Source organism: Budorcas taxicolor, chromosome 15 (genome assembly GCF_023091745.1).
Source record: "Budorcas taxicolor isolate Tak-1 chromosome 15, Takin1.1, whole genome shotgun sequence".
NCBI lineage: Eukaryota > Metazoa > Chordata > Mammalia > Artiodactyla > Bovidae > Budorcas > Budorcas taxicolor.
The window spans coordinates 74,810,203-75,055,128 of NC_068924.1; the positions used below are offsets into that span (position 1 = coordinate 74,810,203).

Below are 244,926 nucleotides of genomic sequence, written 5' to 3' on the forward strand. Positions count from 1 at the left end.
GGAACCCCGGTCTCCTGCATTGCAGGCAGAGGCTTTACAGTCTGAGCCACCAGGGAAGCCACCAAAAAAATAAAAAAAAAAAATTGATGATGGGATATTAAATGTTTATGGGGATTTAGAGGTGGGAGCTACTATTGTGAGGCTTCCCTGGTGGGTCAGTTGTAGAGAATCTGCCTGCTATGTAGGACACTGCCGGCAATGCAGGAAGATCCCCTGGAGAAAATGGCAACCCACTCCAGTATTTTTGCCTGGAGAATTCCATGGACAGAGGAGTCAGATGGGCTACAGTCTATGAGACTAGGACACAAGTTAGCGACTAAACCATCTAGGCTACTATTATGATAACAGTTGTACAAAGCAGGAAGAATTATGAAATTCAGAAATTGAGGATATTTGGCGGCTGGGAATAAGTTTTCCACACCGGGAAATATGATGGTTTCAGAGGAACTCTCCGCCTCAAATTCCTCTAAAACCATCGCCTCAAGAAAGGGAGTCCAAAGAAACTAGGAGCGCCGCGAGGCGACTGCTCCCGGAACTGGTACGGCCAGCTTGGAGTTGCGATACGGAAACTGTTTGCGTGACACCCCCTCCGCCTCCTGCCTCTCCCGCCGCGTGGGTGCCATGGCAACCAGGAGCGCCGGGAGACCTGGGTTCCGGAAGCCGGGGAGCTGGAGCGCTGAAGCCACCCTGATCAAAGGATGCTGAGTCCGGAGCGCCTAGCCCTACCGGACTACGAGTATCTGGGTAGGCGCTTCCTTCAGCTTTGGGGAAGGAAAGAAATGCCAACGCATTAGGCCAGGGTCTCGGGAGGAGGATGGGGCGGGATCTGAGTGTGAATGGGTCGGGTGGGCTATGGAGGGGCGAGGACGGGGCGCTGATCCAGGGGCCTGAAGGTGTAAGGCCCAGAGAAGAGGAAAACAACATCTGGGGAATAAAGAATGCAGAAGTGTACCCCCTGGAGCTCAGGCAGTGTGGCTTGTGCTCACAGTGGGCCAGGTTGGAGTTGAGAATTGGCGGGGGTGGAGGCCTTTGGGGATGTTATGATATGCTGCTAGTGGAGTAACCTTAGAACCCTGAAGCGCCACATCAGTCATTCCGTGAGCCGTCATGTAACTGTCACGGCGGCAACTAACACTTTCGAGTGTTTCTTTTACATTAGGCTCTATGCTAAGCATTTTACATGCATTCTTTATTGAATCTTCGTAACAGCCCTAGGAGGAAACTGTTTTCCTTCCAGACGGAGAAACTGAGGCTGAAGAGATAACTTACACAAAGCCACACCGCTAGGAAATGGTGTGGCCTGGATCAGAACCTAATTTGCCCACTTGTGAGCTTGAGTTCTTGATCAGTAGGGCTGCGGCTGTAATACGTTATGCACACTTAGCACCTTCAGTGTGGATGAAAAAAGGATGTGTGTGTGTATATGCATACGTGTAAGGACACGTATTTTAAAACGTTGTTTAGTTGCTGAGTCGTGTCCAACTCTCTTGCAACCCCATGGACTGTAGCTGGCCAGGCTCCTCTGTCCATGGGGGTTTCCCAGGCAAGAATACTGGAGTGGGTTGCCATTTCCTTGTCCAGGGATCTTCCAGACCCAGAGATCGAACCCACGTCTCCTCCATTGGCAGGTGGATTCTTTACCATTGAGCCACCAAGGAAGCCCTTTAAAACATTAATAGACTTTACTTTTAAAGAAATTTTAAGTTTACAGGAAATTAAGCAAATATTATCATGTTCCCATGTACTCCCTGCCAGTCAGTTTCCTGTTATTAATATCTGACATCTATTAGTATAGTACATTTGTTACAATTGATGGACCAATATTGATACGTTATTATTGACTAAGATCCACAGTTTGCCTTAGGGTTCACTCTGTGTCAGTACAGTTTTATGGGTTTTGACAAATGCATAGTGTCAGGTATCTACCATTATAGTATTGTGCAGAGTAGTTTCACCCCTGTCTATTCATCCTTTCCCCTGTCCCCCAACCATTGGCAACCATTGACCTTTTTACTCTCTCTAAAGTCTTACTTATTCAGAATATCATACAGTGGAGTCACAGAGTATATAACCTTTGCAGATTGGCTTTTTTCAATAAGCAATAATGCATTTTAGGTGCCTCCACATCTTTTCCGGGCTTGAAAGCCCATTTCTTTTTATCACTGAGTAATATTCAATTGTATGGATATATCGATACTATACACTTTTTTTTTAAATGAAAAACAATTCCAGTTTAAATTTCTGAATTTGTCATATGGAAACTAGATTAAAAAATATAAAGAAGTTTATAAGGAAAAGTCTCTTCCAGCCCTTTTCCCCTCATCTGCCAATTTTCATCTGTCCTCAGCCCACTACTAGTAACCACTGTTAACTGGTTTCCTGTGTGTCCTTCCAGAGTTTAGTTTATTATGTATATAAGAGATAGTGTATTTTTTTCTTTCTATATAGCTCAGAGTGATTTCTATATCAGTGAGAGCTTTCTCATTCTTCTAAAAATTTTTTTAGCCACATAGTATTGAAATAATTTATTTGACCAGTTCTCGGTTGGTACACATGTTGATTTTAGCCTTTTGCTATTACTGAAAATGTGTGTGTTAGTCACTCAGTCATGTCCAACTCTTTGCAACCCTGTGGACTGTAGCCAGCCAGGCTTCTCTGTCCATGGAATTCTCCAGGCAAGAATACTGGAGTTGGTAGCCAGGAGATCTTCCCAACCCATGGATCAAACCCAGGTCTCCTGCACTGCAGGCAGATTCTTTACTGTCTGAACCACTCTGTCTAACCAGAGAAGGCCATTACTGAAAATGCCCCACTGAATAACCTGTAATTTTGTGCCATTACTAGTATATCTGCAAAGATAAAACCACAAAGTAAAGTTGGTGGGTCAGAGATATATGCATTTTAAATATTGATAGACATTGCTAAATCATGTTTCACAGGGGTTGGACTATTTTACACTGCTGTTGGCAATGTAGGAGAATTCCTGTTTCCCTATGGTCTTTCCAACAAAATATATCAAACTCAAACCATCAGATATTTTCGACTGGTTAGTGACAGATAGTCCCAGGGTAGATTTGCTATGCATTTCTCTTATGAAGTTAGGACTCTTTTCACCAAGGTTAAGGGGTATATGTGGTTTTCGAAAGGAGTATATATACCTAATTCTCCTAATTGGAGAAGGAAATGGTAACCCACTCCAGTATTCTTGCCCAGAAAATTCCATGGACAGAGGAGCCTGGCGGGCTATGGCCATGGGATCACAAAGAGATGGACACAACTGAGCAATTTCACTCACTTATATATACCTAAAGAGCATAATTAAATCACAGATAATTTTGCAACCAGTGAATAATAATGTCTAGCAATGCCTAGACTCTTGCTAAGAATTTTATGTTTTTTATCTTACTTACTCGGTACTAAGAGTCTATGAAATATTTGAAAAGCCTAGTCCTTTGTTCAGTTCCTTGGATATTTGGCTCAAAGTCTTGACATATTTAAATTATATGCCTCAAAGGCTTGACATATTTAATATTACTGGTTCTTTGGTGAGTAGAAGTTGATGGTCCCTCCATAAGTGGCTTTTTTTTTTCCAGGGAGACTAGGCCAATGGCATTGTTGATAATGAATCTATAAACAGAATCAAAGTTTCGGATTGGCCGAAAAAACTTCAGCATGCAGCCACTTACCTAATTATTGAACCCTGGATTATTGAAGCTCTTTCAGGTTCTGTTGCATATTTAAGTGTCTTAACTCCATGTCCCAGTCACTGCCTGGGCATTCATATTGCCCTAAGCAGGGTCATACTACTCATTGCGTTCCTCATGGTTGCTCAAACCATACAACTCTGCTGAAATGCGTTTGTCTTTAGTTGAGAGCAACCCTGCCCATTTCAGTTTGGTCTCTTTTAGTGGCATGCTGTTGCTGTTTTGAAGCATTCACCCTCCATTTAACAACCACTGAAAATCATCCCTTATAGATTAATTTAATGAAATATTTTCTGGTTTGAAAATTTAAATACTTGTCGAGGTTTTGTTTGACTTGATTTGGCTCTTCCCCTTTTCTTCTTCTTCTTTTTTTTTTTTTCAAATTATAAAGTCACGTGTGTAGAACTAGACAAGAAAATGCATACAGAAAAAAGAAAATTGGGGAGATGGGAAAGCTCTAGGTATTCAGTGCATGGGAAAAGTGAAAGTTCAATATCCCTTGGTAAGTGTAAATGGATACCTCTTTTTAGTATTATGTACAAATTACAGGGATACCTATTCAGTGAATATCTATAGATTTTCCTTTCTACCTGTTAGCCAGGCCTTCCATTTGCCTTTTTCACTACTAGTGAAGAAAAGAATCTTTCATCATGTTGGGTAAACTGATCTGTTCCCTGCTGACTTGGTGGATTTGGAACCTGTAATCATGGCCTGGAATGGCTTTAGTATCTTAAGATCATCATTACAGACTCAGCTCTGTGATGTTCATGCCTGCAGTCATCAGAATAGAGTGATAGAAACTGTGTTAATGCCCAGGCATAAATAGAGAGAGGAGAATCTGGAAAAGAGATGAAATAAATATAGAGCCCTTGAAAGAGTTCCAGTTTATGAAAGCTACTTATTGGAAGCTTCTGCCAGAGGCTGAGGTGTGTCTGTGTATCTGGTTGGGTGTGGAGAGTTCTCTAGAGCGGCCTGTTCTGGTCCCAGGTTTGCAAAACACACTCCCTACGTGCTGACGTGAGTATAAGCAAGAGGGTGTGAAGTTTATCATCTTACCCCACCTAGACTGGGGAGGTGCTTGTTTTCACTCATGTTCCTGTTTCTGTTTCTATGGAAAGTGCTTGCTCTCACTAAAGTTGGTAGTGGATTGGCATGATAGGTTACTCCAGGGAATCAGGGGTGGTCTTTCTCCTTTGCAGGCTGTGCTTATAGAGGAATCATAATAAATGGGATAGTTTTTTTTTTTTTAGTGTAGATCTTTATTTTTTTTGTCTTTTTTGAGTTTGTTACAATATTGCTTCTGTTTTATGTGTTGTTTTTTTGGCTATGAGACATGTGGGATCTTGGCTCCCCAACTAGGGATTGAACCCATACCCCCCACATTGGAAGGTGAAGTCCGAACCACTGGACTATCAGGGAAGTCCCTGGATAGTTTTTTTTGTTTTTTTAATTGGGGGATAATTGCTTTACAATGTCTCATTGGTTTCTGCGGTACAACTACGTGAATCAGCTGTAAGTAAGCATATATCCCCTCCCTCTTGATCCTCTCTCCCACCTCCAACCCCCACAGTTATTTTGAAGCTATAGTTTTTGAACACTTCATTTATGCTTGACACTGTACCTTAACTCATTCATCTTCACAACCGTCATACAAGGTATTATTATTAGGCAAAGGAGAAAGGGAAGGATATACCCAATGAATGCAGAGTTCCAGAGAAGAGCAAGGAGAGATAAGAAAACCTTCTTAAGTGAACAATCTGAAGAAATAGAAGAAAACAATAAAATGGGAAAGACTAGAAATCTCTTCAAGAAAATTGGAGATACCAAGGGAACATTTCATGCAAAGACAGGAACAATAGAGGAGGAGGAAGTGGCAAGGACCTAACAGAAGAGATGAAGAAGAGATGTCAAAAATACTCTGAACTGTACAAAAAAGGTCTTAATGACCCAGATAACCACGATGGTGTGGTCACTCATCTAGAGCCGGACATTCTGGAGTGTGAAGTCAAGTGGACCTTGGGAAGCATTACTACAAACAAAGCTAGTGGAGGTGATGAAATTCTAGCTGAGTTATTTTAAATCCTAAAAGGTGATGCTGTGAAAGTGCTGCACTCAATATGCCAACAAATTTGGAAAACTCAGCAGTGGCCACAGGACTGGAAAAAGTCAGTTTTCATTCCAATCCCAAAGAAAGGCAATGCCAAAGAATGCTCAAACTACCATACAAATGTGCTCATTTCACCTGCTAGCAAGGTCATGCTTGAAATCCTTTAAGCTAGGCTTCAGCGGTACACAAACCAAGAATTTCCAGATGTACAAGCTGGATTTACAAAAGGCAGAGCAACTAGGGTCAAATTGTCAACATCCACTGGATCATAGAAAAAAGCAAGGGAATTCCAGCTAAATACCTACTTTTGCTTCATTGACTACTCAAAAGCCTTTGACTGTGTTCAGTTCAGTTCAGTCGCTCGGTCGTGTTCGACTCTTTGCGACCCCATGAATTGCAACACTCCAGGCCTCCCTGTCCATCACTAACTCCGAGTTCACTCAAACTCACGTCCATCGAGTCAGTGATGCCATCCAGCCATCTCATCCTCTGCCGCCCCCTTCTCCTCCTGCCCCCAATTCCTCCCAGCATCAGTCTTTTCCAATGAGTCAACTCTTTGCATGAGGTGGCCAAAGTACTGGAGTTTCAGCTTTAGCATCATTCCTTCCAAAGAATTCCCAGGGCTGATCTCCTTCAGAATGGACTGGTTGGATCTCCTTGCAGTCCAAGGGACTCTCAAGAGTCTTCTCCAACAACACACTTCAAAAGCATCAATTCTTCGGTGCTCAGCTTTCTTCACAGTCCAACTCTCGCAACAAACTGTGGGAAATTCTTAAAGAGATAAAAATACCAGACCACCTTACTGCCTTCTGAGAAATCTGTATGCAGGTTAAGAAACAACAGTTAGAAACGGACATGGAACAACAGACTAGTTCAAAAATGGGAAAGGAGAACATCAAGGTTGTATATTGTTATGCTGCTTATTTCACTTATATGCAGAGTACATCATGCCAAATGCCAGGCTGGATGAATCACAAGCTGGAATCAAGATTGTCGGGAGAAATAACAACAACGTCAGACATGCAGATGTGTGTGCATGTGCTTAGTTGCTCAACTGTGTCGCCCTTTGCAACCAGGCTCCTCTGTCCATGGAGAGTCTCCAGGCAAGAATACTGGAGTGGGTTGCCATGCCCTGCTCGAGGCCAGAAAATGAAGAGGAACCAAAGAGCCTCTTGATGAGGGTGAAAGAGGAGAGTGAGAATCTGGCTTAAAACTCAGCATTCAAAAAGCTAAGATTGTAGCATCTGGTCCCATCACTTTATGGCAAATTGATGGGGGAAAAGTGGAAACAGTGGCAGATTTTATATCCTTGGGCTCCAAAATCACTGCAGATGGTAACTGCAATCATGAAATTAAAAGACCGTTGCTTCTTGGAAGAAAAGCTATGACAAATCTAGATAGCATATTAAAAAACAGAGACATCTCTTTGCTGACAAAGGTCTGTATAGTCAAAGCTATTATTTTTCCAGTAGTCATGTATAGATAGATGTGAGAGTTGGACTATAAAGAAGGCTGAGCGCTGAATTCTTTCAAATTGTGGTGCTGGAGAAGACTTTTGAGAGTCCCTTGGACAGCAAGGAGATCAAACCAATCGATCCTAAAGGAAATCAACTCTGAATATTCATTGGAAGGACTGATAAAGAAGCTGAAGTTCCAGTACTTTGGCACCTGATGCGAAGAGCTGACTCATTGGGAAAGACCTTGAAGCTGAGAAAGATTGAGGGCAGGAGGAGAAGTGGGTGACAGAGGATGAGATGGTTGGACGGCATCACCGACTCAATGGACATGAATTTGAACAAATTCAAGGAGATTGTGAAGGACAGGGAAGCCTGGTGTGCTGTAGTCCATGGGGTCACAAAAAGTTGAACACAACTTAGCAACTGAACAACAATAATTATTAGTCCTATTTAGTAGTTATTAAAATCTCATTTTAGAAATAAGAAAACTGAGTCTTAGAAAGGCTAATTGATTTGTACAAAATCACACAGGTGGTGATGCATAAAAGCCAGATTCAGATCCAGGCTTATGGGATTCCTTGCCTGTTTTTCCCTCTCTTCAGTTCAGTTCAGTCAGTTCAGTCGCTCAGTCGTGACTCTTTGCGACCCCATGGACTGTAGCACGCCAGGCCTCCCTGTCCATCACCAATTCCCAGAGTTTACCCAAGCTCATGTCCATTGAGTCGGTGATGCCATCCAACCATCTCATCCTCTGTCATCCCCTTCTCCTCCTGCCTTCAATCTTTCCCAGCATCAGCATCTTTTCAAATGAGTCAGCTCTTCGCATGAGGTGGTCAAAGTATTGGAGTTTCAGCGTCAACATCAGTCCTTCCAGTGAACACCCAGGACTGATCTCCTTTAGGATGGACTGGTTTGATCTCCTTGCAGTCCAAGGGACTCTCAAGAGTCTTCTCCAACATCACAGTTCAAAACCAGAGATAAAAATAAACAAACCAAAATAGCTACTGCCTGTAAAGGGTGTGATCCTCGCTTCCCTTTTAAGACTGGAGCTCTTAAACAGTTCATTAGTTGCAAATAAGTGTCCTGAGAACAGAAATTGTATCTTACCTATCCTTGTACACATGCCTTTCACCATATAGACACCTTATACATATATATGTGTTACATAAAAGTAAAAGTGTTAGTTGCTCAGTTGTGTCCAACTCTTTGCAACCCCATGGACTGTAGCCCACTAGGCTCCTCTGTCCATGGGATTCTCCAGGCAAGAATACTGGAATGGGTTTCCATTTCTTTCTCCAGGGGATCTTCCCCACGCAGGGATTGAACCCCGGTCTCCTGCATTGTGGGCAAACTCTTTACCACCTAAGCCACCCGTGCAACATGAATAATCTGACCTTAGGGTCCCCCAAGTGTGAGCAGCTACAACAATAACTGACTTATTAAGTACTTAGTATGTATCAGGTGACATTCTATATAGTTTACATATATTAATGCACATGAAGATAGTTTCAGTTTTTATCTCCATTTCATAGATGAGGAAACTGCAGCACTAAGGCATTAAATAACTAGTTAGTGAGTCCTGGAGGCAGGATTCTAATCCAGCAGTCTAATTCCAGAGTCTGCATTGTTAAACTCTATGCTACACATACCTTGAACAACTCCAAAAATGAGGCTCCAGTTATCGCACAGACCTGCATTCCATGGTTGCATGGATTCTGGAGTCAGTTCAGATGACTCCAAGGACTTAATTTAACATTTCTGCCAGGAGGGGGCATCCTAGGAATCAGGATGGATCAAGAAATAGTAAAATTCCAGTTCCTTCCACTGGACTCATCTCTCAAAGGCAGGCAGTAAGGAAGATTACGACTAAAAATAGACCATTTAGGGGAGCTTGCGTGACCATAATCTGCGTACTTTGTGTGGCTGTGTGACCTTGAGGAAGTTACTTAACCTCTCTGTGCCTTAGATGCCTAATCTACAAAATATAGATAATGATACTACTTACCTCATGCATGTAAGCTTTTAGAGCAATATCTGGCTGATACATTGTGAGAAGAGGACATACAAAGATGAGTAAGACATCTTTTCCTCTAGAGCATCTAGGAAGGTGCTCAGTAGATATTAGCTGCTATTATTATTCCTATTTTTTAATAAAAATATGTAATGCATCTGTGGCAATGGGTCACAGAGCCGGACACGACTGAAGCAATCTAGCACGCACAATACACCTGTGGTACCCATGAAACTGCCTCTCAGATCTCCTAGTATGGGAGGGGAAGGTAATTAACTCAACTCCAGCCCTCAATGCAACACCTTGTTCACACTGAGGTCACACTTCCCATGGGCTGCTCCCAGCAGATGACTGGGTGAGGCAGGCAGACCCACTTTTATGAGAAGTGTGACTCCTCTGATGGTGACTTCGGCTCGGGGACTGCCACTGCACCGCAGTCTAACACTCTCATTCTCTTCTCTACGCGGGTCAGCCCTGCGGTGTGCCTGTCACCTCTCCGCGTCTCTTCCAGCTCCCTCCACATTTTCTCTCGTGGGCTTTTCATCCCCTAAATCTCTTGCATGTCTGATCCTGTCTTCTTGTCTGCTTCTCAGAGTCCCTGGACTCAGACAGCCTCCAACAGTCACTGATACAGTCTCTTTCAGTCACGAGATTAAGATTTCTTCAAGCCTTGGCGGAGGTTCTAACATATGACTGTTTCTATGTTGAAGATTCTTAAGTGTTTACTAATCTTGGTTTTTGGGGGTTTTTTTTTTGCATTTGCTGATATCAACTTGTCTTATTGCCAGACATAGTTTCTCTTTTTGCTTTTGGATGAGTCTTGATAACAAACGTAATTTTGTTGGAATGTAATCAGTTCAGTTCAGTTCAGTTGCTCAGTCGTGTCTGACTCCGCGACCCCATGAACCACAGCATGCCAGGCCTCCTTGTCCATCACCAACTCCCGGAGTCCACCCAAACCCATGTCCATCGAGTCGGTGATGCCATCCAACCATCTCATCCTCCGTCGTCCCCTTCTCCTCCTGCCCTCAGTCTTTCCCAGCATCAGGGTCTTTTCAAATGAGTCAGCTCTTCGAATGAGGTGGCCAAAGTATTGGAGTTTCAGCTTCAACATCAGTCCTTCCAATCTCCCAAACCCAGCCTCATGCTAGGAAACATTGCCATTTACAGTAAGTCAGAAGAAATGCTCATAGGATTTTAGAGAGCTCGGGTTGTTGCAGAAAGGAAGAGGAATAAATACGTGTTACACTGATCCCCTAAATCTTTGGAAACTAGGTTTATAATAATAAAGATGGTCACTTAAAAACAGTAATGCATATGTTCACAAAATCATGAACATAGATGACTGTAACACAAAGTAACTCTGTAATAAGTGCCGACTGGGAAAAATTGAGGGCAGCAGGAGAAGGGGATGGTTGAATGGCATCACTGACTTGATGGACATGAGTTTGAGCAAGCTCTGGGAGTTAGTGAAGGACAGGTAAGCCTGGCGTGCTGCAGTCCATGAGGTCTCAAAAACTCGGACACGACTGAGCGACTGCACTGAACTGAAACTGGGGAAAGAGCCAAGACACCTGCCTACACACAGTTCACTCAGTTATAGCACTTAGATCCCATCTCCCATGTATGGCGTAGGTTTCCTGTAGGGAGTGGCACATTATGTTCATCCTTTGCTTTATATAGAGAAGCTATTCAGGGAACAAGAAAGAAGGGAAGGAAGGAAGAATTAGGAAGAGAAGAAAGGAAGGGGAAAGGGGGAAGAAGAAAGGAAAGAGATGATTTTGTGGACATGTGACTTACTGTTTTTAAGTGACCAGCTTCATATATTGTAAACCTATGAATAGTATCCAGAGATTTAGGAAGTCAGTCAGCATTTAACATCTATAATATTTATTTATTTTCCTTCCTGCAACAACCCGAGCACTCTGAAGTCCCATGAGTACTCCTGTTGACATATTGTGAACAGCAGTGTGTTGGATTGGCACTAGCATAGGGTTGGATTTGGAAGGTTCACTAATCATATTCAAACAAAAGTAAGTTTGCCTATCAGGATTCATCCAAAAGCAAAAAAAGAAATTGCCATCGCAGGGGCAGCAGTTCCCTAGGTGGCCCAGTTCTGGGGTGTGCCTCTGGGAGTTGTTCCTGGAAGTTAAGCTTAGACTGTTTCATTCATCTTTCGAAGGATTCTGTAAGCTACTTAATAAATGTAATCAATGTTTCTGTTGGAGGGGGTTAGGGATGGGGAACGGAGGCTGTCGGAGGAGAGCAAGTGAGTTCTAAGGCATGCTGTTTGTTGACCATTACCCACCTCTATTTCTCCTGGGTAACTGTCTACAGGTGATGTCAGTGTTATTCTAGGGATTAAAAATAGTTCCCGTAAATTTTTTACTTTGCTGGTGGCTCAGACCGTAAAGCGTCTGTCTACAATGCAGGAGACCCGGGTTCGATCCCTGGGTCGGGAAGATCCTCTAGAGAAGGAAATGGCAATCCACTCTAGTACTGTTGCCTGGAAAATCCCATGGACAGAGGAGCCTGGTAGGCTACAGTCCATGAGGTCGCAAAGAGGTGGACACGACTGAGCGACTTCACTCACTCACTCACTCACTCATCATTTATATATTCAGGTCATCTTAAAATCTTCCCTCCAAATGCTATCTAAAAGTTGGAAATCACTATTTTTTGTTATAAATGCCATATTTGCTAAATGAGTGAATTTAGGAAGATGACTAGGTAATCAAAGTTTTAAAAAGTAATAAGACTTCAGAAGAGGTAGATGATCCATTAACTTATCTCTCGGTCGTCTTCCAATTTATATCCTTAGCGCTTATCACAATTAGCTTATTAGTCTGTTCGGGTATCTTGTTATTGTCTGTTTCTTACTAGAATGTAAGCATAAGGGCAGACTCATTCCCTCAGTATCTCCAAAATCTAGCACAGTGCTTGGCCCAAGTTAAGTGCACAGTTGTTAAATGAACAGCGTGCTTTATGTGGGCCTCCCATATGGTGCTAGTGGTAAGACCCCGCCTGCCAGTGCAGAAGTAAGAGACTCAGGTTCAGTCCCTGGGTTAGGAAGATCGCCCGGAGGAGGGCATGGCAACCCACTTCAGTATTCTTGTCTGGAGAATCCCATGGACAGAGGAGCCTGGCGGGCTGCAGTCCACGGGGCTGCAAAGAGTTGGCCACGACTCAAGTGACTTAGCACACATGCACACTGCTTTAAGTAGCAAAATAATTTTTTTTCAAATGAAAGAAAGGAATCCAGTTCAGAAAATAAGTTATTGAATTCCTGCTGTGTGAGAGACACTAGGGTTTTTTCCCTTCTTCCATTGACAACCAAAAGATAACTGATTAAAATCTTTGCTCTGAATGCTGTCCAAAAGTTGGGGATCACCATTACTTGCATATATACCATGTTTACTAAATGAGTAAATATAATTTCTTGGTTGACACCATGTATTCTTTGTTTTGATTATGCAGCGGTAAGATTTAGTTCCTTTTTTCAAATGGTTTCTTACGAAGAAAGGAAATTTTATACCATTTTGAGGCATCTCCTGGATATGCCACTCAGTTGGGCAGAGTAACCTGCTTTGATTAAGCCTGGAATTATCCTTGTCAGCTAATCGCCGGGTGCTTCCCTACGGGCCTTAGGAAATAGCTCATCCTATGATTGGAATTTCAAGTCAAAACACATTTATCTGAGCAGAATTTTAATGATTTATCAAAGAGAGGAGGGGTTTTCCCAAACACATCTGAACTTACCAAATTACCGATCCCATTAGCTATGTTTTCTCTTAAGCACTTCTCTTTAAACAAAGTAATTACAGCTGAAATCATCCAATGTATTTTTCATAAAAGGTTTTGACTAAGTTGTGTTTGATTAGCAGGAACCCAGTAAAAGTAAATATTGTTTGAGAAGGCACTTTCTGAGCCCTTTCTTTTTCTTCATTGAATTAGCTTTTTTGAAAGCACTGTTCTTTGGAGAGAGTAAGAGCCTTTTTCCAGCTGTCCTATTGTGTAGCCCAAGGTCTTGTTAATACTATTATCTGGCCCTGAGATTATAGGTAATTGTGATAAAACACAGGCTTCAGTTTCTGTAATCTCAGACAGAAATCTGTTTGTGCCCTGCCCTTCACATCAGGTGTTTGTGAAATTCAGACTTCTCTCACCTGGAATAGCACCCCCCCACCCCCCGCCCCGGCCCCCAGTAAACAGAGATATCTGGCAGGGAAAGGGCTGTATAAGAGCCATTGCCTTTATTTTATTTTTTTTTAAATCATGTGGCAGAACTCCTCCTGTGGCCAACTTACATACAACATGTGCCCTAAATGGGAAAATTATATATTTTAAAATAGGCATGCTTGAAACAATAACACTTTTGAATGTGAAATGTACCAGAAGGCCACATGTCTCTGGCTTTGCTTGTCAAATGGAGAGGCTGCCAGAACCACTCGGCTCCATGGTTCTCATGCCCTAAAGTCCTGGAAACTGACACGTAAGTAGGCAATGCACAAAGAAGCTCAGCCCATGAGAATGAGTTTGGGTGCCCGGGCTGGCCCCCTTTCTCTCTGTATGGAGTTCTCTCCAACTTTGCTTCTCCTGTCCCATCACAGTGTTTTTCAGAAAGGAGAGATTAAACGCATCTGGTATTTCAGCATGTTAGCTGCACAGGCAACATGAGGCTAGCACTCAGGCCACTGTTCAGCCTGTCATATGGAAGGAATTGCTTTTCAGGGGAGATTATAATTGTGTGTGTAGCCACACAAATGCGCATTCTGCCTGGAGGGAAATGCACAGAGGAGGAGGCCTTATGCTGCCACTCAGGTCTCTTTGTGGAGGGCTGCATAAGAAGCCCTTACATGGCATAGTCAACTCTTTTGGGCTTAATGAGTCATCTTTTTGTGTGATGCCTACCTCAAAAAAAAAGTGGGGGGAGGGCAGGGGTAGAGGGGAAGAAGAAACACAGTCTTCCCCAAGTGAGTTGCTTTTATTGGCCCTGCAGCTTTGTCTAAGAGTTTTGCAGATTCCTGATGACATCATGTACAATGCTCGTGCACAGACAGTAAACAAAAAAATAATTTAGCTTTCAGGCATTTTGACAAGACTTGAATAGTCCAATTTAGAGAAATGATAATGAGCTTTATGAACAGTAAGCACATGAGCTTAAACAACAAGCATGACCCCAGTCTTTCTTGGAATGTGACACACTGAAAGATGACTGTAGGGAAAACTAGAAGCTTGACACTTCTGAATTATGTGCAGTTCAGACTTGAGTCCACGGTCTAGTGTTAATCCCATGCAGTGTGTTTTAGTTAGCGGCTAAAGTACAGGCTACCAAGTGAGTGACTCATTAAGCCCCTCGAGCCCTAGCGTTTTGCCTGTAAGAAAGGAAAAGGTAATATTACCACCTACCTCACTGGAATGTTAGAAGATTGAGACAATAAACATGTAGAACTCTATAAGAAAGGTATTTTGTAAATAGAAAATACCATTATTACTCTCGTTGATCGAATTTCCCCAGCACAGGGGGATGGGATAAAAGCTACCTCATACCGGGTTGAGAGGATGAATTAATTAATATATGTCAGTTATCTTACAGTAAACTATTTAATGAGACCTAAAATTGTCTTTCTTGATAGTCTATTTAAGCACATGATTAACTTACAAAAGTCTCATATGTGCCGTTCGTCTTTTGCCTTGCCTTCAAGGATTGGCCTGGTAGAGAATAGTGCATACTATACCATGTGGTGGTGGAAGAAAATAAGTTAGGTCTTCAGGAAGCATGGCCCTGCCTTTTTTCTTTTCAAGGTTATGCCTACAAATAGTCTTTGGAGTCTTGCTAATCTTTGTTGCCATGTCTGAACATAGGTAGTGACTGTTTTGACCTTTGTTCTCCCAGTAAATATTTGGTTTTGATCTCATGTTTCTAAAGAAGAAACAAGCTTATAAGGAAAAGAAGTGATTGATTTGTCTTACATTGTGAACTTTTCTTATCATATTTCTTAGTAGTTTAAGAGAAAATAATTGTTGTTGAAGGACCTCACTTTGAGTTCCCTAACTGGAAAGGTCTTAAACTACGCCAAGTAATAAAAACAGCTTTGGTTGTTATCTTTAAAGAAGGGATACAGGAAAAGACTTTATATTTTTTTAAATGACAAAATTATCACTGACATCTCTGCTTCCATTTTTGTTGGTATTTCCATAAAGTTTTAGGCAACAAAACCTGAGACGACCCCCTTGAAAATAATGTAATTTTCAATGTAATTTTCATCCTCTGTTTCCAAGTACACTAGCGTTTGGATAACCTCACTTCCCAGATTTCATTTTCTATTAGATTACACAAAATGGGAAACACTATTTCATTTAAACTCTAAACCCTCAGCAGAGATTCTCTCTTTTTTTTAAATTACTTAATCTATTTTTTTACTTTACAGTGTTGTATTGGTTTTGCCATACATCAACATGAATCTGCCATGGGTATACACGTGTTCTCCATCCTGAACCCCCCTCCCACCTCCCTCCCCATACCATCCCTCTGGGTCATCCCAGTTCACCAGCCCCAAGCATCCTGTATCCTGCAACCTGGATTGGAGATTTGTTTCGCATATGATAATATACATGTTTCAATGCCATTCTCCCAAATCATCCCACCCTCACCCTCTCCCACAGAGTCCAAAAGACTGTTCTATACATCTGTGTCTCTTTTGCTGTCTCGCATACAGGGTCATCGTTACCAACTTTTTAAATTCCATATATATGCATTAGTATACTGTATTGGTGTTTTTCTTTCTGGCTTACTTCACTCTGTATAATCGGCTCCAGTTTCATCCACCTCATTAGAACTGATTCAGATGTATTCTTTTTTAAGTAAAATAAAGTAAAAATAAAAATAAAAATAAAAAAATAAAAATTAAAAAAATAATAATAACTACAACAATGACTGACAATATACCAGAACATTTCAAATTTTAGAAACTTTGTTTAATTTCTTTTTAAATATAGATTTATTTATTTTAATTGGAGGCTAATTATTTTACAATATTGTATTGGTTTTGCCATACATTGACATGAAACTTTAATTTCATATGTTAATAATATTTACTCATACAATATAATTTAAGATTTATTGTTAAAAAAATGTATTCTTTTTAATGGCCGAGTAATACTCCATTGTGTATATGTACCACAGCTTTCTTATCCATTCATCTGCTGATGGACATCTAGGTTGCTTCCATGTCCTGGCTATTGTAAACAGTGCTGTGATGAACATTGGGGTACACGTGTCTCTTTCAATTCTTATTTCCTTGGTGTGTATGCCCAGCAGTGGGATTGCTGGGTCATATGGCAGTTCTATTTCCAGTTTTTTAAGGAATCTCCACACTGTTCTCCATAGTGGCTGTACTAGTTTGCATTCCCACCAACAGTGTAAGAGGGTTCCCTTTTCTCCACACCCTCTCCAGCATTTATTGCTTGTAGATTTTTGGATAGCAGCCATTCTGACTGGCGTGAAATGGTACCTCATTGTGGTTTTGACTTGCATTTCTCTGATAATGAGTGATGTTGAGCATCTTTTCATATATTTATTAGCCATCTGTATGTCTTCTTAGGAGAAATGTCTGTTTAGTTCTTTGGCCCACTTTTTGATTGGGTCGTTTATTTTTCTGGAATTGAGCTGCAGGAGTTGCTTGTATATTTTTGAGACTAATTCTTTGTCCATTGCTTCGTTTGTTATTATTTGCTCCCATTCTGAAGGCTGTCTTTTCACCTTGCTTATAGTTTCCTTTGTTGTGCAGAAGCTTTTAATTTTAATTAGGGCCCATTTGTTTATTATTGCTTTTATTTCCAATATTCTGGGAGATGGGTCATAAAGGATCCTGCTGTGGTTTATGTCAGAGACTGTTTTGCCTATGTTTCTCTCTTACATTTTTAAATACAGAGATAATATTCCAGCTCCTAAGTAAGCTCAGCCCCCCAAATACTGTCTTAAGTGGGAAATATATTCAATCAGATGTTCTTGGTATGCCAGCTGGAGTCATACTCATATCCAGGAGGACTAGAGTCAGTCCTTATAAGATATTTGTGAGGTAGGTAACAGCCTGACCCTCACTTTTCCATGAGGAAACTGAAATTTAGGTTGTGTAACTTGCCCAAGGTCATCCAGCTGGTAAATGTGGAGGTGAAGCTTAAATGAAGTTTATCTGACTCTAGAGCCTGTGTTGTCAGCTACTTTGCTTTTAGGTCTGATTTCTCAAGGCCCGCTTTCTTATTCAGTTCATAAGGATTTAAGGATTAGAACTTAATATTTTAACAGGAATGTCTATGGAATATATGATATATTCCCCGTATTCCCTGGTATATAACAGAACATAATTTAACATTTTCTTGATGACGTGGTGTCATTATTTTAGATGTTTGTACTGTAGATGTGTTATGACATTTGCTCATGAGGGTGTATGTTAGGGAACAGGGACTCAGAGAGCTTAAGGAAAATTTCCAGCGTTCATGTAGATAGCAGTAGGTGGAGCTAAGATTTGATTCTAGTTCTTCTGATTCCAAATTTAGTGGTTTAGGTGCCACTCAATCAGTGTTGGTTAAATCTGACTGGTAGTTGTCATTGATTAATGACAAGAACGTCCCCCATTGCTCAAAATTCCTCTCTCTCCAGACTAATGTTTCCTACTGGGTCAGTAAGCTGGTGAGTATATTGAGGTTCTGTACTTTAGGTGATTTTGTGCCACTGATCTCAGGGTGATGACCCCCTCCACTGCAATGGCTTATACAGGAGAGAACTTTATTTCTCTCTCCCTTAACCTAGGTGCAGGCTGCAGAAGGCAGAAATCTGCTCTAGGAAGCCATCGCAGGATTTCAGGCTAGCAGGGTAGCCATGCCATTTGAAATCCATGGTTTCTGAGGATGCCTCTGTTGTAGCCATTTCCTGATATAAAAAGGAAAAGGGGAAGGAATGAGTCCAGGGCAAACACCTTTTAAGCAAACAAGGCAGAAGTTGCGAACATCACTTGTGCTCACATTTCATAAGTGAGGACTTAACATAAGACCCCTGCTAATTGCAGAGGAGCTTGGGAAGTCCAGCCAGACATCATGTGTAAGAAGAATAGGAGCACATATTTTGCGTAGGAGCACATATAGGAGTGCTGACAATAACCTACCGTGCCTGGTCTGTGCATAGTTAGTAGCTGCTTGTCCTTATTCACGGAGAAGGCGATGGCACCCCACTCCAGTGCTCTTGCCTGGAAAATCCCATGGATGGAGGAGCCTGGTAGGCTGCAGTCCATGCGGTCGCAAAGAGTCGGACACGACTGAGCAACTTCACTTTCACTTTTCACTTTTCACTTTCATGCATTGGAGAAGGAAATGGCAACCCACTCCAGTGTTCTCGCCTGGAGAATCCTAGGGACGGGGGAGCCTGGTGGGCTGCCGTCTGTGGGGTCGCACAGAGTCCTTATTCAGAGGGGGAGCGCAGATACTCCGGTGGCTGTTTGACCTTTCCTTCCCAATGTCTACCTCTTCAAGTACAGTGTATTTTATCGGTTGTCCCTGTTCTCCACTCTTTTACCTTAACACTACTACTGAGCTTGGTTGCTCCCTTTTTATTATTATTATTTTTTTTTTCGTAACTCTGTGTCTCCAGTCATTTCTCTCGGATCACTTCTCTGTCCTTTGTAAACATTTCCAACTAATCAGAATAGTTCGTTTCTACACTTCAGGGAGCACATGTAATTGTTAGAGTTTTAGTTCTTCCTTATTGTGCTGCTTGCTGTCTGTTGGGGCTTTCTTTTGCTGCCAAATAAAAATTTTTTGAGTGGGGAGTTAGGCCCATGGTAGAAACTTAAATCTTGTCTCCGGAGAGATAGTTTTACAGTAAATAAAGATATCTGTCTTCCTAGGCTGAGAGTAAGAGATTTAGAAGGACAAGGAAAATGTGGGGACGCAGAAACTGGGGGAGGAGTGAGTTTCAAGATGGAGGGAGTGTTCAGTGCTATCAGTTGCCTCCAAGAGGTCAAATAAGATAAGAGCTGCAAAAGGGATTGTTAGTGGCATTAGGTGAGAAGTTTCAGTGGAGCAGTGTGGCAGGATCCCAGGTTTGCCTGTAAATGGGAAGGGTGAGGGATTTGAGACAATAGGTAGGATAGACTTGTTTCCAGAAGCTTGGCGGACTGGGAAAGGACAGGGGATGGTAGCAAGGGTAGGGGAGAGTCTATTGTTGTTTTGAAGTTTTTAGTCTTGAGTATGTTTACAGGCTGAAGGAAAGGGAGCCGTTGTAGAGGAGAGAGGGAGGAGCCAAGAGAATAAGGTGAGTAAGTGATGGAATGCTTTTTCAGAAGAGGGGAGAGAGCGTTCCAGGATCAAGGGCAGAGGTGCAAGCTTGTTTTTGGAGGTGGGACTCAGGGCCATGTTTATTCATTAGGCACTACAGGCATTGTGCCAAATCTATAAACAGTTTAGAAACTTTTGAAAATATTTGATAGCTAAGATACATTTGTTGTATGTGTGTCCTCACTTGTGTCCGACTCTTTGCGACCCCATGGACTGTAGCCTGCCAGGCTCCTCTGTCCACAGGATTTCCCAGGCCAGAATGCTCAAGCGGCTTGTCATTTTCTACCCTGGGGATCTTCCCAACCCGGAGATCAAACCTGCATCTCTTGTGCCTCCTGCATTGGCAGGGGGATTCTTTATCACTGTATCACCTGGGAAGCCCCCCAAACGATATTTATTGACCCTAAAATATGGGTAAATGTTTAATTATACATTTATAAAACATAGTATAATATCACTTTTATTGTTATATTTAGTATGGAAAAACATTTTTTTACATTTAAAAGCAACTTTCACATGCTCACAAGGTAATGCTCAAAATCCTTAAAGCTATGCTTCAGTAGTAGGTGAACCAAGAGCTGCCAGATGTATAAGATGGATTTTAAAAAAGGCAGAGGAACCAGAGATCAAATTGCCAACATCCATTGGATCATAGAAAAAACAAGGGAATTCCAGAAAAATATCTACTTCTGCTTTATTGACTATTCAAAAACCTTTGACTGTGGATCAAGGAGCAACAGTTAGAACCAGACATGGAACAATGGACTGGTTCAAAATTTGGAAAGGAGTAGGTCAAGGCTGTATATTGTCACCCTGCTTATTTAACTTATATGCAGAGTACATCATGAGAAACGCTGGGCTGGATGAATCACAAGCTGGAATCAAGATTGCCAGAAGAAATATCAGGAACCTCAGATATGGAGTAGATACCACTCTAATGGCAGAAATCAAAGAGGAACTAAAAAACATTTTGATGAAGGTGAAAGAGGAGAGTAAAAAAGCTGGCTTAAAACTTAGCATTTAAAAAAACTAAGATCATGGCATCTGGTCCCATCACTTTATGGCAAATAGATGGGGAAAAATTGGAAACTGGCAGATTTTATTTTCTTGGGCTCCAAAACCACTGCAGACCATGACTGCAGCTATGAAATTAAAAGATGCTTGCTCCTTGGAAGAAAATCTATGATAAACCTAGACAATACATGGAAAAGCAGAGACATCACTTTGCCAACAAAGGTCCATGTAGTCAAAGCTATGGTTTTCCCAGTAGTCATGCATAGATGTGAGAGTTGGACCATAAAGAAGGCTGAGTACCAAAGTCCTGACACTTTCATACTGTGGTTCTGGAGAAGACTCTTGAGAGTCCCTTGGACAGCAAGGAGATCATACCAATCAATCCTAAAAGAAATCAACCTTGAATATTCATTGTAAGGACTGATGCTAAAGCTGAAGCTCCAGTACTTTGGCCACCTGGTACAAAGAGCCAACTCTTTGGAAAAGACTCTGGTGCTAGGAAAGATTGAGGGCAGGAGGAGAAGGGGCAACAGAGGCTGAGATGGTTGGATGGTATCACCAACTCAATGGACATGAGTTTGAGCAAACTCAGGGAGATAGTGAAGGACAGGGAAGCCTGGTGTGCTGTAGTCCACGGAGTCACAGAGAGTTGGCCATGACTTAGCGACTGAACAACAAAAGCAAGTTATAGGTAAGATATTTTGCAATTAGAAGGAGATCCTAAGTGTGAATTCATGTCCTAACATGGTTTTAAAACAACTCTGCTGCTGCTAAGTCACTTCAGTCGTGTCTGACTCTGAGTGACCCCATAGACGGCAGCCCACCAGGCTCCCCCATCCCTGGGATTCTCCAGGCAAGAGCACTGGAGTGGGTTGCCATTTCCTTCTCCAGTGCATGAAAGTGAAAAGTGAAAGTGAAGTCACTCAGTCGTGTCCGACTCTTCACGACCCCATAGACTGCAATCTACCAGGCTCCTCCATCCATGGGATTTTCCAGGCAAGAGTACTGGAGTGGGGTGCCATTGCCTTCTCTGTTAAAACAACTCTACAAGAATATTATTCAGCATAAAAAAGAAGAAAGTCCTCCCACTTGCAACAGCATAGATGGATGTTGAAGGCATTATTTTAAGTGAAGTAAGTTAAAGACAAATACTGTATGATCTCACTAGTATGTATGTAGTATTTAATATATTAAAAAAAAAACCCTAGACTCATAGATAACAAAGAGGTGGAGGGTGGGTGAAATGGGTAAAGGTGGGATAAAGTACAAATATCTAGTAATACAATAAATAATCCCTGGGGATGTAATGTACAACATGGTGACTATAGTTAATTATACTTTATTTATATTTGAAAATTGCTGAGAGAGTAGATCTTAAAAATTCTCATCACAAGAAACAAATTGTAGCTGTGTGGTGACTGACGGACGTTAGCTAGACTTACTATGGTGATCATTTCACAACATACACAGATATCCAATCATCATGTTGTATACCTGAAACTATTAATAATACAGTGTTATACGTCAATTATGTATCAATAAAAAAGAAAAAGCAGGAAACCCTGACTCTACAAAGAATAAATGCTTTTGAATAACAGAGACAGAAAGTAAAATTGGTGAAGGACAGAATTGAAATGGAGCTGAAAGTTGATGTTCTTTACCTGGCCACCTACCTCGTCTTTGTCTTTGAAGTAAGATTCAACGTTATCTCCCTAGACTTAGGGAAACAAAAGTGAAAGGCATAGGAGAACAAAGAAAATTTGTATTACCGTGGAAGAGAAGAAACAAGTTGCTGTAGGGAGGAAGAAAGATAGCTTGACTAGGGACAAGTACAAGAATTCTGAGCAGCATTAAGACGTTTGAAGTAAAGATGTATAAGGGCATAGTAGCGTGTGCATGCTCAGTTGTGACCCCATGGACTAGCCCCCCAGGCTCCTCTGTTCATGGGATTTTCCAGGCAAGAAGACCGACTGAAGTGGGTTGCCATTGCCCACTCGAGGGGATCTTCCCCACCCAGGGATCGAACCCGCATCTCCAGCATTAGCAGGCACATTCTTTACCACTGCACCACCTGGGAATAAATAAACCCTTTGAAAAAAGAAGCAAAAAAAAACGTAAATAGGAACAAAGTCGACTATGTAAATTCTAAAAAAGAAAAAACTACAAAAATATTGCAAAGTAATAATTAGGTGAAACAACTGAATAACTTCTAGGAAAACAAGATGTTACAAATAATGGGTAAAGAGAGGGGAGAATCCAAAAGAACAAAAAATATTTGATTTGATGTTTATCAGCTACAGAATTTTATCAGCCAAGTGGGTTTATAAAAGCTTTAGTAAAACAGTAGTACCGTAGCCCACAAACTCTCACCTCTAAATCCCCCTCTTCAGAGGAGACTACTTACGGATTTTTTCACCATGTCTTTTGCTGTTTTGCTGCATATCTTAAAATAACATGCTTACACTGCTCTTCTTGATTTTTCAGTTGCGGATATTGTCGAATGACTGCCTGTGATGGATTTAGCGCTTTTATATCCTCTTAACTTCCCTTCCTCCTAGCCTTGCAATAAAAATATGATTTTTGGTTAAGTCAATATTCAGTGTTTATTATCACTAAGAAAATGGTATGTATACGTTAGTCATGCAGTATACTATGATTACATTTCCCTTTTTTTCATAGTTTCCCCCCGCCCTGAGAGTTAATAATTGCTTTGTCTTTTGTTTGGTTGATTTTCTATGAACTTGTCTCTAGTTTCTGCCCCAGCTCTCCAACCAAAAGCCTAATCTTCTCCGAGCTGATTCAGACACATTAGGTATTCTCTAAATTTCAATTTATTTTCTTCAAGATAACTCTCCTGGGATACTCCTTTACCTGGTTGGCCCTCCTGCTACCATCTGACCCAGTTGCTGCCTAAATCCTTATCCTTATCATGAATATTACTTGTCTCTCTCAAGTGATACTCCATATGACCTAAAGCCTCTGTTTTCCTTTTCCCCCAAATAATCCTTCTTTTTCTTAGGTTGTATCCTCCAGCAGTTTTCTGAGAAAGTTTGCATGCAAAATAAAATTTAGAGTGTCTTGCATCTCTGAAAATGTCTTTGTACTACCTTGACACTTGATTCATAATTTGTGTAAATATAAAATTCTATGTTGGAGATAATTTTCCTTTAGACTTTTAGAGGCATTTATCCCTTATTTTTTAGTCTCCCATATTGCTGTGGAAAAATTGAATGCCATTCTTATTTGTCATATTTCATAAAGATATCCATTGGTGTTGATATTTCATTGATTTCTTGAGGCCCTTTCAATGTGGAAATTTACATCCTTCAGTTCTGGATGTTTTCTTGAATTTATGTTTGGCATTTTCTCATGTCTATCTCTGGAACTGTTGTTACTCAGACATTGGACCTTATGGATTCATGCTCTAATTTTCTTACCTTTCTTTCTTCTTTTCTGTATTTTTTGGTTTACTATATTTTATGTGAATATGTTTGACCTTTCCAATCCTATTGAATGCTACAAATATCTACTATTATATTATAATTTTCTATTCATTTTTTTCCTGGATTCATGAATATAAGATTTTAGCTTGTCTTTCTGAGATTTTTTTTTTATTTGAAGGATAATTGCTTTACAGAATTTTGTTGTTTTCTGCCAAGTATCAGCATGAATCGACCATAGGTGTACATATGTCCCCTCCCTCTTGACCTCCCTGCCGTCTCCCTCCTCATCCCACCCCTCTAGATTGTTACTTTCTGAGATTAGTAATTGTGAGATTTCTTTTCTTATTTTGTTGTTGTTTTGTGCTTTGGTTTGGTTTGTTTTCTTGCTTTTGTGTATGTCTTCTGCATTTTTTTCTTTCAAGTTTATTTTTTTCTGTTAGTAATTTTCGGTGTGTTTTTTAGATAAGAACCTTTCCTCAAACTTTTGAAGCTCCTTGGATATCTGTTTACATGCTAAGCAGGGGAGAGTCTCACACAGGTCGGCTTTAATGTAGTCATCTGGCACCTCTGTCTTTAACTGTTCTTGAAGTCCCCAAGTTCAAAGACCTGATGATTCAGTTGCTTAATAGAAGATAAACCTTTAATGTCATATCTAGGTAAAGGGAGGGTGATAACTTTGCTCCATAAAGTCGGGGAGAGGATCTAGAAATGTCAGTGGTTCTTATGTAGACTTTTCGCCCAACCATATTAGTTAGCTTAGCCTGCCACAAGACAATCACAGTGTGCATGGGTCCACTTGTGTGTGTTTACCCAGTGGTGTGTGGATACCCAGTTCCCCCCTCACCATTTCTTTTTAAAGATCGCCCTTCCCCCTTGAATCATGTTGGCATCCTTGTCAAAAACTATTTGACATATATGTGAGGGCTTATTGCCAGGCTCTCTATTGTGCTCCACTGTGGGCTTGTTTTTGTCTGTTTTCATGCCAGTACTGCACTGTTTTGATTCCTGTCACTTGGTAATAAGTTTTAAAATTAGGAAGGGTGCGTCATCCATTTTTGTTCTTTTCCAAGATTTTTTGGCTGTTCAGAGTCTCTTGAGATTTCATGTAATGTTGCAATGGAAAAAAAAGAGTTTTACAGTGGGTTCCTACTTGTTCAGGGTTCCACACAACTGCTCCTCTGAGTACTTTTTCGGTGCTTTCTGTTTGGACTCGGTCTCATCCATACCATACGTGGGCAGCTTTGCTGTAGATTTCACTATGTGGTGATGGTCAGTTTGCTTACTTGTCTCCTCAAGGACAGAGAGCATAGTTCTATTTGCTTTCATTTTCCCATTTTCCCAATGCTTAGCATTTGCTTAGCATATTCTAGATTTTCCATATAATGTTTAAATGAATGAATGAAGCATAAACAAATATTATGTTAAATTTAAGTGGATTAGACTTTCACCCAAATATAAATAACCGATACTTGTGTAGTACTTTAAAGTACATTTAGGTATGTTATCTTATTCATCTTAACCTATGAAGAAAGTCTGACTAATAGTTCTTTTGTTATAAATCTGACATTACTGACCGTAAGGTAAAATTAAAACATTTAGGAAAAGAATAAATGAGAAAATTTTGAAATGAAAAATATGTGGATTCTTTGCAAACATTTATCATATACAAGGTACAAAGAAGCTTTTGATTAATAAAAGGCAGTCATATATATTGCATCCTCAAGCTATAATACTATAAAATTAGAGATAATGAAAGTATAATTTAAAAGTACCTAACCTCAAGGATAATTTAAAAATTACTTTCCTTTACAACTGGGTTAGGAAGTAAATTTGAGAAATAACAATAGACTATTTCTAACCACAGCACAATTAAAATCTGTGGACATTTACCAAAGCAATGCTCAGAGGAAAAGTTACTGCTATAAATATTTAAATTAATAAGACACAAAAACATAATTAAGTTTATACTTAAAGACTTCAGAAAAGGAGCAAAGTAGCAAACTAAAGAAAATATAAAATAAAATAATACACTACACAAACAAATGGCAATTTTTTTTGAGCTTTCAGAAGCAAGTAGTTCAATTACAAAGTTTGTCATTAACTCAGAAAAAACTGTCATCTCTTTTTTACTGACGGTTTTATGGACTTATAATTTGCATGTAATAAAGATCACGTACTATAAGGATGAGATTTAATAAGCTTTGAGATATATATGTGTCAATATAAAGCCATGTAGTCATCACCTCAGTTATGGTACAGAGCATTTTCATCACCTGCAAGTTTCCTTGTGCCCTGCTCCTATGTTGAAGCCTTGATCCCCGGTGTGATGGTATTTAGAGGTGGGGCCATTGGCAGGTAATTGGGCCATAAGATGGAACCTTCATCATGAGATTATAAAAAGTTCCTCCAGGTTTTTACATAACATTGTATGAAAAACCCAAACAAACTTTTTGGCCAAACCACTACAAACAGACTCAAGAGAAATAATTTCTGTTTTTACCACCTGAGGAGGAAGGAGGCTATCTACAAACCAGGAAAGCTCCTTGGCAGTATGTACAAAAGTTGAAGCTACTCATCCCCTTTGGCCTAGTCATGTACTTGAGGGCCCAGAACAAGCTGAAAATGCAGACATGAGTTTACTAAATTTTGGCACCAGGGACCAGTTTCATGGAAGACAGTTTTTCCACAGACTGAGGGTGGGGGAAAGGTGGTTTGGGGATGATTCAAACACATTACATTTATTGTGTATTTTATTTCTTTTCTTATTATATCTGCTCTACCTCAGATCGTCAGGCATTAGATCTCTGAGGTTGGAGACCCCTGTACTAAAAGACTTATACTAGGGTATTCATAGTGATACCATTCATAATAGACCCAAACTAGAAACTGAAAAAATGCTGTCAGCAGGGAATTGACAAATAAATTCAGGGCACAATGGAGGACAGAAATGGTATGGATCTAATAGAAGCAGAAGATACTAAGAAGAGGTGGCAATGATACACAGAAGAACTATACAAAAAAGATCTTAATGACCTGGATAACCATGATGGTGTGATCGCTCACCTAGAGTCAGACATCCTGGAGTGCGAAGTCAAGTGGGCCTTCAGAAATATCACTGCGAACAAAGCTAGTGGAGGTGATAGAATTCCACCTGAGCTATTTTAAATCCTAAAAGATGATGCTGTTAAAGCGTTGCACTCAATATGCCAGCACATTTGGAAAAGTCAGCAGTGGCCACAGAACTGGAAAAAGTCAGTTTTCGTTCCAATCCCAGAAAAGGCAGTGCCAAAGAATATTCAAACTACCACACAATTGCACTCATTTCACAGGCTAGAAAGGTCATGCTCAAAATCCTCCAAGCTAGGCATCAACAGTATGGGAACCAAGAACTTCCAGACATACCAGCTGGATTTAGAAAAGGTAGAGGAACCAGAGATCAAATTGCCAGCATCCATTGTATCAGAAAAAGCAAGAGAATTCCAGAAAAACATCTGCTTCATTGACTACGCTAAAGCCTTTGACTGTGGATCACAACTAACTGTGGAAAATTCTTAAATGGATAGGAATATCAGACCACCTTACCTGCCTCCTGAGAAATCTGTATACAGGTCAAGAAGCAACAGTTAGAACCGGACATGGAACAATGGACTAGTTCCAAATTGGGAAAGGAGTATGTTAAGGCTGCATATTGTCACCCTTTATTATTTAACTTATATGCAGGGTAGATCATGGGACATGCTGGGCTGGATGAATCACAAGCTGGAATCAAGACTGCCAGGAGAAATATCAATAATCTCAGATATGCAGGTGACACCACCCTAATAGCAAAAAGTGAAGAACCAAGGAGCCTCTTGATAAAGGTGAAAGAGGAGAGTGAAAAAGCTGACTTAGAATTCAGCATTCAAAAACTGAAGATCATGGCATCTGGTCCCATCTCTTCATGGCAAATAGATGTGGAAACGATGGAAACAGTGAAAGACTTTATTATTTTCTTGGGCTCCAAAATCACTGCAGATGGTTACTGCAGCCATGAAATTAAAAGACACTTGCTCCTTGGAAGAAAATCTATAGGAAACCTAGACAGAATATTAAAAAGCAGAGACAATACTTTGCCGACAAAGGTCTATACGATCAAAACTATAGTTCTTCCAGTAGTCATGTATGAATGTGAGAGTTGAACTGTAAAGAAGGCTGAGCGCCAAAGAATTGATGCTTTTGAACTGTGGTGTTGGAGAAGACTCTTGAGAGTCCCTTGGACTGCAAGGAGATCAAATCAATCAATCCTACTTCTGGGAATATATCTTAAGGAAATAATTCAAAAGAGAAAATAAATTGTAAAAAATTTTTGTAGCACGTTATTTTTAATAAAAAACTGGAAATATTCCAGAAGCAAACTGAGGTAAATTAATACAGTGGAATATTATATTATTATATCACTACGTAATTCCTAAAAAGACTTTATGTGTGTGGGTGTGAGTGTGTATATGTGTAAAAGCATGTAGAAACAACCAACAGAAAAAAATAGAACTCCAATATAAACCTGTGGATTTTAGTGACGATGAGACGGGACCATAGAGATATGTAATCTCTTGCTATTTTATGATAGAGGAATTCTGTGTTTAAGTAATGTTTTAAAATGCAATAACAATGTTGATCTTCTAATTTAAAAAAAGTATTAAACTAGATGACCTTAATACGGTTGCTATCAGCTCCATGCTTTTATAACCTCAAGAAAATGAACTTGAAAGTCAAGTTTCTTTGATCTTTTCCTTCTCCCTCTAGTGCCATTCAGATCTTTCTCCTTAGTTTAACATTTTCTTAAATTCGATGCGTTAATGAGGCTCTCTACTGACTCATTTTGTTTTGGAAAGACAAAGTATAAATTCGGAGAAGTAGAAGAAAATGCAGTTATTTCATTCTCCATATTTATTTGTATTAACTGTTACAAAAGCAAAATGTGCGCTTATGTTTAATCAGGCTTCCAGATAGTGCCGGAGAAGAAAGTGTCCTTCTCCTCCATCATCTAATGAGGAAATCCAGCTTGGAGGGAGGCTGAATACCTTGCATAATGCTCTGTGGAGCAATCTAAGAGAGTGATTAGAAACCAGGGCTCGTATAACAAGACCCTCTTGCTTAGGCTGTTAGCCTGGGGGCCTCTCTGTGGAATGGCAATGCAGGGCTGGGATCAATTCAGTGTTTAAGAGCTGGACTAAAGGTCAGTTCACCTTTCCTTGAAGTGTTGGATTATTTGAGCAATATAAACTTTCTGATAAGAGATTTCTGGAAGCAATTGCAGAAGTGTCTTATAGCACCAGCAGGAGGACCTGAATGGAATCTGCCCTAGGTTGTCCAGAGATTAGGGGCCTTTAGAGAGAAGTTCTCCCACCCTTTGCTGCCTCTGACTTCCTGTGCTGCCCTTCGTTTGTTCATTTTCCTCTCTAGTGCAAAAGGTAGGATCAAAGGAAATGCTACTGTCATCAGTTCTGAAGTTGAACAGACTGCCTCCTCAGTTAGTAAATGGAAAAATTAATTTTCAAATGTCTATGCAAGTTCTGTGAAATGCTAAGACGTTGATTTGTGATCTGTTGTCAACACACACACATACAAATCATGGTATTTATGTTCATATTAATTAGTATTAATCATGGTCATTTTTAAAAACTTTTGAGTATCTCTAAGAATCTCTCTAGAAGTTATCCACTATGATTCAGCGGGGGTATATTTACACTTATGAGATTAAATTTTAAATCTTGGCTTTACCATTTATAAACGGTATGACCTTGGGCAATTTCCTCATTTGTAAAATGGAGAGAATAATTCCAACCTTATCTGATTCCTAGGTTGGTTGAAAGGTTCAATGAGATAATGTAAGTAAAAGTATTTAGTAAACTTTCAGGGGCATTACAAGTTCAGTTAAAAGAGTCAGGAAGACCTTACCCTGTGTACAACAAAGGTTCAGCATTGAAGGCAACAGTACGTTTCTTCAGACTCTAGGATGATGTCTGGAAACACGTCATGCTAGCCCAGCGTGCACCAACCTATATTAGTGGATAGACCAAGGAGCTTTCTGATTGGTACATTAGTTTAATCACTTCATTTATACTTTAGGGCAAATACATAGGCGTTTTATGTTTATATTAGGTTTCTCTAAATACAACAGAAAACCCTGAAACAGCATGATTTAAATGACTTAGAAGACTGACGATAAGCCAGCCTGGTGGGAAAGCCTCGAGGGAAAGCCACAGATCCCTGTGTCAACTCGACGGGAAGCCTGACACTGCTGCTGCAGCTCGGGAGGAAAGCGGACGTGCATGTCCGCACTCGAGACGAGGCCTGACTCCCCTGTGGAGACTCCAGAGGAACCCCAAGATCCATGTCAGCACTGGAGAGGAATCCTCAGGTTCCAGCCTCGGCTCCAGAGGAGGACTTAGGCCCCGGCACTGACTGGAGAGGAATCCGGAGAGGCCCCTCGCAACTCGCATGGAGACTGGCCTTTCCTGAGGCCACCAGAGCGGGTCCCTGAGGTCCCCGTCGTAACGCGAGAGGAACCTGCTGCAGCTCGAGAAAAACCAGGAGGTTCTCCCCTCCAGGCGAGAGGAGGCCCATTTCCACTGCGGCGTCTCGAGGGAAATCACATCTTCCCTCTTGAACCTCGAAAGGGTCCTTCACAACCTTGCAGCAACTCAAGAAGTTCCCCGACATACCCGTCTCCACTCGAGAGGAACCCCGAGGGTCCCACCACAACTCAAGAGGAGCCCCGTTTCCCACTCCTCCGTTTGAGATGAGGGTTCCTTTCCCTGCTTCGTCGGGAAAGCATTCCCGGCGTTCCATACCACTACTGGTATGGTGTGGACTGGTGTGGTGTGTCCCAAGTGTAACCAGGAACTCAGGCTTCTGTCTTCTTACTCTGACATCCAACCATAGATTCCTTTTTTTTTTTTTGCCTCATGATCCATGAGGACTGAAGTAGCGTCTCTGTTCCTTTCTGGGATGGACAAGGGACGTCTTTCAGCTGAATGAGTTTCATTTAGACACTTTTTAAAAGACCCTCACAAGATTGTGCTCTCATGTTATGGCTTAACCACATCACGAAAGCCTGGCTTCAAGAGAAGCTGAAAAATATGGTCTTTATGCCAGTGGCCATGTACCCAGGTAAAACTGGAGTATGTTTCTAAGGAAAAGAAGGTTGGTAGAGTTAGCAACCAGCAGTCTCTGTCACAGCATTACATAGATGTGGATGTTTTGCTCGTGAACTGCACCCTCCCTCCCAACACTTGCGTGCACACACACAGACACACATGTGCCTCACATTCACGTAAGTGCTGCCTGTTTACTTCACTTGTTTCCTGGGTGAATTCGTCCACTTCAGTTAGCCTGTGTCCAGGAATCATATCAGTGCTTGGTGATTGAAGCCAGCTTTAGGAAGGTGACCAAAAGGGCATTAAGCAAAAGGTTCTGTGGTCTTTTTCAAGACAGCCAGTTGGCCCATGGAATGACTTGACTACGTGTGTGCTCAGTGCTGTGCTGAATCCTGCACAATACCCAGAAAGGGTATCATTCTGGCTTTTAGTCCTTTATTTGGTCTTGTGATTGGAATCATCGTATTCCCAAATGCCCAAGAAAGGAACCCAGAAATCATCCTAAATTCCGTCCCGTCCTCGAACCTCTCCTATCCAGTCAGTTGCCAGCTTCTGTTGATTTGATCTGTCGTTTCCATTGTTACTCCCCTACTTTGGGCCTTTAATACCTCGGGCCTGTACTGTTTCAACAATTGCCCTCCTTGTTGTCTGTACTTCTAATCTTTCTCCCTCCAGCTCTTCCATGCTGCTGTCAAAGTGATCTTTCAGAAATAGTAATATGACTGTCACTCCCCAGCTCAGACTCCTTCTGTGGTTTCCTAACATCTGTACTCTTTATAAAACTCTTTACAATGACGATGCTGTCCAGCTTTATCTCTTAGGAATATTCAACTATTTGTCGCTTTCCAGATCTCCCATGCTTTTTACATCTTGATGCTTCTTCACGTGCTGATGTGTCTGTGTTAAATATCCCTTCTCTACTTGTTCACCTGGAAATTCTTTCACATTCTTTGAAACATTCTTTCGCCCAGACAGACATAGGCCTCTTTATCTTTACATTTTTTTCCATGCCTCCTTTATAACAATTATCATACTGTGTTAACCATCTTTGATTTGTATATCTGCTTCTCCAGTCAATCTTAAATAATCTCCTCAAGGACAAGGACCATGCTTAAGTAAATTAACTAATTATTAAACAAAAGAATGTCTTCAATTATAATTTAGTTAAGGTTACTTACAGATGAAGTGAAATACTTTAAGTCAATATGAATTCAAGTGCTATGTAATAAGTAATAGTTCGGGGGGGGGGAAGGAGATCACTGGGGGTTGGAGGAATTAGACGAGGAGTCAGAGAGAGTATATCTCCTTAGGAAGGTAGCAAGATGATTTGGGCAGGGGAAACTGAAAATTCCAGGGACATATTTTTATACTTGGCAATGTTTGTATAAAGCAATATTTCTAATGTCAAAGCATTACATTTTGAAAAATATAAGTAAATTTAAAAAGGAGATAAAAACAAGAAAGGAAAAACCCCTAGGAAATACTGTACTGGGGCTTCCCAGGTGGCACTAGTGGTAAAGAACCCACCTGCCAATGCAGGAGACGTAAGCGGCGTGGAGTCGATCCCTGGGTCCGGAAGATCCCCTGGAGAAGGGAAAGGCAACCAACCCACTCCAGTATTCTGGCCTGGAGAATCCCACGAACAAAGGAGCCTGGCGGGCTACCATCCACGGGGTCACGAAGAGTTGGACTTTACTGAAGCAGTTGAGCGCACGTTCACATTCACTGTATTGGTTTAATCTTGGACCCTCTTATCTATAAATGTCTTTAGCTCCTTTTACTTTAGCCTTTTCTCATCTCCAAGGAAGGCAAAGTCCTATTGAATACATGCTTTGTGGATACTATATCAGTTCTAAGATTCAGCCTCTTCTCAGCCTGCAGTCTTTTTAGAATGTGTGTATATCTCACAGTACTAATGTGTTTATTATATGTATGTTTATATATGTACACACACACACACACACACACACACACACACACACATACTAGGTAACACATCCACAGGTTCAAAAAATATAAGGTTGGTACAAAAGTCATTGCTATTTTGGACCTGAATTTTAAATCATTATAACTAGACTTAAACATATCTTTATTAATCAAGACAGGAACCATTACAATCGACACATTTTTGCCAACAAGAAATAAATGTGTCTATTCCTGTAGCATAAAATCCAGGCTTTGGGATTCGATGAACTCTTGGAAAGCATTTTCTGCTTGCTGCTGGTTGTGGAAGTGTTTTCCCTGCGGAAAGCTGTTGAGATGCTTGAAGAAGTCGTAGTAGATTGGTGAGAGGTCAGGTGAATAGGGCAGGTGAGGCAAAACTTTGTAGCCTGATTTGTTCAACTTTTGAAGTACTGGTTGTGCAATGTGTGGTCAGGCGTTGTCGTGAAGAAGAATTGGGCCTTTTCTGTTGACCAAAGTGGGCTGCAGGCATTGCAGTTTTCAGTGCATCTCATTGATTTGCTGAATGTATTTCTTAGATGTAATGGGCTGGGATTCAGAAAGCTGTAGTGTATCAGAACGGCAGCAGACCACCAAAGTGACTGTGACCTTTTTTTTGGTGCACGTTTGGCTTTGGGAAGTGCTTTTTGGAGCGTCTTCTGCGTCCAGCCACTGAGCTGGTTGTTGCCAGTTGTCGTATAAAATCCACTTTTTGTTGTGTGTCACAATTCAATCGAGAAATGGTTCTTTGTTGTGCAGAATAAGAGAAGATAATGCATTAAAAAGATGTTTTTGATTTGCGGTCAGCTCATCAGGCACCCACCTATCAAGCTTTTTCACCTTTCCAATTTGCCTCAAATGCCAAACTTGGCAACTTCTCTAGTAGTTGTAAGAGGATTAGCTTCAATGATTGCTCTCAGTTGGTCATGGTCAGCTTCCAATGGCTGGCCATCTTCAAGGCTCTCATCTCCTTTGCAACACTTCTTGAACCACCACTGCACTGTACATTCATTAGCAGTTCCTGGGCCAAAGGCATTGTTGATGTTGCAAGTTGTCTCTGCTGCTTCACTACCCATTTTGAACACAAATTCTAAAATTGTTTTAATTTGCTTTTTGTCTAACATCATTGCTGTAGTCTAAAATAAACAGCAAGTAATAAATCATAATCAAAAAAAATCCCATGAGAAATGCACATTAAAATGATATATAACCTAACCACATTTATTTAAGAATGTATTCCAACGTCAAATGGCAAAATTCAACGATGCAAAACCACAATTACTTTTGCACCAACCAAATAGCAAGGCATACATTGAGAGGAGTTGTTCTCACTCTGCCCTATTTCATCTCTTTCCCCTTCTCTTCTTATGTTCTTTTCTTATATGGACAACTGCATTTATTTTTTTCAACCAGCTCTTTTAAATCCATTTGATATGATTATGTTTTGATTCTCCAATTTTCTAGTACTGTTGAGCTTTGCTATTTACCCTCCTCCAAAATAGCTTCCTTCTTTACTTGCTCTAGAATACTTTCTTTTTCTGCCTTTTTATCATGCTGCTGCTGCTGCTGCTAAGTCTCTTCAGTCGTGTCCAACTCTGTGCAACGCCATAGACGGCAGCCCACCAGGCTCCCCCGTCCCTGAGATTCTCCAGGCAAGAACACTGGAGTGGGTTGCCATTTCCTTCTCCAATGCATGAAAGTGAAAAGTGAAAGTGAAGTAGCTCAGTCGTGCCCGACTCATAGCGACCCCATGGACTGCAGCCCACCAGGCTCCTCCATCCATGGGATTTTCCAGGCAAGAGTGCTGGAGTGGGGTGCCATTGCCTTCTCCGCTTTTTTATCATAAAGGCATGTAATAGTTTTCCTCATCTGGTTATCTTCACATTAAAGGTTCAGTTTACTTTAGTAATCTGATTATCAGTACTTTGGTTATCTTTCAGCCTAGCATTATATTAAAGACAGTTCAGGGGCTTCTCTGGTGGTCCAGTGGCTAAGACGCCACGGTCCCAATGCAGGGAATCCAGGTTTGATCCCTGGCCAAGGAACTAGATCCCACGTGCCACAACTAAAGGTTTGCATGCCTCAGCTAAAGAAACCAAATGCCTCCGTGCATGTCAAAGATCTGGCATACCACAGCTAAGACCTGGCACAGCCCAATAGATAAATAATAAATGCAAAGAAAGTTAATACTTTATTAAATTTATTATCCCTTATTATAGGACAAAAACAATTGTTTGTATTTGATCCTGTATTATGATTCGTACCAGAGGCCTAAATGGACTATTAATAGGACAAAAGGAGCCTGGATAATATCATTTGACTATTGCTTTTGTGTGTTTTCCTATGTGTCTCATTATGGCTGTGCTGGGTCTTCCTGGCTGCGCGGCACTTCTCCAGTCTTGGTCCGTGGGCTCTCGTTGCGGTGGCTTGTCTTGTTGTGGAGCACAGACTCCAGGGTATGTGGGCTTCAGTGTTACAGCACATGGGCTCACTAGTGGAGGCTCCCAGGCTCTGGAGCACAGGCTCAATAGTTGAGGCTCCCGGGCTCAGTTGCTCCACAGCACATAGGATTTTCCCCAACCAGGGACTGCACCCATGTCTCCAGCACCGGCGGGCGTGTGCCTGTTTAGTCACGCGGTCATGTCGAGCTCTTTGCGACTGATGGACTATAGGCCACCAGGCTCCTCTTTCCATGGGATTTTTCAGGTAAGAATACTAGAGAAGCTTGCCATCTCCTCCTCCAGGGGATCTTCTTGACCCAGGGATCAAAGCCATGTCTCCACTGGCGGGCGAACTCTTTACCACTGAGTCACCAGGGAAGCCCATATCATTTGACTATTGCTTTAAAAAAGTTGGGTGCTTTCAGGGAGTTTGAAAAAAAATATTTGAAAATAATTCAGTTATTACCATGATTTATTTTGTTTGCTTTGAACAAAGAAAAGCTTTGGCAATGTGGTTCTGGATAGAAATATGGAGAACTTAAGGGATGCATTTGAGCAAGCCCAAGAACTTTCTATCACTGAATCAAGGGCAAAAAGAAAGAAGAATGACTTCAATTTCTGTATCTGTAAAAGGATTGGAGTTGCGTGATACAACCTTAAAGTCCTTTAACTCCTAAGCTTTTATAATTCAGGAGCAGAGGTGAGAATAGTGATACAGTGACTGGCTACTGATTCAAGCACAGAAAGAGAGGCCAATGGGACAGTCTGTGGGAGGACATAAGTGATTTCAAGTCCTGGTGAAGAGGAATAGTGTGTTCAGTGAAAGCTGAGGAGGGCAAGGAATTGTCAGGCTGGGATTTGGTAGCTCATCATTGTGAAAGAAAACTGACCATGTGCTTCCATGAAGAGAGATTTTGTTTTGTTTTGTTTTTAACATGTAGGCCCTGAATCCTCAGAGGAGCTATAGATGAGCCTTTGGAAGTTCTTCAGTGTTCTAAAATTGTAACATGTTAAATTATATCCATTTTTCTTTGAGAAAGTATTTGCAGCTTTAATTAGATTCTTATCACGACCTAACAAAAAGCTGCTCACTCCTAAAAAAGTGAATGATAAAGATTTCAAATGATTAAAACAGAGAAAGAGTAATACACTTCATGGGACATGCAGTGGATGAATATGGTCATTGTAACATTTTCAGAATAAACTGGGTTTCAGTCACAAGAGACACAGAAGTAAGGGCTGACAATTTAAATTTTAAAAAAATAGAGAGGAATTTGCCCATTAGATAGCTTTTAGTTATGGCTTGCCATTTTTAGCTGTGTGACCTTGGGCAAGTGAATTACCTTCAAAAACTCAATTTTCTCCGCTGCGTAATGGGGATAATAAATATCTACCTTAAATGGTGACTGTGAAGATTAAATGAGATAATGCACGGTAGCATTAGTATAGTGTGTCAGTATTTGGTAAACCTCTCCCCTCACGTGGTTTTTTAATTTTCTACATTTATTTTAAGGCGCTTATTGTAGATTTCACTTGGAAGAGCTGGTTCTCAGTCAGTCCGTCTTCAGAGAACTGCTCAGTGATGCTAACACTCAAGAAGATCATATCTTATTAAGTGGTTAGTCTAGAGGCTCTTTCCAATGCAGATTTGCAAGCTGGGTGTATAAAAGTCACACCCTGGACTTGTTGCCTGGCAGCACGTGTCCCTGAGTGGTGGTACATGGCTTGCATTGTAATGCCGTCCATGCAGGGGCCAGCTGGCTGGACATGTACTGCCACATGGGCTGGGGACTCCATTCCTCAACAACACAGCAGCCGCCCCCAGGGTTAACGGAAAATGACAAACCAGGCGGGGATGCGGGAGGCGCCGGCAGAACAGCGGGGCGCCCTTTGATTTGCTTCTGGTATTTGCATGTCTTTCTCGCGGTGTCTGTGAAATGTTCAGAATGACAACGTTTGTAAAAGACCTGCTGACTCCGCCTGAAAAATGTGAAAAACCTCCCGTTTAGAGACCCATTATGTCCAGCTAGCCTGCATTTTCTATATCTTTTCCTTCGTTTTTTATTAATGCAAACATTTGCATGAAGACAGAACCTTTGTTTCTTAAAGAGTTCATCTGCTCCTGCTGCTTACTGGCCCTGCCATGCAAGCGCACAACAGAACCTTTGTTACGCTTTCAGCAAAGCTGTTTATGAACGGTGGCTTACTGAGGACTGCTTCCTGTGCTGTGTGCTTCCATTTTGTCTAAAAGAGAAAAAGAAAATAGTTCTTGGGAGTGAAAAGAATTTGGACTTTTCTTCTATTCACGTCTTGAATGTTGAAATGACAAGTAGCCCCCAAATTTGTGGAGGAACTGGTAATTGCATCGAATGCTTTTTTTTTTTTCACTTTACCTTGAACATAATGAGGCCCTTAATAACAATAAAAGGAACAAGTGCTTTCTCCCTGGAGTAGAGGGACAGAACAGTAAAAAGGCAGTGGAAAGAGGGGTTGAGAGCAAGTGGCTTCCTGTAAGAACCCTAACGTTGCCACAGAACGTGTTTTGGCACTTAGTGACGCCCACCTGGGAGGCACAGTCCTGAAACGGTTGAGTTGAATGAAGAATAGCACCACAGTTTATAAATAGTGATTCAAGTTATGTATTCATTCAGTAAATATTTGAATGACTGTTATGTGGAAGACGCTGAATGACCCAGAGTGTTACAGGCGATAGAAGATAAATGAGTTACGGTTGCCTCTGTGTCTTTAAGGAGCAAGAAGTCTTAACAAAGGAGGTAACACATGTGTAACAGAAATAACTCTGTATCAAAGTAGAAAGTGCCCTTGGAAATATTTAAAATTGGCATTTAGGGAGTTCAGGAAAAGGAAGATTGCTTCCTGCTGGGGGAGAATCTGAGAAAGCTTCCTGGCCAGGTGGCATTTGAGTTGAGCCCAGCAGGAAAGGTAGGCTTGGACATTGCAGCACTGCAACATTCCGACATTAGTCATTTGAGTTACCAGTCAGAAATCATGTGGCTGAGGTAAAATAGATCTAACGCCTGTTTCTTTGGTGTTCCACACCATTAGTTTAGATGATGTGTTGAGTGCCGGCATGGATTTTCTGTGCACATTAGTACACATTTTCTGTGTACAGGGCCTCTCTGTGTAGCCTATGCTGTTCCAGTCATTCATTGCGTGTGACTTTTTGTGCACTTTGACCTAGGCCTCCAGGCATCTATAAATATCTATGTTATAACAAAAATAGAAACTCAGAGGGATTGTTGAGCATTACTACAGCCTTATCCCATCAGCAGGGTGTAGACATAGTTCTGAGTGGGGATTTGACATGTGAGACTCTCATTTGAAAAAGAATCCCACCTTCATACAGAAGCAGGATCACTCAGAAGAGAGAGGATTGGGAATTCTAAGCCCATGAGTTTTCAGCTACCTTAAATTGGAACTCCTCTGTATCTTTCTGCCACTAGATTAAATGAGACCCTGTTGCTGTTTTGTGAGTTGTTGCGAGTGCGAACTAATTTTTATGAAATAGTTTGAATATAAAATGCCAAGTAATTGATAAGTTATTGCATTAGTACCTTGTTGCATTAATGTAACTGATCTGTATATTCATAGTTCAATTGCATATTACCAGACATAACTGCTGATAATGTGTAAATGTGTGGTTTGCCCCAAATGCTACAACCTTTGATGACTCTATGTAGCACAATTAATTTTCACCCTATAACGTTAGTACTTCTCTGTCTGACATGACATTATGAATGGCACATGACTTGTTCCATGTTTGTCAATTTATAGGTTGTTTGTGTTTTCTGGAAAATGGTATTGTGAATGTTTATGGAGTTGATCTGATAATTCTACTGCTCTATGAATAGCTGATTTTGCAAAGCTATTATCATGATAGTTATTACTTGACTTCTTCATAAGCATAAGTCATAACTATAGGAAAGTTAAGTGCTACTTTGGATTTTTCTGCATTTTGGCAGTGAATTTTGTTATGGTCAGCTAGGTGAGTGCTTCACATTTGGACCTCTGTAAAAGCCTCCTTTTTCTGGCAATTCAAATTATAAGACTCCAACATACAAATTCTGTATAACGAGATTTAGGCTGGAAGTACTGAAGCAGTAAGATTTAAGTACTTAGCCTTTTGACATTCACCACCCCCCACCCCCTCCGCAAAGCCACCAGTTTTAGGAAGGAAAAGGGAAGAGGGGAAGATTAATGGTTGACTAGAAACTGAATGTCAAGGGACTGAGCTCTGCCCAGCTGTTAACTTGTACAGTTCTTTCATTTGTTGAGGGAAGTAGACTTTAGTGGTTCATCCTCTACTTTACACAAAGATCTTTAGTCGTCGCTTGTTTTCTGGTTGCCACAGGTGATGTTGACATATGTGTAGTGTTTTGTTTGCTCCTGGCTTATCTTTTAGTGTTTGAGTTTGACTAGCTGTATAGCAGCACTGGGGCTTCCCAGGTAAAGAACCTGCCTGCCAGGGCAGGAGATGGGAGAGACACAGGTTCGATCCCTGGGTCGGGAAGATCCCCTGGAGGAAGGCACGGCAACCCACCCCAGTATTCTTGCCTGGAGAATCCCGATGGGTAGAGGAGCCTGGTGGGCTACAGTCCCTGGGGTCTCAAAGAGTCGGACACGACTGAAGTGACTTAGCACGAATGCACGCGTAGCAGCAGTGTGGTGGTTTGGGTGCCCACATGCAAAGGATTCGTTTTGTCTGTTTTATAACTATCAGGGTAAAAGATCTTTCCTTAACCTGTACATTTGTTCTTAGAAAATTCCATTTGATATATATGCGGCATAGCTCTTTGAGGGCTGTGGATTCAAATCCTGTCTCTGCCACTTACCAGCCTGTTGACCTTTGGGTAAATTACATGTCTGAGTCTTCCTTCTGTCATCTATAAAATGGAAATAAACCCATCTCATAGGATTGTTGTGAGTAGTAAATGAATTAATACCTGTACAATGCTTAGAATACTGTCTTGCATGCAGAGCTTAATAAATATTGACTGTCATTTTATTGTATTTATAGGTTTAGCTACCATTAAGCAAATCTGTAGTGATCAAGAGCTAGTAAAAGAGGGAGGCCTCCTGCGTTTATATAAAGGATATTTCTCAGGATATGGATCAGCAAGGTGTGACTTATTTACAGTTTTTTTCTGGAGGTGCAAAAGGTCTGTCTAGTCAAAGCTGTGGTTTTTCCAGTAGTCATGTATGGATGTGAGAGTTGGACTATAAAGAAAGCTGAGCACTGAAGAATTGATGCTTTTGAACTGTGGTGTTGGAGAAGACTCTTGAGAGTCCCTTGGATTGCAAGGAGATCCAACCAGTCAATCCTAAAGGAAAGCAACCCTGAATATTCATTGGAAGGACTAATGCTAAAGCTGAAACTCCAATACTTTGGCCACCTGATGCAAAGAACTGACTCACTGGAAAAGACCCTGATGCTGGGAAAGATTGAAGGCAGGAGGAAAAGGGGACGACAAAGGAAGAGATGGTTGGATGGCATCACAAACTCAATGTACATGAGTTTGAGCAAGCTCTGGGAGTTGGTGATGGACAGGGAAGCCTGGGGTGCTGCAGTCCATTGGGTCTCAAAGAGTCAGACACGACTGAGCGACTGAACTGAACTGAAAGTTAAACTTTTGACACACCACTGTTTTATATTCAGAGCTAGTAAAGGCTTGATTTTGGGTTAACACTTTTACTTTATTTTTCTTTCTTGAAAGTTTTAAATTTCTTTTTGTATTATACTGACTATGTTAATTGTGAACTCATAACTTTGGTAAGGAACATAACTAGCTTAAATTAAATAACATCAGAGAAAAATCTAGCGGAATACGTTTATACACTTGAAGTACAGGCCTGTTTGAATAAGATACAAAGCACAAAGTATACAGATATTTAAATACTGCTGACAATATCAGCATTTTAAATTTCTGTGATGAAATTTAATGAAAGACACCATAAACAAATGATAAGAAAACCCCTAAGGTAGGTGTATATTTGCACATATAGAGAATTAGAAAAGCTTCCAATCAAAAAGAAGAAAAAAGATAACCAGAGAGAAAAATGGACAAAGGATATTAGCAGATTATGCACTCAATATGCCAGCAAACTTGGAAAACTCAGTAGTGGCCACAGCACTGGAAAAAAGTCAGTTTTCATTCCAATCCCAGAAAAGGGCAATGCCAAAGAATGTTCAGACTACCATATAGTTACACTCCTTTCACATGCTAGCAAGGTCATACTCAAAATCCTTCAAGCTAGGCTTCAACTAGGGTTAGGGTTAGGGTTAGGCTTCAACAGTTCTTGAACCAAGAACTTTCACATGTACACTCTGGATTTAGAAAATGCAGAGGAACCAGAGGTCAAATTGCCAACATCTATTGGATCACAGAAAAATCAAGAGAATTCCAGAAAAACATCTACTTCTCTTTCACTGACTACACTAATGCCTTTGACATGGTTTCTTGAATCACAACAAACCATGGAAAATTCTTAAAGAGATGGGCATACCAGACCACCTGACCTGCCTCCTGAGAAACCTGTATGTAGGTCAAAAAGCAACAGAATGGTACATGGAGCAACTGGTTGGGCTGGTTCCAAATTGGGAAAGGAGTACGTCAAGGCTGTATATTGTCACCATGCTTATTTAACTTATATGAACAGTACATCATGTGAAGTGCCTGGCTGGATGAATCACAAGCTGGAATCAAGATTGCAGGAAGAAATATCAATAACCTATATGCAGATGACACCACCCTAATAGCAGAAACTGAAGAGGAACTAAAGAGCCTCTTGTTGAAGGTGAAGGAGGAGAATGAAGAAGCTGGCTTAAAACTCAGCATTCAAAAAACTAAGATAATGGCATTCAGTCCAATCACTGCGTGGCATATAGATGGGGAAACAATGGAAATAGTGAAAGACTACTGGGCTCCAAAATCACTGCACATGGTGACTGCAGCCATGAAATTAAAAGACGCTTGCTCCTTGGAAGAAAAGCTATAGGCAACCTAGACAGCATATTGAAAACCTGAGACATTACTTTGCCAACAAAGGTCTGTATAGTCAAAGCTATGGTTTTTCCAGCTGTCATGTAACAACAATAACAATTCACAGAAGAGAAATACAAATGACCATGAAAATATGCTTAACTTAATTAAGAAGACCAGAATACTGAAACAACAGTGAGAAACTATTTTATAACTGTTAAATTGCCAAAATCATGAAGTCGGTGAAAACAGTCATAGTGAAAACAGATATTCTTATGATGGGGAGGAGTATAAATCGAAACACATTTTGTAAAGCAATTTTGTATATCTAGTAAACACGGAGAAAAGGAACTTCTTATGCACTATTGTTATGATTGTGAGTTGGTACAGCATTTATGGAAATCAGTATGGAGGATCCTCAAAAAATTAAAAATAGAACTACTACCATAAAATCTGAAGAATTGATGAGCGCCGAAGAATTGATCTTTGTGGTGCTTTTGAATTGTGTGGTGAATTGTGTGGTGTGGTGAATTGTGTGTGAATTGTGTGGTGCTGGAGCAGATTCTTGAGAGTCCCTTGGACAGCAAGGAGAACAAACCAGTCCTAAAGGAAATCAACCCTGAATATTCATTGGAAGGACTGATGCTTAAGCTGCAGCTACAATAATATTTTGGCCACCTGATGTGAAGAGCTGAGTCATTGGAAAAGATCCTGATGCTGGGAGGGATTGAGGGCAGGAATAGAACGGGGCGACAGAGGATGAGATGGTTGGATGACATCACTGACTCAATGGACCTGAGTTTGAGCAAACTCCGGGAGATAGTGAAGGACAGGGAAGCCTAGAATGGTGCAGTCCATGGGGTTGCAAAGAGTCAGACATGACTTAGCAGCTGAACAACAACAACACCGTAAGATCCAGCAATTCCACTTCTGGGAGTATATCTAAAGGAGACAAAAGCACTAAATGGGAAAGATTCCTATACCCCTATGTTCCTAATAACATGGTTACAGTAATTTAGATAAGGAAACCACCTGAGTGTCCACTGATGAATGAATGGATGAAGATGTTGTGCAAAACACACACACACACATTCACAGTGGAATATTATTCAGCCACAAAAAATGAGGAAATCCTGCCGTTTGCGACAACATGGATGGACCTTGAAGACATTATGCTAAGTGAAGTAAGTCATAAAGTAGGTTTACACTATAGATTATAGTAAAACCTACCTATGTAAATAGATTTTAATAAAATAGACACTATGATCTCAGTTATATGTGGAATCTAAACGACTCCATCAGACTCTGGAAAAGAGACCAGATGTGATTGCCAGAGGCAGAGGCTTGGGAGAGAGGGAAGAGGAGGAAGGTGGGGGTGATGGTGGGGCAGAGTACAGATTTCCAGTAATAAGGTAAATGAATACTGGGGGTGTTAAATACAGCATGATGACTATTTTTAACACTACTATATGATATATGGAAAAGTTGTTAAAAGAGTAAATCCTAAGAGCTTTTACCCAAGGAGAAATAATTTCTTTTTTTTTCTTTTTATTTTATGTATTTTAGAAGAAGGATGTTAGGCTTAACCTATTATGATAACCATTTCATAATATATGTATAAATCAAGCCATTATGCTGTATTCTTTAAACTTTCACAGTAATGTACGTCAATTATTTCTCAATAAAACTGAAAAATAAAGCCCATGAGGATATGTGCATCCTCTCAGATGTCAGTTCCCTTGTGGCTCAGCTGGTAAACAATCTGCCTGCAATGTGGGAGACCTGGTTTCAATCCCTGGGTCAGGAAGATCCCCTGGAGAAGGGAAAGGCTACCTACTCCAGTGTTCTGGCCTGGAGAATTCCCTGGACTGTAGTCCATGGGATCGCAAAGAGTTGGACACGACTGAATGACTTTTACTTTCACCTTAAGAAAAGCTCTTGCACGTATGCACAGGGAGACAAGTACAGGAATGTTCAGCCAGCAGTTTGCTGTAGTGAATATGCGGGGACAGCCTGAGTGTTTATCAATAGAAATACACTGGCAAATAAGTTGGTACCATATTGTTTCATAAAAGATTTCCAAACATGGTCAAGTGAAAAAAGTAAGGTACAGAAAAGTATATGTCGTTTACTTAAAAACAAAACCAAGTTCACAAACTGTGTATTTCTGTATTTTTTAGATATGCATACCAACCTGATTGGGAACTGGGATTGGTTTTTAACTTTTTCAATATTGTTTGAATCTTTCAAAATAATTATATACTTATAAATAATAAACATTTTTAAAAATTTAAAGACCATGCCAATACTTTATCTGATTAACCAAATGAAATTTCTTTTCTAGTATTAACAATGGAGAGCTAGCATTTTCTAGACAATGCAGTGTAAAATGGGACACATTGTCGGTTCTTCATTTTTTCTTATTTTGTTTTGCTTTTGAGAGCTAAGGTTGAGATGGAAAGGCATGGGCTTTGGAGTCAAATGTTAGGTTTCAATTCTGACTCGGTCTTTTTTAAGACTGAGCAGGTTTCTTAGCCTCTCTGAGCTTCAGAAAAAAAGTCTATTACCTGCCTCACTGGATTGTATAAGTATTACATGTACTAGTTTTCCTCATTTCCCCATCTCCTTTGGTCAAAGGAAATTGGTCTATGTGGTCTAAGATCAAAGATGGTCTTGTATGGGTGATAAAATATTTTACCAGAGCGTACTGTATCCCTGGATGAGAGCATACCAGTAAAGATGGAGAATGTAAATGATTAATTTTAGAGGTTTAACTTTTTAAACCATTAAGCTATTTATTTATATTTGACAAGATCAACACATGTTAGTGATTTAGAAATGATATTAAACTTGAAGCTTCTAAACAGTTTACATGACAGGTTGTTGGTTAATAAGGTTACTTTTCTAATCTCAGAGAACAGTCTTGATTTAATCCAGCACTATTTGTTCCAACCAGCATCTGAGTCTCCAAAGGACTCTGACAAGGGAGAAAAAAGTCGGATATAAACGTGGATATATGTATATGCTTTGCTTTTCACTTACACTGCTATTGCTCTTATATCTAGTAATAGCTCATATTGTATTTTATGTGACTGTTTTCTAGTGAAACTTGTTTATTCTAGTCCACGGACTCTGTGTAAAATAATAATCATATAATAAAATGAGTGGTCTAAATAACTGAGGTAGCCCCTCAAGCAAAATTTTCCAAATGGGACCCCTTACCATTTAATTGCAAAATAAACAGCTAATACTTTGATGGTATTTATGCTTGGGAAGAGAGTAAAAAGAAATCGTTTTGGATTTTCCCCATATAAATTAGAGTCTCCTGAGTAATTAGCAGTTAATAAGTGAACGCTTCCTACAAGTTTAAAGGCTATAGCTGAAGTGAGTCTAAATTATGTGTATTATCACATGTGTAGAGTTTTATGTAGCTCAGTAATCCTTGAAGATAATCTGTAAACATGTTTGGTTAGATGGGCAAACTTTAAATAAGTGAGCAGGAGCTATGGTAGGTTGATGTCTTGGTGTTTGTTAGTGCTGAAACCCATTGTTCTGTGAGTTGCAATGTCTGGAAGGGATACGCAGTAACACCTATCACAATAACAACAATAGTCAACATACACACAGTAAGTTTATCGCATACTTACTGCGTGCCCAGTGCTATGCTGAGGTTATTGTTGTGTGTGTTGTGTTGTGTGTTAGTTGCTCAGTCATGCCTGACTTTTTGCGACCCCGTAGACTGTAGCCTGCCAGGCTTCTCTGTCCACGGGATTCTCCAGGCAAGAATACTGGAGTGGGGTGCCATTCCCTTCTCCAGGGGATCTTTCTGACCCAGGGATCGAACCCAGGTCTCCCACATTGGAGACAGATTCTTTACCATCTGAGCCCCCAGGGAACCCCCTAAGATTATTACATAAGTTACTTTATTTACTCCTCACTATAACCTTAAGTGGTAGACATTAGTCCCCAATTTCACAGAAAAGGGCAGAGAAATTAGGTAGCTTGCTTCAAGTCACACAGCTAATAAGTACCAAAGCTAGAAATTAAATCCAGTTCAGCCTGACTCCAGAGCCATGTTCTTAACCATTGCAGTGAATTGCTATATTGTTTTGATCTGTAAAATTTGTATGTAGCAATAATAACATAATCATTAATATGTTATCTTTTGTATATATCTGATATTTTCTAAAGAGGTTTGCTTGCTCCTTGCAAGGAAGTGCATCTGTGTGCTTAGTTGCTCAGTCATGTCCAATTCTTTTGTGACCCCATGGCTATAACCCCCCAGGCTCCTCTGTCCATGGAATTCTCCAGGCAAGAATACTGGAGTGGGTTGCCATCCCCTTCTCTAGGGGATCTTCCCAGCACAGGGATCAAACCTGTGTCTCCTGCATTGCAGAGAGATTCTTGACCATCTGAGCCACCAGGGAAGCCCTTTTCTAAAGAAATAGTTTATTAATAGACATAGTCTTCACGTCATACTCAAGTCACAGCAAGCTTGACTGTGGTATCTAGAGATTAAGTGATCAGCAGGAGATGATTCAATAGAGAACCAAGAAGTTTCTGATCCACAATTGCTTTCACTCACACGGTTCATATAAAGATCATACCGTGCTTAGTTATATTTTTCTCAGCCATTTCAGTGCAGTGTGTTGAAGGTTTAAATGCTTATATCAGTCCGTGATGCTATCTTGAGCAAGACATGGATCCTTAGGCCTTAGTGTGGATTTCAGAACAATAGAGCCTATTGGTTCACGTTAGAAAACTTAATCCTGGCCTTGTGAAAATCACAGCAAAGCAGAAGAGGAAAAGCCAATCTGAGACGTTTTTCCTTCTCCGAGAGGGCAACTAAGGTGCCCAGATATCTCTGCCCTCTGGGGATGCAGGTGTGCAGTTTTTATTCTTTAATCATTCACATAAATTAAAGCCTTTTCCTTTGCATCTTAAAAATAATATGAAATGACACCCCCCATGTTTTATTGCCAGACAAGAGCTTTGAACTTCTGTCATATTGACATTTGATAAAGTGCAAGGATTTTCCAGGGTTGGGTGGTACCCTTAACCACAGAAGGTGACATGGGACTGATAAGAGCTGCACGTGGAGGAAACCACCAGCTAGAAAGCAATTAGAGAGGAGGGCTCTTTGCACTAGGCTGGTGTAAAATCCTCAGAGAGGAACTCCCTCCTGCCTCTGCGGGCTCTTCTTAATTCCTTCATTTCACCCATGGATGAAAAGAGCACTAGATCTTTCTCTTTCTACTTTCTGAGCTAGGGATGGGTGGGGTGAAGACTTTGTGGTGAGCAGGTTCTTTGTAAGAAACTTTGAAACTGGGGACATGTCCTAACTTCACACAAATGCCGATTGGCATGCACACCTGTGCAGGTGGGGACAGGGTAAACACATATAACACACAAACACACTCATATGAGTTCACATATGAATTCACATGGGCACAGGTGGACCGCCTCTCATGATTTTACTATCCACACACACCCCCTTCTTTTGTGCTCCATGTAAAATGAAGATCGTATCTATTATAAAACTTATAACGTGTCAGTGATGAGGCAGTGTGGTATACAGTGTTAAGGGCATGGGTTCTTGGTAGGACATACCTTGGCTTGAGTGTTGGCTTCTGTTCTTACTAGCTGTGTGATCTTGAGAAAGGTACTTTATAAATCTCCGTTCTCCCTTTTGTATAATGGAAACGTGATCAAAATATCTATCATAGGATTATTGTGAAAACGAAATAAAATAATGCATGTAGAAATGTCTGTTTAGTTCTTTGGCCCATTTTTTGATTAGGTCGTTTATTTTTCTGGAATTGAACTGCATGAGTTGCTTGTATATTTTTGAGATTAGTTGTTTGCCAGTTGCTTCATTTGCTATTATTTTCTCCCATTCCGAAGGCTGTCTTTTCACCTTGCTTATAGTTTCCTTTGTTGTGCAGAAGCTTTTAATTTTAATTAGATCCCATTTGTTTATTTTTGCTTTTATTTCCAGTATTCTGGGAGGTGGGTCATAGAGGATCCTGCTGTGATTTATGTCAGAGAGTGTTTTGCCTATGTTCTCCTCTAGGAGTTTCATAGTTTCTGGTCTTACGTTTAGATCTTTAATCCATTTTGAGTTTATTTTTGTGTATGGTGTTAGAAAGTGTTCTAGTTTCATTCTTTTACAAGTGGTTGACCAGTTTTCCCAGCACCACTTGTTAAAGAGATTGTCTTTAATCCATTGTATATTCTTGCCTCCTTTGTCGAAGATAAGGTGTCCATAGGTGTGTGGATTTATCTCTGGGCTTTCTATTTCGTTCCATTGATCTATATTTCTAAGCCAGAAAGAAAAACACCAATACAGCATGCTGCTGCTGCTGCTAAGTCACTTCACTCGTGTCCGACTCTGTGCAACCCCATAGACGGCAGCCCACCAGGCTCCCCCGTCCCTGGGATTCTCCAGGCAAGAACACTGGAGTGGGTTGCCATTTCCTTCTCCAAAGCATGAAAGTGAAGTCGCTCAGTCGTGTCTGACTCTTAGCGACCCCATGGACTGTGGCCCACCAGGCTCCTCTGTCCATGGGATTTCCAGGCAAGAGTGCTGGAGTGGGGTGCCATTGCCTTCTCCGCCAGTACAGCATACTAACACATATATATGGAATTTAGAAAGATGGTAATGATAAACCCTGTATGTGAGACAGCAAAAGAGACACAGATGTATAGAACAGACTTTTGGAATCTGTGGGAGAGGGAGAGGGTGGGATGATTTGGGAGAATGGCATTGAAACATGTATAATATCATGTAAGAAACGAATCGCCAGTCTAGGTTCGATGCAGGATATAGGATGCTTGGGGCTGGTGCACTGGGATGACCCAGAGAGATGGTATGGGGAGGGAAGTGGGAGGGGGGTTCAGGATTGGGAACTCATGTATACCCGTGGCGGATTCATGTTGATGTATGGCAAAACCAATACAGTATTGCAAAGTAAAATTTTTAAAAAAAGATACAACAGCAAAAAATAAAAATATAAACTTAAAAAAAAATAATGCATGTAAAACAGCACAGTTTCTGGCACATGGTTATTCAGTAAGTTGCACAGGTGCTCAGAATTAGTAGAGCTGTTATTGTTATCATCATCATTACGTGTAATATTAAGTTCTAAATATCTGAATGGTAGCTGAATGTTAAATAGGTATAGTCCTTTATTTATATTTGTTTTCTTTTTTCTTTTCCCTGCTCCCCATCCCCCACCTTTTTTTTTCTTGCTGCAAAGTCTATTTTCCAGAAAATTCCTCCCTTTTTTGAGGAAGACAAAAGTACTTTGATTCTAACTGCTCTGAAAACATTTCTCCCTTAAAGGGCTTTCACATTGACTTTTAGTCCCTGGAGCTAAGACGGAGAAGAAGCAGGATTTGCTTCTAAGTAGAGCTCTTTCATTTTTGCTGTCAAAAAGCAAAACAAAAAAACAAACCAAAAAAAAACACAACAAAACCCTAATCTTTTGCAGTAGCCTTAGGTAGTTCCAACTCATAAAAGCCTATATGTAGCCCATGAAAGGAATCTTTTTGTAAGATAAGGATAAGTGGGTGGAATAAGAGAAGGAAAATACAGAAGTGAAAATATACCTGATTTTAATGTTAATTTGGCCATCCCCCACCCCTAGTTTCATATATACTTAATTATAAAACGATTAATGCCAGAAATTGTCTGTTGTTATTCTTGTTGTTGTGCCGTGAGACTTGCAGGACCTTAGGGACCTTAGGACTTCCCACCAGGGAAGCCCCAAGAAATTCTCATGTGTTATCTCATGACTTCACTGTCAGTTTGGGCCATTTCTTAGTGAAATAGTTTTCCAGTTGGATGAACTGTTGATGAAGCACGGGTTTTGTTTTCACATCTTTTTGTGGGGTCGGAGTTGGAGAATGTTTGCAGTAGCTGATACTTGTTAGCTTTGGGAAGCACTCATATCGATAGAGTAAGTCATGGAATGTAAACATGTCATTCATCTGGACTTCAGGCTGGTGTAAACATGGTGAAACTTTAGGTAACCACTGTCAAACAAAGACTGTCTTGAGTACAGCTTGGGTAGATAAACGTATTTGCTTTACAAGTCTCACTAAATTACCAGGACTTCAGGAATGTTGTTGTGTTTTTTTTTTAAGTATCTAATTTTACAAATTTTCGGTAATTCCCTCATGTTTTCCTGAGGGATGAAAATATGAAAGAGGCAAGTGTCCATGTTGGTAGCAACTTTGTGGAACTGCTTTGTGGCAGGATATTTATTACTTTGGGGTTTTTTGTTCTTACTGCTCCAGACGAAAATTGTTTTGTTTGTTTTGCTTTTGAAAAAGAAAAAAATAGGGTGGTAAATGGAAATACTGAATTGGAAGTTTCTATGTGAAGTGTGCCAGGATACCACTGTTACACCTAAAGACGAAAGTAAGGGAGGGGGAACAAGTGTCTGGGGAGCACCTGCTGTGTCAGAAGCCCTGCTGTATCACTGCAGCAGACTTCCAGTAGCCCTTTGAGATAGACTTTTAACGAGATATATTATCAAGAAAACAAGGCATTGTGGTTTAAGAATAGTGATGATGTTATTATCCGCAATTTACAGTAAGGAAATAGGCTTGCAGACTAATTTTCCCAAAATCGCATATCAGAACTCCACAGCCCAAGTTCTTAACCAGTGATTGTTAAACTTCAGGATACGTAAGAAACTTCAAGGGTACCTGTTAAAATTACTGGGCTCCGGTTAGAATTTTAAGATCACAAAGTCTGAGATAGTGCCAGGTGATGAATCTGCATTTTAATAGGGTGTCTCAGGCGATTCAGATTAAGTTGTTGACCATGTTTAGAGAAAGAATTAAATTCTGTTTCTCTCATCACTTATATGTGGAATCTAAAATATGACACAAATGAACTTATTTACAAAACAGAAACAGACCCACAGACATAGGTAACAAATTTATGGTTACCAAAGGGGAAGGTGTGGAGGGATAAATTAGCAGCTGGAGATTAGCAAATACAACTACTATGTATAAAATAGATAAATAGGGTTCTACTGTATAGCACAGGAAACTCTATTCAAGCTTTTGTAATAACTATAATGGAAAAGAATATGAAAAAGAACATATGTATATATAACTGAATCATTTTTCTATACACCAGGAACTAACACAACATTGTAAATCAACTATACTTCAATTTAAAAATAAATACATAAAGTTACGTTTCTTTCCACACTTGATAAAGAAGGAAACAGGCGCAGATTAAATAACTATCCAAGATTATGCCATCAGACAGAGTCATGATTCCAGCCCAGGTCTGTCTAATTCTAGTCCTCATCACACCCTTTATTACAAGCCCGTGATGAAATCACACGTCTGCTAGTCACAACAAATGTGGGAAACATGTTTTCTGATAAATCGGGCCACCCAGATTTCATGGTCTTATTATTTACCAAGGTTAATAACTTTTAACATCTTTGCTGGAATCTTCATGGTCCTTAAACTTTTTCAGTGAATTTTTTTTTTTTTTTAATGAAAGAATTGAGTTTTCCTTGCAGTCAGGCATAGAATCATTACTCCCTAGGGTAAATTTCTGAGCCATGGAAAAGTGGAAGGAGGTGGGAAGAAAGAATTCCCAGGTGTATCTGCTAAATGGTGCTAAAGCTCCTCACCTTCATCACTGAAATGAAGAGCGAACAGTTGATATTAATACTGACAGCCAATCACACGGCGGCAGGTCTTCTCCAGCATCTCCCTTTCTACCCACTGAGACTGTAGCTCATCTAGGGCCGTGCATTGCTTTACCTATTGCAGTCCACTTCCTGGAGCAGAGCCAGCGCCTCGATTGACTTTCATGCCTTACTGGGGTTTGGAGGGTTGGTTTTGTTTTTTTTTTTTAATCTCCCTCTCACTTTCTCTCTCTCTCTTCTTTTTTTTTTTTTTTTGTAGCCCAGCGACATGTCCTCACATACGTGGAGGATGCAGTCTGCCAGCTGCTAGAGAACAAGGAAGATATTAGCCAGTACGGCATTGCCAGATTCTTCACAGAATAGTAAGTACCTGAGTGCTTTGCCTCTAGGGCAGGTCCAGAAGAGGCTTTTGGAAGCAGGCAAGATGCACGGAGCAGGGCAGTGCTGATGAAGTAGTGGCAGTGAATGCTTGGTTTTGGTAGATGAGTTGAGGGCTGCCCAGACATGTTTTGGAGCATGCTTTTGGTGCAGCCAGCTTTGTCTAATGATGGGTCTAGTGAGTGGTCACAACTCTAGAAGCTCAACAACTGCTCGTTTGATCTGTTGCTACTCCTGCTCTTCAGTCGCTCAGCTCTTTGCGACCCCGTGGACTGTAGCCCATCTGGTCCTCTGTCCATGGGATTCTCCAGGCAAGAATACTAGAGTGGGTGGCCGCTTTCCTCCTCCAGGGGATCTTCCCGACCCAGGGATCAAACCCCCATCTCCTGCTTGGCAGGGTAATTCTTCACCACTGAGCCCCCTGGGAAGCCCTGTTTGATCTTTTAGATCTGTTTTGTTTTATTTTTTAGGTTCCTCTCATAATTTCTAACCTTTCCCATTATTCAGAATATTCACTCTGATTTCCTTTAGTCTGTGTTCCGTTAGCCTGTGTTTTTCTTGGCTGGCTTTTTTTCACGGAAATGTTTAGGATGATATTCCTCTGCAGTTTTCCTTCCAGAGGATGCTGTGTCCGTCACTGAAGAATTTAAGATTATTTCTAGAGGTAGGATATCTTTCATAGATTATATCTTATAGGACTTGTGTTTCTTTATAAAGTATGTTTGGAGTGTGTAAAAGTCAAGATGATTATCCATTTTTTAAAATTTATAAAAAATGGTTTTCTTTAAGTTTTATTGAGATATAATTGATATACAGCATTGTGTAAGTTTAAGATGCATAGCATAGTGATTTGATTTACATACATCATGAAGTGCTTATCACCATAAATTTAGATGAACATCTGTCGTCTTAGATAATTAAAGAAATAGAAAAAGCTTTTTTCTTTTGATGAGAACTCTTAGGATTTCCTCTCTTAGCAATTCTCATATGTAACGTATGAAATTTTCATATGTAACATACATTATTATATCCCCAGTACTTGTTTATCTTATAACTGGAAGTGTCGATTACCTTTATCCAATTCCTCCTATCCTTCCCCACCTCTGATAACCCCAAATCTGATCTCTATTTCTGTTTGTTTTTTTTTTAAAACTTTTTGTTTTGTTTTGGAGTGTAGCCAGTTCACAATGTCGTAATAGTTTCAGGGGAACAGCAAAGGGACTCAGCCGCACGTGTACGTGCATCTATTCTCCCCCGAGACCCCCCTACCACCCAGGCTACCATAGGACATTGAGCAGTTTCATGCGCTATATGTTAGGTCCTTGTTGGTTATCCATTTTCAATATAGCAGTGTGTACATGTCCATCCCAAACTGAGTTTGGTTTTGAATTACAGTTGACCTAGAACGCTGTTCGTTCCTGTTACACAGCATAGCGGTTTAATACTTCTTGCACATTTGACACTGATTATTACAACAAGTCTAACCATGGTAGTTCACTATACAAAGATATTACTTAGTTTTTTAAAAATTTTAGATATTAGCTACTGACCATATTCTCCTCACTGTACACTTCATACCCATAAGTCATTTTTTTGTTTTGCCACTAGAATTTACCTCTTAAATTCTCTTACCTATTTCTTTCTTTTTGATATCACAAAACTGCTTTTAGGCTGAATGAGATAATCAGTTTAAAATACCTTGGTCTTCATGAAGTGAGTGAAGTGAAGTCGCTCAGTCGTGTCCGATTCTTTGCGACCCCCTGGACTATAGCCCACCATGCTCCTCTGTCCATGGGATTTTCCAGGCAAGAGTACTGGAGTGGGTTGCCATTTCCTTCTCCAGAGGATCTTCCTGACCCAGGGATCGAACCCAGGTCTCCCGCATTGTAAGCAAGACGCTTTATCGTCTGATGAAAGGATATGCTAGAGAAATTTTAAAAATTATTTTTATTACCAAATTGCCATCACATATTTATATAATCATTTTTGTATTCTTTTCCCTTTTTTTCTGGTTTATTGTAAGCGTTTTAAGAAAGGAAGGATAGCTGTTACAGGCTATCCTGTTCTAAGGTGAATCATGAGCTCAGGTCTATTGTTGAAAACAAATTTTTTTCCTTTCTATTCTCTGGAGGTTCCTTGAAGATTAGATATCTCTTCTAATGGCCTAAACTTGGGTTGCTGTTAGGGGAATTCTTCACTCACTCTCACTCTTTTGCTGAGCTATAAGTCTTGCAAATTAAATCTAGATTTTTTTTATGGGTTGGAATTTCAAGCTCCTGGGAAAAACAGGCTTTCCAGGATCAGAGCTGGTCCCTTGTCTTCTCCCAGTTGTCTAAAAGAGGATGAAGTAGAGCAAGGCATCTTCCTTGTTCTCATGGTATGGGCTGAAGCAAATGAAGTGGGCTGGGAATAAAGACCAAGATCAAATAGCCTTGCTTGCTTTTACAGAACTGACAAGCCTAGGGGTCAAGTTTCTAGGCCATTTAATCTGCCAGCACCCTTGAGCCTCCTTGCCAAGTGAAACATGATTCTTCTGGGGGCAATGCTTCTTTCCAGCTTGGTTCATTTTGCTCTATGCTCCCTCCCCCATCTCTTTACGTCTTTTCCCTACTATGCTGGTTCCTGAGAGTAGGCATCATTTCTTCTTCATCTCTGTATTCCCAATGCCCGGCATGCATGATGCCTAGTATATGATAGGTATTAGGTAAATATTTGTTGAATCTATAGCTGTATATATATTTTAAGTTATTGAATACTATCTACCTGGTGGCTCAGTGGTAAAGAATCCTCCTGCCAATGCAGGAGACACAGGTTCGATCCCTGGGTCAGGAAGATCCCCTGGAGTAGGAAATGGCAAGTCACTCCAGTATTCTTGCCTGGAGAATCTCATGGAAGAGGAGCCTGGTGGGTTACAGTCCATGGGGTTGCAAAAGAGTCAGACATTACTTACCGACTAAACAGCAAACATTTCTATCTACTCTTTACTCTTGATCTTATTATGAATAAGAACTATCTCTTGTTCTTTTTTTCTTTTTTGTTGATTGTTTTTGATAAAGTTCTATATCCTGCCATTTAAGAAGCTATGTACCAGAATTCCCTGGTGGTCTAGTGGTTAGGAGTCCTCACTTTCACTGCAGGGGGTATGGGTTGTATCCTTGCTGGGGAACTAAGATCCTGCTTGCTCTGCTGCCCAGCCGAAAAATAAAGAGGAAGCTGTATACCATGGATGTACCATGTAGTGTGGATTCCAAAAGTGAACCCACCAGTCTGTGTAACTAATACTGAACTCTAACAAGGCTTATAACTATTTCCAAATGCTATTGACTATAGCTTTTATCTAGCAGTACACTGTTGGGGAAAAAAGAGTCTTAAGATTTTCCACAGTGCTGATAGAAATCTAGTTACCAAGCGAGCAGTTTCTTGTCCTCAGAAAACTAAAAATTATGTAATATATATGAATGGCACACACTTGACATTTCTATAACTCTAAGACTGCTGCTGCTGCTGCTGCTAAGTCGCTTCAGTTGTGTCTGACTCTGTGCAACCCCATAGACGGCAGCCCACCAGGCTCCCCCGTCCCTGGGATTCTCCAGGGAAGAATGCTGGAGGGGGTTGCCATTTCCTCCTCCAATTCACACACACACACACACAGTGAAGTGAAAAGAACGGAGCCCTGGGAAGAAGAAGAGCTGCTATCCCAAGTCCTCACTCTATAATCTTGAGCCAATTGCTGAAATTCTCTGGGCTCAGCTGCCTCATCTGTGAAATGGGTATAATAAAGTCTAACATGCTAATAAAAATGATGTGATAGTTATACATTATAATAAAGTTTTTATCAAACTCATACTATATTGCAGTAACTATAATTCTTAAGTAGGTAACATTATTATCTCTGTTTTATAGATGCGGAAACTGAGTCTCAGAAAGGTTAAAATAGCTTCTTTCAGTTCATGAGCTACAGAATTAAGAACCAAGCCTCACCTGCGGTATTAAAAAGCCACTGTTCTCTACTGTCTCCAAGTCTCTGTAATGCCTAATGTTACTGGAGGCCTAATCAGATAATAATTTGAGGTCTCTTCTTGCTATAATTTCTAAATACTTTCAGGTTTCCCTTATGAATTATGCTTCACACAGGTTATCACACAGCTTTGTCTGGTGACCTCGATACATTGCCATTTAAATGTTTAACATTGGCCTTTTGGAGGGGATAAATTGGAGCTATCTCTAAACAATAGGAGACATAATTTTTGTAAAAAATGTGTTGGGCTTCCCCGGTGGTCCAGTGGTTAAGAAGCCGCCTTGGAATGCAAGGGACACCTGTTTGATCCCTGGTCTGGGAAGATCTCACACGCCACAGAGCAGCTAAGCCCGTGCACCAAAACTACTGAGCCAGTTTGCTAAAGCCCGTGAGCTGCAACTAGAGAAAGCCCATACACAGCAATGAAGACCCACCACAGCCAAAAAATTAAATACATAAATCTCTTAAAAAATATGTTAAGTGCGCACTTCCATCTCCCAGTTTCAAGTTCAGACATTGATATTTTCATACAATAAATGGTGGATAATTTATCTTTTTTTCAGTTCAGTTCAGTCGCTCAGTCATGTTCAACTGTTTGCGACTCCATGAATCACAGGCACGCCAGGCCTTCCTGTCCATCACCAACTCCAGGAGTTCACTCAAATTCACATCCATCGAGTTGGTGATGCCATCCAGCCATCTCATCCTCTGTCGTCCCCTTCTCCTCCTGCCCCCAATCCCTCCTAGCATCAGAGTCTTTTCTAGTGAGTCAACTCTTCGCGTGAGGTGGCCAAAGTACTGGAGTTTCAGCTTGAGCATCATTGCTTCCAAAGAACACCCAGGGCTGATCTCCTGTAGAATGGACTGGTTGGATCTCCTTGCAGTCCAAGGGACTCTCAAGAGTCTTCTCCAACACCACAGTTCAAAAGCATCAATTCTTCGGCACTCAGCCTTCTTCACAGTCCAACTCTCACATCCATACATGACCACTGGAAAAACTATAGCCTTGACTAGATGGACCTCTGTTGACAAAGTAATATCTCTGCTTTTCAATATGCTATCTAGGTTGGTCATAACTTTCCCTCCAAGGAGTAAGCATCTTTTAATTTCATGGCTGCAGTCACTGTCTGCAGTGATTTTTGGAGCCCAGAAAAATAAAATCTGACACTGTTTCCACCGTTTCCCCATCTATTTCCCATGAAGTGATGGGGCCGGATGCCATGATCTTCGTTTTCTGAATGTTGAGCTTTAAGCCAACTTTTTCACTCTCCTCTTTCACTTTCATCAAGAGGCTTTTTAGTTCCTCTTCACTTTCTGCCATAAGGGTGGTGTCATCTGCATATCTGAGGTGATTGATATTTCTCCCGGCAATCTTGATTCCAGCTTGTGCTTCTTCCAGCCCAGCATTTCTCATGATGTACTCTGCATAGAAATTAAATAAGCAGGGTGACAATATACAGCTTTGACGTACTCCTTTTCCTATTTGGAACCAGTCTATTGAACAACGATAAAGATTACTCTTCCAAACTGTTTTTGGAAGGTTTTTCTGCCGATTTTCTTCTGTGGATTGGCTTGCCCTCTAACCTGTGCCGTCACTCCCTGGTGGTTGGTGTTTTCCAACAAATCCATGATTGTTCCAGCAAATCTGGATAAGCTGTAAAACATGAGTAGCTAAGCTGTACTCTGTGTGTGTGTGTGTGTGTCTCTAAGACTGTGAGCTCTTCAGATCAGATTCCTCTGGACACTCTTGAAAGAAGGATACCAGATCCCGGAGGATTTTCTTTTATGTTGTATGCAACCTCTACCTCTGAATGTTGTCTTTCAACCAGTGGAAGGTAAAAGGAATTGACGTTTAGAGGTGCCACTCTAAGAATAGACCAAGTGTCAGCACCGGGTCAGGACCTTTGAAGAAGTACATCCAAGAAAAAGAGGCTAGAATAGAGTAGCTGTAACTCAGGAACCACAGTAGAGTGTGACCAGGTTCTTGTGGCACAGATAAAATGAGAAATGTGGTTTTTTAAGACAGTGGAAAATAATGATGAGAGAAAAACAGGCTGAAATCTGAGAATTCCTATCACGATTGGGAACCATTCTTCACAGGCTAAATTGATAGTTACAACCCTGTGGCATCAGGGAGCTTGACCTCCACGTACGAATATAGAAAAGAATGGTACTCTGTGGTCTTGGGTGGTGGGCCCAGGAGGGCTCTTTTTTATGATCAAGCGTCTTGTTTCTGTCTTTTTTTTTAAATGATGATTTTAGCTTCCTAGGGAAGTTTGCATGACGACTACTTTGGTTACAAGCACATATGCAGATTACCTTCATAGATGGAGGTTTACCTTAAGGATATGTGAGACTATATGACAACACTTCTTGAATTCATTCATGCAGTGATCGTTTTTGAGCACTACAAGTTCCTGTGTGTATTTGGCAATGAAGAAGAGTGGTGCACAAGGCAAATAAGATATTAATAATTGCCCTCATGGACCTGGAGGTTCAGTGAGAAATAGTCAATAAACAAGTAAACTAGTGATGATGACAATAGCTAATAGTAGATAAATACTTGCTATATTCTGGGCATTGTTCCAAGCCTGTAACATGTATTATGGCATTTAATTCTCAAAAATACTACAAGGTGGAGTATTAGTATTATCTTCATTTTATACATTAGGAAATTCAGGCCCACAAAAGTAACATTCCCCAGGTTACACAGCTGATAGTAACAAGATAAACAACAAAGAAGTTACCTAGAATAATGTGGTTTATAGAACGGCCAGGAAGGCCCCTGGGAGGGACGGCATTTGACGGCTCATCAAATTATTATTGAGAATTTATCAATGTATTATTTATCAAACTTATCATTTGAGGGCTCAAATTATAGAATGATTGGCTCCTCATTCGAGAGCTGATAAGTTACTTCAGCTCAGGTGACTTACCTTGTTTTTGTCCACCTCTATCACTTTCTTTATCCAAAAAAGAAAATTGGAGTAATTTTATTTGCTGCTTCTCAGAGTAGAATACCTTTAACAGGTAATAGTTATAGAAATCTACCTTATAGGTAATTGGCCTCTCTCATGGGCACTGCTTGTATATAATAAGTAAGAATAATAAAATAATTAGTCACAAAATTATTTGTGTTATGTAATATATACTATATATAGTTTAAATATGGAGATGGAAGTATTTATCCATTTTAGAAAAAATTATTAATTCCATTCTGATACATATCAATTATCAGAATTCAGTTGGGAACTTGCATGCTTGTTTTATATGCTGTAGTAGTAAAAGGTGCCAGCATCAAATTCCTTTTTTTATTGTTTTTGTTAGAATAAGTCCATGAAATGTGAGTTTCATTAATTTACTCTTGGAGGAAAGATTCCAATAGTGCATATTCTTAAATCATTTAAAATGTAACTCTAATGAAAACAGTCCATGGTTATAAAGCATGTATTACTTTTTCTTTTTTAAACAGGTGCTTTAAGCCCTATGAAAGATGACCCACTTCTCTCCTCAGTAATCTAGAACGATCAGGGCGTAAACTTTCAGTTCTAAAGTTGGCAGGTTTTGTAGGATTATCCACCACCCAGCATTTAAGTCATGTTTGGGCTCTTCTTGTGCCCATGGTAACAGAGGAGCAGGTCTGGGGCACTGAGAAGCACATGAGAACAAACCAGGACCTCGCTGATTTTCAGGCTCGTAGCCCTGAATGACGGAGAAGGCAATGGCACCCCACTCCAGTATTCTTGCCTGGAAAATCCCATGGATGGAGGAGCCTGGTGGGCTGCCGTCTATGGGTCACACAGAGTCGGACACGACTGAAGCGACTTCACAGCAGCAGCAGCAGCAGCTCTGAATGAGGAGCGGACCCAAGACTTCTCTGGGCCTTTTCTGCTCCACATTCTCCCAACTGATTGTTGTAAAGTTGAGCCAAAGTGTAGCATAGTGAAGTAGTGGTGACTGATCGTATCACAGGCGTCTTCACCAGGGGTAATGCTTGTCCTGGCCTGCCCCTCATCCCCATCTTGTTTCCACAGTTCAATTCTTAGCTGCAGTTGACATTCTGTAACAGAAAGTTATCCACTTTTCACTGTCACCCTCTGCATTCTCAGAGGGTTGCCTGGAATAGATTTTGCCATAGCTGAAGCAATCCTGCCCTCACTGATCCTGGCCTAGGCATTTCTGTTCAGCCATCATTTATGAAATCTGTAGAGGATTCTGGTTCTTTTCTATATTACCAAAGGCATCTTGTAGAAAAAGGATGCCAAAGAAACAGTGGCGGGTTTGAAAGTGTTTTGAAGCTTAAAAATCCAGGTTCACTGAGGATGTAAGAAGCTGCTTGTTTGCTTGGAATCCGTCTTTCTTCTCCAGGCCCTTCACGTTTTGAGCACAGGCAACCACCCAGCAGCGCTTCGCCTGGCGGCCGAGGAAGCCATTTCACAGCCCGTCAGCCCCCTGACTCCTCTAGAAGCCGGAGTCCAAGGCTATGCAAGGAATGATTGGGCCCAGATTCTCCCTGTCAGGACAGACCTTACTTCCCCACCCCATCCCTGCTACAAGTTAAGAGGAGTTTAGCTGTCATGAAACCGTTCAGTAAGAGGAAATGAAGGAGCTCCATCCTTGGCTGAAGGATTCTTAAGACCCAGTGATACTGTTTCTGTTTTCTTGGGAGCTGCTCTTACAGCTAGCTAGTATAAATGTTGGGTATCCTTCTCCACACTGAACTGTTTCCCCTTAGAGAAATTACTTGACTTATTGTAATCTATAAATAATATAAAGAACCTTTACTTGGCCCAGCCCAAGCCCTGATATTCCTTCTCACTCTGATCATTCCGAGTGCGCCTCTGGCAATCAAGTAGACACACACAAATCTGAGGCAACTCGTCAATAGTGCTATTGCTAATCAGAAGTTAAGAAGCTTTACCTAATCAACAATAGAACCATTTAAATGAATCAGGGCTTCCCTCCTGGCTCAGTGGTAAAGAATGTGGCCTGCCAGGGTTAGAGACCCTGGTTGGATCCCTAGGCCAGGAAGATCCCACCTGCCACGGAGCAACTAAGCCTGTGTTGCCACAACTGCTGAGCCTGTGCTCCAGAGCCCCGGGAGCTGCAACTCCTGAGCCACGCGCCGCAGCTACTGAAGCCCGGGCGCCCAGAGCCCGTGCTCTGCAACGAGAGAAGCCACCCCAGCGAGAAGCCCGAGCATCACAACTAGAGAGTAGCCCCTGCTCACCACAACCAGGAAAAAACACTCGGACAGCAGCAAAGACCTAGCACAGCCAAAAATAAAGAAATAAAAAAGTTATTAAATTCATCCGTGGTTTTAATTTCTCCCATAATTTGCTCACGACTCTAGAAGATCAGTGGAGCTGGCAGCACAGGCCTGGCATGAGAGCAGGAAAGAATGACACAATCTGGCACCTGGAACCAGAAGGTTGTTAATGAACTGAGATGGGGGTGGGAGGGAGACAGGGGAAGGAGGATGGACAGTCAGATTTTTGGCAGCCACACAAAGGTCCTTCTTTCCCGAGAAAAGGGAAACGAAAGTCAAACGAAGCTTCTCTCTGTTACTATGATTTGTTTAGATGTCCGCCTGTGTGTTGCTTCCAGCCCCTGACAGGTGCATCTCTGCACTCAGTGACTTGCCCACAAAACAAACTGTTTCTCAGTATCCCTCAAGAAGGGTCGTATCCAACCAAGCTCCTGTCCAAGGTCAGAACTGAGCACTCCCATCTTCAGCTAACAGATGCGGCTCTGATCAGCATGGTGTGCGTATGCATGCATGCTCAGTTGAATCTGACTCTTTGCCACCCTATGGACTGTAGCCCGTCAGGCTCCTCTGTCCATGGGATTCTCCAGGCACAAATACTGGAGTGGGTTGCCGTTTCCTTCTCCAGTATCTGACTTTATGTATTGATGATTCATTTTCATGTACGTCTCATTCCTGTTTAGCTCCAGTTTTCTGGGATGTTTGCATCCCTCCTATTTCATGGCCTTTTTGGAAAGTGATAGTATTTCTCTTAAATAGTATTAGAGATGAAGATCCTTAGGACTTGTTAGCCTCTCTTGTTTTCTGTAACACTGCGTGCAGTTTGGATTAAAGACATTTGATGATTTTCTACATGACTGGTAGCCGTTTAGTGTTAGTTTATTCAGAGAATAACCTAAGAAAGCTTTCCCTGCCCCCCAACATATAAGCTATTTCCTTACTTCCTGTATATACCCTCTTTCCTCTGGCTGCCAAGGTTTTAAAAATTCAAGGTGTCATGGGAGACCTGAGTCAGTCAAGCCTATCCAGCTTGTATTGTTCCTGTTCTTAGCTCCAGCAGTGCAGTGATGTGCTGAGGGTAATGAAAAGCAGACATTCTCTGCTGAGGTCATTGCTCGTCACACTGGCAGCTTGCTCCAGGAAGCTGTTTATCTGTGCTTGCTGAGCCAAGCTCCAGCCTCCAAACAGTTGGAATGTATTGAGAAACCACAGAGCCCAAGGAGAGAATGTGACACGGGCAGTTCCAGGCAGGGAGAGTATATTCACACCACACAAGTTACAGTTTGCATATGTGGGAATAATTGTTCCTGTGCACGGCTTCAGACTTCATTTGCTGTGCAATATATGTGCCCTCTCAAAGGGGTTTAACCGAGAGAGCTCTGTTCAAACTGTCTCGAACATCCACTAACTTGCCGTTAAGGAAAAAAAGATATTATAGAAAACTTGATGTAAAAAGCACCTTTTTTAAGGTAGTGTTTTTCTGAGTCAGGTTTGTTGTTTAGAATCTTAAACCATACAGGCCCAGTCTCTAAGGCATCCCCAAACAATATTCCATGGATGGTTTTTCCAGCTAAATATTTTTCTTCATGTCTTTACCAAAATAGCAAGTATTGTTATAGAGCTTTAAATGTGGTCTATATCAATAGGAATATAAGATATGGTCACATGTCATGAGGGGCGTGTCATCTGGTTGAGGAGTTAATGCTTATTGATTAACAAATAGAGAACCATTCAAGACCTTATATAATGGCTTTAAATCGTGCTTGGAGATCTGAGAGTATAGTGAAATAATGGGCACTAGAGTAATTACATCACAGAAGAATTTGTCTTGACCTGTGTGATGGTTAATTTTATGTGTTAACCTAACCAGGCTAAGGGGTGACCCAATAGCTGGTAAAACATTATTTCTGGATGCGTCTATGAAGAGGTTTTCAGAGGAGATTAGCATTTAAACCAGTAAACTAAAGAAAGATTGCCCTCCCCAGTGCATTTGGGCATCACCTAATCCATTGACCTGATTAGAACAAAAAGCTAAAGAAAGGTAAATCTGCTCTCATTGCTTGAGCTGGGAAGTCCATTTTCTCCTGCCCTTAGACATTGGTAACCCCTCCAACCTGAACTAGAACTTAAACCACTGGCCCCCTGCTTCTTGGTTATTCAGACTCAAACTGGGACTTATACTGTTGGCTCCCCTGGCTTTTAGGCCTTTAGACTTGGTGGAATTTACCAACTTTTTTGGTTATCGAGATTACAAATGGTATATCTTTTTTGGCCTCTGTAATCACATGAGTTAATTCCATAATCAGGTAAGCTAAATCTCCATATATATATATATATATATATATATATATATAAAATATCTGTTTCTCTCTGGATAACCCTGATTAATATAACCTGGAAAGGTGAGTAGAATATGGATAAGTGAAAAAGAAAGAAGAATTTTTATATGACTTGAAAGCACTGTAGCACAGTGGTTAAGAACACAGACTTTGGAATCAGATCTATGTTCGAGATCTGATTTCGAGCCTGCCATTTAACTTGTATGTGATCTTGGGCAGGTTGCTTACCCTTACCTATAAAATAGGGAGATTCATATAAACATAAAATCATATGTTACATGATTGATAGAAGGCTTAAATGAGATAATGAGTATAAAGTGCTTGGCATTCTACCTAAGACATACTAAGTGTTGGATAAATAATAGCTACTGCTGCTATTGTTCTTCCATTAAAAAATATTTACTGACTGCATTTTGTTAGTGTTCTAGACACTAGGGGATACAGAAGTGAATAGGACGGACAAGATCTCAACCTTCACGGCACTTCCACTCTAAAATTAGCTATCGTTCTGAAACTATCTTTGTTTCATTATTTTCTCTTTTAACTATTTTAGACTTACCAAAAAAATCACAAAAATATTATTGAGTTTCTATAGCCAGCTTCCATTATTCCATTCTTTCACCCAGCTTCCATTAATGTTATCATTTTCTATAACCATAGTATAATTATGAAGATCAGAGACTTATTAATTGAAAACTATTAATTATAGACTTTATTGGAATTTTCACCTCCGTTTTGGAAGGCCAGTTTTTTCTTGTATAAATTCTAGGTTGGCAGTTTGGCACTTTGCATATACCATTCCATTCTCTTCTTGTTTACACCATTTCTGTTGAGAAGTCAGTTATCAGTCTTATTCTTATACTTTTGAAAATAATCTACCCTTTTATAATAATCTCTGACTACTTTTTGGATATTTGGTCTGATTTTTGCTAGTTTTTCTGTGATATGCCTAGGTTTGCTTTTCTTTGTATTTATAAACTGGGATTCTTAAGTGTTTCTTGAACATGTAACTCGACATCTTTTATCAGTTTTGGAAAGGTCTCAATTTTTAACTTTTCAAATTTACCTCTGTTCCACTATCTTCACTTCTTCTGGAATTCTGATTACACAACCATTAGACTTTTTCATGGTATCCTCTCTTACGTCCTTTCTGCATTTTTTTCATCATTTTGTCTTTCGGTGTGAATATTTTTTTCTGAGCTATTTTTACAGTTCATTAATTCTCCTTTTATTTATGTCTAATTTGCTGTTAAACCCATCTATTGAGTTCTTAACTCCCAATTATTGTATTGTTTTTGTGTGTGTGTTTACTGTGGCACTTTTAATCAGTCTTTTAAATACAAAAGAAGGAAAAGGGAAATTGCAAGTTGGGGAAACTATCAATATAAATGGTTGAAAGTTAGTCTGAAGAAACTAATCTCTTCTGAAAACATCTTCATAGACACATCCAGAAATAATGTTTTATCAACTATTGGAGCACCGCTTAGCCTGGTCGGATTGATATGAAAAGTAACCATCACACAGTCTTGCCTCCCCTACACTGCATCTTAATTCTTTCTTATTTTTATTTCCAACAGCAAAATAGATTTTAATTAGCTTACTTTCTATAATTTATTCTTCTAGATTATTGTGAAAACCTTAGTTTTCAAATAGTAGTTCAAATATGGTTTTTTGTTTGTTTGTTTGTTTTTTAAAGGCTTATCTTTAGAGCAGTTTTATGTTCACAGGAAGATAGAGATTTTTTTATATATCCTCTGCTCCCCCAAAATGCGTGCTTCTCTCATGCCAGCATCCCACCAGAGTAGCCGCCTGTTACAGTTTATGAGCTGTGTTGACACATCATTATCACCCAAAGCCTACAGTTTACCTCAGTCGTGTCCGTCTCTTTGAGACCCTATGGATTGTAGCCTGCTAGGCTCCTCAGTCCATGGCGTTCTCCAGGCAAGAATACTGGAGTGGGTTGCCATGCCCTCCTCTGGGGAAATCTTCCCACCCTGGGGATAGAACCCGCATCTCCTGTGTCCCCTGCATTGCAGGCAGATTATTTATCCACTGAGCCACCTGGAAAACCCAGTTTACCTTAGGGTTCACTTTTGATATTGTACATTCTCCAAGTTTGGACAGGTGTATAATGGCACATATCCATTATTGTAATATCATACAGAATATTTTTTAGTGCTCTAAAAATCCTCTGCTCTGGGACTTCCCGGGTAGTCCAGTGGTTAAGAACCTGTCTTCCAATGCAGGGGACTCCCCACCCCAACTTCTAATATTTTTTAGTGTCTTCATAGTTTTTCCTTTTTCAGGATATCATATAGTTGGAATCATATAATATGTAGCATTTTCTGATCATTATATTTTGTAGTTGAACTGCTGTTCAGCCGTCATTTTAAAAGTCTACAAATAGCACATGCTGGAGAGGGTTTAGGGAAAAGGGAACCCTTTGGCATGTTGATGGGAATGTAAATTGCTGCAGCCGCTATGAAAAATAGTATATAGGTTCCTCAAAAAAACTAAAAATAGAGTTGTCATATGATCCAGCAATCCCACTCCTGGGCATATATTCAGAGAAAACTATAATTCAAAAGGGTACATGCACCCATCTGTTTACAGCAGCACTGTTTACAATAACCAAGACATGGAAGTCTTGGACCCAAGTGTCCATCAGCAGATGAACGGATAAAGATAATGTGGTACATGTATACAATGGAATATACCCAGCCATCAAAAAGAATGAAATAATGTCATTTGCAGCAACATGGATAGTTGTTGTTTGGTCCCTAAGTCGTGTCCGACTCTTTGCGACCCCTTGAACTGCAGCGCATGAGGCTTCCCTGTCCATCACCAGCTCCCAGAGCTTGCTCAAACTCATGTCCATCAAGTTGGTGTGCCATCCAACCATCTCATCCTCTGTCTCCCCCTTCTCTTCCTGCTCTCAATCTTTCCCAGCAACATGGATGGACCTAGAGATTATCATACTAAGCAAAGTAAGTCAGAAAGAGAAAGACAAGTACCACAGAAATGCCCTATGATATCACGTATGTGTAGAATCTAAAATATGACACAAATGAACATATCTATGAGACAGGCACAGACCCACAGACGCAGGGAACAGACGTGTGGTTGGCGGCGGGGAGGGGAGCTGGGGGGGGGTGACTGGGAGTGCGCGGTTAACAGATGCAAACTATCATATGTAAGATGGATCAGCCACAAGGTCCTCCAGTATAACACAGGAAACTGTAGTCAATGAAAAAGAATATGAAAATTATGTATACTGTGTATAGTTATATATTATATACATATAACTGAATCACTTATAGCAAAAATTAGATCTGTGCATCAGAAACTAACACAAGATTATAAATCAACTGTACTTCAATGCAATTTTTAATGAAGAGGACTGCCATTCAGTTCTTTTTTAATGGCTTCTTTACTAGACCTTATCTTTCATTTACTTGACCATACTAAAACAGATGGTTATAGGCAGTCCATCAGTCATTATTTGGATTCTCTGTGGGTCTGTGTCTATTATCTATTCTTTCTCTTGGATTTTTACTCCATTGCCTTATTTTGTAGTATACCTTTCTCCCTTAGTTGTGTTATATATTGTATATGAAAAACTATAGAAATAATGTGAGGCCTAGAATGATGTTATCTATTTTCAGAGAGGATTTATATTTGCTTCTGGCAGATGGCTAGAGCACTCACAATCCTGGATTACCTCAATCCAATCAGGGGTTGAAATCCTTAGAAACTGGGCTTAAGCATCAGGGAGGGCTGATTTATTTCCAGTTACAGTTTTCATGGAGCCTTTTCCTGGAGCCTTAGAGAATTTACCAAAGTCCCTGAGTCCTGAACTCCAGAATTTTGACTGCCAAGTCTTAAGAATCATTTGAAAATTCAAGGACTTAACGATAATTCAAAATGATTACCGCTCAATCTATCAGCTGCCTCTTTTATGACTAACACAGCTCTTGGAACTACTAGTGGGTATAATATTACCTTATTTTTGAAGTGGTAATGAGTATAAATGATATTGTGAAGTGTCTGGAACAACTTTAATATGATATGAAAATATCATGTTTCTATTGTTGAAAAAAAAATCACAGGCACTGCTAATTCTATTATTTTTGCTTTCATAGTTGAAGGAAATACTAAATCCCAATTAAAGGTTAGTAAAGATAAAGATGTAATTTTTTTTCCTATCCAAGTTTGTAGATTCCTTGAATTCAATCCATGGATCCTTCCGTTTAGAATCCCTGCCCATGGGGAAAAATACTCCAAACACTAGACTCGCTTCTTTGGATTTTATTCTCCTCTTATACCTGGCCTTGTCATTCTTCATTTGACTTGGTGGCTTGCTGATGACTTCAAACAGGTGCTTTTAATAATTCATCCAGCTTTTCTCAGCCAGGAGGGTTGGTCTAAATTCCTTAGTCTACCTCCTTGTAAGAGGGAGTGTTTGGAACTTTGATTCTAGCAGAATGTTATTCTATTAGCAGAAGTAGAAAGTACCAGACACTGTATGGAGTCATGAAAGAGTCTCCCCTGACTTGTGGAGGGCCGGCACCTGTTGAAAAGTAACCAACAGGAAATAAGTAATTAGGATAGGGCCGGTTTGTGGAAGGCTCAATTATATTGAGATAAGAAGAAAGGCAAAGTGAAAGACAGTACCTTATAAAGGCTGAGAAGTAAACTCACTGCTTGGTCTTTTAATTTTTAAAACTTGGTTACTATTTGTTAAGCCCTGTGCATGATAGGTTGCTTCAGTCATGTCCAACTCTTTGCAGTGTTATAGACTGTAGCCCTCCAGGCTCCTCTGTCCATGGGTTCTCCAGGCAAGAATACTGGCATGCCCTCCTCTAGAGGATCTTCCCAATCCAAGAATACTACCATGCCCTCCTCCAGGGGATCTTCTCAACTCAGGGATCAAACCTGTGTCCCTGATGCTTCCTGCATTGGCAGGCAGGTTCTTTACCACTGGTGCCACCCAAGAAGCCCTTATTAAGCCTTTAAACCTTAAACCTCTAAGCTAGAGGTTACCTCTAGTTGGCATTTAGTAAAATGCCAAACACTGTGTCAGACATGGTCCTCGAGGAATTCACTGTCATTCTTACAGGAAGCAGAAATGATGTCAGTTTACATACCAGAAAACAGTGTATCCTACAATGCTTGTGGATCCACTATATGCTAGACACCATGGTAATGAAGGATATAAGATGAATAAGCCAACTGAACTCGAGGAACTAATGAACTCAAGGAGAAAATCAGATGTAAGCATAATTATTAAGATACTGCTCAGTAAGTGCCGAGTAGAATTTCAGGCAACATGTTTTGGGATAAGTGGAAGAAGAGATTTATTCTGACTATAAATTTTGAGGAAAGCTTCAAACGGTCTTTAGAATGAATAATGGAGAACGGGAACTGAGCAAAGAGAGCGTCTCTAGCTCAGGGAACAGCGTGAGCAAGGGCGCAGAGGATTGGGGTATTCGGAGAGCAAAGGGTCTGTGGTCTGTGCACCAGTCTGTTCGACCTGCTGTAACAGACTATGGTAGACTATGTGGCTTATAAACAGGAATTTACTCCTCACAGTTCTGGATGCTTGAAGTGCAAGGTCAGTTCCTTGCAGAGGTTGGTGGGATTCTGTCTGTTGAACCCTGCATCCTGGTTCATAGGTGGCCATCTTTTTGCTGCAGCAGCAGTAGTCCATGGCAGAAGGGGCCAGGGAGCTCCCGTGAGCCTCTTCTGTAAGGGCACAAGTCCCGTTCATGAGCGCTCCATCCTCCTGACCTACCTCCCCAAAGCCCCATCTTCAAATACCATCACCTTGGGAATTAGGTTTCAACATACGAATTTTGAAAGGGCCACAAATATTCAGCGTATTGCAGTGAGGTAATAGAGCTTAGGAAGATATTTACATGAGGGGTTAGAAAGATAGTTTTCTCTCCTCTGTGACTGATAGGGTATTGGTGCCATTGACTGAGATCATTCAATTTAGGAAATACTTCTTAAATACCCCTTATATAGGTGAACCGTGAACTTCCAGATGTTCAAGCTGGTATTAGAAAAGGCAGAGGAACCAGAGATCAAGTTGCCAACACCCACTGGATCATCAAAAAAGCAAGAGAGTTCCAGAAAAACATCTATTTCTGCTTTATTAACTATGCCAAAGCCATTGACTGTGTGGATCACAATAAACTATGGAAAATTCTGAAAGAGATGGGAATACAAGACCACCTGACCTGCCTCTTGAGAAACCTACATGCAGGTCAGGAAGCAACAGTTAGAACTGGACATGGAACAACAGACTGGTTCCAAATAGGAAAAGGAGTGTGTCAAGGCTGTATATTGTCACCCTGCTTATTTAACTTATAAGCAGAGTACATCATGAGAAACGCTGGGCTGGAGGAAGCACAGGCTGGAATAAAGATTGCCAGGAGAAATATCAATGACCTCAGACATGCAGATGACACCACCCTTATGGCAGAAAGTGAAGAACTAAAGAGCCTCTTGATGAAGGTGAAAGAAGAGAGTGAAAAAGTTAGCTTAAAGTTCAACATTCAGAAAACTAAGATCATGGCATCCGGTCCCATCACTTCATGGGAAATAGATGGGGAAACAGTGGCTGACTTTATTTTTCTGGGCTCCAAAATCACTGCAGATGGTGACTGCAGCCATGAAATTAAAAGACGCTTACTCCTTGGAAGGAAAGTTATGACCAACATAGACAGCATATTGAAAAGCAGAGACATTGCTTTGTCAACAAAGGTCTGTCTAGTCAAGGCTATGGTTTTTCCAGTGGTCATGTATGGATGTGAAAGTTGGACTATAAAGAAAGCTGAGCGCCAAAGATGTGATGCTTTTGAACTGTGGTGTTGGAGAAGACTCTTGAGAGTCCCTTGGACTGCAAGGAGATCCAACCAGTCCATTCTAGAGGAGATGAGGCCTGGGTGTTCTTTGGAAGGAATGATGCTCAAGCTGAAACTCCAGTACTTTGGCCACCTCATGCGAAGAGTTGACTCATTGGAAAAGACTGATGCTGGGAGGGATTGGGGGCAGGAGGAGAAGGAGACAACAGAGGATGAGATGGTTGGATGGCATCACTGACTCAATGGACATGGGTTTGGGTGAACTCTGGGAGTTGGTAATGGACAGGGAGGCCTGGCGTGCTGCAGTTCATGGGGTCACAAAGAGTCGGACACGACTGAGTGACTGAACTGACTGATGCCTTGGTTTATCACAGGTGCTGGAGAACCAATGATTAACAAGGCATGGTCCCTACCTTGAGAGAACTCACAAATAAGCCAGTGGTTAAATTACTTGTGATTTGAGCTAACTAGAGGTTTAAGGTGGAAGAAGAAGACTGTCCAGAGGAGAAACATCTTAATTAAACTGGAAGGGTCACAGAAGGGGTCACAGAACAGGTAGCCCTCTAAGCTGAGTATTCTTTTCCTAATTTATTTATTTATTTTAAATCAAAGTTATACATGCATACAGTTTAAAGAGTGAAATAGTTCTATAAGAATTGTAAAAAAGAAAAAGTCCACCAACTCTCAGTTCAGTTTCCCATTCCTCAAAGATAACCACTTTCCACTCAGAGTGATTTATTTGGCATTTATTTCCAGATCTCTAAATTACTAGCTTATGTTGCTACTTCTCGATTTTTTTTTCAAATGCAGGCATTCCCTATTGACTTCCTTTTGTAAGATATTATTTCCTTTCCCTCACATACGTACCTTTACTTAACCCCCACAATCTCCCAATATACTTACGTCCAGATTTTTGTTATTACTCTGTGTTTATATTTTGTAATTATATAAACACTATCAACCCTTGAACTATGTTGTATAACCTTCTTGCCCCTAGGATTTCCCCTGCTACTTTTTTTTTTTTCTTATTTGGTTAATTTCCTATAGATTTATCACCAACTGAACCAAATTCTATCCAGTTGCCTGAACTTCCCTGAGTGCTATGTTATTCCACTTGCCCCTCCGGATCCAGTCTCCGCATTTCTCTGCTCTGGGGGGCTGATCTGTAGGGATTTAAATCCACAGACTCCCTTACCCTGTGGCTTCCATTTGGGTTAAAGCCAGTGGGAGGTACTGGCGGGAGATTGAAGGGCAGGAGGGGAGAGAGTGAGATGGGGGTATATGTTCATTTGTTTCTCTTTCTACCAGTCTGCTGTGGGCTGGGTTGGCTCTTTTCCTTTACTGACGGTCACAGCTCAGGTCAAATGGTCCCTACTCTTTCTGGATTCCAGGAAGCTTTCCCTCCACCTTCCTCTCCAGGCCTAGGGGTAAACACAGATGCTAACTAGCCCTTAGGTAATCCATTCTCCCTCAGCCCTGTCCACACCTTTGTAAATACCCTTTTTCTAAAACACGTTCCTCAGCTATCCTCTTTCAGTGGATTATCTGTTCACTGCCCGGACTCTGACGGAAGCAAATGCGTTAATATTTGTATGTATGTATTCTCTCTTTTCTAGCTCCCTAAAGAAGTCTCCTCCAGAACCTTGTTTTCTTCTCTATCTTCATTACTTGATCTCTCCGTGTGCTATATAGCTGCTATCAGGGATCTCTGGACTTTCACCGCTACCCTTCAAACCCTGTCTTCTTTCATCTTTATTTTTGGTATAGTGGTCTTAAAAAAGGATCCCACATTCTTTGATATTCCTGCCCTGGAGAAGTGGAGTCTATGTGCCCTCCACTTGAATACAAATACGATAGAAGAAAGGCTTTGTGAGTTCCCAGGGCTAGGTCACAAAGGCCACGTAGATTCTGTCTCTGGGACCTCAGGCTTCAGCCATTGCCCCTCAGGACCCCCGTTACTGACCAGCCACCGTGCTGTAAGAAGCCCAGCCACGAGCCTGGTCTTCAGGTCGTCCCAGTCCAGGTGCCCAACCTGAGAGTGAAGAAGCCTCCAGCGGATTCTGTCCCCAGCCCTTTACACTGACCCCAGCCACTCAAGCCTTCCCAGTTTAGGCTCCAGACATCGTGGAGTAAAGACTGGGCATCTCTGCTGCACTCTGTATAATTCCTGACCCTACTGAATGCATGAGCGTGACAGCATTTTTATTTTTCATGCCACCAACTTTGGTGTGGTTCGTTAAGCAGCCGTAGAGGTCTGGAACAGCATTTGCTCCTAGGAATGAGGAAGCTCAGTAACAAAAACCGAAAACATGCACCATTGGCCTGGAGACCAGGCAGCGGGCAAGAAATCAGGAGGACCTTGAGGAGAGGTTAGTGGAAGTCTGATGGGCCTCAAGGAGACTAGCCATGAAGGCTGAAAAAAGGGTGAGGAAAAATGGTTTGGGAAGCTGGAGATGGGACTTCCCCGGTGGTCCAGTGGCTAAGACTCCACGCTCTCAATCAATGCAGGGGGCCTGGGTTCCATCCCTGGTCAGGGAGCTAGATCCCACATGCTGTAACTAAAAGATCCTGCATGCTGCAACAAAGATCAAAGATCCCGAGTGCCACAGTTATGACCTGGCACAGCCAAATAAATGTTGGGGGAAAAAAAAGACCCTTGTTATACAGAGACAGGAAGATTGGCATACTGTCACCTTTGGTAATGTGAAAAAATAGGAACTGTACCTGGTGAAGACAGTGGGCTAGCCAGGAGATTTCTGGGACACCTGTCTGTCTTTTCCTAGCTGCCTACAGTAAAATGTGTGGGCTTCCCTGATAGCTCAGTTGGTAAAGAATCCGCCTGCAACACAGGAGACCCCGGTTTGATTCCTGGGTTGGGAAGACCCCCTGGAGAAGGGATAGGCTACCCACTCCAGTATTCTTGGGCTTCCCTTATAGCTCAGCTGGTAAAGAAACCATGTGCGATGCGGAAGACCTGGGTTTGATCCCTGGGTTTGGAAGATCCCCTGAATATGGGAAAGGCTACCCACTCTAGTATTCTGGCCTGGAGAAATCCATGGACTGTATAGTCCATGGGGTCACAGAGTCGGACACGACTGAGTGACTTTCACTTTCACAGTAAAGTGTGAGAGAAATGAGCTATTACGTTTTCAAGTAGAATTTAGAGGAAATACAGAGAGCATGGATAGTGTTTCCAACCAGCAAAAAGTACTCAAAGTAAGAAAGTGCCTCAGGGCAAAGATCAAATCCAGAGTGCTGTCAGAAAGATGGGGTCTTATAAAGAGGTACCATTCGTTAAACCTTCAGATTTCAAGGTGGAGCCTCTTAGACTGTTTCAGAAGACCTCATAAGAAAACCGAAATAGGACCTGCTTCAGGGAGATTTGAGTGTATAGCTTTTGTCCGATGAAGTAAACTCCAATTAAGGTAATAGAAAAACCCATGTTTTTAAGAGAATTGTATTGGTGGAAGTGCCACCAGTTTGGACTCAAGAAGATAGAGATAATACAAAATAACAAAGTTATCTTTGGACCCCTAGACTTCAGTGGACAGGAAACAAGCCAAGAAAGCTACTCAGCTACAAACTGAGGCAATGTTTCATGGAGATGAACGTATGATTCAGAAGATGGAACCAAAAGCTCAGAGTACAGCGTCAAAGGCCACAGAAAATCATTACCGGGAAGAAGGATGGGGCCCAAATCAAGGAAATGAGACCTGTGCCTGGATGGATTTCAGAGCTGCAACGGACCAGTGGTTGCATCCTCTCCCCCTCCCTGTTTTTGAATAGAAGTGTTTTGCGGTTATCCTGCACCTGTACCGTCACTGTGCACCCTGGATGTAGGGGAGCATGTATTAATAACTCTTCTCCTTGGTGTATAGGTGCTTACATGAGGAGCCGGGCTCCAGGAGCCACACCCAAGACATTGCACTGAAGGAACTTCATCTGGACCTGGCTTTGATTTATACGACAAGATCCTAGACTTTCGGCTCAACGCTGAAATGGAATTAGACTTTAGGGGTTTCAGAGAGCAGTTGGGAAGAATGTGAAATTGTTGTGGCCAGAGGGAAGCTGGCAGGTTCTGTTTTCCAGAGACAGCTGCACCAGTGTCTCCAGTCATCCATTCTGCTGCAGAGCGATCTTGCCACGCCCCAGCAAAAGGCAGAGTCTGCATTTCCACAGTGATGGACCTTGGCATGCATCTGTAGTCGTTCATCATGCTGGGCTTTTAAGGATCCTTTCAATCTGGGACCTCATGTCTTTCAGTTCTGGGAAATTTTCTTCAACTTTTTTCTTGCCTTCATTTTCTCTGTTCTTTCAAACATCTTGTCTACTGGCATATACACCCACAGACATGTAGTTTTGTATCAGTGGTATTATACTATCCATGCTGCTCTGTACAAAATATTATTTTTCAGATTATTTAGGCTGTATGTCTTTTAATATTTATCAGTACTTCCCTGGTGGCCCAGTGGCTGAGACTCCACACACTCCCTCCCAATGCAGAGTGTCCAGGTTCAGTCCTTGGTCAGGGACTCATACATTGCAAGTAAGAGTTAGCATGCCACAACTACAGATCCTGCATGCTGCAACTAAGAGCTGATGCAGCCAAATAAATAAGTAAATGACGATTTGGGTTTCCCTGGTAGTCTAGTGGTTGATGACTCACACGCCGATGCAGGGGACACGGGTGTGATTCCTGGTCGGGGAAGACCCCACATGCCATGAAGCAGCTAAGCCCACGCAGCACAGCTACTGAAGCGCAAGTGCCTGGAGCCCGTCCTCTGCAACAAGAGAAGCTGTCGCAATGAAAGCCGTGCACCGCAACCAAGAGTAGCCCCCCTCCCTTGCCGCAACTAGAAAAAGCCTGCTCACAGAGCAGCAAAGACCCAGTGCAACCAAAAACAAGCAAATCTTAAAAAAAAAAAAATTTATCAAATGGTGTGACATTTAATTTTTATCAATTAGCGTGGTATGTAAACATAGCCATTCCACCTATATCTATAGGTAAAATCTTTAGACCGTTTCTCACACCTGGAAGTGGCCCACACACCAAATAAAAAACTTTTTTAGACTCCGTGTCCCAATTTGAACTTCTGACAATATGGTCACCATATGCTTAGGCATGAGTTAGGAAATGAGCGTGGTGTTTGATGTTCCCCATTACTCTTTTCATAGCTGTCCATTGCTTGTCCCTCCCTTCTTACATGATGACCCCATCTGAAATGCGTCTACGTAATGGAGAGTAGTTTAGAATTGCAATATTTTATGGAAACAATTATCTCTAATAACTTTTTGTAAAAATCATCTGTTTGTTTTGGAGTCTTAAGCCTAGTGGTGAGGCAGAATTTTTTTTCTTAGGAATCCAGATCTTCTCTTTAATCAGCGAAACCCTTTAATTTGCAAAAGATCAGTTTTGTGCCCCGTTGACCGCTCAGTGAAACAAGCAAGTGTTAGAGAGCCCTTGTGTTTTTTCTTTGCTTGTAAATTCCATCAGGCTAGCCCATTAATTGCAGTGGATGGGAATTGGAGAGCTGTTCATTTGGCAATTAGCAAAGGGTGGTGGAGGAAAGGAAAATACCTTTCTGATATTTCTGCTTAGGAATTTGGGAATTCAGAATTTAGTCATAAACAACTAGATTAATGTGTTTAAATAACTTGGATCACTCTTAAATCCTTCCTTGTTTTGTAACATACTAACAAGATCTTAGAGATAGCTGAAACAGTGGTTGGAAAATTCTGTTGTGGATTTAAGATCCTCGAAAAGCATCATCCATTAATGGGCAGAGTGTTTTGGCGCTAGACAAGCGCCAAGATGGATTAGCTAATAGAGTGAGAAGTCCCATGTCCTGTGGTTACCTCTGCACAGAGGAAGTGTGTAGTTTGTAGGCAAGAGGCAATTTCTTTTGGAGTTTACTGTCTTTGTTTTGCAAGGCTTTTTCCTTTTTTTTTTTTTTGTAATATATCATCCTAGAGAGAACAAGAACATTTAGTGGCACTCGATGGTACTCATCAGGAGTTTAGGATGTTGACATGAGAGGTTGTTTAAAACAAGACAGAAAAGGTTACTTTTTGCCGGCTGCATCATTCCTGGCGAGAGCTTACAAGTTTGCTGCTTGTTTTTTTTTGTTGTCGTTGTTAACCCATTAGAGAAACTAACCACTATATTAGTTCCGGCCAAATCCTTGTCATCACTGGTCCTAAAAACCTCTGGGGGATCTCAGAGCACCTGGCCATTCTGAAAGCCTCTAGGCAGTGATTGATGCGCGTCTCTGCAGGCTCCCCAAAGCCCTCCCCGCTTTCCCTGAAGCACCTTCAGGCATTTCTGCATGGCTACCCACTCTCTTCTGTTCCATCTCCTCCTCCTGCCTTACTGAATACTGGATTTCCCAGCTCACAACTCTTAAGAAGGAGCTTTATTTCAGAGTAGAAAAGGGCCCCCATATGTGGCCTATTATATCCATATCAACTTGCTTACCCTTTTCAAACAGCTATTGTCTTTTAATAGGGTCTGGCCTGGCAGGGGGAGTCCTTAATTCCTGCCATATAAGAATGGGCAGCTTGAGTTACAGCGAACTGCAGTTTGGTGCTCTGATCAAAAGGCTTCTGTTGTTTTTAGGGTTTCTTTTTTCCCCCTCTCCTTCCCTCTCTCTCTCTTTCTATATCCTAGACTAATAATTCAGCACAGCAAGGTCATTACTGGCTTTGAATTGAGAGCTGAGAGTGTTAAATTACTGACCTAGAATAAAACAGATCTGGGGGGTTCTCAGGAAAGATAAAGGGATTCCGGCTAGGAAAGTGCAAGCCCAGCAACCTCACTTCTTAACTATTATTTTTTTTAATCCTCTCTGTCTCCAAAAGTCTTTCCTGGGACAAGGAAAGATCTCCAGCCAGAGAAAGTAGGTTAGGAACTCAGCGACGTCTTCTGGGAATTGTGGCCCAGGTGCTAGCAGTTCATGGGGCCTGCGTGACTGTCCTTTTTGTCTCCCCACCTCGTGAATATTCCTCCCTCTTCCAGCTTGCTCCTTGGCCAGATACTGGTCCTTTATCACAGAAGTCAAGTATATTTGTGATATGTCAGCAGAAAGATTATATCCCTCAGGGGGATTTCCAACACGTGAAAAGCATACCATTGAGCCCCTAAAATATTTTTCAAATACTGTCGTTAAAAGCTACTTCCATTCCATTTATATTTTATAAATAATTATCTGTCTGGTCCTCACACACTGTAACAAGAAAAATTTCCTCCACTGTGAATGAATTTGACACCTTCCCTCAACTATATTAGGTCTTCTGAAGAAAGTCACTTCCATCCCTTTGTGCTTTGCCAAAACTATTATCTCCCATATATCTTTTTTTCACTATTACCTCTTAAAAGCCAGGCACCATTCATATCCTCTGGAAAATACTGACCTCCTAAATTTACTATTTTTAGAAAAGACCCTGAAATCTACTTTCACAGATTTTCTGTAAAGCAAAGTAACAGTAGTGAGCTTCCGTGGTGACTCAGATGATAAAGAATCCACCTGAAATGCAGGAGACCTGGGTTCCATCCCTGAGTTGGGAAGATCCCCTGGAGGGGGGCATGGCAACCCACTCCAGTATTCTTGCCTGGAGAACCCCATGGACAGAGGAGCCTGGGGGGCTGCAGCCACGGGTCTCAAAGAGTCAGACACAACTGAGCAACTGAGCACAGTGCAGCAAAGTAATAATTATAGCTGGTATTCCCTGCATGTGACAACCACTATGCAACAGGCATTACTGGCACGTTTAATCTTTGGCAACCTTATATAGTAAGCATTCCTATTGTCACCATTTTACAGATAAAAAAATCATTGAGGCACAGAGTGGTTCAGTACCTGGGCCGAGTCACACAACTAAAAAGTGATAAAGTGTGATAAGGTGTGCCCCAGACTGCTACTACTGCAAAGTCACTTCAGTCGTGTCCGACTCTGTGCGACCCCAGAGACAGCAGCCCACCAGGCTCCCGTCCCTGGGATTCTCCAGGCAAGAACACTGGAGTGGGTTGCCATTTCCTTCTCCAATGCATGAAAGTGAAAAGTGAAAGTGAAGTCGCTCAGTCATGTCCAACTCTTCGTGACCCCGTGGACTGCAGCCTACCAGGCTCCTCTGCCCATGGGATTTTCCAGGCAAGAGTACTGGAGTGGGTTGCCATTGCCTTCTCCGGCCCCAGACTAGTGCTTCTCAAACTTTAATTTGTATATGAATCACTTGGGCATCTTGTTAAAATAATGAATGGGATTCAGTAGGTCTGGGATGGGGCCTGAGATTCTGACTTCTTAGAGGCTTCTGTGTAACACTGGTGCCGCCATCCTTGGTCCACACTTTCAGTAACAAAGCTGTAGTCATTCTTACTTCAGAACCGCTCTAAAAATGTGGTTCTGAAAAATTTAGTTATAACTAAACTTCTCATTCCATCAAGCAATTCTATAAATACACATACTGGGCTTTTGTGTTACATTATTATTATCATCTTAACCAGTATCTTCATTTCTTTATTTTTATTGTGGTAAAATATATATGACTAACATTTCCCATTGTAACAATTCTAACTCTACATTTCTGTGACATTAAGTACATTCACATTATTTTGCAGCCATCACCGCTATCCATCTCCAGAACGTTTTCACCTTCCCAAACCAAAACTCTAGCCATTGAACACTAATTTCCCATTTCCTCATCCCCTATTCCCCGATAACCGCCATTCTGCTTTCTAGCTCTATGAATATGACTGCTCTAGATACTGCATTCCTGGGGAAGGAAATGGCAACCCATTCCAGTATCCTTACCTGGCAAATCTCATGAACAGAGGAGCCCGGAGAGCTGCAGTGCCTGGGGTCGCAGAAGAATCAGGCCGGCTTAGCAGCTAAACAACAAAAGATGCTGCACGTACGTAGAGTCACACCATAGTTGTCTTTTTGTGATTGGCTTACTTTATTTAGCTTACTGTCCTCAAGGTTCATCCAAGTTGTAGCTTGTATCAGAATCTCCTTCCTTTTTGAAGCTAAATAATGTTTCATTGTATGCCGCTATCACATTTTGTTTATCCATGCACCTGTCGATGGGCCTTTGGGTTACTTCCACTTTTTGGCTATTGTGAATAATACTTCCATGAACACGGATGTACAAATATCTGAGTACTACTTTCTTTTTTTTTTTTTTTGACAATAAAGCTGGAAGTGAAATTGCTGGAATATATAGTAATTCTGCCAATATCGTACTTCCTAAGGTACAAGTTTATGTTCAAGGTATTGTTTGTGTCCCTCTTTTTCAAAAAAAGAGAAAGAATTTCTTACTTAAATGAATCTTTAAAGGTTTGGCAGGAAAAGTGAGTTTCAGTATAGATTTCCATTAAGTTCTGTCATCTATAACTGCTTTGTGATTTTCAATCACAAAAAAACATTGAAAATGTCCTTGGTGTTTTAGAAGATTGGTAATTGGTTAAATGATACCAAGTAAAGAATTAGAGAATGGCAGTGTTCTAAAATAAATCAATACTAAGAAGGTATATATCACAGAGAAAGTTTAATGTGAATGAATTCAAGACTGAACCTGACAAGCAGGTGTCTGGGGAATGGGAAAGTGAAAGTGAAAGTCACTTGGTCGTGTCCCACTCTTTGCGACCCCTTGGACTATACAGTCCATGGAATTCTCCAGGCCGGAATACTGGAGTGGGTAGCCTTTTCCTGCTCCCGGGGATCTTCCCTACCCAGGGATTGAACCCAGGTCTCCCACATTGCAGGCAGATTCTTTACCAGTTAAATTTTTATGTTCTTCCTTCAAGATTTCCTGAAGTAACTATCCCAGGATCATCAGAGACTTTGTGATACCCTTTTCTCTGAGGTTTTTAACTAAATGACACATTAGATTCTCATGTGTTTACAAAGCTTTGTGTAAGACCCTACCTACTATCTAGAGTTCTTTCCTCATGTATCTTTAGAAATAAAATTCTCTGTTGGAAATAAAGTAAATCAAAGTGATATTGGAATCTGATAAATTTATAAGAACATTTGAAAGGATATTTATAAAGGTATCAGGAAGAAACCAACTTCTTTCCATCATAGACCACTGAATCACCAAGACTGCTTTAATCACGTGTGCCTAGAGCTCTCTCATTTTAGGAGTTCCCAGGTAATGCAAAAAAATTAAAAAGAATGGACTTGAATTTGGAAAAGTAAAAGAACACAAAATAACTTTTACCTAAAGTCAGGAAAATGAGTATTTTTAAAGTATAAATGAGTCAACTAGCAGCTTTTAAAGATAAGTATACATACCAAAAGAAACTGCATTTATTTTCTAAAAAGTAAGACCAACTTTGGAGATAAAACAAAAAATAACACAAAGAAGATAACTGGAAATAGTGGTAGTAATGTAACGCAAGACATGATGAGACGAGATGATAACCCTGAAGAAAACAGGATCAGCAGCTGCAAGTCTGATGTATGTGATTCTAACAGAGCAAACCCTGAATCACAACTCCCCTTCAACTTTATTTTCATTTTGAATTATGATCAAATCCAAGAAAGACTTTGTCCTATGACTAAAGCATTTCTATGAAGCTTTTTTTTTTCAGCTTAATTCATATCATCTTGAACAAGAACAAAGGATGATGGTTTGAGAATTACTTGCTGGCTTTGAACCGAGAGAGCTGATAAATGTAATGCCTCCAGCTCTTGAATGGGGTGGAGGGAAGTATTTTTAACATTTAAGGGACCCATAAAAATAGGGTTGGGTCTTCAGATCCTAATGAGAATAGAAAGATGATAAAGAAGAAAACCTTATAGTTGTAGGCAGAAAGTAGAATATTCCTTAAAATGTCGTCTACTGTTGTACTGATACAAAGCTCAGACTTGCAATGGGTAGAGAAAACCTGGAAGGAAATTAGTATTGAGTTGGAAAAGCTAAAGAAGAAAACTGACAAGAAATTAGATGAGAATATGATTTGCTATCTGGCAGTAAAACAGATGAAAGCTGTTTTGAGGTCCGGAGGTAGAGAGTAAACACACTGTGAGAGAGGAACGGCAGGATGTGTTGAGGGTGACTAAGGAGAGCCTTACCTGAGGCACTAACTTTAACTTCAGTAGCACAAAAGAGGGCTTCCCGTGGCGACTTAGCTGGTAAAGAATCTGCCTGCAATGCAGGAAGATCCCCTGGAGAAGGGAATGGCAACCCGCTCCGGGCTTCTTGCCTGGAGAATTCCATGGATGGAGGAGCCTGGTGGGCTGTAGTCCATCAGGTTGCAAAGAGTCGGACATGACTGAGCGAAAAAAGTAGTACAGATGGGATGAGCCTGTTGATAAAAGAGATACAGAGGTTTAAAGATAGAGCCAAAGAGAGAGAAACAACAGACAACAGGTTTAGAGACCACATAGGAAAATGTGTGAGATATGACATGGAGCACGAGGTAAGGCTGACAGAAATATTGCAGCTTTCTAAAGAGGAGCATTCTCTGTCCAGAAAATGTTCCTCTACGGGTAGGAGACATTTCCCCAGAGAAATCGTAAAAACAAAATTACTCCGAATTTCACGTGAAGTTAGACAAGCTCCTGGTCGTTCTGTTATCAAGAACTCTATTTAGAGACCAAGTAGAAATAAAGAAAACTAGAGATCTATGGTAACTCTTGTTAAAAAAAAAGTCTTTACTACATTACTTGCAGAATATATGGAAGACAGAAAGAAATCAATCAGAAGTCAACAACCCTAATACAATGAGTAAATACAGTTGCCTTTTAATTTTTTAAATCATTTTCCTTATTGTAGACCTACTATAATGTAGCTAAAATATAAAGTACTCACAATTTTATTTCCTGTTTTTTATCATGTATGAAAATCATTTTCTAAATTGCTACATTGTCTTTTTATAATTAAAATTTCTAACATGCTATAAAGAGTATGTATTTAGTAATTGTCTCCTGGTGCTCTGTGCATTGATTTCCCTCCTGAGTTACATGTATTTGCCTGTTCCTACTGGTATGAAGTAAACAACCATTTAAAAGTAATGTTCCTTAACACTTAACAACTACAGACAGTAACAGATGTTAATGAATCATCTTACTTCTCCATTAATGCAAGTGAGTAAGGAGTTTATATGCAATTGGGAGTTTACTGTAGTTTACCAGGCCTTCAGCAATAAGTTTTGAAGTTGGAATACTTGAAAAGGGAGTTTGAAACATTTTCTTTTTTAACTCTGGCAGGGGGTCCTTACTGAATTAGAAACAAAGATCCAGTGGAGAGTGGTTTACTTTCAGAGAAGCAGCATGAGAATTTGCTCAGGCATCACCCTGTGTAGAAACACTCTCCTTTCCCCTTGGCATCAGATGCCCAGAGTGGCACAATCCATGGCTTGAAGTAGATTCTTTCTGCAGTTTGGTGACAGAAGAGCACTTGGCGAAGTAACTGAGGAAAGAAAACTCGGGACTGCTTATGCCTCCCATTGCAGAACTTTGCACCGCTCTCGGGGCCTACGAGGCCGTCTCATGAGTTTTTCTCTTCATAATGCAGTTCGATGTGATCTCACTGATATCATGGTCTGAAAACTAACTCTGCTGCTGAGGATTACTCAGTCAGGCAGGGAAAAAAAAAGAATCCTGGTATGAAATGCCAATGCTAAGTCTTCAGAGTGAACTGATAAGCTTCTGATTCAGTGGTTCCGCTCTTGCAGAGATTACTGCTCTCATCCAACACAAGGGCAGCTCAGGTCTCACAGGTTGGTTCACCAGGGACTGAAGATCGATTAGTCCCTGTTGAATTTCTTCCTCAATTGGGGATTTTTTCGCTTGTTTGTTTAGAAGCCAGTGATCTCAGATACTCTACTCCTAATTTAGCTGCGAATGAGAAGATGAGGAGGATGGTGGACACCCGCCTGCAGCACGGTGGATTTCCATTTTCTATGCTGCTGACACTTACATCTTCCTGCCCAACAGAGAAGAGGCCCTGCAGCCAGTTCACCTGATGCATGAACTGGGCAGAACCTATTCCACATGTACTGTACAGTAAAGATACACTTGGTCGGATTTCCCTATGGACACAGAATCATATTGTTCATTAATTTTTTTCCTGTTGTGAGTATACTGTATATTGAACAATAGATTATAACAGCCCAGGAGAGAGTTAGAAGTTTTTAGAAATTCTGCAGTCAACTTTTGTGCAGAAATTTCTTTGTAGCATTATGTGAAAGAAATTGGTGTGAGACAACTTCTGCTCAAGTGTGTTGTCAAAACTGCAATGTAGACCAAGCTGACATGCTTCAATGACTTCTCTCATAAGTTGGCATTGCAAAATTCTAGAGCAGGAAGCAATGGAAAGAAAACATTTAAGGGCTTTAGGCTTCATCTGAATTTCATAAGGCGGGAAAGAACAAACACAGGCATAGTTAGTTCAGGGGACCAAATCACACCACGGGAATATATCTTTAGTGTTTGGCGACTTTTTGCAGAACAGAACTCCAGTCTGTTAGTCTTGCCAATTTGATAGTGGGAAATAGGCCACAAAAGGTTTCTTCTCTATTCCCTCTATAGGGAATATATTTTTTCCTTCTGCTTCCAGAAACAGTAAAGGGTTACTTTAAATCATGATTCTTTCTAAAGTATTTTGGATCTCTGATCTTATTTATTTTTGGTGTGGCCAGTTTGTGCTGCATAATTGGGTGTGATCTGTTCTCATAGATTGCTTCTTTGATAGATCTGTTTAGGATTTCTTGCAAATAAAACTCATCTCAAAACAGCAAACGGCAGTTCCAATTCTAACAGAAGATCATATACTCTAATGAGCTAGCCTGATTTTAGAGAGAAAAAAAAGGAGATCAGTGACTGGCCTAAGAAGACGAAACTGTTGCAATCCAGTTTAACTGTGTAGGTCAAGACTCATTGGCCATTTTCATTTTGAGTAAGAGCAAAGAGTATCTGGAAGATGTGAAGTATTGTAGAAGCTTTGAACTTTTGCCTCTTGGCACATTGAACATGAGGTGGAATATTTTAATTTGGTCCTTTTGCTCTTTACTGTTTCTTTATATAGAATGTGAATGGCTATGTATATAAATCTACTATGACTACATTTATATTTAAATCTTTCTTTGGTAGTCCTTGAGTTACTGACTACTTAATCAAAGTAACTTAAATCAGTTCTAACCTTTTGCTTTTTAATATTCAAAATTAAGGTATTTATGTGAAATTGATATCATAAATGAATCCTTAGAACTTCTTTAGTTTTTCTGGAGAAAACAGATACCACTTAATAGAAGTCTGTTGACTTTTTTCTGTATAAACAACTTTTTGTTATTAATTGAGAAAATGAAATTGTATCAAAACTATTTAACATACTTACAAATGTCTGGTTATAAAGGTCATTAATTTTAAACAGCTTCTGCTGTATTTTTTGATATGTTACTCTAGAATTAATTAAATAGTAACCAAATAAAATGGTACAACTGAAATTTAATTTATTTCCTTGTTAAAATCAATTTTAGACATTTGTCCTCAGATAATTTCATTTTAATAAATTTGCTTTATACCTTTTAGGATTAAAAATTATTCACAAAGATCCAGAGAGTTCCTGAACTTTTTATTCATGACATCTTAAAAAGAAATCATCAGATTTGGACAAAAGAACACCCATATTATGCTAACTTTAGCATAAGAAAGAATAGGAAATAAAAATATATACATCTACCTATTCTTTAGTATAGAAAACAGACTTGTAAATGTAGATGAAATGCTGTAATTAGGCAGAAAATCACCATTCGGCAAAACCATCATAATTTGTATTGCTTCTGGCAAGAATTGTCATTAGATGCTGAAAGTAGTAAATGAAGGTTTGAAGAGTCACAGTATATTTCCCACAAGACTTACTCATTACAAAGGATGAGTTCACCACTCTACAGTGGGTGAACCTGGCAGACACTGCTTTCCCTAAATAATCTAAGTTAATATCACCAGTAATTAGATTAACCCACAGCAAGTGCCTCTTGATATGATGCGCTAGGAAAACCCGGCGTCACTTCTGTGATAATCCTCCCAAAAGAGTATAACCTGGACCTAGTAGTGAGGAAACAGCAGACGAACCCCAACTGGAGGAAAACCTGTGCTCTTAAACTGTCAGTGTCATGAAATACAAAGACCCAGGAACTGTTTCCAATTAAAGGAGACTAAAAAGTCATGACAGCTGAATGCAATGTTTTGTCTTAAATTCTCTTTTCCTGTAAAGGAGACATTATTGAAACAGTTGGTGAAATCTTAATAAGGTCTGTAGAGTAGATAAAGTATTATATGAGGTTTATTATGTAAAATAAGGTGTCATATCAATGGTATTGTATTGTTCATTGTATTATTGTTACATAAGAAAACTACCCATTTTTTAGGAAATATATAATGTGTTTAGGGGTAAAGGAACATCATGTCCACAAGTTACTCTTGACTAGCTCTGAAATATGTGTATATGTATATGTATGCATGCATGTGTGGGTGTGGTAGAGACTGAGAAAGGAAGAACGGTGTAGTGAAAGCGAATGTGGTAAAATATTCACATTCAGGTAACCGAGGTGAGGGGTATGCAGGAATCCCTTGTGCTATTCTTGTCACTTTCCTGTAAATTTGAAATTATTTCACAGTAGAAAAACATGAAACCTCAAGGGAATAAAACTAAAAACTTACAGAAAATGAAAGAATTTACTCAGTGAAGTTTAAATAATGGTTTTGGAGAACTCCATTTGAGGCAGGCATCTGGTATACTTTTGCATGCCCTTTTAAGATTATTTTTAGGAACTTTTGTGTTTGATTTTACAGGTAAGCTTGAGGACCTTTTTTTTTTTTTCAAAATTTGTGATCCAATTTTATTTATTTATTAATTTTTCTTAAAGTATAGGTGACCTACAATATTGTATTACTTTCATATGTACAGCATAATAATTCAATATTTTTATAGAGTATACTTCATACAAAGTTATTATAAAATATTGACTATATTCCCTGTGCTGTACATTACATCCTTGTAACTTATTTACTTTATACCTCGTAGTTATACATCTGAATCCTATCCATTTATTTTACCCCCCCCCCCACCTCTCTCCCCTGTGCTGCTGCCGCTGCTGCTAAGTCGCTTCAGTCGTGTCCGACTCTGCGTGACCCCATAGACGGCAGCCCACCAGGCTCCCCCGTCCCTGGGATTCTCCAGGCAAGAACACTGGAGTGGGTTGCCATTTCCTTCTCCAATGCATGAAAGTGAAAAGTGAAAGTGAAGTCTCTCAGTCGTGTCTGACTCTTCGCAACCCCATGGACTTCAGCCTACCAGGCTCCTCTGTCCATGGGATTTTCCAGTCAAGAGTACTGGAGTGGGGTGCCATTGCCTTCTCTGCCTCTCCCCTCTAGTAACCACTGATTGTTCCCAAGATTCATGACTATTAAAGAACATTTCAGTTTAGTTAAATACAGTGACAAATTAATGAGAATGTGCATTTTTATGCAGGTAGAAAACGTGTTTTGGATTAATTAACTCAAAATTCACCAAGGACCTAAACTTAAGAGCTAAAACCATGAAACTCTTAGAAGAAAACAATCCAATATCATCCTGACATTGAATTTGGCAATGGTTTCAAGGCTATGACACCAAAAACACAGAGAACAAAAGAAAAAAATAGATAAATCAGACTTCATCAAAATTAAAAGCTTTTATACATCAAAGATACTATCAAGAAAGTAAGAAGACAACCTACAGAAAGAGGGAACATATTTGCAGCTCACATATCTAATAAGGGATTCATATCCAGATTATGTAAAGATCTCTTACAACTCAACAACAATAAAAAATAAACAAGACAATTCAAAAAAAAAAAAAAAAGGACAAAGAGCTTAAACAACCGTTTCTCCAAAGAAGATATACAGATGGCTAATAAGCACATGAAAAGATGTTCAACATCATTAGGCATTAGGGAAGTGCAAATCAATACCAGAGCGAGATACCACTTTACACCTGCTAAGAGGGTGATTAAAAAAAGAGGTGGTAGTATCACTGATGTTGATAAAAATATGGAGAAACTGAAACTCTTGTGCACTGCTGGTAAGGGTGTAAAATGGTGCTAGCGTTGTGGAAAACAGTTTGGTGGTTTCTCCAAACATTAAACATAGAACTACTCTTTGAGGCAGACTTCTTGGCATAGATGCAAAAGAATGGAAAGCAGGGACATGAACAGATACTTATACACCCAAGTTCATAGCCACATTTTCCACAGCAGTCAAAAGGTAGAAACAACCCAAGTGTCCATTGACAAATGAGTGGACAGACAAAATGTGGTATATACCTGCGGTAGAATACTATTCAGCCTTAAAATGGAGTGAAATTTGATGTCCCCCACAACATGGATGGACCTTGAAAACACACTTAGTGAAAGATCCAGAAACAGAAGGACAAGTATGATTTCATTTAAATGAGGCTCCTAAAATAGGCCAATTCATAGAGACAGAATGTTGAATAGAGGCTACCAGAATCTAGGAGAAGAATAGAAGCAGGAAGTCAGTTTTTTAAATGGATATAAAGTTTTAATTAGGGATGATGAAAAAATTTGGGGTATAGAGAGTGACGATGGTTACACAGGATTGTGAATATGCTTAATGCTACTGAATTGTACACTTTACAATGTTTAAAATGAGAAGTATTATCAGTGGTTAAAATGATAAATATTAATATTTTTATCTTACCATAATAAAAAAGTTTTTCAATTTAAAAAAGGTAGAATTCAAATTCTAGAAAATAATACCCAAAGATTAGAAGAGTGCTAATAAGTGTACTTTTTGGCCCTAGTTTTGATAAAGATGATTAATTCTATATTTAAAAAATGTTCAGCTAAATATGTATATTAAATTTAAGAGAAATACTAAAAGATTACAGATTCTGTCATAGCTTCCAAACTAATGGGATGGGTGATGTTTTTTAAAAACTTGACTAGCACACCAAAAAGTAGGAAAAGAGGTGGGGAAAGTCAAAGAAAAACAGTTCACAGAAAAGACAAAGTAAGATGGCAGAGATTAATCAAATATTTATTTTAAAAACTCACCAAAATACATAGAATGTAAAATGGGTAAAAAAACAAAATCCGAGTATTTACCTTCTTAAAATTAGCGAAAAGATTGAAATTGAGAGCATGGAAAAAATATGCCTGGCAAATACCAATCAGAAAAAAATGCTAGTATTGCAGAATTACAACACTAATATCAGACCAAAGTCCTGGGCTTTTAAAAAGATTGTAGAAAATAAATAAATAAAAAGATCTAGAATGTTGACTTTCAGTATCACTAGTGTGGCTGGCTACAAACATAAATCCTGATGCTTTCTTCCTGGTATCATTCATCTATTTTTTTCTTATCTTTCTTAAGCCATATCTACTACTTGTTAGGTAATGCAATGGAGACAAAGATGAGTACAAACTAATTGATTACTGTATAGAATGTAATGGAGGATATAAATCCAGTCACTTTAAAACAAGGCAGCAAATTGTGAGTATCATCAAGAGAGTTGTAAGTGATGTATGATGGGAACTGGCTGTGGTGGTGGAATCAGGAAAAGACTTCATGCACATGGTATTTGAGATGGTCCTAAAAGATTGGATAGAATTTAAGAGGTGGGGGTGGTAGGAAAAAGATATTTCAGGTTGAAGAAAAACAGTGAAGTTTGGAGTAATTGGGTGTTTTCTGCTTTTTCTTTACAGCCATCTTATCTAAAAGAATTTCACTGGCTGTGTTAAGGTTGTCTGTTAACTCCTTAGGTAGTGATTATGATCTCCATACTGATCAGCTGCCTCGCTAATTCCTGCTTCTTTTTATTTTTAATTAAATGTGAGTTTTATTGGTATGAATTATCTAAAGATGGTAGTGTAAACACGATTCTAAATCTTTTTATATTCAGTATTATCTGACTTGCCCTGTTGTATAAAATTCCTATTTTATAAGTTCTTGTGTATATTTCTATTCATCTGTAAATGAGGCTCAGCTAGATTCTTCAATGCGTAAATTACTCCCTAGTTTTAAAAAAGCTATTTTTTAAAAGCTACATGAAGAATAGAATTTCACTAGTATTAATTCCATTTTAGCCTAGACCATGACCTAGACACCAGCTTGTCTCCCTTGAGGGGTGTGCAGTATACTTTGGGACTAATTCTTTGCTGGGTAGCTTCATAAATTTAGGCTAAAATGTTGTCATTTGCTAGACTCCATTTGCTGGAAATGTGGCCTACTCCATTTACCTGTAACAGCTCATTTGCTTTATTTTTCATTTTCCTTTACTCAAGACAACAGCACTGCAAACTGCATAATTAGGTTAACACTTTCGTTGCTTTTTAAAAATCTCTCTTCTAATTCTTTGCCAGATGTTGTCCTCATACTTCCTCATAGTATCTTAGAAGTAAGAGTTCTAGGCTCGTTTTCCATAGGGAAAGAAGGGCATGTAATTTTCTTTTTCATACAGTGTTGTTAATATTAACAGAAAGAGGCTAATTTTATCCCAAGTGATAATATGCTCCATGTTAAAGACAGATTAGACACTTCCCTCTAAACTTGGTCAGGGAAAAGGAAAATGGATTAGATGGCTCCTGATATTTTTTTCCTGTTCAGTACGGAGACTCGGAATATTTTCCCCCTTTAAATAAACAAATGAAAAGTGGCATTTGGAATCCCACTATCCCTCTACTGCTTGCCATCTTCATCTAATGTCTGCTTCTCTACAAAGATTAACATATTTTCCACTCATGATTTATTTGTCAGGGACTTTAGGAGTTTTCTGGAACCAGAAGTCTGTCTTTGGTAGTGATGATTACTGGATAATTGCCTATTCTTTGGTGGATTTTCCATTTTTAGATTACGCCAGGCTCTACAGCCTTTATTTCTTTGGCAGAAGAACCCAAAGGCAATGGAGTGTATTTTTTCCCCTTCCCCAGCCCAGCTTAAACAATGACTCACTTGGGCCCTGGGGCTTTGCTTCATACTCCCATTCAGGGGCCACTTTCTACCCTTGTTTTCCTTATTTGCCTTTAGTGTCTGTCTGGAACTCTTTATATCTTTGGCATGTGGACTTTCCTCTAAGGTTATTGTCAGAGGTATACAACACCACCTCCAAACTGGAACAGACAATCCAGTTGTGTTTCCATAAGCCATGTTGTTCTTAAAGCACCTAATATAGGTCAGTTATGTAGCCGCTCAGTCGTGTCCCACTCTTTTGCAACCCCATAGGCTGTAACCCGCCAGGCTCCTCTGTCCATGGGATTTCCCAGGCAAGAATAGTGGAGTGGATTGCCGTTTCTTTCTCCAGATAGAGGCCAGAGAGAAGATAAAAAGAATGTCTTTAGTTCAGTTCAGTTCAGTTCAGTCGCTCAGTCGTGTCCGACTCTGCGACCCCATGAATCGCAGCACGTCAGGCCAGGAAACTTAACTTCAAATGGGGTAGAGGGAGACGTGTTCTCCAAAAGGATATGAGTGCCAGCATCATCCCGCTAAAGACAAAGATTTCCCTCTATATGAGATGTTCCAACAACTGATTAAAGCTTCCTTAGTGTGTGTACACAAACGCAAACACACACACACACATATGAGGTAGCGTTCAGAGGAATCGGACTCCAAGAGTTTCCAAAGAGATATAGTTATGTGGAGAGAATTCCTCATAGAGCGACTCGGTCTAAGCTGTAGTCCAGAGTTTTGTTGGAGAAAAGATTTTTCTCCAGGCAGTTGTTCTATATCTTCTTGACGTTTTATTCTAATTCCAGTCTTCTGTAGCTATCCGTCCAGTGATGATTTCTTGCTTTTTCTCTTTGCAGTTTTAACAGTGTATGTCAGGGAACTCATATTCTTTTCCGGGAATTCAGCTTCATCCAAGCCACCCCTCACAACAGGGCATCATTCCTACGGGCCTTCTGGAGATGCTTCCGAACAGTAGGCAAAAATGGTGGTAAGTCTCCCTGAACTCTTCTCTAGCCTTCCTTTACCCCTCTAAACTCCTTTCTCTTTGCTCAGCATAAATTCTGGTTTAGTGTGTGCTCTTCAAGGCTCTCGGAGCACGCTCCTTTTAAGGAGCTATCTGTCTGTGTCAGAGACACTGCCGTCAGCAATACTATCACCACCACTGGCGCTACTTGTTAAGATCCAAGTGTAGCTTTATGTGCAGTAATTCATTTAATCTTCACAGCGTCTCTCTCTGGTAGATACTGTAATTCCTATTTTACAACAAATGAAACTTAAGATCAATTTGCATGTTGTTGGTTCTGCCTCTTTGGATTATAACCCAAGGAAAATATTAAGAAAAATGCTGATTGAAAATGTCTTATATTGATTGAGACCTTTGGTGAGGTGAAGTGTGAAAGACCCTTGGTGAGAGCTTCTTTTTTAAAAATGACACTAGATTAGATTCTTACATTTAGACTACTAAAATAGATTTAATTACACTTTTCAGATCTAGACTATATCAAAACCTTTGTTCACATCTGTTTTCAAGGATCTGTTTTTATTCCTATTTTCATATTATGTGCTTTCCCAAATAAGTATTGAATGCCTTTAAGACAGTTTCTATAGGAATGCTAACTTAAAGTAGAGAGGAAGGCCAAAACGATTTCCTCATTCATTCAACAAGTATTTCTGGTAAACTTGCCATGTGCCCGGCTCTGGGGTTATAGTAAGTAAATAGGTATGCTCCCTGCTTTTATTGAATTTGCAAGATTTCCTACCCTGATCTAGTTGATGTTATTGCTATTTTATATATAGACACTGAAACTTTTTTGCTATAACTGTTTCTGCCTGTTTTCTTATTAGATCATGTCACTATCCTAAGAAATAGATAAGGTAGATATTATTGTGCCCATTTTATAAAGTGTGAAATTGTGTAACTTGCAAAAGGATTTCACAGTAGCAAAGATAGAAATAGAACTCAGATTTACTGGTACTCTATTTCTACTGGTACTCTTTGCGACCCCATGGACAGTAGCCTGCACCAGGCTTCTCCATCCATGGGATTTTCTAGGCAAGAGTACTGGAATGGGTTGCCATTTCCTTCTCCAGAGAATCTTCCCGACCCAGGGATCGAACCCAGGCCTCCCACAGTGATAGACAGACGCTTTACCGTCTAAACCACCAGGGGACCTCTATTTCTACTACTGACATGTAACTCCAGAGATCATCCATCTCAATTACACTCTCATGCCAGTGTCCTGAGAATAGCATCATCTTCTTTACAAATGACCAGTAGGCAGAAATCAATGTGAATGAAATTCTAAGTGAACTAGCTCAGAAACACTATCTCATTGATCTCCACATAAGCTGGGAGCTATGAGTGTATCGGTGAATTTTGTACTATTTCATCTTTCCTATCTTTCCAGAACCTATCTTTCCTAATCCTTTCTCTGTCCCTTAACTAGTCAGCAAATATATATTGAACACTCACTATATTGAAGAATGGTGCATATAGCTAGAGTTGGTTTGTGAAATAGCACAGGAAGATAACTATGGAAAACAGTCCTCAGATATCCTTAATTCTTCTCATGATTTATGGATCCATGGAGCAGTGGGCTATAAACAGGTGTTCTTTTCTTTATCTTTTTTATGTGTGTGCATGCTCAGTTGCTTCAGTCGTGTCCAACTCTTTGGGACCCCAGAGACTGTAGCCTACCAGGCTCCTCTGTCCATGGGATTCTCCAGGCAAGAATACTGGAATGGGTTGCCAGTTCCTCCTCTAGGGGATCTTCTTGACCCAGGGATCAAACCCAAATCTCCAGCATTGCAGGCAGATTCATTTACCCCTGAGCCACCAAGAAATTTGGAGAAGGAAATGGCAACCCACTCCAGTATTCTTCCCTAGAGAATCTCAGGGACAGAGGAGCCTGGTGGGCTGCCGTCTATGGGGTCGCACAGAGTCGGACACAACTGAAGCGACCTAGCAGCAGCAGCAGCATCAAGGAATGATTCATTCAGTGCTGAAAAGAAGCGACCCCAGATTCTCCTTAATTCTCCTGTGCTACCAAAAGGACCTAGATTTTATGCTGGATATTTATTGTCATGCTTCTTAATCAGTCTCTGATTTCTTAAACACCAAAGACAGCATTTATGTCAGGTCTTTGGTTAAATAGTTTTAATATATTCTCAGTTTCTTCCAGGAAACCGTAGAACATCAGTCTGTCCCAAAATGTGTCAGTCCCCAGTTTTCAATCCAGAATGAGCAAAAACACTCAGAGGCGTGGTTCCAAAGGGAAGTATTTGTTAAGCCCCATTTTTTCAATTAGAATGCCAAGTGCCAGACGCCTACTCAATGGAGCTGCTATTATATTGTTCTCCTGCAGATAACTTCCTTAGAACATCAAGTACATATTTTAGCATCATTGAGAGGAAACTAACTCTTCCGGGAGGTAGCAAGAGAAGCGCAGAGTTCCAGCCTCACATATCTAAAAGTGAAGCCACCTGTAGAAAAGTAAGGACCTGACCCCTTCTGGCAAGAAAAGTTTCATCCCAGGTTTTAGCAAGTCCGGAGATGCAGTGTCCTTCCTGCATGACTGAGTACTGAATGGTGCTCATTTCCCTCTGTTTGGATGTCAAATAACCTCGTGAAAACTGTAGTGAATCTCTTGCTATCTAGACAACTTTAGACTCTTGGAAGCAAAAAGATCTACTCAAATGTAATGAGCCTTTAACATTCGACTTCTCACTTCGGTATTTCTTTCAATACAGAAAGATTAATCTAAATTTTCCACGTCTGGCAAAGACTGAAATTCCCCTGAAGTAAACCTTTACTTCTATTTAGGGATATTGGCTCAAAGAGCTTTTGTCCACAGTTGATTTTCACAGTTTATGAGAATTTAGTTTTGAGCTCTGTGCTTTTACCAAGGAATATATATGTTTTATTTAATAAAATAATGATGCTAAAGGAAGTGTCCTCCTGCTATAAACATCTAGAAAATCAGACAAAATGTCTGTAACAACTGTTTCAGACACTGGACCAACAATCAGTGTGGAACTGTGGTCTCTGAGAGACAGTTGCCAAGTGCCAGCACTGGGAGATCATGAGGGTCTTACTGAGTTGAGGAGACGAGGGCTGGGGTTTAGGGAGGCCGCGGCGGCCAGTATTCGCAGGGCCAGGCACTGGAGAGGAGTACGTTGCTCACTTAGCTCCAGAGAACTGCAAGGAGGTATTCGAGTCTTTGGCCACAAACTGTGCACATGTGTGGGCTGGAAAAAGACCGACCAGAAAACAGTAGGCAAGGCGATTCCTGGCGTGTTCACAAGGCTAGTTCAGAGTTCTACCAGTTGGAGTGGAGAAACCTCAACCCACACAGGGCATTGGACTGAGTCCTCAGCCACTTAAGTAAGCATCAGGCTGATCTGCAAGTAACTGCACACCAAAACAAAATTCAATACTCCTTAAAGGAATTCAACAAAATCCAGCACTCTGCAACATAAAATTCACAAAGTCTGGCATCCAACTAAAAAGTACAGGAAGCAGGAAAATATGACGCATAACCGGGAGAAAAAATAAATCAGTAGAAACACAGGCTCAGAAATAACAGAGATGGGGGACTAGCTACCTAGGACCTTTAAACAGTTAAGTCATACAGATGTACTCAAGTACATAAAGGAAAACATGAGTATGATTAGGAGATAAATGAAAGATATTAGGAAGATCTAAATGGAATTTCTAGACATATAAAATACAGTATCAGAAATAAAAATATTGATAATAATAATGGTTAATATTTATTAAGTAGATTTATTTCATTTTTTAATCCTGTGTATTGGGTAGATACTTTCATTATCTCCTCTGCACAGAAAACGAAGCTGAGATTTTTGAAATTTAAATAACTGGTCTAGGTCACACACCTAAAAGTGTGTGATCGAGGAATGCCGAAGAAGCCAGAGAAAACTGACTACAGACAGTATTGTGTTTTTAATGTAAACGTGTTCTCTACTGGAGGGCGTGTAAGATGCTGGAAATACAGATAAGTAAATGGCAATGCTTGCCCTCAAGGAGCTCGCGTTCCGGGGGAAGACACGGAGTAGGTTAGAAGTAGTCCCCATGCAGCGTGACTGCTCAGTGAAGTCTGTAAGAGTCAGCGGCTGCACAGGGGAGAAATAGTCCTTCCTGCAGAGGCTAGAGAAGCTGCAGACGCTTCCTGCAGAAGCTGGAGAAGTTGTAAAGAAGTAAGGAGAATGAGGCTGGATCTTGGAATAGTAGAAGGCTGTTGAGCAAAGGAGTACATTCTAAACAGAAAACTCTTGCAGTTTTGCAACTATAACACAAAACACCATGGTTCCTTTGGGAAATGGTGAGAAGTACTATGTGGCAACAGAAAATGATGCTGAATGCTTATTGTGCCAGCCACTGAACAGAAATTCTGTTCACGTATTCATTTATTTCATTCACACAACCAACTTGAGTTGGTGTGATTATTATCCCATTTCTCCTGAAGAAACTGAGAGAAGGTAAGTGACTTGCACAGGCTATACGGTTTATAAGTAGCACAGCTCATATTCACACTTAAGTCTTCACAAAGGCCACATTTTTTTGTATTGAATTGTAGTTGATTTACAGTGTTGCCTTAATTTCTGATGTACAGCAAAGTGATTCAGTTATACATATATACATACTGTTTTCCATTATGTTTCTTTTATCTTTGTTACAAGATATTGAATATAGTTCCCTGTTCTATACAATAGGATCTTGTTTATCGGTTTTATGTATAGTTGTTTATACCTACTAGTCCCAAACTTCTAATTTATCCCTCTCCCACTCCCTTTCCCCTTTGGTAACCAGAAGTTTGTTTTCTGTGTCTGTGAGTCTGTTTCATAAATAAGTTCGTTTGTGTCTGATTTGAGATTCCACATATAAGCGATATCATATGGGATTTGCTTTTCCCTTTTCTGGCTGACTTCCCTCACTATGATCATCTCTAGGTCCATCCATGTTCCTGCCACTGGCATAATGTCATTCACCAAGGCCACATTCTTAACAACTCTGTTAGACTGAACATGTGCTACCCCCAGTATCAAAGGGCTCTGTGTCCTCTGAAATGCATGCTTTCTCCTAAACATGGTAGGACTCTATCGATTCGTGTGATATTTTCACTTCTGACACTGGCACAAGCATGGCAAACAGAATGGAAGGTAGATGGTGAGGCTGAAGCCAGAGACCAGGAAGGAGATGGTTGTAATCAAACGGGAAGTGGCTGTGGAGATGAGAAGTTATTTCAGGAGTTGGTTTGACAGGACTTGCAGATGTATTGTGAGGGTAGGGTATGGGAGAGAAGAGGCGAAGATGAATGCCAGAAGCTGAAATTTTTCCAATTTCATCCCTCCTCTCCTTTTTTCCTTTCATTTTCCCTTTCACCTTTTAGGTTTTACTCTGGATTTGCTGAGGTTTATGTCTTCATTGTCTAGGTGTATTTATTCACTAAAATTATGTGTGGCAGGCTACAGTCCCTGGAGTCACAAAAGACAAAACTTAGCGACTGAACAATGATCAGCGGTGCCTGGGATTAGACAGAAATTCTTGCTCTCATGGAGTGTGTGGTATGATAATCAGAGATTGAAAGTGAACGTGAAAGTCGCTCAGTTGTGTCCGACTCTTTGTGATGCCATGGACTATATATATAGTCCATGGAATTCTCCAGGCCACAGTACCAGAGTGGGTAGGTAGCCTTTCCTTTCTCCAGGGGATCTTCCCAACCCAGGGATCGAACCCAGGTCTCCCGCATTGCAGGTGGATTCTTGACCGCCTGAGCCACAAGGGAAGCCCAATCAGAGATTGGAGGGGACAAAAAAAATCCCTGCTTTTATAAAGGAGTTCACATTCCCAGAATCGGGGGATTGCAGTAGGTCTTGATGACCGTATGATAAAAACCTGTTACTTTTCCCCTAAAATATTGAATGGTATGGTGGGTTTAGTGATCTCAAGTGAACACACAGATGTTTCAGGCTGAGATGAAGCTTTTGGTCTGACTTCTCTGTGTAATTGCATCAAACTTCCACTTGATTCTGCTTGTCACTAATCCTCATCCTCACCACTAAAGAGCCATTCTGTGAGGATTAACGGTGCTTACTGCAGGAGAGGGGTGGCTGTCTTGTTTGAAATATTAAAGAGCATTTGCTGCTTTTGTAATTTTGTAAACAAACACAAAGTGAAGTGTGACCTCTTCACTCTGAGCTCTCCCCTCGCCCATTCTCTCCCCTTGCTCCCACCAGTTTCTTCACCTCTCGTCATTTTCCCCAGGAGCCCGAGACGGCCAGGAAATAATTTCTTCAACCTCAAGTTCCTGTTTCCTAGCTCCCATTTTACTTATTTCTTCTCTGTTCCTAACTTCCTCTCCTTTTCTCATTTTTACTTCCTTCAGAATCTTTTCTCCAGAGAGAACGCTGGTGTCGCCTGGAATCTGTCCCCTCTCTCCCTCCAGTGCCTCTCATCTGTTCCTCTATTTGCTTTCCCCTCTTGGCTGTTCTGGTCATCTGGGGCCGTCACTCTCGGCACAGAAGCATTTCTGGAATGCTTCTGTCACCAACTCCTCTCCCACCCAAGCCTCCCCAGCCCGCTTAGGTCGCTGACCTCTCTTTATCCTTTTAGGTCTTAGTTTAAAGGTCAGCTCCTTAAAGGGGGCTTCTCTGTGACCCTTCCTCATCTGAATTAGATGACTTCATTACTCTTTTCAAATCATCCTGTAATTTTTTAGTCATCATGTATTATCGCTTCTGACTAAATATTTTTTTGCATGATCCTTTACTTAATGTACATTTCTCTTATTGTAACCTTTATGAGGCTATTCCTGACACCTAGCATATGTAAGTGATTTGTTATTTAACATGAAGGTTCACCATTTCCCGGTCACTAGACAGAGGATAGAGTATTGAATGCTTTACATTATCACCCCTTTTATTAGGGGGTAGGGTCGGCTTCAAATATCTGCTTTTCATATCTAACTTTTCAATATTGTGTAGGAGATGATTTAAAATAATAGTACCTGCTACTTATTGACCATCTGATATATGCCACACACTAAAACATCATGTTCGAAGTGCCCCAGCAGCAACTGAACCCTTTCAAAGCTATACTGTAGTATAATGTCTTTTGTTTATTTATTCTTGACCATGCTGGATCTTGGTTGCTGTGCGCAGGTTTTCTCTAGCCGCAGAGAGCAGGGGCTACTCTCTAGTTGTGATGCTGGGGCTTCTCACTGGGGTGGCTTCTCTCGTTGCAGAGCATGGGCTCTGGGTGCCCGGGCTTCAGTAGTTTCCCCGCGTGGCTCAGTAGTTGCGGCGCGTGAGCTCAGTAGTTGCGGCGCGTGGGCTCAGTAGTTGCTGCCCCCAGGCTCCAGAGCACAGGCTCAGGAGTTGCGGCGCGTGGGCTCAGTAGTTGCGGCACGTGGGCTCAGTAGTTGCGCGTGGGCTCAGTAGTTGCAGCGCGTGGCTCAGTAGTTGCGGCGCGTGGCTCAGTAGTTGCTGCCCCCAGGCTCCAGAGCACAGGCTCAGGAGTTCCGGCTTGCCTGCTCCGTGGTATGTGGGTTCTTCCTGGACCAGGGATTGAACCGGTGTCTCCTGCATTGGCAGTCAGATTCTTCATCACCGAGCCACCAGGGAAGTACAAAAACTTAAAAGAATATTCAGCACCCACTGGTGCTTTTAAACAAGGATTAAAAAGATTTATGTCATGAACTGTAAGCCAGCTTTAAACGTTGGTGAGGGTCTGGTTGGCGATACTTCCTTCCCTTCTTTTGTATTCTGGTCCAGCCTTTATGCTTTGAAAGAGATCACAAACTAGTGGTCAGCTGACTATACGTGCTTTGGCCTGCAGGTATGTTTTCTTTGGTCTGCTGTGCTAAAAAAACATGTATTTTTAATTAGATGCCAACATTTAACAAAAAAGTCTCGATTCAGTTTCACTTAAGAATGCAAAGTCCTTCCAACACTGCAGCCACATTCCAACAGAGAGACGGTTCGCCAGGGCGGAGGTACAGCTGCTCTCTTTAGACAGGGCATGTGGCCTCAGATTTACCACCATCCCCAGCTGCCTGGCTTCACCCGCTTAGGTTTCCTGCCTGGCCTCTGTAGGCATTTGAATTTGCTATCATTGCTAGAACTTCTTGGTCCCTTTATAATCACTTGAAAGGTAAAGTTACACTCTTAATTCAGAACACGGAGTTAGGATCCTATTCCTCAGCTAGATTCTTTCTCTTTTCTCCTTGTTGTCATGATGTCTCTCAAAAAATTTCATAATTAGAAGGGCCCTTAGAAGTCCTCTCATCTTGAAACTAAGTCTAGGGGGGTTTAATATTCTCTTTTTTATAGTAAAATATGCACAACATAAAATTTGCTATTCTAACCACTTTTAAAATTGAGAAATCTTCTTTTGAAAATTTACCATTTTAAGTCACAGTTCCGTGGTATTAACTATATTCACATTGTTATAAAACTATTACCAGCATCCAGCTCCTTGTCTGCATCTTCCCAAAATGAAACATTTTACCCATTAAAACATAATTCTCCGTTCTGCCCTTCTCCAGCCACTGATAATCATTGTTTTACTCTCTGTCTGTGTGTGTGTGACTATTCTAGGTACCACATATTAGTGAAATCATACAATGTTTGTCTCTTTGTGTCTGACTTATTCCACTAAGTGTGACTTTTCCCAGTTCATCTATGTTGTAGTGAGTATCAGAATTTCACTCCTTCCTGTGGCTGAATAATATTCCACTGTGTAGAGTTCATGTTTTTTCCTTCATCTGTCGGTAGCCACTTGGGTTGTTTCCACCTTTTGGCTATTGTGAATAATGTGCAGCACAACCGAAAAAGCAAAAGGTAGTGATAGTAAATTTTTGTGTCAAAGCTAATTTTCTTGCCTAATTGGTGAGTAATCACTTTGGAGAACTCAATGAACAATTTTCTCAGCTAGTTTAAAAACTGTATTGTTTGGAGAAAAATAAATGTATCTTATAACATCTCATACGAGTTGTCCAATAGTGTTATTTCGTAAAAGATCAGATACTTCAGGGGCTGCTGTGGACTAAATTGTGTCCCCCCAGATTGATATGTTGAAGCCCTAAGCCCCAATATGACTGTGTTTGGAGGTAGGGGCTGTCAGGATGTCATTAAGATTCAGTGAGGTCATTAGGGTAGGGCTCTTCTCCAGTAGGGTTAGCATGCTTGTAGGAAGAGACGGCTGAGAGCCAGGCCTCTCTCCCCCATCTAAGGAACAGTGAGAAAATGGCCTTTTACAACCAAGGACTGATTCCTCACTAGAACTGACCCTGCTGGCTCCTCGGTCTTGGACTTCTAGTCTCCTCAACTGTGAGAATAAAAATTTCTGTTGTTTAAGTCACCCACTCTATGGTATTTTGTTACAGCAGCCTGAGCAGACTAATATGGAAGCTATCTTTCTACTCACAATTTTTAGACAGAAAAATTAATTTTATTTTGCATGTTGAAGCCAAATCCTGTTTTGATTCATCACTAATGTTTTATCTCATTACAACCACTAATGAGGTTGTAAGTATATTAGTCTTGTAAATGTAAATTGTGCTATTCAGTTTATTTAAAATATTAGTAAGATTTCCAAGTTGATAAACTTTAATGGATATACATAAGGCAGAAATAGGAGTAATTTTTTATTTTATTTGACTATTATTTCAACAACTTATATCAGTCAGAAAACTTCAGTGCAAAAGAATAAATTCCAGTATCACTACTGATGCATCTACAGATAACTCTGAAAGGTCTAATTTAAAAGCCTCATCCTAATAAAATTAATAGTAAGTATCAATTTGTACATTATCCAATAGAGTTTTGAAAACTGCCTGCATGATGTTAACTGCTAGTGCTTATCTACACAGCATCCGATGACCCTGTAGGGCCTGTGTTTCCTATGATCCACTATGCTATAAGTTTTTTTCTGATCCTGCTTTTCCAGTCCCGATACAAAAATGACAACATCTATCGCACTTTATTTGTTAGCATGTTAACATTTAAAGACTTCTGTTTTATAGTTATCAAGCTATGTTGTTGTTTTTGTTAAGTCGCTTCAGTCGTGTCTGACTCTATGCGACCCCATAGATGGCAGCCCACCAGGCTCCCCCGTCCCTGGGATTCTCCAGGCAAGAACACTGGAGTGGGGTGCCATTTCCTTCTCTAATGCGTGAAAGCGAAAAGTGAAAGTGAAGTCGCTCAGTCGTGTCCGACTCTTCGCAGCCCCATGGACTGCAGCCCACCAGGCTTCTCCGTCCATGGGATTTTCCAGGGGAGAGCACTGGAGTGCGGTGCCGTCGCCTTCTCCATCAAGCCATGTTATGGGATAATAGATCTACTTCGTTTGGTTCCGTGACCGCATCATATAGGAACAAGGAGAGGGTGGTAACATCTGTACTCTCAACCGGTGGAACTGAAGATTTTATGTAATCATAGCCTTTATACTAATGTAGTCCTGGGTTGAAAAGAAAAGGAAAAGACCAGAGCAGATGAAAAGCTTCCCCCTCAGTGGCACGTCTACCAGTGTGCCATCTACACATACGTTTATGGAGAAGCTCCAGGGGGAGTTAACCTGAGAGTGCAGGTTGGTGGAGCCATATCTAAAAATTTGCTACTAACCTATTCAGTGTACATCTTGTTTTTCTTATAAATTTTAAAGAAAGGCATATTTTTTAACAAGATAAGTATTAATATTAAACATCTGTAGAACCTTACAAGTGTCTCTGTAAAAGCTCTAGTCTCCTGGTTTAAGTCTCCTGCTTCCATGGCTGACTCATGTCAATGTGTGGCAAAAACCACTAGCCTCCAATTAAAATAAATAAATTAATTTTTTTAAGAAAAATAAATAAATAAATAAAAACTGCTGGCGCGCATCCCCTATCACACAGGTATAAATTGAAGCCTCAAGTCTCCCAGTCTTCTGACTCTCACCAAGTGATCTTGCCATTAGCATCAAGTTCTCTCTCCCTGGTGCTTAATGAACACATATATATTTCATGTCATTCAGTCTCTGAGGTCAGTGTATAACTTCCTAGCCCAGAATGTGATCAAATGAGTTAAGGTTTAAGAGTGCATCGCAATTATATGTGATTTTCTATCTTCTTTCATTGCCTTAACAGATGGAGGAAAGTTTCTTTAAGTTCCATTTTGCCTGTCTTCAAGAGAAAAAAGTTATTCCATCTTTTATTTGAAATTAAAAAATCATGATTCTTGTTACTGAGGGAAGTATGGTACTTGTGTTACTGCATATTTCATGCTTTGAAGGACATAAGCAGAATTTGCAAGTTCTTTGAGAATACAACTAAAGGTTTTGTTTTGTTTTGTTTTAATTAGGCTAAAAAGTGAGACTTTACCATGGGATGTTATTAAACCCATTCTCTACAGCAGATATACCCCAAAACCAAATGGAACCTCTGAGGCTTCTGAAATCTCTTGCTCTCATGATTCAGTTAGAAACAAAAGTAAATGACTAAATCAAAGTTTACACACTGTGAGTCAAAGCAAAGCCACCTTAGGTTAAAGATGTCAGTTTAATAAAGCATACTCAAATTCGGTTGTTTTGGTGGGTTTTAAGCTGGAAGTGTATAAAAGCAAGTGTAAGTAGTGTTGAAAATTTAATCTTTTCCAGTTTTATTTTGCTTGGCATAACCTGTTCTTCCTTCCCACTGCCGCCACCTGACCCTAATTTAGAGCCCTAACTAACCACATCGGAGAGGTTGTCAAACAGACAGATTCCTTGATCCCGTCTCCAACCTACTGAATCAGAGTCAGCAGGGGAGGGACCTGGGAATTTATTTTTTAACAAGCATTTCAGGTGATTCTTAAAATCACTCAAGTGTGCGAAGTATTGAATAATTTCTTAACTTTTTTTCCTTTTGCTCCAGTCCTTGCTCTACATCAGCAATTTTTAAGCCGGGTTGCATGTCAAGTTCACCAAGGGAGTTTTTAAAAACTGCTGGTGCCCAGGCCCCATCCCAGAGTGATTTAATCAGAATCTTATGGTTTGGGACCTATGCTTTTTTTTTTTTTTTTTTTGAAATAAGTAAAAGAAATTTTATTGCAGTGCAGCATTTAGAGAAAAGTGCAAAATAATAAATGTACAGCTTAATGGAGTTCTTAAACACAAACATACTCAAGTGATGTCCCTCCAGATAAAGACAGAGGACATTGCCAGCACCCCAGCGGTCTCTCCCAGGTCCCCCTCGTCATGAATCCCCTCTAGGTCACTGCTAGTCTGACATTTATCACCATAAACCAGACGTGTCTGATCTTGAACTTTAAGTAGCGAGAATCATAGAACACAGAACGCTGTTCAGGGTCTGGCTTCTTTTGCTCAACATCATACTTCCGATTTGCTGTTGGATTTAGCTGCAGTTTGTTCTTTTTTATTGGTGTACAGAATTCCGTTTTATTTAAACCACAGTTTTTTTTAATCCCTTCTGCAGTTTGGTGGCATTTGGGTTGTTTTCAGTTTCATGCTAGTACAGTGTGACTCTAAACATACTTCTGTATGTCTCTTGGTACCCAGATTTCTGTTAGGTATGTACTTAGGAATGGAATTGTTGGGAATGTGTCTGTTCAGCTTCAGCACATATTCCCAGGTTTCCAAAATGATTGTACCATTTTCCACATTTTACTGTAGCTTGTGAAGAGTTCCTGTTGCTCTGGAACTTTTAGTGGGGCCCATGTGTTTTCAAAGCTCTGCAGGTGATCGTGATACACGCTGAAGCTTGAGAACTACTGCGAGACCTTGTATAAATACAGCCCTCTAAAGCACAGCCCTGGAAATCTGAATCCCATTACATTACATCCAGACCAGATCTAACCTTTCCACCCAGCACCTTCCTACTCACAGCTGACGCTCACCACACGCGGCCATTCACTTTCCCCCAAACACTCCTTACGCTTTTCCCAGCACACCTTCGTTTTTTCTTTTCTGTTTGGGCAGAACTTTCTTGCAAGTCTGTCACATTCCTGCACATCTTCAAGCAAACCCAGCTCAAGTCATGCATCTTTTAAAAGTCTTCGTGATTCCCACATCCTCCCCTCCTTGCAGGCCTTCCCTGGAGGCTCAGTGGTAAAGAATCCGCTTGCCGATGCAGGAGATGCAGGTTCGATCCCTGGGTCGGAAAGATCCCCTGGAGAAGGAAATGGCAACCAACTCCAGTATTCTCGCTGGAGAATCCCATGGACAGAGGAGCCTGGCGGGCTACAGTCCATGGGGTCGCAAAGAGTCAGACACAACTTAGCAACTAAACAAAAACAACCCCTCCTTGCCCTCACTTCTCTCCACATGTGAACTCTCTTACGACACTTGTTCTATCATATTTATATTTAGTTATTAGCAAACATAGTCTCTTTCGTAAGACATCACATGGGTTAAATTAAATCAATTTTTATGTCTTCCTGCCTCTCACTCCAGCTCGTAAATCTGTAATGTCAAGCTTCATATGATGCCCTCAAGAGAAGACTTTAAGTTGGGTACAGCTCTGTAACCACAGTTAAGTTACTTTTTCCAGGCCTTAGTTTTCTCATCTATAAAATGGAGCATATACTACTTCACCGTTGTGAAAACCAAATGAGATAACGGACTAAAGCCCTTATTAATCTTGGCACATAGTAACTGGTTCATCAGTGCCCGTTGTCTGTGTCATGCGGTGAGCATCATTGTTAGTTTCCTTCAGGGTAGAGACAGCATGGTTTATCTCTGAAGCTCCATGCAGTGCCTTTGCTTGTTGTGGGTGCTCAGTACAGGCTGGGAGAATAAATTAATGAGTGTCTGCTGGATGGGTGCGTGGGCCAGGCTTATTTATAGTCCCTTTCCAGTAAGCCCATCTTGGAAGAAGTCAAATTTCAATTTAACCATCGGAGATAGACAGAAAGTAGGATTTTTACTAAAAACTTTAAAAACTACATTAAAAAGGCCAAATCCCCAGTTTAACCATACAACAGCTGCTCTCCTTCTGCTGCCAGGAAATAGGGGAAACCCTCCAAGAGCTATTTGCTGTTTGTTTGTTCATCTTCTGATAAACATGCCGTGACTTGGGGAAAGCACACACTTCGCCTGCAGGCATGCGTGGGTCTGGGAAGTTGCAAGTAGCAGCAAAGAGGAAGAAATCCCCCACTCTGTGGGAGAGGTTCCTGCAGGGACTCAGCTAAAGCCTTTTGCCGCTTTGCTGAGTTATTTACCAAGATGAAGGGACTGGGTGTGGCTGGCCTGCGAGTCCTCCTGGGAAGTCACTTTAAGAATCTCTTTAATTTCCTCACCCTTCATCTTTGTTCTCTGGCTCTGCTGCAAGGGCGCAGGCAGTCGCACCCACTTGGCCGTGGTTCCCAGCACACTGAATTCTTTGGAGCTGGCTGTTGCAGCCAAGGATTCCCTGCCCTGCTCTTTCCCCCTTGCCCTGATTTGAAAAACAGTTTGGGAAATTCTCATCTGGCATGGAGATTGATGAGAAGAAACCCCGTGGGCTGTGTGCTCTTTTTCTAGATACACAGGACCAAGAAGGGTCTTTGGAGCTTTAAATTGTCCTTTCTCAAAAATCCAGTGTTGATAGACTACATGTGAACAAGTTATACAAAGTAGGGTTTGCCATCGCCGCTCTCATTTAAAGGGATTTTATTGCTAAGAGGCTGTATAAGTGAGGCAGAAGCGATACCAGAGAGCATTTATCACCATCTATGTCCCTTGCAGAAGGAATATAAGAATATACTTAACTAATTGAAACCTCATGAAAGATGTGTAACAAACCATATGAAGATTGATGGGTAAGTCCACGAAAATGTTAACCAGGTGTCTAATATCTTATAAAATATGAACAAATAAATGACTTTAACCAAGTTATAATCAAAATGGGTCTGATGACAAAAGAATTAGCAACTTGAAAAATATATAATCCCAGTGTCCAAAACCTTATTTGTCATGTAAGTTGGCCAATAATTCCTTGGAAGCATGTTTCTGTTTTTAAAATAAAATTAACTTCAGGAAGCAGTGATAGACAAGGAAGTAATACAATTTTAGGAAGACTCTGAAAATCTACAGTTATTGTCTCAGGTGGCAGAACAGCAGAATGGTATAATACCATTTATATATATTTTATGTCTGTATGTATTTATATACATACAAAAATGTTTGAAAAGAGGTGTACCTAGACAGCATATTTAAAAGCAGAGACATTACTTTGCCAACAAAGGTCTGTCTAGTCAAGGCTATGGTTTTTCCAGTGATCATGTATGGGTATGAGAGTCGGACTGTGAAGAAAGCTGAGCGCCGAAGAATTGATGCTTTTGAACTGTGGTGTTGGAGAAGACTCTTGAGAGTCCCTTGGACTGCAAGGAGATCCAACCAGTCCATTCTAAAGGAGATCAGTCCTGGATGTTCATTGGAAGGAATGATGCTGAAGCTGAAACTCCAGTACTTTGGCCACCTCATGCGAAGGGTTGACTCATTGGAGAAGGCTCTGATCCTGGGAGGGATTGGGGGCAGGAGGAGAAGGGGACGGCAGAGGATGAGATGCCTGGATGGCATCACGGACTCAATGGACGTGAGTCTGAGTGAACTCCGGGAGTTGGTGATGGACAGGGAGGCCTGGCATGCTGCGATTCATGGGGTCGCAAAGAGTCAGACACGACTAAGCGACTGAACTGAACTTACCAAAATGTTATTACTGGTTTTCTTTCAGTGCTAGGATTTTACTTTTTTTTTCCCCACACATTTTTATATTGAGTTTTTATAATGACTATGTAACATTTTTATAATCACAGTAAAAATAAAGCTATTTGGGGGACTTCCCTGGCAGTCCAGCAGCTAAGACCCCACACTTCCACTACAGGGAGCGCAGGTTTGAGCCCTGGTCAGGGAACTAGGATCCCGCCAGTCTCATGGTGTGGCCGAAACAAACAAACAACAAATACAATACCTGAAACACAATCAACATTAGCTATCATCGTTAAAAAAGTAAAGCTAGTTTTGTTTTGAAAAAAGATTTTATTTCACCATCTGCCGTGGGCCCACAGAGGTACTAGGAGTTGTGGGGATTAGAAAAGAAGGCTGTGGCCTAGCCACCAAGATGTTCACATGCTAGTCGGGAAGACTTCTAAGGGGTGGTGTGGTAGAGAGTGATCAGGCGTCAGGACATGCGGTTCAAAGAAGTGCTGGAGGCTACCAGGAAGAGCAGAGGTCGTGTGGAAGTTTTTACTGGAAAGAGGAGGTTCGAGTTGGACCTTGAAAGATGGACAGGATTTGACCAGGAGGAGGGCAGGCGGACATTTTAGGCAGCTTGAGCACTGAAGCAATAATAATGGTATTTGACAAGACAGTGGGGAGCCAGTTTATCTAGAGTAGTAAGCAAACATAATTTGAGGTAGAGAAGTTTGCTTTCTTGCCAAGTTTATTCTATATCTTTATTTTGATACGTTGAAAATTATATTTTTGTATACTTGAGCATTTTAAAAAAGGATATCTTAGGAAAATAAACACAACTATCCCGAATATTGACTCTAAAGTGACATAAAAATTAAGACTGCTGTGAACATTTCATTATCTTTAGTGTATTGAGAATGAAAGCCTTCAGTACACGTGCTCTCTAATGCTGTCATTTTAATCCATATTTCAATTCAGTCAGTGGCTTTTTGTACAGATTTTTAATTCGTGATTAATATGTTCCTACACTCTTGTACTAAAAGTCAAAAAGTAGAGTATGAAGTATGAGGGCCAAAACAAAAACAAAATTTTACTTAAAAAGAGACATCAAAGTACACTGCTGGTGGGAATGTAAATTGATACAGCCACTATGGGAAACAAGTATGGCAATTCCTATAAAAACTAGGAATAAAACCACCATATGATCCAGCAGTACCACTTTTAGACACATACCCTGAAGAAAGCAAAACTGAAAAAGACACATGCACTCCAGTGTTCATTGCAGCACTCTTTACGATAGCCAAGACACGGCAGCAACCTCGATGTCCATCGACAGATGAGTGGATAAGGAAGCTGTGATACATGCACACAATGGAATACTACTCAGCCATAAAAAGGAGCACATTTGAGTCCGTTCTAATGAGGTGGGAAACTAGAGCCTACTATACAGAGTGAAGTAAATCTGAAAGAGAAAGACAAATACTGTGTATTAATGCGTATATATGGAATCTAAAAGGATGGTACTGATGGACCTGTTTGCAGAGCAGCGGTGGAGACACAGACTGTGGAGGAGGGTGGAGGAGAAGAGAGAAAGGGTGAGATAGATGGAGAGAGTAGCATGGACGCATATGCGCTAACGCATGTAAATAGAGAGCCAGTGGGAATTTGCAGTGAGCTCACTGGGGCTCTGTAACAACCTAGAGAGGTGGGAATGGGCAGGAGCTAGGAGGAAGGTTCGAGAGGGAGGGAGTACACCTACGGTTGATTCATGTTGATGATGTATAACAGAAATCAAACCAATATTGTAAAGCAATCATCAGTCAAAAATAAATCTTAAATAAATAATAAAAAGACATTAAGGGACTTTCCTGGCGGTACAGTGAATAGGAATCCGTCTGCCAATGCAGGGGATACGGGTTTGATCCCTGGTCCAGGAAAATTCCACATGCCTCGGAGCAACTAACCCTGTACACCACAACTACTGAGCCCAACTCCAGAGCTCCCAAGCTGCAGCTGCTGAAGCCACGTGCCCAAGGGCCTGCGCAATGCAACAAGAGAAGCTGCCGCCATGGGGAGCCCACACTCCACAGTGAAGAGTAGCCCCCACTCATCGCAACCAGAGAAAACCCATGCAACGGTGAAGACCCAGTTCAGTTCAGTTGCTCAGTCGTGTCCGACTCTTTGTGACCCCATGAATCGCAGCACGCCAGGCCTCCCTGTCCATCACCAACTCCCAGAGTTCACTCAAACTCATGTCCATCGAGTCGGTGATGCCATCCAGCCATCTCATCCTCTGTCGTCCCCTTCTCCTCCTGCCCCCAATCCTTCCCAGCATCAGGGTCTCTTCCAATGAGGTGGCCAAAGTATTAGAGTTTCAGCTTCAGCATCAGTCCTTCCAATGAACACCCAGGACTGATCTCCTTTAGAATGGACTGGTTGGATCTCCTTGCAGTCCAAGGGACTCTCAAGAGTCTTCTCCAACACCACAGTTCAAAAGCATCAATTCTTCGGTGCTCAGCTTTCTTCACAGTCCGACTCTCACATCCATACACGACCACTGGAAAAACCATAGCCTTGACTAGATGGACCTTTGTTGGCAAAGTAATGCTTTTGAATATGCTATCTAGGTTGGTCATAACTTTCCTTCCAAGGAGTAAGCATCTTTTAATTTCATGGCTACAATCACCATCTGCAGTGATTTTGGAGCCCCCAAAAATAAAGTCTGACACTGTTTCCACTGTTTCCCCATCTATTTCCCATGAATTGATGGGACCAGATGCCATGATCTTAGTTTTCTGAATGTTGAGCTTTAAGCCAACTTTTTCACTCTCCTCTTTCACTTTCATCAAGAGGCTTTTTAGTTCCTCTTCACTTTCTGCCATAAGGGTGGTGTCATCTGCATATCTGAGGTTATTGATATTCCTCCCGGATATCTTGATTCCAGCTTGTGTTTCTTCCAGCCCAGCGTTTCTCATGGTGTACTCTGCATAGAAGTTAAATAAGCAGGGTGACAATATACAGGCTTGACGTACTCCTTTTCCTATATGGAACCAGTCTGTTGTTCCATGTCCAGTTCTAACTGTTGCTTCCTGATCTGCGTATAGGTTTCTCAAGAGGCAGGTCAGGTGGTGTGGTATGCCCATCTCTTTCAGAATTTTCCACAGTTTCTTGTGATCCACACAGTCAAAGGCTTTGGCATAGTCAATAAAGCAGAAATAGATGTTTTTCTGGAACTCTCTTGCTTTTCCCATGATCCAGCGGATGTTGGCAATTTGATCTCTGGTTCCTCTGCCTTTTCTAAAACCAGCTTGAACATTTGGAAGTTCACGGTTCACGTATTGCTGAAGCCTGGCTTGGAGAATTTTGAGCATTACTTTACTAGCATGTGAGATGAGTGCAATTGTGTGGTAGTTTGAGCATTCTTTGGCATTGCCTTTCTTTGGGATTGGAATGAAAACTGACCTTTTCCAGTCCTGTGGCCACTGCTGAGTTTTCCAAATTTGCTGGCATTTTGAGTGCAGCGCTTTCACGGCATCATCTTGCAGGATTTGAAATAGCTCAACTGGAATTCCATCACCTCCGCTAGCTTTGTTCATAGTGATGCTTTCAAAGGCCCACTTGACTTCACACTCCAGGATGTCTGGCTCTAGGTGAGTGATCACAGCATCGTGATTATTTGGGTCCTGAAGATCTTTTTTGTACAGTTCTTTGTGTATTCTTGCCACCTCTTCTTAATATCTTCTGCTTCTGTTAGGTCCCTACCATTTCTGTCCTTTATCGAGCCCATCTTTGCATGAAATGTTCCCTTGGTATCTCTAATTTTCTTGAAGAGATCTCTGGTCTTTCCCATTCTGTTGTTTTCCTCTATTTCTTTGCATTGATCACTGAGGAAGGTTTTCTTATATTTCCTTGCTATTCTTTGGAACTCTGCATTCAGATGCTTATATCTTTCCTTTTCTCCTTTGCTTTTCACTTCTCTTCTTTTCACAGCTATTTGTAAGGCTTCCCCAGACAGTCATTTTGCTTTTTTGCATTTCTTTTCCATGGGGATGGTCTTGATCCCTGTCTCCTGTACAATGTCACGAACCTCCATCCATAGTTCATCAGGCACTCTATCAGATCTAGGCCCTTAAATCTATTTCTCACTTCCACTGTATAATCATAAGGGATTTGGTTTAGGTCAGACCTGAAGAGTCTAGTGGTTTTCCCTACTTTCTTACACTTGATCTTAGCCAAAAGGCCGAGAAGCGATTTTTCCCTACTTTCTTCAATTTAAGTCTGAATTTGGCAATAAGGAGTTCCTGATCTGAGCCACAGTCAGCTCCCGGTCATGTTTTTGCTGACTGAATAGAGCTTCTCCATCTTTGGCTGCAAAAAATATAATCAGTTTGATTTCGATGTTGACCATCTGGTGATGTCCATGTGTAGAGTCTTCTCTTGTGTTGTTGGAAGAAGGTGTTTGCTATGACCAGTGCGTTCTCTTGGCAATACTCTATCGGCCTTTGCCCTGCTTCATTCCGTATTCCAAGGCCAAATTTGCCTGGATTTGGGCCTTGCACTCTCTATCAAACACACTGAATTTGTAATAAAAGGGGAGAAGAGATGTAAAGTCGAAAGAGAAGACGAGATGACAGTGGTTGTTGTTGTTCATCCACTGAGCCATGTCCAGCTCTTTTCTACACCACGGGCTGCAGCAAGACAGGCTTCCGTGTCCTTCACTGTCTCCCGGAGTTTACTCAGACTCATGTCCATTGAGTTGGTGATGCTGTCCAGCCATCTCATCCTCTGTTGCCCCCTTCTTCTTCTGCCCTTAATCCCTCCCAGCATCAGGGTCTTTTCCAGTGAGTCAGCTCTTCTCATCAGGTGGCCAAAGTATTGGCGCTTCAGCTTCAGCATCAGTGCTTCCAATGACTATTCAGGGTTGATTTCCCTTAGGATTGACTGGTTTGATCTCCTTTCAGTCCACGTGATAGATGTGAGCTAAATTTTACACCTATCTTCAGGTTGATTGCAGATGGATTAGTAGGAACTGTTTTAGCAAAGAAAGCTGCTGACTGACTTACAAAAGAGAAAGGTATCTGTTCATGCCAGGTCAGGCACTCTGAAATTAGGAGTATGAGGAGAGCTGAAAACAGGATTTGGTGAAAGCCCTTGTAAGGAACTGTTAGAGCCCTAGAACTTCTTCCCCACATAAAGCGTCAAGGTCAAGTACTTCTTTCTCCATCCAGTTGAAGGCTGGAGCAACCAAACTGAAGACATCTCAATTGAAGAATACCAGGTTCAGGGCAGAGGTGAGACAGCCTCGTGAAAACAAGGAAATCAACCAGTGTCTTCAGGCTGTGTGTTGATACCTCATCCCCACTTCCCTTGCTTAGTTCTCAGAATGCTGGCTGCCAAATGGATACTCCCGAAGTGTGAGTCTGGAGTATTACCTGGGGAAACTAAAGAAGCCCCTGAAAAAGTCCCCACAAGTCTGACATTTAGGAGTCCACTGTGAAATGACAGGTCTCAGCCTATTCTTTCTACAGTGGAGCTCAGTGTTAGCAAGCTCCATCCATTCAGAAAACCAGCTTTTTGACATCTTCCTCTAAATATGGATGGATATATTCCTGGATCACCAGCCGTGTGGAAGAACTCTCTAACGTGATAGCCAGAAACCAAGGCCAGACAAAAAGGGTAAAGAAGGGGGGAGCTCAGAAAGAGCGGCGACAATGCAAGGATCAGAAGAAACTTTAAGAAGGCTCTCATTAATATCATCAGGGGAAACAGAGAAGACATTGGGTCCACTAAATAGGACTAGCAGGCTAGCCATATATGTATATACACACAGACATATGGAGAAGGAAATGGCAACCCACTCGGGTATTCTTGCCTGGAGAATCCCAGGGAGAGAGGAGCCTGACAGGCTACAGTCCAGGGGTCGCAGGAGTCGGACACAGCTTAGCAACTAAACCACTGCCACCACCACCACAGGTACATACAAACATAAATACACATATATATGTCTTTTCTTCAGAGAAAAAGAAGGAATTTTTGGAAATTAAAAATATAATAGCATAAATTAATATATAGAATAGCATAAATTAAAAATTCAGTAGAAAAGCTGAAGATAGTTAAGGAAATGGCCCAGAAGAGGCAAAGAATTAGAAAATAAGAGAAAATTACAAGGAATTAGAGGCCTACTCCAGAAATGTAACATCTGAAAAATTGGACTTTCAGAGAAAAGAAATTAGAATGTGAATGGGCTTCTCAGCAACAAGGCTGAAAGTTGAAAATCAGTAGAGCAATAGAGCAATGCTTTCAGAATTCTAAGGGGAAAGTATCAAATCAAATTATTAATCACCTATGAAAACAGAATATAGATTTTTAGATAGGCAAGAGCTTATAAATTTTAACTCCCATGCAGCTTTTCTTATGAAACTACTGGAGGACGTGTTTTACCCAAAAATGAGGCTAAATCTAAAACGGTGAAATTATAGGATCTGGAAAAAGCTATCCAACACAGGAAGGAAGTAAAGGGGATTCTCCGGATGATTTTGAAGGTTAGTCCCAGGACAGTCGTTTGTGCGGGAGAGGTAGATAGCAAACAGCTCAGATTGCAGTGTCAGAAATCTCCGGGAGGAATGCCTACAAGAAAACGTTAAAAATAGAACTGATGAAACTGTTGTGTTAGATTACATTCGGCTGGAGAATTAGAGATGAATACTTCAGTCAAAGAAATAGTAATTAATACTTACAAACTCCAAGCAAACCAAGAACAAGGTAACTCCAAAAGAAACAAAATGTTGTATAAAAAAAGAATATGTAATAGCACAGCCTGTGGCTTGGCTGTGAATAATATTTATGTAGTATAAAAATATAAATACTACATATTTTAAACTAGAATTGTTACTATTGGTTCAGTTCAGTCGCTCGGTTGTGTCCAACTCTTTGCAACCCCACGGCCTGCAGCACTCCAGGCCTCCCTGTCATCACCAATTCCCGGAGCTTTCTCAAACTCATGTCCATTGAGTCTGTGATGCCATCCAACTATCTCATCCTCTGTCGTCCCCTTCTCCTGCCTTCAATCTTTCCCAGCATCAGGGTCTTTTCTAATGAGTCAGCTCTTTGCATCAGGTGGCCAAAGTATTGGAGTTTCAGCTTCAGCATCAGTCCTTCCAGTGAATATTCAGGATTAATTTCCTTTAGGATGGACTGGTTGGATCTCCTTGCAGTCCAAGGGACTCTCCAGAGTCTGCTCCTCATTAATATATTAGAAAGGTGGAGGGATGGAAATGTGTGTGGGTGGTAAAAAAGATAATCTTCCATCTTCAACTAAGAGTCCAAAGACAATATCAAAGATTTAAAACTCGAGAAATAGCAGCATAAGCATATTATTAAGAAATGGAAAGTGAAGAACAGAAGACTCATTCAGCGTAAGTGGAGTTGGTTACAAGAGTTGCTACTGTAGTTTGGTTTGGAATCACTTGAGTTTGAAAAGCCAGTGAACCTTTCAAATGAACTTGTCCAGCAGGGATTCAAGACTGATGAAGAGATTAGAAGTGGGAATATAATCAGAATTTAAAACATGTGAATGGATGAGATCACTGAGGAATGAAAGTATAGGGAGCGAGAAAGGTAAGGACTTTGGGGAATGTGTATACTTACAGGGTGAGAGAAGGAATAAGAATCAGGGAAGAAGCAGAATGCAGGAAGAAAAATAGCATAGAATACCATGGCATAAGCCACAGGAGGAGAGTTTCAAGTATTGGAGGGACAGCAGTATCAGTGGTCACAGGTGAAGAACTAAGAAAAATGTCCTTTGACTCTATGGTGATTGGGAGCTCATCCATAACTTTCAAGAGAACAGTTTTGATGTGATAGAAGCGACATTGAAGGGGCTACTGAGTGAGTGAATGAGTAGTCAGAAAGAGGATAATGAATATAGCACGCTCTTCTGAGAAATTTGGCTTTGAAAAGCGAAAGGAGAAGCAAGTCGCTTTAGTAAGTAAACTATGAAAGATTTTTAAATTAAGGGACCACTCAAACATATGCGGGTAGACAGCAACGAGTTAATGGAGAAGGTAAGATGAAAGATGCAAGGCGGATAACTGGCGGAGCAGGGTCCCAGAGAAACTGAGAGAATGTGGACTCGGGAACATAGATGGAGAGAGAGAGAGAGAGGGAAGGAAGAGGTGAGGATAAGTGGAGACACGGGGAGATTTAAGGTATGGAGGAAGGAAATTGAAGGATTAAATTAGATGGCTTCAATCTTCTCAATAAAATAGGTTGTCTGCTTAGAGTGGAGGGGTGGGGGCAAAGGGTTAGTTTAGAAATTTGAGAATGGAAAATGTCTGGGGCAGCTGCTGTAAGGAATGCAATACAAAGTTCAAAGGAGATGACTGAAAGGATTACCCGGTAGCCGTGAGCATCCAGTCAAGGCTGGATTGTATAAATTTGTAATAAAGCCAATCAGTATGGTTTCTGGACTTCCTCCAAGAACACTGTCTCCAGAAATTGTATAGGTCATCATCTAGGCTAGGGAAGGGCTTCCTGTGAGTGTCTCAGGAGACACACTGCTGCTGCTGCTGCTAAGTCGCTTCAGTCGTGTCCGACTCCATGCAACCCCGTAGACGGCAGCCCACCAGGCTCCGCCGTCTCTGGGATTCTCCAGGCAAGAACACTGGAGTGGGTTGCCATTTCCTTCTCCAATGCATGAAAGTGAAGTCACTCAGTCGCGTCCAACACTGTGCGACCCTATGGACTGCAGCCTACCAGGCTCCTCAGTCCATGGGATTTTCCAGGCAAGAGTACTGGAGTGGGGTGCCATTGCCTTCTCCACTTAGGAGACATCCCAGGGTTCAAAAACTTCAGAAAAATCCTTACTCAAGAAGAGTTACTGCTCAGGAGTACCAAAGAGTAGGTTTGCTTGTGGGTCATGCAGGGGTCTTCTGGAGAGAATCATGGGCAACAAAAAGCAAGATATTCAAGAGACTTAAGAGAAACAGAGCAGCTTGGTATCGAAAAGATCTATAGCTGCATGGATATCTAGACACAGATCTGAGGGTGGGAGCATGTTGAAGAACATCTGGAGTCAGATGAAAGAAGAAAGTGACATCATGTGAGATTTCACTGTAGGCTACCGAGCCAGATGGAAGAACTGGATAAAGCATTCTTGATGCATATCATAAAACTGGCCTGAGTCCGGAGAGCATGGCGACAGGGATTGCAAACATCAAGACATAAGTTCCGAGCCACATTCAGCCAATAAGCAATATACTTGATTAATTCTTTCTATCTCCCGTTTATGTTTTCCTGATCATTAAAGAAACACATGCCTATTATAGAAATGTAGTAGCACTGCAAAGTACAATGAAGCAGAAAATCGATTACTTATAAGCACACTACTGACAGCACTCACCATTAATATATTTGCTAATGATTTCTAGGTTCTTTTTTTCTTTTTTGCTTAAACAATAGAATTTTATTTTCTCGCAGTCTGAAGACTCGGAGTCCAAATCAGGGTGTCAGCAGGTTTGATTGCTCCTGAGGCCTCTCTCCTTGGACTAATATTTTTTATACATTGTTTTTACATAGTAGAGATTATGCTGAATAACATTTGTATACCTAGTTGGTTTTTTTTAATATAGAAGCTATTCCTCATGTCTGTTTCTTATATATCTCATATATATCTTCATGAAGATCTGAATTTTTTGAATTCTAAATCTTTGATTTGCCTTTATTTTCTGTCCCTCTCTCAAAAGGAAGAAATATGAAATAGGAGTTCTAGCTGTAATTATAAAAACAAGCTCACTATTTACTGTTTGCTGTCATTATTTACAGGGCTTCTCTTGTGGCTTGGTGGTAAAGAATCCACCTCCCAGTGCAGGTCACGTGGGTTCGATCTCTGGTCCAGGAAGATCCCCGGGAGAAGGAAATGGCAACCCACTCCAGTATTCTTGCCTGGGAAATCCCATGGACAGAGGAGCCTAGTGGGCTACAGCCCATGGGGTCGCAAAAGAGTTGGACATGACTTAGTGAATAAAAATCAACAACAAATCGTTACTTACATTTTTCTAAAGATACCAGTCAATACTATTAAGCAGGACATAAAAAGGAATGAATTTGAGCCAGTTCTAGTGAGGTGGATGAAACTAAAGCCTGTTATACAGAGTGAAGTTAAGTCAGAAAGAGAAAAACAATATCATATATTTTAACACATATACGTGGACTCTAGAAAAATGGTACTAATGAGCCTATTTGCAGGGCAGCAATAGAAATGCGGACGTAGAGAACAGCAGGGGAAGGAGAGGGTGGGATGAATTGAGAGAGGAGCATTGAAACGTATGTATTACCATGTATGTAAAACAGATTGTCGTTGTTCAGCCACCAGGTTGGTCCAACTCTTTGTGAGCCCATGGACCGCAGCACGCCAGGCTTCCTGGTCCTTCACTACTTCCCGGAGTTTGCTCAAACTCATGTCCATTAAGTCGATGATGCTGTCCAACCATCTCATCCTCTGTCAGCCCCTGCTTCTCTTGCCCTCAATCTTCCCCGGCAGCAGGGTCTTTTCCAATGAGTTGGCTCTTCGCATTTGGTGGCCAAATTATTGGAGCTTCAGTTTCAGCATCAGTCCTTCCAGTGACTATTCAGGGTTGATTTCCTTTAGGATTGACTGGTTTGATCTCCTTGCAGTCCAAGGGACTCTCAAGAGTCTTCTCCAGCACCACATTCGAAAGTATCCATTCTTCCATAGCCACTGGGAATTTGCTGCATCTTGCAGGAAGCTTAGCCCAGTGCTCTGTGACAACCTAGAGGGGTGGGATGGGGTGGGAGAGAGGTTCAACGGGGTGGTGACATTTGTATACCTATGGCTGATTCATGTTGATATATGGCAGAAAGCTACACAAGATTGTAAAGCAATTATCCTCCAGTTAGTGCTTGCTTCGGCAGCAGATATCCTAAACAATTATCCTCCAATTAAAAATAAAATTTAAAAAAAGGAAAAAAGATAATAGCCCTCTAATAAAACTATATCTTTAGAAGAAGAGGTGATACATTTCCATTGTTCGATTATAAAGAGGAATCTTGTCACTAAGTTTAAGAGGATATAGGAAAATTTACTTTCTTGTTCAAAAAAAAAAAGTACTATTAGGCAGGAGAAAGAAATAAAAGACATAAAAATTTTAAAGAAGGAAAAATTACATGATTTGCAAGCAATGCAGTTGCTTACTTGGAAAGCCAAAGACAACCAAACTGAAATCTATTATAAGCATTATGAAGGGGACTTCCCTGGTGATCCAGTGGTTTAGAATTTGCCTTCCAACACGGGGGACACAGGTTCAATCCTTGGTCAGGGAACTAAGATCCCACATGTCCTGGGACAACTAAACCCAAGCACCGCAACTCTGAGCCCACATACTGCAATGACGATCCTGTGTGCCCCAGCTAAGATCTGATGCAGCCAAATAAACGAACAAACCAAAAAAATTTATGAAGATTCAGCAAGGTGGCTGGACAAAATACACTAAAACCAACCATTTATTTTAAAAATAATAGCCTTTATATAGTCAAACAAGAAGAGAAGTCCCTTCCTATAGCAAAAGAAGATAAAATACCTAGGAATAAACCAACAAGAATATGCAAGAACTGTATGAAGGAAGCCTTAAAACCCCACTGAAGAACTCAGAAGAAAACTTGGGCATATGGAAAGGCATACTCTGCTCTTAGAAAGAAAGACTTAACCATCATAAAGCTGTCAGTTCTCCCTAATTTAATTTATAATTACCATGATCTCAGAAGAATACCAAGAGGATTTAATTTTGTTTTCTTATGTTTTGTGAGACATGCTGATTGTAAAGCTTATACAGGAAAACTAAATAGGCTAGTATAACCAGGAATATCTTGAGAAAGAAAAAAATAATAGAGTAGTAGCTCCTTCCAGATATTAGAAGCTATTCTAAGGCTATAATAATTCTACTAATAATAACTAAGGCAAAACACTATGTGCCAGGTACTGTTTTAAGCACTTTTGAGATAATTCATTTAATCCTCACAGCAGCCCAAGGAGATTAACTTGCTCAAGCTCACAGAGTTAATGAGTGGCGGAGGATGAATTTAAACTCGGGGTCCTCTGGCTCCAGCGTACATGTTCTTCACAACTATGCCATAGAAACATTCATTACCAGAACATGCATAGGTGAGTGAAAAATCAGTGAACCAGATTGAGCAGTCCAGAAACTGACCCAAACATGAAATGAAGTTAACCTGTGTTGGAGAAGGGAGGACATTTAAAATCAATGAGCATAATTGTTCGCCATCTTTTAAAAAATGAAGTTGGATTCCTTCCTCACACCTTACATGAAAATAAATTTACAGATGGATCGAAAATGCCAGTGTGAAAAAATGAGACTACGGGGCTTCCCTGGTGCCTCAGTGGTGAAGAATCCGCCTGCCAATGCCGGAGACGTGGGTTCGATCCCTGATCTGGGAAGACCCGACGTGCCTCAGAGCAATTAGGCCCATGCGCCACAACCAGTAACCCGTGCGCCTAGAGCCTGTGCTCTGCCGCGAGGGAAGCCACCCCAGGGAGAAGCCAGCGCGCCGCAAGAAGAGAGCACCCCTGCTCCCCGCACCTCGAGAGAGGCCCTGGCAGCAGTGGGGGCCCAGCGCAGCCCAAATGAGTGAATTTAAAATTTTTAAGTTAAAAGGAATGTAACTCTTTTTTAAAAAAGATTGAATCTATAAACATGCTCAAAGAAACCACAGGAAAATACTTTTATAGTTTAATAGAAGGAAAAGCCTTAATATGACTGACAAAAAGAAACATCAAAGCCATAAAAGATTGGTATATTTCATTAGATTAAAAAGGTAGAAAATCTGCTTGGCCAAAAAATTCTGTAAATAAGATAAAAGATTAACAACAAACAAGGAGAAGTGTTTGTAACATATAACAAGTGAGGGGCTAATTTCCTTACATACAGAGTTCCTAAAAATCAATAATAAAAGTTCTAAAAATTCAGTAGAATATTAAATGAAGAAAACAAAATTCACAGTAAAGAATGGTATAAGTGATTCTTTAAAAAATATTTAATAATAGCTTGATTGATAATTCACATGCCATACAATTATCTTATTTAAAGCATGCAATTCAATGGGTTTTAGTATATTCACAGAGTTGTGCAACAATGACCACAATCAGTTTTAGAGCATTTTCATCACCCACTCACCCTCAAAAGAAACCATACTCAGAAGTAACTCTAATTACTAATTACCCCTACTCTTTCCACCAGTCACCGACCTACTTCCAGCCCTAGGCAACCACTAGTCTGCTTTCTGTCTCTCTGGATTTGCCTGTTCTGGCATTTCATATAGAAGGACCCATACGGCACGTGAACTTCTGTGTCTGGTTTCTTTCACTCAGAATAGTATTTTCAAGGTTCATCCATGTTGTTTCATGTATCACATCCATACTTTAGTTCTTTTTTTATGGCCAAATAGTATTTCGTTGTATGGGTATACAGTTGATAATTATCTACTCATCCATTGACAGGCGTTTGGGTTGTTTCTGTGTGTTTGGCCATTATGAATAATACTGCTGTGGATATTTGTGTGGAAGCTTTTGTGTGAACATAGCTTTCACTGGGCTTCCCAGGTGGCGCTAGTGGTAAAGAACCCTGCTGCCAAAGCAGGAGACATAAGAAAGGTGGGTCAGGAAAACCCCCTGAAGGAGGGCATGGCAACCCACTCCAGTATTCTTGCCTGGAGAATCCCATGCACAGAAGAGTCTGGCGGGCTACAGTCCACAGGGTCACAGAGTTGGACGCCACTGAAGCAGCTGAGCACACAAACACACACGGTTTCTTTTCTCTTAGATGTATAGCTGGCAGCGGGATGCTGGATCATATGATAACCCTACGTTTCACTTTTTAAGGAACTGTTTGCCTGCCTGTGCGTGTGCGCTAGGTCACTGCAATCGTGTCCAACTCGTTACAACTCTATGGACTGTAGCCCGCCAGGCTCCTCTGTGCATGGGGTTCTCCAGGCAAGAATGCTGGAGTGGGTTGCGGTGCCCTCCTCCAGGGATTTTCCCAACCCAGGGATCAAACCCATGTCTCCTGTGGCTCCTGCACTGCAGGTAGATTCTTTACTGCTGAGCCACCGGCAAGACTGCCTGCCTGCTAAAGTGGCTGCATTTTACATTCCCACCAATGCATGAGAGTTACCATTTCTCCACATTCTTGCCAGCACTTGTCTTTTTAAAAAGAAATATATCTATATATATAGTTGATGTACTGTATTATGCTAATTTCTGGAATACTACATAGTGATTTGACATTTGCATCCATTATGAAGTAATCATCATGGTAAGTCTGGTATCCGTTTGGCCCCATACAAAGTTATTATGCTGTTACTGACCATATACCTTATGCTGTATGTTACATCCTAGTGGCTTATTTATTTTATAACTGGAAGTTTGTACTTCTTAATCCACTTCACCTCTTTTGTCCCCCCACCCATTTGTTCTCTGTGTCTATGAGACTTTTCACTTTGTTTTTTAGATTCCAAGTATAAGTGAGATCACATGGTATTTGTCTTTCTCTGTCTAATTTGTTTCACTTAGTGTAAAACCCTCCAGATTCATCAGTGTTGTTGCAGATGGCAAGATTTCTTTTTTTTATGGCTGAGTAATATTCCGTTACAGATGTATACCACACCTTCTTTATCCATCTCTCCGTGGACACAGGTTGCCTCCATACCTTGTCTGTTGTAAATGATGCTGCGGTGAACACACATATTGCTGTGCAGACATGTTTCTGAAATAGTATTTTTGTTTTCTTTGGGTAAATATCTAGAAGTAATTCATGGATCCTGTGTTAGTACTGGTTTTAATTTTTTAAGGAACCTGCATACTGTTTTTCGCAGTGGCTGCGCCAACATACAGTTGCACCAATAGTACACAAGGGCTCCCTTTTCCCCACATCCTTGTTGTCTTTTTGGTGATGCCATCCTGACAGGTGTGAGGTGATATCTCATGTGGTTTTTATTTACATTTCTCTGATGATTAGTGATGTTGCACATTTTCCTCTGTCTGTTGGCCATCTATGTCTTCTTTGGAAAAATGTCTGAGTCTTCTGCCCCTTTTAAATTGGATTATTTGGTGTTTTGCTATTGAGTTGAGTTCCCCATACATATTGAATATTAACCCCTTATCAGATACATGACTTACAGATATTTTCTCCCTTTCTTAGGTTGCCTTTTCTTTCTTCTTCTTCTTTCTTTTTTTTTTTTTTTGGCCATGCTTTGTGGCATGCAGTATCTTAATTCCACTATCAGGGATCAAACTTGTGCGTTCTGCAGTGGAAGCACGGAGTTCTAATCACCAGGCTAACAGGGAATTCTGCTTTTTCACTTTATTAGTTGTCTCTTTTGCTGTGCAGAAACTTTTTAGTCTGGTATCTCTCTTGTTTATTTTTGCTTTCGTTGCATATGCTTTTGGTGTCGTATATCCAGAAAAATTGGTGCCAAGATCAATATCAAGGATATTTTCCCTCATGCTTTCTTCTAGGAGAAGAAAGTTTCAGGTCTTACATTAGCCTTTAAACCATTGTGAGTTATTTTTTGTGTGTGGTTTAAAATAGAGGTCTGATTTAATTATTTTGCACGTGAGTGCCCAATTTTCCCAGCACCATTTATTGAAGAGACTATTCTTTCTTAGCTCTCGTGCCAAATGTTAGCTGACTGTACATATGGGCTTATTTCTGGGTTCTCGAGTTTGTTCCATTGCTCTGTGTGTCTGTTTTGATGCCAGTACCATGCAGTCTTGATTACTTTAGCTTCGTAGTATTGTTTGCAGTCAAGACGTGTCATGCCTCCTGCTTTATTCTTCCTTCTCAGAATGGCTTTAGTTCTTCAGGGTCTTTTGTGGTTTCATATGAATTTTAAGATTTTTTTTCTATTTTTTCTGTGAAAAATGCCATTGGAATTTTGATAGGGATTACACTGAATCTATATATGGCTTCGGGTAATATGAGCATTTTAACATTATTGATTCTTGCAGTTGGTGAACATGGATGTCTTTGCATTTGTTTGTTTCTTCAATTTTCTGATCAAACTCTTGTAGCTTTCAGTGTACATATCTTTCACTTCCTTGGATGAATTTATTCCTAGGTATTTCATTGTTTTGGATGCTATTGTGAATGGGATTGTTTTCTTAATTTCTTTTTCAGGTGGTTCGTTGTTAGTGTATTAAAATGCAACTGATTTTTGTATGCTGGTTTTGTGTCCTCTAACTTTACTGGATTTATTAGTTCTAACAGTTTAGGGATTAGATTGGAGTTTTTAAGATTTTCTATATATAAGATCGTATCATCTACAAACAGAGACAGTTTTACTTCCTCCTTTCTGATATGGATGCTTTTTATTTCTTTTTCTTGCCCAATTGCTCTGGTTAAAAACTGCAGGACTGTGTGGAACAGGGATGGTGAGAATAGGCACCCCTGTCTTGTTCCTGATCTTTAGATGGAGAGCTTTCAACCTTTCACCGCTGAATATGGTGTAAGCAGTGGACTTGTCCTACACAGTCTTTATTTTGTTGAGGTACTTTCCTTCTATATCCAATTTGTTCAGAGTTTTTAATCATGAAAGGAAGATGAATTTTGTGGATATATGCTTTTATTTCTCTTGGGTAAATATCTAAGGGTAAAATCACTGACAAACTGTTTTCCAAATTGGTTGTACTGTTTTATACTCCTATCAGCAATGTCTGAAAATTTCCGTTGTTACACATCCTTGCTAATATTTGGTGTTGTCAATCTTTTTTCCCCCAACTTTGAGATATAATTGACATAGAACATTCTGTAGGTCTAACGTGTACTATGCAATGATTTGATATACGTATATATTGTGAAATGATTACCACAATACAGTCATTTTTTAAAATGTGGAATGTTTCACAAGCTTGTATGTCATCCTTGCACAGGGACCATGGTCATCTCTCTATGTGTGCTCTTTTGCTCAGTCGTGTCCAATTCTTTGTGACCTCAGGGATGTAGGCAGCCAGGCTCCTCTGTCCATGGAGTTTTCCAGGCAAGAATACTGGAATGGGTTGCCATTTCCTACTCTAGGGAATCTTCCCGACTCAAGGACCAAACCCATGTCTCTTGTGTCTCCTGCATTGGCAGGTGGGAAGCTTCAGTTGGCTCAATGTTGTAAAGAATCTCTGTATTGTGCCAGTTTTAATATACATTCTTCTGAAGCAAGCAGTCATTTTTTTTAACTTCTTATTTTATATTGGAGTATAGTCGATTAGCAATGCTGTGATAGTTTCAGGTGGACAGCAAAGGACTCAGCCCTATATATGCATATAGCCATTCTTCCCCAAACTCCCCTCACGTTCAGACAAGCATAGTCTTTAATTTCAGCCTTTCTAATGGGTCTGAAGTAGTCTTTCTAATATCTCATTGTGGTTTTGATTTGCATTTTCCTGATGACTAATGATGTTGAACACTTTTTTATTGTTTATTGGCCATTTCTTCTGTGAAATGCCTCTTCACATCTTTTGCCTGTTTTTTATTGGGTTATTTATTATAATCATAAAACAGTTCTCTATATATTCTGGTTGCCAGTCAGATGTATGTATTATAAATCTCTCTCACTCTTTGGCTTATTTATTTCCTTAATGAAGTCTTTTAAAGAGCAGAAGTTTGAAGTCTGTTTTCTGAATTTTTTCTTTTATAGTTAGGTCTTTGGGGTCCACTCTGAAAAAATCTTTGCCTTAAATACGTTTATAACACTAATACTCTACATTTTCTTCTAAAAGCTTTAGCAATTTACTTTTACATTTAGATATATAATCCATCTTGAATTAATTTTTGTGTGTGGTTTGAAGTTGAGATCAGGATTTTTTGTTCTGTTTTTTTCCATATGGATAGCTAGTTGTTTATTTCAGCACCTCTCTTTGAAAGACTTTACCTTTCCCACTTAATTTTTTTGGTTCGTTTGTAAAAGAAATCAGTTGATTATATAAGTGTGGATGTATTTCTGGATTCTCTATTTTGTTTCATTGATCTACTTGAACGTTAGTCTTGATTACAACAGAAAGGTACCGTATGTACCTTCTTTAATGTCTCTCAGCAATACTTTATAGTGTTTAATATATAGATCTTATACATTGTATTAAATCAATTTATATATTTCAAGTTTTGTGCTACTATTTTAAGTAGCATTATTTTTTAAATCTATTTTCTTTATAACTTTTCATTGCAAGAACTTATAAATAGAATTGCTTTTTGTATATTTCTCTTATATCTTGAGACTTTGCTAAATTCACTTATTAGTTCCATAGCTTTTTTGTAGATTCCTTAGAATCTTCTACATGCAAAATCATGTCATATGCCAATTAGAGGCTCTTTTATTTCTTCCTTTCAGGTCTCTGTAGGTTATTTTTCTCTTTCTTTCTTTATTGCCAGAGTAGGACCTCATTACAATGTTGAATAGAAGTGGTGAGAGCAGATATCTTTGCTTTGTTCCCAGTCATGGCAGCAGAGTTATCAGTGTTTCAGATTAAGTATGAGGCTTTTTGTCGATGTCCTTTATTATGCTGAGGAAGTTTACTTTTATTCTTAATTTGCTGAGGATTTTTAAAATTTAATTTAATTTTTTTAGTTGAAGGATAATTGCTTTACAGAATTTTGTTGTTTTCTGCCAAATATTACAGAGAAGGCAATGGCGACCCACTCCAGTACTCTTGCCTGGAAGATCCCATGGATGGAGGAGCCTGGTAGGCTGCAGTCCATGGGGTCGCTAAGAGTCGGACACGACTGAGCGACTTCACTTTCACTCTTCACTTTCATGCATTGGAGAAGGACATGCCAACCCACTGCAGTGTTCTTGCCTGGAGAATCCCAGGGACGGAGGAGCCTGGTGAGCTGCCGTCTATGGGGTCGCACAGAATCGGACACGACTGAAGCAACTTAGCAGCAGCAGCAGCAGCAACCATGCATATGTGCTAAGTCATTTCAGTCGTGTCCAACTCTGTGCAACCCTGTGGACTATATATCCTGCCAAGCTTCCCTGTCCATAGGATTCTCCAGGCAAGAATACTGGAGTAGGTTGCCATGCACTCCTCCAGGGGACCTTCCTGACCTGCAGATCAAAACCTGTGTCTCTTAGTCTCCTGCACTGGCAGACAGGTTCTTTACCACTAGTGCCACCTGGGAAGCCCACTTAAATATCACCATGAAAAGTGAAAGTGAAAGTTGTTCAGTCGTGACCAACTCTTTTCGACCCCATGGACGATACAGTCCATGGAATTCTCCAGGCCAGAATGCTGGAGTATGTAGCCTTTCCCTTCTCCAGGGGATCTTCCCAACCCAGGGATCGAACCCAGGTCTCCCACATTGCAGGTGGATTCTTTACCATCTGAGCCACAAGGGAAACCCATAAAAATAGTCAAATAAAAAGTTTATAGAAACTTATGCACATACCTACATAGCATCATTTGTGGTCTAGAGAAATATAAACAACCATAAAGATGCAATATCAAATCATAACTGTATAAAGTTAACTCTAGTACTCACTGTGCTGCTGCAATAATTTTGTAGAGAACCCCTGTCGCTGTTGCAGTGAGCTCAAGCATCGTGAGTATCCACTTAAAACGCCGTGTGACACTGACTATTTCCACCTGGGCAGTTCATAGCTCCAGTACTGCTTATCATGTTAAAAGTGATCCCCTGCAGATGTCATGTATTTTTCATCACATTTAGTGCAATATTGTAAACCTTGAAAGACACCATTGGGCCCATATGAAGAGCCACTTGTGATGCTGAAAGTGCTGCTAAGAAGCAGAGAAAAGTCATAACATGACAAGAAAAAGTTGGATTGCTTGATATGTACCAGAGATTGAGGTCTGCAGCTGTGACTGCCCACCATTTCAAGATAAGTGAATCCAATGTAAGGGCCATTCTTAAAAAAAAAAAAAACACTTCTGTGTGAGTCATTGCTGCAGCTAGGTCAGCAGGCACAGAAACCTTGCACTTTTTGAGAAATATTGAATATTTCTCTTTTTATCCCCTTGAAAATTCAGCTTTCATGTGGGTGTAGAATTACTGTAAGAAAGGCATACTGATAGACTCTAATATAATTTGAGAAAAAGTGAAGTCATTATATGGCAACTTAAGGCAAAAGGAAATTGAACGATCTAAAGCTGGAGAATTTAATGGCAGCAAAAGGTGGTTTGATAATTTTAGAAAGAGTTTTGGCTTAAAAAAAAGTCAAGATAACAGGAGAAGCTGCTTCTGCCAACCAAGAGGCAGCAGAAAAGTTCCCAGAAGCAATTAAGAAAGTCATTGAGGAGAAAAGATATCTGTCTGGACAGGTTTTTAATGCAGACGAAAGTGCCCTATTCTGGAAAAAAAAGAATGCCATAAAGGACATTTATTAGCAAAGAAGAGAAGTGAGCCCCAGAATTTAAGGCAGAAGGAAATAGGCTAATTCGACTGTTTTTTATAATCAGTCAAGTGTATCATCAAGACTACCCTCATCCAGCCTTCAGACCTCGAAGGAAAGAGATAAACACCAGCTCCCAGTCTTTTTAAGCTGCACAGGAAGAAGGCCTGGACAACAGGAGTCCTTTCTCTAGATTGGTTTCATCGACATTTTGCCCCTAAATCAGGAAGTACCTTGCCAGTAAGGGAGTGCCTCTTAGAGTTCTCTTGATTTCGGACAATGCCTCGACCACCCAGAACCTCATGAATTCAGTAATAAAGGCCTCAGAGTGGTCTACTAGCCCCCAAACACACTCTCTAATTCAGGGGGTAATAAGGACCGTTAAGGCTCAGGACACACAGTACTCTAGGGACAGGGTTGTCAACACTGCGAAAGAGAACCCCAGGAGAGAAAACATCATGAGAGTCTATGAGGATTACACCACTGAAGATGCCATTGTTGCTGCAGAAAACGCCATGAAAGCCATCGAGCCCAAAACAATAAATTCCTGCTGGGGAAAACTGTGTCCAGATGTTGTACATGACTTCACAGGATTTACAGCAGAGCCAGTCAAGGAAATCATGAAAGAGATTGTGGGATAAAAAGGAAAAAGTGGGGGGGGTGGGGTGAAAGTTTTAAGATATGGAGAAATTCAAGAACTAATAAACACCAAATGAGAGGAATTAACAGAAGATGACTTGATGGAGATGAGTGCTTCCTAACTGGTGCCAGGCAATGAAGAAGACGTACAAGTAGTGCCAGAAAACATATTGGTATTAGACAGTCTGGCAGAAGGGTTCCAGTTATTCATGATTGCTTTTGACTTCTCCGACATGGACCCCTCTATGATACAGGCACTGAAACTAAAGCAAACAGTAAAAGAAGGATGAGGACTATATAAAAATGTTTTCAGAGAAATGAAAAAGCGAAAAAGGTCAGGCAAATTTCTGATATGTTTCCGTAGAATTACACCCAGTGTGCCTGCCTCTCCTGCCTCTCCTGCCTCTTCTTCCGCTTCTGCCACCCATGAGACGACAAGATCAACCCCTCCTCCTCCTCAGCCTACTCAATGTGAAGATCTTTATGATGGTCCACTTCCACTTAATAATAATAAGTAAGTAATAATAATAGTAAGTAATCATGTTATACGTTAATAAACTTATCTGTTGTGTATGTGGAGGGGGTGGTTATCTTTGTGTGAAAATCTAATAACTGAATAGCAAGAACTGTGTGAGATGTTTTTGTGTCGTTACCATTATCATCACCTAAATATTCATCACATAGAACAGTTTGTACAATAATGAAGGAGACGATAAGCAGATGAAAAGACAGCCTTCTGAATGGGAGAAAATAATAGCAAATGAAGCAACTGACAAGGAATTAATCTCAAAAATATACAAGCAACTCCTGCAGCTCAATTCCAGAAAAATAAGCAACCCTATCAAGAAATGGGCCAAAAAACTAAACAGATATTTCTCCAAAGAAGACATACAGGTGGCTAACAAACACATGAAAAGATGCTCAACATCAGTCATTATCAGAGAAATGCAAATCAAAACCACAACAAGGTACCATCTCACGCCAGTCAGAATGGCTGCTGTCAAAAAGTCTACAAGCAATAAATGCTGGAGAAGGTGTAGACAAAAGGGAACCCTCTTACACTGTTGGTGGGAATGCAAACTAGTACAGCCACTATGAAGAAGAGTGTGGAGATTCCTTAAAAAACTGGAAATAGAACTGCCATACAACCCAGCCATCCCACTGCTGGGCATACACACCAAGGAAACCAGAACTGAAAGAGACACGTGTTCCCCAATGTTCATCGCAGCACTGTTTATAATAGCCAGGACATGGAAGCAACCTAGATGTCCATCAGCAGATGAATGGATAAGAAAGCTGTGGTACATATACACAATGGAGTATTACTCAGCCATTAAAAAGAATACATTTGAATCAGTTCTAATGAGGTGGATGAAACTGGAGCCTATTATACAGAGTCAGAAAGAAAAACACCAATACAGTATACTAACACATATATATGGAATTTAGAAAGATGGTAATGATGACACTATATGCGAGACAGTAAGAGACACAGATGTAAAGACTTTTGGACTCTGTGGGAGAGGGCGAGGGTGGGATGATTTGAGAGAATGACATTGAACCATGTATATTATCGTATGTGAAACGAATCTCCAGTCCAGGTTTGATGCATGAGACAGGGTGCTCAGGGCTGGTGCACTGGGATGACCCTGAGGGATGGGATGGGGAAGGAAGTGAGAGGGGGGCTCAGGATGGGGAACATGTGTACACCCGTGGCTGATTCAATGTATGGCAAAACCACCACAACATTGTAAAGCAATTAGCCTCCAATTAAAATAAATGAAAACAAGGGAAAAAAAGATCTCTAAGTTCTGCAAAGTTCTTACTCTTTACAGGAAAGTATTGAACTTTTTCCAATTAAAAATTAGAAAATGCATTTTTCCTTTTTGTTAGAGATTCCCTTGAATCATATAATAAAATAAAGGTAAAAAGAATGTAAAAAAAAAAACAACAGTGTGTGCAAGACTGGTATTGAGGCTGATAGCCTATCCTTATACAGGCATAAGGTGAGTGATATTTAATACAAAATTAACAATCTGCTAGTCTTCTTCCTAGTTTACTAAAACTTTGCTTTCAGAGAATTATATTACCATACAGCATGCTTCTCTTTCTTATAATTGGAGACACTTTGTTTTATCCTGTCATCACAAGGAAGTGGTTTTTTAAAAGGCAGCAATATTTCCAGTAGTGTATCATGCATATGACTGTAATATTCCATGCCATAAAATTTTTATAATGATTCATTCATTTGTGTATAGGTTAGGCTATTGGAAGGACTGATGCTGAAGCTGAAACTCTAATACTTTGGCCACCTCCTGCAAAGAGTTGATTCATTGGAAAAGACTCTGATGTTGGGAGGGATTGGGGGCAGGAGGAGAAGGGGACGACAGAGGATGAGATGGCTGGATGGCATCACCGACTCGATGGACATGAGTCTGAGTGAACTCTGGGAGTTGGTGATGGACAGGGAAGCCTGGCGTGCTGCAATTCATGGGGTTGCAAAGAGTCGGACACAACAGTGACTGAACTGAACTGAACTGAACTGAACCATAAAGCAATCGTATCGCTGCTTCTTCGTTATCAATACATAAACCATTCTACCTGTAAATAAATATGGATTTCTTTTTTCACATATTGTTGTTAAGTCCCTAAGTCATGTCCAACTCTTTGTGACCCCATGGACTGCAGCACACGAGGCTCCCCTGTTCTTCACTATTTCCCGGATTTGCTCAAACTCAAGTCCATTGAGTCGATGATGCCATCCAACCATCTCATCCTGTGTTTCCCCTTTCTATTCTTGCTCTTAATCTTTCCCAGCATCAGGATCTTTTCCAGTGAGTCAGCTCTTCGAATCAGGTGGCCAAAGTATTGGAGCTTCAGCTTCAGCATCAGTCCTTCCAATGAATATTCAGAGCTGATCTCCTTTAGGATGGACTGGTTGGATCTCGTTGCAGTCCAGGGGACTCTCAAGAGTCTTCTCCAGCACCGCAGTTTGAAAGCATCAATTCTTCAGTGCTCAGCCTTCTCAATGGTCCAGCTCTCATAAATGTTAGCAATACATATAACATTACAGTGTTTTGTATCATATAAGACAATATTTATATAGGTACTGACAATGATTACAGTACAGTACTATAAATGTGTTTTCTCTCCCTTATGATTTTCCTAATAATGTCTTCTTTTCTCTAGCTTACTTTATTGTTAAGAATATAATATATAATATTATAATACACAACATATGCATTAATTGACTGTTTATGTCACCAGTAAGGCTTTAGATCAACAGTAGGCTATTAGTAGTTAAGTTTGGGGAGAGTAAAAAGTTCCACAAATTTTCAACTGCATGGGAGGCTGGTGCCCCTAACACCTGTGTTGTTCAAAGGTCGACTATATATATACACACATATATACAGATGAATATTTACACTTACATTGTATTAAAGGGAAAATAAGAGACTAGGAAGACTTGAAAATGGTGACAAAATACTGAAGACAATGTAAAAAGTCCTCCTTTAAAAAAAATTACATCAGAGCAAAAAACGACAGTGAGGACTAGGTGGATGGTATCATATTAATGAATGAAAGCGAGAAAGCGAGCATTCACCTCTGATTTTGATTTAGTCTCCTCATCAAAGAGAATGCTTTTTGGATTGGAAAAGATTAAAAGAAACGCTGGTTCCAGGAAATGAAATCAAATATAGCTGAGATGTAAGAAGTCACCTAACTGCTTTAAATGAGCTCAAGTTTCTGGGTCTCATTTACTTTCTGAGGCGCGGAGGCCCGGTGGATACGCAGGCTGAACTGCTGCTGGCAGCCTCTGGAAAGCGGACCGCGCGCAGGATGCGAGGAGAGGGTGGCCGGGCAGAGGGAGGGTGGCCGAGCTGCTGGGGGGAGAAGTTCCAGAAGACCCACGTCAGCAGGCCGGTTCAACAGACTGAGGGCAGGTGACCTTGCCATCTGTCCTGAGATATTCTTTCAACTATTTGTTAAAAAGAGTAACTTGTCAGTGTTTAGAAAAGGACGTTGTAGTCACTGTAAGCCAATCAGACTTTACTGAAAGAGAAAGGGCTGGGATGGGGATGAGGGAAGGAGGAAGGGGAGGAGAGAAGAGGAGAGAAGGAAGAGAGCCCAGGCTTGGCGGGTAAAGAAGGCCCCAGCTGTTACTTCTTAGTAAAACGACATTAGGCAAATTATTTATCTTTATAAGCCAAATTGCCTTATAGGTAAAATAGAAATAATAAGTGAACCTACTTCATAGCATAGTTCTGAGGTATAAACCAAATAGTGTGTGTAAAACATTTATCAAACTCATTGGTAATTGTGAAGGGAGTGACAAAGACAAAGGATGGAAACGGCCACAATACTGAAGGAGGAAAAAGTGAGATGGTCAGTGCAAACTGACTCCATTTTTGAAGGGATTACTAGACTGTTAAATTGAGAAGAATCTATACTTAGCTATATTTATTATAAAATTCGGAGAAGGCAATGGCACCCCACTCCAGTACTCTTGCCTGGAAAATCCCATGGATGGAGGAGCTTGGCGGGCTACAGTCCATGGGGCTGCACAGAGTCCGACATGACTGAGCGACTTCACTTTCACTTTTCACTTTCCTGCATTGGAGAAGGAAATGGCAACCCACTCCAGTGTTCTTGCCTGGAGAGTCCCAGGGACAGGGGAGCCTGGTGAGCTGCCGTCTACGGGGTTGCACAGAGTCGGACACGACTGAAGCGACTTAGCAGCAGCAGCAGCAGCATTATAAAATTATTATAAAATGTAGCTATATTTATTCTGTTGGTTTGGGATTCCCAGGTGGCACTAGTGGTAAAGAATCCGCCTGCCACTGCAGGAGACACCAAAGACACGAGTTTGATTCCTGGGTTGGGAAGATCCCCTGGAGAAGGAAATGGCAACCCATTCCAGTATTCTTGCCATGAAAATTCCATGGGCAGTGAAGTCTGGTGGGCTGCAGTCCATGGCGTCTCAAAGAGTCAGACATGACTCAACACCCACTCTCTCACTCACATTGTGTTGGTTTAGTTTAATTGGATTTCAGCAAGACCTTGACAACATCTCCATGATATCCTGGTGAAGAAGCAGAAAGGATGTAGGGCTGGATGACATCTACCAGGTTGAACAGTCATATCCAAATGTGCTAATTAATGGGTTCATACCATGCTGAAGCGAAGACTCCAGAAATATAATTCTGGATTATGCCATTTTTTTCTAATATATTATTTGCATGAAAGCATGGATAGCAGGCTAATCAAAGGTGGGAGAGATAGCTAATAAGCTGCCTGAAAGAAATAGAACCTGAAAAGCCATAGTATAATATACTACAGAGAATGGGGGGTGGGGGTGGGTTTACCACTACTAGCTTATGACCTTGAAAAATGACTTAACTACCTGACCCTTTGTTTCCTATTTGCATGAAGATAATACCACCTATTCCGTGGTGGTTGTGAGAATAAAAAAGATAATATATGTGGACTAGTTAAATATATTTTAGTTATCTATCAGTGTATAATAAATTACCCCCAAAGTTTGGAGGCTTAAAGCAATAAATACTTATGTCACACCATTTGGGAGGGTTAAGAATCCAGGAGCAGCTTACTGGGATGGTTCTGGCTCAAGGTCCCACATAAGGTTAAAAATCAAGATTTGGGGGACTCCTGTGGTGTGGTTCTGAATCCACCTTCCAATGCCAGGGACGTGAGTTTGATCTCTGGTCGGGGAACTAAGATCCCACAAGCCACAGAGCAACTAAGCGCATGCGCCGCAGCTAGAGAGCCTGCAGGGGGCAACTAGAGAAGCTGGCTCACTCGCAACGGAAATCCCAGGTGAGGCGGCTAAGACCCAGTGCAGCCAAATAGATAGATTTTTTAAAAAGAAGACAAAATCAAGATTTGGGTCAGAGCTGCAGGGATCTGAAGGCTTGACTGGGACCAGAAACTCTGTTTCTAAACTCACTCATATCACTGTCAGCAGGAGGACTCAGTTCTTCATCAAGAGTCCCTCATGATACGGGAGTGGCTTCCCCAGAAAAAGGGATCTCAGACAGAGCAAGCAAGAAGCATCAGTACCTCTTATGACCAAGTCTGTGAAGTCACATGATGGCACTTTCATTTTACTCTGTTTTTTAGAAGTGAATCACTAAGTTTCACCCATACTCAAGGGGCAGCGAGGGGAGTATCATAGAATATTGTGGACATATCTTAAAACCACCACATTATAAAAAGTACTCTGCTAGTGCTTTGCACAAAATTCAGTTCATTTCAGTTGCTCAGTCCGACTCTTTGTGACCCCATGGACTGCAGCATGCCAGGCCTCCCTGTCCAACACCAACTCCCAGAGTTTATTCAAACTCATGTCCATTGAGTCAGTGATGCAATCCAACCATCTCATCCTCTGTCGTCCCTTTCTTCTCCCGCCTTCAATCTTTTCGGGCATCAGGGTCTTTTCCAGTGAGTTGGTTCTTCATATTAGGTGGCCTAAGTATTGGAGTTTCAGCTTTAGCATCAGTCCTTCCAATGAATATTCAGGACTGATCTTCTTTAGGATGGACTGGTTGGATCTCCTTGTAGTCCAAGGGACTCTGAAGAGTCTTCTCCAACAGCACAGTTCAAAAGCATCAATTCTTCGGCGCTCAGCTTTCTTCACAGCCCAACTCTCACATCCATACATGACTACTGGAAAAACCATACCCTTGATTAGATGGACCTTTGTTGGCAAAGTAATGCTTTTGAATATGCTATCTAGGTTGGTCATAACTTTCCTTCCAAGGAGTAAGCATCTTTTAATTTCATGGCTGCAGTCACCATCTGCAGTGATTTTGGAGCCCAAAAAAATAAAGTCTGACACCGTTTCTACTGTTTCCCCATCTATTTCCCATGAAATGATGGGACTAGATGCCATGATCTTAGTTTTTTGGATGTTGAGCCTTAAGCCAACTTTTTCACTCTCCTCTTTCACTTTCATCAAGAGGGTTTTTAGTTCGTCTTCACTTTCTGCCATAAGGGTGGTGTCATCTGCATATATGAAGTTACTGACATTTCTCCCAGCAATCTTGATTCCAGCTTGTGCTTCTTCCAGCCCAGCGTTTCTCATGATGTACTCTGCATAGAAATTAAATAAGCAGGGTGACAACATACAGCCTTGACGTACTCCTTTTCCTATTTGGAACCAGTCTGTTGTTCCATGTCCAGTTCTTACTGTTGCTTCCTGACCTGCATATAGGTTTCTCAAGAGGCAGGTCAGGTGGTGTGGTATGCCCATCTCTTTCAGAATTTTCCACAGTTTCTTGTGATCCACACAGTCAAAGGCTTTGGCATAGTCAATAAAGCAGAAATAGATGTTTTTCTGGAACTCTCTTGCTTTTTTGATGATCCAGTGGATGTTGGCAATTTGATTTCTGGTTCCTCTGCCTTTTCTAAACCCAGCTTGAACATTTGGAAGTTCATGGTTCACGTATTGCTGAAGCCTGGCTTGGAGAATTTTGAGCATTACTTTACCAGCATGTGAGATGAGTGCAACTGTGTGGTAGTTTGAGCATTCTTTGGCATTGCCTTTCTTTGGGATTGGAATGAAAACTGACCTTTTCCAGTCCTGTGGCCACTGCTGAGTTTTCCAAATTTGCTGGCATTTTGAGTGCAGCGCTTTCACAGCATCATCTTGCAGGATTTGAAATAGCTCAACTGGAATGCCATCACCTCCACTAGCTTTGTTCATAGTGATGCTTTCTAAGGCCCACTTGACTTCACACTCCAGGATGTCTGGCTCTAGGCGAGTGATCACACCATCGTGATTATCTGGGTCATGAAGATCTTTTTTGTACAGTTCTTCTGTGTATTCTTGCCACCTCTTCTTAATATCTTCTGCTTCTGTTAGGTCCATACCATTTCTGTCCTTTATCGAGCCCATCTTTGCATGAAATGTTCCCTTGGTATCTCTAACTTTCTTGAAGAGATCTCTAGTCTGTCCTGTTCTCTTCTTTTCCTCCATTTCTTTGCATCGATCGCTGAGGAAGGCTTTCTTATATCTCCTTGCTATTCTTTGAAACTCTGCATTCAGATGCTTGTATCTTTCCTTTTCTCCTTTGCTTTTCACTTCTCTTCTTTTCACAGCTATTTGTAAGGTCTCCCCAGACAGCCATTTTGCTTTTTTGCATTTCTTTTCCATGGGGATGGTCTTGATCCCTGTCTCCTATACAGTGTCACGAACCTCCATCCATAGTTCATCAGGCACTCTATCTATCAGATCTAGGCCCTTAAATCTATTTCTCACTTCCACTGTATAATCATAAGGGATTTGATTTAGGTCATACTTGAATGGTCTAGTGGTTTTCCCTACTTTCTTCAGTTTAAGTCTGAATTTGGCAATAAGGAGTTCTTGATCTGAGCCACAGTCAGCTCTCGGTCTTGGTTTTGCTGACTATATAGAGCTTCTCCATCTTTGGCTGCAAAGAATATAATCAATCTGATTTCGGTGTTGACCTTCTGGTGATGTCCATGTATAGAGTCTTCTCTTGTGTTGTTGGAAGAGGGTGTTTGCTATGACCAGTGCATTTTCTTGGCAAAACTCTATTAGCCTTTGCTCTGCTTCATTCCGTATTCCAAGGCCAAATTTGCCTGTTACTCCAGGTGTTTCTTTAGATTCCTGGAAAATACAGAGAAGGAAGTACCATGTATCACAAGATTCATTATATCTGTTTTGTAAACTAAAATGAATGCACTCTTTTTATACTATTGCATTAAGAACAGACTGATAAAATTAAATTTCAGTAACACTTAATAGTCATACCTGAAGTACATAGTCAGCCGACAGATACCAGTGACATGGATAGTTAGAATTGATGGTTAATCCAAAAATTAATTTTGTTTGGTTAAGATAAAATATAAACACCTATATTTATATTAACAAATATTAGAATTCTTCCAACTTAAACTGTGTAGTATCCCAACTTGTCTGAGTGTCCTGCTCTCCTTTCCAGCTAGAAAACTGGCCACCCCTAAGACTAAGAGGACCCAGTCTCAACAAAGATAAGAAGACTTGCTAGTTCACCCACCTTCCCTGAGGGCAAGGAGTAATTTAGGGAGAATTAAATCAACAAGCAAAAGAAGTATATCAACAAAGGGCTCAATTAAGCCAGAGAGTTGATGTTGATAGTAAAAACTCAGAAACAAGAATCGGTATAGCTGAATCACTGGATAATCAAGCGTCCCTCTGTTTGTGTATACATATGGATACCTAGTGTCCATCAGTAGCCTCAGGGATTGTCTGATGCTGGTTGTAAACAAAAGCATAAGAACTCTTGAACTCCAGGTGGACAGAGTGATTTACTGGGCCACTTTGGAAAGATAAGATCATTAAATTGAAGATAGTGTCACACCCGAAACTGGTTTATTCACTAGTGTTTTGATTTGCATTAATCATTAGACAGTTCCTCAGGCTAATGTCTGGCATTATGGAACTCTCCTTAGCAACTCACCAACAAAGCAATCAGACTTCTAACATGTTCACAACATAGTCAAGGATTTGAAAGTCAGTAAAAATGGCCCCCAAGGAGCCAGTGTTTACAGAGTTTATATGTGTCTCTGTAAAAGAGGCAGAAAATCTGCCAAGAGCTCCACAGAGAATCCGATAACTATTTATAAATGCATAACTCTCAGGTTCTGATCAGGTCAACAGCAGCAGATAACAAGGTGGTGAGGCGGGTCTGACAGGGGTGATAAAAGTTATCAGGAAAGAAAGTCACTAAAATTCAAACAGTGAAGAGAAAATCTGTGTTAAAAACAAACAAGAGAAAATCTATGTATATATATATATTTTTTTAATCAAATGGTATTTTAGGGTCATTTACCATGTAGGGGACCTGTAAAGGCTTTATTAATCTTTTTTGTTCTTTGAGGGTATCTTTCCATTATGGTCCAGGGCAATAAGCAGAATGTTGAACCAGAGTTGATAAACCAAATGTTACTTACGTTTATTATCATCTTTTTAGCCGGCCAAGGAAGTTTGTGATGCAGTTTAAAGATAAGATATGCTTTTTTAAAAAAAATTTTTTTTAAGTTTGGGCACTTAAGCTTTACTTATTGACTTACAGAATACACATAGAAGAAGGGGTCACTGGAGCCTCTGGGAAAACTGTGTACTGATTCAGCATCGTGAGGGTTGCACAGCCTGTTCTGTGAATAATAAAATAATTAGAATAACAGCCATCATTTATTGAACACAGAGAATGAGATGGCTGGATGGCTTCACCGAGTCAATGGACATGAACTTGGGCAAATCCCGGAAGATGGTAAGAGACAGGAAAGCCTGGCATGCTGTAGTCCATGGGGTCACAAGAGTCGGACATGACTTGGCGACTGAACAAGTGAAAACTCACCATGATCAGGAACTGTGTTAAATCTTTACATGCATTATGGTATTGAATCTTCTCAACCACTATTTGAGTATTATTATCTCCATTTTTTTAAATGTTTACTAATTTATTTGGCTGTGCCAGATCTTAATTGCAGCACACAGAACCTTCCGTCTTCACTGTGGCATGCAGGATCTTTAGTTTCAGCACCTGAACTCTTAAGGACAGCCTGTGGGATCTAGTTCCCTGACCAGGGATCAAACCAGGGCCCCCTGCATTGGGAGCACAGAGTCTTAGCCACTGGACCCCCAGGGAAGCCCCTGTCTCCACTTTAAAGATGAGGGAACTGAGGTCAGTTCAGTTCAGTCACTCAGTCGTGTCCAACACTTAGCAACCCCATGGACTGCAGCACACCAGGCTTCCCTGTCCTTCACTATATCCCAGAACTTGCTCAAACCCATGTCCATGGAGTCACTGATGCCATCCAACCATCTCATCCTCTGTCATCCCCTTCTCCTCCTGCCTTCAATCTTTCCCAGCATCAGGGTCTTTTCCAATGAGTCTGTTCTTCGCATCAGGTGGCCAAAATGTTGGAGTTTCAGCTTCCGCATCAGTCCTTCCAATGAATATTCGGGACTGATTTTCTTTAGGATTGACTGGTTTGATCTCCTTGCAGTCCAAGGGACTCTCAAGAGTCTTCTCCAAAACCACAGTTCAAAAGCATCAATTCTTTGGCGCTCAGCTTTCTTTATAGTCCAACTCTCACATCCATATGTGACCACTGGAAAAACCATAACTTTGACTAGATGGACCTTTGTTGGCAAAGTAATGTCTCTGCTTTTCAATATGCTGTCTAGGTTGGTCATAACTTTTCTTCCAAGGAGCAAGTGTCTTATTTCATGGCTGCAATCACCATCCGCAGTGATTTTGGAGCCCCCAAAAATAAGTCTCTCACTGTTTCCATTGTTTCCCCATCTATTTGCCATGAAATGATGGGACTGGATGTCATGATCTTAGTTTTCTGAATGTTGAGCTTTAAGCCAACTTTTTCACTCTCCTCTTTCACTTTCATCAAGAGGCTCTTTAGTTCTTCTTCACTTTCTGCCATAAAGGTGGTGTCATCTGCATATCTGAGGTTATTGATATTTCTCCCGGCAATCTTGATTCCAGTGTGTGCTTCATCTAGCTCAGCATTTCTCATGATGTACTCTGCATATAAGTTAAATAAGCAGGGTGACAATACGCAGCCATGATGTACTTCTTTCCCAATTTGGAACCAGTCTGTTGTTCCATGTCCAGTTCTAACTGTTGCTTCTTGACCTGCATACAGATTTCTCAGGAGGCATTCCCATCTCTTTAAGAGTTTTCCACAATTTGTTGTGATCTACACAGTCAAAGGCTTTGGCATAATCAATAAAGCAGAAGTAGATGCTTTTCTAGAACTCTTACTTTTTAAATGATCCAATCAATGTTGGCAATTTGATCTCTGATTCCTCTGCCTTTTCTAAATCCAGCTTGAACATCTGAAAGTTCATGGTTCACATACTGTTGAAGCCTGGCTTGGAGAATTATAAGCATTACTTTGCTAGCATGAGATGAGTACAATTGTGCAGTAGTTTGAGCATCCTTTGGCATTGCCTTTCTTTGGGATTGGAATGAAAACTGTGGCCACTGCTGAGTTTTCCAAATTTGCTGGCATATTGAGTGCAGCACGTTCACAGCATCATCTTTTAGGATTTGAAACAGCTCCACTGGAATTCCATCACCTCCACTAGCGATGTGTCTGTCTTCACTTCAGCGTGACATGAACCCATTAATTAGCACATTTGGATATGACTGTTCAACCTGTTGTATGTCATCCCGCCTACATCCTTTCTGCTTCTTCACGAGGATATCATGCAGATGTTGTCAAGGTCTTGTTGAAATCCAATTAAACTAAACCAACACAGTATGAGTGAGTGAGTAGGTGTTCAGTCGTGTCCAACTCTTTGCAACCTCATGGACTGCAGCCGGCCAGGCTCCTCTGACCATGGGACTCTCCAGGCAAGAATACTGGAGTGGGTGTCCATGCCCTCCTCCAGGGGATCTCCCAACCCAAGGATCAAACCCAGATCTCTCGCATTGCAGGTGGATTCTTTACCATCTGAGCCACCAGGGAAGTCCAAGAATACCAGAGTGGGTAGCCTATCCCTTCTCCAGGGGATCTTCACAACCCAGGAATCGAACCGGGGTCTCCTGCATTGCAGGCAGATTCTTTATCACTTAGGCACCAGGGAAGTCCTGTAATGTTATCATATGGCAAGAAGAACTTTGCAGGTGTGATGAAGTTAAAGATCTTGAGATGGGGGAGATTATCCTGGAATATCCATGTGATAATATCCAAAAGAATATCCAAAAGATAACTTAATGTTATCTCAGGGGACGGGGGAGTCTGGTGGGCTTCCGTCTATGGGGTCGCACAGAGTCGGACATGACTGAAGCAACTTAGCAGTAGCAGTAGCAGCAAGTCTTCCCAGAGGCAGACTACAAGAGGTTTGATGATAGGAGAGGAGAGGCAGTGTGGAAGCTGGAAGCAGTGGACAGGGGAAGGTGATGTGATGTAGCATCCCAAGCCAAGGAATGACCACAGCCCCTTGTGGCTGGCAAAGCCAAAGAACAGATTGTCCCCAAACCTCCAGAGGAATCATGCCTGCTGACACCTTCATGTTAGCCCTGTTAAGACTCATTCTGGGGACCTCCCTGGCAGTCCAGTGGTTAAGACTTCACCTTCCAGGGGCGGGGAGGTGCTGGTTCAGTCCCTGGTCAGGGAGCTAAAATCCCACCTGCCTCAAGACCAAAAAACCAAAACTTAAGAGACCAAAACACCAAAATGTAAACCAGGAGCAATATTGTAACAAGTTCAGTAAAGACTTTAAATGGTCCACATCCAAAACAATCTTTAAAAAGAAAAAATAAAAGACTTATTTTGGACTTCCGGCCTTCAGAACTGTAAGAGAATGAACTGCAGCCGTCGCGAGCCACCGTTCGTGGTGTTCACTGCAGCTGCCGCAAGAGTCTCGGACAGCCACGTGACTGTCTTCGTGGTTTGCTTGCTTCACACTTTGCCCTTATATTTTTCCTACACTTGGTAATTGTATTTCCTGAATTCGGTTATAAAAGCGTCGTTTCAGATCAGGTTTGAGGCGTGTTGAGAATTTACCTGAGCTACTCCATGCTATTGCTGCCTTGGCATCCGTTTTGTTTGGTCCACAGAGATGTTAAAAATGATGCCAGCCCCTCAGCAAGCACATGCCCCGGATAACAGCCTGCAGAGTCACAAGCAAACATAAGGTCCTGATACGACTTTCCCCTTGTGTTCAGAGGTCGCCCCTGCCGCCCAGGGCTTTCACATCCTCCCTTAGATAAGACCCAAGTGGGAGCTTACCAAAAGCCCACTGTTTTGGTTTGAATTGACCGATCCAGACTTAGCCCAGAAATCCCAAAGTTCTTCACCCACAGACCTTAATAAGGACTTGTTACCACAGGGCCTGACGGTCTTGTCTGCACTCTGCCCTGGCCTCCCGCTGTGACCCCTTGAGATGTGCTTTGCGCTTCCTCCAAGACCTGACTGTAATAAACATCTCTATTTCAGTTTTCCTGTGGTCAGCTGTTGAACAAGACTCACCACCTTCTAGCCTATGCTCCACTTAACAAACGCTGGTTTACAAAATCATAACAAAGAGGTACTTTATGAGATTATCCAATCCTATGGCTAACCCATATCCCAGCCTTTTGAACTGCTGCAGTGGAAAACGAAAAGTGATGGGACCAGCGTTGCTATGTGTATAATGAAATGAAATCTTTTCAAGATGAAGGATTAACACACTTATGGAAAAATACTGAATGTCAAAAGTCAAGTCAGTAATCACATCCCACATCTCTGACTAGAAATATAGCAGATTTCCCCTACACCCTCCACTCTTCATTAAAAAAGTATTTCCAGCCTTCAAGAAAGCTATGGCAGTAGCTTGGATTCACCAAATGCTACCAACTGTTGCATTTGTGCACAATAGGTAGGTAGGAAGGGACGTAGATAGAGAATTCAAAACTAAGTTATAAGAAGCATGACACCTAACCCCAATGTAAGTGAAAGGGAAGCCGCTCAGTCCTGTCCAACTCTTTGCGACCCCATGGCCTGTAGCCTACCAGGCTCCTCAGTCCATGGAATTTTCCAGGCAAGAGGACTGGAGTGGGTTGCCATTTCCTTCTCCAGGGGATCTTCCCGACCCAGGGATTGAACCCAGGTCTCCCACATTGCAGGCAGACGCTTTACCGTCTGAGCCACTAGGGAAGAACTTAATGTATATAACCCCTATATACTTAATCCCCTAAAAGGAAGCATGCTCCTCGTCTGCGTAACTCCAGTTTCATTATGTAAGGAAATGAGCAATAATTCCCCAGTTGTTCTCAGATATGTTAAAAGAAGCTTGTTTTCTGACCCAGGGTCCGATCCAGGTTCGCAATTGTGCTTGATGATGCCTCTCTAGCCTCTTCTAATCTGGAACAAACACTGTGAGATTTTGTTCCTCACGACGTGTTTTTCTGGTGTTTAGCCTGACCCTCCCTGCGCTCTCATGTAAACTCCACAGGGGCAGGGATTTGGGTCCCTTTTGTTTGTTGCTATGTCCTCAGCACTGAGAATAGGGCCTGGCACTTATTAAGACTTAGTAAATATTTGTTAAATAAACAGATGAGTGAATGAATAAGCAATACAAGTATAATGAGTGTCCTGAAGGGTGATTTAGAGGATGCCAAAGAGGCTGATCTGTTGTTGTTTGTATATTAACTATTACCTCTGTGTTCCTGGGGTTCATGTTCCAACAACAGGCTCATTTTACAAACCAAATAGGAAAATATAAATTAAAATTGTTTTAAAAAATAACCAACTGAAAAAGTTGGTCAAGACAAAAGAGGTATGAGAATTCCCTGGCAGTCCAATGGTTAGGGTTCTGCGGGGGTCACAGGTTTGATCCCTAGTCGGGGAACTAAGATCCTGCAAGCCGAACAGCGTGGCCATGATGCATGATGACATGTAACTTAACAGTGAGACTACGAAGACACTTACATTGACTGTTGGGTCACAGAATGATGTAACCACCACAAACCTAAGTTAGCCTTGCTGCTGCTGCTAAGTCGCTTCAGTCATGTCCAACTCTGTTCGACCCCCTAGATGGCAGCCTACCAGGCGCCCCCATCCCTGGGATTCTCCAGGCAAGAACACTGGACTGGGTTGCCATTTCCTTCTCCAATGCACGAAAGTGAAAAGTCAAAGTAAAGTCGCTCAGTCATGTCCGACCCTCAGCGACCCCATGGACTGCAGGCCACCAGGCTCCTCCCTCCATGGGATTTTCCAGGCAAGAGCACTGGAGTGGAGTGCCATTGCCTTTTCCGAAGTTAGCCTTAGAGCAATACAGAAATAACAGAGGTCTTAAGGAGCAGATGGTTGTTCTGCTCTGTTTATTCATTCTTTCATTTGACTAGTATTTTTTGAGGGCCTGCTGTATTCCAAGGCACTAGTTTATAGATTCTTAAAGGTCATCTTTTTTAACCATCAGTAATAATACAGAGATAGGCACAGTTTCATTTTGGAATAAAGGAAAGTAATTATCACAGAAATAAAACTATTGTGTTATTTGGAGATATTTTTATTTCGTTGACTTCAAATTGCTTCTTTTGAGCTCATCACTCCAATTAAAGACATAAATTTCTAACAGGGAAATGGCCTACCCAGATCATAATCAAGACAATAATCATTGTACCTTTTTCCTGAAAGAACTTTCCCATGATTGTTTAGTTCAGCCTGAAAGCCTTTTGTGACACTTAAAAATCACTGAGGGGAAGAAAAGAGCCTGAGCTGGGCTGGTTTTGCACAGGACATGAGCTGTGAGTCTGGTCTCAGCTGTCGGTGTTGGACAGGATGCCGTCTACCAGCTTTGCTTCTTGTCCAACTCGTTTCCACAGGTTTCCGTTTTCCTTTGCTCTCCAGTCAAAAGGGAAAATGCTCACATGATTCTTAGGAATACTGGAGCAGGAAATTGTTTGAGGGACTTGAAAAACCCTTTTTTCTCTCCCTTCAAAGCCTTAAATGATGCTTGCTTCATCAAAGCTTCAGTTCAGTTCAGTTCAGTCACTCAGTCGTGTCCGACCCTTTGCGACCTCATGAATCACAGCTCGCCAGGCCTCCCTGTCCATCACCAACTCCCAGAGTTCATCCAGACTCACGTCCATTTGAGTCAGTGATGCCATCCAGCCATCTTATCCTCTGTTGTCCCCTTCTCCTCCTGCCCCCAGTCCTTCCCAGCATCAGGGTTTTTTCCAATGAGTCAACTCTTCACATCAGGTGGCCAAAGTATTGGAATTTCAGCTTTAGCATCATTCTTTCCAATAACACCCAGGACTGATCTCCTTCAGAATGGACTGGTTGGATCTCCTTGCAGTCCAAGGGACTCTCAAGAGTCTTCTCCAACACCACAGTTCAAAAGCATCAATTCTTTGGCGCTCAGCTTTCTTCACAGTCCAACTCTCACATCCATACATGACCACTGGAAAAACCATACCCTTGACTAGATGGACCTTTGTTGGCAAAGTAATATCTCCGCTTTTGAATATGCTATCTAGGTTGGTCATAACTTTCCTTCCAAGGAGTAAGCATCTTTTAATTTCATGGCTGCAGTCACCATCTGCAGTGATTTTGGAGCCCAAAAAATAAAGTCTGACACTGTTTCCACTGTTTCCCCATCTATTTCCCATGAAGTGATGGGACCAGATGCTTACAAATCATTAAAAGCAGACCTGCCAGATTGATGTAATATATGTTTTAGCTTCCAACAGAAAAAAAGAATCTCCATAAAACTAATCTTTGAGTCATGGAGAATTTTTTCTTTTCTGATTTTAATGTTTTGGAGTACTCCAGCACCTTTTCACTGCCTGCAATACACAAATCTCCTGTGACTTCCTTGAGCCAAAGATGAACCTGGTGTCGCCTCTAATAGCTCTGTATTCCTAGTCCTTTTCAAATATGTTATTACTCACCCACTTTAGCCGTTGCAGAGCGACTCCCAAGGACCAGTGTCTTAGAAAACCAGAAACCACGCAGGAGGAGGGCAGCAGTCGGGTGGACATCGAGAATGCCTGTGCAGACCTGGGTTTCTTGCGTCTCTGTGGCTTCCGTTTAGAATAAGTGTAGACGGACAGAGGCCGAGCTGTCTCCGGTGTGACCCCTGGTTAAGCTAAGACCTATATAAAAACTAAGGATACGCTACTTCCTGTTACTCACAGAGAGAGAAACATGAGAAGACCAGACTAACAAGAAAAAAGGAAATGACATTTGTTGAGCACCTCCAGTGAGGTAGGTGTTGTGACAGGCGCTTCCTAAAGTTAAAATTTCTACTGTATCACATTTGATCCTCATCACAGTCTACAAGGCATCGTCTCTATATTACAGAGAAGAGAACTAAAGCTCACAACTAATTTGTTCAAGGCGATGCAATAGGATGTGGAGCAGAGATTCTAAACCTTCTCTGTGGCTTCAGAGTCATGCCCTTTCCACTAACTCATTCTTCCTGCTCCTTTGACCAGTCCTCCTCAGTATCTTTAGAAAGTTACTCTCCTCTGTCTTAAATGTTGCTGTGTCCCAGAATTCCATTCTTGACTCATTACGTTTCTCACTGAGCGTGGTTACTGAGCAGTCCTGTCTCCTTTGACTTCCCCTACTATCTTGGGCAAATGACTTCTAAATCTGTCTGTCTAGCCCTGAACTCCCCCTGAGCCTCAGACCCACACATGCTACCCACAGCGTGCTACCAGCCTCAGACACCGCTACTTACACATATGTCTGACAGTCACACGTTTCTACATGTCGGAAGCAGAACTCCTCACCCTCACCCGTGAATCTGCCTCTCTTGGGCTCTCCAAGATTACACTCATCATTCTAGATTCCTCTTTCCCCCCTCACCCCTCACATGCAGTCAGCTAGAGTCCCGCTGTTCTCCCTTCAAAATAGTTCTTAAGTTCCTGATCTATCTTCTTGATTCCAGTGATCATTGCTGCGGTTTCTGCTTGAACCTTTGAAATTTGGCTCCCGTTACAGCTGAGTGATCCATGTGCAAAGAAAATCTGACTGCACTGCTCTTCTTCTTCTTGTGCTTGAAACCATTTAAAGATGCCCCCACGATCTAAGAGCCCATTCACTGCAAAAGACCCTGACACTGGGAAAGAGAGGGCAAGAGGAGAAGGGGCCGACAGAGGAGGAGATGGTTGGATGGCACCAGTGACTCAGTGGACATGAGTTTGAGCAAGCTCCGGGAGATGGTGATGGACAGGGAGGCCTGGTGTGCTGCAGTCTGCGGGGTCACAAAGAGTCGGTCACAACTTAGCAACTGAACAGCAAACCATGAATGAAGCCCACAAGACTCTGTGACCTGATCTCTGCCTCCCTCTTCAGCCTCGTTTCTAGCGACTCCTTACCTGAAAATCTACTCTCCAATTATACTGAAAGCAAGTACTGATAGTCCCCCCTCATCTCACGTGTTGTTTCCCACCAGGATGCCTTAATTGAGGCACTGCCTGCAGCCCTGCCACCTCATCTTTCCTCCTGGATAAACTCCCACTCCGGTGCTCATCGCCGGTAGCACCTCCTCTCGAATCCTGCCCTCAGCTGTCCTCTGCCACAACCCACCAAGGAGGCTAAACCCTGTCCTCCCTGTCAATTGCATCACCAACATGTTTCAAAATCAGCTGTTTGTCTTGTCCATTAGACTTTAAGTTCTTTGGGGACAGAGATCATAACGTACCGAATTTTGTAATCCTAAGGCCTACCCTGGTATAGAGAGGGCTCTTAATAACTGTTTAGCCTTAGTTAAACAACAGCATGGGTGGGTGCTCAGTCATGTTAGTCGTGTCCAACTCTTTGCAACCTCATGGACTGGGACAAACCAGGCTCCTCTGTCCATGGGATTCCCCAGGCAAGAATACCAGAGTAGACTGCCATTTCCTTCTTCAGGGGATCTTCCCAACCCAGGGATCAAACCCTCGTCTCACGTCTGTTGCATTGGCTGGAGAGTTCGTTATCATTAGCGCCACCTGGGAAGCCCAAAACAACAGCATACTATCTCTCAAATATGACATATATTGGAGGCTCAAATCGTATCCTTCTCCATGAAAAATAAGCCTGACAACTATTAAAACACAAGAACATCAACCATTTAAAAAAAGCCACCTGATTTAAAACTTGGCAAAGGATTCAGTAGATATTTCTCCAAAGAAGATGATGAAAGAAGATGTGCAAATGATCAATAAGCCGTGAGTGAAATGAAAAGACATTCAACATAACTCATCATTAGGGAAATGAAAACCAAAAAAATCCATTAAGAGGGCTCCTATTACAAAAGAAAAGAACACGCGTTGGCACGGATATGGAGAAACTGGCACCGGAACCCTTGTACACCGTTGGAGGGAATGTACAACGGAGCCGCTGCTGTGTACAACAGTACAGAGAATCAAAAATAGGCCTACCACCTCTGGGTGCGTAGCCAGAAGAACCGAAAGCAGAGTCTCAAAGAGACACTTGCACTCCCACGTCCTTGGCAGCTAAAACATGGAAGTAACCCAAGTGTCTATCAGTGGGTGAGCCAGCAGTGGTGCATACACCTAGCGAAGCATTACTTGCCTTAAAAGGAAGGACATTCTGACATGTGCTACAGCGTAGACGAACCTTGAGGACGCCACGCTGGATGAAATAAACAAGCCACGAAAACACAAGCACCACTCATATGAGGCACTTAGAGGAGTCAAACTCGCAAAGACAGAAAGTAGGCCAATGGCTGCTAGGGGCTGGAGGAATGGGAGAGTGTTGTTTAATGGGCACAGAGTTTCAGTTCTGGAAGATACAGCAGGCACTGGGGAGAGATGGGGGATGGTTGCGTAACAGTGTGAATGAACTTAACACCACTGAACTGCCCACTTAAAAATGGCTAAGATGGTACATTTTTTTGTTATGTGCATTTTACCACAATTTTTTTAAAAAAGCAAAAGCAGGACAGAGGAAGAGGTCTAAGGGTGAATAAGCTTCTTGAATTGGCACCATGGTGCCCCAGTACAGACAGCATCCAGCTCTCTCTTCGTGATCCTATCTTAGGGCCCAGGAGTTCCCACGTGGCCAGAGAATCTGTACCTTTAAACAAGCACTTCAGATGATTCTGATGAGCAGACAAATTTGGGGAATGACCTGAGCCACATTAGTGTAAAAGAATGATTGAAGAACCTTTTATCTGGATATTTTTGAAAACAAGACAGATCATTTTTTATTGTAGTAAAATACACGTAATAAACTAACCGTGGATAAGCGTACAGTTCCGTGCCATTAAGTACATTCAAGCACATTCCCAGCGTTGTGCCACCAGCTCCACTATCCATTTCCAGCACGTTTTCATCGTCCCACCCTGAAACTCCATACCCGTTAAACAAGAACGGCCTGCATCTCCCTCTCCCAGCCCCAGCCCTGGGTGTCCTCTAGTCTTCTTTCTTCTTCTATGACTTTGGTACCACATAAAAGTGGACAGATAATTGATTTCTGTCCGAAGTTTAATTGCTTTCTTGCCTGGAGGCATGAGTCAGGGTGAAGGGAATCAAACATTGTAGGTCTCTCGATCTGCCAAGCCAAGGTCATATTCAGATTTATTGGATTTATCTCAAGCAATAGAAAACTATATTCATGAACTTTGGTTTCATGAAATCATGTAGATTCCTTTTATCCTAATCATTTTTATCATAACCTGTGTGTTCATTATATAAAGTCTATTCATTCGAGATGGTTACTGATTAGTTAGTGGCACTTTATCTGACTTTCCTCATAAAAATTAATAAGCATCTTTCAGTTACATCGTTCTAAGATTTTTCTGTCATATCAGGCCCAGAGAAAAAAAAATTGAGGAGAATATTATTAAATGGTTCCAAAGTTCAAAAACAGAAGAACTAGGACTTTTTAGGCTCTTTTTATAAACAGTGTTTACTTCAAGCCATCACAAATTGAAAATTCCAAGTCATCCTGTCCACAAGACTTAGCTCTTGAGTGCAGCCCTACTGACTTCTTCCAGATGTCCCAGTGAAGCAAAGAGCATCTTACATGCTCAGCATACTACTCTGGGGGAAAAAATCTCTCATCTTGTCCAGAGTAGGGCATCTGTGCCCAGGAAAGAGGCCCAGGAAATAGCCACTCCTGGAAATGTTTATTTTGACCATATTCTCCAAGCTTTTTAAATGTATACATGTATAATTCATTTATTTTGGGCTGTGCTCGGTCTTCACTGCTGCACGGGCCCTTCTCTAGGGGCAGCGACTGGGGGCTCCTCTCGAGTTGCAGTGCTCCAGGTCCTCATTGCCACGGCTTCTCTTTCTGTGGAGCACGTGCCCTAGGGCACACGCCCTTCCGTCGTGGCGGCATGTGGGCTCAGTAGTTGTGGCTCCCCAGCTCGAGAGCACAGGCTCAATAGTCGTGGCCCACGAGCCTAGTGTCTCCTCGGCGTGCAGGACCTTCCCAGATCAGAGATCAAGCCCATGTCTCCTGCGTTGCCAGGTGGATTCCTTACCACTGGGCCACCAAGGAAGCCCCAATTCCTCAAGATTTTAAGACTATTTGTGACATACTCACCACCTTCACTGTCTGACCATAAAAGTCTGATCCTTAGAAACCTAATTATGTGCTTCCCTGGTGGCTCAGATGGTCAAGAATCCGCCTACAACGAAGAAGGGCACTCGGAGCCAGTGCTCTGGGATAATCCGGAGGGATGGGGTGGGGAGGGAGGTGGGAGGGGGCTCATGACAGGGGGACAGATGTGCACCTGTGGCCGATTCATGTCAATGTTTGGCAAAAGCCATCACAATGTTATCAAGTAATTATCTTCCAATTAAAATTAGTTAATTTATTTTAAATAAGTAAAATATGCCAAGAGACTAATCCTAAAAAAAAAAAAAAGAATCCGCCTACAATGCAGGGTTTGATTCCTGGGTCAGGAAGATCCCCTGGAGAAGGGAATGGCAACCTACTCCAGTTTTCTTGTCTGGAGGATCCCATGGACAGAGGAGCCTGGTGGGTCACAGGCCACGGGGTCACAAAGAGTCAGACAAGACTGAGCAACTAACACTTTCACTTAATATGTTTTGTGCAGAACTATGGAACTACCTGTTAAGTACTTAAACCTTGCATTATAAAATTGCTTTTAGTCTCTGTTCCCATGGGGTTGGACCACTGTATCATGACAAGTCATTGGTCTAAAGGTCTTCCTACACATTCCTATTCACCATTAAAAAAAAGTATTCCAACTTCTAATTCTCAAACCTGTAAGGGCCTTTCCGATAACCTCCATCTGTTCACTTTTTGAAGTTGACCCTTGGGTCTTTGTTACAGACCTACTTCGTAACTTTGAGCAAGTTATTTCTTGAACACTGAACTGTCCCACACAACTTCACTGAGCATAAAACCAGGTTAATAATACCATCTCTTAGAAAAAGAGATTAGTGGGTCCGTGGGTTTGTTTCCTTACTTATCTCTGGGTGGGAAAATGCCATCTTACTTTTCCTTCTGTATTCTCCCTCTTGGTACCTGGCCCAAATGAAGAATTGTTCTTCCTGGCAGCATCTATGGCTACCAAGAAGGACTTCCCCCCCCCGGCCCCTGCCTTTGAAATGGTAGAGTCAAGCCTTTATGGAGAGCTTTCGTGAAAGTTCCCACCAACAGCCTCTTTGGGAGGTCCTTTCCCTAAAGTTATCTGCAGACTTACATCAGTTTGCAGAGGAGACATCCTTCCCACAGAAAGTTGGCTTTTCCTCCCACAGCTGTGAGGAAGACGGTGAAGGGGAAGTGAAAACTAGGTATAACATGGGCCTATGTTTTAAGCACTTTGGATAAGAACGTTTGATAAGTACCAGCTTGTTTTTATTGCTTTATTGTACTGCTTGTTGAAGAATGTGTGTTTTTTTTGGTCACCCACCAATGAAAAAAATTAGCCTTTTCCTGAATCTAGGCTTTTTTCTTTAGCTAGTTATGTTGGTAGAACAAGATAGACAAATGCTTCTGAAATAAACGAATCAGTCTCACAGCGGTGCTCATTCCTGTTCACTGCCCTTTTCCAACTCATTGACAGCTGCTGCCACCAACATGAACAGGGTTTCCGTGGGGCTCTTTCTCTCCTCACCAACCCCAAGTTGGAATGTTTTCAGTTGGTTCCTTTGTTCTGAAGTCCAAGACTTTAAAGGACTTGCCCCTACCTCCACCCCTATTTTCCTGTTTTATGGCATCCAGTAGGAAATGGTTTTTTGTTTGTTTCAATGCCTCTCTGTAATAGAAGAATCCCTTTTTAGATATTTGTACCTTGTATCTTCTAGTTTCTGTTTTAGTTCAGAATAGTTATAATTTTATTTTTTAAGGCAAAGCATGAAGGGTTTTGTTTTTGCCCTCTCTCAAATTTGTTCCTGGTTTACAGCAAAAGAAGCAGCTAGAATAACATATCTGTATCAGAAGCTAGTTGAACCGAATGTAATACTACTTTGAAATTCTCCTTAATGTGTTCTCATTGATCTAGGGTGTCTCTTTTGGCTCTGGGCATTCTCAATTAAAATTAAAGCCTCTAACCCATCATTAGCTTATCTCCACCTCTTCAAACAAAAAAGAATGAATTCCTATTGCAGTGTGAGGCACAGAGGTCACATATGTGAGCAAATTTATTAGAGGTAATGTTATGCGATGTCATGTGAGGTTCCTAAGCAATATTGCAGAATATCCTTTCCTGAAGTTCTTTGCTTTGTTTTAATAGAGTAGACTCTGGTAATAGGAATGAATTACATACAGATCTACTTGAGAGCCTGAGATGGACTTTATCTCTTGAAGTCACTTTCTCTTTAGGGAATTTTAACACTGATTTAACTGGGAGTATTGAAATGAACCTAAGTCTAGTTTACAGAGAGGAGTCCTTTTAGATAGCAGTTTTTATTTGGTTTGCCAACCTCTGACTCCCACCCTCTTATGGTGAGTTTCAAGTATGGCTAGTTCTAAGACATGATCTGTTTCTGTGACTGCTAATTAAAATATGAATTTTTCATGTTACTTGAAGACTCTCTGTGAGAATTCTTTTTTCTTTTTTCTGGCCATGTGGGATCTTAGCTCCACCAGGGATTGATCCCAGGCCCCAGTGGAAGTGCAGAGCCTTAACCACTGGACCGCCAGGGAGGTGCTCTGTGTGAGTTCTTGATTTGAGTCTTCATACATCATGGTTTACTCTGCCTTGTCTAAACCCAGAAAGATGATGGAAAAGAGGAAGACTTGTGTGCCTCCCTGCACAGTGCGCTGTGCTTCGTTGCTGCTGTGGTTCAGTCCCTAAGCCATGTCTGACTCTTTGTGACCCCATGCACGCAGCACTCCCCTGTCCTCCACTGTCTCCCGTAGTTTGCTCAGAGTCACGGCCATTGAGCTGTCAATGCTATCTGTCTCATCCTCTGCCGTCCCCTTCTCCTCCTGCCCCCAGTCTTTCCCAGCATCAGGGTCTTTTCCGGTGAATTGGCTCTTCACATCAGGTGGCCAGAGTACTGGAGCTTCAGCTTCAGCATCAGTCCTTCCAATGAATACTCAGGGTTGATTTCCTTTAGGATTGACTAGTTTGATCTCTTAGCAGACCAAGGGACTCTCAAGAGTCTTTTCGAGCATCACAGTTCAAAAGCATCAATTCTTCAGTGTTCACCCTGCATTATGGTCCAACTCTCACATCCACTCATGACTACTGGAAAAACCATAGCTTTGACTATAAGCCATTTGTTTGCAAAATAGAAACCTTTAGAATAATAGCCTGAGTTCTCTTCCTTTCTTCCCATCAGTCAGTTCTTATCTGTTAGCACCTTCTTTTGCTTTTCTGCTGTTAGACAGAGAAAATGGGTCGTCAGAGGCAGAATGACCTTTTTAAATTTTTCTCTAGCAGAGTACCATGATTCTAGATTAAAGTAGGAACCAGAAGACATAAGTTCTAGAAATCCTCATAGTGACCTTGTATGACGGATAAGGTATTTATACGAAGAAACATCAGTCCCTGTGACCTAATTTAAGCTACCTAATCTCTCGATGTCATCATTCCTCTGCTTGTGAAAGAGGAATAGCAACACCAATCACTATCTTACTCTGGAGTTTGGGAGAAATTTAGTGAGATAATGAACTTAATTCTACTCTTACAGGGGAATCTATTGTTGACTTTTAGGAGAGTTAGCTATTTGGGGGTCCCCAAGGGACTTGACGATCTATTACCTTTTCTAGCACTCAAATGGAACTATTGTAAAGCGCTCACCCACAGCCAAAAAGTAAGCCATTTATTCTGCAGATAGATCAGATCCAGTGCAGGAAAAAAAAAAAAAAAGGATTTTGATCTCTTCTTTGGAAAAACTATCACTGGATAGGCCCAAAGATGTCCTTTTTTCTTTCTTTCTTTGTTTTTCTGAAATCAGAACGGTGGCATAATTGGGTTTGATGGTTCACTTTGAGAGAATGTTGGGTTCAGTCCTGGAACATGTTAAATCAGGTGATATACTTTTTTAAAAGTCTCTAGAACATGCATTTTCAATAGGAGCAATATTTACCCTGAAGGGGGAAAATATTAGTTCTCTGAGAGGCAAAAAAAAATTCAATAATATAATGGTCTGTGGCCCTCCACTAAAAAAAAAAATAGACATGCAGTATTTCTATGGTATTAAAATTTCATGGTGGAAGAGGGCACTTGGAAAAAAATTTTATGAAAAGACTGGGGGTGGGGGATGGGATTTTAAAAAGTCGGGAAACATGGCTGCAGTCTAGAACAAGCTTGTTTGACTCTCAGTCCTGTCCAACTCTTTGGGACCCCATAGACGATAGCCACCAGGCTCCTCTGTGAAATTCTCCAGGCAAGAATACTGGAGTGGGTAGCCATTCCCTTCACTAGAGGATCTTCCTGACCCAGGGATCAACCTAGGTCTCCTGCGTTGCAGGCAGATTCTTTACTGTCCAAGTCTCCAGGGAAGCCCAGGCATAGAGCTTCGGTTAGTCCCCTAGAGATGTTGGTCCCTAAGGATAGGTGAGCTGCACACAGTCAGGCTGAATGCAGATTGCCGTTGATTCCTTCAATCCAGCAGGAACTGAGTTCATAGGAAACTTGAAAGAGATTCAGTTCATACCCTAAGGGATAATGATCTCATACAAACAACTCAACATAAAATCTACCCTTTCAGAACCAATACTTTGTACTTAAATGTGGTTAAATCCTTAAGGTAAGAGATTCCTTTTTTCTCTTGCCTCTTTAGTCTTGCAGAAAGGCACATCAAGGGTAGAAGCGATCTTCAAAGTGGTTCACAGAAAAAGTCAGATGGAGAGAAAAGAGAGGGTGTGGACCCCGCAGGCAGGAAGAGAATAATTGTCTAAATAGTAATGTAACGTGCAGAGGAATAAAGACCAGAAATACGGTGGGGAACTGGCGTTTAAGTGTTTAGGAAACTTTAAGTTTGATGTTGGTGCTGATATTAATAAACATTTCTGTATCTTTCCATCCCCCTCGTATGTCTTACATAGTCTTTTCATGCCTTTTGAATGGATGAGACGTCTCAAAATTGACTTGCTACATACTATGAAGTTTGGAAGAGGCCCTGTGTTCTTTAGACTCAGCAGCCCTGAAAAAATAGAATGGCCATATTTTTCATGACTGATGTTACAAAATTTTTTTAATTAATTTACTTTTGGGTCTCTGTGACTCAGGCATTCTCCAGCGAGGGCTGCTCCTTGTGGTTGGCGGGCTTCTCATCACGGTGGCTTCTCTTGTTGCGGAGCACAGGCTGTAAGTGCAAGGGCTTCAGGAGTTGCGGCCCACAGGCTAAGCTGCCCCACCTCATGTGGGGTCTTCCCAGACCAGGGATGGAACCTGTGTCCCCTGCATTGGCAGGGAGACTCCTAAGCACTGGACACCAGGGAAATCCTGGCCGTATTTTTAAAAAATACCCTCCCCAAACCCCCACCCCCATCTCTGACTCTTCTTCCGTCATCCTGTTCTTTGATATACATAACATACCCGAAACTCGGAGAAAAAGAGAAAGTGATTTTCTTCCCTCCCTGCTTACCGATTTCACAGTGATGTTCTGGACAATGAGTGCTCTTTCCCCAAGCCAAGCCTTTACTAAGCATTCATTACTGTGGGCATTTAACTGCCCTACAGAAATCTCCCCCAACCCCCTGTTTGTTGATTTCCTTAAGATCTAGAAGAAAGTGAAATGACCTGGAGAGGGGCCTTCAAGGCCACTGACACCCAGCGGACCCACTCATCTCCACCTCCCACCCCAGTTGCAAACGCTAACCTCCTGGCTAACCTCCTGGCCGTCTCACTGGTCCTCGGATCCCCACCCGTCAGCTTCCTTCTGCCACCCGCTGGGCCACCCCCGCGGGGGGCCCCAGCAGCCGGGCTGCTCCCCTCATCGCATTGCAGACATTCTTTTCACATCATTCTGTCCCCACTGCCCCATCCCCTCCATCTGGCATCCTTCCCTCTGCGCAAACTGCTGTGGCAAGGGACAGGAGTTTGCCAAGGGGATGCTGGCAGAGAGGGTCCAGTTCTCTCCTTTCTATCTGAAGAGCCCAGTGTCGCTCCTTAGCATATGAGAAGCATGGTTGTAAATAAACATCAAATGAGGTTAACGAGCTGCAGCTCATCAATATTAATGAAGTCCACCCCACAGCCTTGGAGTGAGGTCCTGATGGCTCAGATCACAAGCAGCAGCTTCACAAGGCCCCCAGTTACAGGGCAGGAAGGACTCGATTCAGCCTGCTGGAATGTTTGTCATTTTACCACCCCAGGAATGCTGCAGGGAAAGGTTGTCTGATACCAGATCTGTGCTTGCCTGGCCCCTCTTGTGTTCAGAAGACATCTGTTTGTTTCAACAGGTGGAAGCTGTGAGGAAGAAGGTTGTATCTGCTCAGCCACACTCTGGGGTGGGAAAATGCCAAGTCCGTCTGCAGTTCCCAAGTCTAAAAGGACATCCCCAGAGTACCAGGATTGAATCTTTCATGGCCCTTTCGTCAGTAACCCCCTGAAATGCAAGCTCTTGTTTCCAGTGTACTAAGGGACGCTGTGGAGGCCTTCTAAGCCCCGCCCAGTAAAGAGATGAAGAAACTCCCGTTTCATGAAGCTCGTGGGCCTGCTGCCCCTTAGGTCCCTCCCCAGAGCCATGTTTGATTCCTGTGCCTGTCGGTAGCTCAGGCGGTAAAGAATCTGCCCAAAATGCAGGAGACCCACGTTTGTTCCCTGGATCGGGAAGATCCCCCGGAGAAGGGAATGGCAACCCACTTCAGGATTCTTGCCTGGAGAATCCCATGGACAGAGGAGCCTGGCAAACTATAGTCCATGGGGTCGAAAAGAGTCGGACATGACTGAGCAACTCATACACACACAAAGGGTAATGAGTACACCTATTGTTTATTGAGCACTTACTGTGTCCCAGGCGCTGCACAAAACCTTTTTTGTATGTTATATAACCCTCCTACTAATCCTATGAGGATGATTCCCACTTCACAGGTGAGGAAGTGAAACTCACTGATCTTATGTGACGCGTCTAAGATCACACGCAGCCAGCAACAGGGCTCCACCTGTGTGTCTGCAAGGCCCCTGCTTTCTGCAAATCCCAGGCTAATCACTGCGTCCTGTGGCATCTCAGCATCACTCACGGGAAGTATGTGAGCTTCTTTGCTGTCCCGTCTCTTTTGTAAGATGCTTGTCCTCTCTTCTCCAGTTCAGCAGACCAAACACCATATGGTTCTCTGAAAGTAGAGTCAGAGGACTTTAGAATTAATTTTTTTTTAATCAAAGCACCTCTTTGAAATTATTTGTAGAAAGGACCCTTTCTAAAATACTTTCTGAAAAAGTTTGATGTTTTCCTATGTGTATAAATTTGAGGTCAGTGGGATTCGTGCTTTGAGGTTTTGTGTGTGTGTCTGTGTGTGTGTTGAGTAGCACTGATACTGATTTATCCAGCTCACCAGGTCAGTTCCTTTTACGATTAAGCACACACCTCTGTGAGATCGGTGACTGTGGACACAAAGAAGCCACCTGGCTCCCAGGGCTGATTTGAGCTTATGATCTTAGCCTCAATCACACTGTTTCAACAACCGAACCTGGTTTATTACTTAACGTTCAGACTATCGGCTTCTTTATGATTTCCTTGGGGGCAGGAAGGAGGACCTGATGCTTCATCAAATGGTTGTTATCACAAAAGCTACACCTCCTTGTTTTCAAAGAACAGCTCATAGAGAAAGGGTCTGAGAGTGAAACGGTCACTTATCTTTCTTCTCCTCTCCTCCTCGAAAACTCAGGGACCTTGCTTGGTCACTTTTACTTAGGCAAAACGCCCAGGAATATTTCCGCAGAGCGGCACCCAAAGCCCACCCTTCCCGCCACCACGGTAACCAGGACTGGGAAGCAGTTGAAACGGGGCCTTCCTTTCCCAGGCCTGTGGCTGTCAGCTTGGCTCAGAAAGAGGCAGACTGATGACTCCGGCTCCTCACCCAGGCGCACTACCCCACAGTCTCGTTTGAGTCCCAAGTCACATGGTTTTGCTGCTCATGGCCAAACAAGGATGTGCTGTTTCCAATTCTTTGCACCCGGGGTTGGGCCTCGGCATCCTTAGTTGAAACCACCAGGGCCCCCAAACCTGAAGCTTTTCCAGGGACAGATTGCATGCAGCGGTGGAGACGGGGAGCGGAGGGGTGGAGCGCAGCAGCGGATGGTGCGCCGTCGGGACGTGGGCGAGAGCCAAGGGGTTAGTTCACTGCTGTTTAGTATACTCAGGCACACCAGAAAACTCAGATTAATAGGCTGTTTATTCTGCAGCATGTTCCTTGAATCAAAGGCTCTGGATGCTGTTACTGAAGAGTGTTTGTGAGAGTGCCCTGGAACACTCCTCCGGGGCTCCGCTCGCTGAAGAGGAACGAGGGAGCCCTTTCGTTTCCTGAGCGGCATCCCTCATGCTCACCGCTCACTGTAGTCTAAAGGTCTGCACATGCTTTGTGGGAAACCGGATCTTTTGTTCTGTCTCCACGAGGTCCCGTTCCCTCCAGCGCCTTGCTCTCTTAGAGGCTAATCATTTCATGTTCTTGTCTTTGAGCTACCTGAACCTGATGAATGCAGCCACTTTATCTCGAGTTTTCGCTGTTGTTGTTTGGGATTTTGGGGGGTTTTGAGTTGACTCTGTTTGGCACCAATTCTCTGCCTGGACAGTATTGTCATCTTTTCTTTTCATGGTTGTTTAAAGGCACTTTTGCCAGGGGTGAGAAAAAAACATCCATCTGAACCCTTTTCTGTGAAGCAAATGAAGATTTTTTTTTTTAATTTGACTATTAGAAATATAATGAGACTTCTTCAAACCTTGGACTTGAAACATACTTATTATGGAAGAGTTACTTCCTACATCACCACCCCCTGCAGTAGACATTTACATGCGTGTGTGCCTGTGTGTATTATTCTCTCAGTCGTGTCTGACTCTTCGCGACCTCATGGGCTGTAGCCTGCCAGGCTCCTCTGTTCATGGAATTCTTAAGGCAAGAATACTGGAGTGGGTTGCCATTACCTTCTCCAGGGAATCTTCCCAACCCAGGGATTGAACCTGGGTCCCCTGCGCCGCAGGCAGATTCTTCATCATCTGAGCCCCCAGGGGAGCCCTTTATATCGGAGGTCAAAAAACTAGGAGGGACACCGCTTCTCCAGTCCCCCAAGAAGTCACCATCAGCCTGGGGGACACGGAAGGGATCGCCGTTCCCTATGCCCTCTGGCAGTTACGCTTTTCCCTGGCCTGGAAAATAATTGTATTTCAGGCCTTCCATGACTTCTGTGCACACAGGCACAACACAACCACGACCCTCATGGGGATGCCCTCAGCACAGAGGCATCCAGTGTATTGCAGAGGTGCTCGATGCTCTACAGGCCGTGCAAACACTCAGCATGGTGCAGGCGCCCACATACATCAGACAAACCCGGTGCAAATCATAAGCAACAGTTTTGAATCTGGCACAGCCCTTAGTCACCACAGCCAGAGGCCAGCAAATGAAACCAGGGTCACGTATCTGGGGTTAGAACTCTAAAAACCGTCAGGCACCCCATGGCCCAAGATTGTGCCAGGGAGGTGCTCCTCGGAGGGGATCCTTGGAGCACCACAGCCTGGAGCAGTGGGAGTCCTCGCGTCCAGAGGACACTGTCCCCTCACATCCCTCCAAAACCAGCACAGCTTGTGGACGGGAACCATTTGCCGTATATACACTGAGACCAAGATATATACACACACCCTGGCGTTTCGCCTGATTCCTTCCATGAAAGCCATCTGTTTATTCAGTTCCAAATCCCAGAAGATGGTCACCAAAAAGTAAATAGCGAGAAGGGACAGGGTTGTGGTTTGTACTTTTTTTTACCCCTTTCCTTCTAGATAAACATGTTCCAATGAACAAAACAGATTTTGCAAACACATTTCTGCCTACTAAATCTTACCTAACAACTGTGTGAGAAGGACTTAGAGGAGAGAAGGATGAGGCATGGGAGGGTGGGCTTGGACCTGAAGAGAACTAGAAATCCACAAGGCGGGACAGTTGAGTCCCCCCTACGTCTCATGAGATGGGGATTTCCTCCTTTCCTTTTTTCTGTCCCTTCATCCCAGTCCCGGGACCTGTGGTGGGCTTGCCAGAGATAAAGATCTGGCTGCAAATATCCGTTTTTTCAACTGAAAAACCAAGCAATCAGAACTTATATCTTTAGGGGACACGTCCTGACTTCTGCCTGCACCCTCTTCCTCTCCCACCAGCCCTGCTAGCATCCACTGCAGCCATAAGGCTCCTCTGGAGTCAGATCAGGGAGTGTTGACCTCGAGCAGCCCATCTGGCCCGACTCGGCTTGGAAATGAGGGACCAAGCTCAGATCAAGAACTTGGATTCTGAAGATCAGGGGCCAGCACAAGAAATTGACCTTTGCCTCAGAGGCGCCCGGATATGCGTGTGTATCTCTGGTCGACATCGAATTGGCTCACTCTACCATTCAGGAATGGTTGTTGTTTGGTTTGGTGTTAATGCTCTCCTCGCTCCTCATTTGTGGGTCAGATGCTCTGGATAGTCCAATGGAATTCTCTCGGCTTCCCTGCCGGTTGCTGCCAGACACAGAGTGCTAAATCCTGTCCGCTGGTGACTTGAAATGATGATGTGTGAAACAGTGTTGCTTTCTGGACATCCTGCACTCATTCACACGGGCCACTTTGCCAATTAACCACAGTAGGGAAGAGCAGCCATTCCTACAGCCCTTGCCTTATCTTTGCTCTGAGATCAGAGTATCTACTGATGCTCCCAACCCTTCCCCCAAGGTCAACACGCGTCTCCAGTACTAATCGGTCAGCCCTGGGATTCCGTTCCGTTCAGCACCATTCCTTTCCCAGGCCTCCTGGAGCAATTTCTTTAGCAGATGGCAGCATGGCCGGAGACAGAGAGGTCGTGCTTGTGTGCAGAGCAGGGACTCGGGGAGCAAAGCAGCCTCGCTGCCCCTTCCCACCTCCTGGCTGTGCGAGTGCTGTTCGCGCTCCCCCCGACCGCATGCCCCGCCCCTTCCCGTCCAGGCAGGCCCCGGCTCAGACAGCGCCCTCTCCTTGACCGCCCTGTCCAGGGTCTCACGCTCAGTCACTCCTCGTCACACCACCCTGCTTCACTCCTGCCGTCGCCCCTCTCACTTTCTGCAAGGATCTCATTTCTCTCTCTCTTCACCCACGCACCCACGCTAGAGAGCAAGCGCCATAAAAATAGGAACTTCTGTCTTACCATTCCTGTTCCTGCAGAGCCTCACCTCGCCCCTGGAACACAGTGGGCACTTAAATATTTATTAACTGAAGAAGTCGGTAGGAATGTAGCAATTAAGAACTCCCAGAGCAAATATATGGTTTCTCTCAGGAGATGGTGAAGGCAGACTGACGCATGGTTTGAGGAATGGAATAAAAGCCCAGGGGTTTCTCGTGTTGGTTTTCATAATGGTTTTAATTCCAAACCGAATGTGTTGAGTCAAACATCACAGAAAGTGAGTTGCTCTCTTCACTTCCTCTGACTCAGACTAAACTGCTCCCTTTTGAGTAGGTTAGGTCAGGGTCATGGAGCCCAATACGACACCCTTCCCTGCCAAGCTGGCATAACTGAGGCCTCAAAGGATGCTCACTTCCAGATTTCCACTGGATAGTGCCCCCAGCTTAGCTTTCCTGAGGGCAGATGCCAGAAGAAACTGGCATCAAGGTGTACAGCAGTGTAAAGCCCAGCCTGGGTATCTTTATCTGCTTTTTATCACACCCTTGCTTGCCTCCAGGTCCCAACGAGCTCACATTCCTCTCCAGAGCTCCGGGGCCCTGCAGGCAGCTCTTCCCACTGTGAGAGCCCTGGAGGGTGGGTGGGTGTGTCTTAGCTCTGATCTGCCCAGCTGTGAAGGACTTTCCAGGCAGCTCAGTGGTAAAGAACCCACCTGCCAATGCAGGAGATGCAGACTTGATCCCTGGGTCGAGAAGATCCCCTGGAGGGGGAGATGGCAGCCCACTCTAGTGTTCTTGCCTGGAGAATCCCATGGACAGAGGAGCCTGGTGGGCTACAGTCCATGGGGTCACAAAGAGTCAGACACGACTGACCGACTGAGCACGCACTCATGCCCAGCAAGGAAACAGTAGCACTGAGACAGTGCATCCTTTTAGCCGGGCATCCACATGGCAGTCATCTCCTCGGGAGTCCTTTGCTGGAATGAGAAGTACTGACTTCACAGACACCATCCGTTGTCTTGTTGGGGCAAGATCCATGCCTCGTGTCAGGAGAGAGATATTAAAGATTAAAGAGCCTCCTCCACCAGGAAACGGGACAGTTTTGCCTGAATCTCTTCATTTGTTTTCCCCCCATACAAGTGCGTTCATGTTTCTGGGCTCCCTGGCTCACTCCCCAGCAGTTTGTAGTCGTTATCCTCTGGACTTTGGCCTCATTGATATTAGAATGTGTTTCATCTGCCTAGGTGACGCTCCACGCGCCACTGCTTTTTCTGTTACATTACTAACAACTCTTCTGTTGGTTTCAGCCTTTAGCCAAGCCCACCCCGACCACACCCTACCCTCTCCCTGTCTTTTATTGATGCTCTGTTGACTTTGTGTGTCTCTGTTAGTTCAGTTTTCTGAGCACCTGCAGAGAATTAACCATCTCTACTGGCTGCTGGGGATCACCCAGGCCTTTGATCTGTTTGGTTTCTGTACTTTGGGAAATGTTGAAGGACTCTGAAACCGCACCAAAGCACATAAAAGGTGCTGTTATCCCTGAAGCCTGACCTTCCAGACTAGCTCTACTTAGGGACCAGAAGGTATTCATGTCAACACAGATGTAGATGCCGCCCGTTAAATGTTGGCTACGTACCACGTACTGTTCTGTGCACCTAACATGACTGTCTTATTCAATCCTTACGTGTAGGCCTAGAAAGCCACACGTGAACTGACTCCAGTGATCTCTCCAGCCTCACCCCTTAGTCCTTTCTGCTTGGCTCTGGCTGTAGCCCCACTGGCTTCTGGGCTGTTCCTCTTACCCGCCAGGCCCGTTCCTTCCGTGTGGCCTTTGCAGTGGCTGTCCCCTCTGCCAGGAAGGCTTTTCCCTCAGAGGTCTGCCAAAGTTACTTTTTAACTTTCTCCAAGTCCTTGCTTGGTACCATCTTTACGAAACCTAACTGGACTCCTTTCACTTTTCACTTTCATGCATTGGAGAAGGAAATGGCAACCCGCTCCAGTGTGCTTGCCTGGAGAATCCCAGGGATGGCGGAGCCTGGTGGGCTGCCATCTATGGGGTCGCACAGAGTTGGACACGAATGAAATGACTTGGCCTCAGCAGCAGCAGACTCCTTTCTATAAAACGATGCTACAACTGCTACCTCACACGCCTTCTCCAATTTCCTCTATTCTATTTTTCCCAGTCAACTTACTTACTATATAGTTAATTATTTTGTTTATCTGTCTTCTCCCAACATAAGGTAAGCTTCAGGAGGGCAAAGAACTTGTCTATTTGTGCCCTAACATGTCCTAAGCACCTAAAAAGCAGTATCGGGCACATTTTAGATGTTCCATGATTCCTGCTAAATGGATGAACTTTGTCCCTTCAAGAATCCTGTGAGGTGGATGTTTCTGTTGTTTCCATTTAAAGATGATGGAATTAAAGCTCAAAGAATGTAAGTAACTAATTTGCCCACATCACTCAGCTATTAAGTAATGGAGCTGAGATCTGAAGCCAGGATTAACTAACTCCAAAGAATGTGCTTTCAAACACTAGGTCAGTAGTTCTCAGAGTTTTTGTTTTTTAATTTTTTGGCGGCACCATGCAGCACGCGGAATCTTAGATCCCTGACCAGGGATGGAACCCATGGCCCCCTGCAGTGGAAGCAGAGTCTTAACCATTGGACCACCAAGGAAGTCCCATCAAACTTTTTTTACATTATTTTAAAAGAGTTTTTCCTTAATTTGTTTATTTTTGGTTGCGCTGGGTCTTCATTGCTGCAGGCAGGCTCTCTCTAGGAGCCGTGAGCGGGGGCTGCTCCTCTCTGTGGCGCGGGGGCTTCTCGCCGGGGCGGCTCCCCCGGTTGCAGAGCGCCGGCTCTAGGCACCCGGGCTTCAGGGGCTGAGCACAGGCGTTCAGTACATGTGGTGCTCCGGCTCTGATTGCTCGGCAGCCTGTGGGATCTTCCCAGGCCGGGGTCAAACCCACGTCTTCTGCATCGGCCGGCAGATCCTTACCCACTGTGCCGCCAGGGAAGTCCTCCCACCAAACTTGGATACACATTAAAAGTCACCTGAGCTATTTATTTAAATGAACATTCACATATCCTGACCCTGAGGAGTCTGATTCTGTAGGTCTGAGATACAGATGCTCCATGAACCACACTGGGAGAGACCTTGGGATACACTATATTGCATTTAAGGGCTTGGGATCTTTATAAGGAGATGTAGAAATGAAGTCCACAGGACATGTTCTGCGTGCCTACTATGTACCAGTCCCTGTGGCATATAAAAGCAAGTGAGATGAGTTCTCACTCTCAAGATCCAATCTTTCGGTAGTAACGGGGTAGCCAGATACATATATTATTAAAAAATCATGGAATACTAAAAACCACAGGCTTCAGATTCAGGCAAAGCTGGAATGGCAAATAACTTTACCTCCCCGTGTCTGCAACTAAAATGAGAACAGCAATATTTACGTAATACGACAGTAATGAGGGATTAAATGAGGTAATGTGTGTATAGAATTCAGAAAGGTAGTTTAAAAACAGATAACCAACATCAGGAGGCAGTGGATAAAAAGTGATAAATAAGTGGCTTAGAAACAGTAAACATAGAAAAACTCAGAAGGAGAGATTTACCATTTTACAGCCTTCTGTTTTATGGTTAGAGTACCAAAATTTTTTATCATTTTTAATATAACTTACATGGAAATCTTTTCAAAATACATTTAAATAAATATATCATTCTACTCTCTGCATTCTTTTCTCCCCCTGCATTCATAAATAGAACTTCTCTTGCTTCTAAGTATATACTTATGAATTACATTATGCTGGAAAACACTGCTGCCATCAAAGCTCATGGAAGTGTACCTTAAAAGCATCAATTGTCTTTTGAACATTTCTCCTTCTCAGTCAAGTTTCTATCATGCTGTTAATGCCTAATTTCTCACTGCTGTCCTAGCACCTGCCGTTTATACTTCCTTTTCCTCTCCCAGGGTACTTTGTCTAGTCTGTACTGGGCTTAGAAACTAGATGGCCAAGCTTATTAAAAACTGTGAGTATAATCAGGGCATTTCTTGAAAGCCTGTACGTTAACCACATAAGCTTTAGTGTGTGAACTTTGTGACATCTGTTTTGCCTACTTAGAGGCTTATTGGCATCTAGATATTTGAAACTTCCTATTAGTTAAGTTGTGAATACATTTAGTGGACTTCCTTGGTGGCCCAAGGGTTAAGATTCCACTATCCAATGTAGGGTGTGTGAGTTCTGATTCCTCCCTGGTCAGAGAGTTGAGATTCCCACATGCCTCATGGCCAAAAAACCAAAACATAAAAAAAGGAGCATAAAAACATAAAAAATATTGTAACAGATTCAATAAAGACTTTAAAAATGGTCCACATCAAAAAAAAAATAACTTAAAATGCATTAGGTATTACTGTGTAGGATACAGACACCTGGAAAATCCATTTTTGTTCTCAGGATCGGAATTTAGTCCATTTTGCGGCTGTGTAACTTAGAAGAGCCTTGGAGATCACAAGGCCGCAAATCTGGCCTCTTGCTCTCAAGTGGGTAACTGATCATCACCTCCATTTTACAGATGAAGAAACTGAGGCCTAAAGAGTAAGGAGCTTGCTCCAGTGAGGTAGCCCAGCAGAGCCAAGGCAGGGTTCCAAGTCTCCTGAGCCTCCCTTCCCCTCTGCTCAGCCACGCTGTTCCCAGGAGGAAACAAAGAATCATCATGGGCTGTAGAAAGGGAGGAAGACCATCAATAACTATGGCTAAAAGGCAGTGGAGTCTGATTAGTATTGTAACTGATCAGTTTTGGCCCTGACTTTGATAGGTGTCTCCCCCCACCCCCCGACCCCTGCTTACTGTGCCCCACGGGCCCAAACTGTGAGCATGTGTAAGGCAGAGCCAAACGGCTTTCTAACAAGATCCAGAAGCATGTTAAGGATTTTAAAAGATGATTATCAGCTTTGCAAACTCTTTTCATTATGGACAAACCAAGTGACTTAGAGAGGGCAGACAGAGCCCCTGAGAATGAGGGCATGGAAGTGGCTTTCCGAAGGAAGATGCAGAATTGACGTTTTCTCTGGGCAGCTGGCCGGCCTGCTTGCTCGCTCTGACAGCTTTACTGAGATATAATTTTCATACCATTAGTCTGGGTGGCTTTTGTGAAGTACGTTTTAGTATGATTGTGAGAAAATGCAAATCACCCATAATGCCCAAACCCAGAGTTAACCACCATTATTAACACTTTGATATAGCCCATTCTTTTTTCTGTGCAAGTTTATAGCCTTTTTTTTCTTATAAAGCAAAAATGAGATCATATTGTATACAATTTTTTTTGCTCTCTCCCTGAATAATTATGAGGTTATCTAGTTTATTTCTTTTCATCTTCAGCTTGTTTAGTCAGATGTCATAAATCTTTATCGTAAATGCGTCCAGAGAGAAATTCTACATCTGGGGTTGAAAATTCACATGCCTGCAGCAGGCAGACAGGTAATATATGGAGCACAGGTGTTACTCAGTGCAGTGCATTGTGGGTACCCGACAAGGGCGTCCTCTGCCCAGCTCAGCTGATCGTGGCCGTGAAGGAATGGCCTTTCTAAGAATAGTTTTTTTTCGGGCTTCCCTGGTCGCTCAGTGGTAAAGAATCCGCCTGCCAATGCAGGAGACACAGGTTTGATCCGTGATCCTGGAAGATGGATGCCACACGTCGAGGAGCAGCTAAGCCCTTGCACTGTAACTATTGAGCCCGTGCTCTGGAGCCCACGAGCCGAAACTGCTGAAGCCTGTGCACCCAAGAGCCCCTGTTCCGCTGCAAGAGAGGCCACCACGCTGAGACACGCCCACACTGCGTCCAGAGAGAAGCCCCCGCTCTCTGCAGTTAGAGAAAAGCCAGCGAGCAACAAAGACCCAGCACAGCCAGAGAGAACATAAAATTACTTTTGTAAAAGCTTGGAAAGGGATATCTGAAACCTAGATTGAATTATGGGAATTGTCTTGATTTTTTAATGGTTTAACTCAAAAAATTAAAAAATACAGTTCAAACCAAACAAAACCTGTGTTCCAGCCATATTCTGTCTCAGTGAATGCCAAGAGCTTCCCAAGCATCATCTCACTTAATCATCACGGAAGTCTTGTTCATCTAACAATTACTTACTGAGAACCAACAGTGAATAAAAGAATCAAAATCTTTGCCTTCCTGGAGCTTACATTCTAGTAGGGAGATAAATAGAATACTACTGTATCCTAGTAGGTAATACAGTAAAAAAATATATAATACGTCATACAGTGATAAGTACTGTGGAGAAAAATAAAGCAGGAGAATGAGACAGGGAATAGGGGTAGGGGAGTGGCTGTTTTAAATACTTGTGGCCCCAAAGGCTTTACTGCTGGGATGGCATTTGAGGAGAGACCTGAAGGAAGTCAGCACAATACAGGGACAAGTGAAGACAGCAGGTACAAAAGCCTGAGACAAGAACATGCGTGACATATTCAAGAAACAGCAATGCCGTGTGGCTGGAATGGTCTGAGCAAGGGGTGAGTAAGAGATGCAGTTTGGGCCCCCACTGGATGGAGTCCGAGAAGGATGAAGTCTTATCCTACACTACAGATGTGAAAACCAGGGCTCAAAGAATTTTGCCCTTGCCACATAGCAAGGAAATAACAGGTATTTTGAACTCAGGCCTGTCTTTAATTCCAAATCTCATGCCGTTTGTGACTACGTGTGCTGCACTAGAAGGCAATAATGTGGGTTTATAGCATCCTCACTCTTCTAGCAAGTTCTGTGCTCAGTACAGTTCAGTCACTCAGTCGTGTCCGACTCTGCGACCCCATGAATCGCAGCACGCCAGGCCTCCCTGTCCATCGCCAACTCCCAGAGTTCACCCAGACTCATGTGCATCGAGTCCGTGATGCCATCCAGCCATCTCATCCCCTGTCGTCCCCTTCTTCTCCTGCCCCCAATCCCTCCCAGCATCAGGGTCTTTTCCAGTGAGTCAACTCTTCACATGAGGTGGCCAAAGTATTGGAGTTTCAGCCTCAGCATCAGTCCTTCCAAGGAACACCCAGGATTGGTCTCCTTTAAGATGGACTGGTTGGATCTCCTTGCAGTCCAAGGGACTCTCAAGAGTCTTCTCCAACACCATGGTTCAAAAGCATCAATTCTTCAGCACTCAGCTTTCTTCACAGTCCAACTCTCACATCCATACATGACCACAGGAAAAACCATAGCCTTGACTAGATGGACCTTTGTTGGCAAAGTAATATCTCTGCTTTTTAATATGCTATCTAGGTTGGTCATAACTTTCCTTCCAAGGAGTAAGCGTCTTTTAATTTCATGGCTACAATCACCATCTGCAGTGATTTTGGAGCCCCCCAAAATAAAATCTGACACTGTTTCCACAGTTTCCCCATCTATTTCCCATGAAGTGATGGGACAAGATGCCATGATCTTCATTTTCTGAATGTTGAGCTTTAAGCCAACTTTTTTACTCTCCTCTTTCACCTTCATCAAGAGGCTTTTTAGTTCCTCTTCACTTTCTGCCATAAGGGTGGTGTCATCTGCATATCTGAGGTTATTGATATTTCTCCCGGCAATCTTGATTCCAGCTTGTGCTTCTTCCAGCCCAGCATTTCTCATGATGTACTCTGCATATAAGTTAAATAAGCAGGGTGACAATATACAGCCTTGACACCTAGATTCAAATTATGTCCTCCCTGATTTTTAGGTTACTGCCTTAACCACAGAGAATTAAGGGTAACGAATCCTAGAATGCTAGATCCAAATAGAACCCTGAGGATTATTGAGACAAATAATTTGCAGTTTTTTATATAGTTCTGAATGGTCTTACTTTTTTTTCTTTTTCTATGGTCTTACTTTTTTAAGAGCTGTCAATGTCTGCCCACTGCTCATATTTTTGTTTGATTTTTCTAAAATGGGTTATACATGAATGTGACAAAATTCAAAAGGTATAATGCTTACATACTTTAAAACATATTTAAACTTAGTCTGATTGACCCCGATCATTTATATGTGAGGCATGACAGAAGAAGAAACTGAGGTACAAAGAGTTGGTGCCCAGTTGGGACTCCCTTGGTGGTGAAGAATCTGCCTTGAGATTCAGGGGACATGAGTGCGATCCCTGGTCAGCGCACTAAGATCCTGCATGCCTCAGAGCAACCAAGCCCAAGCACCGCAGCTGGAGAGTCTGTGCTCTGAAACTAAGACTTGAAGCAGCCAAATAAATATTAAAAAAAAAAAAAAAAGAGTTGGTGCCCAGTTGAAGGCCACGCGTCAGTGGGCACACCGAGTAACTTATCCAAACGCTGTAAGACCAGACTTTGTCTTCTAGCATGTTTATGACTGAAAGAAACTGGGTGGGTTCATCCTTTGATGCCACTGGGGTATTTTTTTTTTTTTTTAACCTGTTTCCTTTCCTTTTGTATGCCTGCCAGCTGCACTGAAAGATGAGGATCCGAGTTGAGACAGCCCAACCATTGTGTCGTTTCCCAGCATGGGGAGCCGCTAGCATTTGGTTTGAATCTTTATTAAAGTGAGATGAGTGATTCACTCGTGTTACAGGCAAAGACTCTTCTACCAGGAAAACCATACTTTGACAAACAAAGAGGATGGCTTTAAGGAACAGAAACTGCTAACATCAATTTCCTTTCCCATCCAATCCCAGAAAAAGTCAGACACTCTGTGTATCTGGACACCTCTTTCTCTGACCCACACATATACATATAATTATAGATACGGTGCAATGTATATGCCCGCAGAAGGCAGGAAACAGCGGGGACGGCAAAGGTGGGTTCATCTCGAGAAGTGCATGTTTATCTGCATCCAGCCCTCTCTCTGCTTCCTTCTGTGTTTGTTTGTGAAATCTGTTTTTTTAGTTCATGGGTAGCCAGAAATGCATCATCCTTGGTGGAAGTTAGTGGATTCTGACAAGAGAACAGGCTGTGGTCTTTATAAATACGCCTACAGGCTGGCAACAGCCTTCCCCTACTCGCGCCATCACTGAGAACCAGGAAACTTAGATTGTTTTTTATTTTTAGTCTGTCTTGGTTCGGCTCACCCTCTGTGAGTAACTCTGTTAGCCACTGCTTCTTAGTATATTTATTTAGAAAAGAAGGAAAATGCATTTTAAGCAAAACAAATGCATAATCTGTTCCACTTCTTATTTATTCTATGGCTACTTTGGACCGTAGAAAGCCCAGAAAAATAATAACTTTTATTGGGTTTTGTTTTCTGTGGCTTGCTTTCTCAGACAAGTCCTCATCAGATAATTTTGCTGATAGCTTATAAAACTCCATGCCAATTTTTTTTAAGCCTCATTTTATTTTTTATTTTTTTAACTATATATGTTTTATTGAAGTATAGTTGACTTCTGTTGTTTCAGGTTGTCAGCCTCATTTTAAATTGGAAAAGGAAAAAAGGTAGTTGGAAGTATTTTTTATGTACATTCAATATACTTTTGCTAACCTATGTCTGGGCCTGTTACCATTGCAGACACAGGCTTCTAATGACTCAGCGTGTTTATTGTGTTTGTTTCCCTTCTCTATTTTCTTTTAGAGATTAGCAGCGGGTCACCTAAAATAGAAGGGCCTTCTCAGTTTGACTGGAGGGGGCAACCAGGAAGCTGGGAGCCAGACACACCACATCTGACTGTGGGGTCAGCCTAGGAGAAGGATGCTAGAAAGAGGTAGAATGCCTGGTGGTAGATTTCAACGTAACCAAAATGACAGTAATAGCGTCTGCAGCTAACATTCACTGCATTCTCACTACTGAATTCTCTAGGAGAGATAAAAGCAGGCTGAGAGCCCGGGGTCCCAGGGACCGTATGGCGTCACAGGGAACTGGCCTCCATAGTAGAAAGAGGCCATTCCCTGGAGTGGGAAGGCTTGATTGGATCCTGTCTCTACCACTTACTTGGTGATTTTATCCCTGAATGAGGCTGACTTTCTTCATCTATAAAAACGGGAATACTTTTATTCCCACTTTCCTCTCTCTGCCCCACAGGTTTCTTATGAAGATCAAAAGTGGTAATGCATATGAAAATGGTTTGCATAATTATACAGCCTCTCTATAAATATGACTCATCGTTACTTTTAATTGTAAGAAGAGAGGGTTGGCAGCGCACTGACTATCCAGGAAGGTGGTGTGCACCTGCCTTGGGGCAGGAAGTCTGTTATTCACTCGTCAATAAGAACAAAGGCAGCGAGAGAAAATAATTATGCGATAAGGTATAAGATGGTTCTAGCCACCCACTGGCTGGAGCTGGAGAGCTTCCATGAACTGAGCCTTTGTTCTGCAGGTGCCATCCCGCCTGCGTGCCTCAGACACAGGAGTAGGCACTCTGCTGAACGCTTGCCCGGTGCCGTGTACTAGAACGTGAAGTTTACTACCCCTCTCTCTTTTTTTTGATCGCCTGTTCGAATCCTCTCAAGAGCTCTTCATGATCAGTATTAGCATCATCTTTATTCATAGTCATATGATGATGATTTACGGCCGTTTCTAGTGGGCATGCTCATTGCTACATGGCTACTTAGCTTCAGCACCAGGATTTAGATCCTGGTCGGCTGATTCAGGAGCCAGCACCCTTGGCCATACGCTGTATGACACCCACTCGGGGTCAGGGCCAGCGATTTGTAAGCCGTCCTGCACAGAGCCCGGCATGTTATTTTGCTTGCGTAGGTATTTGTTTCTTTGGTTGTGGCAGGTCTTAGTTGCGGCGCGCAGGACGTTCACTGCAGCACGTGGGTCCTCTCCTTGCTAGTGAAGGCTTTCCTCTAGTCTCCGCGAACGGGCTCAGGAGCTGGGGTGCGTGGGTAGAGCCCACAGTTTCAAAGTAGTTTCTCAGGCCTTCTTCCCCAGCCTCCTCACCCCCACACCTCTAGTAAAGGCTGTTGAGGATAAAGTTAGGTCAGAAAACGCTTGTTTTTATCTCTGTTATACGTTAAGTTTCCTTATAGGACTTTCTTTTCGTGGGGGGAGAGCAGGGACTGCACCTTCTGGCTGGTGCGATCATAGTTCCCGGACTGCGGATTGAACTCACACCCTTGGCGGTGGGAGGGCAGAGTCCGAGGATGGCTGGGGAGCTCCCAAGGTTTCCTTTTCTTTTTTTAAAGTGCATTGTTGTATTGTTTGGACACAAAGTCATGTGTGACTCTTTTGTGACCCCATGGACTGTAGCCCGCCAGGCTCCTCTGTCCATGGGGTTTCCCGGCCAAGAAGACTGGAGCAGGTTGCCATTTGCTTCTCCAGGGGATCTTCCCGACCCAAGGATCCAACCCACATCTCCTGCATTGGCAGGTGGATTCTTTACCACTGAGTCACCAGGGAAGCCCCTTTAAAAAGTGTATCTGTTTAAAAATTTTGTTCAGCCCTCACATACCACAACGTTCTTATTTTATAGGTGAGGAAATGGAGGTCCAGAAAACCTGTGGCCAGAATCACAGAATTAGTTCTTTGCAGAACTCAGACAAAGTTTTTTTTCTGTATATCAGGAGGTATCTTTGTGGGAAAACAGACTTAAAAAAAAAAAGGCTTGAAAATCCTCATTTCGGCCATTACAACCCTAGGTGGCTCAGATGGTAAAGAAGGTGCCTGCGGTGCAGGAGATTCAGGCTGGGTGGGGAAGTGCCCCTGGAGCAGGGAATGGCAACTCACTCCAGTATTCTTGCCTGGAGGATACCATGGACAAGAGGATCCTGGCAGGCCAAGGGGTCGTAAAGGGTCGGACATGACTGAGCGACTAACACACACTCAGCAGGAAATTTAAAATACTGCCTGCTTTTCAAAAATTGAGTGAGGTGTTCCAGATACGCCACCATCGAGAGGGCAGGATTTTCCTCTCACCCTTACTTCATCCTCCAGCTCTTGCGCCTGTTTGACTGTTTCTGTTGTATTAAAAACAGAAGTGGCTCATAGGAGTTTGCAGCGGTCCCTGCTTCTTCAGGGATGAAAATTACACTTCGGCTCTGAAACCTCTGCCCCCAAAGGCACTCCCTTTTGTGAACGCTAGGCTTGAGGTAGCTTCCTTGAAGGGCTACTGGGCTCTTTAGGAAAGCTGCCTCCATGTCCTCAGTAAACCATCTGGAAACCATGCCCGTGCCCGAGGAGCCAGCCCTGTTGCTCCTGGAGAGAGACTCTTCTTTTCTCCTAGCTGGTGCCTCCTTCCACAATGCCACCTGTCTCCCCAGCCTGGGCACAGGCAGCCTGTTGGGTTTCACGTGGTCATCAGAGCTAAGGCAGTGCCCCCTGCCCCTGCCAGCCCCAGGCCTTGCCCCGGTCCTCCACCTCTCAGCAGCTGCATCATGACGTCCAGAAGAGAGGGTGGCACCCTGAGGGTCTGGCCCAGTCTGGAGGGTTCTTCCATGCCAGCCCAGCCCTCCGGTTCAGTCCCACAGCCCCTCACCTGATCAGACTGCTGGGATGTGCTGAACACAATCCCTGGGGAAGAGCTTTCAGACCCTGATTAGAAATGCTCACGTCTCTTTAAATCTTTGTATAATATAAAGAGTTTCTGGGGATTTTGTCGTTATTGGTGGAAGTGCTGCGTCTTCACTGCTGCGCTTGGGGTTTTTCTAGTAGCGGTGAGCTGGGAGCTACTCTGGTTGCCGTGCGCGGGCTTCTCAGTGTGGTGGCTTCTGTCGTTGCAGAGCCCAGGCTCCAGGGCCCGCAGACTCAGGACTTGTGGCTCACGGGCTTAGTTGTCCCGTGTAGGATCTTCCTCGATCAGGGATCAAAGCCATGTCCCCTGCATTGGCAGGTGAATTCTTAACCACTGGACCCCCTGGGACGTCCCCCTGGGGAATTTCTTTTGTTCATTCTAAAATTCGGGGTGAAATTGTTACTGTACCTGATTTAATACTTTGCCTAGAATGTATGTACTGGTCAAGAAGTAATAGTCACTTGGTGTTGGGCTTTGTTATAATCAAATATGAAAATGAAAGAGGCTGGCTCTCTGCCCCTGTTTGAACACACTTCGCAGAGCCTGGAGACTAATGAGTTGGCAAAGAATTGCATTAATAATGCCCCACAGGTGTCACTGGGAGCCATTGCTGCTTCTCATTCCTTTTGTAAAATGATTTCCCTTTCAGTAAACTATCATTTCCCTCCATTTACAATATAAAACAACCGTGCTATCAAAGAAGATAAAATTTAAGAACACAGCCTGCCCTTCTTCTGAGGTTTTGCTGGACAAGAACATCCCCCGTGGATGTTCGCAGTTTTCCTGTGTCTCGTGGTACCCAGTGCTACATGAGGGGTGAAGCTGTCAGATGTCTCGCCGCCTCCCCCTACTCCCCCCTCTCTCCCTTCCCCTCCTTGCAGAGTAGCGCTGAGATATTTACTCAGCTGCGGACTGGTACCAAAGCCTCAGTGCCCTAGGGAAAGGAAGGGGTGGTATGGTCATGCCCTGAATTATCCATGTCCTTCCGAGCATCTCTTGGCAGAGCAGCCTGGCTGGGGGGCAAGTGTCATTTGGAAGGAGACTTCACAACCCCTGCATGAAAGAACATAAACACAATGGCAACTGAAAATTGGAGAGTCCACTCATGGGCTGCGGTGTTCTCTGGACTCTGTGGTAGTTCCTACTGAAATCATGCAGCCAACCAACTAGAGGCTGTTCAGCCCTCTGGGATTCCCCGTGGCTTGGGAGCATTTCATTATCTCCGGCTCCTGTCCCAGCCCTCAGCCTGAAGGCACTCATGCAAATGAACTCAGACTAAACCCCAGTTCCTCCTCCAGGCTTTCGGAGGTAAAAAATAAATAAATAAAAATAAAAACAGCCCTCGATTCAGTCAGGCTTGGGGGAAGGCTTCTATGAGTAAGGGACAAAGATAGGGCCCTTGTTCCTTCATCCTTGCTTTCATGACACCACTCTGACCCTGGAAAGGGCACCATTTCCCAGGGAGAGCAAAGAGGCATCTGAATCTTCAGCCACACACCGCCGCAGTTCTTCGGACCAAATGTGTGGACCCACATGGTGGTCTGTGAGGAAGATGTAGAGATGACTCAGCTGCCCCCACAGAGCTTCAGAGCCCAGAGTTTCCACACCAGGAAGGCAAGACCAGATGGAGAAAAGACAAGAGAAGGTCTTCAATCCTTCTTTTCGAAGAAAGGAGGAAGTGAGAACGCGTTAGCCCTTGAACATATTGAGCGTGACTAATTTCTGACGAGATGAGTTTTCTCAGCCATCATAACCTCATCCATCACTCTCTAGGATTAGAGTGGGACAGCCGAGAAAAGAATCTTTTGAGTCAGGGGTTGGGTATGTTGAAAACTTCAGTGTTCTTTCCAGAGTTGTAACAGGGCACGCATGCCAAAGCACTTCAGTCGTGTCCGACTCTTTGAGACCCTGCGGAGCCCTCCAGGCTCCTCTGTCCCTGGGATTCCGCGGGCAAGAATGCTGGAGTGGGTTGCCACGCTCTCCTCCAGGGGATCTTCCTGACCCAGAGTCAAACCCGAGCCTCTGTGGTTCCCTGCACTGGCAGGCAGGTTCTTAACCACTAGCGCCACCTGGGAAGCCCCAGAGTTTAAACAGTGGTAAACTGAATGCCTAAAAATCGAACCCTAGGCTTCCTCTGATTTTCATGGTAAAACTGCTTATCTGTTCCAGTGAAAATAAGTATTCAGGTTCACTGGACTGAGCGCTTGCTAAGAAAGTGCTAGCCGTCAGCGAGACCATGGAGTGTAGTTACACCTGCTGTGATTCATTCAGTTCACTGAGAGCCGGGTTACCCAACCAACCAGCACGTTTTCCATTTCCAGCACCCAGCACCTCCTCGCACTACCCTAAATTTACAGTCATGCCTCCTGTGTCTGGAAACCCCTCGTCTCTGTGTTCACGCGGCGACCAGAAACTCGTCCCTCTGAATTTAACCTGGGTCACTGTGCGGTGCGTGTTTTATTCATTTGTTCTTTCAGCGGGTGTTTAGTACTATACTCCGACATTGTGCTGAGGACTTTAGTTAGGTCTAAAGATGCCTTAATTTCAGGACTTCAGTTAAAAATTATTAAACAATTCTCCCATTTACTGAACATTTTGATAATTTTTTAGAAACACCTCATATACAAATTACCTCCTTTTATTTTTATAACAATCCCATTAGACAGGTACTGTTGTTAGTCACATTACTAAGAGGAAACCAAGGTTCGGAAAAGTTGTCCAGGGAATTCCCCAGTAGGCCAGTGGCGGGGACTCCGAGCTTTTACTGCTGAGGCAGATTCTATCCTGGTAGAGGGTCTAAGATCCCACAAGCTGCAGCCAAAAACAGGAAAAGGAAACAGAAGTTGTCTAACTTGTCCAAGTCACGCCGGCAGTAACTAGTGGGACCAGGTTTTGAAGCCAGGTCATCTGATTACGAAGTCTGGGCTCTGCAGTAACACAACTGCCCTGCCCACCTGCAAGGTATCTGTATTTTTGTGTTGTTGTTCAGTGGCTAAGTTGTGTCTGACTCTGTGACCCCACGGACTGCAGCATGCCAGGCTCCTCTGCCTTCCACCGACTCCCAAAGCCAGTTTCGTGTCCATTGAGTCAGTGATGCTCTCTAACCATCTCGTCCTCTGCCGCCGTCTCCTCCCACTGCCCTCAGTCTCTCCCAGCATCACAGTCTTTTCCAGTGAGTCAGCTCTTTGCATCAGGTGGCCAAAGTATTGGAGCTTCAGCTTCAGCATCAGTCCTTCCAATGAATATTCAGGACTGATTTCCCTTAGGATTGACTGGTTTGATCTGCTTGCAGTCCAGGGACTCTCAAGAGTCTCCCACATCACAATTCAAAAGCATCAATTCTTCAATGCTCAGCCTTCTTTATGGACCAACTCTCACATCCATGCATGACTACTGGAAAAACTATAGCTTTGACTATACAGAACTTTGTCGGCATAGTAATGTCTCTGCTTTTTAATACACTGTATAGGTTTTCATAACTTTCCTTCCAAGAAACAAGTGTCTTTTAATTTCACGGCTGCAGTCACCATCCACAGTGATTTTGGAGCCCAAGAAAATAAAATTTGTCATTGCTTCCACTTTTTCCCCTTCTATTTGCCATAACGTGATGGGACCAGATGCCATTTTTGAGTGTTGAGTTTCAAGCTAGCTTTTTCACTCTCCTCACCAAGAGGCTCTTTAGTTTCTCTTCACTGTCTGCCATTAGAGTGGTATCATCTACGTGTCAAAGGTTATTGATATTTCTCCCGGCAATCTTGATTCCAGCTTGTGATTCAGCCAGACCAGCATTTCTCATGATGCACTCTGCATATAAATTAAATAAGCAGGGTGACACTATACAGCCTTGACGTATTCCTTTCCCAGTTTGGAACCAGTCTGTTGTTCCATGTCCGGTTCTAACTGTTGCTTCTTAACCTGCATACAGGTTTCTCAGGAGACAAGTAAGGTGGTCTGGTATTCCCATCTCTTTCAGAATTTTCCACAGTTTGTTGTGATCCCCACAGTCAAATCCACACACCCAAAAAAAATGAGATGGTTAGATGGCATCACCAACTTGATAGACATGAGTTTGAGCAAGCTCTGGACCTTGGTGATGGACAGGGAAGCCTGGTGTGCCGCAGTTCATAGGGTCGCAAAGAGTCAGACACAACTTGAGCAACTGAACTGAACTGAACACAGTCAAAGGCTTTAGCGTCAATGAAGCAGAAGTAGATGTTTTTCTGGAACTCCCTTGCTTTCTCCATGATCCAACAAATGTTGGCAATTTGATCTCTGGTTCCTCTGCCTCTTGTAAACCCAGCTTTTACATCTGGAAGTTCTTGATTCATATACTGCTAAAGCCTAGCTTGAAGGATTTTGTGCATAACTGTATCAGCATGTAAAATGAGCTCAGTTGTGCAGTAGTTTGAACTTTCTTTGCTCTTCTTTGAAATTGGAATGGAAACTGACCTTTTCCAGTCTGGTGTCCACTGAGTTATCCAAATTTGCTGACATATTGAGTGCAGTACTTTAACAGCATCATCTTTTAGGATTTGAAATAGCTCAGCTGGAATTCAGTTACCTCCATTAGCTTTGTTCATAGTAATGCTTCCTAAGGCCCACTTGACGTCACACTCCAGGATGTCTGGCTCTAGGTGAGTGACCGTGCTATCGTGGTTATCTGGGTCATGAACACCTTTCTTATATGGTTTCTCTGTGTATTCTTGCCACCTCTTCTTAATCACTTCTGCTTCTGTTAGGTCCTTGCTGTTCCTGTCCTTTGTTGTGCCATTCCTTGCATGAAATATTCCCTTAATACCTCCAATTTTCTTGAACAGATCTCTAGTCTTTCCCATTCTGTTGTTTTCCTCTATCTGTATTTTACCTTAGATATAAAGTCTGCAAGTCACCTGGCATAAATAATCCTATCATCAGAAGTCAAGTCCCCCACAAACCCGTCAGATCCTACCTGCTAGAGTACTACTCACTGGACCTTGAATGCTAAACCAGCAAACATCTGAATCTCATACAGAAACCTTGTTTCTTTATTTCTGAAATAATAATATCAAATACTAACAGAGCACTTATGATGGGACCCTTGTTCTCAGTAGTTTAACTCACAACAACTGTATGATGTTGGTTATCTTTATCCCCACTTTATAGATGTTGAAACTGAGGCATAGAACGCTTAAAGGTCAGTACTTCGAAATCAGTGGCAAGGCTTGGATCTGGACCCAGGCAGTCGAACTCCAGAGTCCATGCCGGGAGCCACGACGCAGTACCGAGCAGCCTCCTGAGATGATAGGATGGAGCGGGGTTGAGACCTTTGGTCCCTGAGCCGGGCACACAGTCAATGGGGCTCTTAGGAGGTTTAGAATAAGAAAGATGAACAGCTCTGGCCACCCACAAAAAGAGCAGCACCAGTTTGCGGGGAATGTTGATTTTGATCTTATACCAAACTCGTCTCATGTCTTTTGCCTTTGAACTTTTCAGGACCTGGGGGATTCCTTTAGAGCAGGCATCTGGAGGTGCACGCCGCTTGCCTTCCTGCACCTGCCGGGGTGGAGCGCCGGCAGTGGGTGGGATTCGTGGTGTAGCCGCCGCTCAGGTGTACTCGTTCCTGCCTCCCCGTGGCCCCCAGCCCAGCACAGGCCGGGATGCTGGAGCTTCAGTCTTTCCTGTTGACAGTAATTAGAACCTTTCAGACTCAATTTCTTACATGCAAAAAAATCCCAATTCACTTGAATTGTCTCCTTGATCCTGTTCACCTGGAGCTATTTAGTCCCTACAGTTTGTTTGGAGTGGAGAACAAGCTTTTAAGCCTTCACCCATTACCGTTGATAAGATCAAGGTGCAGAAAATGTTAGTTGGGTAAACTTTGGAGCCAGACTGCCGGAGCTTGGGTTCCAGTTCCACCAGTTAAGCATGATCTGAGTTTTTGTATCTGTGAAATGGGGATAACCACAGTGAAGATTAGATGAGACAGCTCACGTAACACCCTTGGAAGAACTGTGTCTGGTCCAGAGTAAGTGCCCAGTAAGTGTTCCCCCTAGGTATTATTATCATCATTAAGCCCATCCAGCCCTTGGGCCCAAAAGGCTACCCACTCCAGTATTCTGGCCTGGAGAATTCCATGGCCTGTATAGTCCATGGGGTCGCAAAGGGTCGGACACAACTGAGCGACTTTCACTTCACTTCCTTTCCCCTCCCAGCCTAGGAAGCCAAGGCTCTGGGAAGCCAAACATGCTCCTCCTGTCCCCCACGCTCTGGACCCTTGTCTCCTCACTTCCTAGATAATTTCATCTCTCTAAGCCTTCATGTCCTTATCTGTGCAGTAGGGCTGAGACTACTGGAGTCTATCTCATGAGGTTGTCGTGAAGTTAAGCAGGCTACTTCAGAGCCTGAGCACAGAGCTCAGTGATTGTCTGACTCACTATTATTCCTGAAGCACAAAGGGGCTGCCTGCAAGGCTGGTCTTCGAGATCTTGGAGAGCTCTTTTGAGCCAAAGGACCCAAAGGCAGGAGCATTTAGGATTAACCAATGGCTGAGTTGGAGCCTCTGAGCTGGGGAGGCTGCCAGCTTGTTGGGAATGGCGTGCGTGCTAGGTCTCTTCGGTCGTGTCCAACTCTGTGCGACCCTATGGACTGTATAGCCCGCCAGGCTCCTCTGTCCATGGGATTCTCCAGGCCAGAATACTGGAGTGGGTTGCCATGCCCTCCTCCATATATTGTTGTTCTTGTTGTTTAGTTGCTAAGTCATGTCCAATTCTTTTGTAACACCATGGACTAGCCCCTCAGGCTCTTCTGTCCATGGGATTTCCCAGGCAAGAATACTGGAGTGAGTTGCCATTTCCTTCTCCAGGGGATCTTCCTGGGAACGGAGGAGGCATAAAATGCAGACTGCAGAAGAATATTCAAGAACAGGTTTGACTCAAACAAGCTGACAGAATTTCCAAGGCAGAACACTCCTAGGGGTTTAAGCTTTAAACTCAGCAAGAAACTTCTTCCTCCTCTCATCTCCTGCCTTTGCCCCCAGGATTTAAAACCAAAACCAAGCGATTTCCCTGGTGGTCCAGTGGCTAAGACTCCATGCTCCTGACGCAGGGGTCTGGGTTCAGTCCCTGGTCAGGGAACTAGATTCCACATGGCCCAACTAAAGATCCGGCGTGCCATGACTGAAGATCCCGAGGGCCACCACTAAGACCCAGCACGGCCAGAAATGAAATAAGTAAGTGAATGAGCACTAAAAACAAAGCCAAGCAGCTGCTGTTGTTTGGCATCACTGTGCCCTAGACATTCCGCCGAGTACTTTCTAGACATCATCTCTTTTAATCTTGACTTGAGCCCTGAAAGGTAGGTGTCGTCATTCTCGTTTCACGGATGAGAAACTGAGATTTAGAGGGACTGAGCAATTTGCCCAAGGTTGCCTACCTGGGGAACCAAAGAGCCAAGGTTTGACCCTGAGCCAGAGGGACAGGGGAAGAACAGCTCTCCTTTGCTCATCAATGCTCTGATTCTGGGACAAGACTTAACTGCTCACCCTTCTCCCAGATACCCACTGTGCAACCCAGGAGTGTTTCCAAGTGACAGATGCGTCTCCTTTGAAAGCATCTGGCCTTGGTATTATCCTGAGTCTGCTTTAATAGAACTGCTGTCTTAAAGAAATAGAACTGCTGTCTTCCACAGTTAAGGTAGCCAGAGTTGTGTGTCTGCCTGCACTTTCACTCATCTCTTTATCTGACTGTCTTCCCCACTTTACATTTGGGAATGTCGAGTTCCAGAAGTGGTAAACAGGATGATTCTGTTTTTCTGATGTATTTAGTATTTCCCAGAACTGTCGATGCTTTGGAGAAGAACAAAATTATTTTTCGTAAATTACTCTTCTGTCCTTAGGAAGCAAGTATTTGAAACATGTGAGTTAGAATGTCATCGAGAACCTAAAAAATGCTGAGGGCAGGAAAATCAGGGGGCTAGAGGCTAAGATGGAGTCCCAGCGTGGTGTTTCTTGATTAAATAAGCGGGGGGTGGGGGGCAGGTGTCACAACTCTCTCTCAGCTTCTCATTTTCCTTCATGCTGTTTATCTTCCCAAGAGTATCTTGCAGATAATTTGGGGGATAAATATGAATAACTGGGGAATACTTCGGCCCTCCCTAAGAATGGTATCAGATCTATCCACCAAATCTTAGCCTCAGTTCAATTCAGTTCAGTTGCTCAGTCATGTCCGACTCCTGCGACCCCATGGTCTGTAGCCCACCAGGCTCCTCTGTCCATGGGATTCTCCAGGCAAGGATACTGGAGTGGGTTGCCATTTCCTTCTCTAAATCTTAGCCTAGAAGAGCTTTAATGATTCAAAAACAGAACTCACTCCTCTCTGCACAGGGAGCTTTGGAGTGAGAGGGAAGCAGGCGCGCATTCGATTCGGTGGCTTTTCCTCGTTTCATTTTTCCTGTCCTCACCCCAAGTCCGCGAGCCCACAAGTAGCTGTTACTCTTTCCCCTGAAGAACAAAGCCTCCGACTAGGCTGGTGCCCGAGGTCAGGCGAGCGAGGAGAGGGAAGCGCCCCCCCCTCCTGCCCCGTTGTGGCCGAGATGAAGGCCACAAGCCGTCTTGGTCCTCTGACCCACCCTGGCGCTGACGCTGTCCCCTTGCTGTCCCCTCACTGTCCCTGACTGGCAGTGCGGTTAGTCTGACGCTGTGCCTTCACCTTGAATTGAGCCTTGATGAAAAAGGAATAGGAAACCCAGGCCTGTCCCTGGGGATTTGGGGTTTTTATCTTGGAAAAGCATCAACCGAACTCGCAGGGACAGGAGATCTGGATTCCTGTGGCTTGAGCTAACTTAGGTCCAGAGAAGCCGAGTGCCTGTGATCACCGTCTTCATTCCCCCAGCGTGGCCTTGCCCTCTGGGCTCCCTTCTCTCACCCAGGCTCCCGGTTAGGAGGGCTTCTGGGTTGCTCCATCCTGCTTTACCATCAGCACGTCCTTCCGTATTTGAAATGCTTTGGTATGTGGAATACTTGTGGGTTGAAGCTGCCTGACTGATCTAAAATCCCTCAGCTTTGGGACAAGCAATAACAAAACAAGTTTGTTTTTTTTCTTTTCTAATTTTAATTGGAAGATAATTGCTTTACCATATTGTGATGGTTTCTGCCATACATCAACATAAATTGGCCATCTGTGTACATGTGTCCCTCCGTCTGAGCCCCCCCTTCCACCTCCCTCCCCACCCTGTCTGTCCAGGTTGTCCCAGAGCCCCAGCTTTGGGTGCCCTGCTTCATACATCAGAGTCACACTGGTTATCTGTTTTGCATATGGTAATGTATAAATGCCATGGACAGAGGACCCTGGTGGGCTGCAGTCCATGGGGTCGCTGAGGGTCGGACACAACTGAACAACTTCACTTTCACTTTTCACTTTCACGCATTGGAAAAGGAAATGGCAACCCACTCCAATGTTCTTGCCTGGAGAATCCCAGGGACGTGGGAGCCTGGTGGGCTGCTGTCTATGGGGTCGCACAGAGTCGGACACGACTGAAGTGACTTAGCAGAGCAATGTATATGTCTCAATGCTAGTCTCTCAACTCATCCCAAAACAGCTTTTAAGCGTCAGTGTATTTCCTCTCCCCTGACATTCTACAAGCCCTCAGTTTACCTCTCTGGGTTTTCTGCTGAGCCATGGAGCCTCATCCTGGCTCATCTCTCCCAGAGCACTGCTTCTGTATATCGGAAGTCATTTGGTCGCCTTGATTGTAGACCTTGGGTCTTGGCTTCCTACAGTAAGATGGCCAGATTTGTGTGTGGGCATCCAAAAGAAGCCAGCCTGCCCAGTACTGGATGGCAGGGCAAGAAGGGCTGTGGGTCGCCCTGCTAACTCTTCTCCCCCATACATTGCAAGACTGCCTCTGCCTCAGCACTGCTTCCAGATATTCTGTGCATGGTCTTTGGGCATGTTGTGGTGAAGACTACCATGCCAGAGAATTTCAGCAAACGTAGCCAGCTTTGAAATAACTCATTTTTGTGGATTTTCAGACACCAGGAAAATCAAACTGAGAAGGCTAATAAAGTTACCCCTCTAATTCTCCCTTCTTACCCAACCATCTCTCAAACCAGTGAAGCTCCTTTGGCCAAAATGTTGTAGCTGGGTGCCTCCCATCCTGGAAAAACTTTGTAGAAATATTGATCGTAAAATATCATCCTTGGGCTAATGCAACCTTAATAGTGACTCACCTTGATCCATGTTGATGTGTGGCAGGAACCAGCATAATATTATAAAGCAATAATCCTCCAATAAAAATTTGTTTAAACAAGAGCAGTTCTTCTAGGGTATGTCTGAAACCCCTGAAATGACCGAAAAGACTGCAGTGACTTCCCACTCTGAGATCTGACGCCTTCCTCTCCATTTCGCTGCAGATTTGCTGACCATGAGGGAATATCACTGCTTGCTGCAATTACTGTGCCCAGATTTCCCACTGGAGCTCACTCAGAAGGCCGCCAGGTATGTCCCCCGGGCTCCCGAAGTAAACTCAGCCCCCTCTCTGGCTCGGGCTTCTGAGAGAGAACTTCGACGTATGCAGACAAACACACATTAGGAGAGAGTAAAACCGATAGGGAAGGAACTGGCATTTGGAGAGGGGTCTATTTGGGATTTGCCCCAAAACATAATATTCACTTTCTGCATCTCCAGGAGGAAGCCAAATGATCTTTGGTGGTTTCTGTGGGGAGCCTTAGGGTCTGCAGATCGAGTTGGGGGGGTGGTGAGATGAAGAGGCAAACACACTCACACCGGCTCGCACACCCACACGGGCACACACACAGATAAACATCCCTAGAGGACATTCTGAGAAAATATGGCGCAAGCTTTGGCAGTGACTTGTGATGAAGGGGGGTGAAGTTCAAGGCTGGAAAGCGTGAAGGCGATAAACTCCGACTGAGGGGGAGGTAAATTGTATTATTTATGCTAAAAGACGGTTTTCAATATTAGTCCAGAACCAGGAAGACCTGGCAGGAATAGTTGGAACCCCCTAATTTCTGTGTTTGGTTTCGCTGTTATTCACATTTTTCAAGCACATGGGGTAGCCTGGCTATGCCTCAGTTAACTTTTACTTATTTAGCTGAAAATCTGAGCTAAGGCGACAAACGGAAGTGCAGCAAAAATCTTTTTGAAGAACGCCCAAACAGAGGATTTTTAGAAAAATATTCTGTCTATACACGATAGACGGGCTTCCCTGGTAGCTCAGCTGGCAAAGAATCCGCCTGCAATGAAGGAGACCCCAGTTTAATTCCTGGGTCAGGAAGATCCCCTGGAGAAGGGATAGGCTACCCACTCCAGTATTCTTGGGCTTCCCTTGTGGCTCAGATGGGAAAGAATCCACCTGCAATGTGGGAGACCTGGGTTCGATCCCTAGGATGGGAAGATTCCCTGGAGGAGGGCATGGCAACCCACTCCAGTAATTCTTGGCTGGAGAATCCCCATGGACAGAGCAGCCTGGAGGGCTACAGTCCATGGGGTTGAAAGGAGTCAGATGGCACACAGGACCCAGCATACATGATAGATACATGTGTTCAAACCCGTAGAATGTGCAACACCAAGAGTGAAGCGCAAATCTAAACTTCAGTGTGTCAGTGTAGGTTCAATGACTGTAGCAAATGTGCCGGCGGGGTGCGGGGCTTTGATGACGGGGACAGTCTGTGCCTGTGTGGGGGCAGAAGGCATTTGAGAAATCCCCTCAAGTTCACTGTGAACCTAAAACTGCTCCAGGAAAGTCTAAGTAATAATTTCTTTTAAATGCCCAGCTCCCCTAAATCAGCTGATCAAGTACACATACAGAGTAGAGCTGACTAGTAAGCAAGGAAAAGGCAAGAGACACTGACCCCCTGTGCAGTTGGAAATCCAAGGAGAGCTCTTAGTCCGCTCTCCATACACACACAACTTCTAGACACATGGTTCCGTATACGCGGGTTCAGCTTCCATGGATTCAACCAGCTGCACCTTGTGTATTCACTATTGAAAAAAATCTGCATATAAGTGAGCCTGCGCAGTTGAAACCCAGGTTGTTCAAGGGTCAACCGTATATTCACATCACCACAGTCCATTTTAGAGCATCTTAATTACCCCCAAAAGAAACCCTGCTGCTCTCAGCCGCTGCTCCTGAATCCCCCGCCCATCCTCTCTCGCCCGCAGCAACTGCACTCTGTCTCAGTAAATTTGCCTGTTCAGGACTCTCAGACGGAAGCTCGCGATACGTGGGCCTTTGTGGCTGGTTTCTTTCGCTTAGCCTTAGGCTTTCAAAGTTCATCCACGTCATAGCAGCTCTCAGTATTTCCTCTTATCAAATATTTTTTAAAGGTTTCTTATGTAGACCTTTTTTTTTTTTTAAGTTTTTACTGAATTTGTTACAGTATTGCTTCTGTTACGTTTTGGCTTTTTGGCCCCAAGGCATGTGGGATCTTAGGTCCCTGAGCAGGGATCGAACGCGCACTGGAAGGTGAAGTCTTAACCACTGGACGGCCAGACAAGCCGCTCATCAACTATTTATTGAGTGCCAGTTTTGTGCCAGGATCTAATCTGCACACTGGGGGTGCAGTGGTGAATAAGATTATAGTCTCTGTACCCACCTGCCCCGCCACCAGGGAGCTTCACATCTGATTTAGAAGAGGATCGCTTGGGTGCCGATCACAGCCTGCCGTCCCCCTTTCCTGCACCTGAAAGGTAGCGGGTGGGCCCGAGGGCTAGCCTTCTGTATGGTCTTCGGCCCCACCCACCTCCCAGATGCTTCCAAACAACCTGATGTAGTTAGCACTGCAAGGCTAGACTAGAAGGGGCAGAACCATCTAAAATCCACAGATTCTTACAAGTATTGATATCCAGGGGCTTCTGGAGTGACCTTCCCCTGGTTGTGGTCAGAAGCTTACCGCCCCTCCCCATCACCACCACCACCAAGAGACCCTCTTGTTCTTTAAAACTTCAGACCTTTTCATGTGAGCAGGGGTGAAGCATGGTGGCCGGTCCATGCTAATAGACAGCAACGTGAAGGGACGGTGGGGACGCCAGAATCAACAACAGAAGGGCCCAGGACAAGCGTCAGGAGACGGGCTACAAAATTAGAGATGACTTCAGGACTCAAGCTCTGGTGTCGACCCCGCCTCCCCAGCTCCATTCTCTCCCCACCCTACTCCAGCTGCTGCGTGCATGCGTGTGTGTGTGTGGAAAAATCATATCCGTCCCAGAATGTGACCCTCTGACTGTCTGAGCTCTTCCCATCTCGTCCTGAAGGTCAGGATCCCAGCTTCCTCACACGAGAGCTCCGGCTTCTGACCAAAACTGCAGGCAGGGGTGCGGATGGCGAGGCCCCCCCAAGGCAGTGGCCATGCCTGGAGGACAGTCTTCGTGGCCCCGAGGTGGGGACCGGCTGCGGGAGCAGGCGGCAGCCCCTGATGATGTGTGCGTAAAGGAATGTGACCCACACGCAGCTGTGCACCAGAGCCTGCCGAGCACAGAGCAGCCCCACGTGCGCCCAACTCCCGGTTGGCACCTCGGCCAGACCTGGGGCGGCAGGTGTGAGCCGGAAACACAGCTGGGGGGAAGAGCCGGCAGACCCCCTGACAGCGCCTGGCCAGAGCCCCGCCCCATCCCCCACTCCTGCAGAATGGAGGTCCTTAAGTTACCGTATCCCTAAACGGTCACCATCTTCGTCTCCATCCTCCATGGACTGGGCGGCTTTCCTGACAGTTAAAAGAATTCAACTAGAGCCAAACTTCTTTTTTTTTTTTAACAAGTAAGAGGCCACTTTGGATGGTATTTTAATACCACCCCTCCCCACCTTCAGGGAAGGTCCTTTTTATTTATGTGTGTGTGTTGGCTGTGCTGGGTCTTCACTGCCGTGTGTGGGCTTTCTCTCGTTGCACCCAGCAGAGGCTCCTCTCCAGGCGCGGTACACGGTCTTCTCTTTGCGGTGGCTTCTCTCATTGCAGAGCACAGGCCCTAGGTCTTCAGTAGTTGAGGCTCATGGGGTCAATAGTAGTGGCGCATGGGCTTAGGTGCCCTGGGGGTTGCAGAATCTTCCCGGACCGGGATTGAACCTGTGTCCCCTGCACTGGCAGGCAGATTCTTTTTTTTTGCTTCTTTCATCCTTCCCTTTCAAGTTGTAAGAACAACACATGTGCAGTAAAAGAAATCCAAGAAATTTCAGAAAAGCCAGAAGAATATAGAAATTACAAACACTTAGAATCAGGAGTGTTCCAATTAGTCAGCTTGTATCCATCCGGCGCAGGTTCCTGGCATCCCGTGCCTGGCTGTCGTGTTCAGGCAGAGTCTGGGCTTTGCTCTGAACACAATGGCAAGCAGATTCTTAACAACTGGACCACCAGAGAGATTCAAGCCAGAGCTCTTGAGTTCAAATCCTGGTTCCAGCTTATATCCTGGGGAAAGTTATTTAATTTCTTTGAGCCTCAGTTTCCTCATCTGTAAAGTGGGAATAATTGTAATAGTTGTAATAATTGAAGCTGCATATCACATGATTAAAACAATGCCTGGCATAGAGCAAAAATGTTAGAAGCAGTGGTGTTAACCCTGACCTCTAAGAGCACAGGCACGACGGGATTAGAAAGACCTGAGTATCCACACCACCTCTGTCTATTGACTGCATGACCTTGAGGATTTCTCTCAACTTCTCTAAGCCCTGTTTGCCTTGTCTGTAAAATGGGGCTAATAATTACATCATAGGGTGGCTGTAAGATTTCAACAAAATTATATATATGTAAATTGCTTAGCACATTATGGACATTCAATAAATAATATTTTCTTGCTGTTAAAATAATGTTGGTATTATTATTGCCAGACTTTTTTTTTTAATTCAGTGAGAAGTCAGACATTGAGAAGAGACTTGTAGTTGCCAGTGGGAAGGGATAGGCTGAGAGTTTGGGGTTAGCAGATGCAACTGTTACATATAAAATGGATAAACAACACGGCCCTACTGTAGAGCACAGAGAACCGTACCCAGTCTCCCAGAATAAATCATAATGGAAAAGAATATTGAAAGGAGAATATATGTGTGTATAACTGAATCACCCTGCTCTACAGCAGAAATGAGCACAACATTGGAAATGAAGTGTACTTCAGTGTAAAAATTAAATAAGTGAGAAGTTCCTAGGTTCCCTAAGGCGCTGCTTTCTGGCCTTCTTCCCCTTCACAACACTGAGAAAATAATATGTAACAAAAAGGGTAAAGACAAGACTGCCTGTGGTTGGCTCCTGGGCCAGGGGCCCCTCACACCTGTAGCCCGTCCAAGGCTCACAGGACTCGTGTAGGAAGCCTCGCCCCAAGGGTGGAGATTTCAAGCAGCGACTCTCCAACCTGAGAGTGTGCCAGACTCACCCGCAGAGCTTAGTAAACTACAGATGGCCCAGGCCCCGCCTCAGAGTTCAGGGGGTCTGAGATGGGGCTCAAGAATTCATGTTTCTTAGAGGTTCTCAGGTGATGCTCACGGGTCTGGGACCACTCTCGGAAAACCTCTTTAGAGCTTTGCATGCCCATCTCATTCTGCCATTTTAGAACTGATTGCACTCAAAGGAATTGCATTTCCTTCTCACTCTTGTCATCTGAAATCACATTTAGCTCACTTCTCTGTCTCTGAAAGCCGCATGTCCTCGTCAGTAATACGTGTTTAATAGGAAGAGCTCCTCTGCCATGGTTTTGTAGGCTGAATACATACAGCGCTTTGAAAGCATGTAGACTCCTAACAAATCTAGAATGTCCTTCTTTATGCCTCCCGCCTGCAACATCACCCTGCTCAGCCCTCCTCCCAGGCCGGACCTGCCATCTGACAGTGTCGCTGCTGCCCCAGAGGTCTTTCACCCAAAGAGAAGATCCTTTCCCTCCCCATCCTTTCATTTCCCAGATATTTATTGAGTGCCTGTTATGTGCTTGTGGAGGAGCTATGACAGTGAGCAAAACAGATGTGGTTCCAGCCCTCGATGAACTTGCTAGCTGAGTGAGCGGCAGACACTAAATCAGTAAAGAGCCAAGTGCTGCAGGGACGCGTAAACAGGTTACAGCCTAACCTGGTAAAGTAGGAGAAGCTGGTCCCTAAGGCAGGGATAGACATGTTGGATCGGGAGCCTGAAGGGTCTGTAAGAGATGAACTTGCTCTTCAGCTCTGTGTTCTCTGTGTGTGCGTCATCGCTCAGTCGTGTCCAACTCTTTGCAAACCCCCTGGACTGTAGCCCACCAGGCACCTCTGTCCACGGGGTTCTCTAGGCAAGAATACTGGAGTGCCGTGCCCTCCTGCAGGGGATCTTCCCAACCCAGACCTGGAATCAAACCCAGGTCTCCCATGTTGCAGGCGGATTCTTTACCACCTGAGCCACCAGGGAAGCCTGATGGTCTTGCACTAAGTCTTAGCCCTATCAACTACTAAGACTTATTGTAAGGCCACCGTGACAGTGAAAGTCACTCAGTCGTGTCCGACTCTCTGTGACCCTATGGACTATATAATCCGTGGAATTCTCCAGGCCAGAATACTGAAGTGGGTAGCCATTCCCTTCTCCAGCAGATCTTCCCAAACCAGGGATTGAACCCAGGTCTCCTGCATTGCAGGTGAATTCTTTACCATCTGAACCACCAGGGAAGCCCAAGGCCATCATAATGCCCACTGAAAATTGGGACTTGCCATCTGTCTCTACGAGAACTAAGCGACCGCAGCAGCTGACCTTCAACACACCCTGAATGGGGTCATTAGGAATGAGGCACTCCGTGTTCTGGGAAAAACTAGCGGAACAGGCCTTCAGATAGTTAGATGTTTTCAAGAAAAGATTTTATGAGTCCAATCCTTGCCTCTCCTCATACCTAGAAAAGCACTAAAATCATTCATGGAGACATCTGCTCCTCGCGGCTAGCAGTAAACTTCACAAGACTAGTAGCAACTTCTGCAACAATGCGTGCTTGATTGCATGTTCCCCCTTCACCAAAACCAGTATATACTGAGCTTCCCCCCACCTCTTCAGAGCAGTTCCTCAGAGCTGTCTGAGGTGCTGTCTCCCAGGTTGTAGTCCTCATTTTGCCCCAAATAAAACTTAACTCACAACTCTCACATTGTGCGTTTTTTTTCAGTTGACGTTTATCCTCTAGGATAAAATAAAATTAGATCACTACTTCTGACCATATGCAAAAGTCAGTTTCATATAGATTACAGAAAATCCATGCGTGCATGTGTGATCAGTCTTGTCCGACTCCTGCTGCCCTGTGGACTATAGCCCGCCAGGCTCCTCTGTCCATGGAATCTGCCAGGCAAGAATACTGGAGTAGTTTGCCATTTCCTCCTCCAGGGCATCTTCCCGACCCAGATATTGAACTCAAGTCTCCTGCATTGGCAGCAAGATTATTTATCAACTGTTGCCACCTGGGAAAGCTGGATTATAGAAGTGTAAAATGCAAAGCTATAATACTCTTAAAAGAGATTAGAAGAAAATATTTTATTGCCACCGGGTAGTTAAAAAATTCTTAAACGAGATATAAATTCTTTAAGCCCAACCCCAATGGACGAGGTTGTTAAGCTGACCACAAAACTGCATTCACTCATTCAGTCATTCAGCCAGTGTTGCAGGAGAATGCCATCACCTGCTGCTGCTGAAAGCAGTGAAGAAAACAAAGCCCCTGCCCTCGTGGAGCAGACGTTCTAGAGAAAGAAGCATCTGCGGGGAAGCAGGAGCGCCCTGACAGAGACTGAACCCAGGCCGCGACCGCGCAAGCGCAGAGCCCTCGCCCAGCAGAGAGTGAGGATGAGAAACGTCTGTCCAACAAAAGACACCATACACAAAGTTGAAGGACAAGCCAGAGACTTGAAGGAGATATTTATCACCTACGTAACTAACAACAAATCAGTCTACAGAATTGCTTTAGTCTTGAGATTGTCTATAAAGAACCCCTACAAGAGCATAACAAAAAAATGAAGGACCTCGGTAGAAAAATAGTCCAAAGACATGAAGAGCTAATACACAGACGAGAAAACCCTAACAACTACCAAACATTTGGGCTTATTTTTGTGGCCAAACTCGCTAGTTATCAGGGAAATGCCAGTTAAGTTGAGATACCCTGTTACAGTCATCAAATTGGCAAAAGCTTTTTTTTTTTTGCAAAAGTTTTAGAGTGAGATAATGCAAGTATTGGTGACGACGTGGAACTGTGGGAACTCGCACACTCTGCTAGTGGGAGTGTAAGTTGGCATAATCACTTGGAAGCCATTTGGGCAAATCTTAAAAAGTTCAAGAAATGAGAGGGCATATGTGTATACATACAGCTGGTTCACTTTGCTGTACAGTAGAAACGAACACAGCATTGTCAAGCAACTATATTCCAATAAATTTTTTTTTAAGAGGAAAATGGAAAAAAAATTCCAGAAAGTTCTGAAAAAATAAATTTGAATTTGCCATGTGCAGGGAACTAGTTACATAATAGTAAAAAAAAAAAGTTCACGAGGTGTGGCTGAGTCTAAGGAGACAGGCAGCATTATTTGTGATAGCTACCAGTGAAGCCCGTTGCCTGTTGCCACGCCGTAGAAAGGACAAAATGCCTTGAATCCATTCCATGGAATTCTGTACAGCAGCTAAAATGAATACAGGGAGGTGGGACTTCCCTGGTGGTCCAGGGGTTAAGAATCCGCCTTCCAATGCAAGGGACTCAGGTTTGATACCACGGATGTTTTTTCTTAAATAATAAAGTGAATACAGGGAGATACATGTGCATCCTCTCAAAATGGCGAGTTGCAGAGGGATCCATAGAGCTTGAGAACAGACAGACCAAAGTCATATCATGCTTTAAGAATGTAAACGTTTGTGTGAGTCAACAACAGTATGAAAGCACGCAGAGGGCTGCCAAGCCCAAGCTTCAGTGAATGAATGAATGCTAAGCCCTCAAGTTCCCGCAGGATCTCGGAGGAGGAAGGTGGAGGGAGGGTGTCCAGGTGTTCTAACAGTACGTGTAATCGCTTACAAAGCTTTTAAACACTGAAGCAAGGGTGGGGAAACATGAAGATTGGAGAGGAAGTTAGCTAGTGGGTACACAGATGTTTTTTCTGTTATTCTGTGTAATTTTCTGAAGTTTTAAATATTGTATTTAAAATGAAAAAGGTGTGGTAAAAGAAACACTCTGTGTGATTTCAATACCTTTAAACCACGAAGCTTTTCCACCTTGGTTTATGTCCCTGGATGTGTTCCAGTGTCTCCTAGTTTTCGATCTGTGGTGACTTGAATTTATACCCTACTGTTGCGTGAAAATTGTGTAAGCTTTGTGTCGAACTGGTCCATGGTGCTTTTCAGCTCTACTCCATCCTTCGACTTTCCTGTATTCATTCTATTACTTTTGAGAGTTTGATATTGAAACTCCAACTAAAAATCTTAATTTATCTACTTAAAAAGTAGTTGTAATATATAGTGAAACTATTATGTAACTTTGATATGTATTTTCCAAGCGTCCTGTAAATGTGTTATCATGCTTTCGTAATTCAAAATATAAAAAAGAGAAAAACAAGTGAAAGGAAGAAGGTGGGCAGGATTTAGGAAGGGAGCAGGGAGAGCGAAAGGCCGTCTCGGGCAAGTAAGCAACCTGGAAAGGAGCCAGTGAGGACTTGGGTGGGGGAGCCAGGAGGCCTGGAGTTTGAGGAGCCGGGGAGCTGGGAGAAGAGGGAGGGCCTCACAGGCCACGCACTGGATGTGGAGAGTGGAACAGTTGACCCCAGCCCCAGCTACGAGGCTTCTGGGGAGAGGCCAGGAACATGGAGCCGAAATGGCCGAGCAGGGGCCTTCACGGCATCTGCAAGAAAGAAGCAGCGTCCAGGCCTCGGTGTCCGGCCCGCCTGGGGGCCGCAGCTCTACAGGAGTGGGAGAAGGGACAGCGCCACCCCCGGTGGAAGGCGTCACGGCCACGTCTCACCTGGAGCAGCTGCAGCTGGCCCAGGAGCTGTGACTAGAGTCAGAGAGGCCTGGGTTCAAATTACACCTCTTTTGCTTCTGGCTTGAAAGCCCTGGTCAAGTTTCTGAGCCCCTGTGTTCTCAGTGAAGATATCCATCCATCTCACATTAGAGGATCAACGGGAGAAGAAAGTGCAATGCCGGACGCACAGCGCTAACCAAGCAAGCCCTTACTGGACGCTGTGTAGCTGTAATCGTTGCTGCTGCCCAGGCTCTCTGGGTCCAGCTTCTCAGGCACTGCAGGGCAGGGGCCGTTGGGGCCCCCCGGAAGTGCGGCCCGGAGCCCGGGGAGAACCACAACCTGGACGCCCCGTGCTGCTTGGAGGGCCTGGACTGGAAGCAGCTCGTGCCGCCCAGGGGGGGTCTCCAGTGCAGCCCCGCGGGCGGGCAGCCCTAAGGAAGTGTTGCAGAGAACCGTGGCGATACCTGGAGAAGGCAGCCAGGCTGTAGCTTCGCCCTCGCTCATGGCCCTGACATTAAGGCAGACTCCACGGAGGTGTCCCGGGATCCCAGACAGGCCTGGAGACACCCTTCACCTTCACCCATGAACAGTGCAGCTCATGTGACCTCCCAGAGGAAGTGCCGGCATGGGAGGCTTCTCGCCAGCCCCGCACCCCCCAGAAGTGGACTTGAAACAGGATAGCTCGCTTCCGCCTGAGAGCCTGTGCCCGGCCAGGCACTGGCTGCACTTCCTCTGAGCTATATTTTTATTCGCTATTTTGAGCTCTTCCATCACCTGAAACCAGCTAGAACACACTTATGGATGGCAGCTAACACTGATTTTGAGTCATTACCATGTATACCAGTAATATATAACAGTAGAATAGACGCAGCGTATCACCATATTGAATCTTCACCAGAATCCTGTGAATTGGGAACTAGAATTATCTCCTCTACAGATGAGGAAACTAAAGCTCCAAGAGAAAATGTGACTTGCCGAGAAAACGAAACTTGGGTAGGGAGTTCTAGAGCTGGGTGGGACTGGATCCCCGCTGAACTGCAAAACAAAGCAAAACAAAGCAATACATCTTCTGCCACTCAACCCGGGGATGCTGACCTTTAAGGGGGAATAGGAAGTTAGCAAGTCGCAGATTCAGGCTGAAAACTGTTGCTTCGTTGGCACCCACCAAATGTCCAGCCAGCCAGCCCATCCCAGCTGTTGGAAGTCAGCATGGGAGGGCAAGAACAGCCAGCCCCCTCGGGACGGGCTCAGACCCTGCCAAGCGCTCTTTTCTTTCTCCATTCCAGCCGCTGCCCTGGACTCCACCCTCCACATGTTTCTGCTCAGAGCCAGCCTCTCCTTCTCCCCTAGAGCCCCCTCTCTCCAGCCCCGAGGCCGGCATGCCAGGGTCCCTCCCTGACCCAGTACAGACTCTCGCTGGCAGCCGCTCCCTGCTGGCTCCGCTTCAAAGCTGGAGCGGGCCCCTCTCCTCCAGGTGTCAGGAGCGGCTGGCGCATTAGCAGAAGGCCTCTGGCAGGAAGGGGTGTCGAGCCAGGAAACTCCTCCTCCTGACCCTCAAGCGGGTGGGGCCAGGTTCGAGTTCAGGGTGGAGCCGCTGTCTGTGAGGTGAAGGGCCTACAGCCTGGGGTCCTCACAGTCACCATGGGCAGAGACAGAGCCGCAGCCTCCTGCCTGCCTCTCTCCACAGTTGTGAGATCCCGGTGCCAGATGCCCAGGACTCTTACGGGTCACAGCGCTAGTCTGGAGATGGACAGTGTGGCATTCCATGTTTCTAAAAGCACCTTTTTGTGAGGTTTTTCAACAGCAAACTTCTCCCCAGTGAGACCAGAGTTACCAGATGTTAGTTCTCTCCGCCCTTGGGGTGCCCTTCTGTCAGAGCCAGAAGAAGCCCGCTCAGACTTTGGGGAAGTATTCCGCTTGAATATCTCCAGCAGCAGGCAGCTCACTCGCTCACAAAGCAGCCATCATCCCAGAGCTGGGCGGCTTCCAGTCTTCTGGAGGCAGTCTCCCAGAACCCTGTGGCGTCTCCCTCAGAGGCAGCCCTTCAAGAGCCGTGGCCCGGCGCCACTTACCCTTCATCCTCTCTTCCCACTAAAGGATCTGAAGGTAGTCGTCCGCCGACATCCTGGTTTGCAGACTCTGCCTCGCCGACCCCCTGCTCTGTGACTCTAGCTCGTCCCTCTTAAATAAACCGCCCTCTTAAATAGTGCCCGGATGCCACCTTGCCAGGAGAAAAGAGAAGGGTGCCGCACCACTGTAAGTTATGTGTTCACACTTCCCCTCTCGTTCAACTAACACTGGCTGAGCGCCTACCGTGTGCCCTCCCCGCCACACTGGAGCGTCGTGGGGGACACTGACTGGGGTCCCCTGTGGGTCCAGAAAGGCGAGCGGGGGCCAAGGGCAGGGCATACAGGCTCATAAGCCAGGATAAGGATGGGAGACGTTGCTCTAAGGACAAGGGGAAGCCCGTAAAGTGTTTAAAACTGGCTTGTAAAACAGTCAAATTCGCATTTTTAAAAAGGTCTTTCTGGGAGGGAGGAGAGGGCGAGATGAGTGGAGAAAGCAGCATGGAAGCATGTATACTGCCATATGTAAAATAGCATGTATACTGCCATATGTAAAATAGCATATACACCACCATATGTAAAATAGCATATACACCACCATATGAAACAGATGAAAAGTGAAAGCGAGAGGCACTCAGCTGTGTCCGACTCTCTGTGACCCCATGGACCATATGATCCATGGAGTTTTCCAGGTCGGAATACTGGAGTGGGATCTTCCCAACCCAGGGACCGAACCCAGGTCTCCCACATTACAGGCGGATTCTTTACCAGCTGAGCCACAAGGGAACCCCAGTAGCCAATGGGAATTTGCTATATGCTTCAGGAAACTCAAACCGGGGCTCTATGACAACCTAGAGAGGTGGGATGGGGAAGGAGGTAGGAGGAAAGTTCAAGAAGGAGGGAACATAGGTAAACCTAACTGTGGAGTTGGAGAAGACTCTTGAGAGACTCCCTTGGACTGCAAGGAGATCCGACCTGTCCATCCTAAAGGAAATCAGTCCCTAATATTCATTGGAAGGACTGATGCTGAAGCTGAAACTCCAATACTTTGACCACCTGATGTGAAGAACTGACTCATTGGAAAAGATCTTGATGCTGGAAAAATTGAAGACGGGAGGAGAAGGGGATGACAGAGGATGAGATGGTTGGATTGCCATCACCAATGCGCTGGACATGAGCTTGGGTAGGCTCCAGGAGTTGGGGATGGACAGGGAAGCCTGGCGTGCTGCAGTCCATGGGGTTGCAAAGTGTCAGACACGACTGAGCGGCTGAACTGAACTGAACTGATGGCTGATTCATGCTGATGTTTGGCAGAAACCAACACAATATTGTAAAGCCATTATCCTTCATTTAAAAATAAATTTAATTAAAAAAAAAAAGTCTTTCTGACCACAGTATGGATACCCAATTAGAAGGAGGCAGAAGTGTTACCGGAAGCCAGGCAGCAGGTCGTCCAGTTGTCCTGGAAGAGGAGGTGGACGTGGGCATCAGTGGGGGCCGAGGAAGTGGAGAAGAGTAGACGGATTCCAGAGAAACCTCTGGAACAGGACTGATTGGACCGGGTGATTGGTTGATACGTGGCGGGCAAGAGAGGGCGTTTCCCGGATGTCAGGAGGACTCCCAGGCTTCCGGCTGAGCAGAGGAGCAGGGCTGATAATGACAGCTGAGACCCAACTGGCTTCTCTGTCAGCCAGGCCCACTGCCTGCAGTCAGGAAAACTTCAGTCCCACGCGCATGTGCTGCGAGGGTCCAGTTACCTGTCCCTCAGAGAGAAAGCCCCTGCACCGCCTGCCTCCCCCAACTAGCCCCATCCACGCGTCAGCCCCCTGAGGAGCAGGGGTCAAAGCAGAGTGCATGCCGGGCTTGCCCTGCTTCACCCTGACACCTCCGAGGGCTGTGCCCTCTCTCTTCCCCAGCCGCCCATCTCAAAAGAGGGAGCTGGCGTTGACAGTCAAGCCTGGCTGCTGATGGAGAGCGGCGGCCAGTTCTGGGGCTGGAAGGGCAGGCCCTCCGCAGCCAACAGTCCTGGCTGTGGCTGAGAAGGGGAGATGCTTACGGCACTTGGCCTGGCAGCCCTGGCGTGGCCGGGAGCAGGCCGATCAGCAAGAATGACTGCTTCTGGAATTAGATGGGGCTGGTGACTGTGCAGCTTTGTGAACACACCGCCCTGTGCACTCTGAAAGGATAAGTCCTATGGTATTGGAGTTACATTGCAATACAGCTCTTCCTTCACTTGCTGGGGGGGGGGGCGGGGGGCGGGGGTATGTCCTGATAAAATCTACTGTAAGTTAAAAATATCAAGTCAAAAATACACTGACTACACCCAACCTACCAGAGATCATATCTTAGCCCAGCCCTACCTCAGCTGTACTCAGAACACTTGCATCAGCTCACAGTTGGACAACATCATCTAACCCAAAGCCTGTTTTTTCATAATGCGTTGAATCTCACATGTAATTGATTTGAACGCGGTACTCAAAGTGAAAACAGAATGGTTGTCCCTGTCCCACCCTCATGACTGCACAGCCGACTAGGAGCTGCCCCTGCCCAGCGTCACAGGAGAGTACGTACATTGCATCGCTAGGCCAGGGAAAGGTCAAAATTCAAAGTCAAAAATTCAGAGTTCTTCTCGCTTTCACACCATCATCGGTTAAGTCATAAAACCTAAGACTACGTGTCATCAAGTTGGGGACCGTCTGTATGAAATAAGTGAATAAATAGGTGAAGAGAGAAATAGTCAGACTTCTCTGATGGTTCAGGGGTTAAGACTCCGAGTTTCCACTGTGGAGGGCATGGGTTCCATCCCTGGTTGGGGAAGTTCTGCATGCCTGTGAGTGAGTGAACTCGCTCAGTCGTGTCCAACTTTTTGCAACCCCATGGACTGTAGCCCACCAGGCTCCTCTGTCCATGGGATTCGCCAGGCAAGAATACTGGAGTGGGTTGCCATTTCCTTCTCCAGTGGATCTTCCCCACCTGAGGATTGAACCCGGGTCTCCCGCATGGCGGGCAGATGTTTTATCCTCTGGCTCAGATGGTAAAACGTATACCTGCAATGCGGGAGACCCGAGTTCGATTCCTGGGTCAGGAAGATCTCCTGGAGAAGGAAATGGCAATCCACTCCAGCACTCTTGCCTGGAAAATCCCATGGACGGAGGAGCCTGATAGGCTGCAGTCCATGGGGTTGCAAAGATTCGGACACTACTGCATGCCCGTAGCATGGCCCAAAAAAGAGAGAGAGAGAGAGAAATAGTAAAGGGAGGTAACTGCTATAAACAGGAGCACCAGATCCCAGGTTGATGATAAACAAGAGGAGCCAAGTAACATCTTCAAAGGCTTTGGTTCCCCTTCGTGGTTTCCTGCTTGGGGATGTTCTCAGCCCAGTGCTCTTCCCTAGCAATTAACTTCAGGCCATTCTGGTTCCTGGCTGTCCCGGGAGTAGGGCAGGAAGGAGAGGGCACTGCCTTCTCTCCTCGGGGGGCCTGTCCCTCCGCTGTGGGGCAGGGAAGGGAGGACGTTGAGGTCTTCCCTGGGACTCTGGAAAAATGCACTCTCCCTCTGAAGTCTGGGATGCCTCTGCTACCCCAGCCCCCTCTCCCTGCCCTCTCTCTACCTCGCTCGGCCCTCTGTCCCCATCCAGATATCAAAGTCTGGGCTTTGTGCCCTCTCTCATCCCTTTTGCCTGCCCATTCTGCTCAGGTTATAAGGAAAGAGGTAAATACTTGGCATCACCGACGCAATGGACATGAACTTGGGCAAACTCCAGGAGATGGTGAGGGACAGGGAGGCCTGGCGAGCTGCAGTCCATGGGGTCGTAAAGAGTCAGACGCGACTGGGTGACCGAACCACAGCTACTTGGCCTGTCTCAGCTCTTGGTCCCTGGAGCCTCTGCCAGAAAGACTAGGGCGCCCTCTTGCGGCCATTGGCAGTATTGCTTGTTCCCACTCGGCCTTGAATTTTTTTTTTCTAGAGGTAATTTTAATGTTGAATTCTGGAAGTTCAGTTCAGTTCAGTCGCTCAGTCGTGTCCGACTCTTTGTGACCCCATGGACTGCAGCATGCCAGGCCTCGCTGTCCACCACCAACTCCCGGAGTTTACTCAAACTCATGTCCATTGAGTTGGTGATGCCATCAGCCATCTCATCCTCTGTCGTCCCCTTCTCCTCCCGCCTTCAGTCTTTCCCAGCATCAGGGTCTTCTGGTAGAGGAAGCAGCTTTTTTCTTCCCCAAGAGATACATGAGAAGCAATTAAGGCCCTAAGATTTAGGTGAGAAGAAAAGATAATTTAGGCAGATAATAAACTAAGAAATGAAATGCAGGTGTTTATATCCTGTGAAAGAAAGAAAGTGAAGTTGCTCAGTCTGTGTCCAACTCTGTGACCCCATGGACTGTAGCCTGCCAGGCTCCTCGGTTCATATCCTGTATCTTTACTTTAAAAGAGGTGGTGAGACCTAGCAGGAAGCAAGTCCATGACATGTAAATTTACCAGCTGTGCGACCTTATTAAGCTGACTTCTCTGAGACTTAGTCTCTTCACCTGTAAAATGGAATAATCACAACACCTGTCTCATAGGATTGTTGTGGGATAAAATTTGTTATTGTTCAGTCGCTCAGTCATGTCCAGCTCTTTATGACCCTATGGACTGTATCACACCAGACGTCCCTGTCCATCACCAACTCCTGGAATCCACCCATACCCATGTCCATTGAGTCGATGATGTCATCCAACCATCTCATCCTCTGTCACCCCCTTCTCCTGCCTTCAATCTTTCCCAGCATCAGGGTCTTTTCCAGTGAGTCAGCTCTTTGTATCAGGTGGCCAAAGGACTGTAGCTTCAACATCAGTCCTTCCAATGAATATTCAGGGTTGATTTCCTTTAGAAATGACTGGTTTGATCTCCCTGCTGTTCTAGGGACTCTCAAAATTTCATTAACATAAGTTAAATACCCTGTAACTCAGGGCTTCGCTCATAGCTCAGAGGGTAAAGAATCTGCCTGCCATGCAGGAGACTCAGCTTGATTCCTGGTTTGGGACGATCCCCTGGAGAAGGAAATGGCAGCGCACTCCAGTGTTCTTGCCTGGAGAATCCCATGGACAGAGGAGCCTGTCAGGCTACTGTCCATGGGGTCATAAGAGTTGGATATGACTTAGCGACTAAACCACCACAGGTCCATCCAAATTCCTTGTATGGTGTGCCTGCCCTGAAGTAAGGACTCAGTAAATACGGCCTAGTTCTATTGTTAATCGTTATTAGACCTGGAGACTAGATGTAGGAACCATCTCTGTCTTCGGGGGGACCTGAAGCCAGGCCTTGCACGCTCCCAGGGGCGCTGTCCACATCAGAGTCTCTCCAGAGCCCCTTCCCCAGAGGCGAACAATGCCTGCAGTCTCTGGAGCTGATCCAGCTCCAGTCTGGGGACTCTGACCCAGTGAGGTGGAGAGAGAATTCGAAAAATCCATGAACGAGCAAGATAAGTTGGTTTCTTGGGGGTTGTTTGTTTAAGGAAAGATAGGGCCCAGTCAGAAACAGACTGGGGAAGGGGGTAGGAATTCCCTTACAGTCTGGTGGTTAGGACTTTGCACTTCCACTACAGGAGGGCACAGGTTCGATCCCTGGTCGGGGAACTAAGATTCCCACATGTCTCATGGCTGGAAAAAAAAAAGAGAAAAGAAACAGATTGGGGGCCCAGCTGCCGGTCAGTAGATGAGTTTGGCACCCTGCCTGGCACAAGGATGGAGCCCGGCAAGTGCTCATTTCCGTCTCTTCCTGTCCTCTCTCCAGCGAGTCCCTGAGCGGAGTATCTCTGGTCCGCTCCCTCTAGTGGTCACGGGGTATTCTTCCTGCGAGAAGCCGGGAGGGGGCCACCCTGTGAGCGTGGACAATGTGGAGGAGCAGTGGCCGCCCGGCGTCACTGGACCCCCTCAAGGGCAGACCCCAGGCTGCACCCCCAGCCCTCTGTGCCGCCTGTGCCCCAGGATTGGAGGTGCCTGTGGCCCGTCTGGCCCTTGGTCGCCTATTAAATCTCGGGGCCACTTGCCAAGACCCTTTAAAGCTCTTGGCTTATTCTTTTTGCCTTTTCTGATCAGCTGTATTTATTCTGAACTAAATGGTCCTCGCTGCAGGATGGAAGGATTTTCTGCTGAAGGATATGAAAAGAAACCCTGGCCGCATTGCAGCTGCACCCCCTCCTTGCTGCCCCCCCCCCCCACCCCGCTATCCCATGTTCCATCCCCTTGCTGGTGCCACAGGGACTGAACTGGGAGCCTGCCCCCCCACGCCAGTGGTTTGGTGGCAGAGCCCAGTTAACGGAGAAGTGCAGTGACAGGGAAGAGCTTGTCTGGGGGAGCTGTCTCTCCTGCTGTCCCAAGGGGGACTGGAGCCCCAGGCAGGGCTCACTGCAGCACCCTCCATCACACGCACACGCACACACACACACGCACCCGCTCTCTCATATCCTCTCGCTCTCTGCCCCTCAGGATTGTGCTCATGGACGACGCCATGGACTGCTTGATGTCTTTCTCAGATTTCCTTTTTGCCTTCCAGGTCCAGTTTTACTACTCAGGTGAGAGTCTTCGGGCCCCCGTGGCTCCTGTCGGGACCACAGTCCCCCACTCCCCATCCCACCCTGTGGCCCCTCCGTCTGCGCGTCTGGCCCGCACTTCCTGCGCCGCCTCCCTTCGTGGCGGGCTTCCCCGCAGGATGTGGTCACAAGACTCGGCCTGCAGGGCCTCCTCACGACACAGAAAGCCACGGTGCCTCCCGCCAGCAGGGGGACACACATCAGTTTAAGTGATGACCACGGTCACACCACCACCGACACGCTGCTGCGGGGCGCTCCCCGAGGCGGTTCCCGTTTAGCGAAGGCGTGCTGTGTGCCGGGCCCAGCGCTAGGCGCCTTCGTCCTCACCGCAGCCCTGAGGGGCAGGCGGCTTTTTAATGGAGAAGCGGACAAGGGGAGCTGCCAATGCGCCGGGCTGACCAGAGGGCCCGCCCCCCCGCCCGCGCGCTCAGCCCCTCGGCCCTGTCAGCGGGGTCGGAGGTCTCTCCCTGGGCCCGACGCAGACACGTGAGCACACAGCTCCCCATCAGCGCACGCCAGTCCTCTCTCACACGCCCCCCTCACCCCCTGCTCCCCAGCAAGCTCCAGCTGCACCCCGAAATCCCAGGTGGAATAAAGATGGCTGGCTGGATACCAGCGCATACCGGCTCACACACGGCAGCGTCCGATGGAATGCTGGGCCCTGAAACTGCTGACTGTCCATCAGCAAACTTGTTTCAAACAGGCTCTTCCAGTAAACAGGGCTGGCTGTCCCTGGAGCCTGCCCTAGCCTTCCGCCAGCGGCTGGCCCCGGCCTCACTCAGGCGCCTCATCGTGTCCTCTCGAGGGCAGCCCCAGGGCCCGGTCAGGCAGGGGCCGCAGTCTGGGGTCTCGCCTCCTGCTCACAGCAGCTCCGGGCATCCATGTCCCATTTCTCTGAAGCTCGTGGGCCCTGGAGAAGGAGCAGCCGCGTGTGGAGACCCTATTCCCCTCACCATGTGAACGGGCTCTCCTCACGGCGCCCCCCAGAAAGGGCAGCCGTGGGGAGGTGGGCCGTAAGTCTCAGCTCACCGATGAGGGCTCGGCGACTAACACCTGAAAACTAGTTAAGTTGTTTAATAAATCAGCAGCTCATAAGCTTTCTCTCCTGCATGGGTATCTCCAACCTGCTTCCCTTAGTCAGAGAGGCAGGTGGCCTCACAAGAGCGGTTTGCCAGCAGGAATGTGTTCCTGTTCACCTTTTTCAAAACTATTTATTGCATTTTCTATGCACCAGGCACCGTGCTGGGTGCTGGGGGTGGGGAAGGCGGACATGGCACGGTCCAGGCCTGGGGGCAAGATCTGCCATTCCAGCAAGGAGACAAAGCAAACCAGCCGCACAGAGACGCCCTCACTGGATAAGCGCCCCAGAGGAGTCCGGGGTGCCTGAAAGTATGTAACGGGGTCTCGCCTGGTCTAGGAAGAACTGCCAGAGGAGGGGACGTTCGAGCTGAGACACGCGAGTGTCATCTCTCACAAGCGTGGGCCATGAGGGCCCCTGCTCCCTGGATGCTGTGCGTTGAGGACTCACTGGGAGCTGAGCCGACCCGCAGAGAAGGGGGCGCACAGTGAGGGGACCCAGGGTGTCCTCCCCACCTGACCTGCGCCCCTCCACCCTGTATGCAGAGTTCCTGGAGAGCGTGGCGGCCATCTATCAGGACCTCCTGTCGGGCAAGAACCCCAACACGGTGATTGTGCCCACGTCGTCCAGTGGGCAGCACCGCCCGCGGCCTTCTGCGGGCGAGGCAGGCACACTGGAGGGCGTGGAAGCCTCACTGTTCTACCAGTGCCTGGAGAACCTGTGTGACCGGCACAAGTACAGGTGAGAGCCCACCCCAGCCCCCTCCTGACAGCCGGCCGGGCCTCCAAGGCCCTTGACGGTCATCATATTGAATGTGAATCAGCACCATTTGCCCCCAGCCCAGGCTCATGATTGACAAGCTTCCCAGGTGGCTCACAGGGGCCAGATTGCTTCCATTTGGGCAAGATCAGCTGTTAATGGGAGAAGGCAATGGCACCCCACTCCAGCACTCTTGCCTGGAGAATCCCATGGACAGAGGAGCCTGGTAGGCTGCAGTCCATGGGTCGCAAAGAGTCAGACATGACTGAGCGACTTCACTTTCACTTTTTACTTTCATGCACTGGAGAAGGAAATGGCAACCCACTCCAGTATTCTTGCCTAGAGAATCCCAGGGACAGGGGAGCCTGGTGGGCTGCAGTCCATGGGGTCGCTAAGAGTCAGACACAATTGAAGCGACCTAGCAGCAGCAGCAGCAGCTGTTAAGGACCAGCTTGGGCCCCTTCTTCTTGCCAGGTGATAGATTGGTCTTGACTTTTTAGAGAGAAGGAAAAAAATATCCACCGTGTGCAGAATTCACCCTCCAGAAAAAGAGGGTAGCTGTCCTGTGTAGCACGAAGTCCCCTTGGGGACAGAGAAGCCAGCTTGTGTCTCCTCCGAGAGGAGGCATTGCCCAGCGCCCTTTCCCCATCCCCCACCCCTGCCAGTGAAGCACTGATCGGTGAACATACCAGCCTTTCTGTCCAGTCAAGGCCTTGCTCTGAGAGTTCTGCCAGGCTCCCCAGGGCCTTAGGGTTCCCAGGGCAGGCAGGTCCCTTGGTTTTTGCCCTCCTAAGGGCTTCCCAGGTGGTACTAGTGGTAAAAAATCTGCCTGCCAAGGCAGGAGACTCAAGAGACGCAGGTTCGATCCCCAGGTTGGGAAGATCCCCTGGAGGAGGAAATTGCAACCCACTCCAGTATTCCTGCCTGGAGAATCCCATGGACAGAGGAGCCTGGCAGGCTACAGTCGGACCTGACGTAGTGGCAGAAAACACCCTCCTAAGCCTGAAGGTCTGGGTGAGAAGATGGCGTCAGACTTAACTAGTGTTTGAATCTGTGTTCTCTCCTCTAGCTGCCCACCCCCGGCGCTGGTCAAAGAGGTCCTCAGCAACGTTCAGAGACTGACCTTCTACGGCTTCCTCGTGGCCCTCTCAAAGCATCATGGGATCAACCAAGCCCTAGGTAAGCCAGAGCCGGCCACCTCCGCCCTGGCAGCGGAAAGCCACGTAGGAGCCGGAGTGTTGGTGGACAGAGTCCCCACAGGGGACACAGATTTGCCAGGTGTGCCTTGATTCCTCAGGGCCGGACTCTGAGGCTTCCCCTGCTCCCGTGCTGATGGATGGCCTCCCCCACCCGGGTCCTGCCCCAACATGAAGCAGCCTCAGCCTCCCCAGGGCAGAGGCGTGCTCAGCACCCCCCACCCCATAGGATCCCCGACTCTGCTGTGGACACTGGCCTGCAGGCTGGGCAGACACAGGCTATTTATTCAGTGGCTCCGGAGCTTATATTTCAGAGACCTGAACCCCATTTGTAAGCAGGGCAAAGGTGTGTCTTAGGAGACCTTTTTTTCCCATCTGAGAAAAAAAAATACTAGTCTGAAAGGGAGTGGGGAAAAAAAGGGCGGTGGTGGATGGAGGCTGGCTCCGGCTGTTCTTCCTGTCCATGGTTTCATCCTCACTGGTCCGCCTTCCCCTCCCACCTTCCTCCGCCCACTCCCGCACCTGCTGCCCTCCCAGGGAGGGGCCACCAGGCTGACATCACCACCCCCAGAGCTTGAGAGGGTTCTTCTTCCTATTTTTCAAACAAGAAAGAGCGCATCCGCCTGCTCCTTTTTTAAACTGTTTGGTTTTTTGGCTGTACTGGGTCTTTGTCACTGCGTGCAATCTTTCTCTAGTTGTAGAAGCCGGGGCTCCTCTCTAGTTTCGGTGCACAGGCTTCTCTTTGCGGTGGCTTCTCCTGTTGCGGCATGCCAGCTCTAGGGGAAGTGGCCTTCAGTAGTTGTGGAGCGTGGACCTTAGTTACCCGGCCAGCGATGGAGCTCATGTCCCCTGCAGCGCTGGGCCAGTGGGAGACAGAAAGAAGCATAGGGTCCATCCTCACCTGTCTCTCCCGTGTGTGGAAAAGCGACCTGAGCTACCCCAGGTGCAGCCAGCTGTGGAGGGGGGCTGTGCTGTTCCTAGTCCTCAAAGCGGGATACACGCATACAGGCACACGAGGGCTCCATCACACAGTGTGATCACCACTAACACCAAAGGGGCCAAGAAGCATCATCTGAAAAGGTCAGGAACTGCAGAGCCAGACGGACAATTTTAAGATTGAGGTTTCCCGGGGACCACCACTGTTCACTAGCTTCTGACCAGGAGTGCGGCTCTTTTAAGTTTGCTGATAAGAATCTTTCTATATGCAGACTCCAGCTCTACCTTCCTTCCCACTGTTAACAGCCCCAGGGGGCAGCCTGGACCCCTCCTCTCACCGTTCCCAACATCCGAGAATGCCTGCCCTTGGTTTGTAGCCGAGGAAACCTGCTGAGTGATCTATCAGGGAAGGGACAGCGCCCCTCCTGGCGGCTCGCGGCCAAGCGAGGAGAGCTGGGTCTCATCCTGACCCCGCCTTCCCTTCTCGCCCTGGGACCCTCCCAGGAGGAGCTGAGACAGCATTTTTGACCATTCTGTCCCCAAAGTGGGATCCCCCTGATCTGGAAGCACAAAACTAGGTAATTTCTGGCCTTTGGGTCCTTGGCCGTGTCCTGTGTCTCTGGCTTCTTTCTTTTCAGCTCAGGACCTGGAGCCTCAGGAAAGGACTAAACCCTCAGCACCAGCTCATGCATGAGTGCTAAGTCCCTTCAGCCATGTCTGACTCTTTGCGGCCCCATGGACTGTAGCTCACCAGGCTCCTCAGTTCAAGGGATTCCCCAGGCAAGAACACTGGAGTGGGTTACCATTTCCTTCTCCAGGGGATCTTGCTGACCGAGATGGAACCCTTGCCTGTCTCGTCTCCTGCACTGGCAGGCGGGCTCTTTACCACTAGCACCACCTCACAACACACCGTCTAGTCTTGGAAGACCATTCTGTTTGTGCAGTGACCTTGTTTTGGGGCTGTCTCGTAGTTATGATCAGGGAGGGGAGGCAGGGGGGCTCACCAGATTTCTCCAGCAGCACCTAGGGCTTACTGCCCCCAGAGCAGATCTCTTAAACCTCTGTTCCCTAAATCTTCTAGATCAGCTCTCCCAGGGTCGACATTTTAGGCAGACGTGATGATGAGGGGCACAGAGGCAGCTACTGGCTGAAGCCTGGGTGGAGGACCCTCGGGTTAAGTTCTGTGCCCCCAATTATTCCCTAGGAGCCTTGCCTGACAGAGGGGACCTGATGCACGACCCAGCCATGGATGAGGAACTGGAGCGGCTGTAAGTGTTACGTGGGAAGATGCTGCCCCCTTGTGGGCACCAGACCCCAGTCGATCGATCAGAGCCAGACACGGGCCACTGGTCACTTATCCATCGGTCAGGGAAGGCCTGGGGGGCCGATGGAGGCCTGAGACAGCCTCTCTTTGAACCCTTTGGGGAGGCAGCCCGTGGTCTCACACACGTGAGAGTGGGTGAAGGGGTCCTGGTCTCTGGACAAGAGGCACCTCGCTCCCTCTGGGCATCTCCTTCTTCAGGCTGGCGCAGATACCAGGCCTGGTCACCTCAGTCACTGCCAGTCCAGAGGCCAGCTGCCTGCCTCCCAGGACCCCTCCCCGGGTTGGCTCCCCCTGGAGACCCCTCCATCACGCCCGCAAAGTGGATGCAGAAAGCGATGGCTCCACTGAAGAGACAGATGAGTCCGAGACTTGAGGAGCCTGAAGGGTCCTGTCTACAGCACAGAACCCAGCCCTGGGTCCAGTTCCCAGCACCCCACCCGCTCACCTCCCCACCCGCCTCCAAGCCCTGGGACCCCAGGCCTCTCTCCTCCCACTCCCTGTGCCGAGCTGCCCTCCACTGCTAAGGCCAAGTGACAGCCCCAGCCCAGAGACCCACCAGAGAGGTGCTGATACGCCAAGCTACGCAGTGACCCTAGAAAGTTAACAGCCGACTTTCTCCCGTCAGCCTGCCTTTCACCAGGCCCCAAGCTGACGGCGGATTGAGCTGAGGCCACGGGAAGGGTGACTTGGTTTTACCCTTTTGCTGACCATCCCCATCTCCTCACAGCAATTCCAGGAACCATGCAGTGCCTTGCGTGGTCAAGGGTGACACCCAGCCAGTGATGCAGGTATTAAGATATAGCCATGGTAGCTTTCTGCTGGAGGACTAGCCACTAGCCGTAAGATCAAGGGTGGGCAAAAAGAAATTTCACTTTCAGAAACCGCTTCAAGTCTCCTCTGTGTCTAATAGTTAAACATGTGAAATGAATAAAGTCCCTTGTGTCTGGTAAGTGGTGAGTCTAAAGCCATGAGACAGGGGTGAAGGGAAGGGGCGAGTTTGAGATTTTGGTGCCAAGTTCCAGTTTCTTCTGGCAGGACTGGGAAGTTGGGGGACAGAGGACTACTCGACCTGGAGACCTGTCTCAGATCATGAGCAAAGAGGGACTCACCAGCTGCACATGAGCTCTACCTTTCATGGGAAAGGTGGCCACAGCTGGACAGAGCTTTCAGGAACAAGCTCAGATGGTTCAAGGCCAGGTGCCCATAACTTGAGAGGCCACAAGAGGTTGCCATCACAGATTCATTGAACATTTTCTAAGCACCTGCTCAGGGTTAGGCCAGTAGGGGTGCAGCTGTGAACAAGACAGGCGGAGGAGTACCAGCTTCCAGCCAAAGCTGGACAGTAAGACGCGTGGTCTGCAACTTCCAGAAAGTAAAACCACCCCAGGACCCAAGCAGAGCAGGCTTCCTCCTCTGCAGCTGCCAGACACCCACATTTTCCTTGGCTCATCCCTGCCCAGACCAGCACCCCCTGGAGTTACAGGACCAGCCGCTCCCACAGCTCTGCCGGGCCAGGCTAGGGCGGGGCCCAGCAGTTCCAGGCTGCGTGGCGACCGCTCAGGCATCTGCAGCCTCCAGCTCTCCAGCTGACTGGGAGCCACTCAAAGCCCCTGGCTGCCTCAATCACCCCAGGGGCTCAAGCCCCACGACCACACCCCTCCAGCCTGGAGGCGGGCAGAGAAATCTCTTCATGAGCACCTCCCGAGGACTCGTGATGACTCCGCACTTGGGACATCGCTGGCTTAGAGGCCCGTGGCTGCCTCCACCCATCCATTCTCATCACCCACCTCCCAGACCAGCGGCTTACAACCGTCCGCAGACGGTGGCGCAGAGCTGTTCCAGGAGCCCATCTGGGGGAGCTGCCAGGCCACAGGTCTACAGGCACACGTGCGTGTGCACACATGCACGCACCTGCCTGGGGCTCCATTCAGGTCTTTTTTCCTAACTCCCCTGAGACAGACAGACACAGAGAGAGAGAGAGAGAGACACACACACACACACACACACACACACACTGACACACACTCTCGCTCTCTCCCCCACCCACCCGAGACACCCGCCCCCAGCCAAGCCTAGTGCTGGGCCAGCGGCAGGGCTGCAAAGGCCTACCGCCCGTGCACAGCTCTCGGGGTGCTGCAAAGGGCCAACTAACGCCAGCTCTTTCCCCCGCGTGCAACAGGGTGCTGAGGTGGAGGCCGCACCGGAGCTCGCGGCAGCACAGGGCCAAGGAGCCAGGGGCCTTTGGCTGTCAGCGGAGAGACAAGCTGGAGGCCCTGCAGACAGTGCCCCCTGCTTCGGCACCAACGCCCTGCCTGTATCAATGGGAGCCCAGAGAGTGAGGCCAGGGGCCTGCACGGGGCAGGGAGGCAGGATCCCAAGAGGACACTCCTCCACTCAGACCAGCAGAGGCCCAGGGCCCCTTCGGGGCTTTATTCGACACCACTTTGTTTTCAATACAGTCCAGAAAGAAAGTCACATCCCTTTGGGGAGGGGTGCTGGGAACAGCAGTCTGCGGCGCTCGGGAGCCCAGCCCCCGTCATGGTTGGGGGACCCGGGCTGCCGGCGGCAGGGGCAGGTGGCACCAAGGATGGCACAGTGTGTGGCCTGGGGCCGAGACCTGCCGCCCCACAGGTGCCGCGAGCTCTCCGTGGGGGGTGCTGCCCAGGGTCCCGAGGCCAAGATGGTGCAGAGAAGGAAAGCCAAGCTCAGGCGCCTGCTTCAGTCCCACATGTCCTCTGCCAGCACTACGCTCACGGCATCCTGAGCAGAGCCCCGGGCAGAGCAAATCCACCACAGCCACCAAGCAGGGGAAGAAGGGACAGAGTCTCCGAGGGACTGCGGTCCACCATGGATGGCATGGGAGGACTCCCACACACCCAGGAGGAGGAGGAGTCCTCCGAGCGACCGCCGTAGAAAGGGTCGGCGAGACAGGAGATCACTCGGGCCTCTAGTCTGATCCCAAATGGAAGCTTTAGGTACCAGGTCAAGCTTCTAGCCCTTCGCAAGTCCCAGAGGGAGGTCCTTCCCCTCCCCTGCCCTCTCCTGGTGCCTAAGAGAGCACAGGAGCAGCAGCCCGTCCACAGCCTCCCGCCCTGGGGGCTGAGCTGCAGCAGAGCTCTCTCCAGCCTCCCTGCAGCTTCCAGGGCGGAAGCCAACCCCAGGGACCACCTGGAAGGACCCTAAAGCCGGCAAAACAGCCTTACACTTTTTACTCTCCCTCCTCAGGGAAGGCCTGGACCCAGAATGAGCCGTCCTGAGGGAATGCCCTCCCCTCATTCCCAGGGTGGCAAGCCAAGTGAGCGGCAGTGTGGGGGTCAGGACCAGAAGCACGGAGCACACAGGGTGGGATATGCGGGGAGGGGAACGAAGGGCCCGATCTCCAGGCAGAGGTCAGTGTGTGTGGGGAGGGGAACGAAGGGCCCGATCTCCAGGCAGAGGTCGGGGTGTGCAGGGAGGGGAACGAAGGGCCCGATCTCCAGGCAGAGGTCAGGGGCCGGCTCTGCCCCTCCCTCGCCCAAGCTCCTCACAGGCCACCCCACTCACGCCACAGGCATAAAGTAACAATGCCTCCCCAGCTTCCACAAGGCAAGCATCCCAGGCCGAGGAATCATGAGGTTTCTGCTACTGCCACCACCCAAAGTCTGAGACACGGAGCCTGGGTCAGTAGGAACCATAGCGATCCTGGGGATAATGGAAAGAAAAAACCCAAGTCAGAGTCTCTGACCTGCAGCAGCTTCCCAGCAAGCACACCCTCCCCCAACACACCCCAAGGGGCTGGGGGGCTGTGGGGAGGGGTGAGTGAGGGAATCAAGCACCCATCTCACCCGCACAGAGACGGTCTCCTATTCACTGTGACCCAGGGAAGAGGGGGTGCTCAGACCCCCAGGGGGACACCCTGCCTGGCCTCACAGAAGCTGGAGAGGGGGGAGAGACAGCACTGAGGACCAGTGTCGGGAGATCAGTGTGGACACGACACCGTCTTAGGGAGAGGCCCGGCCCCGGACCCAGCTCAGGAAGGACGCTGTCCTCCAGGAAGAGAGGAGGCGCCCTCTCGGGCTGAGGGCCACCCTGCGGCTGAGTCTGGGCGTGGTGGGGAAGGCCGCCTTCTCAGCACTACCCTCCAGTCTCCTCCCACCCCAGGTCACGCGGTCAGACTCACCTGCAAAGAGTTCATCACGCCATTGGCCAGCACGGCCATCTTCCCGGCCACAGACTTGACACCCTGCTTAAACTGGGCGATGTCAGCCGTGGGCAGCACACTCCCCAGGGACACGCTGCCTGTAAGAGAAGGCAGGGGGTGACCCAGCGCCCGCAGGAAGCCTTTCCCAGCCCCTAGGGCCCTCCCACTCGCTGGCAGGCCCTCCAGGGGCCCACCCTGGCCCCGGGCTCACCTGCTCCGTGTGCTCCATCCACGTCCCCGAAGAGGTCTGACGAGCTGATGGCACTGCTGCCCGAGAGCTGCTGGAGCCGGGACCTGGCTTCATACTGTGGCGGGGAAAAGGTGAGGTCTGCGGCTCTCTGCGCTGCTGACCCTAGGATTCACACGGGCCGAGCCACCCGAGTGCCAAAGCCCAAAGAACAGGGTAGACAGTCCGCTTCTGCCTGCTGCCTCCAGGCTCAGGGTGGACCACCTCACCTCAGTATCCACCTCCCGCCCGAAGAACATGTCGGAGGAGATGGCTTTGGCTCCTGCAAATTTCTGACGTGCTTCGCTTGACTCCAGGCCCGAGCTCCGGCTCTCCACTTCCCTCCGGTTGGTGACTCTGAAGGGTGGATACGGGACAACGACCCTGACTTTCCCGCTGCCTCCAGAGAAGTGTCCCTGGAGCACTGCCACCCTATGACCACCTGAGGCCCCCAGGGGCGCTCCCCACAGTCCCACCTGACTGCAGCTCTAGACCAGGCCCTCTTTCCTCCACACTGAGGCCACAACACAGAACCTCTGTTCCCTTCGCTAGGCAGCATGGCAATAGGGGTTGGAGGGGCCAAGGCTTCTGCCCCAAACCACGAGGATGATCCAATTCTCAGGCTGCCTGGATTTATACCTCCTCTCTTGGTGTAATTATTAGTACCACTCTTTTCCTCTCAAAAGCACCTCAGTCTGCTGAAAGGTGTAAGGTCACTGCCGCCTAACCCTTGGCACACAGACACTGAGCTCGGCGTTTTGCCAGTTTCATTTAATCCCAAGACAGCCCTGTGAAGTTATGTCCCCATTTTACTAGTGGGTTATTTGCAGATATTTATCAGTTAAGCATTACCCAGGTCGACATAGAATACGCTTTTAAAAAATTTCTAGATGAGACACATAATCGTCAGGAACCAAAGCATAAAATCAGGCGCCCCTGGCAGAAATGGACCCCAAGCACAGCAGGCTAGTTAGGCCTTCTGAGACACGAGCACAGCTCAAACCCAGGCCTGCTTCCTGCACTCTGCAGTCTGGTAGCCACTAGCGGCTATCCAAATTTATTTAAATGAAGTTAAAAACTCGGTTCCTCCATTAACACTGGACACTCCTGAAGGGCTTGCAAGCCGCGTGCGCGGTGGCCAGCACACTGACAGGGCAGCTGCAGAGCACTGCCACCAGCAAGGGGCGTCCTAGGGGATGGGCCTCCACCTTTCTGAAACGGGCCGGATGCTGGAGACGGTCACTTCCGGCTCCTTCTCCTCCATCCTGTCCATACCCCAAGCAGCATCTGTATCCCAGCGGGAACTGAAACTCTCCCCCAAGGAGAAGGGGTTGTCCTTGTACCTAGGGAGACAGTAGAGGGGCTCAGAGAAGCTCAGTGGCGAGCACAGCAGCCAAGCCTGCACCCCAACAACAGCCTTACTTTGGAGGCCCAGAGGCAAAGGTGCCAACGTCGTCAAATAAGTCCAGCTGCGAGCGAGAGGACTTGGCACTCACTGGGGTTTCCTGCTCGATCACCTGCATCTCGGACAGCACCGAGTGGGAGACGGAGCTGCAGAGACAAGCCGGGCCGGGGCGGGAGAGCAGAGGTGGGCATCCGTGTCGCCGCACAAAAGGCGGCGCCCAGCTGCGGGCAGAAACCCGCTCCTCCCCGAGCGCCACCCAGAACCTTCTTCCCCTCGCTGCACCCAGCGCTGGGAGAGGCCCCGCAGGGAGCGCTAGACCCTCTGCTGAACTGGAGCGCACCTCCCGTCAACGCATCAGCTCGCCTTCTCAAAGGAGGGCTTCCCTGGCCAATGACCGTTTGCCTGATCTCAGTGACACGATGCATCGAGCAATAGCGCTTTCTGTCCTCAGCTTGCTATACCATGAGCCACATCCTTCACCATGACGGACACAGACAAACGAAAGGAAAAGATGGAAAATGCCCCAGAACCAGGGGAATGAGTCTGATGGCATCACAGGGTGAGTTCCTAATTAACCCATCCTTTTCTTATGTGTGTTTTTAGAACAAAGCATTTCAAAGTAGAGCGTCTGGCCTTACGCACTAAGACCTGAATCTGCTATGTGGTTTCCTAAGGGGAAGAGGCAGTGGATTTGGCAGGCAGCACTGACTCGTGACACCTCTCTTCCCTGCTGTGTGACAACTCCACAGAGGCAGTTTAAGGATTAGTTTCATTTAAATAAATTCATTAAGATCTACAGCTTTTGGCTGGCAGAACTCCACAGAGTGCCTATTTTGCTACAGAGTTTTAAACAGGGTAGACTAGGTTTAAATAAGATAAGATTCTAGTGCATACAAAAAATTAAAAAAATTAAGTATACTCTTTAACCCAGTAATTCCTGAGACTAAAACAGGGACGAGGAAGAGATGCAATCTGGAGTAAAGTTGTGTCTCCCTGATCAGCTGTGGGTCACACTATCAGGACACAGACTGAGGGAGTGACTGGGACCTGCCTTGCCGCAGCCTGAGATGGAGCAGAGACCCAGCTTTCTCTCTTACCTGAGGAGCATAGTATAATGGCCACAAATGCTTAGTATGAAGGAGTTCTAGGTTCAAAATCTAGTTGGACCAATTACTAGTATTCTGGGCTTCAGGCAAGTTGCTTAACTGCTCTGAGGCTCAATTTTCTCATTTGTAAAAAGGGATAAGAATACCTCCTGCATAGGACTGTTGTGTTTAAGTAAATAAAGCCACTGGTGAAGCTCACACCCTGTGGAAAGGAGCAGCCGCCACTTAGCACAAGCTCACTGGAGCCAGGGTTTCTCTCTCTGGCACTGCCAGATACGCCAATTTTTAAGACAGATTAAAAAAAAAAACCTAGTATTACTGAAATCTCCAAACACTAACTCTCAGTGCAAAGCAAACAAAACACCTAAGAGAACTGGTGAGCAGCTCTTGTTTTTGTTTAAGAAAACCATAGCAACCTAAATCCAGTGGTCCTGAAACAGGAAGGGCACCACCCAACCAGCGGCATCTGACAGCCTGGGAGTATTTCCAGGTGTTACCGGAGCTGTCAGCACTAACGGCCTTTAGAGGACATGGGTCAGAATACTGAAAGCCCTGTGATTCCTGGGAAGACCCTGAGAAATAATTAACTGTCCTGCCATCCTAAGAGCCGTTAGCGCCCTCGTCAAGAAACACAACCCTGGTCTCTCGGATGTTCGGAAGAGCACCTGATCCTGCGTTTTGACTCGTTCAACAAATACTTGGCGAGCACAAACCTACTGAACGCCAAGCACTATACTAGGTGCTTGAAGACAGTAAGCACAGCCATCTATTCAGCCTCAGAGGAAGACTGAGCTGAGAATACTAGGAAGAACCTCCAGGGGTTCCCAGGAGAACAATGGCATTTCCCTTCCGCACCCCGAAGCTGAGCCTCACCTTCGGGACACCAGTCCCATGCCCAACCTCTCGGCCTGCTCTCTCTTCTTCCCTTCCAGGTTCTGTAGCTTCTTCTCCTCCTTCTTACGGTCAATCTGGAGCTCCTGGTAGGCCAGACGCATGGAGGCAACCCTTCAAGGGAACAAACGTGCCAGAGTTCAGCACACAGCCTGACCTGTCCTGCCTGCCCGGCCAACCCCATGTAAGCCAGGGCCTCTCTGGCAGACACGCACATGGACTCCTCGGCCTGCTTCTTGGCATCAGCCACCTGCTGCTCACGGAGCTTCTCTGCCACCTGGGCCTGCCGCTCAATCTCGCTGAAACTCTGGCTGCTCACCTTCTGGGCCCCTAGGCCCTTCTTGGCACCCAGCTGGGAGGAGAATCATGTGATGAGAGCTTTGCCAACCACAATGTCCTATGTCCCCTCCTCCCCTCCCTGGCATGGAGGAGACACCCCAAAGGAAAGGGCTCCTTCTTAAAGTGTTTTAAAAAAAAAAGTAGGAGCCCATCCGCATGGTGGAGAGGCAGAAGAGTGGCTCTGCCTGAAGGCAGGCACGAGGCGGCCCACACAACCCAGCGGAGGCCTAACGCTGCCAGGCCTGGGACGAGCCAAGCACTGAGGCACAGTCTCGCTGACTCCTCCCAGGAGCCCCTAAAGACAGGCCTCTTGACAGCCCTTTCACAGCTGAGCTGCAGAGAAGCTATGCACCTTTACCAAAGTCATACAGTCATCTACCAAAGTGGTCGGGTCTGACCCCCAGCCCCTAACCACCCTGCCGTACTGCCTCTCCCCACCTACCCCCTTCTTCGCTGTTGCTGGCTTCTTCTTGCCAATGAGGGAGGTTTTCGGTTCTGTGTGAGGAAGAAGGTGGGGCATGAGGAGAGACAAAGGGACTTCAGAGGTGGCAGCTCGGTCCACACCATGCAGCTTCGTGGCGAGAGCTTCTATGAAGAACAGCTTCAGGCAGAGAAACGCAGAGCTGCCACCACCAGCTCCAACCAACGGTGTCAGGACGTCCAAGCCAAGACGGACACGGTTAGGGGTGGTTACTGACTCCCAGCACATGGACGTAAGAACCCAGACCTGAAGCACCAGAGACAAAGGCCCTGACCAAGCATAAAGACTGCCAGGCCGGGGCAGCGCCACACACAGCCTCCAGCACGCAAGGGGCTCCAGAAGCAGCGGACAGTTACCTCTGGCAGGAAGAACCCCTTTAGGTGACAGATACACGGACTCTGGAGAGAAACAGATTCGTGGCTAACAGCGGGCCCTACCCCAGAGCCTCCATACAGCTCCCAAGCCCAGAGGCCTCTACAGAGCCTCACTCCAGACCAGGCCACACCAGCCTTCTCACAGGTCACTCTGCTGGTTTCCGGTCCCAACCCCCAAAGGTCAACAAAACAAACCAGGGCAGCAAATGGATAATTCACCCTGAATTAAATCTGAAGGACATCAAGAAGAACAGAAAAGAGTTGAAAGGCCAGGAACTGGCTGAGAAAGGACAACGTCACCTCTAGCCATTAACAGCTCAGAGCTGTCCCCCTGTATCATGAAATGGACCAGACAGGCCGATCCTGCGTCAGCCCCCAGGGCTAGGTGTCCAGCCTCATACCGGCCAGACCCAGGCCCACACTCTGAGGCAGACCCCAGGCCTGGGACACCAGCCGCCAAAGGCCTGCTCTGAAGTCCCTTCAGTCAACATTGCGGCCACAGCTTCAATCTCAGGCCCCACTCGAGAGAGACAAGAAGTTCAGTCTCCTGGGACCTCAGTCCACACAGGCAGCAGCAGATCTGAAAAGAACCCCCACGGCCCACCCTCTCCCAAGGCACCCCACTCCTGCCAGCTGGTATACTGACCCAGAGAGGCTTTGGGTGAGGTGCCAAGCAGGTCTATGTTGGGGCCATGCTCCGGCTCTGTGGATGCAATGGTGGGAATTAGGTGTGACACTCAAAACTTCCAATGAGCTGCTCTTAAAAAGTGATGAGGTAAGAGCAGAAGCTCAGCTTTCTTTAGCTGCTTTCCTCAGCTTTCTGAGGCCACCAGATAGAGAAGGCATTCCTACCACTTTCCCCCTCTAGGGGTCTTAAGTGACTCGCAGGCCACCCAGAGATACAGGAGACTCCTCGCTTCCATTCCTCTGGTCAGGTAGGTGTCCCACTCCTCTGCCCCAAGCCCTTTGCCAAGACCAGGGTACACGGCTGGAACATGGGCTGAACTCACGTGCCAGGCCACTGTTCTCTGCAGACGGGGCTGGCTGCTGGGTCTCTGACTGGTCGGTGGCTGGTGCATTCCAGGCAGGGGGCTGAAAAAGCCAGATGACAGAAGCCTCAATGAGCCATTCCTGCGGGCAAAGAAAGCCAAGTACCTTGGGAGTACAAGGCCCTACTTCAAGCCCATGAGGAAAGGAGACTGGAGATTAGCGAGTAAAATTACAGTTGCTATTCACTACGGAGGGCTTCCCCAGTGGCTCAGACATTAAAGAGCCTGCCTGCAACGTGGGAGACCTGGGAGTGATCCCTGGGTTGGGAAGATCCCCAGAGGAGGGCATGGCAACCCATGCCAGTCTGCTTGCCTGGAGAATCCCCATGGAGAGAGAAGCCTGGCGGGGGCTACAGTCCATGGGGTCACCAAGAGTTGGACATGACTGAGCAACTAAGCACAGTGGAAGAAAGCAAGACGAACCTACAGCTGTCACCACCTATTCGATACTTAACTTACCCCCAGAACCCATTCCCCTAATTGAATAACAACCAACAAGGGCACTCACCAGGTGCCAGGTACAAGTCTAAGGGCTTTTCACTTATAAGTACGTTTAATTATCACAACAAACCTATGAGGTAAATAGTTATCCATCTTAAAGACTGAGGTTTTAACATGTTAGGTATCTTACCCCACACTAGAAAGGCTAAGCAGAGGAGCAGGGACCCAGTCAGAGAGTCTGACTTGAGCACCCAGCACCAGCAGAGGGAAACCTCTGGGGGTGAGTTGCTTGGGAGGGAATCCTTTCTCATAGGGGAAGAATCCAGAAAAAATTATTTGGGTTCCTGACATCTCTTGAGCCTTTAAGAATCTTCTCATTCTCCCTAACACCCCAGTTGATAGGGTTCTGTTCCTAAGGAGGGCCACACTGCACCCGTTCATGGAAGGAGGAAAAAGCCGGCTTTACCCAGCAGTGGGCCCCACACATTCCCCGTAGGGGATATCACACCAAGGCGAACAGGATCCATGCCTGTGACTGTGGGCCTTGGCCTCAGTCAGTAAACCACCTGTCAGGAACAACTGTGGGAAACATTCCTGTGGGCACTCACTTGAGTGTGTTCCAAGAAGAAATCGGACTCCTTCTCTGGGGAGTGACTGGCAGCAGTACTCACACTGTCTGTCCAAAGCTAGAAAGGAGACGACACCACTGAAACACAGGGCTCTGAATATACCCACTCCCCCCACAACCCCAGCCCCAGGGAACAGGCACTCACATCAGTGCCATGCCGAGCCAGGGCCGCGCTCCCCAGCTGCCGGATCTTCTCTCGGTACATCTGGGCAGCTCGACTGTTATACTTGGTGTTGGCATCATTGGCTGTGCATCCATGTTGGCGGAAGAAGGCTGTCTGGTGAGCAGAGAAGCGAGAACATGCTACAGGAGATTTTTCCAGAGCAAAAGAGCCGACCCCCCACACACAAACACACACTCAACAGCCCTGTTATTACTTGAAGAGGATGATACACACTACTGACACCAGTAGCTTTTCACAAAGTTCCTCAGAAACTCCTGCAAAATAACATAGCCACGCATCTCTAGGATGAATGTCTGAAGCCTAACCCTCACTTGACTCTGCCTGAGAACAGCATGATACACCCACTCTGCCCAGGCCAAGACCTGGTCGACCGTGGAGGCCCCAACACCATTGGCCTCTCCCCAAGAATGTCTGTCCCGGTTAGTTTGAATCCAAAGCCCCTTTGAGAAGAACAGTGACTAATGTCCAAGTTTAGAGAACAGTGTACAGAGATGCCATAGACCAGAGAATCCTCTGAACAAGAAACTGAGAGGGCCTCCAAGAAGTCACTGAGAAGTCAGTACCCGGACAGAAGAATGAGGGCAGAAGGATAAGGAGGAGCTTTACCGCATTGGCATTCCCGCCGACCTGCATACACCTCAGCTGGAACCAGCTCCAGTTGGAATCCAACTCTGTGGACCTGTGTGCAAGGGCTGTGTGTCACCTACCAGCAGGTTCCAGGAGACGCTTCCCTGAGCGACCCACACCTGTCATTTGGCCCCGGGTTGCAGTAGGCACCCCAAAACATTCACCAGCCACCACCCCATTTCCTCCACTCTACCCTGTCCGGGAGAGCTCTGCTCTACCCTCATTTAGTCAAAAGGTTACCAATTATTTTCCAGTTGCGAAAGGAAATGGAAGCTTGGACTCGGCCTTCCTCTTAAGGACAGAGTCTCGCTCCAGCATATCACCAACTAGATCAACGCAGGTAACTCTCCCCCTGAAGCTAACATTTCGAGGGTCGAGCGTGACTACCAGGAAAGAGTTCTGACCCAGACGCGGAGACGAACCGCCAGTGTAACAGGAGGCCCACACCGGCGGTTCCCTCGCGTGAGAGTCTAGCGAACACCAAATTCAGCTCCGTCCAAGTCCAGGCAGCCCACTCTCCCCTGCCGAGCACTCAGTCCCTGACGGCCGCGAGGAGACCCCACCTGATGAAGCTGAGATGGACGCCCAGGGAGCGATGCACCCCGGAGCAGTCAATGCACAGAAAAACACCGTACGTGATGCTGGCCCAACTCGGATTCTTGGCGCCACAGTCGAAGCAGGCCTGGGCAGAGAAGGAGATGAGCGAACGGTCAGGGGCCTCGAGTCGAGGCCGGGCGCTGACAACCCAGGAAGAGAAGCCCGCGCCGGCCCCTCCCCGCCCCTCAGACGCCAGGGGAGCCGGGAGAGACCCTCTCGGCCCGCCGCTGACCCCGCATGCCTCCCTCTCCCGCACCTTGTTGGTCGGAATTGCGCGAAGCCTCTTAAAAAGCGTCTGGAGCTCGGTCTTGCTCGGCTCGGCCGCCATTTTCTCTCCTTCCCAGAACAGCAGCGCGACCGACGGGTCGCGCCACGGGCCAATCCGCGGCCGCCAAGGCGGGTCAGCGGGCGGGCCTGAGCGGAGGCCGGCCCGCCGAGGGGCGGGGCGACCCGGCCCACGCGGACCAACGGGCGAGCGGCCGGCGGAGCGGGCGCCGTGACGTCAGGGGCCCGAGCTCCGCGCGCGCGCGCGCCCGAGTCCTCGCCGCGCCGCGCCGGGGCCAATCCACGGGCGGGGCGGGGCGACTGCTCGCCCGCGGGCCCAAACCGCGCCGCCCGCGCGCGCCCCCTCCCCCGGGGGGGCGGAGCCACCTCCCAGAAGCGTGAGGGCTGCGAGGCTCGGCCCTCGGCCTCGGTTCGGGCCAGTTCCCAGACAGTGTGTAATGATTAACAGTCCCTACCAAACACTCGCGGTGCCGCCGGCCTGAATGGGAAGATCAACGGGCCGGGCCCCCGCTCCGCTCAGAGCTCAGCTCCTAACCTCCACCCATCCTCGGATGGCTCGCACCAAATCTGATCACGAGTCCCCTGCGGGACCCCAGGTTAGGTTAGGGTCCCGAAGTCCCAGAGCAGGTACCAAGCTGGCACATCTCCGCCCAACCCCCGCCCCCGCAATATACTGCAGGCCCACGACCTACCCCGCTAGTGCCACCAGATGCCCACGGCCGCCTGGCAAGGGTGGAATATCGAAAAAGATGCACAGAAGCCTTTTTTTTCCTTCGAAGTTTAATACACACTAGAACAAGCCACAAGAGTGCTGCTAGCCCAGAACTACACTCACCCCAAGCCAACCCCTGGAGCCCCAAAAGAGAGACTAGGTCCACAGCTCCCGGGGAGACTGGAGGACTCTTTGGGGAGGCTCAGGCACCCCTGAGCCCTTCCGTCACTTCCTGACCTCCCCACCTCCCCATCTTCTCAGCGTAGACTCAGTTGGCCCTTCCCTACCAGTCCCTTCCCAGACACAAGGCCCCTCCCCTCCCTGGGTCCCAGGACTTCTCCCTCCTGGAGGGACAGAGCGGTCGCAGGGGACAGGATGGTTCAGGGCCCTCAGGTCCGGCTGTCCAAACAAGCTGGGCTCTGACTCAGGGTGGAGAAACGTTGTACAAGGGCTGCCAGGGCAGGTCAGGCCCCCACACATTCCACGTAGTTGGCAGGGTACAGGCCAATCCGGCCACTCTGCAGCTGGCCCTGACACCAGCCCTGTTCATCCTCCTCGCTCATCTTCAGCAGCTCCTCCCCTGAAAGAAGGGGGATTGGTCACTGGCAATTGCCCGCCCCATTCCTGCAATTGGGTCAAGGACTAAGGGGGAGGGGGTAGTCGGAGAACCCAACCAGAAGAGACCTGGCTCAAGCAGAGGGAGGTCAAAGTCGGCCACTCCACCCCCAACCCCCACCCTACCCCACCCCACCCCCAGGCCCTGAATTCAGCAGTCAGGCCCCAGCTGGTGACTTTTGAGAGGCAGGTGAGGGCTCCAAGCAGACACTCTGACTCCTCGGGGATGGACCCAGAGCAGCCTTTTCTTTTTTCTTTATTAATAGTTTTTAAAAAATATTTATCTGGCTGCACTCGGTCTTAAAAGTCATATGCAATATCTTCGATCTGTGTTGCAGTGTGCATGCAGAATCTTTAGTTGTGGCACGCAAACTAAGTTGGATCTCGTTCCAGGGATCGAACCCAGGCCCTCAGCACTGGCAGCATGGAGTCTTAGCCCCTGGACCACCAGGAAGGTCCCTAGAGCAGCCTTAGGACTCGGAGCTCTCACTGACCCTTGAGAACTGAGCGTCTGGCTTCCCTTTCTCCACATTGCTGCTTAGGCTAGTAAAGGGGCGAGGGAGATGGGCTGCAGCCTGGAAAGGACCAGGAAAGGGGTTCTAGCATACCTGCTCGGAAGCTCAGCTCATCGGCTTCTTGCCCCGCATAGTCATAGAGTGCCCGCACCCGCACACCCGTGGCAGCCTTCGGGGGGTTTTCCTCATCTGACCACTCCTCCTCGTGTCTGCCGCTAGAGAGGGGTGGACAAGGGGGCAGGCTTGAGTAGGAGAGCCTGGGACTCGGGTTCAAGGGCTCCCCCCTGCAGGAGCCCAGGGAGAGGCAGGTGGGGGAAAAGCTGCAGGATTCTAGCCTGACTTCTGCCACGAATGCCTGCAAGCTCAAGCACACGTCCTGCCATGCAGAGGTGACACGGGCAGTACATGAGAGGGAGTGTGGGGAGCGCCTGGCAGACCACCATATAAACTGGCATCTTTACAACTCAAAATAGCAGCTTTGAACCCACTTCAGGTGTGAAGGGCATGAAGGGAAGGGACAGAGGAAGGACGGCACAGCAGGGGGCAGAGCTGTGTCCTTCCCACAGCCTGGATCCTGGCTCTCACCGTGGGGACCCCGGGGACTGGGGTGGGGGTGCAGTGCCGTCTTTGGTGGGTACAATGCTGGTCAGGGTAACCTCGTCAGGGCTCCGGCCACCCTTCTCCTTCCTGCTGATTGTCCTCTGTGTGTCCAAGGACCACTCCTGTGGGGACAGTGTTCAGGGCCAGGCTGAGCTGTAGGCTTGGTGGCAGCCAGGACCATCCAGACCACCTCTACCTCCTACATCCCAAACCCCAGCCTCCCGCCACAGTGCCAGGGTGAGCCCGGTGGGAGCCTACCGCATCTCCCAGCCCCAGCCTGCCAGGAACAGGTACCTCAAACTGGGGCCAGTTCATGGCCATGCCCGGCCCATGGGTGCTGCGCCACCAGCGCAGGTCCTCCTCGTCGCTGGCTGCCTCGATGCCCTGATGCAGGTCTCGGTGGAGTTCATGGAACCTGTGCCCCGGGTATAAGCCTCAGGCCGGGAAGCCTCTATTCCCCACCCTACCCCTCCCCCAACACACACACCGTGCCTGGTCTCATTCAGCCCAGCCAGAGCCCAGAGGCGAGGGGAGCAAGCCAGCCTCATCCGGATCTCCAGGCCCAAGGGAAGGCTGTACCTCTCATTGCTGGAGAGGTCTAGGTGCTGGTGTAAGGTGAGCAGCATGTCCTTGAAGAAGAGGAGCCGCTGGCGCTCGGCCGCCTGGCAGCTCTCGAAGGCCTGCTCCATGTCCTCCATGTAGCGTGGGGTGTAGCGGTGCAGCTCCGCCAGGCTCTGCTCATACTGGGTCTTCGTCTGGGTGGGGAGAGGAGGGACTCTGGTGAGGACAAGACCTTCTTCTTCCACTCAGGACTCTGCTAGTCTTTCCTGCACACCTGCTGTGGGCTAGGCACCAGAAGCCGGAAACCTGGCTCCTGCCCACTAGGACCCCAGGAGCCTAACAAGGGAGCTGACATTCAGGCCCGGTGGCTTTAAGAGTCCGGTGGAGGGACTTCCCTGGTGGTCCAATGGTTAAGAAGACACTTTCCGACACAGGGGACGTGGGTTCAATCCCTGGTTGGGGAACTAAGATGCCACATATCTTGGGGAAACTAAGCCTGAGCACCACAACTAAGACTCAATGAATAAATAATAAATTTTAAAATTTTAATAAATAAAGAAAAAAAGGTGGTACAGAGTGAGATGAGGTTAACCTCAACTCAGAAAATGGCAACCAACTCCAGTGTTCTTGCCTGGAAAATCCCACGGACAGAGGAGCCTAATTGACTACAGTCCTTGGGGTTGTAAGGCAGACACAACAGAGCACACACACACGGGCACACACACACGGGGCGCCGTGGAAGAAATCAGAAAAGGCTTCCCGGAAGAAGTGGAAGCAGAGCAGCACGTCAGAGGACAGGGAGGCTCTGGATATGCAGAGCTGGAGGAAAAGCGCTCTGGCTGAGCGAGCAACATGAGAACTTGTCCCAGGGGGCACACCGAAAGGAAAGCAGCTGGGAAGGCCTCCTCAACTGCTAAAATTATCCCAGTGGCCCACACTGCACCACTTCTTTCCTGGGTAAAGCATCCTCTTTCTCTGGTGCGCGCACACTCCGTCACTCAGTGGTGTCTGACACTTTGCTATTCCACGGACAGTAGATTGCCAGGCTCCTCTGTCCGTGGGATTTCCCAGGCAAGAAGAGTGGAGTGGGTTGCCATGCCCTCCTCCAGGGGATCTTCCCCACCCAAGGATCAAACTCACGCCCCCTGCATCTCCTGCATCAGTACTGAATTCTTTACCACTAAGGCCACTGGGACACCCCACCTTTCTCAGGGTCCTGTGTTACGTGATAAGCTGGAGAGCAGGGGGCAGGTGAAGATGAGAGCAATGCTGGGGACTGGAAAAAGCACTCAGGGTGCCCTGACCTGAGCTGGCCGGTCCCTCAGCCTGTACCTTCTCGGCCTCCTTGGAGCACCGTTCCACCCGCTCCTGCAGCTTCCGCAGCTGCTCCTGGGACACGGCGCTGTCTGCCTTTGCGTGGCTCTCCCGCGTCTGGGCGGTCTTCTCCTCCTTCCGGGCCGCGTGGTAGCTTTTCTTGGAAGCCTCAACCTAGCGCACACGCAGGGACCATGCTGAACCCAGGACCCTGCACCGTGGCCCCTTCTAGCCCCAGGCCGACCCAGGAAAGGGGCCGGCCTCTGCGGCCCCTCCTCCCTGCCGGGCTCACCTCCTTCAGCCTCTTGAGCCAGGGCTTCTGGGCCTTGCGGAAGCCGTCCTCGGCCGCCCGGCTCTCGCGGAAGCCGCCCAGCACGGGCCGGTGGAAGGCGCCCCGCTGCCAGGAACGCACCCGCTCGCTGTCCTGGCCCTGCAGCTTCTCCCGCACCTCCAGGTGCAGCGCGCTCAGCCGCTCGGCCGCCGTGAAGAAGGCGTGCCAGGCCTTCTCCAGCGTTCCATACTGGGGGCCTGCGGGAAAGGGTGAGCTGGGGCTGGGCCCACCTGCTGGCAGCGAGCCCCCCCCTCCCCCAGCAGGGGCTTCTGGGTGCCAGGCATGGGGCAGAGATGGGAAGATGAACGACAAATGACGTCAGCTGCTGCTGACTGAACACCTGCTCTGTGCCTGGACACACGGTCCCACTGAGTGCTTGACTCATCCACCACCGTGAAGACCGCACCACCACCAACGTGGAACAAGCGAAAAGCCAGCCCAGGGAAGTGATTCGTTGCCCAAAGCATTCCAGCTACAGGTGGAGCTCAGATCCAAACCCAGGTGTGTGGTATAAATCACTACACTCTTGCCCCAGAGGGAAGAACTAGTGTCTGTCTCCAAGGAAGGCAGCTTGTTTGGATAGAAGGAGCCCAAGCTCCAGAGCCGGTAAACCTGGGCACAAGCTTTAGGTCTTCTTAGCTGTGTGACTTCAGGCAAGTCAGTTGGCCTCTCTGAAGTATCCCATTCTCCTCTAGCAAATAGTTAGAACAAGACCATCCCCGTGATAGAGCTGTGGTTGGTTGGTTGTCAGTCACGTCTGACTCTTTGGCCACCCCATGGACTGTAGCCTGCCAGGCTCCTCTGTCCATAGCATTTCTCAGGCAAGCATACTGGAGCAGGTTGCCATTTCCTTCTCCAGGACATCTTCCTGACCCAGGCATCCAACCCACATCTCCAGATTCTCTACCACTGAGCCACCAGGGAAACTCATAGGGTTATTCAGTTCAGTTCAGTCACTCAGTCGTGTCCAACTCTTTGCAACCCCATGAACCGCAGCTCGCCAGGCCTCCCTGTCCATCACCAACTCCCAGAGTCCACCCAAACCCATGTTCATTGAGTCAGTGATGTCATCCAACCATCTCATCCTCTGTCGTCCCCTTCTCCTTCTGCCCCTCAAATCTTTCCCAGCGAGTTAGTAGAAATATCAAAATAACTCATTTGATGGTGCTTGGCAAACCCTAACAACACAACTGTAAAGAATAACTAGGAGGATCTTCTTTAAAGGGAGGGTGGACAGGGAAGCCTCCAAATTTCCACAAGGGGTGCAAAAAGAACCTGCCCTGCCTGGCTGCCCGCCCTCCACCTTGGCGGTCCTCTCCTCCTCACAAGGCCCGAGCGCTGGCTCACCCTTCTCCACGGCGCCCCTCCACTTGCGGGCCCAGTCAGCCAGCTGCTGGGCGTAGGCCTTCTCGATGCGGGCGCGTTCCTGGAAGCAGCTGACCAGGTCCCCGCACAGCCGGTGCCCGTCCTCCACCCGCTGCACGGTCCGCCTGTAGTTGCCAGCCTGCGCAGGAGACTGGTGCTTGGAGCCGCTCCCTCCCCCAGGGGCCAGGGCTGACACGAGGCTCCTCCTTGGGACAGGTGGCTGGGCCCAGAGAGGGGTGGGCATTTCAGCGCCACCCCCAAAGCTGGCACCCAGCTGCTCACCTCCCAGAAACTGCCCTCCAGGGCCTCCCCTCCAGCCTCTTCCTCTGGAGCCATGGTGTCCCCGCAGCACGGAATGGTGGCGGATGGGGGCTGCAGAGGGCAGAGGTGTAAGCAGGAAAACCAGGCACAGTTCGAGGGCGAGGCGAAGAGCCTCTGCTACCCCTAGGTTCTGCCCCCACCCCCACTCCCATCCCCACTCCCCAAGGAACTGTCAACAGCCAGGACTCAGCAGGCAGGGGTCTGGAAGTCCCAGGAGAGGCCTGAAGGGGGCAAAGATGGTGGTTCCACGGCTGCTCCTCTTGCTCTGGCATGCCCTCCCCACCACCTCAGTCCATGTACCTGGGCCTAGAGTTCACTCCGGAGATCTGGGTGTCCGACCCTCGCAGCTGCCACCGTGATCCTGCCTGAACGCTACCAAGAGCAAAGCAGGGGATGAGGGTGGGGCTGACCGTGTCCAGGGCGGTTCCCGGCTCCCCCGATATAGCAACTGCTGTCAGAAGTGCCAGATTCCAGCCAGGAGAATGCCAGTCGGGTCACACGGTCCAGCCGGGGATTACATGGCAGGCGGGGGTGGGTAGTGGGCAGAGGGCCCCGCTGCCCTGACCGCAGATGAGATAAGGGGACGCCTGCCCAAGCCAGGGCTCTGTGGCCTCTCCTTGAACAAGGCGACCCCTCCCCAGACCCGGCCAGGTCAGAGGGTACCCAGCCACACCCCAGGAGCTTCTGGGGTGGCAAGAGCAGACTGGGAGCCAGGAGGCCTGAGTCTCATCTTGGCCATGAAGCTTGAACAAGTGCATTATACTGTCGTCTCCTAAGGGGCCTCAGCTCCCTCCCAAGATGGAAATCCCACATTCTTCCCTCTTTCTGTGCCAACACTGGCATAAGACTCAAGGCAGCGAACAAAAACTGTGAGGAGCCTGACAGTCATAAGGGACACTCATCCTGCTCCACAGCATCCCTGAGGTCCAACAGGATTCCAGGAATAATGAGTAACTCAGCCCCACCCTCCAAAAGCCCAGAGTCAGGGGCAGCACGAAGTGTCAGACAGGTGATCAGCCAGTTACAACAATGCGTTCCAGGACTGTGGGGAAGGGCAAGGCAGATTCCAGCCCCAGAGCTCCCCCTGGGGGAGCTAGAGGACCCAGAGGCACGCGGCCACTCCCTGCCTGTCCCTGAGCATCAACTCAAGCCCCTAGAAGGAAACCACTTCCTCCTCTGAGCAAACCCCAGGGACACGGCCAGGCCCGGGAGAACAGTGTGTTCACTGCCGCCAAGGCAGGGCTCTATGACAATCCTCCCCCAAACTGAATCCCTCCCCACCCTTCAAAACTCAACAGCGAGGGCTTCCCAGGTGGCTCAGTGGTAAAGAATCCACCTGCCAATACAGGATACTCGGGTTTAATCCCTGGGTCGGGAAGGTCCCTTGGAGAAGGAAACCCACTACACTCTTCTTGCCTGGGAAATTCCATGGACAGAGGAGCCTGGCGGGCTATAGTTCATGGGGTCACAAAGAGTCAGCCACAACTTAGCAACTAAACATTACTTTAAATAGATACTTTAAATGGGTGAATTGTGTGATATATGTCGATAAAGCTGTTATTACAAAAAAGAATGGGAGGGTGCTTCTCCGGGCACCCTCCCATTCCCCCATCCCCAATCCCCACCCCTCTCTCCGGGTATATATCACATTGGTTTGCGACTACAGGCCAGGATCTGTCCTCAGTCATTGGCAGAGACTTCCTGAGGGTCCAGTTTGTGTTCCTCCAGGCACTGGAGTTAGTAGCTGAATTTAAAACACACACGACATCCACCTGAAGACCAGGAAATGCACGGGATATGGCAGCTTTGAGAAAGCATGGCCTGCGTAGGCTTCTGCCTCTCAGCTCACAGCGGGGAGAGCTCAGGCCCTCAGCGGAGATGCCTGGGCCCAGAGTAGAAGGATGGAGCAGCCTGCCCCTCCAGGGTCCTCCCTTGCTTCCTCTTGAGTCTGTCCCATTTACCCAGAAAGGACGTGCCAACCAGATGGAAACAGAGCTGCAGCTGTAAACCCCAGGGCCTCAAGAGCTGCCCCAGCCAGGCATCCAGGGGCCGGGCCCCCTGCCTGCCCCAGCCTCCCGGCTCCCAGGAGAGCTGCCCCCCACCCGTTCCCTCTCTCTGGCCCCAGAACAGAGCGAGCTGTGTGTGCAGGGCTGGCACCGCTCCCTCCGGCCTCCCAGAGCAAACACAAGCCCAAGCCCCAGGCACAGCCAGCCCCACTGCCCCAGCGGACCCAGCAGTGGGGGAATGGGCCTGTGCCTTGACCCCTACTGAGGAGGGCCAGCACCCTGTGCCTCCTGACCCCGGCAGAGACCCAGACTGCTCCCCAGAACACACTCTTGCCACGGCCAAGAGCTCGGGAGGCAGATCATAAACCTTCCCAGCCCAGGGAGCCAGCACCTAACTGGCCTGGGACTTGCGGCTGGGGCTTGGCAGGGTCTCCTCACAGCTTCCTGAGCCAAGGTAGGGAGTCTTGGGGTCCAGGGAAGAACCCACTTTCCCTTAAGAGGCCACTAGGTACCCTTGTCCAGACCAGCCCCAACCCTGTCCCGAAGTCCCGGGACATGGCCCTGGAAGGGAGCCCTGCTGTCCTGCCCTGCCCAGGCTCCGTCCTGAGTCACAGGCTGCGCCCAAGGACCTCTTCTCCCGGCAGCCCCTCCCGATCTGCCCGCACCCCGCGGATTTGACGGCACCGAGGTGGGCGGTCGACCGGTCCAGAGAGGGGTGCTCAGACAGGAGCCACTAGAACCTGCAGCCAGGGAGGCCCCGAGGCCGGGGGAGGGGCGGCGCGGGAAAGGGGGAGGAGGCCGGCCCGGGAGGGGCATAACAAAGGGGCACTTTTGGAAACCCGACCAGCCCCGCCTGAGGTGCCAGCTCCCCGATGACGCACTCCGAATCCAGAGCCCTCACACCAAACCTCCGAACCCAGGGGCCGCCGGTCTCTGGCCTCGAAACCATTATGGACGGGCGCGCTGCTTGCGGGCCAGGCGCTGCACACCTCGGAGCCGCTGGAGCCCACGAGGAGCAGCCCGGCCAGGCCTGGCCCTGGAAACTCCAGGACTTCTTGGCCAAACTGGCTGAACTCGGTCTCGGCGCGGGGTGGGGGCCCGCCGGTCACCGCTGAGGGGAGGGGGCGCACCCTACCTTGGCCCGCGCCGCGGCCAACTCCAGATGGTGGCCCGGGACCGGCGGCCCCAGGAACTGGGGCTCTTTGCTAAGGGCGAGGGTCGCTGGGGAGCGAGGCCCCTGCTGGGGTCCCAGGGCGGTCGGGGGCCTTTGAGGGGCCCCAGGAGATGGGGTGGCCCGCCAGCCCCGACGCCTCCCTACCGCCCCGCGGCAGGTCTGGGAAAGTGCCCGGCGCGCGGCGCCGCAGAAGGGTCACCCCTCCGCGCGGCAGCAGCTCTTGCCGCGCTCCCGCAAAGCGCGGCTCCCCCGGGGCTCCCGGGGCCGGAGCCGGTCCCACAGCAAACCAGGAGCGGGAGGAGGAGAGGGCGTGCTCTATGTAGCCGCGGCTCCCGCCACCGCCTCGCCGCCGTCCCCGCCCGGGCAGCACTCACCGCGTCCTCCCTGGGAGCCTCGGCGGGTGGGGGGTCCGGCCACGCTCCGACCCAACTCGCGTCGCTCCCGGGCCGGGGCCGCAGCCTCCCGGAGCGCGCCGGGCCCTCCCCCCGGGAAGCCCAGCCCCCAGCCCCGCCCTCTCCTCGCGGCCGCGGGCCCCAACCCCACCGGCCAGCCGCGGGGCGCGGGAGCTGCCTGCATCGCGGCGACCCGCGCGGCTCCCGGGGCGCGGGCCGTGGGGTCTCGGTTCCCGCCCGAGGAGCGCCAGGGCCGCCTACCCAGGGTGGCGCTGTAAGGAGTCTGATTTCGGTTTTGCCCCTCCCCGGCCTCGGCAGAACCTGGGAGAGCCGTGGAAGCGGGAAGGAGTCCGGCCTGCACCGGCTCCCTTTGGAGGGAGGCCTGGCGGGGTGCTACACTGCCTTACTCTTTTTGCTGAGCACAGCTTTCTTGAAAGTTATAAGTTAACTTAGACGTTTACTTAGACGTTAACTCTGGAGAGGCTCATAACCATCCCCCTGTAAGCACTAGGACTCCCATTGTATAGATGCAGAAACTGAGGCTCAGAGACCTTTAGCACCTTGCCCAAGATCTGTCGTCGGGCAAGGCCGGGACTCCAAAGCCTTGCCCTTTCCTTGCACAGCCCTCTTGGCCGATCTGATGGCCCGTTCTGAGGACTGGGTCCGACACGCGGTGGAGGTGGGGCAGAAAGTCATGACCTCCTCCCCCGCACGTGTTCTTATTCCCAAATTTTATACCACGGTTCATTCTTAAATCCCTTCGCCCCTCCACCCTCTTTGTTGGTAGATCTTTCCAGATCACCCCCCCACCCACCCTTAATAAACCCCTGCTTCCTCACCCCCTTGCCCCGCACCCTGGGATTTTTCGGAGTCTGCCTGTCAGTTATTTATATCCACTGGAGCGGTCCAAGAATGTTCCGAGTCTGACCTAATCGCCACCTGCTCGGTCTCCCGGCCCCTCCCGCTTCCTCCTGGGCCCGGTGACCCGCTGCCGTGCCCTCTGCCTGGCAGGCAAGAGAGGGCGCAAGTCTGCGCGGTCCGACGCCCCGGGCGCTCAGAGGGTCTGGACCGCGCAAATTGCTGCGGGCCGCAAAGCCTTCCGCGCTTTCGGAGGAGTGCGCCCCCAGGGGACGGCGTGCGCGCTGGGAAGCCGAGAGCCAAGCTGTTCTCTCTCTAGCACTTCCTCTAGGTCCCGACGCCCCCACCCCCACCCCTACTCTCCCCGAGGAGTGTGAGTCCGTGTGCACGGATTTTTAAACGACAGCTTTAAAAATAGCAAAATTATGTAGTTTCTAAATCCAGGAGGAATCACGGACGCGTTCCCTGCGCGGATAAATCCGCTCATAAAATGAAAAGGGGGCTTGCGGAGAATGAACGGGGATAATTTCAAACGGGCATCTCAGCCGCTGAGGACTGACTTGCCCCGCAGTCCCCGTGAGAGGGTGAAACGGCCTGGGGGCACCCTAGACGAGCCGCGTTCGGCCCCTCGCACCTGAGTAGTGGATCCTCGCCTGGGCGCTCGCAGGGTGTGAACCCAGCAGGAGGTAGCTCCCGAGACAAGTTTCAACACCCACTCAGCTGGGGCTTGGACAAGTCCCTTTTCTCCATCTCTCTCTTTCCACCCCTATGAAACATGACAGGTGACTGGGCTGACCTCCCCAAAGGGCTTGTGCAGCAACTAATTAATGATTGTAAACGACTGCAAATGAGAGGAGCTGAGGTAACATCTAAAGACAGCCATACTGCTTTGTATTATTCAAAATCAGTGACCATCCCACCTAGTGCCCGGAGGGGCTTTAGGCACCTGGACAGAAAGTGTGAAATCATAAGAAAGAAATGACTTACAGGAGCCACCTATCAAAAACCCATTAAAAATAAAGGCTGCAAGCCTGACTCTGGGGTCTAGGGAAGTCTCTCTAGAAACTCAAAAAAACAGGGTTGTTTGTCAGACCACAAAGAGAAGGGAATGCGGAGTGGGGAAACATCTGGCATCCCTCGGGTTCAAATCTGAAGAAATGCTGCAGCTGATCTTAATTGCCCCTAAGGTACTGTAGGGAGAAAAAAATAAACCAAAACCCAGAGCATAGTGAGCTGCTTCAAGGGCCAGAGCTGACCTTGGAAAGCCAAAGTCCTGCCCCAGGCTTCAGATGTCTGTGCTCTGCAGCCAGAGCCCCTGAACACTCACGGGGCTCCACCAGTGGGCTCCCAACTTGAGCAGAGCTCAAGACGAGATCCCGAGGTCAGGAGGACCAGATAGACAGAAACCCAGAGAGGGAGCTTGGCTCCAGGCACCAGGTGGCAGGTTGGTCCTCAGCGCAAGTTCACAACATTCACAGACTCACTCACCTTGAGTTTCTGGAATGTCCTAAGCACTGTTCCTTTGTTTGTTTATTTATTTATTCACTCAGCCAATCAAGAAAACATTTGAATTTTTGCTTTATGCTACGCCCTAGGCTGGGTGTTGGGAATACAAAAATAAAAAAGGCAGAGTCCAAGGTGTACGTTAATGATACAATATGAGCAGGAAATACTATGGGAAAACAGAAGCAGAAGAGACCGCCTTTCACCAGGCGATGACACTTGACTGGTCTTGATGAGCAAGAATTAGTCATGTGGAGAAGCAATCTAGGCAGGAGCATCAGGGTGTGCCAAGCGCCGGAGGTGTTAGCATATGACACGGTGACCCAGCAATTCCACTTTTTGGTATCTACCCCAGACAAACGTGTACAAGTCCAGGAAAAGGTCCGAGGATGTTTGTGTATAGTATTGTTTGCAGTAAGGGAAAACTTGAAAACAAATGGGTAGTGGTTGGGTGACATCCCTGGCAGTCCAGTGGTTGGTTGGGACTCTGCCCTTCTACTGTAGGGGCATGGGTTCCATCCCTGATCGGGGCAATGAGATCCTACATGCCATGTGGTGTGGTCAAAAAAATTTTTTTAATGAAGAAAAAAAAAAAGAGGCCATTGGTTGAATAACCTAAAGTCCATTCATGCTTTTGGATTATTCTGCAATAACTAAAGAACAGGAGAGATAAAGATGTGCTCTTATATGAAGACATCCAAGATATTGTTGCATACAAAAAAGCAAAGTGCAGAACACTCAAAATATTCAGAGAATATGCACCAAACTGATTTTGGTGATTTTCTCTAGAGAGGCTTCCCAGATGGCTCAATGGTAAAGAATCTGCCTGTCAGTGCAGGAGACGAAGGAGATGCCAGTCTGATCCCTGTGTCGAGAAGATCCCCTGGAGTAGGAAATCACAACGCACTTCAGTATTCTGGCCTGGAAAATTCCATGGACAGAGGAGCTTGGCGGGCTACAGTCCCTAGGGTTGCAAAAAGTTGGACTCGGCTGAGCATGCATACACACTCTAGAGAGAACTGGTGAAGGAGATCTTCGTAATCTTTGAAAATTAACGATGAGTATGTACTTAAGCATAAATTGTATAATTAAACAGTTTTGTTTTAGGAGATGGTGATGGGTCGTATTGTCTAAAATGGTGCTGCTCCTTTCACACTTCTCATAGACAATCTCACTGTGTGAAAGGAAGTGACTAGATAAGATCTGTCCTTTAAAAAAATAACTCTGGCAGCCCTTCAGAGTGTAGATTGGAGTGGGCAGAGGGCTGCAGGCAGGACTGATCTCCTCTGAAGGCTGCTGTTTGTCTCTGTGGCCTCTGAACATTGCCCCAGCATTCCAGACGGGCAGCTGAGTAAAGTATTCTGGTTCAATAGCTATGTTTTTAAGATCTCAGGCAACCCCAGGTGGAAAAACTGGTCCTAGTTATTGAGAAGGGTTAACCTCAGTCGGTGGAGGGCGGAGGGGAGGTGGCTGTTTCTGGGCTGAAACACAGGAAGAACAGCAGATGGATGGCATTAGAGTGAAAAATGTGCAGCAGATTTCAGAGCGGGGACTATGGAGAAAGCCTCTCTGGGGTCAGAAATTTGCCTGGGGCAGTCTTTGGAAGGTACTGTTGCACAGTCCACATTATACAGTTCTGCAGGCAAGGGTTCTGCTCAGGAAGCCTGCCCTGGTTCATTGGGACCCTTCCCCAAAGTCCACTGGGGACCTCCTTTTTGGTAAAAGAGGAATTCTAGTGGGGGATCCATTCATTCAGCTGACTTTCAGAGAACACCCGCTATGCCAGACACCATGCTGGATGCTTGGTCCAGTGCAAACAAAGCAGATATGTCTCCTGATTCTGTGGATATGATAGGACAGGATAAAGCGACCCCATGGACTCTGCAACCCCATGGACTGTAACCTGCCAGGCTCCTCTGTCTGTGGGGTTCTCCAGGCAAGAATACTGGAATGGGTTGTCATTCCTTTCTCCAGGGGATCTCTCTGACCCAGGGATCACACCTGAGTCTCCTGCATTGCAGGTGGATTCTTTACCATCTGAGCCACCAGGGAAGCTTCATGGAGTTTTCCACTAAAGTCAAAAGCCTGCATACACAATTACAAATTGTGGTATGTGTTTTAAAAGGGAATAAAAAGGATAGCATATTGAAAAGCAGAGACATTATTTTGCCAACAAAGGTCCGTCTAGTCAAGGCTATGGTTTTTCCAGTGGTCATGTATGGATGTGAGAGTTGGACTGGGAAGAAAGCTGAGCATCAAAGAATTGATGCTTTTGAACTATGGTGTTGGAGAAGACTCTTGAGAGTCCCTTGGACTGCAAGGAGATCCAACCAGTCCATTCTGAAGGAGATCGGTCCTGGGTGTTCTTTGGAAAGAATGATGCTAAAGCTGAAACTCCAGTACTTTGTGAAGAGTTGACTCATTGGAAAAGACTCTGATGCTGGGAGGGATTAGGGGCAGGAGGAGAAGGGGACGACAGAGGATGAGATGGCTGGATGGCATCACCGACTCGATGGACATGAGTTTGAGTGATCTCCGGGAGTTGGTGATGGACAGGGAGGCCTGGCGAGCTGCGATTCATGCGGTCGCAAAGAGTTGGACACGACTGAGCGACTGAACTGAACTGAAAAGGATACAGTGCCATGAAAGAAAAACGGGGAGCACAATTTCAATGGGTCAGAGGAGACTCCTCTCAGGAAGTTTAAGCTTCTCTACCCTCAGAGGCCCAAAAGACAAATGGGAGTTAGCTAGGTAAAGATGAAACCTAGAAGACGGCATTCCAGGCAGAAGGACTGATATGTGCAAAGTCCCTGTGATGGGAACTTGACCTGGGAAAGAAGGGCAGAGTGGTGAACGAGAGGGCGAGAGGGCCAGGGTGAGGTAAGAGGGGCAGGCAGCTCTCAGACACTGCAGGCTTTGTTTTATTCTGAGTGCAGAATTTAAACAGGAGAGACCTTGAAGATCTTTCTGGATGTTGTGTGAAGAATAGATTAGAGCAGTGGATCAGCAAACTGGAGCCTGGATGGCCCACAAGGTAAGAAGATTTTTATTTTTTGTTTTTTGTTTGTTTTCAAAGCTACGAATCTTTTAAAGATTATTCTTATTTATTTATTTGGCTGTGTCAGGCCTTAGTTGCGTCATGCAGGATCTTTCCTTTCGGCTTGCGGACTCAGCAGTTTCGGAGTAAGGGCGTGGTTGTCTGGTGGCACGTGGGCTCCTGACCGGGGACTGAAACTGCATCCCCTGCATCGCAAGGCAGATTCTTTTTTTTTTCTCTTACGGTCAATTGATTTTTTTCTTAATTTTTTAAACACCAAAACCATTTTGTATTGGGGTATAGCCGATTAACAATGTTGTAGTATTTTCAGGTGAACAGCAAAGGGACTCAGCCATGCAAGTCCACTTAACCGCTGGGCCACGAATGAAATCCCTAAGAACAACTTTTACTTAATTAAATGGTTGAAAAGAATCAAAAGAAGAATGCTCTCTGTGTTACATGAAGGTTAGAAGGAATTCAAATGTCAGTGTCTATAATTTCAATTAGTTATTGAAATTAAAATTTTCCATAAAGTTTTATTGGCACACAGGCACTATCCTGAACCTCACTGATGAGCCCGAGACCTGGGAGAAGGTACAGAAACTGTGCAGAATGGGAGCCCTCTGCACTTGAAGTGAGCCTGTACCCACCAGGTGGGAGGGGGTGCTTACAGAGTGTCTGTGGAGGTGCAGGTGATCTGCTGAGCATCTTGTACCCCAGCCTCGTAACAACCCTGTCCAGTTGGATTTATTCTTCCCAATTAACAATGGAGGGAAGAGACTTTGAGAGGTGCGGGATCTGCTTTGGGGCACAGCTAGGAAGTGGGAACCTGAGGGCTCACCAACACCAGGGAACAATTTTTACCTCTTGGTGATACAGACCACCCATGGCAGAAATTGGATATATTAGCTTCTGAGGGCTGCCGAACAACAAACAGTGACTTAAAACAGCAGAATGTCTTCTCTTATGGCTCTGGAGGCCGAAAGTCCAAAACCAAAGTGTTGGTAGGGCCACACCTCCCTCTCCAGGCTCTGGGGAAGAAGCTTTCCTTGTCCTTCTGCTGGCTGCCGGTGGCTGCTGGCAACCTGGGGCATATTTGGTGCGCCCTGGGCGACAGCCATATCACTCCAGTCTCTGCCTCGATCATGTCATCCTCTCTGTGCGTCTGTCTCCTTGTCTTCTCTCTCTCTGCCTCACTCCTATAAGGACACTTGCCACTGGATTACAGTCTAATCGAATAATCCAAGATGATCTCCATATTTTAAAATTCTTAACTACATCTGCAAAGACCCTCTTTCTAAATAAGATATCATTCACAGGTTCTGGAGATTCAGTTCAGTTCAGTCGCTCAGTCATGCCTGACTCTTTGCGACCCTAGGAACTGCAGCACACCAGGCTTCCCTGTCCATCACCAACTCCCAGAGCTTACTCAAACTCACGTCCATTGAGTCAGTGATGCCATCCAACCATCTCATCCTCTGTCATCCCCTTCTTCTCCTGCTGCCTTCAATCTTTCCCAGCATCAGGGTTTTTCCAAATGAGTCAGTTCTTCACATCAGGGGGCCGAATATTCCGGACTGATCTCCTTTAGGATGGACTGGTTGGATCTCCTTGCAGTCCAAGGGACTCTCAAGAGTCTTCTCCAACACCACAGTTCAAAAGCATCAGTTCTTCAGCGCTCAGCTTTCTTTATAATCCAATTCTCACATCCATATATGACCACTGGAAAAACCATAGCCTTGACTAGACAGACTTTTGTTGGCAAAGTAATGTCTTTCCTTTTTAATATGCTTTCTAGGTTAGTCATAACTTTTCTTCCAAGGAGAAAGCATCTTTTAATTTCATGGCTGCAGTCACCATCTGCAGTGATTTTGGAGCCCCCCAAAAATAAAGTCTGCCACTGTTTCCACTGTTTCTCCATCTATTTGCCATGAAGTGATGAGACCGGATGCCATGATCTTAGTTTTCTGAATGTTGAGCTTTAAGCCAACTTTTTCACTCTCCTCTTTCACTTTAATCAAGAGGCTCTTTATTTCTTCTTCACCTTCTGCCATATGGGTGGTGTCATCTGCATATCTGAGGTTACTGATATTTCTCCCAGCAATCTTGATTCCAGCTTGTGCTTCATCCAGCCCACCATTTCTCATGATGTACTCTGCTGCTGGTGCTGCTGCTAAGTCACTTCAGTCGTGTCCGACTCTGTGTGATCCCATAGACGGCAGCCCACCAGGCTCCCCCGTCCCTGGGATTCTCCTGGCAAGAACACTGGAGTGGGTTGCCATTTCCTTCTCCAATGCGTGAAAGTGAAGTCGCTCAGTCATGTCCAACTCCTAGCGACCCCATGGACTGCAGCCTACCAGGCTCCTCCGTCCATGGGATTTTCCAGGCAGGAGTACTGGAGTGGGGTGCCATTGCCTTTTCCGGGTGTACTCTGCATATAAGTTAAATAAGCAGAGTGACAATATACAGCCTTGACGTATTCCTTTCCCTATTTGGAACCAGTCTGTTGTTCCATGTCCAGTTCTAACTATTGCTTCCTGACCTGCATACAGATTTATCAAAAGGCAGGTCAAGTGGTCTGGTATTCTCATCTCTTTCAGAATTTTCCACAGTTTGTGGTGATCCACACAAAGGCTTTGGCATAGTCAATAAATCAGAAATAGATGTTTTTCTGGAACTCTCTTGCTTTTTCAATAATCCAACGGCTGTTGGCAATTTGATCTCTGGTTCCTCTGCCTTTCTAAAACCAGCTTGAACATCTGGAAGTTCATAGTTCACATACTGTTGAAGCCTGGCTTGAAGAATTTTGAGCATTACTTTAGTAGAATGTGAGATGAGGGCAATTGTGCGATAATTTGAGCATTCTTTGGCATTGCCTTTCTTTGGAAGCTTCAGCATCGGTCCTTCCAATTAATATTCAGGACTGATTTCCTTTAGGATGGACTAGTTGGATCTCCTTGCAGTTCAAGGGATTCTCAAGAGTTTTCTCCCACACCACAATTCAAAAGCATCAATTCTTCGGCGCTCAGCTTTCTTTATAGTCCAACTCTCACATTCATGCATGACTACTGGAAAAACCATAGCTTTGACTATGTGGATCTTTGCTGGCAAAGTAATGTCTCTGCTTTTTAATAGGTTGGTCATAGATTTTCTTCCAGGGAGCAAGCGTCTTTTAATTTCATGGCTGTAGTCACCATCTGCAGTGATTTTAGAGCCTAAGAAAATAAAGTCTCTCACTGTTTCCATTGTTTTCCCATCTATTTGCCCATCTATTCTGGAGATTAGGATATGGGTATATCTTTTCAAGGGCCATCATTCAACCCTCCACACAAGGCTGGAGGAGCCCACAGCTATTAGCCTTGGACATCTAGTATAATGCTTCTTGAGCTTAAAAAGCAGGATGCCTTTTCAGAGACTTTCTTCATCCAGTTTCATAAATCTATCTGCCTCTTTGCGGGATGGATCAGCAGCCTAAACGCTGTCAACACGAATGGGGCATGCTCTTCCAGATTGCCTATCACTATGACAAAATGCTCAGATTCTGGGGCTTTCTGACGCTGGGCAAGTCTAGCACAAAGAGGAATCACAGTAAACGTGCCAGCGATGATGCCCACGCAGGGTGTGGAGTGTCGGGTAGGATGTGTGTAAATTGGTACTAAGAACACCCCCTCCCCTAGGCTATTGGCTTCACCTATAAGAACTATAGCTATCCTGGCAGCTTATCACCTTCCTTTACAAAGAGAATGTTAACTGAGGTTCCTCGGGCAAGTTTTTTGTCACATGCTTCTGGAGTTATAACGTCCTAATAACAGGACCTTGGCTCCTAGGAACAGGAGCCAAAGGTGGGCAGTGGGGAGGGGAGGGGGAAGAGGGAAATGTACAGAGATGTAAATGCAGTTCTCCCGGTCCCACCAGCGGGTGACTCATCCGCTCAGGGAGATTGGCTTGGCTGTAACACAGAGAGAACCATTTTTATTTCTGCCACTTGGGACTTTTGCAGTCCCTGGAAGAGACCTTTGGCTTGAGAAGAGCAAGTAGAAGGCATGGCCTGAATTCAGACACCCGCTTTCTCATTCTCTGGTCCCTGCTCTTTCCATGATGGCTCAGTGACTGGTGAGAATTCTGGAGAACAGCCTCTCCACCACCTTTTTCAAACCTTATCAGTAAAAAACATGCTGCCAGGAGATTATTTAACAACTTCTATTTGTAGAGCGCTTTACAGTTTGCGAAGCACTTTCATATATTATTTCAGCACTCTGGCGAATGCCCTGCAGCTCTGGCTGCCTAGAGAAGTTTTCTGGCATCCTGTGCCAGTGGTATTTCACGACAGGATATTGATTTAGTGTGTGGATGGTGCTTAATTCCCCACAGCAGAGAGAGAAGGTAGGGTTTGGGGGTATTTACACAGCTGTCTGACACTCCCAAAGCCACCCCAAATTATTATATTTTTGAAAACTGATGCTGTTCCCAGAGAGTGGGAGTCATGCCTTCACTTCACATTATTACAAATCTATTCATATTTGGGCAGTTAAATATGTATTGGAGATGCCAAGTAACAAAGGACTCTGGATGCTGTGTTCAGCCTGTCTCCAGTCCTTTAGGAGGAATTTAGACTTCAGTTTCCTGCAAATGCTGCCGAATCCTTGAGGCTGTCATTTGCAAACCACTGGACTCAGTAACTGTGTGTGGGAAGCCTGCACATGCCATCTGTGTGGATTATGGATGGTTTTGCAGACTCAGCGAAGTGTTTGGATCCACAGACAGCTTGATCAGAATCGGAGTCATGTATCAGCCTGCAATAGGAAAATAATCCCTACTAGATGGAAACTTCCCACAGGGAGACCAGAGTTGAAAGCAGTCCCTGGTTTCTGCGGCTTTAACAGCAAGACAGTCACAGGATCACAGATTTTAAAATCAAAAAGTATCTGAGAGACCCGCTTCCTCTCTCCCTTTCATTAGATGAGGAGGCCAGTAAGGCACAGAGAAGCGAAATGACAGCTCCAAGACCACATACACAGTCTCAGTACAATGCTCTCTCCACCGTGCTATATTATTTGTTCCAGAAAACACCTAAGCCACACATTGTTTTGCAGGTCAAAGAAACTGGCATTATTTAGGGCCATGCTCATGGTCTGCCAGGCTTCCAGTGTGAATGAGAGGCCTTGATTTGCTACCACCAGCAGCTTTTGAATGAATTGCCTTGTGATGCCTTACATCAAAAGTAGTGTCACAGATAGAACCCAAACATCTGTAAAGGGAGTTACCCAGCACAACCTCTCCACGGCATGAAACCAGAGCAATGCTGTACCATTCACGCCATTATAACAGTAGCTGCATCAAAAATATGTATTAAATAGTTTTGTCCACTGTGCACCCAATGGTTCATCAGATGGGAATGGATCAAGTCCCTTGTGAAACAGCAAAACTCAGGGTAAGAATGGCCCATCGCACAACCTGAGGCAAAGTGTTTTACTGGTATGTGCAAGGTAGGTTTCACTGCTCACATGTGGTTTGTTTGTTGCTGTTGTTTTATATCCACCATGGAAGACTCCTCAGTCCTAAACAAAGATGGTAGGAAAATCTGGTATTAAGCGGGACATCTTCGCTCGTGAGTCCATTATGGCTAACAGTTACCTCCCTGCCTTTCTGCCTTCTACTCCTCCTGCCTGGAAGGTTCTCCCCATCTCCCCTGCCTGAGTTTCCTCTCAAGATTTACCTTAAGTGTCACCTTCTCTGGGAAGATTTCCTTGACTCTGTTCACTTAGTAAACATTTTTTGGCCACGCCTACACAGCATGTGCAATCTTATTCCCCAACAGGAGATGGAACCCCCTGGGGGCATTGAGTCTTAACCACTGGAAGGCCGCCAGGAAAGTCCCAACACTGTCCCTTCTGTATTCCACTCCGAAATGAGTTCAAGTGTCTTTTTCCTGTGCCCCCTACCCTAAATGAATCCAGTGCTTCCTCTCTCACCCAGCTTATCACACAATACTGTAGTTGCATGTTTACTTGTTGATTAAAAGGCATACTCCATGGGGGAAAAGAGCATTTTTTTTTCCACTTCAGCATTCTTTCTGACTGGAATAATGCCAGGAACAGTGTGGGTTTTGATAAATGTCAGTAGGATGAATTCTTCTGCTTACTACACCACCTCCCCCTTTATCTGACCTCTCCCACTTTCCACAATCCTTTATTGACTTATTTTTCATATTTACTTGGCCATGCCATGTCCTACATGTGGCACTCGGGATCTTCAATCTTCGCTGTGGCACGCAAAACTCTTATTTCTTGACCAGGGATTGAACCTGGGCCCCCTGCATCGGGAGCACGGACTCTTAGCCACTGGACGGCCAGGGAAGTCCCTGCACAGATCTTTAACGTGATCAGTTGTCTCCTCTTCAAGCTGCCTCCTATCCTGCTCATGAATATTCATGCCCCCAAGCCAAATACCATCAGGGACACGCATGGAGTTGAACTCTGGGTCTACTGCCATTGCAACAGAGGATACATACCATGGAGAAGGGCGGCACATCTCTGAAAGAAGGTGTTAGAAAGAAATAGGAGGACATTCCTGGTTGTCCAGTGGTTAGGACTCTGTGTTCTCACTGCCAAGGGCCCAGGTTCAATCCCTGGTTGGGGAACTTAGATCCTTCGTGCTGCTCTGCTCAACCAGATGGTTTGGAGAAGGGATCAGAGAAGTGGGCCTTTGCTCTGGATTGGAGGCTGTCAGGACACAGGAATGGTTCTATGATTGCATATGACTGCATATCAATAAGAATGAAGCAAAGCTAAAGCTGTGATTAGCAAAGAATCTGCAGTCATTCATATTAGCCAAAATAATAGGGGAATGTTTGGGTCATTTCTGTGGTTTGGACAGTGTTCATACTTCTGTCTGTATTCAAACATCAGTGATTATCTTTTTGTGTTGATCTATCAAGATTACACAGGCTCAGTAGTTGTGGCACACAGGCTTCGTTGCTTTGAGGCATGTGGGATCTTCCAGGACCAGGGATCCAACTCATGTCTCCTGCATTAGCAGGTGGATTCTTTGGGTTTCCTACAATGCAGAGACACAAGAAACGTGGGTTCAATCCCATATCTTCAATCCCACGGGGTCAGGAAGATCCCCTAAAGAAGGAAATGGCAACCCACTCCAGTATTCTTGCCTAGAAAAGTACATGGACAGAAGAGCCTGGTGGGCTACAGTCCATGGGGTCACAAAGAGTTGGACACAATTGAGCGTGTGTCCATGTGCACACAAACACACACACACACACACACACACACACACACCCCATGATTATAAAATGGCCTTGTCTGTCTGTGCTGATATTTTGCAAAATTATTTCAACAGATGACTAAAACCTAGCTAATAGTACTAGGTCAGCTTCCAGATCAGAGAAGGCAATGGCACTCTACTCCAGTACTCTTGCCTGGAAAATCCCATGGACGGAGGAGCCTGGTAGGCTGCAGTCCATGGGGTCATTGAGGGTTGGACACGACTGAGCGACTTCACTTTCACTTTTCACTTTCACGCATTGAAGAAGGAAATGGCAACCCACTCCAGTGTTCTTGCCTGGAGAATCCCAGGGACCGGGGAGCTTGGTGGGTTGCCGTCTATGGGGTCACACAGAGTCGGACACGACTGAAGTGACTTAACAGTAGCAGCAGCTTCCAGATGCCAGCAGCTGCTTTTTTTTTTAAATTTTAATAATTTTACTTATTTGTGGCTGTGCTAAGTCTTCATTGCTGTGCAAGCTTTTCTTTACCTGTGGCGAGCAAGGACTACTCTTTCTTGCAATGTGCAGGCTTCTCATTGAAGTGGCTTCTCTTGTTGTGGAGAATGGGCTCTAGGGCACTCAGGCTTCAGATCTTCTCCTATCAGGGATGGAACCTGTGTCTCCTGCATTGGCAGGCAGATTCTTTACCACTGAGCCACCAGAGAAGCCCAAGGAGCTGTTTTTCTCTTTCTCACAACCCACACCCATGTCTAACTTTTATCAGTCTGCTTCTCCTCTTAGGATGCTATTCTCCCTCCCCCAGCCAACTCCACAAAACCCCATCTTTCCCATGAGGCTTTCCTAAATACTTCTTTCTCCATTAGATTATCTCTTCTGAATGCATCTAAGTCTTAGTACTCACCTGTGTTCTTTTTTTTTTAATCTGTTATTTGACTTGGCTGAGTCTTAGTTGCGGCATGAGGGATCTTCTAGTTGCTAACAGAACAATTTACTTGAGACATGTGGGATCTAATTCCTGCACCAGGGATGGAACCTAGGCCCCCTGCATTGGGAGTGTGGAGTCTTCGCCAAAGGATCACCAGGGAAGTCCCCTAACTGTGTCCTATCTTGACTTGTTTCACATGTATTTTTCTTCTTAGTAGGTTGTAAACTGACTACAACAGTTTAGGGGCAGGACAATTTCTCATACTTCAGGATCCCCCAGAAATGAATGCCCGCTGAGGTGAAACTAAGGGCTGGTCTGAGGAAGGGAGAGGGGGC

The 244,926-nt window shown here is 44.9% G+C and overlaps 3 protein-coding genes across 5 annotated transcripts; 1 reads left to right on the top strand and 2 right to left on the bottom strand.

Moving 5' to 3' along the window:
• Positions 1-623: 623 nt before the first annotated feature.
• On the top strand, positions 624-209,199 carry CSTPP1 (centriolar satellite-associated tubulin polyglutamylase complex regulator 1). The gene is made up of 9 exons (XM_052652233.1): positions 624-744; positions 52,533-52,635; positions 91,953-92,083; positions 184,860-184,944; positions 202,913-202,998; positions 204,640-204,835; positions 205,923-206,032; positions 208,190-208,253; positions 208,508-209,199. Exons 1-9 carry the CDS (start codon positions 699-701, stop codon positions 208,680-208,682), a joined length of 996 nt encoding a protein of 331 aa, XP_052508193.1. The 5' UTR covers positions 624-698; the 3' UTR covers positions 208,683-209,199.
• Positions 209,200-210,698: 1,499 nt separating this feature from the next.
• Positions 210,699-221,225, bottom strand: ARFGAP2 (ADP ribosylation factor GTPase activating protein 2). 2 transcript variants are annotated; one of them, XM_052652231.1, is made up of 17 exons: positions 221,094-221,225; positions 220,804-220,922; positions 220,220-220,292; positions 219,575-219,706; positions 219,410-219,487; positions 218,322-218,403; positions 217,958-218,014; positions 217,294-217,335; positions 216,899-216,951; positions 216,333-216,469; positions 216,100-216,231; positions 214,138-214,266; positions 213,924-214,058; positions 212,946-213,072; positions 212,701-212,794; positions 212,469-212,587; positions 210,699-211,990 (listed from the first exon to the last, which is right to left on the bottom strand). In XM_052652231.1, exons 1-17 carry the CDS (start codon positions 221,163-221,165, stop codon positions 211,970-211,972), a joined length of 1,602 nt encoding a protein of 533 aa, XP_052508191.1. In that variant the 5' UTR covers positions 221,166-221,225; the 3' UTR covers positions 210,699-211,969. The 2 variants fall into 2 exon arrangements, with proteins under 2 accessions (XP_052508191.1, XP_052508192.1); XM_052652232.1 differs by lacking the exon at positions 217,294-217,335.
• Positions 221,226-221,890: 665 nt separating this feature from the next.
• PACSIN3 (protein kinase C and casein kinase substrate in neurons 3) lies at positions 221,891-231,128 on the bottom strand. 2 transcript variants are annotated; one of them, XM_052652093.1, is made up of 11 exons: positions 231,011-231,128; positions 227,757-227,828; positions 227,418-227,507; positions 227,118-227,274; positions 225,732-225,967; positions 225,458-225,613; positions 224,144-224,319; positions 223,859-223,979; positions 223,550-223,686; positions 223,058-223,179; positions 221,891-222,414 (listed from the first exon to the last, which is right to left on the bottom strand). In XM_052652093.1, exons 3-11 carry the CDS (start codon positions 227,469-227,471, stop codon positions 222,299-222,301), a joined length of 1,275 nt encoding a protein of 424 aa, XP_052508053.1. In that variant the 5' UTR covers positions 227,472-227,507; positions 227,757-227,828; positions 231,011-231,128; the 3' UTR covers positions 221,891-222,298. The 2 variants fall into 2 exon arrangements, with proteins under 2 accessions (XP_052508053.1, XP_052508055.1); XM_052652095.1 differs by lacking the exon at positions 227,757-227,828 and having other exon boundaries at positions 231,011-231,031.
• Positions 231,129-244,926: the final 13,798 nt, after the last annotated feature.

What these genes read in the sequence shown, in the direction of transcription:
- ARFGAP2 (XM_052652231.1), bottom strand. Translation starts at nt 221,165, where the DNA reads ATGGCGGCCGAGCCGAGCAAGACCGAGCTCCAGACGCTTTTTAAGAGG. An exon ending in AGGGGTTCTTCCTGCCAGAG is followed by an intron (nt 216,952 to 217,293) that starts GTAACTGTCCGC and finishes TTCCTCACACAG; the next exon opens with AACCGAAAACCTCCCTCATT. An exon ending in CAGCAACAGCGAAGAAGGGG is followed by an intron (nt 216,470 to 216,898) that starts GTAGGTGGGGAG and finishes TTCTCCTCCCAG; the next exon opens with CTGGGTGCCAAGAAGGGCCT.
- CSTPP1 (XM_052652233.1), top strand. Translation starts at nt 699, where the DNA reads ATGCTGAGTCCGGAGCGCCTAGCCCTACCGGACTACGAGTATCTGG. An exon ending in GGTCCAGTTTTACTACTCAG is followed by an intron (nt 202,999 to 204,639) that starts GTGAGAGTCTTC and finishes CCCTGTATGCAG; the next exon opens with AGTTCCTGGAGAGCGTGGCG. An exon ending in TGTGACCGGCACAAGTACAG is followed by an intron (nt 204,836 to 205,922) that starts GTGAGAGCCCAC and finishes TCTCTCCTCTAG; the next exon opens with CTGCCCACCCCCGGCGCTGG.
- PACSIN3 (XM_052652093.1), bottom strand. Translation starts at nt 227,471, where the DNA reads ATGGCTCCAGAGGAAGAGGCTGGAGGGGAGGCCCTGGAGGGCAGTTTC. An exon ending in GAGGGGCGCCGTGGAGAAGG is followed by an intron (nt 225,968 to 227,117) that starts GTGAGCCAGCGC and finishes CCTTTCCCGCAG; the next exon opens with GCCCCCAGTATGGAACGCTG. An exon ending in TGAGCTGAGCTTCCGAGCAG is followed by an intron (nt 222,415 to 223,057) that starts GTATGCTAGAAC and finishes CCCTTCTTTCAG; the next exon opens with GGGAGGAGCTGCTGAAGATG.